The following is a 286907-nucleotide window of genomic DNA, read 5'->3' as shown; positions in this document are numbered from 1 at the left end:
TTAAGTGCTCTGTTGGAGCAGTAGGGTGAGAGATGACATTTGGACCTTCAGGGACAAACTTGTACAGGGAGATCACTGTGGTTTTGGAGGCTGGAGAATCCTGGAAGAGAGTGGGGGGATCTCCTCTTTCCCTGTGAGCCAGGAGTCTCCCTCCAGCTTTCTCTCTTTGGGAGAAACTGTGATTTCTGCAGTTGTTCTGCAGGTTGAAGGAGAGGAGAGATCACAGAATCGCAGCCAAAAAGCTGCTTTATGGTTTCTTGCAGCATGACTGGGGAGAGAATCTCCCTTTCACCTGTTTTGTGGACGGTTTTACAGTGGGACCAGTTGTTGCTCATGTTTCTAACTCACCCTGTTCCTCTTGCCCCATTCACAGGACGTAAAACCCCTCAACACCCACAGCTCCTGCTCCAGGTATGCCCAGGCAGTGTTGCTGTTCCCAGAGGGTCAATTCCCTGAGGCCTGGTGTTGGTGTTGGGGTTTTGCTTCACTTTGTCATCTTCCTGGGTTTGAGTTATTTAGTTCCCTTTGGGCTGGTGAAATAAGGGAACTGCCCTGCAGACTTCACAGCTAGAGGGGAAAATCCCAGCCCCTGTGAGGCAGCAGAGGTCGGGGGATGGACTATGAGTTTCTGAGAACCACGTTCCCGTTTTCCTGTGCCCCTCTGTTGCCATTTATTTTTCTCCCATCACCCCTTGGCTGCTGCCTGATGTGGAAGGGTAGATCTCTGAGAATCTGCAATTGGAGAGTTGAGACTGAGATCTTCTCAGTCCTCTCTGCTGCTTCCAGTCAGGAATTTGCTGATCCTGGAGCTCTGGGTTTTGCTCCACAGCGGAACAGAAGCAGCAGGAAGCACCAACTGGGAGTGAGCAACACTCTCATGATGAGATGAGCTGGAAGGTCCCTTCCAGCCCAGGCCATCCTGTGACTGTGTGAGAACTCCAGGGACACTTCCTCCAGTGCCACTTTCCCCATGAAACTCCTGAGGAGTGTGGAGAATACTCGGTGTTAGGAACAGATTTGTGTCCAGCAGGGGATGAGCAGGGCAGGACGGGGAGTTGTTCTTCTCGCTCCTCACTGTGGTTAAGATGGGACCACTGTGCTTGAGCTGAGGAAGTGACACAGCACAGGCAGCCTGTTGCAGCTCTGGATTTGAGCAAAGCTCTGTGTCACTGCTCAGACACCACCAGGGAAAGCAGAGTTGGTGCTTCCTGGTGTCCTGAGCTCTGACACAGCAGCACCCAAAGGCTCCTACTGCAGCTCCCAGAAAGGTGAAGTGTGAAACCCTCCCTGTGCTGCCCAGTGGAAACAACTGCCCCAGATGCCAGAGCAGGGAGGAGCTGGGGGAAGAGGAATTGAAAATCCAAGCAGGCAGAACCCACTGGAAATCTGTGGGGTTTTCATCAGGCAATGCTGAACTGCTGGCACAGAATTCTGCAGGTTCCCGGGAAAAGTGAGTTTGGATGTTTCTATTCTAATATATATTCGGGCACAGGGGAAGAGAAATGCATTTATGTGTTAGCTTGGGACACCAGAATATACGGTTTTCAAAGCTGAATTGGCTTTTTGTTTGAAGAGAGACAAAATGAATATTGTAGATTGTTGAAAATGGTGAAAAAGTGGAATGAAAGGTTCTTTTTGAACCAAACTGAAAAGTTTTGCTTTCTTTTGTTTTGTTTAGTGTTGCTTGGCCTAGGGAAATTTAGCAGATCTCATCTTTTTCTTTTCCAACTGAGTGAAGTGTTATCTTTTTAATTCAAAAAACATTTGCTTAATGGAAAAACGGTCTTGCTTTGTGAAAGGACAGGTAGGAACAATTTTAATGCTCTTCCCGTGGATCTTTTTGCTTATGAAATGTAACCTGATGCCATATTCACAGGGCCTCAGGTTCTCCTTGAGTTTAGGTTGTAACTCAGGGCAGTCATTGCTTCCAGCACTGCCAGCAACTCTGGTTTTTTCCCTTTCTGACCCACTGGTTTTGGCCACTGGTTTGAAATCCATGTCCTGGGGAAGCTCAGTACTTTGTGAACCTCTAAAACTTGGCATTGGCAAATGAGTCCATTATGTTAAATTTATTAATTTTAAATTCATTTTCCTGCCCTCATTAGCTGTGTTAGGTGATCAGAAGAACCTTGAAATCACTAATTTGGTGTTGGATACCACAGCAGTGGTTGCAGGGAAGTCTTTAGCTCACGTGTTTTGGGACAGCTCCTGGTCTGGAGCAATTTCAGTTGTAATTCCACGGTGGAGGAGAGCTCAGAGGAGTCAGACTGAATCCAGCAGGCCAGAGAGGGAGCCCTGCCTTTGCCCAGCAGTGCCCTGAAGGCAGGGAGGGGGAGGAAATTCCAGTTGGGGTGGAATTCCTTCTTTTGTGGCATTCCAGAAGGTCACTGAGTCAGCAGGGAGGAGTTTGAGGCCGGTGTGTGCTGTGTGTGCACCTGGAGTGCGCAGAGGGATGTGTGCTGAAGGCTGTGGTCCTGTTGGGCTCTCAGGACACTCCTCTGCAGCCAAGGGCCGAGGTGTAAATAACTGTGGGACTGAGGGGTGGCTCTTTGTGCTAAGGTGGGCTCTCCTGGCTGGAAAACTTGTTCAGGCTCCTCAGAAAAAAGAGCAGGAGCACAGCAGGAAAAACGTCTGTCCCAGGGCTCTCATCCTGGCAAATTAACAATTCGCTTGCAATTTTTGCTTTTTCTGATGTGTTATCCAGAAGGAAAATTTGCTGTTGAGGGTGTGCAAAGCAGGTAAACAGGTACAGCACCAATCCCAGGAGAAGGGAGATCCTCCTCTCCTCTCCTGTGAGCTGTGCTTACACTGCCGCCCCCTGGGGGATGCCACCGTGGCAAAAGGCACCTGATCCTTTCTATCCAAGATTCCATTCTGCCCTTTACGGTCTGCCTGTGCTGAGACAGGTGGAGATGGTTCCCTACGTGTGTTGTGTGCCAGTCATTAAAAACAGACTTCAGTCTTCTTGTGTAAACTGAATTCTCCTTATTTTTCCCAACCTCACCGAGAAAACTGGAATTGGAGAAGAGAAATGATCCTAATTCTTTTCCTGCTCCACACTGCATTTGTACCACTTGATGTTCCTACCAGGACACGGTGCAGCTGAATCTTGGTGGCCACGGTTGGGAACCTGGTGAATTGGAAGGGTTTGTCCACTAAGAGGAGTGGTGATGCATAAAGCAAAGCAGAGGCTATTCCACACGAGGGATTTGAGACTGGTGATGGTCCCAATCCAGAATCTTTCTGTTCATTTTCTTTTGGCTGCTGCAGCCTGCTGGGCTGGGGGAGCTGTTCCTTTACATTTCCGTTTCATTTTCTGTAATTTTGTTCATTCTCGTGGAAATCTGCTTTTAATAAAAAGGCTCCTGAGGATATTGATGACGCCCCAGGTTCCTGGCATTCCCAGGTGTTCAGACCAAGGATTGTTCTGGCTGGCAGAAGCTGCACCAATCTCCCGGGAATCTCAGTCTGGGTTTCCTTTGCTCCCAGTTCTCCTCAGTTTGGGGGTGCAGTGCAGCCCTGCCCTGTGGATCTCCTAGAGGAGTTTTGGGGTTAAAAAGATGATTTTCTATTCTGCAATATTTCTCTAGAACTTGATTAAAAAGAATAAAACTGTATCAATGTGGTTTTAATTGGTTCATTTGCACTGGTTAATTAAAGCAGATCATTGAGAAGGGGCTTGAGCAGCCCTTGGTTGGAGCTAGCAGCTCTTTTTTATTGTCTCTTTATTCGAATTTCTTAATTATTTCTTACACAATTACTGCAATTAAGAGACACAGTGAGGAGGAAGCATTGCTGCCCTGCTGGACTGGGAAATCCAAGTGCAATTCCCTGGAGAGGTTGAGGGGATGGGGAGCTGAGCCTCAGGCTGGGTTTTGCAGCAGGAATTGGGTGAGGAGGGGAGAGGGGGGTCCCCCCAAACTGGTTAAAGCCGGTTCTGCTGGGTTTGGGTGCCCCCACCCCAAAAAAGGATCCCGGTTCAAGGGGACTTGAGGAAGCAGCGGGATGTGCTGGGGGGGCTGTGCTGGAACCCCCAACCCCTGTTCAGGGATGGTGTGCAGGGACAGGGACAGGGACACGGCAGAGGGGCTGTGCTGGGATCCCCAAATTCCAGCCAGGAGCGCTGGGAAGTGTCAGCTCCATGGGGACACTGTGGAAGGGCTGTGCTGGGACCCCCAAATTCCAGCCAGGAACGCTGGGCACTGCCAGACCTTTGGGACACTGCCTGATCAGGAGATTTCCCATTGTTTTCTCTCATGCTCAGCACCTGGCATTTCCTTGGAGTCCCACAGGCTGAAAATCCCATGGGAACAGCTGGAATCCCAGCCGATCACACAGAAGCCAGTCCGGGACACTAAGCGAGCTGTTCCATACATTTATTTTTCCCGATGCGTTTTAATTTAGAGCAGAACGTTGCCCGCCCCTCCCACCCACCCCGACCCCCATTCTTTAATTTTGGGGTTTCTCTATGAGAATTATCTGCCTACGCTGGATAACAATTCCAAAAGGTTCCTCGGCGCTGCGGGGACCGGCGGGGTTTGGAGCGTTCCGGGGCCTTGGCGGGACCGCGCCCGGAGCCCCGGGGGAGCCGCAGCCGGAGCCGGAGCGGCAGCGCCGGACTCCGCCCCAGGGCCCGTCCCGGAGCGGCTCCTCCCGCCAGCGGCGATCCCGGTCCCCATCCCAGCCCCAATCCCGCCCCGGTCCTCCGGACCCGGGACCCCCAGCGGACACGGGCGGGACCCGGACCCGAAGCCCCGGTGCCGGTGCCGGTGGCAGCCCCGGTTCGGCCCAGGTGAGAGGGGCGGGGCCGCGAGCGATGGCCCCGCCCCCATCCCGGGCAGGACGGGGCGGGGCCCAGGGCGGAGCCGGCGCTCGGTGAGGCGGGGCCGAGGCGGCTCCCGGGGCGGGGCCGGGGCGGCTCCAGGGGCGGTCCCGGGGCGGGGCCGGGGCGGTTCCAGGGGCGGGGCCGGGGCGGCTCCAGGGGCGGGGCCGAGGCGGCTCCAGGGGCGGGGCCGAGGCGGCTCCAGGGGCGGGGCCGGGGCGGCTCCAGGGGCGGGGCCGGGGCGGCTCCAGGGGCGGGGCCCGGGCCCGGCTCAGGTGCGCGGGGCCCCAGTGCGGCTGCGCGAGGCGGGGCCGAGGGGATTTAAGCCCCGGAAGTCACCTTTGCCGCCATTTGCTCACTCGGAGCTCGGTGCGGGACGGCCTCCGTGTCCGCGCTCCCCAGATGGGGCGCGGGGGCTTCGGCCTCCCCTCCTGTTCCCCTCTCTACCCCTCCTTCCTTCTCCCTGTCTCCTCTGCTTTCTCCTCCTTTCCCCCTCTTCCCTCTCTCCCCCAAATTCTCCCCGCTTTTCGCCCCAAACCTCCCACACTCCTTCATCTCCTGTCCCTACCCCGCTACCCCCGTCTGTTCCCTCTCTCCCCCTCCTGTTTCCTGTCTTCTTCTCCCCCTCGTCTGGCCTTTCCCTTCCCTCCGCACCCCGGTCCCCTCTCTCTACCGCCTCATCCCCCCTCTCTCCCCGTCCCCCCCTCTCCGTCTTTCTCCCGCAGCCGCGGGGCTCGGGGTGCCGGAGAATAAAGCCCAAAGGGCCGGAGCCGGCGCCCCCTGCCCCCGCTGGAGCCCCGCACGGGGCGGTTCTGAAGGAGCGCCCGACACCGCCGGGGCTCCGGCTCCCCCCACCGCAGTGGGGGCTCCCCAGGGGGGGTCGGGGCTGGGGGTCAGGGAGGGCCCCTCCTCGGGGGGATCCTGGGGGAGGGTTTAGGGAGGGCCCCCTCTGGAAGGGGGGGTCCCTGGGGGGGCTAGGGAGGAAGGGCCCCCTCGTTAGGAGGGGGTCCCGGGGTGGGTTAGGGAGGAAGGGCCCCCTCGCTAGGAGGGGGTCCCGGGGCGGGGGTGGGTTAGGCAGGGAGGGCCCCCTCCGGAGGAGGGGGTCCCTGGGGGGGGGGTCGGGGCGGGCCCCCTCCGGAGGGGGGGCCCGGGGGAGGGGGCGGGGCGGAGGGGGGACTTTCCCCCTCCGGTCCCCGCCCTCTCCTCCGGGCCCCCTCCTCCGGACGGGGCTCGGCCCGGCCCCCTCCCTGGGACCCCCTCCTCCGGACCGGGGCCCGGGGGGAGGGAGGGGCGGGTGGGGTGGGGGGAAGTAGAGGGGGTCACGTCACTCTGAACCGTGAACACACACACAAAAAAAAAAATCACCGCACGAACGAACGGCCCCGCCACCCTCCCTCCCCCCGGGCCCCGGTCCGGAGGAGGGGGTCCCGGGGAGGGGGCCGGGCCGAGCCCCGTCCGGAGAAGGGGGCCCGGAGGAGAGGGCGGGGACCGGAGGGGGAAAGTCCCCCCTCCGCCCCGCCCCCTCCCCCGGGCCCCCCCTCCGGAGGGGGCCCGCCCCGACCCCCCCCCAGGGACCCCCTCCTCCGGAGGGGGCCCTCCCTGCCTAACCCACCCCCACCCCGGGACCCCCTCCTAGCGAGGGGGCCCTTCCTCCCTAACCCACCCCGGGACCCCCTCCTAACGAGGGGGCCCCCCTAACCCCGTCCCGCCCCCCGGGACACCCCAGTGTGATGTAGGGAGAGCCGGAGCCCCGGCGGTGTCGGGCCGTGTGTTTGACCGGAATGGGGACACCCGCCGGGCGGGGCTGTCCCCGTGTGGGGCTTCCAGGGACGGAGGGGGCGCCGGCTGCGGCCCCGTGGGCTTTATTGTCCGGCACCCCGAGCCCCGCGGCTGCGGGGGAAAGAGAGAGGGGAGGACAGAGGATGGGGATAGGGGCGCGGAGGGGCTGGTCGGGGTCAGGGAAGGGGGGCAGGTGAGGGGGTCGGGGTGTGCAGGACAGCACGGAGAGGGAAGGTGGGGTGGGGGGCAGCACGGGGGGAGGATGAGGATGGAGCAGAGGTGTGTGGTCAAGGAGCAGAAGAAAAAAGAGGGAAGGGGAATATGGGGAGGCGGAGTGGAAGGAAGGACAGGGAGAATTGGGAGCAGGTAGGGAGGAACTGAGGGGAAGGGGAGGGGTGAGGGGGCAGGTGAGAGCCGGGGGGAAGGAAGGGTGGAGGAAGGAGGGTGAAGGTGGAGGAGTAGGGTAGGGCTGGGGGTGTAGGGGAATAAGGGAGGGGGGTAAGGGGGGGAGCAGCCCGGGGGGGGAGGGAGGGGAGGGCTAGGGGGGAGAGGGAGGGGGGGGTTTGGGGGGGGAGGAAGTAGGGGGTGGGGGAGGGGAGGAAGGGAGGGGAGAAAGGAGAGCTATAGAGAAAAAGAGATAAAGAGAAGTATAAAAGAGAAGTATAAAGAAAAGAAATATAGAGGTAAAGAAATAGAGAGCCCAGCCGGACAGCATCCCACCCCACCGAGCGCCGAGTGGCAAATAGCTCAAAACCACCTTCCCGGGATTTAAATACCCCCTGGCCCCGCCCCGCGCAGGCGCTCTGGGGCCCCGCGCACCTGTGCAGGCCCCGCCCCTCACACCTGGGCCGGCCCCGCCCCGCCCCGCCCGCGCCCGTAAATCCCGGCGGAGCCGCGCCCGCGCCGCTTTCTGCAGTGGAGGCTCAGCCCGGGATGCGGCGGGACCGGCGCTCGGAGCTGCGCACCGGGGGCTGCTGCCGGCGCCGCGCGGAGCTTGAGGCGCTGAGGTGGGACCGGGAACGGGACCCGGGACCGAGAGGTCGGCTCCGGGTCCTGCCGGTGTCTGCGGGGGCTTTGGGTGAAGCCGCTTCTCCCTCGGCGGGCGGGCTGCGGGTCCTGGGGCCGCAGGACCGGGGCGGGACTGGGGCAGGGATCGGAACCGGGATGGGAACCGGGATTACCGCGGCCGGGAAGAGCCGCTCTGGGACCGAGCCCGGCGCTGCCGCTGCTGCTCCGGTTGCGGCCGGCGCGGGGTTGGGGTCCCGCTGGGCCTCCGGGCAAACCCCGCTGCGGCCGCGGGGAGCCGGGGCTGTGCCGGGCCCGGCAGGAGAGCGGCGCTTCCCCGGAGCAGGCGCTGGATGCCGCCTGGAAGCGGCGGGGCCCGGGGACCGCCGGTACCGGCCCGGGACCCCCCGGCCGCCGCCGCTCCCTCAGCGCCGCCCGCCCCGCGGGGCGCCCCCTGGCGGGCACGGAGCGGAGGCGCCAGCGCAGCGCCCCCTGCCGGGCAGGGCCGGCCCCGCAGCGGCTCCTCCCGCCCGCGGAGCGCCCCGGGCCCGGCCCCGCCCCGAGCGCCCCGCGGCCCCTGCGCGGAGCCGCCCCGGGCCCGCCGCCGCTCCCCGGGCCCGCACCCCCGGGGGCTCCCGCCCGCCGCCCCCGGAACGAGCGCGGCCGCAGCGCCGCGGGCCGGAGGAGCCGCTCCGGGCCGGGCGCTGGGGCCGAGCCCGGCGCTGCCGCTGCTGCTCCGACCGTGCCCGGGGCGGGACCGGGGCTCGGGCCGCTCCTCTGACACACCTGCCGGGGGAGGCCTGATGCTCTCCCTCCTTTCCCGCTTTCTTTGCAGCTCGCAGTCTCTACTGCAAAAACCTCTGGGTTTGAAAGGCCAGTGGAAACTGTTTACTCTTTATTTCCAAGTCATAAGATATCGTGAATGGGAAGGAACACAAAAAGAGCACCAAGTTGAACCCTTATGTGAATGGCTCATCTGGAGACCGAACCCCCAGCCCGGGCATTTTCAGCACCCTGCTCCACCCAAGCCAATCTCGGGTCATGGCAATGTCCTGGCTGCGATGGGAATGCCAAATGCCAGCCAGGGAATTCCCATGCCAGTGCAGCTCCCTCTTTTATGCTCACACTGCTTCCCACAGCAGCCCCTGGGATGTCCATAGGGCAGAGCTCCATGGCCACACCTGACCATGGAACAACACAGGTGAACAGTTGTGTAACAGCACAAAACTCTTCCCATAACCCGAGTTCCTGTCTTTTCCAGCAGTGCCCTGATGGCTGTCAAGGTGCTCAGCCCTGTCCCTTTCCAGGGAGAAAGGAGCAGCACAAGCCCTGAGGGTTCCCGTGCTCCGTGGCCAGAGTTCTTCTGGAGAGTGCCAGGGCTGCTCCTGCCTGCAGAGGGGCCTTTGCTGCAGGTCAGTGTTCCAGCCCAAAATCAGGGTGGGGCTGAGGCCGGGGCTGCTGCTCTGCCCAGAGCTGCAGGGAGCCCTGGGGGACTCCTGCTCCTGCCAGGAACGTTCCTTGGTGCTCCCTCCGGGTGTCCCGGCTGGCCGGGAACGCGGGGCGGGAGGAGGCCGGGAGCCCCGGGAAGGGAAGCAGCCCCTCCTGTCCTCGGTGTTGGCAGGGGAGGAGCTGTGCCTCAGTGTCCCGCCCGCGGCAGCAGCGGCCAAACACAGCCCGGGGAGGGGCGCTGGGATGCCCAGGCAGCGCCGGGATGGACACGGACCAAGGGCTGCCCGCGGCTCCTCGGCCGGGGGCTGCTCTCCACAGGCACCCGGAGATGCTGCAGCCCGGACAGAGCCCACTGACAGCCCAAAAACAGCCCAAGGAACAGCTGGAATGCCTGGGAATGTCGGCACGTTGGGTCTGCAGAGGAGCTCAGACAGCAATTCCCGGTGCCACCTCCTGGAGCTCCCACACCCCCACCTGGTATGTCCCAGCCAGCCCCATCCCTTCCCTTCCAGCCTGGGGACATCCTCCAGCAGCAGGGCTAAAGCCAAGGGAATTTCCCTCCCAGAAACCGAATCCCAAGCAATGCCCTCGGAGATGCCTTAAAAGAAAAGGTCAGAGTCAGACAAATTCGTTTGGAATAAGGTTGGAGATTCTCAGGGAGCCAGCTGGAGTTGCAGAACTGCTGGGAAGCTTTCCCAGGTGAGTCCCAGTGCAGGTGCCCTGAAGGCAGGGATGTGCAGCCCTTTCCTGAGGGAAAGGAACTCCCAGAGGCCCCTCCCGAGGCTCTGGAATGAGCTCAGCAGCCCCTGCAGGCAGAGATGTCCTCCCGTGGCACAGGGGCTGCCCCAGCACAGGGAGCGCGTCCGGCCAGCGCCTCCTCCTGCTGGGGAACATCAGCTGAGCCCAGCTCAGGGGTGGCACTGCTGAATCCCAGGGAGCTCTGCCAAGGGCCCCAGGGACACGGCTGGGGATGAGGGTTAGAAACAGCAAATTCTATGGAACAGCAGCCTGTCCTTATCCCATCCTGCTGAGCTTCCTGGGGACCTCTGCTGGTTCCTGGCACAGCTGGTGTCCAATGGCAGCTCTGCATGGGAATATCCACACTGCAGGAGGCACTGGGAGGTTATTCCAGCAGGAATTCAGCAGGGAATTCAGGGCTATCACTATAATTCATCTCAACAGCAAAGCTGAACCCCAAATCTGGGCCCCACCCTGGGAACAATCTCTGTGCTGCCCTGCCAGCCAAAGCCCCTGGGCTGGAAATGTCAGCAGCCACAGGGATGGAATTCCCTCAGTCCCAGCAGCCCCAAAGGGACAATCCAGGCAGCTCCATGTGCTCCCAGAGTGCCCATTCTGTTCCCCACAGGGGCCCTGGTGATGCCAGGGGAGTTTCTCCTGCCCTCTCCAGCCCCAGGCCTCTCCTCCCTTCCCTGCCAGCTGCTGCCAAGGAAGGAGGACACAGTGAGTCCTGAGTTTACCTCAGAACAGTCACTCCCTCACCTTGAGATCACCTGAGACCTTCTCCCCAAATTCTCCCTGTCTGTCCCCTTCTGATTGCCTCATTTTTTACAAGCAAGCTTTCTTTCTCCTCTCTGGAGATAACCACAAGCTTTACTCCCCAAATTTCCCCTGCCTGTTCACTACCTATTTCCTCATTTCTGCCTCAATATTCACTCTTTACCCTATGGATGCTTTCAACTTTTTGACCCAAATTATTTTCCTACCTGTCCATAACTGATTAGCTCAGTTTACCCCATGAAGGGCATTCTCTGTGCCACAGATCACCTCAGATTTTACCCCTGAAAATTTCCCTACCTCTCCACCTCTGAGTACCTCATTTTTTACCTCAAAATATCAATTTTCTACTGTGGAGATTCCCTCAAGTTTTATCCCCAGATTTACCCACCTGTCCAGGTTACCTCAGGATGTTCCTGCTCTCTCCTAGAGACATTCTCACATTTTACTCCCTCAGTTTTCCCTACCTGCCCAATACTGATTACCTACCTGCTTTTTACCTCAAAATATTCATTGTTTCCTCTACAGATTAACTCAGATTTTACTACCAAAATGTCCATTTTGTCCCCTGTATACTAATTACATTTTAAAACCAAAACCACAGAGGTTATGTCTCTCATCCCCAAAATGTTAATTCTGTCCCGTCCAAATTATGTCAGATTTTTCTCCCAAAACACTTATTGTTCCTACTTAATTACCTCAGGGTTTGCCCCCCAAATTCTACCTAACACAGAATTCTACCTCATTTCTACCTCAATGTTCATTCTCTGCCCTACAGATCTTCCCAAGTTTTCCCCCAAAAATTTCCTTGCTGACCCCCAGTGGCTGCCTCAGTTGATGTCAGTGTTCCCTCTCTCCCTAGAGATTATCTCAAGTTTAACCCCTAAAATTTCCCTTAGCTCTCCACAACGTATTACCTCATTTTTACCTAAAATATTCATTCTCAACCTTTAGATTATTTTGAGTTTTGCCCCCCAGAATTCCCCTGTGGGAAATGGATTTGTAGAGAATTCTTAAAGCTTGACAGGTTTACGTAATCTGCATTTGTATGTAAACTTTGAGATAAGAAATGTATTGTAATTAGGAAATAGTTGGCTTCTGATTGTGGTGGCGTGAATTGTAACATTTGTGTTGTCTCACCCTACACGAGACAGAAAATAGGATTAAAGTTTTTAAAATGCCTCTCAGTTGCCCATCTCTGGGTCAGAAAAGGGAATAATCCAACACCCTACCTGTCCTGATTCCCTCATTTTTCCTTCAGTATTATTTACTTTCTACCATGTAGCTGTTGTCAAGATTTACCCCTCGAACTGTCCATTCTGTACCTCATTTTTACTTCAAAATGTTTACAGATTATTTCTTATCATTTTTTTACCTAAAAATTTCCCCATCTGCCTACAACTGATTCCCTCATGTCACCTCAGTATGTTCATGTTCTTTTCTAGAAATTAGCTCAGATTAAGCCCCCAAATTTTCCCTACATGCTCAGTACTCATCACCCCATTTTTGCCTCAAAGTGTTCATTTTCTACTCTTGAGATTTTTTCAAGTTTTGTCTCCAAAATTTCCCTTACTTATCTACTACTGAGTACCTCATTTTTACTCCAAAATATTCATTCTGTCCCCTACAGAATATATCAAGTTTTACCCCCAACATTTTTCTCCTGGTACAATATTGATTAACTCTTTTCTACTCCAAATATTTTCACTCTTTGCTCCAAACATCACCTCAGCTTTTCCCTCGCTCCCCTCCACATCCCCTCACATTTTCCTACACAAACAGTTCTTGTGTCCCCTCTCAACTGCCTCAGGTTTTCAGCTAAAAATGTCACCCCTGCCCCCTCTAAGTTATCCCAGGCTTTCCCAGTTAGGAGCTGCAAGGAATTCAGGCAAATGTCAGTAGGGAACAGCTGTACATTCAAAGGCAGAAAGACAAGATCTACCAGGAATGGGGAGAGGTTTCAGAAAACATTTCTGCAATTAATCATTAATAATTATTTCCAATTTCCCAGTGAGAAGAACATGAACTCACAGAGATTAAGGCCTGGCAGTCCCCTGCAGTGAGAGCTCAGTGCACATCCACAGAGGCAATTCCAGCATCTGAAAGAAAGGAGAAGAAAAAGGTGATTTCTTCTGTTTCCAAGTTATTTCAGGTTCTCAGACCCGAACCAACCTTTGCTCTTGATCTTGGCTGGTGAATCCTGAGCAGTGGGCACAGGTCTTGTCATTCATGCTGCTGTCAGTGATGCTTCCTGGGGGAAATGAGCTGATTGCCAAAGTTCACAGGAGAAAGCCTCTTCCCTGCAGGGATTTTGCTCCATCAATCCCACCTGCCCAGGCTGTTCCCTGTGGATGTTGCCAGGCTGGGGCAGCACAGGCAGACGCAGCTCTCAGCACTCCCTGCTCCAAACACAGCTCGGGGCTCCTTTGCAAACTGCCTCTGCAGTGGGGTTTTCTCCAGGAGAGATCAAGGAATGGCTCATGGCAGGGTGGAGATTATCACAAAGGGAAGTGAAGGATAAATACTCCTGGAAGAGCCTTTGGGATCTGCTGGGCTGAATTGGGAAGGGGACATTCATTCCCTGCAGTGCAAATGCACAACAGCCTCCAGCACAAAGCAAACGCTGTCAGGTGGGCTCTGAAAGCACCACTCTGACCAACTTCACTGTCATTCTTCCTTTCAGGGACTGCTGCAATCCAACTCTGAAGCTGACAAGCCCCAAAGCTCTTTCTGTCTGCTCTGGAACCAAAGGATCCTCCAGGGCTGGGGCCCATTCCCAGCAAACACTCCCAACACGGCCCAGAGGCACCCCTGGAGCTGTGTGTGGGGCTGGCAGGGGCTGCAGGAGGACACAGCCCCAGGGCTGGCAGTGGCAGTGACAGCAGCAATTCCCAGGCTCTGGTGGCACAGCAGGGACAAAGGCCAGCAATGCCCACGGGAGGTGCAGGTTTCATTCTGCTCCCTGCGCTGCCACAGCCTGGCAGGAAATCTCCAGGGGCACAGAAACTCTCAGGGTGCCCAAAATGCAGCATCTGTCCCCCTGATCCTGGGTGAACTCAGCGTGTGGGGCCAACCCCCACAGGCAAACCCTGCCCTGAGCTGGCTCAGGCTCAGACACTGCCCCAGCTCTCACCTGCAGCTGCTCCCGGGGCTGCTGCCACATTCCTGACAGGAGCCAAAGGCCCTTTGGGCAGGGCTCTCTCTGTGCCTCAGGCCTTGGGGACTGCAGGGAGCAGGGCAAGGACAGCCTGGAACCAGGGCAGAGCCCTCTGGCTTTGGGACACTCTGGGGACAGCTGGGGACTCACCCCACACCATGGGCAGGCCCAGGGGCCCTCCAGGGCAGGCCAGCAGGGCCAGAGCCTGCTGGGCTTGGCTGCTCAAACACCAAAGCCTTGGGCAAAGATGGGGTGAGTTAGGTAGGTTTTCCTGTCCTGAAAGAGAGGAGAAAATGGAAATTAAGTCCACTCAAAGGCTCCTGGCTTTCCTACTTGTGTTCTGATTGCTCACTAGAGGGTTCTATCCATAAAAAATGAGAGGTGACACCAAATAAAAGTGTCCCTTTTCAACATTTTATTCCCTACTGTTCTCATACATAAAAAGGATGCCCATTTTTTCAAACTATTAGGCATTTTTTGCCTAATTTGAACAGAACCATTTTCACTCCAGGCCCCACTTGTGAGTTATTCAATCCTTTGCCATCAGACTTTGGACAAAGGAAGAGAAGGATCTGTTCCACACGGTGCCATCCAACAGGGAACAGCCCTGGGCCAACCCCAGCCTGGGCTGAGCTCGCTGCCTCACTGCCCCAGTCTGGATTCTGCCCCCAGCACAGTCTGAGTTTTCCCCCATTTTCCATGTCCAGAGACAGGAAATTGTCCTGGTCAGGCTGGGAGACCTTCAACTGCACATTGATCTGGGGCTGTGACTGGGATTCCAGCAGGGAATTCAGTGTTTCACAAATCAAAATTATTCCAGGGAGCAGCCCTGACAAGGTTGGCAGCTGCTGCTTCACCACACGGTGTCAGCAGCAGAGAGAAAACACAAAATGTGTATACAAAAACAAGGATAAAATGATTCCTCCTGCTTTTAGGGGGATCAGGGCTAATTCTGCCCTGCAGTGACAAAGAACTTCTCCCTCAGACCCCCAGAGAAAAAAAACAAAGCCCAAGTGCAGCAGGGAAGGAAGGAAAGGCCCCTCTGCCTCACCTGCTGGGAACAGCACAGGTCCTGCTGCTCCTGGGGACTGGGAATGTGTCCGGAGCCAAAAGCTCCTTCCCAGGCTGGAGGGCCTTTCCTAAAGCACCACCTGGGGAAAGCAAAGGGCTGTGCAAGACATGGAGTGGGAATTTACAACAATGATCAAACCATTATTGGGAAAGAGCAACGAGGGAAGCCACAATAATTCTGTGAAAAAGGCTTGTTGTGTGTGTGGCTCTATGCAGATATTTACTATATACAATAATGCTAGGTAGAAAAGTTATGCTGTATTGACATTTGAATAATATAGTAAATGTAATTTTTAGCATTAAGTTTTAGTAATAAAAGAATTGTGTGTAAGATATTTTCTTTAGCTCAAGAAGGAAAAAAAAAAAAGGGAGAGGCCCAGAGGTGTTTCTCAACAGAGATAACAGTTACAACAAGAAGAAGAGAACCCCCCCTTAGGACTTTCAGAAGACAAGAGGCATATCTCCCTGCATCCACAGAAGCCACCTGGTCAAACCAGACTGAATCCACAAGGGCCACCTGATCGAGCCAGACACCTGGACGCCAAAGATTAGAAGAGGGACTCTGGGCAAACGGGTCTGTCTTAAGATAAAGATTGCACAATCGTGAAATTTTGGTCTTCAAAAAGGGGACATTCCTCCCAAAGAGTGCCCTTCTCCTTCTCAGCCTTTGTCTGGGAGGGAGGGGGGACGGTAGACCCGGGCTACCTACTTTGCTCTTATTGCCTCATTATTTGTCCTGTCTCTGAAAACTTTTTAAACTTTTATTATTGTATTAATTTTTTTGTAACCAATTTTTATTCTTTATTAAATTTTCATAAATTTCAAAAAGTGAGTTATTGGCATTTATCATAATTTGGTAGCAGAGTACGGTTAAAATACCCCCACTGCGGGTGCTGTGAGAGGATTAGAGACCAGGAAGACGCGTCCCGCCTGCATTAGGCGGCCTCGGCTCTGGTCCTCGCAGAGTAGCCCAGAAAGGGGTAAGATCCAAGGACAAAGGGAGACAATAAGGCAAAGAGAAGGGAAAGAATTCCCTAAAAACCGCGGTAACCAGCTCCTAACATCAAAGTGTACACGAAGAATAAAGACCCAAGAACAACGGAGTGGTAAGAATTGCTGGGATTGGGGGTGGCAGCGTTTGGTGCGGAACAGGGGCTGAAAGTGTGTGCCTGAGAGGCGGGCTGGGGTAACACCCGGACCTTCCAAGCGAGAGCGGAGTCCCCTACGCTGCGGTTCCGTTGTCCCGCGAGGGAGGCGGCCAGCACCGGGACGAAAGTGAATGGTAAAAAGGAGTGAGAGAAACCCCCCAGGGAAAAGGTAAAGTGTGTGAAAAAGGGGACCCTAAAAAAAAAAAAAAACTTTTGCTGGGATTGAGGAATTATTCCAAGAGCACCCAGGGTTGATAACCAGCTGGATTGGAGGAAGCAATTCTGAGACATCCAGGGTTATGTTAAATTCTGCAGAATCTAGGAAATAAACCCAAGAGCACCTGGGGTTGGGAAGGGAGAACCCCCCAACACTGCCAGATTGAGGGTTTTGTGAAGGGCATTGTCTGCCCGGGTTGATAACCAGCTGGATTGGAGGAAGCAATTCTGAGACATCCAGGGTTATCTATGAAATAAACCCAAGAGCACCTGGGGTTGGGAAGGGAGAACCCCCAACACTGCCAGATTGAGGGTTTATGAAGGGCATTTTCTGGCCAGGTACTCTCAAAGAGTGTAAAAGTGTGTGGAAAGTAAAAGGTACCTTGTTGTTGTGATTGTTTTGTTGTGTGTGAGATTAAGTGGAAAATGGAGTGAATGTGGACGAATGAAAGTATAGAAAGTGTAGATTTTTATTTTATTTTAAGCTTTATTATAGTTCCTCAGAGAAGGTAAATTGTATTAAGAAATAGTGTGGGAGAAAGGAGAAAAGTAGTTTTTGTGTGGGGGTAAAAGGGAAGGTGAACAGAGACAGGGATGGGTAGAATAGAGAAAATTTTGAAAGAAAAGGGATAGAAGTCCAGTGGGGAGAAATCATCGACAGAGATACCACCCTAGGATCGTCCCCTGGGAGTTGCACTGCCGGCTCCGGTGTTGGTGCCTGTCTCAGTCCCAGTGCTTGCCCCAGGTTCTGGCTTGTCGCTTGTTTCTGCCCCAGTTTCCATCCCAGGCAAGAGTCCGCTGTTCGCAGCGGCAGCCCAGCCGGTTTCTCCCCTCCCCCCCCATCGCTGTTCGCAGCGGCGGCTCAGTCGGTACCCGGCCCCCACCCCGGTCCCTCTCGCTATTTTCCCGCAATGGCTTTTTCAACCTGTGGGAAATATGGTTATTTAATTCATGTTTTATAAATAATTATAGATTGGGAACTGTGATATATATTATATAAAGATATGTATGTGTCTGCTCAACCCGCACGTTTCACGAACTTCTGGAAAGCACCTCCCTGATCTTCCGGGTTCCAAAAATGGAAGGTGAGAACGACTTGCTCCTGCCTACGTGCAGCTCAGCTCATCGGGACTCGCAACGGTCAAACGCTACACCGGTCATCACACACCTCTACGGCAGTTACTCAAAGCAAGGACTAACTCTGGACATTAGCATTTGAATGTGCCCAGGGACCCTTTCGGGATTTAATGTAAATAAAGTTAATGGTCGATGATTAGAGAAACAATGGGAGGAAAGTTGCCGAGGGGGAAACTAAGTGTATTTAAGTTGGGTCTTTAGGTGGGCAAGTTTGTGAACCCAGCTAGAGGCACTGGCTGCCAGGTCCTGTGTCCCTGGGGTCACCCTTGACTCTGCTTTTCCCGGGAGAACTTCGGTCAAGTAAGTTTGCTGTTCGTGGGGTTCGTATTGTTTTGTTTTTATTGTTTGAAATTGTTATAATTTGGTTCTAAATTTTGTGATTTGGATGTTAATAAACCAAACTATTGAATTTGGCAATAAATTTGTCCTGGCGTTTATAACAAACCTCATTCCCGGTATTTGTTTGTTAATTTGTTTTAGCAGCGCTGAGCGTTGCCGCCACTGCCTTACTTTTTGTTGGAATCGGCGAGTACAGTAGCCATGAGCCACGTGGGGGGGTGACCGCGTGGTGGCTTAGCCGACCCTGGAAAAGCCCCCCAGCTGCAGCAGCGGCGGCAGGTCCCCCTCCCCTCCCCAGCCGCGGTGGTGAGTCCCCCTCCGCTTGCAGAGCGGGGGGGGGGGGCGGCTGGTTCCTTCACCCTTTCCTCCCAGCGGCGGCGGCGGGTACCCCCTCACCCCCCTCCCGTTCGCGGCGGCGGCGGGGCAGCTGGCTCCCCCTCCCCCCTTCCCCCCTTCCCGGCGGCGGTTCCTCCGCTGTCGGCGTGTGGCGGGCTGGTCCGGTCCCTGGCTGCCTCAGTAGCGATTCCAGCTCCGGTGGTGCTGGGCGACTGCCGGAGGCAGCTGGAGCCGCCAGCATGGGCCATGCAGGAGAGCGCGGCCACATGGAGGAGACCGGAAATTGCTTCCCCTTCGGGAATTCCGGTGGCAGACCCCACCCATGCCCCGTCCTTGGAGGACCAAAAAAATCAGTGGTCAGTCCTCCAGAGCTCCCCACTTCCTGTTGGGGAAGCCGTTCCCTTGGAAACCGCAGTCAATGCAGATCTTCTCAGGAAGAAAGGGAGTGGGCAGAGAGGGACGGTGGCCGAGCGCTTCTCCTGCCGGGAGTAGGAGGACGAGCGAGGCTCTCGTCCCCAGTGGCGGCGGCGGAGAGGGGCGGCCGCCGCATTCCTGCACAGCCGTGCCATGGCAGAGGGGCTGCCCAGTGGAGGCGGCGGCGCCGAGCCGCGCGTGGGACGCGCTGCTCCCTGCCCGCCCCTCCTCCAGCTCGTTTATCAGCGCCCGCAGCTGCTCTTTTCCTTATGACCGAATGACTCGGGTCATAGAAGTTTTAAAGATTTTTTCAGTGTTTCTCATGCGCTAGCCTTCAGTTTCTCTCAAATCGGTAGCCTGTAAACTCAGACAGTGTGCACACGTGTTCTGGGATGTTTTAGGAAGGACTTGTGGTTTTTTTGAGAGGAAAGGAGACAGTGTCTGAAGCTGTGTTTTTTAAATGACTGCTGCTTGATGTGCTAACATTTTTCAAGCGTTTTTCACTTGGTGAGAGAGAGCTTGACCATGTGAAGTCAGTGTTTAGTGCTTTTTAAGTGTCTCTTCTACAGTTGATGAATGGATGTGGAAGGAGGAGGAGTGAAGAAAGGGAAGTATTAGTGTTCACTGGATTATTTGCTTAGTCTATGCTATAAAATGAGATGTGTAGAAAATATTTTGGAAGATGCAGACAGGAGGAAGAGTTAGAATTTGTGGAAGGTGCAATAGCAAGAAGAATTTGTTTGGTAGATACCTCAGGAAGGCATAGTGTAAGTAAAGATGCAGTGGAGTGGTGGGAGCAAGAAAAGAGTTTTGCCTGTCATCAGGGATGCGGTGATATAGAGAGATACCAGAATTTAGATAAGAGATGTTTTGTTAGTCCCAGGAACAAGGAGTAATTTATTGGGACGAGACTTCCAAATAAAATTAGGAATAGGAGTTATACCAGAAAATGGGAAGATGACAGCTAAAATATTGAAATTAGAACAGGAGGATGAAAAGAAAATTAAGAAGGAGGTATGGGCTGCTGAAGGAAATAGGGGAGGATTGAATATTGATCCCATTAAAGTTACAATTGAAAGAGAAGATTGTCCCATACGGTGCGTCAGTATCCTATCTCATTAGAAGGACGGGAAGGTTTGAAGCCGGTAATAGAAGGACTGATAAGGGATGGTACACTAAAACCCTGTATGTCTCCTCATAATACCCCCATTCTTCCAGTAAAAAAGTCTGATGGAAGTTACAGGCTGGTACAACATTTAAGGGAGGTAAACTAATTGTGTGCACGCCTCATGCAGTTCGAAATGTGTTAAACCAAAAGGCTGAAAAATGGTTGACAGACTCTCGGATGCTAAAATATGAGGCGATCTTGATAGACAGTGATGATTTGACATTAGAAGTAAATAAAAGCCTGAACCCAGCTCAATTTTTATATGGGGAACCAACAGATAACTTAATACATGATTGTCTAGAAATTATCCAATACCAGACAAAGATTCGAGAAGACCTTGAGGACCAGGCCCTTCTAGAAGGAGAAATAATTTATGTGGATGGATCCTCCAGATGCCTACAAGGGAAAAGAATGTCAGGATATGCAGTAATTGATGGGAAGAACATGCAAACTATTGAAAAAGGGAAATTACCTTCAAACTGGTCAGCTCAAACCTGTGAATTATATGCTCTAAAAAGGGCACTGGAACACTTAGCACGTAAAAGGGGTACAATTTATACTGACAGCATGTATTGTTTTAGAGTGGTACATACCTTTAGAAAAATTTGGGAAGAAAGAGGTTTGCTGAATTCAAGAGGAAAAGGATTAGTACATGAGGGGCTCATTTTAGAAGTCCTAGAAGCATTAAAATTACCTGAAGAGATAGCTGTAGTACATATTAGAGGTCACCAAAAGGGAGTAACTCCAGAAGTAAGGGGAAATAATTTGGCAGATCAGGAAGCAAAGGATGCAGCAGAGAATGGAGTAGAAAAAGTAATGTTGGTATTAACTACCAATGAGGAGATGTTGGAAATTCCAAAATTTAGTGAAACAGAGGAAAAAGAATTGAAAGAGATAGGAGGTGAACCAGATGAATCAAAGAAATGGAAACTTCTTGATAGAAGGCAATTACTTAATAAAGTACTTACTAGAAAAATATTAGAAGACATGCATCAGAAAACTCACTGAGGTACCCAAGCTTTGTGTGATTATTTCTTAAGGAACTATGGGTGCATTGGGATTTATGGGGTAGCAAAAAGGGTAACTGAAAGATGTATAACTTGTCAAAAGATAAAATAAAAAGATAATGAAGAGAACTACACTGGAAGGTAAGGAATTAGCCCTTAGACCATTTCAAAGTATCCAAGTAGATTTTACAGAACTTCCTCAAGTTCAACGATGGAAATATATATTAGTAATAACAGACCATTTAACTCATTGGGTGGAGGCAGTTCCCACTGCCAAGGCTACTGCTAATGTGGTAAGTAAAACCCTTTTGAAAAAAAAAAAAAAAATTAGTCCAAGATATAGAATGGTTAATAAGAAAGACTTGGGCAGAGGAACACATTTTATGCCAAAAAGTGTTACAACAATTAATTCAAAGCTTTGGGGACCCCAGGCCCAGCAGCTCTGGCTCTGTAAGAAAACCCTAGCAGAAGCGAATGAATGTCTTTGTCCCCAAGAGGGAAATCCCAGAAGCCCCAGGGTGTCCTTGGGGAAGTGTTCCTGAGTTCTGCTTCTGTTTATTATTAATGCTAAGGTTGGTGTTGTTTGTTAACCTGTGTATACACACCAGAAAGGAACTATTATTATAGTCCCATATCTTGCTCCCTAATTTTCAAAATTACAATAATTCAGAGGGAGAGAGTTGGAATTCTTCATTCCAAGGGTGGCTCCAGCCTTCCCTGGCAGACACCTGTCTTTCAGACAAAGACAGGACCATTTTTTTGTTATCATTTAGAACTTAGTTATAATATACTTATAACCGCATTTTAACATTGTGCAGCTTGTATTCCAAGATTTTGTTAAAACCTATGATCAATTTAATATGCTGCCATTTCTGTCGGCTATATGGTGCACACACAGATCGATTATGTTGTGCCAAAATATTATTCAAAGGAATTATAAATTGCACCATATCAAAACTGTTGTGATTAATATCTCTAACTCCAAAATGAGAAGGTCCTTTTCAGGTATTGCTGGCACTGAGGCTGCGATCTGGACCAGGGAACGAGGGTGGATCCATGCCAGCAGAATCAAAGGACCTGTGGAAAAGCCTAAGGAGTGGACAATATCATCGGAACCGGGTGATACGAAATTAACCCTAAAACGGGAATGAGAGGTGATGAACTGGGGAGATCCACATGATCCAGGAAACATACACAGGATCACACCAGACTGGGAAGCTAGACCGAGTTTGCACCAGTGGTTTCAAATACCACCTGGGAAAACTTTGAGACACCTCCGGTACCCTCCCTGGGGAGGAATACTTCCACCACAGACAGGAGGATCGGGATTGTTTCGGACAGAAAACCCCTGTGTTTTTGCCTTAGCCTGTGATTTATATAAAGAGGAGGGTGAATTACAACCTCATACATTGCCAAGCCAAATACCCTGTTTGATTCACCCAAATACTGGACATGCTGGTTGGTGTAAATGTAAGTGTTTGAGCTGTGGGAAAAATTGGTACTGTAGTTCACACAAACGACGCTCTCGTTGCATGAAGCATAGAGTGTCACCTGAGCCCCCTATCCAAGAAGAATTTGAAACAACTAAAATAATAACTTTGATGTGTGGATGGGAATTATTAGTGCCTGTTGAACGAGAGGTGGCTGAGGAAAAGTGGGAGACCACGGTTAAGGAGTGTCAAGAACGATTTGCCTGGAAATTACCTAAGAGAAAGTGACAATAGAGGAGAGGGCAAGACCAGATTGGCCTCTATAATCGCCACCGAGAAGATCACATACACCTGCTGTGGGCTGCAACCCCATAGGCATGGGAGGTGGGAGTATAAGCCATACTGGACCTCTCCTGGTTCTGTCACTCATTTTCTGGCTCTTCCCTTTTGGGATGCCAACCAGGCCATGCTACAGGTGTTACCAAAAACTGCATATGGAAAAGACACCGAGGCTCCTTCTTTATTTCTCACACTCATATCAACAGTCACTGTTATAACCCTTCCAGATTAGGAAACTGCATGTACAATTGGAAAAGTATTGGATTGCAGAAAATTTAAGGGGAAGTGAATGTGCAAAAGGGGGCAAATGGATGTGTTTCACCCACATTACTGGGAGTAAAGCAAAGAATTTGGTAAAAGAACAATTGATAGATAAAAAAATTAGGCCAACACCACCACCTAAACCTGTACCAATTTCACTTGACGGTTTGTATAAGAAATTGGAACAACAATTAGAGAAAGAAATAGATATTTCACAGATGGGTAAAAATCTGTTTGTGGAATTGGGAGAAAGAATAAGTAAGGAACTTAACGTAACCAGTTGTTGGGTCTGTGGAGGGGCTTTGATGTCAGAAGAATGGCCATGGAAAGGCAGCAGCTTAGGCCCAATCGAGCTCCTTAAGTGGAACCAAACAAGTATAAGGGGAGAAAATCGGCCAGGGGGATGGATTTTAAGTTCAGTGGTCATAGGGGAGGAATGTCTTTGGTGTGAAGGAAAAAAGTTCCTCCATGAAGTAGGAAAAACCCCCTGTAAAAGATACAAGGTTAGTAATAGAACCTCTGTATGGTGGATCCCAGAAGAACCTACCATGTACTGGACCCAGAAAAAAAAAAAAAAAAAAAAAAAAAAAAAAAAAAAAAAAAAAAAAAAAAAAGGAAATTGTGAATATAATAATAAAATCAGGCTTTTTCAATGTAATGGTACAGGAAAAAAATCCTTATGTTGGCATCCCAGAAATTTCTAAATTTTGGGAGAATATGAATGAGCAAAAATTAGACTATTGGAAAGCTCCAGACGGTTTGTTCTGGATATGTAAGAAGAGGGCGTATCCAAAACTCCCTCCCAAGTGGAAAGGGAGCTGTACTCTGGGTGTCATACAACCAGGATTTTTTCTTTTGCCCGGACCTGAAGGGGATCACTTAGGGATACCAGTTTATGAGGATCTAAAAAGAAGCAAGAGAGATGTAATTGGAGGATTCCAAAAATGGGGAGATGATGAGTAGCCCCCTGCACGCATACTGGAAACATACGGACCAGCCACCTGGGCACAAGATGGGAGTTGGGGATATCAAACTCCCATTTATATGTTAAATCGTATCATAAGGCTTCAGGCAGTCGTAGAGATAATAACAAACAAAACTGGTAAGGCAATAAAATTAATATCCAGGCAACAAACTCAAATCAGAGCCGCTGTGTACCAAAATAAGTTAGCACTAGATTACCTGTTAGCTAAAGAAGGGGGCGTTTGTAGAAAATTCAATACATCAGATTGTTGTTTAAAAATAGATGATAATGGAGAAGCTGTCCTGGATATAGTCAATGATATTAGAAAAATCGCCCATGTACCAGTTCAGAAGTAAGAATCCATGTTAAGTACCAGCTGGTAAGATAATGTACTAGAAATAGAATGGTGGAAGAAACTAGGTTTTTTCCTCTTATGTGCCACAGCTGGTTTAATATTCCTCCCTTGTTTGATCCCTTGTTTCATTCGTGTAGTTCAAGGAATGCAATTAGTGACCATGGATCAAAGGATGGATACAACAAAAACGGTGCAAAGGATTATGGTATTAAAGAAACAAGATAGAGTAGAAGATCCCCTCCAGGAAGCTAGACTGATTTATGAAGAAAATGAATGTAGAATGGATGCAGAAAAGCAGTAAATACTGCTCGAGCCAAAATTATTATAAAAAGTAAGAGGGGGGATTGTGAAAAAGGCTTGTTGTGTGTGTGGCTCTATGCAGATATTTACTATATACAATAATGCTAGGTAGAAAAGTTATGCTGTATTGACATTTGAATAATATAGTAAATGTAATTTTTAGCATTAAGTTTTAGTAATAAAAGAATTGTGTGTAAGATATTTTCTTTAGCTCAAGAAGGAAAAAAAAAAAGGGAGAGGCCCAGAGGTGTTTCTCAACAGAGATAACAGTTACAACAAGAAGAAGAGAACCCCCCCTTAGGACTTTCAGAAGACAAGAGGCATATCTCCCTGCATCCACAGAAGCCACCTGGTCAAACCAGACTGAATCCACAAGGGCCACCTGATCGAGCCAGACACCTGGACGCCAAAGATTAGAAGAGGGACTCTGGGCAAACGGGTCTGTCTTAAGATAAAGATTGCACAATCGTGAAATTTTGGTCTTCAAAAAGGGGACATTCCTCCCAAAGAGTGCCCTTCTCCTTCTCAGCCTTTGTCTGGGAGGGAGGGGGGACGGTAGACCCGGGCTACCTACTTTGCTCTTATTGCCTCATTATTTGTCCTGTCTCTGAAAACTTTTTAAACTTTTATTATTGTATTAATTTTTTTGTAACCAATTTTTATTCTTTATTAAATTTTCATAAATTTCAAAAAGTGAGTTATTGGCATTTATCACAAATTCCAAGGCAGCAGGAGGGATGCTGAGCTTTAAAGGAGGTTTGAGTGAGGCAGCATCTCCTGGGAGCTCTGCAGCACAGCTCCAGCTCTGGGATTGCAGGAGCAGTGCAAACTCCCCCTCTCCAATCCCTGGATTTGCCTCCTGCCAGCACTCAGCACCTCAGGCAGGTTTGGCTCCAGGGCTCCAGTGCTGTGAAAACCTCAATCAGAGGAACCTCTCCAGAAGAGAAAACCACACCCAGCAGCAGCCAAAGAAACCTCAGTGCTGTTCTTACCTGGTCTCCAGAGCTCCCAGCAGCCATTCCCATTCCATGAGAGGGAGGAGGCAGTTTGGGATGTGTTCTTGGCCATGGAATTGGATGACAGAGTCCAGAGGGTCTCTGTGGTCCCTTCCAAGCCAAACCACCCCGTGGTTCCACGGTATGATCAGCGCCTATCCCAATTCCAGAAACATCCTCCCACTAACCCAGCACTTCCCCCTCCTCTGTTTGCTCCACATCAGGGATGTGCTGCCAAGTGCCCCAGGCATGGGAGGCCTCAGCTTTCCCTGGGGATGCCATTCCAGGCTGAACTTGTGGCCTCAGGGCTCTGAAATGAGCCCTCAGACCCAATTCCAGCTGGGAATGGATCAAACAGCAGCGTGGGGTGTTTGGTCTCTCTCCCATCCCACCACTGAGACAGCTCCCATGGAATGGGACTGACTTACTGCCTCTGGAATTGCTGGCTCAAAAGGCAAGCCTTGGAATATCCTCTCCTGGGAATATCCAGGACATCAGGAGGGGCCCTGGAAGTCACAGGTCAGCGGCAGACTCAGATGAACAATCCTGAACTCGTTCTCAGGGCATGCACCCACTGCATCCTGTGACTGCAACAACTCCAGAGCTGCTCCTTCCCCTTGGAACAGCCAGGGAAAACATCCCCATCAGGGATTGCTGACAGGAAAAACCTCACAGGTCCAGGACACTTGGCTGCAGGCCAGCACTCCAACAGGCTCTAAGGAATAAACAACAGGAAAGATCATCTCAGGGTGCACCCCACGAGCTGGGCACCACATTCCTCACTGGAACTGGGCTGTTCCCACATCTCTGGGACAGTCGGGAGCATCCCCATTTCCTCACCCTTCCCCTCAGGAGAAAGAGACAACAGAGCCCTCAAACACCCAGTGTGCAATCCCAACAACCCAGGGAAAACCACCTTGTTCAGGGAAGGAATGTAATGCCCAGTTTGGGGAAAAAAACAAACAGCAGGACTGGAAACATTTCCAGGCACGGAGCTCCCAGCCCTGGAAATGCAGCTCCCAGGATTCTGCCCATGGAGACCCCAAACTTGCCCGGGACTGGGCTGAGGGACAAAACCCCACCCATTGCCCCAGCCTGGCACAGAGCAAATCCCATGGACAGCCCAGAGGGTGTCCCTGACCATGGCAGGGGGTGGGAACAGGATGATCCATAAGCTTCCTTCCCAACCCAGACCATTGCAGGAGTTTAAGGCTCCTTAAACTTGATTGGAGCCACTTCTCAGCTCACAGCTCTCCCCAGGCCTCATCCTCTGGGCTGCCTTTCCCAGGGCTCCTCTCCCCAAACACTCCCACTGCCAATGGCTGTGCCCTGCCCAAAACCACCGGGTGACACCAGGGGTTGATCCATGGCTGGGATGTTTTCCATGATCCAGCACCTGAGGGACTCCAGAGTCAGACAGGCAGGACCAATCCCAGGTCACAGGCACTGGCACAGAGCAGCTGCTGGCCTGGAAGGGGCTCCTCTCCTCTCCCTTAGCTGGAATTCAGTGCTGGAAAGGGCCCAGCAGGAATTGTGGATTTATCTGCTGCCATGGATTAAGCCCAGCACTCACTGCCCAGTGCTGCTGGAGCCTCTCTGCACAGGAAAAAGCTGTGCCCAGCCCAGAGGACCTTTAGGGAGCTCCCTGCCAGTTTCCCAGGATGGATGGGAAGCTGCTACTGCCAGCCTGGATCTCAGGGGAACTTCAGTACTGTGCTGAAAGCTTCTAAAACAGGGACTTCTTCCCAAGTCTAAGGCAGTCCAAGTCCTATGGCTCACCAGGATTCCTAATAAAGTTCTGCTAAAATGTGTCTGTGTGTAGAAATCTTTTAATCAAATTCAAGGGAAGAGTTGCCTGAGATTTCAGTTAACATTTAAACCGCCCTGTGACATACCAGACAGAAAAAGCTGTTTAATAGCTCCTTTTTCCCAGCTGCACGGTGCTAATCCAACACTGACTTGTGCGGGAAATGGATGGGAAGTGCAGAAACAAGTTCAGTCCCACCTTCAAGCAATTCCCAAGAACATGATGACCCTCCAATGAAACCCTGGCCTGGAACAACACACTTCTGCCTGTGGCACTGACCCAGGGGAGTGCAGGGGCTCTGGGCTGGCAGTGACAATTCCTGCACCGCTCCCTGTCCCTCACCAAAGCCCCAGAACTGGGATCAGGGGTTTGGTGTGGCTGCAGGGCCACTTATGGCCGCAGGTGCCTGGATGGGAAAGGTGGCCCTTTTCCAAAGGAAACAATACTCAGGGCCCTGGTGTCTTGAGGTCAGGTCAGAGGTGGCACCTGGGGGTCCAAGTGCAGCCAGAGTCTGAGTTGGTGGCAGTTTTGGTCTGAGAGAAATCCTGGGATGTTCATGGTTTTAGCAGGCAGCAGCCACTTTTGGCCACAGGTGCCTGGATGTGAACGGTGCCCATTTTCCACAGGAGTCATAACTCATCCCACTGTGTCTCAAGGTCAGCTCAGAGACAATAGACATGCTACTTTTAAATTAAATCAAATATTTTAGCAGACAAGTATTACATCCTCTATGTACTTTTATATTTGCTCCTTTTATTTCCATGAGGGGCTGTGCCTAATGGAAAAAACTTGTAAAAGTTTTTTAAAGAAAACTCCTCTTGCTTCCTTTGAAGTTACTAAAAGTGTATTATGTGAATAAAAGTATTACTGTTATTTACATATTAATTTTTGATATATAAATATTAATGTGTCTTTATTCTATCCAGTTAATCTGATCAGTAATAGAACTGATTGTCTCTCACCTACTATTCTGGAAGACCACTTCTGATCTTTGTGGATGCCAAACAGAATCATTATGTTAGCCTGGGAAACATTTGGAATATTGATACTAGCTTAGAAAAAGAATCTCTGTCTCTGTAGAAAAGACAGCACAACTTTTGAGACAACAGGAAGCCCATGAGTCACAAAACATTTAAGTTTTTTCTTAAAATAACAAAAAACTTCAGTGATGAAGTCCTAGAGTACTTCAGTTCAGTTTCAGTGCTCATGCCATGACAGTTTGATTTCACTTCTCTGGGTTGCTGGGCAAGGAAAAAGCCTTTTGTAGACATTTTAAATGATCAAAAAACCTGCTCTTGCCCAGAGAAGCCCTTCCAGCTGGGAAAAGGCATGGCAGAAGGAGAGAGTTTGTCTTAAATACCTAAAAGGGCTGCAGGGACATGGATATCTGCTGAGCATGCCATGGAAAAATGCCACAGGTGAGAAGCTGACAAGAGATACAGAGAGCAAAAATGAAAGAACAGCCAAGCTTCACAGGTAGGAATGTGGCAGTTACATAAAAACAGATGAATTCCACAGATAATTGGAGGGTGGGGGATTTTCTGGTTAGTAGAGGCCAGCAGCATTTGTGTAACTGCACCAGTTAGACTGGGATTATCTAGGTAATGGCATCAGAAATGCCATATCTGGGTCTAGATGCAGCAAAACTGGGACCAAGATAAGAAGCAAGAGAAGGAAAAGACTGGTTGGGAAAAAGGGAAGTATGCCAGCAGGAAAAAAAGGGACGGGAAATGTGAAAGGGGACAATAAAGTATGAAAACCATGCTGCCTTGGAAGCATTCTGTTCCAACAGCTCAGCCTAAATCAGGACCATCAAACCAAACCTGTTATTCTGGCCATGGCACACAGCCCAAACCAACTCCCACGGTCAGGAGACACAGGAGGAAAGGAACACCTTGCCTGGCAAGCAAGGGAGCAACTCATCAGACAGGTCAGGCACAGGAATATTGTGACAGCAATGGTGCCACCCACTGCCTCATAAGAGCCTGCTGAGTGTTCACTGAGTCCTCAACTCCCAGTGAGCTGAACACTACTGTGGCAATTACTCCAGTATCACTGAACCCAAGACAATACAGAAACCAGCTCAAATATGCTGCTCTTGTCCAGTGCCCAAGTTAGCAGATGAACAGAGGGCTTTATTCACCAAAATGAAACAAGAGCAAAACCACTGAGGACAGCAGCATGCACTCATGCAACAGACTGAGAACTCAAAATGCCCTTCAGAACAACAGATGTTGAGGTTTGGTGCTTTTGAACCAGTGTATCTCAGCTTAGATTTGCAGGCATAGACCCATATGAAAAACCCCAAAACCACACAACCAAGTCTTTGTGCCGTATAGTAAATGTTTTGTTATACATTTGATCTAGAGTTTGGAATTTTCTCAATGCCAGCAGAGGAGAGTTACACCATCACTGGCTGCCAAGAGCATCTAATTTATAGCAAGACTTTGATAACTAGCACACTTGGAACCAGGATGAGGACTACTCCAGGCCCTTACATCATGATTTACAAAGCAGTCTAAAACTGCATTTTAGATAATCTTTGATCTGGATTAGTTCCCAGTAACATTTTGCCTCAATGGACAAAGCACATGACTAATTCAATTTGTTGTATTCATTACAGCACTGAGTTTAACCACTGGCTCAGTTTAGAGTTCCACCACCCACTTAAACCTGACATATGGCTCCTGGTTGTACATAAATGCCAATTTTAGCCCTTCCTGACTCAGATTTTAGTAAGAATATCATTTGCCTCTCACTCTCAGAAGCAGAAAGAGCTGCCAGTGGCTGGCTGTGCATATTCATAGTTATTTCACATTTTCCTCTGTATTTCTGAACATCCTGATTTATGCAGCTTGTGTAAATACATATGTGAGCATCTGCACCCCAGGCTGGTGGAACTGTTAGTAACTAATAGGGGAAAACATCTTTCCAGCTCCAAGATGCTGTTCCCACACTTTGCTCAGAAAGGATCACTTTCCATCACACAGATGTTTCTGGACTAAAGCCTCTTTTCAAGCCACATGCAATGCAGCAATACAAGCAAGAGCCCTGAAATGCAAACAAGTAGGGTTCAAGAAAAGGAGCCATATTTTTTTAACTAGAGTAACATACAAAGCACTGAGTATGCCCAGAGCTTGCTCATCTCACTATTTTAGGCTACCTAAAGAATGATGTGCAAACGGGCTCTGACACAGGAAAATGTGAGAAAAACTGGAGTAACATAGTTAAAACAAACCCCTAAATGAATGGAGAAATATAAAGAACAACTCATAAAAAGTATTTATCTCTAAATTAATCTAAGAGTCTATCTTCAGAGACTTCATTTTTCTTTATTCTTTAAATGAACCAATTAATAAAGACACTGACCAAATTAACAAAGGCAACATAATATAATTATTCCATGTTTGATGGGACAAGACTGTTTTCTGACACTGCTTAGTTGAAGTGGAATGATCTTGGTATTGGCAGTTTTCCAAAGAGCCTTTGCCATTAGAAAAGAAAGCGAGTTTGTCACATGCCCTTTCACTGCTCTTCTTTTCCAAGCCCAAGTAAAACCACACAAACAGTCTGAGAGACACCCTGCAGGCTTGGTCCTTTCAGACACTGCAGAACCAGCTACATCTATTAAAGGCAGTTTTTGGAACAGCACTGAACAAGAAAGGCACTCAGAAAGATCCTCACTGTGTTTGAGGAGCAGGAGTCCTTCTGCATGCACTGCAAACCAGACATTGCTGAGGCAGCATCAGGCACTGCAAACAATATTCTAACATAGGCAGAACCATCAGGATTTCTCCCAGTGGGTACTGCAGGGGTCTGAATCACCAATCTGGAAACACTGCATGCAGAATTCTTGACTTAAATGAGTTGTGCTGCAGCCCCATTCAGATTTTTTGTAAAGGCTTTGTGCAACAACTACTACTGAAAATAAAAACCCCAACTAACCAAAAAAAATGAAGACAAAACTATTTTCTCCAAACCCCCAGACATTTTTCTTAGGTCCAGGAAATGCAAACAAGCCCAGAGATTTTGAGATCCCTTCTGGATGTTGGAAACATTGCAGGTATTTAATAATCCTCAGTTCAGTCATCAAGAATAGCCCTTAGGCAAACTTGACAGCTTCAGTGCTATTTTTAAAAAGCAGAGTAGTCCTGAAACAGCAAACTGCTCTGTAGTACTTGCCAAGAGTATTATTAAGGAAAAAAGGAGTTAAGTCCTAGAAATGTAATGAGAAGGATTATTCCAACATGAAGGCACTCGCATTAAACAGATTATATCTGGAAAAGGATTCAAGTCCCATTAGAAACCAATGGATGCAAGATTCAAAGTGATGGCAAAGTAATTTGCTTTCAAATTACTTAGCTAATTTAAATGTATTAAACCATTAAATTAACAAAACACATTTTTAAGTTACAGTGCTTTCTTTAAAGAAACTTTGAAATCTCACTGGATTCAAACATGGTCTAAAGATTAATTAGTTTTAATTGTCACATCAAAACCCAAACCTTTATCTAAAGTTTTTTTAAAATGTGTTAGGACCCATCCTCCCATTCCATTTCCTTCATTATCACACCAAGACCACGTGACTGAATGAAAAATGAGCTACTGCACACTAAAAATTAAGTCCTCAATTTCCCATAAAACCAGCATGGAGAAAACAGGACTGAGAACAACCCTGAGAGCAGAACAAGAAGAGACAGTTAAATTCACGTGTATGAAAATATCAGAAAATCACCGAATTTGGAGTTTTTTCTGTCAAATATAGCTAGCATCTTACAAACTACTTGTTTTTTTAAAAGTTATTTCAGGTGACACTGCGTGAAAACTGATCATTGGAAGATTTATGCTCAACCATTAAAGCAGCATGAGGGTCACCCATGGAAATCAATATAAAAATAAGAGTTTATCATAACCTTTTTTTCTACTTTTGCACATTGTAAACCAGTAGGAGACAGGGAACTTGGAATAACTCTCTACAATTGCTCAATAGAGGTTCTCCTGTAAAGGTAAATTAAGGAACCCAGCAGTGTCACTCCTGTCAGTGGCACCATAAATAACAGCACTGAAGTCAGTGAACCTCACCAGTTCAAGGAAGGTTTCCACACTCACCTTACTGTGCCCTCACTCTTTCAGTCTGATTAAACTCCACTGACAGGACAGCTAATGAGCTGCACACAGTTCTACACGTCCCTGCAGCCCCTTCTGAGGTTATTTGGGATAAAGGAGGTTGTTCTTGTCACAAGGAGTTTCTTGGGCACCTGTAATTCCCAAGTCACTCTGGCCCAGGCACTTCCTCAGTTTCCAACCTCAGCTTTTCTAACCACATCTTTGGCAACATCTGAAAATGTAGGAATATAAGCCAAGCTAGCTGTTCTGTCCACTTGTGTTAGCATTAATTGATTTAGGGCTTTCTATACAGGAGTCAAAATTACCTGAATCGGGCCCTAGTTTGCAGTTCAGCCTTGTTCTGATTCAACATGAATTTCAAAGCCCAGAACTCCAATAGAAAACAGGCTTAGAACACCTCGTGACTCTCACTTGAGTTAATAGCCTAATCATGATTCACTTTCTTTGTTTGCTGGGCTTGATCTGCAGCCTGAGCAGCACCACACTTGCTTAATTAATACGGTAGCAAGGAAAACACAAATCCTGTTAAATCTTAACTAGAAAAACAAGCTTGTAATGCTACTGTCAGAAGGCAAGCTTGGTTTATGTCCCTTGGTTCAGTGAACCAGGAAAACTTAGGCTGACTCAATGGTACTTCTTAGAGCATTAACAATAATCCAGACACACATCACTGTGCAAGGACATCCACAAAACCTTCCTGACAGTGAGTTTCTCTTGGAGCTCATTGCAAACCTGTTGGGGTATTTAACATTCCTGTTCATGCAAAACCCAGTGCACTTCAACAGCTTTAAGGTCCAGCTTCTTAAAGAGGTTGCTTATTGCTGTTCACAATTCCAATTTTCCAGGCTCCTTAGGTCAAGTGTGAATTTTGCCTGGTGAACAGAGGCTGCTACACCAAGGGAGGTTGGTGCACATCCTCCTCCCCATCTGAGGGAACACTTACAAATCCTATTAAGTTATGTTCATTTCACAAACATCCTGATGCAGCAAGCCAGGTTCATAATCCTGACAAAATGGTCATTGGAGGAAAAGTAAATTAACATAACCCTGTAAAATAATCCATGCGATGACACTGGATTTACCCCTCAGCATGACAAATGCTCCTCTCTGTAACCAGATTTACAGATTAGCACCACAGAAACTTTCAGGTGTTCCTGCTGTCCATCAGTACATAATACATCCAGTATTATTTTACACACAATCAGTTTTGTTCATGTGAAAAGCTCTGCTACAACATCTGATTGATAAACCTCATGCACTACATGAATTTTCTTTTGGAAAGCTGGTATTAAAAATAGCTGGAAAACTTTCAGCAAGAAAAAAATCCAGCAGAAAATATTTTGGGGTCAAAACACAGGAAAAGTCCACAGGTTTTTTTCATACTTTTAAAACAGCTCTGTCAAAAAAGGCCTTCCTTTTGTATGAGAAGAAATTTTGTTCCTGTATACATGTGAGGGAATAGATTGTGGCTTCTCTTCTCGTCTGTTTAAAAATGTCAACCTTTGACCCATGCTCACTCCTGCCTCCACTGTGTTGATTTAATTGTGTGGGAAATCACTTTACAAAGCAGTCAACTGAAATACTTGAGTTGAAGGTATAAAAAGAACAGCTCAGTGTACAAAAGAGGAGCTCAGTGGATAAATAATCTTCCCAGAATGTAAAAGAAATGCCAAACAGGATTTACATCCAAACGTTCTCTTCTATTGTGCATCATATATCAAGCAGTGATTGATTTGGTTTTTTTCCTCCAGGAAATCTCCTGGTTTATAGGCTTTTTTTGTTAAAAACCAGAGATAAACTCAGCAAAGGGTTAGGGGGGGTGGTGCCCATGGGAAAATTGCTGTCTGAGAAACAGTATAACAAGAGGGAAATAAATATTTTTCTAAAATGTCACAAGACAGGAATGTAAAATTTCACCTGTGCCTGAAGAGTGAAAAAACCCCACAAACCCCAAAAAACCACCACCACAACAAAACCCCCCACACAGATCATATCTAAGTTGTTTTGGTAACTTCTTTAGATTCTTCTACCATGAAGACAGGGTGAATGGTAAAGACTTTTGACTCATTTGCCCAGGAACAACAGCCATTTCTTTTTATGCACTGAGTCATGTAAAATAAAATAAAGCCACACAAATCAAGACTATCATTCCCCAGAATTCTTTGAGAATAACGTTGTAAGAACATCAACAAGAGATCTGCAAAAAGAAAGGATCAATCTCTTTTTGAGCTTAAAAAAAAAAAGTGACTAGAAATGTCAAAAGTTGCCAGTTTTCCCCAATGGAAGCTAAATCTTCTGAACTGATGTCAGTTGGTATTTCTACATTTCTAAAAGAACAAACACCAAAACCTCTGAAGTTACATCCTAATTCCACAACACTGCTTTGATGATCAGTGTTTAATATCAAAAGCTACAGAGAAAAGCTGAAAAACTTCCTGCAGAACATATGATGCAAAGCAATAACATAAATGACACATTAAAGCAACAACAAAAGTGTTTGCTGTTCCTTATGGAGAAAACAATGGAAATGCAATGTGGACAGAAAACTGAGTAAACTGATTTTACAATGTTTGATTCAGTAGCGATGCTTCATCCTTTTCTTATTAATTCCAAACTTATTGGAGGCCTAGGGAAGAAAAAAATCCATACCTTCAGAAAGAAGATAATGTTGGCAGAGTAGGGTAATTTTTTGCTCTTTCATCCATTTGAAAGCAGAGAAGCTGCTTCCTCACACCTCCTTTCCCCTGTCAGCTTCCCCACAGCAGGCAGTGATTAGTAGCCTGCCAAATATTTTCCTGATGACAACTTAAGGAAATCTTCAGGACTACCAATAAGACACTGAATGTACGTTAAGAGGTGAAGTAATCAAGTTACAATGTAAAAACAAGTCACTTCTATATTTTGGGCATTTTTGAGACAGAAATTGTAACTCTGAATTGTAGAAAACAAATACTGGTTAAAAAGGAGGGGGACAAAAAATCCCCCAAACCCTGCTCCAAATGAATCATCAAATAAAACTGATTGGTTCTAAATGTATAAGTGCAAAGGCAATAAAGAGGAATAAAAATGCAAGCTTTAAATACAAGAACAAATAAAACATGCCATCTCTGATCAAAAACAATCCCCAAATGCCAAGACAGCCACAGAAGAGTCAAGGGAAGTTGGAACAGTGACAGGCTGGTTATAAGGTCCTTAATATGGAATGGAATTGGTCCAACCAAAGGACCTCACACATTAAAACACATAATCATACTGTAGATATAATATTAAAGTAAAATATCCTATCCTTCCATCTTTTCAGGGACCTATAAGCAGAATTAGGAAACTGATTCATTAGTTTTTCTTTAATTTTGCCACTTTGCCCTCTTTTAAGTGTCTACAGGCTTATGTTGTTTAGCAGTAACAAATTCCCAGACTCTTCCCTGTATTTAATATAAAAGACAATTCCAATAAAACAGAAATATATTGATTTGTATTGCTATATTTCCTGTTTCAGGAAATATAATATAAAAAAATTTACAAGATTCATTCCTGTGAATTGTACTAGATTTACCAAGCATGGACAGGGAATTTCTCGATTTCCTGACACAACTATCATTTAACCCATGTAACTTAATCCTGGTCCAGGGAGAGGATTCCTAAGTTCCCATCTATACCCAGTTTAATTTTAACAGTTTAGCCTGTGAAGTCATTAAAAATACCAGTCAGAGTAGTGATAGTCAGAACAGGATTACATGTGCCATAAATAAATCCAGTGCCTGCACACCCTCAGTGTGGTGTCAAACACACCCACTCCTCGTGTCTTCCTGTCCCACATTTCCTGGAGCTTTCACGGGCAGCACCATGAACATCTCTCCCCACCCAAAATTCAGGACATGACCTGATGCTTCAGGTACTGCCTCCTTTCTTTGCCTGGCATAAAGAGCACCAGGGCTGGGGAGCAACACTGAGCTGCATTTCCTCACAGGATTCTTTTCTTTTAAGGTCAACTCAACTGTTTCTCCCAGACTGTTTCACTCTTAAAATCATTCCCACCATGAACTGGGACAGTATTTGGCATCAATACTTTCCAGGCTGACTCTTAGCAACAAACTCCTGTACCAGCACAGATTCATGGTGATCCTGATCCATGTTTGGAGCCCTACCTGTGGGAGGAAAATTCACATGTTGCCTGAAAACATCCACATGCCACTTCTCATGAATTTCCTTATGAATTCTTGCATGATTTAAGGGGGGAAATATAATTTCCATTGCTGTTCAGGAAGATTCTTGCCAGTGATTTGCAGGGTAGGACATAAGACATAGTCCTTAATGTATGTTGTTTACCTTCCTTGAAGTATGTATTTGTGAACTTTTAAAGCCTCTATTTAAATCCCCTTTCTCTTTCAGGCCTTTCTCTGGCTATTTTAGATGAAGCAGCTACTCTTCAGAAACTGCCAAATAAAAATTAGGGTTTTTTTGAATATATTGACACCATTCATGTAGTTGTTACTGCTGCATCTGAATTTACACTAAAAAGTACTGCAAGACTTTGTATTCCCAAATGCAAGAAAACAGTGCAGCTTTTTCCAGTTTGAAACAGAAACTGGATGTTTCCTATCAGTTAACATCTAAAGAAAGTACTAAATACCCTGTTCCTGAAGCAAACCAATGGTATTCAATGGAGCAGCTGATCTACATGATGGCATTGGAAAGCATCTCTGCATCTCCAGCTGAGCTCCAAGCCTGCATGACTGTGTCAGGTCCTCAGGCTTCCCTCAGGCAAGGTTCAGACAATGTTCACACTTTAAAAGATGCCATTCCAGCACAAATACCAATCACAAAATGCAGGATTATCCTCAGATCACACCGTTTTTCCTTATTATAAATTATCAATTTTCCCTTCAATGTAATACATGTAAAGAAATAATTTTTTCAGAAGTCTTAATGTGCACATAAGTGAACATAGCAAGTACTGTGAATACAACAGAAATAGACCCTCGAGAGCTTTTCTTTATAAAAACCAGAACTGTTCTGAACAGCTTTAATGTGCTGTTCAGTTCATGCCCCTCTCATTTGCCAGAGGGAAGGTGAGAAGAGCAAGGGAGATGACGTTTACCAAGTTCTGCCTCTCGATAGGAAAATCATGATGACTGACATTATGAGCTAATCACACAACTGGACTAATTAATTCGCATTTCAATGCCTAATGCAAACATATGTTCAGGATAAGACTGAATAGCCACGGTATTAAAAATCAGTCTATTATTTATAGACACAGAGAAAAGGGGTTTAGGTCTACTATTACAAATATTAAAGATCTGATGAAAGAAACATGAGGGGGTACTTTTAGTTGTATATAAAAGCCTAAATACTCCACAAGTCTCTTCTCACCTGTAAATGCCTGCTCAATCAGACTGTGTCAGCTCCTCATGTGTAGTAAATGACCCAAATGCATGGCCTGAGCATTACTCTGAAGGCTTAAACTACATAATATCATTATTTCAAGACAAACATTTTATTTTGTACTTAAAAAATACTTAAAAATTTGGCAGAAGTTGGAGAGTTCAATTAATGTAAATGCTCTTCTTTTTACAATCTAACTTTCTTTGAAAATGAATAGATACAAGAAAGGAAATTATTATTATTTAATGTATCTTATACTTTTACCTCTAAACTGAAAAACTCATTTTAGCAGAAGCCAGGGCTTGAAAACACCATTGGAACAATTACAAATAGTCTCCCAAAAATGAACCAGACTGTAGAGTATGAGGTGTATTTTTGGTTCCTAAATACTCAGATATTACCATCAAATACATTAATGATAATTATTGCCAACATTTTCAATGGGAATGTGAAAGAAAACTCAATATAAACATTAAAATATATTTTCTAATAGGAACAAATTCTGTATAGGAGCAACACAAAACCAAAGAGGCTGTATGTGGTGACCATGCATAAAGAGTCATCTCCCTTTAGCAGCCACTGAAAAGAAATCAGTGCCTAAAAGACCAAGGAAGGGCTGCCAAGGGCCGTGTGTAAGCTGCAATAATTTAGGCTGTTTATGTCTGTTCAGTAACTCACAGATGAGGCTGGAATGTGTTTGTACACACTGGTTTGGCATTTTGGAACATACACGGAGTAAATGCCACTGACAATTGAAAAACTAAATTGAAACAGATTGGGGCACTTAACCTCTTTCTTTAGGCTTACACCAGCTGTGTGGGAGCAAAAGCCATCATGGTACAGAACATCCAAATTCATCCACAGGGTTTTACTTCCAGCCCCCAGAAGTGTTTCCTGTGATATGCTGTCACAGGGAAGAGAGGGATGCTCCCACATCTGTATAAATTTTATCCCCTCTGCTCTGACTTGGGTCAAAGTCATGTAACATTGAAGTATCAAGGACATGAACTTCACAACTCACCTTAGAGGAATGTTAATTTCCAGGCTCGTTTGTGATCAATATATTCTGACATTGTTGGTGTTGTGAAAAAGGCATATTGTATATGTGGCTCTACGCAGATATTTACTATATGTAATCTGATAGATAGAAAAGTTATACTATATTAACATTAGAATAATGTAGTGAATGTAGTTTTGTAATTAACAATAAGTTATAGTACAATAGAAGCTGTGTATGTGTGTTATATTTTTTGCTCAAGAAGAAAAATTCCTCAGCACAGAGATAACATTCACAGAGGCCCCTAAACCTTACAGAGGCCCCTAAACCTTCTAGTGAAGAAGAATTTATGGCCTCTTATCCACAGAACCTAACTTTCTCAAGGACGTATGCTCTCATGCGTTCTTTTAATTAACAGAAAACTTTTGTGACAAGAAACAGCTGAAAATTACTCGTTTTACGTAAGATATGAATAGTCATAAACTGAAGGCTTAAAAAAGAAGACTTCTCTTTGTTCGGGGCCCTTCTCCTTCCTAGCCTTTGTCTGGGAGGGAGGGGGGACAAAAGCCCGGGCTACCTTCTTTGCTCTTGTTGTCTCATTATTTGTCCTGTCTCTGAAAACTTTTTTTAAACTTTTATTATTGTATTAATATTTTTGTAACCAATTTTTATTCTTTATTAAATATTCATAAATTTCAAAAAACGAGTGATTGGCGTTTATCACAGTGTCAAAGCAAATTTCTGAGTTGTGTCATTGAAATGTAATTCCAGAGGGGCAGTTTTGTGCTGTTCTGTGAGACCCTGAAGAGAAGTGCAAAACAAAACACCACAGAACCAGGAGCACCCTGTGACAACTTTGGCAACCAAAACCTCTGTGTGCCACATTTTAAAGTGCTGCTTCTAGTAGAGCATTACAGAACAGCAATTAATAAGCAATTTAGCTCATTGGCATAACCCAAAATGACATTTGAGAGTGTATTTACTATGGTCAAGTCTCTACTGTATACTGAATTTATGTAAGCAAGTGCTGGAAAGGAATGCAATTTTGTCCACTCCATGCCATCTACTTCTGTATTTGGCCACAGAAAAGCTACAATTTCAAGCAAAAAACCCAAACCAAAAATAATTTTTAAAACTTCACAAAACCACAAAACCCCCCAAAACCCACAGTTGTAAGCAAAGAAACTAAATAAGGAAAGGTTAATATCAAATACAAAAAAGGAGAAAATTCATTGCAGAGCTTCAGGTCTCCAAAGCACAGGGGAATTGTTTGAAATAGACTCATGAATATATTCTCTTAATATCTGAGAATTTTATCCAAGTGCATCTCTACACTGTTAAGTTTCACAAATTCATCACCCCTTCAGAAATATGCTAGAATCACACAAAAGAAAACTAACTCGCATATCTTTATTACTATCTTTATCACTTTTCCCCCTTAAAAATATATTTAGAACCATGAGGTTAAATAAACATCTTTTAAAAAAACCAAACAAACCAACAGGTATCAGGCTCATGCAGACATCACCTTAGTGTTAAATTCCCACAACCCTAAGCTAAGAGTGACATCCAGTGGAAATCCAGCCCACATCCTCTTGCTGGCTGTAGCTCAGATTAAACCTATCACATCTGTGTTATGAATATTCAGAGAGATACATCTGTCTTGTGTTATACATGTCACTGGGAAGGCAAAGGTGTGCAAGAATGGAAAGTAAAACTGGATTTCCACAGAGATGAAAGTTTTGTCACACCTTGGTTCATTTGGTCAAAGAGACAAAGTTCTTAATCAATGGTTCATCAAAACAAATTCTCTGCCTTAGAGTTCACTACTAAACCAGGGAGATTTTGCACAAAGCCCCTCATGTTTCTGATGCTGCATTTGCACAGGTATTTATTGTCATTGATAATTAAGCTATCTTTGGTGATGTTCTATCCAATTACCTAATTAATATTATGAGGTAAGAGAGATACTCATGGAAGCTGCTATATTTTGATCAAATGGAGGTGAACTGGGAACAAGCCGAGTTAAGGCTGACAAACTGATTTTTCTTTTTTTAACGAAATGGGGAAAAAAATCCCTTCTATGTGAATAAGCCTGTTCCCCCAGTTTGTCTCCTTGGATGTAAACCCTTGTGGATTGAAGGAAAAAAACCCAAGGAGTTATATTTCACAGAGCTGCAGATACTTTCCTCTGTGGGAGATTTGAATATTTAAGCAAAGGGAGATGTGCTCCACATCACCAGCAACCTTTTCCCTACTTTCTTTCACACAGGAAGGGAGATCAGCCATCCATGGTGCTGTTGTCCCCCACCTTCTCAGGTATTCCAAACATGTTCCAACACACTGGCACTCACTCCAGTATTCTCTCACCAGACTGGGAGGAAAGCTTCCCAGTACTCTGGCTCCAGTTTCACTATCTGTTCCTTGATGTTAGACTCAACACATCTTGAGAGAAAGGACTGGGGCAAAATCGGGTTTTTGCATGCATCACATGCCTGCAGCTAATGGCTGTTACCAAACCAGCTCTCACTGCTGCCCACTCATATTTAAGTCAAAGTGTCACAGAAATCTGGTGGGTGCTGGAGAGTCTCCCTGGCCCAGTCAATAAAGGCACTCAGTTGTTAATAGGCACTGATAGAAGGCAAAATAGGCAAATTACCACACCATGATAGTATGAATTTTTGTGCTCCTGAAGGAACGTTCACTTCTGATCCCAGCTGCAAAGTAAATCCATACTAACTATAACTAGACATGGTTTTGTACCTAGGCAACCTGAAATCCACAATCAGGAGCTCTTATCCAGCTGCTTACAACCTCTGTCCTGCATACCATATTGCCTCTGCAAGAAAAAATGGTAGGAGTCAACTCCAAGGTTTCATAATAACCCCTTGCAGGGTATGGCAGAAATATTCTTCCATTGGGGTCTTCATCTTTACAATATTCCAAAGCACATCTTCGAGTGCTTTTCTCAATATATTCCCTGGCTTCCAAATCAAATAAGCATTAATAAAGAAAAGATAACACATCTCTAGCATTCTGCAGTAGATTGTATATAAAAAAGATACTGAAGTAATTACTGTTGACTATTTTTCTAAATTGTTCGAAAATTAAAGCAAGAACACCTTATTTTAAGGAAGGCACCTTTCCAGTGCTTAGCTTCCTGTTCACAGAGTTCAGTTAGGGCTCAGTGTACTGCCAATCTCTTTATTCAATTAAATTCTCTTTTTATAACAATACTTATGTACCAGGTACAATAATTACAGTACCAGGCACTGCAGCATAAGTGTGTGTGAGTGATGTTGATTATTCAGAGTAAATCACCCTACACAATACTCTCCCCATCAGTAAATAGTAAAATTATTTTCATTCAAAGTGTCCTTAACAGTAGTAGGAATAAAGCAAGCCTAACCAGATCATTGGCACTGTCCAAGAGGAAAATTTCACTCCACAAAATTAGATTCTATAGCCAAAAAGGACCAGCCTCTTAAAAACACAACAGATGAAGTGCTCATCTGCAGACAAAGAATCTCCTGTCTAATCAGGACGTGCACTTCAATATTAGGAATTACTAAAGGGGCAACTGGCTGTGGGAGCAGGTGTCATAACCAAACACAATTGCAAAACACAGGAAACAGAGCAAAACCAGAGCACTGGATATTTATTCACCTAGAGCAAACAGAAAGCATGTAGATCTTCTAATTATTGTATTGTAGATGGAGCTGGTTAAACCACAAATATGATTGCAAGTGTGAAATATCAGAAAGATCTTTCAGAGACAGAAATAGTGGTTATAATAATTAAGAATGAGAATAAGTCTCAGAACATTTTGATGGGAAAGACACAAGACAGATTAAAATAGAAAGGCATGCCCTGATGCACTGGGTACACTGTAAGTTGAATTTTTCTCAATAGAGGGGAAAAAAGCAATTTTTCATTACTGAATCCTTTGAAAGAAAACTGTCACTCTTTTCCCATCCATTTCTACCTCAGTCCTGCAGCTGCAGCTGCATGAAGAGGCATTTTCTCTCTTTGTACTATACTTTCATTTTGGGGGAGACTTCAGTGGAAAATATACCAACCTTAATATCTAGTACAGCTCAAGAAATATTCTAAGGATAGAAGTATAATCTGCTTTTTGACAAAATTTCTCAAAAGCCTGCTGCTGTCTCACCATAATTGAAAGCAGCCTGGAAAGTGAAAAAAACAGGCCTACTTCTAAAACCAGAAATAGTTACAGAAAAGGAAAAAGGGATCATGGACCTAGTACTGAACATTGAGCACATGTTAAGGTGCAGCCCTGATAATTTTTGTGTGGCTATCTAAGTAGATACAACATAGCAAGTACAGCTTAAGAATTACAATAACATATTGAAAAGAAAGGGCAGTTCTTCCATTGCTTTAAAGCACCATAAATCCATTTAAATCAATAAAGAGCAGTGAAATTCAAAGTTGACGTATTTAAACTGGCTGTTTACATGAGGAAAAATCACACAAAGAGGGTGCTGATGTCACCCGAGTCACATCAGATGAAACAATGACCCAAACAATGAGCCCAGCACTGAATCAACAGCCATCCTAAGAAGTAGCTGTGAATCAAACTGAGGAACAGAGCAACAAGAAATTAGGAATTACTTGCATCACAGAATAGAGCAAGGACTAGAGTCTCAAGACTAAACAGAACAAGCAGGAATATAAAAGGCTAAGGGATGTTTCTGATCCTCAAATATCTCTGAACAGAAGAATTAAAAGGCTCCCTCAGGTCCAAAGTCTGCAATGGGCAAAGGAGGAAAGATCACTGTTGGCTGCACCAAACCCCATCAGGCTGGGCTGAGCTTTTATACATCCAGTTTGTCAGTGCAAGCTGGCAAAGAATTGAAAGAGTAACTCCATGGGACAGAGGAAAGCAAGTTAGAAGCCGAGAAAGGGGTTTGTAACCAGATTTAAAGAATTGGATTTTAAAAAATGATGGGAATTTAATTTCACTTAGCAAAGAGCATCACCTAGGGACAAACCAAAAGAAGGGACTATATATTAAATGAGACAACTGTACTGCAAAGTTGGTGAAAAGAACAAATGAGGCTCCCTGAAGCCATTTCCATGAAGTTACGAGCACACACTGACAATATAAAAAGGACAAATGGGTACAAAGATTCACTGTCCACAGAGAAAAACAGTTAGAAAATACAATGTAACTGTCAAGACAGGTTTATGTTATTGCTAAAAGAAATGCTGGGAAGTACAACCTGTGTATTCCTTATACTTCTGAAGCTTTGAGGGTCAAGCAGACACTGAGCTCAGAGCTCCAGGGTTCCACAGAACCTCATGGACACACAAATCTGATCAGGGATCCTGTAACTACTCACCCCAAAATCAAGAAGAAGGAGAACTTTTAAAGTATCCATCCTTTCTCCCAATTATCTTCTCTGTGTCAAGGAATGTGGCCTGAAACACTGTGAATAGCACTATGCAGAAATTCATTTTTTACTTGTCAAAACAGCTTCAGAGGGATTGCAAGTCAAGACTTGCTTTTTCTCAGCAAGAATTCCACTACAAGTATAATGAAATATAGAAGAGGCAAGATAAATCTGCCATTGGCACCAGGCAAAACTCAAAACCCATCACAAAAATAACAACAAAATAAAAAAGAGGACACGAGTCTTCTAACAATGGAACTGTTAGGAACAAAAAAGAAAAAAAAAGAGATAAATACAAACTGACCCTCTCCCGGCTAAAGTAACCCCCACACCCCAGCCAATCTGAGTAGAAAGAACTGCCCTGAAGGAAAGTTGCCTGGCAACTTTTCCCTACCTAATTGAAATGTGAAAAGAAGCTGCCCACACCTAGATAGCCCTATTGTCCTTTATAACTACCTCATTCAGAAGGAGTAACCTCGGCTACGACCAGGACAAATGCATATGCATGTGTATATGCAAATAAAACCATCCTGGTGGCTCCTGGGAGGATTTTTTTTAGGGAAACTGACCCCAAAACAAGAAGCTAGAGGCGTCAGAGGAGAATTAGATCATGCCCTGGCCGAGCACGAAGTGGATGCACCCCCTGACCTGGTTTGAAGATTCACCATGACCTATGAGGAGTTCGGATGGAATGGGAACCAGCCAGCTGAAGCAAATCAGACAGACAAAGGGAACTTCTCGAAGTTTTTCCCTGAAGGCAAGGAGTTGACCTCGCCCACTCCTGCAGCAGACTGCTCATCCACTCTGCTTCCTGACGGTGGACGGGAGAGAGCTTCTAGCTGTTCCTGTGAAGACAAGGACCTGGCATCTACTGCGGGCAGCTGAGTGAAGACCTGCAGCAGCACCTGCTCCTTTGGATCACCACAGCAGCGTAAAGGACTTTGGTCGGACTCTGCAATCCTGCTGATGACTTTAACAAAGAGCTGATCACTTTAATAAAGAGCTGACTATTAATAAAGGCATATGCCCTGTTCTTTTCAGAACAATCTTTAAATGGACTGGGAAATATGTTCAATTTGCTGTAAATTATAGCCCTGATAGAACACTGCACATTAAGTAACAACACTGAGTGGCTGCTATAAGAGGCATAAATTGTCCAGAAGTGCCCTGTCCTACAGCACTGCCAATCCAAGTGGGCGTCTCTGAGGCTCTCTGGAAAATACCATTACAGGAACACTCACTGCAGCCTGCTTGTGCTGAAACAAAAACAAAGTCATTCAAATAGCAATAAATCAAATAGCCTTGATCTGCTGCCTTAGCCTTACTATGAACAGTGCAGGGTAATGAATTCTATAAGGGTGTCACAAAGTTTTGGGACACTGAGGTGGGGTTTTTTTCTTTTATTTTGTTTTTTTGGAGGTTGGTGTTTGTTGGGGGTTTTTTTTTGGTGGTGGTGATTGGCTTTTGTCTGTTCAACTTTTTTTTGAATTTTCTTTGTTTGGTCATTTGTTTGGGTTTTTCAAATTTTGCTGGGTTTTTTTAATATATGCATTGCAGCAGCATCCAAAAGCATCATTAGAACTTAGAGCTCCATTAGACTAGCAAAGCAAAACATTGAAATAGAAATAGTTCCCTGCAGAGTTGATTTTAAAAGGGGGTTGGGAAGCAGCTCCTGTGAAAAATGTCATAAAAGCAGTTCCAAAAATATAGTCATAATTCATCTTCAAAATATTTTAGAGCTTCATTTAAAAGTTGTGGAATTCACTTTTGGCCTAGACTTCTTCAGCAAAACATTCTAAGTATGCAGAAAATATTTATTTTTAAAAAGAAATTCTGTACTTACTACTCAAAAATACATGATCTCATTAAACACAAGATATAATTAGAGAATGGAATAAACACTATGAGGCAGACAAAAATTGCTAACATAACTACTGAAGTTTGGTACTTAATCTTTTGAGTGTTCTGTACTTTAATATTTGCCTTGTTGCAGCCTAGATTTCCCTTAAACTGCTGGGGTCTCAAAGATCAGCTATTTCTAACCTAAACCCAGATCCTCTTGGAGCAAGCTAACTAACCACATATAATAATAATTTGTACAAAGGGATAAAACACATGAGCAGAACAGAGGCTGAACATCAAATGATGATCCAAAACTTTGTTTGAACATGAAGATTATAGAGAAAGCAAAGAAAAGTCTGAATGTTAATGACTCTTCTCTTACAAGCTTTTGAGAAACCTACATGGTAAGGAATTGAAATACTCTGGATGGTATTTTACCACTGAAATGTCCTAATTTTTTTAGAAGACGGTTTGTGCTGCAACCAGAAGTTTTGTGTTCAAAAAATCCAAGGCCAAAAGCTCCAAAGACTTAACAGTCTGCACAATTTTATCCTCTGACTGTATTAACATAGTGCTCTGCATAATAGAGCAAAACCACTCAATACTGAAGAATATTGATAGATTTAATTCCTTATGTTCAGTCTATTAACTCAGCCATTACCCACAGTGAGAATATACACTACATTGTATCAGCAAAATGGCAAAAACCTATTCCATTAATCTGTAAATGGGAATAATTCTCTTATCTCAGGAAAAATTTAAACCATTTAAATTTATTCCAAATCGTGCCTGAGGCCAGCTGCATGTAAACTTGTATAAAAGTGCCAACTCACCATTGATATCTATTTCTTACAAACCTTCCTTCAGGGCTTGAGTGCACCACCCATCTATTTGATCTCAGTGGCCAAGATGCCAGTTAAAAGCTAATAAAAGTGTTCCATCTTTCACGGCTACAGCGATTTCCTTTCTTTACAATTAAAAATTTGTCTGCCTTTTCACTCCAATTAATTCACCAGTTCATCTCAGCCCCCCACTTTCAAACACTAAAGACAACAAGTTGGAAAGAACTGGAATAAAAGCAGAGGGTGCAGCCAGTGGCCAAGGCCTGGCAGAGGTGAGCCAAGGATGGAACTGCTGCCCACTGCAGCAGTGAGGAGGCATCTAAAGAACCTTTGATCACATCCACCATGGCAGCACCACAGCACAAATTAACTCAGAGTGAAACATCTGGGAGAGAAGTTGATGCTTCAATGAGCCCATAACAAATTATGAGACTAAAACCCCAGATTATTAGTTGAATTTGGCCCAAGTGTCAGGTAAAATGTTCTTTATATCACAACAAGGACTTCCAGCATTTTCTTCAGACTGGAACTCTTAGAAATGTTAATATATCACTGTGCTATTCTGTGAACATGCCAGTGAAAATGTTTCATTTTACAGACCCATGCATATGTAACTCCAAAGTACAAAGCAGCTAAGGAGGCTAATTGAAGGGTTTTAATAAACAAAATTAGGAAACAAATGAGAAAAAGTTCAGTGGAGGATTAAACTCATCCTTAAAAAAGGAAGGTGAGATTAAAGCACTATCAGTACATAGCAGTCTAATTTCTATCTCTTTACTAACCTCATTCAATACCTAAACCACTTAATAACATTTGCTTAACATCACCTTATTGTTATGCAAATTACCACCAAATAGTGTTCCTGAATTAAAGCACTGAGTTTGGGCTTTTTTTAATTATCCCCAAGCATATTCAGTATGCTGAAAAGTGATACACAGAATGAGTCTCCAGTGACCCCAAAATGTCTGTTCCTGTGGCATTGTACTCTTCCAGTCATTTGACTACCACAGTAATTCAAGTTTATACAATTAAAATACTGATTGGTTTTCTGTTAGTTATTTTACTTTTAAAAAACCAAAACCAAGCTAATAAAAGCAGAAAGCAGCCACAGTTTGGGGTGCTTTTACTGTGCAGCCATTGCTCTCAGGACAGTGATGATGGAATGTTAAATTTTGGAAGGGACCTTCTAGATCATTTAGACCCAACTCCCCTGCCATGGGCTGGGACACCTCCCTGATCATGATGAGAAACAGGGCTCTTAAAACATTATATTTTATCCCAGCACAGAATGCTGGAACTTGGTAATTAGTGTTTGAATAAGGACTTGATGTTTCCATTAATTTTCTTCCCCCCCATTTCATCACTCAGGAAATAATTTGGTCTTCTCTGATGTGGCCACAATGGAAATGAAATGGAAATGGAAATGAAAAAGTGACAGAAACTTAACTTTTCTGCAGAGTTAAGGAGGGAGGAGAAAGAACAGGCTATCAGAAAGGAAATCCATATCTGCTTTTCTGGAGAGTTCTATCACCAGACAGTGAGTAATTTTTTGGTGTTTTTTTTTTTGTTGCTTTGTCTGCAAGTTTCTTCCACTTCCAATTTCCCCTTTCAGAAGCAATTTTAAAAACTCCAATATTCAACAGACAGCAAACTAATTGCTTGATAATGGCCTTTTAAATGCCCAGATTAACTTTAATGGCTTTAAATGGAATTTTAACGAGTTATTCTGAGTATAACTAATTATTTGCTATTTATACGCATAGACATGAACAGAGTATTTTTGATTAAATGAAACTTTATCATAACTGTTATTCCAAGCCGCATTATCTACACAGAGCTATCCCATATGAATGTATTCACATAAACTTGTGCCCTGGCTGGATAAGCCTGTCTAGTGGCACAGTTAAAACAGGAGATGCATATTCAACTCCATGCCCTGCATGCCTCCAGGTAATGCAGGATAAACTGCTCTGAATCAAGAAGAACAGAGATTTAAATCTAGACTTCCCACATTTTGTGCTGGTGCTCTGTGCAGGATACAAAATTGGTGAGCAGTCACACACATAATTGACAAAATCAAAAGCTGAAATTCTGGCTTGCACGACCCAATTTCAGGCGAATGGCCAAAACATTTCATACTATTCTGGCATAAAATAGGGGAGCAACTTCAAACATAAGGAGTTCCTTACAAAGAGGTGTAGAAAGCATAGATTTGCACTACAATTAGAACTAGATTTGCATTACATTTGCATAGCACTTTACTGTGAAAGCCAAACATTTTGTCTTCTGCAGGAAGGGGGTAAGGAAGCCAAACTACTAATTTATTTAGCCTCTTAGTCAATTGACAAAGTGAAAACAGGTTTGTTTTGCTTTGCATGTAGTTTTTGTTTTTTAAAATACAAGCAATGTTTCTTTTACAAGTCTTAATTCCAATATATGCAACTCCTAGGGTACAAAGATTGAGGGAAGGGAATACCACCTATAAAATTAGGATAAAGGATATAAAGGATAGAGAGGAGAAGGAAAGGAGAGCTTTACAAGTTGTCTTACAAGCCTGGGATGAAGTTGAACAACAGTTAATACCTTGAAAAATTGGCTTCCTTCACAGATCCATAAAACCAACTCTGATCTGTGCCATGACATCGAATAAACTTGGACATCATTACTTGTACACTCGAGTTTGTGCTTGAGCATTTACACATCTTCCAGCCTGCACTGTCAAATTAACTTCATCCATCTCCATTTCAAATACTCTAAAGCTGTATTTCAAAATGTTTTAAATAGGTTGCACAAAATAGCCTTTAACTGTGAGCATGTCACTCAGCTATAACAGAACTTCAGGATATAATACAAAACCAAAACACAGATAATCATTGAGTTCTTTTCACTTGGTCTTAATTTGGGTTAATTCACTCTTGTTTTGCATTTCTCATTAAAAAAGTATCTCTCATGTTATATGATATCTGCCACCTGAGATGTTCATATGCAAAGACAAAAAGGTTGGAAATTTACTTAAAATATCTATAAGGAAGTAGCTTTTTCCTATTTCTTTTGCCACATGATAAAATAAATGTACTTACATGCCAAAAAAGCCACATTAAGAAAAATTAATAAAAAACAAAGTTACTTCTTTATATTTTTAGAAGTGGGCTATCTTGCAAGTTTTCAGGAAGTAGATAGCAACTTCAGGAATCCAGGGCCAGCAAAACACAGAGTATCTCCAACTGAAAGAGTTTAGCTTTACCTTTCTGGCAGACATCAGCTTCCTTGTATTTTCTAACAACAAAGAAGCCAGAAATGGCATTCAGCCACTGTCCTTCATATCCTCACCTCTTCAGAGCTCCCTGTTGTAATTATTTACAAATATATTTGGGGGAAAGGGGGGAGAGATTTAATCATATTGAGATAAAAAGTAAGATATCTTGAGTCAGATATCTACCATGATGTCTCACACTCTCCTAAACCCATGGGCTAAGTTCCCTAATAAATCAGTGTATTGGGTCTGACCGAGGTAAAATAGCTTTTACATGATAACCTTTTCTTTACTGTAAAGCCTCTTGCCACAAGAAAAAACATCATTAAACCGAAAGGAAATCATTCCCCTGAGACTGGGGAACTGAAGACACCAAAACAGAGTTTTCATGTGTTAGTACACTGGCACAGCAGAACCCCAAAACTGAAAGGGCGTGGAGCAAATACTCCTGGAAATTGTGCTGAGGCACATTGGAAATCAGGAGGTGACTGGTGACAGTCAACGTGGCCACACCAAGGGCAAGAAAGCTAAAAAAAAAATAAATTTCTCATACCTTTAGGTAGCTAAAAGGAAAGCAAAGCAATTTCAAGAGTCAACTTAAATCTTTATGATAAGTCAGCAGAACTCCTCCAAGTAGCAGTACATGCTCTTATGTTGCTGTGTCACACTTCTCAGATGTCAAAGATAACTTTACCCTCAAAAGTTCACTGGACAATTGTGTGTACAGATTTTTTTTTAATAATTAGAAGGTTATAAAGCAATATTGCCTTTGCCTGACTGACAAGTTCATGATCTGCACTTCTCACACATCACGACAGGCTAAAGAGAACTGAAACTAGCAGAGGACTTGAAATACCCAGAATCATCACTAATGGTTTTGTTACTAAATAAGTATAGAAATTCAAGTTTTGAGGAGCTTGGCACAAAGTGATGCATTTGTCATTTAAGCACACCATAATCCTCTTGTGAGTGATGCTGTGGGACACACAACAACAAGGCATGTACAAATGATAAACCAGCAGCTCTTCACTGAACTAGTTCACAGCTATTGGCACCTTGGTAAGCTGCAATAATTTTGTATCTCCATGAGAAAAGGAAGCAGAAAATTGGTGTGGCAGAAATAGAGAAAATGTCCACGTGCATTATGTGCTTCCAAGAAGAAAAGGAAATGCCAGCTGACCATTGGAGTACAACCAAACTGTGCTATTTCACCCCCATCTCCTATGGGGCCCAGTGGGATTCATCCCAGGGTACTGAAATTGCTGGCTGATGTTATTGCAGCACCTCTCTCCTTATTTTTGAAAAGTCCAGAGAGGTTCCAGCTGACTGAAAAGTGGCAAAAGATCAAGAAGGGTGAGAAGGAAGACCTTGGTAATGACAGGCTTGTCAGTCTCATTTCAGTGCCTGGTAAAATTAGGGAGAAGGTTATTCTGCCAGTTTTGGGATTTTACTCATCAGATTCCAGTATCTCATAGTTGGGATGCATCTCATGTTTGATCAGCAAGTTTGGAGAACATGCTGAATAAAAAGATGTGAAGCAATCTGTTCCTGATTCAAGGTTTCTTCCTAATTACCAAAGTTCACAGCTGCGTACAGTCACTCAGAAATTACCAGATTCTAATGCCATTAACCTCAAATTCTACCTACTGTAGATGATTTCAGTTTATAAAATATAACTTTTAAATAGGTTTGTCCCCCAGTCCATTAAGCAAAAAAAGCAAAACATTTCCTACAGTGATAAAACAAGGAAAGCATATTTTAGGACAAATTTCCCAAGGAATACAGCTGGTGAGCAGAGGAGAACACAGCTAGCCTAAAACCTGGGATAACCTACATCCTCACTTACATTTAACCTATATTTTAATTATAACTGATATATCCTGATATCCCTAGGCTTCAGCTGGGCTGATTATAATGCTGAAACATTCAGTGTGTATTCCTTTATTTGGAACTAGAAAAGCAAAACACAACTTAAGAAAAAGAAGTTACTATTGTTCAAAGAAAAGTCTGGCAGTCACCTATGAAATATTGATTTCTCCTCAGAATGAGGGAGATCAGATCCATGTCTTCCATTATCCCAAAGAATGGATTAAGAAACAAACTGGAAACCATTCTACAACATTCAGCAGAAGCTGCATTACTGCAAGGAAAATAATTCAAGGCTTCTTGGGCCCAGCAGAAAGATCACACATGACAGAGCAACACAGCATCTCACTAATGATTCCTGCATTTGTTACTGATGACAGAAATTCTCCTGGAAGCCAAAATAAAAACTTGAGGTATTCTTCATCTCAGACAGATGCTCTATTGAGTGGAATACAGAAATAGCACACATTTTCTTGATGGCATAAATGCAATTACATATGCCTTGAAACCTGTTTTCCACATATTTACTCAAATGAATAACAAATCCATCAGTTTCTAGTGCTCAATTTGTCAAAATTGAGAATACTTTAATCATACTGGGGAACTCTCAACTACAAAAACAACCCAAAAATGGACTTTACATGCCAACAGAAAGCACTTAGAAGCGTTTTCAAAACTGCAATTTAGACATGTGACTTTGACAAAAATTATGCCCTTAAACACCTGATCTTTTGGGAGTATCAATAAAATTCAGGTTTTTACTCTAAAATACTGAAAATGTAAAAGTAGAAGACAGCCATGAAAGGACAAAAAGCATAAAATCCAAAATGTTTCAATATGCTACATTCTTCCACCACAATCTTTGGATGGCTGGTTGTTGTTTTTAAGAGTTTAAAGGTCACATAAGGCCTGCAGGGTTCAGCAGAAGCAAAGACAGGATGCCAGGACACATTACATTTCTGTCTCCTGTAGTCTTACTTTCAATACACAATGTTACAAGGAAACAGGTATGACATTTTTTCACGTTTTTACCCATTAAACACAATCCCCCATTGTAAACTTACCAGATAGAAAGGTGGTACCACACTGAGGTCCTCACATAGATCTTGAAATGTTTCATTTCTCCCTCCATAATACAGCTCCAGGTAGGAAATAATCCCACAGCATTTGTTACCATCTCCTGGATAATGGTATTCTTTCTCTGCCTTAATGATGTAAAGTATTTTAAGGCTAACTTTTGGGAACATACAAATTAACCTCGTACCTGACAACAGCACCCACACGAAGTGGAGACTGATCTGTTTTCTCTACCCCTCACAGTTGGCAGCTCCAACCAATTAAAACTTGGTTTGTGAAACACCTAGCAGAGAATTTTATGCCTTGCAAAAATAGCAGCATTTGACATGAGACCATGAACAGACCTCCTAGAGAGGCAATGTTACAGGAAGTTAATTTAAAAGCTTCCCAATTAAGTGTTCTTATCTCAGGTAATTAGATAACTGCCTGAGTAGTAAACATGTCCAAGAGAGTAATCAAACAATTAGAGTAACAAGGAGACAAATACTGTCTCTGTTTAATGGAAAGTTAATTTAAAATCAGCTGCTCTATCAGCAAAACCTGTTTTAAAATGGTGTGTTGACACAATTAACTGAAAGACAAATATTTGGCATTAAACATGCTCAAACTGTTCACACTGCACAACAGCATTCTTAATAAATAACTGAATAAACTTAAGTCAAGCTCAGTCTGGTGCCACTAAGAAACTAGAGCCTCATTACGAATATCATTATCTAAAACTAATTAGTAGTTGGTGATTGTAGCCTGCTGGCACTAGGAAGCTGATTAACATTCCTCAGAAACAAACAGGGCTGGGTTGAGGGAGCAGAGGGATATTTCCCTTTTGCTTCAAAATCAAAGAGCAGGAAGGGAATTAAATATTTAATACCTGTGTACATTGCAGCTCTTTTTCTTTCATTAATCTGTATAATGGCCTGGTGTTTGATGTGCTTGAGGCATTTTCATTGCTTGACATATGCTGAATTCAGAATTTCTCCCATGGCTGGGTGACAGAAATAGAAATCTTAAAGTGCAATTAAATATTTTACTACCATTGTTTAATTAAATAAATACTGGATTAACTTGTCAAAGCAGATTTCACTGGCATACTAGAACAGCATTTTCATTTTTCTTTATGAATGTAATCTATGCCTAAATACTGTGATGATTGGTATGATCACTTTAAATGGTACTGGATGGATTCAGGGGAGAGGGATGGACCAATTACTGAGAATTCCACAGAAAACAGTTCATTTCCCTAATAATTTGCTGTGCGACCCTTTTCCTCTTTTTTTAAACTGAAGAATTAGTCCATTTAAAAATCCAAAACTGAAGTTTAGGTTAAACTTAAATTCCATACCAGAGGAAAGCCCTGCAGTGTGTCCTAAGTCCAAGTGTCTAATTTAGTGGCATAGTAAGAGCCAGATCTGCAAGTGAAATTTAAACAGTTGAGATATTTGTATTGGAATTTTTTCTCTCTGCTCCTATCCAGCCACCTGGTAAACCTGTGTTGTTATGAATAGTTGATGCCCAATGTAAACCCCTAACATAATAAAAGCTCAGATGAGCAGGGGATGAAGTTTCACTTGTGTCTCTGCTGGTTTCTGTATGGTGAGATACACACACCTGTACTTTATGTGTGAATATGCACAAACATGGATGAAGTGTGGAGAGAAGACAGAGCTGCTGCCTCTGCTGAAACAAAGCAGGGTTATTTTTCTGTCCTTGTTTTGGTTAACATTCTGAAGCACTGCACTGAGAGCTGAGACAAGTCAGTGCACTGCTGACCTCCAGTGCACCAGGAGCTCAGCACCATGACCAAAATCCTCAAGGCTGCTGCTTTAGTTTTCATTTAATTTAATTTAATTTAATTTAATTTAGTTCTAGTTTTTCCTTTGTCAGGGTGGGAGATTATCCCCTCTAACATAATGAACTGGCAGAAAACTAACAGCCTAAAGTGCAGCCCTAAGTACACAAAAATACACTACATTAGCACTATAAAGCACATTGATTTTTGACAGAAAAAGTTACTTAAAGCAACAATTATCATGACACAAAGGAACAGCAGGATGCAGCACCTGAAAGTCTTTATTTCTGTTATACCCTAAATACAAGTACAAGACATTTTGTTTAAGGTAATTTATTCATCAGATTGATTACAATGCTCATATAATGTGTGCCATATTGAAAATGTGCCTTGGTGCAAAAAATACACAACTGGCACAAAATGCCTCCGGAAAGTAGTGAGCACTAAGCTGAACAAATTGAAAATGCTGAAGTTTCTTAAGCTTTGGATTTTAATGAGGCTGTATTAATAATGCTCAGCCTCAGAAGAAATGTTCACTATTCATATGTAGCAACTGAAACTAATTACAGATTAGGTATTTCTGATTAGAGTAATAGTTTACAAGACTGGTACTTGTAAATGGCATTCCATAACTCTAACCTGGCTTAGGAGGACATCATGTGGCAGAATAATGTATGAACAGACACTGTAACTTTCCCACACAGAAACCCCTCCCTCTACAGCTGCTGCCCCTTGCAGCCACAAATATTCAATATTGTTGAGAGACTCGGTGAATGCAGAATCAATCAGTCCAAAATCAGATATTAGGATACAAGAGATGATTATTAAGATGATCTGTGATTCTGATACAAAGGTGGGGGTGAATGACTGGACTCAGAGGAGGTTTCCTCAGTTACCAAGTCCTAAGCAGCTATTTAAAAATTTTGGAAGCACACAGCCCCAATAACAGTATTAAATTTCCCCCTTTTATGCTCTTGGATCAAACTGCCGTTGCCAGAGCCCTGCCAAAAGCAGGAATTTGTGCAAATGTGACCTGAAAGCATCAATAAGGAATGCCAAGGAATATGTGAAAGAGTCCCATCCTGCTTCATCAGTAAAATCTCTTATTAACAACTCCATGATTTCTAGCACTTGAATCAAAAAACACAGTTCTAGAGAGGTATTTCTGGAATTTGTGTTGCATTTATCTAAAAATCCATTTGATTTCCCCTGCCAGAGGCTGATAGTAAATTCTTAGAATATCAGATGAAGGTGGAATCTACTTACACATTAATTTTAAAATCTAAAAATAAAGTAATCTGCTTTAGTTTTAATACCAGTCATAAATTATGGAATCAATTCAGAATGTTATGCTATCAGTCCAGGAAATAAGAACTGAAAGGAAAAACAAGAATTTAATGGCATGGCTAACAGTGGACATAGTTAGAAATTCACCACTGAAGGCAAAAGAAGTTGTGAATGAGGAAAAAAAAAATCTGGAAAAGAAAATTTGAAGGAGATTTTTGTCATTCCTGTTTCTTCCAGAAGACATAGGCTTGGGTGATGCTATTTCCTTTCATAAAAGCCATGAGATGAGCTCAGCTGGTCAGAACATGGTGTTAATAACACCAAGATTGTGGGTTTGATCCTTGTATGGGCCATCCAAGAGTTGGACTCAGTGATCCATCTGGGTCCCTTCCAACTCAGAATATTCTGTCATCATAGAAGCACTCTTAAAGTTGTTTGGGTTTTTTTTCACTGATTTAGAAAAACTATCACAGAGGCAGTAACACCACTTTTCAATGCATTCTAAACTTAAGTCCTTCCTATGGATGAGAAGAATTCTGTAATGCTGACTTTAAACACACAACTGAGATATCCTGAAATATTTCCATCTACAGAGCTTTTGTAATCAGTCTCAGTCTGTTCATATTCAGATAATCCAGGAATTTCTTCCCTTACTACAGTATCATTCAGCAGCCCTGGATCTTCCTCCCTATTTCTGCATTCTTCATGTAATATAAACTGACAAAATAAGTTTGGGCATTCCCATAACTCAACTCAGTGAGCAATCCTAGACTTATTTGAAACAAATCTCCCCAGAAGAGTTCTGACAACACAGGAAACTGCACGACCAAATCTGCAAACTGGGTGAAACTTCCAAGCAGAGACCAATTAGCCATGAAGGCTGAGCAAAATAATTGAGTTTCTAATCAGTGGGGTCCCAGAGCAGCATTCTGGCAGGAGCAACTGGAAAGAAACACCTCCACACTGTGTTTTCATGTGTCTATCTTGGGAAAAAAACCTTACTTAGCAGCAGTGAGGAGAGCTGAGGCCTTTCAAGTTCAGTAACAGCATTTTTTAAACAATGTAGGAGATCTCAGAGAGGGTGAGGTGCATGACAAAGCAGTTTCAAGACAAAGTTTGGATGTTTTTCAAGGGACTTTATAAGATGTGATGAATGCTGCAGCAGAGAGGTGGATTCTGTGATTCAGTGAGTCACTTCCAGTCTCACATTCCTGTTCTGCAGGCAGAGATTGGGAAAGTATAGGGAAAATAACAGAAGCAACTTACAGCAAGACCACAGCTGTTCACTGCCTTGGTCAGAATCAAACTTAAGTACAAAATAAAAGAAACCTGCTTTTCAGGTTATTCTGACAGAGAAAAAGGGAAAACGGCATGGTTAAAATTACACCATATAAAATGGGACATAGGATCACCAAGTCTGCTGGTGGCCACATTAAGTAAAACTCATTACTGAAGAAAAAACAAAATATTGTCTTTATCCACTCTCATCAAACCTGCTGTGGAGAAGTCAACAGCATAAAGTGATTCTTCTGTCATTCTTGCTTACTTCCTGCTTTAACAGCTTTTGCTTTTTCCTAGGCATCAATACATTTAAGAAAAGAAAAAACCAGTATCAATGAAAGCACGTTGGTGTAGCAGGGGAGGCCAGATCCCTCCATATCTATTGAAGTGAAGCAACAGAAGGATTGCAGAGACTGTGCCACCAGAGCATTATTTTATCTCAGTGAAAGGGGAAAGGGAAAAAGAAGAGTATTTATGAGTGAACACACTGTTCTTAGCACCCTGGAGGAACACCTCTCAAGGTCTATCTAACAAATACTCCCTGTGAGGGACAGAAATCTCTGCGTGCCAGGAGGGAGCTCGCACAACTGGATTTCAGTCTCACCTGCCCCCATCAGTCCTTGTCTGGTAGAGCCAGTAGGATAAAATACAAAAACAAGGAATGCAAGTTTCTTCAGTCTCAGTGCTCAGACAACAAGGAAAAGGTTCTTATCAGCCAGTACCCAAAACAACCCAAGGTCAGGTTTCCGGGAACCCGGCTGCAGAGCACAGAACCCTCTGCCGTTCTCACAGCTCCTGCTTCCCTCCAGCCTCCTGGTTTCCATCTCCCACCTGCTGGGTAACCATGCACTCCCCAGCAGCAGGATTTGTCTCATGGATTGCTGTTTCCAGCAGCAAGATTTGTCTCATGGATTGCTGTTTCCAGCAGCAGGATTGGTGAAGGTCCAAACCTCAGGTGGCTGTTGCAGTTGCCTGGGACAGGACTGTGCAGCCTCACTTGGCAGGGGTTTTGAAAGGATTTTGTGTCTCATCCTTTCAGCAGTGGGGTGAAAAATCTCTTGAGCATCTGGGATGATATGTATTTGGGGTTTTACACTTAGTCAAAAAGATATTTATCCAACAGATGGAAACATGACAAACTAGTCTCTAAAGTAAGCATGTCTTCTGAAAATCTCATGCCTGAGTCAATATCCGTAGCTGGCAGGAGACTGTTACGATTTTAAAAGTGTCATTGCACACAACTGAGAAAATGTCAGAATCAATCTTCCCTCTTCTTTATACAAAAAAATCTGTTGATAACCTAGGAAACATATCAGTAATCTGAGTAACTGAGAAAAAATCTAATACATTAGAGGAGCCATTTATACACAAGATGAGTCAAAATTACATTTGTTTTATGTACTGTAATAAATTAATCCAAGATCTGAAAGATCTTCACTAGGACCTGATCTACAATTGAAATCATTTTCCACCCTTGAAAGGCTGGCTAAAAAAAAAATCACAGCCCTGCTTACCAGTTTTATCCAGCAATTCACTTCTCAAAGATATAAACGTATTTGAGGCAAGGAAATTGCTTTTGAGTTCATTTCATTGAGCTGTAGAGGCAGAAGAATTATCTGTTTAAGTTGCTTTTATGTGAGTGGGAATTGTCAATGGCAGCACAGAGAACTTCAGTAGGAAACAAACTGAATGCTGGGCCTAATCTAAACAACACATTTAACACTGGTCAGCTTTGATATTTACTTCCAGACCTGAACTTTGCAGACAGAGTATTTACCTAACTAGTAAGAGGTGGTACAGCTGTGTTTGTGTTAGCAGGCACAAATATTACCTTGATTTCCTTTACTTCCATCACATATTGTGCCATCAGAGTTATGGAGAACTGAAAACATTTGGGCACGTAGACATAATAAACCCTTTCCTAGTAAAAAACTAGTGACCCTAGCATTTGATTGCACAACTTATCACAAGCCACAGGAAAAAGAAGATGTGACATTTCATCCTGAAGAGCCCTTTGTCAACAATTATTCGTTGAGGTAAAGTTCAGGAAAAATTGCTTTCTACTTCCTCACTGATAACATTTAGGAATATTATCTGTGAGATCTGAAGAGTATCTTTAAAGCTTTTGTTCTGCTTCAAGGGACTTCACAGATTATCTGTACATAAAATATTAAGCAAATCAGAAAGAATAACCTGCATGAATTACCAGAAATTACTTGTCTTTACTCTTTGCACTTTTTTGTTGTTTGGGGGGAGTTTTAAATTTAGTTAAATATGTACTGCTACCTTTTAGAATAGAAATCCATGAAAATGTTCTTGTCAGGACTTCATAAGCATGGCCATGCTCTTGGAATTCAATTATTTTTGTAACACCTAATTTTTTGTAAAATAACTTTCACTCTTGTGCAAGACCTTCAACCTGACAGATGTCAAATATCAACTCAAAGGGAAAAAAACCTAACTAAATACTCAGATCACAACCCTATGAAACTCACTAAGTTACATTCAAGCACTTACAGTTTTTTCCCAGGAAACTCTCTCTTAGTTCTACAGGTCTCCTTGGTGACTAATTTTTGTAAAGTTGACTATTTTGGGGGTCAGAGCTCAGTACATAATTATACACTTTCTTCCTTGCTGCCTTCTCAAAAAAGAGGTGCTTTTAACCTGCATAGTGCACTTACTCATTGCTCATAAATTGGCACATCACAGAGAACTGTTATTCTTCTCCTCCATTTGTATCTAAAATTTGAAAATTACCTCTGATTCCCCATCAGACACACTGAGGAGTTCTCACAGGTGTCATGTACTTCAGCAGAACTAATTCACCATCTTTACAGGGCTGCTGATAGATGTTACAACCTTAAAGGAGTATTGACAGCCACCATTTTTCAAAAGGCTTCAGAAGAAACACACTTTTAAGCTGCATTTCAATCAATAATAATGACCAAAGATTACACTGGCAAAAATGCTGTGTAGTGATTTGTTCTCCTAGGTCTCAAATCAGCTGGCATTAACATTCCTGACCCTCTCTGTTGCAGGTATCTTGTGAAAGGCTGGAGGAGAGAAATAGAGTTTTGATATTTTTCAGGGCATTTTTTTTTAACCATAGTTGCTCAGCTGCTGAATACATATGAACGTGCAGAAAGATCCAGAAAATCATATTGGGAGTTCAAGAGAAGACAGAAACCTGCAGGGAATTAATTAATTCTTACATATGCCACTGCCTTTTTTTAAAAAAAGAAGGCCAAACCCTGAGGGACCAAGTAGCATTTACCATTCAAGCACCAGTTAGAATTACTTGGGCCCTAAATACGATTAAAAAGTAGATGTTCACAATAAGAGCAAACCTCAAATGCTCAGAGGTCAGAGAGATTTTGAACATGGTACACTACACCATATTCTTTTTTCCCAAATAAGATACTGAGGATGCTCACAGACACCCAGCAGAATCTACAAGTGTCTCCAACTCCAAAAATTTAAATGCTGCTTACCACATGACCTTAAAATCAGCAGGATGAGGAAAGGACTTCCCAGCTCCAGGGCTTCTGCTGAGTTCTGAGAAACATCTTGGTTCTCTTGGCCAACTTCCTCAATGTTATGGCTTCTAACCCCACGCTGGCTCTGCTGCCAGCCTTTTATAATCTGCAATCACCGTTTGCCAAAACCTGCTTTATGCTGTACTCTGGCAAAACTCCCACTGACCACCACACATGCTGATGTAGTGCTGAAGGAAGAATCACATGGGGAACAACAAGATAAAGTGGTTCAGAAAGGGGGAGAGAGAGTTTGGGTTAAAAGAATACTTATTTTACACGTATTTTTTAAAAATTTTCAGTTATTGATTTACTTCCTTTACAGAAGGCCAACAATATTAATGTGTAAAGCTACATAAATGCTGCAGTTCTCATGCAAAGGCTTGTAAAAGCTTTGGTACAAGTTTCTATATGGCTCATGACCTCTGCTCACTAGACCACTTACCTATTTTAAGTGAGGTCTGTGTAACAAGTGCCATGGCCTCTGGCTTTGTGTTCCCCCCTTGGTGGTACATACTGGTGTTACTGGTTTCCACTGAGAGCCATACCAAACACAAGGGCAACACAGAGTTTGCAGACAGTTGTTTAAACAGAGTTTGAATACTAAGATGTGGGGTTGGATCCCGTCCTGCTTTGTAGTCCATTTTTAGACTACCTCATGAAAATGAATGCAGTCATTGCTCAAAGCAAGTCCTGCCTCATCTGAATGAGGCAGCAGCATCAGCCTCCTCATCTCATCTCAGCTTTCCTCACGGGCTTCCGTGCTACAACTCCTGTAAACAACCACAGTCTCAGAAGACAAGCCTTGGCAAGGAATCCATAATTCTACTACTTTCACAAGTGTTTGAATTATATAACCTTCTTCAGTTCCACCATTTTTACAGGACTGTCATATTTCTCTGTATTCACTGCTGCATTATTTTACAGTACTGACTCAGAAGAATAAAGGTAGCAATAGTATTGTCTGCAACTAATGCTATGGAATGAATTGCAGTTCTGGATTTCATGCAAGGCCTTCAATTTATCAGTTTTCATTTTATGAAGAACAAAAAAATTTGGAATCAGGGAAAGCTCCCTTAGTTGCAGCTTTAGAAAAAGGTAAATAGTGAAGGCTTTGAAACAGTAAAATCACCTATACAGAAGACACCTTTCTGTCCATGTAGCCTCTGTGTTAGTTATTAAACAAATGCCATCACTTACCAGGTGAGCCCTTTGTTATTAACCAGACAAGCATCTTCCCTTGTGAACACCTTATATTCTACCATGTTCCCCTCTCTCATCCTAGCACAGAGAATACATACTGGAATATTTTTTCAAGCATCAGTGAATATAGAGAGAATTTCTTTTCAAAGGGCAGAAGGTACTAATTCCCTTCAGTCTGGCAGAATATATTTACCTTTCAAACCATCCACTCAATGGAGACATCTTTATGAGTTTGTAAGTTCCCACCAGGGATGTGCTTTTGAAGGGAATCTCCTGCTCATTCCCTCTCACTTGACTTTGTTTCACCCAGCCCAAATCAGAGAGTACAGCCAAAAGACACAAAGCTGAAAGATGCTCTCTACAGACTCTGCAGAGCATCTCCTGTGCCCCAGCTATTGCTGGATTTCCAGTTCACAGGAGCAAACTGGAGCCAGTTCAAAGCACGTTCCCTCCTTTCCACCCACTCACATGCAGTGTGGACATCAGGTTCTTGGCACCAGAGGCAAACTGGCTCCAACTGCTCAGCACCAGTTGTAAATGTAGGCATGGACAATATTAGCTCAAGGTGGTGGGCAGGCTGGAGCCAAATTTTGCACGGCAGGATGTATTTCCTTTTTGCAGCTCAGCTTTCCTCTTAATAAAACTTCCTTTGATTAAATCATTTTAAAAATAGATCGTTTTGTTTGCCTGGGAGGAATGGAGCAAGTTAGATTCACCTATGTCAGGAAGTTCAGGATGTTATCTGCAGGCACAAAGATGAATGCACTGAATGTGTGGGCTACACAGTTCCTTTTATCATGTCTAGAGTCTGCTATCGTGCTTATCCTGCAAATTCAACACACTTTCCCTGAAGGTTGAAAGCCTATGGATTTATTTCAGCCTGTTATGAGGCAAGCAACTTCATCTCTCCATTGAAGCACTTAAAAAAAAAAAGGCAAATTTGGAAATCACAGCTAGATTAGGAAGAGAGAATTAGGAATATGATAGATGAATAAAATGCATGTATTTAGTCTGGATATGAACTCACAACTGAGATAGGTTCTGTTGTTTTTGAAGCACTATTGTAGAAAGGAGAGGCTGGATGAACCAACTCTGTTAGAAGACTGAACTGTTTTTTCAAAATAACCCTGATTTTTCTGTCCAAAAAATGAAAAATAAATGTACTCAATAGAATTGTTCAGTTGGAAGGGACCTATAATGGTCAACTATTCCAATTGCCTAATCGAACAATACCAGTTTTTATAATCAAGAGATTCAGTGATGTATGTTAAGAAAATCAACCTCTAAGAAATCAACACCTACAGCATTTTTTTAAGGAAAACACGCAAACGTCACAAAAATGTAGGATTTTTTGAAAGGCATAAAAGATAAAAAATATTAACATTGCAGGTACTATTTCTAATTACTTGATAAGTTACCATTTTTGTGCTTCCATCTGTAACATCTTAAAGAATTAGATCTTTTGCAACAAAAATCTTATAAGAAAACAAGAAGACTGGGTAGAATCTGTAAAATAAAATAAGTAGTGTATAAGACAATATTATTTTAGAAATAATATTTATAGTAGATACAGCTTGGTCAGATGTAGCATTGAGGACATGGTTTAGTAATTTGATGCTGAACATTGTGGTGGTGCTGGGACATGGGGATCTTCTGGCTCTTATGGTCATTTCCAATCACAATGATTCTGTGACTCTAACTTGGGACTTAAACTGAAAGTTACAACTGAGCAAACAATGCCAAACATAATAACTTCATTTTGTGGATATTGGACACTTAGTGGATTCCTAATGGGAGGATGTGCAAGCTCCTCTTTAACCTGGAAGCTGTTTGGTGGCTCACAGGGAATATTCCTCTGCAGTTGGGTTGGTTTGCATCAGAGATGTGCATCACTGCAACCAGCACTGCCTGTCATTCTCCTCTGCAGTTAAAAGAGAGGCTAATTGCTGAATCTAAGAGTGAGATACCATTTTCTCTCTAGAAGTGCTCTCTCCACTTTAAACTGGCAGAAAGAAAGAGAGAAATTTAGTCTGTTTCCACATGTTCTGTGTCCTCTGTTACACAGTCTGCTTTTCTGTGCACCTGATGTAAGCTGAGCACAGGCTGCCACCTGAGCCAGCCTGAGCCACCAGTGCCACCAGTATGCCCAGTGCCTGCTGGGGCCCAGCAGTGCTGCTCCTCTCAGGAAGAGGAACCAGGTCTCTCACAGCACTGAGTCCATCCAGGCTTCAGCAGGGCTTCAGCACCTGCATTCCCAGCTCCCATATCCTTGGCACTGCTGAAACACAAAGTATGGGGCAGAGCTGCAGCCTTCCTCCCTTCCCTCAGCTGTGCTGCCAGATTGCCTCAGTCCCTAAATACAGCAAGTGAGGCTGAGGAGGTGAGAAAAGCAGTGGTGCCACGTGGGAACCATAAATAATAGCAGTGCTATGACAGGCAAGCAGAAAAGAGAGTTTGAACCCTGCCTTCACCTGAAGCCCCACTCCATGGATCACCCACAGCATGCGATCAGTTCTATTTTTAATGCAGTATTTTCTAACATGAGTCAGTTACCAATCTATTTCTGATCTGAACAGGAAGGACGGCGGAACATCCTTAATCACAGCTGAACCAAAATTAGAACAGAAAAATGGATCCGTTCAGCTCCTTTATTTATACTAACCAACTTTAGGTTTACCTATATGAAAATATATACATAAACTCATTTAGCAGATCCTTAGTGAAGGAACGGAATCTGGTTTAAGGAGAAATTAAAAATGCAGAATTGGGTATTGGAAGGGGCCTGTTCCATCCAAGGCTTTTACTTGGAAAGCTGTAATTCAGCCAGCCAAGCCACCATCTAAGGGTGGTGACAGCAGCACGTCTGAGAGTCACCTCTTGGTCGCTCTTTGCTCAGCACTTGTCAGGCCACAGCCAAAACACCCTTGACTGGAATTCTGTGCCCAGCCTTGGCACTCAGCATTGGGGAGAGAAAGAACACAGCAAGGCCCTGAACCTCAGAGATTAACCATGCTTGGAGCAGGACTGGGAACTAGGTGACCTCCACATGCCCCTTTTGACCTTAATCCCACACTCCGGAGACTCTCACACCACACATATGTTAAAAGCATGTCACGAACTGGTTAAAAAACAATCTACAATAGTTAAAAAAAAAAAAAAATGGTCATTCCAATATGTGACAGCAGAAGCCCTTTTCTCCATGGCAGAACAGTGATACTGTAGCAACAAAAATAACATTGAAGAAAATCAGAACAAATCATTAGTGATAAGACAATGATGTTACAGAGAACATATTATTAGAAAATCACCAAAATACACTGGATGACCCTGGAAATGCAATCAAGCACCGAGATGACAAGAGCTCAACAAATTATTAAATGTATAAGCTTTGTAAAAACTGCAGAAAGACTGCTGTCATCACAATCTGCTAAAGCCCTGCTGTTGGTTTTCACACTAAGTCCTCTATCTCATAATTCCTTTGGAAAACTTGCAATCAGAGAATTATAGTAATCAAAATCTCACAGAAATATTAATTAAATTAAGGAAGTATCCTGATGTAAAACAATTGCAGTGATTAATACATAAATCCCTATTTCTTTTAGTCCAAAAGAAAGAAGTAATTTTCAGCACTAAGGCTGAAATTAAAGACTTAAAGATAGGTACATGTGAGGGAAACACATCTAAAAAGGGGGAGGGGAAAATCTTGCCTTTTTCCAAGCTGTTTTGACTATTAACAACTCAGTTGCAAGATAATTCCATATGGGCAAGATATGCAGCATGTTTACATTTGCTGTTTACAGCTGCACTTAGGTCATTTTAGAGATGAATGTATGGATAAGCACAGGGTCAGCATGGATACAGCAAACTGCTTCATACAGAAATGGAGATTTCTCCTTTAGTTGCCTAGCAATAAGATCTGACTCTTGGAAGCTAACAAACACTGATTAGAAAACAGAATAGAATTATTTAATATATCACATGCATCATACAAAATGGAACATAAGGCTATTGAAGAAAGGAAAACGTTAGGCCAGAAAAATCAAATTCTATTCAGTGAAATTTATCAAGGAAATATGTGATACTAAGAAACTACAATATCTAAATGAAAGAAATCCTCAGTCTGTTCACTCTGTCAGTACTTTTCATCATTCTTCTTTTAGCAGAAAGTCCAATTCATCTTGGCTAATGGATCTGACTTTTGAATTGCTGTGTTTAACTTGTCCAGTCTCCTCAACAGTGTTTTGAAGCAGGAGACAGACACAGAGAGATATTTTTAAAAATTGAATAGGATGAACATGATGGCATTTCTCTTCCTGGAAAGCACAGCAGGGTGCTAATGGAAAGTTTGATGACATTTACTACACTGGTGGAGAGGCTAAAGCCTACATTTGTGTTTTGCATTTTACAAAGAGCTTTAAAATTGCCCCGATGCCTTTTAGCACATTTGTAAGGTCTCTCTCAGTTCTTTCATTATTACAAATGTTTTTCTTTCAGTACTTCAGCAGTAGAACAGGAAGATCACAAGCCAAGGATAGACAGCCTGCCACAAATCCAGCACAGACCAGGAGTACCCACATCTCGGATCAGTACTAGCATTGGTCTTTCCCCCTTATAGTCTAAATTTAAATAGATTAGTAGACAATAAAACTGAGGAAACAGAGGCCACTGGATAGTATTCCAGCATTAAAAGCAGCTTGGATTTATAATGCACTACTCAGGCATTATTGAAACCTGAAAAAAGAACATGATTCCTCTTTCTGCTATTTCCAAGCTTTCTTTAAAACATTCTCCTTTAACAAGCCCTTAAAACAGTACTTCCCAAATCTGTTCCTGCTGGAGCTGTCACTTAACAGTATTCCATCTGCTTGGGATGGAAAGTCATAAATTTTCTCTCATGTCCTGTTACATCAGCATAAATCTGGAGTAACTCCCCAGACTTCCTGTGTGACGCACTCGCTCGGGGTTTGCCTACACAAGGAAGTAAACACAGAGGAAAACTGAGCCCACCACCAACCCTGGCTCACTCCTGCTGGAAACATTCTTACCAGACAGAAAAGAAAAGCAGCTTTTCCCACTCTGAATATGGGTTAATCTACTTTGAACAAAGAGAATCCTAGTAAAATCCAAAGGTATGAGCACATTCCATAATGAAGTGCTTTACAAAAATAAAGTTTTGGGATCAGAAGCAGCATGTCTTCTATCTAGTCATAAATACCCTGCTTCTCAAACTTTCCCTAATTCAATTGAGAGGTACTTTAAGATATTGGACACAGCTTTGCATTTTGGCATGAAAATTCCTTTTCACTGTCTGTAACATACATTTTTACAGAATGGTCCATTACTTGGTACTTAAAAAGTACTCACTTTTCCATGAAGACAAGGACTTTATTTCTTAATCTTCCTTTCCCAGTTGCAAAGTCTGTCACACAGACTAATTAACTGCATCTTAATTTGGTCTTGTACTGTGTCTCCTTTGTCCTTGTCACAGCACTGTGAAACATCCCTAAATGGAACATAAATTATATTTACTACATAAAAGGTTGTATTCAGACAGGAGTTTACATTTATTTTTTTTTTTTATATTGGTCAGACACTATAATGGTAGAAACTACACAAATATCTAGAAAAGCAAAAGCAGACAAAAATAAAGGACACACAAGTGAAGACTGATGTGTGAATCATGGCAAGTTATTCAACCAGGGCTAATCTACTGAGATACAAATTGATTGGTAATTTCATTACAATACTCTCTGAATAATAATAATAATAATAATAATAATAATAATAATAATAATAATGCAATTACCTATGTGACCACCATGTACGTTTTAAAAGCTAAGAATCATTAGTATTTATCTCCATAGTGTAGAGGGAGTAGGAATACAGACTTGTCTCTGATTTCTTGTTGATACGAGTTTTGTACAAATTTTGTGCTATAAACACTGATTTCAGAAAGTTTCTGAAAAGGAGTAAATTAGACAGAATTTTCTCTCAGAAAATTCAAAGGTGGAAGTAATTAATTTTCTCATCTGGGGCTGTGTGGTCATCTTTGCATCTATTCTGAGATCCCAAGTACAGAATCCAACTTCTACTTTTTTTTCCTATGTAATTAGAAATAATAGCTTGAGCTATTAATTTCAATTTTATGCACTGTAATTTGAACTCTGCTCTTCCCTCCATTTTTTAATTTTGATCTCTTTTGACAAGTAACAAGATAAATAAAATACTAAGCTTGAACCCTTAACTCATTGTGAAAATAGTACCATACACCCCACTTTGTATTTCCATGTCTTAAATAATATTCAAAGATCTGTTGTCAATTACACAGCAAAGATCATATCTAATTTGTAAGATTAATTGAAAGGAACTGGTATTTATGAATGGATGAACCAAAACCCTTCATGTTCCTAACCAAGATTCAGCAATCCTGGTTTCTTATGGATAGTCCAGTGTGGAGAATGAAAAACGGAGATGCTCTGGGAAGTATTTATATATTCTGTATGAAGTGTGACTACTCTTTTCTATCTTTTTATTTAAATTATAACCAGCAAATAGCCAAGAAACTCTCTTATCAAATAAATTTCGTAATAAAACATAGATAACACATATATGTAACACAAACCAGGTTTTATTCTGGCTTAATAGCAAAGGTTATCAAGCTAAATGTACCATAAATTCTCACAGTACTGCAAGTAATGCCACTCCTTTCAATTAGTTTGGTGTGTACTGTTTTAGGCAGTCTTATCCACTTGCTTTTTTACCACCCAAACTACAAACCTCGTTTTCACTGACTATTTCTAAAATTCCTTTCAAAAATTAGTAACAATAAGCCCTGCATAAATCCAGCAAGTCAGTAAAAAAAAAAAAATGGTGCAAGAGTATTTTGTATAGTTTTATCTACAAATCTGTCTACTCCTTTTCTAAGTAACCATACTTAAAACTGAGGTAAAGCATGTGTTGTACTTTCTCACTGTAAGCAGGAAATATCCATCCCACTCTGTGTTTGTTGTCCTCTGAATTCTCCCTCTCAGAAAACCCACCCTAAAAGCAAGAACCACTCTGTAGTCTGAGTGTAATTTTTTAGATTACAGGTAATTGAAGCTGTTACCTGTACCAGGTTGTAACACCACACAGAGGAGCTGCATCATGTGAGGCCAGATCAGTGACTGACATCAAAGGAGCCAACTGTTTTCAGTTTCTTTTCTCCAGGCAGTGCCAGCTGCATTAGCAGTGATTTCCTTTCAAAGGGACCTGGCAGCAGGGCCTAAAGGGGACAACAGAAGTGACAATCTGGATCTTGTAAAAGATCAAATGGTTTAAAACATCAGTGCCAACCTTTTTAAGATCAGCTCTAGCAAGCCTAAGAAGTGAAACTTCTGAATGATGTTTTGTTTATTTACTTTCCAGTAAAGTTTCAAGCTGCAAATCCCTCTTTTGAATCCCAAGGTTCACTGATTCTGAGGCTTTGGTAGCCTAGACTATAAATGCTGAAGTGTTTTCTTGAATTTTTTTTCCTTTTTTTTCCATTGCTAGCTGGCTAAACCCCCCAAAACCAATTAATGTTTCCCTGTAATATTTACAGGGATTTTCACATCTGTAAGCATAAATACCACGGTGATGTATGCATTTTCTGAAGGCTTCTTTTAGATTCTTTCTGCCCAAACCATGTGAGTCAATGAAACAGCAGTTGGAATAAAGGAGCAATAATTGACTGATCAAATTTTTCCCTACCAACTAGAATGTGTTTTGTGTTGAAATATTCTTGGTTTTGATACAGACTTGCAACCTGTGAACCCCTCCTGTCCTTCAAAGATTTGTGGAAAGAGACCACTATCAGAGTGGAGGAAGTCACTATTGAATTTAATATATCAGTGACATAAATATCAGTTCTCCAAATGCTGTGTCTTACCCAGAATCTCTGCAGATCTGAGCAGTCACCGACATGAATATTGATTACAATTTCTTTGAAAATACTTTTTGTTATTATTTCCATTGAGAAGTGACTACTATCTCCAGCCATTATAAAGTTAAATTTCCTATTCCACTGGCACTGAACTTGCTAAGATTGCACTCAAAGGTTTAGAAGGTTTAGGAAACTTAGATGAGAAGAGAGAAAGGACCTCTGAAGTATCCAAAACGTAGCTGCTAGAAGGTAAAATACCTGCCCAGGTGTGTTGGGGTTTTTGCCTGTGTTCTATCTGATATCTCTGTAGCAGTTTATGATACAACTTCAGCAGGATGAAGCTTGTTACAGATAAATCCTGTCTTCCCTAACTTGGCTTCTATGGCTTTGCAACTTTTGCTAACACAATACAGAAAAACCTGTTAGAAGGGAGCATTCTGCACCCAGAGTTCACTCCAGTCAAGGAGCTTGGAGTGTGATTGTTCTTGGCACCTCTCCTTGCCCTGCCTGTTCCCACTGTGCTGCTGCTCACAGCTCACAGTGCACAGCAATTGTCACTCCCTTTCACGTGTGCTCTTCTTAAAGAAAGTTTCTTTCCTGTGAGTGACGTTGCCTCTTGGCAATGCATCATCTAGAGATGCAGTTGTGTGTTAAACAGAGCAAATATAATGTTGGTAGGTCCCAGGTAGGAGGATGGATCATTTCCTTCTATAATGCAATCTAGCTTTGTACAAGTTCTTCCTCGGCCCCTCAGCTGGGGTGACTACACCTGTCATGAAGAGTGAAACTGAGAAATACAGCTTAGAGCACTGAAAAAGGATGAGAGTTGCATGAAGATTCACTGAATATAGTTACTGTTTTACTCCACTTTAAAGGCAGACAGCTTTAGTCCTTATTGAGTTGTGTGAGGTGAACTGCTCTGCTAAAGTCCTCTGTTGTTTCTATGTGGGTATACATAGGTTCTCTTAATTATCTTTTTAAATGACCACTTAAACTCTGCTATATTTCTATTCAGATGTTCTTGCCGCTCAAAATTTATTTAGTTTAACTGTTTTTGTAATTTACTTAGAAAGTTCTTTAATAATTCAATGTAAGACTCCTGGCTGAAAGTATCCAAGTTCTAATTTCAATTAATCCATAAACTGTGTGTGTTTGGACTCATCTTCCAGAGCGTTCTCCTGCTGACACATCCTCATCCTTGTACTTTTTCTGTTTGTTACACTGCTATCATGGTTCTATATCTGTTTAGTGAGGGACATAATGTGAGTATATTTACCATATGGTTGCTGGGAGCACGATGAATGGGGAGCTGACTAAGAATGTATTTATTACTTAGGAAAATCAGAGCCAAGGAAGAGAAGGATAAGTGCAAGAACTCCAGAAAGTTTTCACCAAGCTAACTGAGGATGGAAACATCCATTGGCAGAGATAGATTTAAAACATTATTTATATATATTTTGGCTTCTCTAGGCACTTTAACTCCTGTAAGGAGTAAGAATCTGAGCTTGTGCTGAGATTTGCTAGTGCAGCTTCTGACCTGTAAAGGTGGAAAAACCAAACTGTCTCACTGAATCAGAGCAAGCTTTAAATTGAAATTACTGACTCCTCTTTTTTTGTAAGCTTTTCTACTAGTTATTTAGGAAACAACCATGACAAACCTGTTATTTACTAACGGAACCAGATGAATTATGAGGATGTGAAGGCAGCAGCCTATAGATGTGCTCTCAGCTAACTCTCTGAGAGCTGCTGCACTCAATAAATGAGTCAATAATGTATACAATATGGATAAAATACTGAGTGAAATTCATCCTGATAAAACTGACCTTTAATCAGTGGTTATGTCCTTTAGTGTCTTTTTAGTGCCTAAACAGAGTTCCATTGCTAAAACCACAATACTCAGTGTAATATTTGTAGAAGGAATGAAAGCTTTTGGTTACCTCAGGAGTGGGGTTTGTGTCTCTTCAACACTTCAACCCCAGGAGGGTCAGCTCTTGCAGTGTCTGAATGTAACCCAAATTACCTGGAGAACTTAGCCTGCATAAACTTTTGTAAATTCAAGCCAATATTATCTCAGTCTAGGGATCCAGCTATTCACATGTGGGACAAATGTGTCTGTGGGCAGAGGAGTTATCTCAGATTCTTTGCATGTGGGACTTCTGCTTCAGACACACAGCATGTAAATGCTAAGCCTGAAAGCCTTGCAGAATTAATATCATTTCAGAAAATCATTTATGTTTACCAGAATAACTACCTAAGATGAAATTACGCTTATTTATACTGTTTCCACTTAAAAAAATAAACCACAACCAACAACAAACAAAACCCAGCAAAACTCACGACAAACAAACACCCTAAACTTAAACAAATGACCAGAAAAAACTAGAAACAAACTCACTTCCTTTTTACCAAGAAAAGAGTTGCTCCAGGTGGAGATTCTTCTGCTTACAGGTATTTTACAATAAGCACACATACAACTGAACTCTCCCACACCTCCATATTAACCTTGCAACCCTTCTTGGGATTGCTCCCAGACCAGAATACAGTGATTCCCACAGCTCCAGGGGAGGCTGCAAAACCAAACACGCCCAGAAACTTGCAAAAGAACTAGGTTTTCAGAATATTTTCTTTTCAGACCTTCCATTTTTACTCAAAATTCCACAAAAGAGAATCCAGAGAAATGGGACCGTGCTATTCAAGTACATCTCTGAAGTATTTTTTACCTTTTGTTAATGATTATCAATTTCCTGTTCATTAAACTTGTGAAGCTGGCTAACAGGAAATGATTCTATGGTGTTGAAATGGCTTGTATTGCCTCAGAGAATTAATTATCTTCAACCCACAGAACACATTTAACATTTTCACAGAATCACAGAATACTCTGGGTTGGAAGGGACCTTTAAAGCTCATGTAGTCCTACTCCCCTGCAATGAGCAGGGACATTTTCAACTAAATCAGGTTGTTCAGGGCCTTGGCCAACCTGACCTTGAGTGTTTCCAGGGATGGGGCATCCACCACCACTCTGGGCAACCCCTGCCACTGCTCCACACTACATTGTAATGAAATTTTTCCTCATACCTACCCTGAATCTACCCTCTTTTAGCTTAAAACCATTGTCCTTTATCCTATTGTTACCCTATTAAAAAATCTGTCCCCATCTTTCTTACAAGTGCCCTTCAAGTACTGAAAAGCCACTTTAAACCCTCCCTGAATGAACAACCTCAACTCTCTCAGCCTTTTCTCATAGGAGAGGTACCCCAGCCCTCAGATCACTTTTACGGCCCTCCTCTGGACCAGCTTTTCTGTATGACATGAAATCATGCCACATGAAGGCAGAAATACCTACTGGTCAAGAGAAACTACTTTCAGAGTCAGATCCAGCCTTCTTTTTTTTAACATCTGACAGTCTTCCAATGTTTGTTCTGATTTAGGTCATGTTCTGGTAGTGGCTTTGGTTCTGTTCTCCCATCTCTCTTCCCAAAACGCCTCCTTTATGCAATTTCTTTAAAAACAAGAGAGATTTCACCAAAATAGGAAAAAAATTACAGCTGCACTTGAGCAGCTGCGCTTGCTTTAAATGGATTAGGGACTAAAGAATGACAATATAAAATTAATCTACAGAAATGCAAAACAATTTTAACATACTCAAAGTAGACTGGATTTAATAAAGGGAACCATAGAATAAACAATGGGAATGCTGTTTATTGTAATCTAATGGTTTAACGTTCTTGAACCTATTTAAAAATACAGGTTTGTAATAGCATGCTCATACATACAAATAATCATCTTTTTTAATTAAAAAAAGGTTTTGAACTTTTCAAATGGCTAACAAAGGAAAATAGAACGACTTCACTGCCTTCCAAAGGTTACCCTGGATTTATAAATATTTGCCTGATTTCCCTGTGTTTTTGCTTCCTCCTAAGGACTGAAAAGGCAAAGTAGCTTTTCCTCATCCTTTTTCCAGCTCAAGTGGATCTTTAATCCCTAAATATCAGAAAATGTGGTCCTTACAGAAATCTAACAGAGAATTATTACTCTCTTTTTTTTCATTAATAGGAATCATATTAATGGCAACCACTTATAACTATTATGCCTGAATATTACCTTAAATTGTAAGAAGCCATTCTGTGTTTCTGCTCTTGAAAAAGTAAGGCAAACAGCAAGGAGTAGCTCTTTACATCCAACAAAAGCCCTTAGCTACAAGCAGATAAAAGTATATAAATGTTCTGTGGTGTGTTCCTACTGTTTCTTCACACACAAACCATGACACAGCATCTTCTGCACTGAAAAAGAGAATACAGAATTAGTTTGGTAGGATCATGTGCAGCATTTCAGTAATAGCAATTTCCCATCCATGCTTCTGAGTTCATCAATAATACATCTTTTTTAAGGAGTAATGTTGTGCAGCTATAGGACATTTGGAAGCTCTTCCAACTCAACCAACTGTACTTTGTGTTCAGCTGAAGTAGGTGTTTCTGAATATAAGTAATTTCATATAGAAGATGATTGCCACAAAACCACTTAAGAAGGCAGATTAGAATGGAATCAAGCCAATACATCCTAAAACTGATGCAAGGATTATTACTTCTTAAACACTGTACAATTAAGCCACAGAACTCAGTAAAATGTGCTACTGGAGGGCCTAAAAGCTGCCAAAATTAGACATGAACATAGAAAATAGAAAATCTATTAACTATAAAAATTACAAATTATGGACATGCTTTAAGGTAACTCAAACATGAGCTGGCAGCAATTAGGAGAAAGAAAAGCTCTTCTCCTGGCAAATAATGCCAATTATCAATTTGAAATCTTCCCTACTTTATTGTAAAGCTGGTGTTAACCAATGCCAGAAACAGAACACTGCAGCACAGCACACTCACTCTGCTAAGCTAAGGACCATGAACAAATCTGTCATTTCAGAAGACCAGAGAATGTGAAAATTTTGCAGCTTATATATTTCACTGAACTGGACCTGATGAGAAGACAGTCACTGCTGGGTTTATTTTTTGGTTGGTTTGTTGTCCTAAACCATTCTGGGAATACATATGCAATCTTCCTCTTTGCAAGTTATGATGATTATGCATTAGTACAATTATATCAGCTAAAAATATTCCTTGTTCTAAATAGGCCTGTGAAAGCAAAGCAAAGCAAGCTGTGCTGCTATGGGCTCTGCCTCCCTTCCCTCACGGCCTGTACAAACATTCCCTGGTGAAATCCCACTATCTCTGACACTTGATTATTCCAGGCAGTTTTCCCTGGCTAACTCTCAAATCACACCCCGAGTATCTTTCCAGATTTCAGAGGGAGAACCACGGTAAGAGTCCTGTGCAATTGGAACTGCCAGACGTATTGTTACGCTTGAGAAACCCAGCAAGTCTTCTGCACCTTAAACTGGGAATCAGGAGGTGGATTTTGTAATATATATTTTAGTATGTCTGGTTCTGGGCAGCAGGAATCCAGCTGGTGAGTTAAGGTATTGGATGCAGCATTTCAGAAGACAACGGAACAAAAGCAAAATAATTCATTAGATGGAAGACTCAGTGAAATCTACTGCAAAGGATTTTCCAAAGGAAGGGAAAAGAGAAGGGACCTCCTAGGTGGTTTAAAGTGCACCACTGTCTATAAGGGTTGGGATGCTCTTGCCTCAGTGAGTATTGTTAAATCAGTGTCACTCAAAGTCACCTCTACAGATACACAGACGCTTAATACCAATACTCTGCAAATTAAAATCCTGTAGAGAACAACCACAAAGCCTTCTGCAATGCTTTGACACCATCCACGCTATACTGTACAATTTAGGCACATATCCAATGTATTATTAGTGCATTTCTCCAAGAGACAATGCAAACAATTCCTATACACATGAATCTGCACAGTATGAATGGGTTTGCTGCTAAGAACATTCTGCTTCAGTAGAAGTGCCAAAAGAAATGTTTAAATGAAAAATACAAGTGTATTTTTCAGTTTGGGTTTGGGTTTTGCTTTTTTCCCTTCTTCCCCCAGGCCTTTTTTTTTCTACAGCACAGCTCTCCTTGAGACAGGCTTCTGTCACAGGAAAAACTAAATTAGCACATTTCACATTTGGTTAAATGTGTGTGCCAGCTACTTCATCCATTGGGTGGGCCACGATGGCTTTGAAGAAAAATAAGGCTCCCCTGAAGAGGCACAGACTGAAAAACTATTGGGAAAATTAGAAGGTGCAGGAGGTGATTATGTTGGAGAAATTACCATGGGATAAACTAGGGTGTGAATTGCCAGTGCATTACTTACTCTGCAGTAATTCTCTTGCCTTGGAATCACTGCAAGGCAACCTATTGCACTGGGGAGGTTGTGGGGATTCCAGCTTGGCAACAGGAAGGGAAAGCTCCCAGTCCTGAAAGGTCCTTTCCCACATTTTGTGGGCTGTTTTCACAGGAGCCTGCCCAGGTTCTGAGCTCTCCCATATGTGCTGCAAGGGGCATATCCCTTCCTCTCAGCCAGATGTTGCATCTGTGCAGCAATTCCTGCTCCTGTGCTACACAGAGGGTTCCTCAGGACACTTGATAGACATCCCTTCTCAAAAGAAACAGTGGCAGTGCACTCAGGCTGGAATTGCACATCGATTCTGCAAGTTCAGACTCGCAGGAATAAATCCAGAACTACCACTATGCCAGCTGGAAACCACCTGATTTGAATTAAAGCATCACTGGTGTCCAGTGCAAGTGGAGGAGAGAAAGGGGGAAAATACAAAGGAGAGGTAGAATTTGGACAAATCACAAAAGGGACTGAGGCATGAGAGGTGGTACTGCAACTGCTAGCCATAAAATTCCTTTCTGGTTTTTTGGTTGGTCTTGTTTGTTGGGTGGACAGAGACTGGTTTTTTGGGGTTTTTTTTGTTGGTAAAGCCAAGGGGACAGACTGAAAAAAAAAAGATTCCTTGGGTAAATTTTTTACCAAATAGTCAAACAAACAATTGGGCTGCTACATTCTCAGACATGAATAATGGTGTTTTCCATGCCAAGAAGTGAAGGAATTTCAGGAGAAGGTGACATGTATAAAATAGAAGGCATTTCATAATTTTTTTTTGTCCTCTGCATTACGGTTCACTGCCTCCATCAATTGTACTTGTGCAGCAGGTCTCTGAGGCTGACAAAGTGTGGCACATGTGAAGGGATGTTATGAGCAGCCAAGCACAGAAACTTCTTTGGTTCCCACCTGCTAAAGTCAGTGTGAGCAATGCAATAGGATACCACATACCCTGCTGAATCCTTCAGCATTCAATCTTAGAAAAACAACCACAGCTGTAAGGAAACATTGCTGTTCTCTTACTGACCAAATGTTGGGGGATTTTCTGTTGTTATGGTAATAAGTATGTTATAATATGTTCTAAGAAAATGAAAGTTGACACTTTGTCACTATGTACCTACAATGTTTAGCAGGTTTCCCAATCCGTCCTCTTCCCTTTCTGTCCTTTCTCCCCAAATATATATAAATTCTTAGTTTTCATTTACAGTTTAACAGCATTGGAATGCTTATGCTGGAAACACTGAATATTCTGCCATCCAATCCAAAACAAAATCCCTGCTTTCACTTCTGTTACTAAGATTTGCAAATAATTTTTGATTACCTTTCACTCTGAAAATGTTCAACAACCTTCATAAGTTTTAACATTGGTTTGAATCTTGGCTTTGCTGTTTCCTCTGCACCCACTGTCGCCTCCTTTCAAGCTGGATTCCATGGATTTCAACAGCGCTCTGCACATTTCTGTTCTTGCAGATTTACTGGTGAAGTCCAAGCTCTTGCAGTAGTGTGGTGGTTGTTACATGTGGGAAAGTGTCATTACATCAAAATTCTGGTATGACAAGTACCTGTCACAGTTGTGTCACCATTATTCCACACGTATGAGCTCAAAACTTACTTTCAGATAGTTTGAGATTTCCCATAACACCATCCAGTGAGTAAACTGTGCTTAATGCCTACAGGTATGATATGGGGAAACCTACCTTGAAGAAGCTTCATCCCAGATAAGATACAAGAACTCCCACATGACAGCCCCCTTTAGGCCTTACATAACACTTGGGACGTGGTGGCATGCGGTGTTGAAAGCATTAGGAATGAGGGTGGCTTTGGAAAGAAACTGGAAGTTCTGCAGGATCATGTGTTTGGACTTGCCATCTGCACGGTTCAGGAGTTACCCCATGGATCACTTTCTCCCAGTCATCTGAACCGTGAGTCACACAAACCAAAAGCAGAGAGGCGGATGTGTGAACAAAGCAGATGTGGGTGTTTGTGGGGCTTCTCCTCACCTTTCCAGGGCCTTTCTTGTCTGCCCTGCCCCAGCCAGGGCAACTGCATTTAGACCTTTGGGAAGCCAGCCACCTTAGCGACCATCTGGGATGAGGCCAGGCCGTTAAAGGATAAAACCCCTCACGGGTGAGTGCCTGGAAGTCTCCATGACTCAAACTTCCACCTACGGCTGCAAGCCTGGCCATCTTTGTTTTGTTTAACTGAGCAGGAGCAGCAGCACTCCGCTAGCTGAGTGCTTACCCCCACAAACACAAATGTCTCTCCCGAGCCCTGGTTGTCCGAGAGCGGCCTGCAGGCCCGGACAGGCCGCTCCACGGCCAAAAGCACATGCAGACAAATAGTTTCCAAACCCCGAAAGCAAATCTGAAACTGGATCCATACAGACAGGCTCCTGGAGTTCAGATAGCAAACCTCCCTCTCCGGGTCTGACTGCCAGGCCAGGGCTACCACTTACTATCCGCTAATTTTTTTTACCTCAGCCAAATCCGAAATGTGGGCTGATGGAGTGAGCTTAAACAAATTTATTAAATAAATTTTTAAAAGCCTCATACAAACAAAAATTCTTACGAACATATATACTAGCATATATATATATATGTTAAAATACCCTTCTGTGAACGTGCCTGCAGCTCGCACGGCAGACCCCTAGCACTGGAGCGCTGTGAGGGCTGCAGCCCGGCAGCGAACGCCGAGGGGACGCGGCGGCCGCGCGGCCGCCATGGAGCGGCTGCGCCACTTGCGCAGGCCCCGATGCTGTGCGCGGCGGCGGCGCCAGCCCCCGGCGCAGCGGCGTTCGTGAATAGCGGTGCTGCACTGCGGCGGCGGCGCGGCGCAACCAAACCTCCTCCCTCCACCGCCCACCCCGGCGCCGGCCACGCCCCCTTCCTCGGCTGTGATTGGCAGGACGGGTGGAGCGGTCGGCGGCGATTGGCGGGTGCCGGCGGGAGGTGGGGTAGGTTGCGTGAAGGGTGATAAAGTTAGTGGGGCCGCCGGGGAGCGGCCGAGACGCGGCGGCGGCGGTCGGCGCTCTATGGAGGAGTTGGGGGGACGCGTCGGGCCGGTGCTGCTGCTGCTGCTGTGGTGACTCGGAGACTCGCCCTGTCCCGCGCGCTCCCCCCTTCCCCTCCCCAGCCCCGGTCCCCGGCTCCCTTCCCCTCCCCCCCCTTCTCTTGCCTTTTCCCCTGCCCTTGGTAGCCGCCGGGACCCGGGGAAGCTGACAAGGCCTTAGGGAAGGTGAGAAACGCGGGAGTGGCGGGAGAAGCGCGGATCTGGGGCCGGGAGTGAGCGGCTACTGCTGCTGCTGCAGCCTAAAATGGCGGCTGCCCGGAGTGGCCGCCATTTTCTTGTCAGTTGCATGTCTGTTTCACCCGCACAAAATGGCGGCGCGGGCCGGCGGCCGCTCCCGCTGCCGGCTCTGCGAGCCCCGCCGCCGCTGAGCGAGGAGGTAGAGGAGCTCGGCAGCCCCAGCCGGGCGCGGAGGGAACGCTGAGCGGCAGCGTTTGAGGTTAGAGCGAGGGAGACGGGAACGGGCAGTTCCGGTCCGTACGGGCCGTGCCTTTAGTCGCCTCGGGTCGGCTGCAGGATGGTGGGCTGGCCGCGGTCTGCAGGCGCCCGCACTGTCGCCCAGGTTTCCCTTGGAGAGAGTGGCAGCGGTACACATAGCGGGCTGCGGATCCACATCGCTGGTGTGGAGGTGGCGAGAGGATTTTCTAATTATTTTATTTTTTACTATTGTTCATTGCCTTCCCTTCGCGGGAGCGGGCTGCCGAGGCCCCGCGTCAGCATACGCGCCCCCGTTTCCTGTTCAGGGGTTCGGGCGCCGCGGTGCGGGGCGATACCGCCTCCTTCCCCCTCGTGCCTCCCGGGGCGGCCGCCGCGGTGCCGGGGAGCGGCTCCCGCCCGGCGCCCCGGCGGAGAACAAAGAGCCGGGCGGGCTCGGGCAGCGGGCGGCGCCCGCCGGGCGGGGCGGGGGGCGGCGGCGCCGCGCGGCGCCTGCGGGGGGCGCCCTCCGCGGCCGAGCCTTTGTTCGCCGCCGCCGCCGCCATGTTGTGCCCGCTCCTCGTGCCCGGCGGGCGGCAGCGAGCGCTGGCCCCGCTCGGCTCTGCGGGGGCTCCGAGCGCACCCGGACACTCGGAGCCTTCCCTGCCCCGGGCGTTCCTGGCCCCGAGCTCGCCTTTGTGCTGCGTGAGCAGCGCAGTGAGGCTCTGTCTTGCAGGCTGAAAGTTGAGGTGGTGCGTGGCCAGTACCTTTATTCGGTATTTGGTAGCTTAGTACGCCATTTGGATGCAGGATGTACGCCTTTTAATACATTCAGCGTGCGTTTTGTTGTCTGACGCTTTTCACTTTGGAAATCGGCTGCTTTGTCGTGCCATTATAAATCATAGTTTCTAAATCACGTCAATAAAGGACTCACTGTGCTGTATAATCAGAAAAAAGGTACTTTGTTCGTTTCTGCGAGTACTTCTGGCTTTGGGGTAATCTTGAGGGTTTTGCTCAGTCCATGATTCCCTTGTGTCTTTCCCCTCTGCCCCACTGGAAAACTTGGCTGTGATGATGAAATCGACTTTCCTGTGACTGTCCCAAGGATTGCATGAGTGAAAGTTCTCTTACTTCTTGTCAAGTTCAGTTGGAGGGTTATTGTCGAACGAACATTTGTACTTTTTAAAATGAAACGCTGTGACTGATAGTAAGCAAGTATAATATGAATGCTTGGTTTGTCTTTCTAGGTTTTGTTTTTCCCTACCCCGTCAATTTAATTTTATTCTTTTGAAGATTCTTCGTTGTCAAGCCGCCAAAGTGGAGAGTGCGATTGCAGAAGGGGGTGCTTCTCGTTTCAGGTACCTGTTTGTTTGATGAGTAATTAGCAGTGGAAAATCTCCTTTGAGGAGATCTTAAATTAGTGTAATGGTTGTACAGAACCCGAGCTGTTTGGACTTACCCAGGATTCCATGGTTGTTTTTAACAGTGCTTCTTCAGGCGGAGGAGGTGGTAGGGGTGCACCTCAGCACTATCCCAAGACTGCCAGCAACAGGTAGGGCATCTTGCTCTTGGATTTGCATGATTTCAAAGTTGGAGCATGCGTGCTAGTGAATATGGAATTGAAAATAGGCTAGCTTTAAAGTTGTACCAGAAATACTTACTGAGTTAAAGACCTTTAAATGTTTTCCCAGTCTGTGCCCTTTAAAGTGTACCTCATGGTTGGTAGGAGGTGCATGGTCTTGTTCATGTATTGAACTTGAAAAGTGTGGAGAGTATTTTTGAGATTGTTGTTGAGTGACTACTTTGCTGTGCAGCAGATGGTGGCACGGGTGTTTATGTGTTCTTAACAAAGCAAGTAATGGAATTGGTTTGAGTAAGGCAACACCGAAAGGTTAAAAGGGCAGTTCTTTACATCACTTGTTTCTGTTTTAACAACCGTATTCTTCAAACTTTTGCAGCGAGTTCCTGGGGAAAACCCCAGGGCAAAACGCTCAGAAATGGATTCCTTCACGAAGCACTAGACGAGATGACGACTCCGCAAACGACAAAGAACGACATGATGCAATCTTCAGGAAAGTAAGAGGGTAAGTTCTTCACAAATCTTTCCTTACTATTTCCATTAGCAATTTGTAGCTAAGAAATGGGCTGGAGGAAAGGAAGATGTGGGCCTTCAGTTTTGGGGATGGTTTGTCCTTTAGCAAGGAACCAACCTTATAATCTAGCAGCAGAAAACACTTAAAGTAATTATTGTAAGCAGATTAGTCTTTTCAGTGATACTTCACAGCCTGAAGGTCTCAAAAAAACAGTTAAATGGAAAATTGCACTTGCAATTTTTAGTAGCCTTAAAAAGTAAAAAGATAAGTGTAAAGTGACTTGTAGCATGCTTACGATATCTGTATATTCAGTGTTTTTGGTTTTTTTTCCTTTTCAGCATACTAAATAAGCTTACTCCTGAAAAGTTTGACAAGCTATGCCTTGAGCTCCTCAATGTGGGTGTAGAATCTAAGCTCATCCTAAAAGGGGTCATACTGCTGGTAAGCTGATTGCACATCTTCTAACTACAGTTTCCTTGCATGCTAAAAAGTAGGGGTTGGTTGGTTTTGGTGGGATACAGAAGTAGCATGAATAATGCCTTTGTGTATTTGGATTATCAAACACCACCTCCCACCCCTGCTTTCTGTGTGGAAAAGGATCTGCTGGGGAGGAAGTAGGTTTAGTGCTTTAAGTTACTCATTTAGAAGTCTCCACGATCACTAACCATGATTGAAAGTTCTGTGATTATTTTTTAAAATAATCTAAGATGCTTGTTAGCTGTCCTATGTGCCTGACCTCCCCCTCTTGCTCTTTTCCTGAGGAGCAAGCCTCTTCGTTTTGGAAAGCCTACCACTGGTGACCTCTTGGGACACTGATGTAACTGTTACATCAGTTTTTTAAATGAGATCAGATGGGTGATACTAACTTAGGTATTGGGATAATAAACTTGAGATATGTTGGCCCAGGATTATAGAAGCTCTTCAGTAGCACACAGTGGCTTTTGTCCTTTGCTTCAGCATTAAGACTGGTTTTGGACCGCACTGTTTCTGTGTTTGATTTAGCAGAAACCAGGATATTCTAGATAAGTGGTAATAATCCATTCTGTGTTTGTAACTCACTTTGCTGATAACATTTGCACCCTACTGCTGCCTGACTCAACCTGAATCTCTGCAGATCGTAGACAAAGCCCTTGAAGAGCCCAAGTATAGCTCGCTGTACGCTCAACTATGTCTGCGACTGGCAGAAGATGCACCCAACTTTGATGGCCCATCAGCAGAGAGTCATCCAGGACAGAAGCAAAGCACAGTGAGTGCATCTCTCAACCTGGAATAGTAAATCTGGCATGCATTTGTAGCTGCCCTGATTAGCTTTAATGTTTTCTTTATTCTCTTTTCCTAGACATTCAGACGCCTCCTAATATCTAAACTTCAAGATGAATTTGAAAACCGAACCAGAAATGTTGATAGTAAGTTTTGAAACCGCTTTAATACAGAATCTATTTGTCATCTTTTCCCACAGCCATGTAAAACAGGCTTCTTTGTTTTCCAGTCTATGATAAGCACGATGGTCCCCTCCTCCCTGAGGAGGAGGAACAGAGAGCCATTGCCAAGATCAAGATGCTGGGGAACATCAAATTCATTGGAGAACTTGGCAAGCTTGATCTTATTCATGAATCTATCCTTCATAAGTGCATCAAAACAGTGAGTATTCAGATTGGATGGGGACTAGGGGAAAAACAGAAATTAAAAACTAAAAAAAAATATGCAAATGTTGGTTCTGCTTTGAGAGTCTTAGAGCAGGAGCATAAAATGCCACAAGAGTGTTTTCTCACCATTGCCCATCGCCTACTGTTATCTTTTGGCATGATTAAGAAGTAAAATCAGCTTTGTTTAAAGCTATAGGAATTGTTTCCAAGGGAAATGCAGTTTGGCCTAGACCAGAAGCATGCTGTAGGTGCTTCAAAATACACATGCTTAAGAATTGGCAGTCCTTAAAATTTCATTTTTAAGTCCATTTGCATTCAGAACAAAACAGTATTTTTGTATGTGGCAGTGTGCAAATTTTGTTGCTTATTATAAATTGTCATTTATAAAATTTTTACATCTTAAGTTTCCTCTTTAATTTTTCAGCTTTTGGAAAAGAAGAAGAGAGTCCAACTCAAAGATATGGGGGAGGATTTGGAGTGCCTCTGTCAGATAATGAGGACAGTGGGACCTAGATTAGATCATGCGAAAGCCAAGGTATGTGCCTAGCCAGTGCAGTCATTAACCTCATTAAATTACATGGCTGAGACTTGATTGCCTGAACCTTTTCTATTCAGTATTCATAAGTGCAAGACAGAGGTTTGATTTTTCAGAGAAAAGAGTGCCAACTATGGCTCCTAGACCAGTTCTCCTGATGAAAAAAGCCAGTCTTAAAAAGAGGTCTAAACATCTTGCCAGGATGTAGTGTTAGAATCCTCAGGAAATGGTATAAGTGAGACTGTTGTTTTTCTAAACACTCCTTGAAAAGATGTGCTGAGGAGCTATCTGTAGCACAGCTAGGTGATCTGAGAGATGGGGGTTTGGAGGTAAGCTTAAAATGAATAGATTTTTGGCTAGGATGCTTATCTCTGATTCAGATGTCTTCATACTTCAGATCTTTAAACTCTTTCATCAGGGAGCTAGAGATAGCAGGAAAAGGGGAGCAGCTTGTTGAATTGTCTTGAGTGAAAACACTCTAGATACTCATGGAATTATCACAACTTGTAACTTTTCTTCCCCCAGTCCTTAATGGATCAGTACTTTGCCCGTATGCGCTCCTTGATGTCAAGTAAGGAATTGCCAGCAAGGATTCGTTTCCTGCTGCAGGTATGAGGATTAAATGGCTTCCTGCTGCTTTATCCTTGCGAAATTGTCTTGAATCCTTTCCTGATTTCCTGTTCTGTTCCAAGGATACTGTGGAGTTGAGAGAACACAACTGGGTTCCTCGCAAAGCTTTTCTTGACAATGGACCAAAGACTATCAATCAAATCCGTCAAGATGCAGTAAAAGTGAGTGTTGCATGGAAGGTCCAGAGCCTGGCTTGGTGCCGTGCACTTGGGAGTAGCTCTCACGTGGTGTGACAGTTGGTTTAAGGGTTAAAACCAGATGGACTTCTGTAGCTGGGGCTAAAAACTTGGCTTTATTGGGACTGCTACTTGAAACTGACCCAAATTATAATTCCTGTTTTAAAGGATCTGGGAGTTTTTATTCCTGCTCCTATGTCTCAAGGGATGCGAAGCGACTTCTTTCTGGAGGGACCCTTTATGCCACCCAGGATGAAACTTGACAGGGACCCACTCGGAGGGCTTGCTGATATGTTTGGACAAATGCCAGGTAGGCTGGCACCGCAGGGGTGATGGCATGGCTGTGGCTCTGCAGCGCTGAGTAAGAACCAAAACTCATTGGTGTCCTTGTTAATCCAGGTAGCGGAATTGGTACTGGTCCAGGGGTTATTCAGGATAGATTCTCACCCACCATGGGACGCCATCGTTCAAACCAACTCTTCAATGGCCATGGGGGTCACCTCATGCCTTCTGCTCAATCCCAGTTTGGAGACCTAGGCAAATCTTTTCTGAAAAGTCAGGTAAGGAAGATGGTCACACAGTGACTTGAGATTGTTTAGAAGCACTTCCTGAGATGCGTATGTTATGGATTGTAGTCTGCTTATGTTGAAAGACCTATTCAGATTTGATTCTGGTAACTGATGCTCAGCTGATACAAAAATTCTAAACCACTTTTTAAATTGTACAAAAGATGCAAGAAGCACACTTTTTTTTTTCACTGCAAGAACAGGTGCATGTGGCTTTGGTGGGTCAGAACGGTGTGTTTTCTTTAAAAGATGGCCCTGTTTTTAGGGATAGAGGCTACTCTCCCACCACCCCTGCTCCTTCTTTCTCCCTTCCTGGCCAATAGTCTTTGTTCCTCTGGTCCCTCTGGTGCTACTTACCATATGATGTACGCCACTCCATCATCTGCACTTCTTTCTCTATATCTCCCTTTCTGAAATAGGGGCAAAGCCAACTCTACCATACCCAGAATCAGGGACTCTTATCCCAGCAACAAGGACAGTCGAAGGATATGCCACCTCGGTTTTCTAAGAAAGGACAGCTTAATGCAGATGAGGTACATGCCATGCCTACATTATTTACAGCCTATTCTAAATATTGCCCAATGATTATAGAAAGACGCGTTATTATGAGGACTAATGCTGGAACTCTTTCTCCTCCTCCTCATTCTCCTCCTTCTTTGTCCCTTCCTCTTTTACCTTTTACCCCCCTCACTTTCCTTAGGGTATCCAGCGTCCTGTGAGCAAGACTGAGATATGAGGGCAATTTTTTGGGGTGTCCCTTCCTTCCCACACACTTTCAAGAACACTACTCTGACATCAGTTCCCATGCATCCTATTGCTAACAATACATATAACTAAAACATCAGAAAATCCTGAACTTTAGAAACCCTGAAGTGCTGGACCAGGTTAATTTTTTTTCTGTTTTCTTTTGTTTAGAACTGGCTAATAGGCAAAATTTCAAATGCAGAGTAAACTGCATTGTGATTTTGAGTGTTAACCAGACTTGTATCCCGATTTCTGAGCAATTTGGTAGAGTTTTATCTTGGCTGTAAAATACATCAGTGAACATGCTGATAATATTCTTGGGTCTCTAACATACTGCATCTAAAAGGAGCATTTCCAGGTTTTTATACCAGTTGAAATAAATGCCAGTAACTTGCTTTTGGGGGAGTTTCTGAACACATGTGGCTTAATCTATATTTTAGTATTAATATTGTAGAAATGGAGTCATGCTTCAGAGAGATCAGTTGGAGTGAGTCCATGGCTGTGTTTTGTTGGTCAGAATGCTTAAAACAGTTTGAGTTTTTCTTTGGCTTACTGTTTACAGATTAGCCTGAGACCTGCTCAGTCTTTTCTAATGAATAAAAACCAAGTGCCAAAGCTTCAGCCCCAGATAACTATGATTCCTCCCAGTGCTCAACCACCACGCACTCAGACACCGCCTTTGGGACAGGTAAATACCAAAAACTCCTGTATGTTGGCTATACTTCCCCGTTTGTGCTTGGAAAACTTAATTTCTAATGTGGGAAGAGAGAGAGAAGTCTGTCTTTGCACAGAGGGCAACTTGGGAAAAGAATGTATGAAACCAAACAAATTTGAGTTCCATCTGCTTTTTTATGTTTTGTATTGTAATAATTAAAATAAGCAAAGGAAGATGGCTACAAAGAAACAAATTCTGGTCTCTTTTCAGCCGCCTCAACTTGGTCTTAAAACAAATCCACCACTTATACAAGAGAAGCCTGCAAAGACCACCAAGAAACCACCTCCTTCTAAGGAAGAGCTGCTTAAACAAACTGTAAGTTAGTGTGCAATAGTGAGGCTTAAAGCTTTAGATGTGCTCTTCGGAATGTTTACCTGTACTTGTTTCCTCTCCAGGAGGCTGTTGTGACTGAGTATCTGAACAATGGAAATGCTAATGATGCTGTCAACACTGTGAGAGAAATGAGAGCTCCGAAACACTTCATTCCTGAGATGCTGAGCAAAGTCATCCTTCAATCCCTAGATAGATCAGATGAGGACAAAGAGAAAGCAAGTACTTTGATCAGCTTGCTCAAACAGGAGGGAATAGCCACCAGTGACAACTTCATGCAGGTACTGGGGTGTGATAATCTTGCAGTCTTGTTTGTTTGCACTTCATGGTGTGTTGCTGCTGTGAAGGCGGTGTGCAAATATTTTCTAAGTCTTGTTAATCTGAGGAGGTAAAGATAGTACATAAACCTGTGAGGGGCACAAGAAGCATTGAAAGGAAGATGTGTAGTATTTGAGCAATTGGAACCTGGGATCCTCTTTGCAAGTGATGACAGAAAATGTACTATGAGTGTTATGGTGCACAGGAACAGAAGGACCTCAGCATCTCATCCTGTGTGTGTGTACTGTTTCCTAGGCATTCCTGAATGTATTGGACCAGTGCCCCAAACTGGAGGTGGACATCCCATTGGTGAAATCCTACTTAGCACAGTTTGCAGCCCGTGCCATTATTTCAGACCTGGTGAGCATTTCCGAACTGGCTCAACCACTGGAGAGCGGCACCCATTTCCCTCTCTTCCTGCTCTGTCTTCAGCAGTTGGCTAAGTTACAAGACCGTGAATGGCTAACAGAATTGTTCCAACAAAGCAAAGTGAACATGCAGAAAATGTTACCAGGTAAGAGTTGCCACAGAGCTCTTCTGTCACCTGATCTAGAGTAAGCACGATGTTGTTCTAGTTTGTGCCAGAATAAAGTAACATGCAGTGTTATCTTAGTGGAATTAGGTGTCATTATTGTTAGGAATGATGTTTTTTAAGGGCGGCTGGAGCCATGAACCATCACTCACAGCTCTTTAAAAGCACTTTTGTGTTTGTTTCCTTGTCAGAAATCGACCAGAACAAGGACCGCATGCTGGAGATCTTGGAAGGGAAGGGGCTTAGCTTCTTGTTCCCGCTTCTGAAACTGGAGAAGGAACTGCTAAAGCAAATAAAATCGGATCCATCCCCTCAAGCCATCTATAAGTGGATTAAAGATAACATTTCACCCAAGCTTCATGTAGATAAGGGATTTGTGAATATATTGATGACCAGGTGAGATGCTGTTTTGATGTATTTTAGGTGCTTGTTTGGTTAAGCTGCCAGTAAGGCACTAGCTCTGTAAAGGCTCAAATGTGGCTCTGCAGAAATCCGAGATGCAGTACATGGGGAAGACATGGTTCTGAGTGAACCTTCTCTAGTAAAATCCTATTGTATTTGAGAAGAAAAGCAAGTCTCCAGGCTTGCATCAGTGTGAAATGTTTTCTTTGGGAGCAAGTCTAGACCCATGTGTTTTTCTAAAATGTACAGCTGTAACGAAGGCAAACCAAGGGTTTTTGTGGTGCACAATCAACCGTAGTCCAAGTCCCTGTGCTTGCTCCTGACTGCAGGTGCAAGCAGGAGGAAGTTGTAGTGAGAGCTGTCTGAACTTGAAATGTCAAATGCTTTGATCTTAGTTTACAGAACTTCCTTGCTTTTTCCTGTCCAGTTTCTTGCAGTATATTTCTAGTGAAGTAAACCCACCAGGTGACGAATCGGATTCTTCATCTGCTCCATCTAAAGAGCAGCTGGAGCAGGAAAAGCAGCTGCTTCTTTCCTTCAAGCCAGTGATGCAGAAGTTCCTCCATGACCATGTTGATCTGCAAGTGAGTGCTTTATATGCACTCCAGGTGCACTGCTACAACAATAATTTTCCAAAAGGTAAGTGCATCAATGTCTTACCTGAATTGGCTTTCCCTGCATTCTTAAAGTTCAGTAAGGTGCTGAGAAGGTTATAAAGCTAACCAAGTTTAAATTTACTTTTGTAGGCATGTTACTGCGCTTCTTTGTTCATTTCTATGACATGGAGATCATTGAAGAAGAAGCCTTCTTGGCATGGAAAGAAGACATTACTCAAGAGTTTCCAGGGAAAGGCAAAGCTCTATTCCAGGTAAATCTGTTAACATTAGAATAGACACTTGGTTTGTATTTCTGCTGCACTGGAGTGTTTGACAAGACTTCTGAAGTGTCTAAGACTTGTAAATATCTAGCAACTTCATTGCATATTTCACTAGGAAGGAGTTAAAAGCAAGATGAACCAAATCTCTCCTGTTTATTAGAGGCCTCTGTGCAGTGCATGCGTGGCTGAAAGGTTTTTTTAAAATGAGTTGGGGGAAGATGAGTGTTTTGCAGAAATACCTAATGGGGAAACAATTCCTGCTCCCTAAAACCAGTTTTGTGTAACTGCAGGTAAACCAGTGGTTAACCTGGCTGGAAACTGCTGAAGAAGAAGAATCTGAAGAAGAAGCTGACTAAAGAACCAGCCAAAGCCTTAAATTGTGCAAACATACTGTTGCTATGATGTAACTGCATTTGACCTAACCACTGCGAAAATTCATTCCGCTGTAATGTTTCACAATATTTAAAGCAGAAGTATGTCACTAGGATATTCTCTGCAAAAGGTTTTTGTAGTATGTCTTAATAGTCTACAATAAAAATATTTTAGAGTATCTTCAATGTGTAGATAACAGTGTATTAGCAGCATGCAATAATTACATCATAAGTTCTCGAGCAGAAGCAGTCAGTTGCAAGGGTCTTCTTTGCTGCCAGTTGTCATAGGCTGTTTTTAAGTTAGAAACTGAATAGCAACACTGAATACTGTAGAAATGCACTTTGCTCAGTGTAATACTTGAGTTGTTGCAATATTTGGTTATCCATTTGGTTGTTACAGAGAATCCTTAACTGTAATCGATGGTTGTTGCCGTAATAGTATATTTGCCTGTATTTCTACCTCTAGTAATGGGCTTTATGTGCTAGGTTTTAATATCCTTGAGCCTGGGCAAGTGCACAAGTCTTTTTTAAAAGGAACAGTTTACTTGCACAAAAACTGATCGGCTGAAGAGATGGTTTAATGCCCTTTGGAAGAGGTTTTTGTGGGTATGACATGACATGGTGAGAAATTTGAATTGGTCCCTCTTACAGTACTGAAATTAAGTCGACTTAATTTATCAAGACATGTTCATGCCCTGATTTTATATACTTGTATCTATCAATAAACATTGTGATACTTGACTTGTTTCTGAATGTCTCCCAGTAGAAAAGTTTTGGCTGATGAGTTCTTCACTTAAGAAAGGAAACATCAGTGGGAGTTGCCTTAGGTTGCAACCATCCTGAAATTATTTTTACACTGCTTGTCTGGATATGCAGATGAATTCTGAATAAGGTCACAGACAAGATGAAACACTACAGATGTGTTGTGACAGGAGGAAAGTGATGGAATTCTGCTGAAGAAGTAGGGGTTTGCCTTGTGGTCCAGTGTATGCTTTATCAGTGAGTATGTGCTTTTGACTTGGTAATGCTTTGAGCTTCCCCCAGGCCACATGCATGTTTCTGAATCAAGTGGCACTGTCTGTTAGCTGCCTGTTTCTCAAATCAAATTGGCAAAAGAAAAAAATCCTACAAAGGAGTTAAATGATGTTGCATTGTACAGGCTTGAAATGTCATCTATTAAATACTCAGAATACCTTACTTCCTAGAACTTTGTCCCCAGTGAGTTTTTTTGTCCTTGTTGATACTCAAAACATATTTGCAGTGGCAAAAGGGTAGTGGCTCCTGGACTGGAGCTTTGTTTGCCAGGGGTGTGAGTGCTGTAGCCTGGAAACTTGAGCATCACAGGAGGTGAAGAAGTGGAGCCCAAGAAAAGGACTAGAGCTGATAACTAGGTATGCTTTGAGGAAAAGTGGAGTTAGAATGGAGCATCCTGTAATGCTGCAGCTGGAACAGCAGTCATGGTTTGCTTTGAAGGGATCTCTGACCCCAGTCAGAGCTCTGCTCTCCTGAGCGTTCCTGAGCCATGGTCCTCTGCTGCTGCCCTGGGAACTTCTGTGCAGTGCAGAGCCCAGGAAATGCAGGTACTGTGCTCTACAAGCCCAATGACATACGGGTATTGAACTGGAATTGCTGGCAGAACTCCATGGCACCGTCTGCATTTCAGAAAGGGGTGTATTCAGCAGTTCAGGGGAGAGCAGGATACTGGTGTGGGCTCCAGTTAAGAGTCATGAGTGCTATAGGCACTAAGGTTCTGCAGTTCAGTACTCACTTAACAAGATGGACAAATACAAGTACAGTTACAGGGTTCATTTAATCCTAATTATTTTGAAGTTCTGTTCCAGAATTGCATTTTTAAGTGTAATAAGGTGCTGTGCAGTGCAATTTACCATTGCTTCACCAATAGTGTTGTGTTTCTCCAAGTTTGTCAGTTTATCCTTAAACTTTGCTGTTATTGTTGATTGGTTTAGTGGTGTGGTGCTGTGATTTTGTTTATCTGGTTATCTGTATGTGAAGCATGAGATGCACTCTGCTCCTGTGCACTGCAGAGGCAAGATAGGGAGGAACCACCAGACAGCAAAGAGTGGTTTCCAGCTCAAGTTACACCAGAGAGGAGAGGAAAAGGTAGAAGGATGTGCAAGTAAAAACTTGGGAACAGATCCAGAACCTGCAGCTAAGCCTTTCTGCCATGTTTTGGAGAAGGCTGAGCTGGCAGCTGTGGGCTCCTTGACACAGTAACCAAGCCTTGTGTTCTTGCCCAGTCCAACTGTCCTTACTACAGCCTTACGTACCTGTGCATGGAGGCTTTGCTGCTTGGCTTGTTTCTAACTGATCTCCGAGTTAGGAACTCTGGTAGAAAAAACTATAGAAAGAACGACTCAAAATGCAGAATAGAATGTAAGCAGTAGAAAATGCCACAAAAAGGTGGAATTACCATCACATGACTTGGAAGAACCTCATACAGTGTGAACAGGCCTGGGTTCTTCAAACTGGTGCAAAAATGGTGCTTACTGCAGTGTGCACATCAAAGTAGTCTCTCTGTAGATGAGAGCTGGTAGCATCTCCATGATCTTTACTGCTGCTGAAGTTTTTAAGTGCTCAAGTGCAAAACTTGTGACTAATCTGGATTGGGAGGGCTGTTGGGTTGGTCTCACTGCTGTGTTCCTGTTGGCTGTGAGTTGCATTGTACTTAAAATGTAAACAGAGCATTCAGTTCTACCTGGTCAAGTCAGAGTCAAAATTAAACCACTGTAACTGACAAATGATAATGCCTTTTATTAATACTGTTTATGTTTTATTAATACTATTTATGTTGGGTATAATTATACTGCCAGGAGCATTGGGAGAAACTGCATATTACATATATTTCCTACCACTTACAGCAACTCAGCTGATCCTCTGGAATTCTGAATTAGGTTGCAGTTCCTGTTCAGGAGCTCTCACCCTGTCAGGCAGGTGTGGGTTGGATTTTGAGAAGGACCTGCCATGGTGACAGCCGCTGCCTTGTCACTGGTCACAGCAGTAGGACACCATCTGTCTGAGCTGCAGTGGTGCTTAGCTATGGAATCTGAGAGTTCCAGGAATGTGTTCTGATCATTGAATCCTGGAAAATGATCTAGTTCCAACCCCCTGTGATGTGCAGGGACACCACCCAAGAGAGCAGCTTGCTCAAAGTTTCACTAAGCCTGGCCTTGAATAGTTACAGTGATGGGGCAGCCACAGGTTTTTGGGGCAACCTGTTCAGTGTCTACCACCTTCATAAAGAATTTTCCTTTTATCTCATGTAAACTCCATTTGAAGCCATTCCCTGTCAATACCTGCCCTTGTCAAAAGTCCCTCTCCAGCTCTTTTGTAGAAGAACCTTACACAGGCTCAACAACCTCAACTCCTGGGAGGGGTGTTCCAAATCACCTGATCAGTTCCTAAAAGTCAAAACAGCTTTGTAACTCCAGTCCCATTCTGTTTCTTGGGGAACAGTGCAGGAAGAAGCCTTATAGTGTGTGGGAAAAGGAGGAAGCTGGGTCCAAAACAAAATATTTTAAGAGTGGCTTATCTGACCTGCTTTTTTAGCAGATGGAAGTTTCCCTTTGAATACTGTTTGGACTTGAAGTGCTTTTTCCCCAGAGCAGTGTGTAAATCCAAACAATTTGATCATTTCAGTGCATTCCTGAACTGTAAAAATTTAGAACACATCTGAACTATCAATTATCGTGGCTTATGTTGCAATCCAGGCAAGCAGCTGCAGAGATTGATAAAAAAATCTATTGCTAATTCATGCTTATTTTCTAAAGTGAATTGCCAGGGAGCTGGTACAGCACTGTGAAGGGTGCAGGGCTTCTGCTCACAGGTACCTGAGAAACCTCTATTTATCAGCTGTGGCTGCTGCAGGGTTTGCTTCAAATGCTGCTCAGCTCCAGCCTTGCCCTGGTGTGGGCTGTGTGCAGGGGCTGGGACTGTGGCACCACTGATGTCACAAGGATTCCCCTAAATTTGGGAGCAGGTCGATACTTGGAAGCTGTGAAATAGCCATGGTGCATCAAAAAGTGATTTCCATGAATATGGGAAAGGACAAGAGTGCGAGTCTAGTGGCAGAATGGGTCAAAGTGTCACAAAAAGGCGTAGTGGCTTTTTCCCTTAACTCACACAAATCTGTAAATTGATCACTGCTCTGTTTTATCTCCAGTGATGTTGGGCCAGAGAACCAGAGCACACAGCAAGTCCTCCTGGCCAGCAGGCAGGTAAGGAAAGGTTCCTGCAGGCCCAGCTCCAGCCTGGAAGGATTGCATGTCCACACATTGTATCTGCAAAAGCAAAACAGAAACTGGGTTGGGAGCTGTGGTCTGTAACAGGAAAGGGAAAAGCTGCACAGCTCCAGTTGCAGGCATCAGGGTGTAACAGTGATTTAAAGGAGACTGATTCAACGTGGCTTTGAGGGGTTTTTATGGCAGGGTGGTTCTAGTAGGACACAAGATAAACCTCTCAAAAACTTGTCATTACTTCAGAAGTAGCTGTATTTGGTATTCAGCGAGATCCAAGCCAGTGACAGTATCTCCCTGGATCCACCCCTATCCTGGCATTTCAGAATATCTTCACTTCTAAAAGACCAAGAATTCTCTCAAACAGGTTCAGGCCTTTCCCTCTGACAGTCAGGGACTAAGACTCTCCGGAGAGGAGTTCCTTGGATAATGTGCCTTTTAAGTGCTGCTGTGAAGGCACACAGGCTTGTCTGGGTTTGATTTAGGGAGCCCACATCCCTTTCCTTTAAGGGAGGGTGCTTGGAGAGGAGTGAACTGTTATTTTTAATGAGTTGACGAGGCAGCCATGGCAACAGTTACACTTGGCATGGAGACACGGCTGGAGCGTGGAAAGCAGCCAGCTGAGGGGATTTTTATCTTTAAATATTTTGCAGTTTAGAACAACATCAGTCTTGTGTTTAGTTTTTGTTTATGTTAGCAGTAGAAGTGCCTGAGGGATCTGATGTGTGAAGCATTCCCAGAATTTTATTATCTAAGAAGCTATGCAAAATCACTTAGGTTTATGAAAGGAAAAGGGATCTTTAACTGGTTTGATAGTGTGGAGGAGTTTATAGAGTTTGTTCTGTTAGAAAATGGATGCTTCTCTTTTTGGTAGGACAAAGTGAACTTTGAGAAGTGGAGATACACAGAGTTAAAACTGACGGACGGGTGAAGGCTTGATCTGCATTTCTTAGGGATTTTGTTTAACCCTTTCAGAAATGATTGCATGTTCTTTCAGATTTCTGAGACAGCTGTCTCCACAGCAGAGCAACAAACAAGGCTCCAGGCACACGCAGCAGGCCAATTTTGTGTTCCTCCCCAGAGGCATAAAGCAGGGGAGGGATTAAAGCCTTGGCTTGTTCTGTTTGTACAGACACACACACATACATGTTATGTATATCCCCATTTATCTTTACTCCTTTTGTTCCTCTTGGAGAAATGCCATTCAGTTGCTTGATTATTTTAACCTTAGGTTGTTCATATTTCTGAGTAACAGTAGAAGCAGTCCTAATTAGTCCTAATTAGTCCTAATCCCTCTTCCCAATATCAACAACAAAACAGGAACGGGCCTGGGGTTCAGCTGCCATGTTGACCTTAAAGAGCCCTGGGGGCTGAGCTGAGAAGAGCAGAGCTCACTCAGTTTCACACAAAGAAGATTTTTAAAGTCAGGAGAGCCCCAGCCAGGCTGTGGGAAGAGGCTCAGCATGACACAGCCACGAGAGGCAGGGTAGGTGCACTGCACTGCTTTTAGGCTGTACATAGCTGATTGCTCCCTTGATCAACACAGCAGTTCCATTTCCTGCTCCAGTGAAGGTTTCCATGGTGACCTCCAATTTCCCATAGTTTCCCATCTATAGGATTGATGCAATTTAATTGGCAAGAGCATGAAGCATTTAGCTGTGAGGACAGGCCCTTCATAAATTCAGTTAGATAAATATCTCAGTACCTCTGCCATGCAGGCAGGGACCACAGTGCAGTAAAACCCCAGCACACACCTGGAGCAGGTGAAAGCTGTCAGTGGGAGGGCACTGATTGTGGCAGTCCAGGGGTTGGAATGGCTCTGATAAAAGACATCAGTTATAAATACAGAATCTTCTATTCTAGCAGCAATCCTTGTGGAATTCTTGCCAGTGCAAATTCCATAATAATCTTCATGAAGGACCGAAGTGCAACTCAATTCAGGAACCATTTCATGTTCTACACAATCTCCTCGAAGATTCTACACACTTGAACTGGTTTGTAAGGGAAAATGTTATTGATTCAAACTCTTCCTTCTCCTCTTGCTTTAGAAACAGATTGCTCCTTGGATAAATATCATAAATCGAGGTAATCCTGTTACTTCTGACATCACATGAGCTTTGGATTTCATCCTTCAATAAGGAACATAAAAAGACAACATAGATTGAGTTGAATCCTGGCACTACACCTGTTACCTGTACAGTAGGACACACAACCAGCAGCTAAATTAGACACTAGAGCCTGGCCAGATTAGAATGGGCTTCCTCCAGGACCTGCTGCAGGCACTGGAACAGCTCAGGCTGAGAGCTGGATCTCAGCATGGGCACCACAGAGGAGGTGTCTGCCTGCACTGCAACACCACAAACACTGGGCTGGCCCTGGGTACCCACCCCAGCACCTCCAGGAGCTCCCCATTCCCAGATGCTCTTTGCTAGGCACTTGCTCAGCTCCACAAGAAAGAATCCTTAGTTTGCCTGACAACCTGAATAAAACTTGCTGTTGGCATTTGCTGAAATGGCAGACATAAAGAACAATTTGGGGAGAAAAACCCCTTAATGTAACCAAAAAAAAAAAAAAAAAAAGAAGGAGCTGGTAGCTGGATGCCAGCTGTGTTCATGCCTGTTCTGGGAAATCTCCCTTTCAGTTCCTCAGTGTGATAAAGGTTCATGTAAACTTGATCCTACTGGATAGGTCTAGGGAGGAGAGAGAGGGGAAAATTACACCTAAATTGGAAACTAATTCAAGTGAATAACAAAGAAAACATCTGAGCTCCTGCGATACTGGGTGGGATTCCTCTCACTTAACTATCCAAATGCTGGCTGTCTAGACATCCACACACTCCTGGGGCAGCAGCCAGGAACAGGTTCCTGAGTGACTCATTCCTCCTACCTTACACAATTACCCTGGGATGGGATGATTTGCCCCCTGGGGATGCCAGGCCATGAGTCTCTCTCTACAAGGTGTCTAGACTGCTAATTTTTAGATGTCTGAAGATAAATAAAATTCACTTAAATCACCTGGCCCTCTAACACTGTAATAAAATGTGCCATTGTTGCTGGAGGAAAATTTAAGAACGTGATTGATCCAGCCCTAACTTTTTTTTTCTTTCTGATGACAGTATGAGATTGATGCAATTTGGAAATCAACATAGTAATTTTCTCTCTACACAGCACTTACAGCAACCCATTTAATTAGATTTTCAAATTTAGATATATAACCTGTAGGATCTGATGCAGCAAATACATACAGCTGTATGGGAAAAAACACAACCAGCAATACACATAATGAAAAACTTGGCTATAATGTCTCTCAAGGTCTCTGAAATTCTTATTTTTTTAATACCACCTTTCAAATACTCATTTTATCAAATTGGTAATCATTATTTACAGAGTTATCTTTTTGCCTTTTTCTTGATTTTTCTGCTTTCTCCAAAACACTGGATTTCTGCACCTCTAACCCACATTCCTTCCCCTTCTCTTCTTTGCCCTGTTGGAGGGTGTCAGCCCCACTTCCCCACAGCCTCTTCAGCTGCTGCAGCTCAGAATTGCTGAGAGAGCTCTCTCTGAGCCCAGGGGAGACAATTATGGAATTCAGAACCACCACAAAGGAAAACAAATGCACATGTGCCTCTCCACACACCACTCTGTGCTACCTCCCTCCTCCTTTTCCACCCTGACCATTCAAGGGTGTGAGGCGAGTTCACCAAAACCTAAATCCAGAATGTTTGAATCAGAAATCTTGACACATAGTAAATTCTGGTTTGTTCTTCCTTGCTTTTCCAGTTCTGGATCCCTGGGGCGCTTCCCTTCAGACAATCCAGGCTTTTCACTGCAGCCACCAAGGCTGAACACTTCAAACAACCAACAGCCAAACAAAAAAACCCCAGCCAAAGACAATAAAACAAAACAATCCCCAAACTCCCTGAGGAGTGTTAGTTCTCATTGTTCTTGCAGGTGAGGCTTAGAGACAGCAGCAGGTAAAACAAGAATCAGGATCAAACAAGGTGGCAATACTGAATACAGAACTTGATGCTCTGCTGCTCAGGGACAACTGCACTAATGAAAAGTAACTCCTGGGAAGCAGACAGTAGGTAAAGAGGCCCTGTCATCTGACAAAACTACCTAGATTTATTAACATATCAATACCTTTTAATTAAGAAGCTTGCTTTGCTTTAAATTTAGATTTGTCCTCCCCTGATTCTCTCAGCTGGATTTTTAGCTTATTCTTCTCATGTCCTATATGAGTGTTCTCCAAGATAACTCTCCATTATTCTGTGCAGTCCCAGCTTGCTTTCAAAATAATCCTTTTCCACTTGACACTAATCACGGCTGCAATTTCCTTTAACTGAAGTGACAAGAACACTCCCTTCTACATCTCTCAACGTCACAGGTCAACCTGAAATTACACAGTAGCATTTTAGTTGTGAGATTAATGTTACCAACTGCTTTTGTTAAAAAACGAAAATTAAAAAAAAAAACCCCACCAACAAAAAACACACCAAATAACAAATTTCTGAACATTATTCCCAAGACTGAGTGTGAATTTAGCACATTTGTTACCAGGGGCTGAAATAGCACCCATTGCCTCTCAAGGCACAGCAGTTCACAGGGAAGAGAAGAAGCACAGCCAGGCTTCCACTGCCCTTCTCTGCCCACACCCTCAGCTGAATTCTGCTCATGCTGTTGATTTTTTTTTTGTTTTCTGGTCCCATGAGCCACTCAGAGCATCCACAAGAAAGCAGATTCCATGTATTGATCCAAATGGCCATCTCCATCAGAGAGACGCAAATCAGAAGGATTTCTGCTTCTGGAAAATAAATTACTGGCTATGGAATAACCAGCCCTGCTGTAGCTATTCTCTATACCCAAAGTTGTACCACTGGCTCACTTTAGTCATGTCAGACTTACTAATTCTTAAAACGAGATCACAGAAATGCATCCTCTTAACCATTAATAGAAGCATTAATAATGTCTGCCTTTGTAGCAATTAAGAGTTGAGACAGCTGACCAGGGAGCTCACAGCAAAGACCATCACAACTGGGCATCAAACTAAACCCAAGTGCAAGGCAGGAGGAAAGATGTTAAATATTAGGACAGGGCCATAAATCTAGGGAGAAACAATCACTGGACTGTACCTAAAGCAGTTCTGATTCTCTGGGGCATCTGTGAGCCTGCAGGTTTGTCCAGTGAAGTTTTTCCAGATAATCCACATAAAATGTGGGTTTCGAGAGGGTTTTTCATGGCTTTTTGGTTCTGCCACCCTCAGTGATTGGTCTGTAGTTGTTTTGGGTTTCTTTTTTTAAACAAATCATCACAGGAAGTTTTCCCAAACAAAACAAACGCATGTGATTATTTGGCAAGCTCAGTGATTGAGCAACTACAAGCACAGGCTCTGCTGAAGCTCTCCAGGAGATATTGATTAATTGCCTACAAAAAGTACTCTGTGAAAGCAGAGCAGCTTCACAGCAGTTTAATTTGGACAGGAATTGAACCAAGTCACGCCTGGCCAAAACCAAGCTCTCCGGTGTGGGGATCAACAAGGATGGTCAGCTTTTAGCAATAAAGGTTTAATTCTGTAAGACAACTCTGGCCCTAATTTGTTTTCAAGCCATACTCTTGGCCGGCACTTCAACCTTTCTAATAGCAAAATTATGTGTTTACAGTTTTCTTTATTTAAATTAAACCCTTCAAAACCAAACACAGATCTTTTCCACTGGACTTCATCTTAGGAAGAAGGAGAAAGAGGCTGTGGTTCTGTTACTAATCAAGCAACAATGCTTATGTTTTTTTTAATCAAGGTACAATTTATGCTCCAAAAACCTTGCAGATCAGACAAGAATTCAGCACAGCTCAGGAAGGAATCTTCCTGCCCCAAAGCAGCTTCATGCTGGTGCTACATGAATTGGGGTCCTGATGTCCAATCTGGATCCCACATCTTCACCCACCCCCTTCCCACTCTGTTTTCTTACACATTTCTTAAAAGCAACATCAAAGACAAAAATGTATGAAAACCCTAAGGAATACAACATCACCTCAGCTGGAATACAGCAACAGGACACTGTGCAAAGGGGCAGCTGAAGGGAACTGCTGCTGCTTTGGGGCAATTTAGGCCAGGGTGGAGAACAATTGAAAACCTGCAATGTTTTTTCACTGAGAATCATTTCTATGCAAATGTTATAGATACCACCAACCTCTCACTGATGCTGAGCTTGCACTGCAGCCAGCTGAGGTGACTCTTGGGTTCTTCTAGGATCACAGTCTGGACTGGACAAATCCATTTAGATCCTTGTGTCTTTTATGTTACATTTTTCCTATTTTAATGTATACTTCACTTGATTTTACTGTTACCATTTCCTCTCTCTGGTTTTACAGCTGGATAGATCAATAGTTCTTGCACAGGCACCAACGAAAATATCCTTTCCCTGCACTGTTTAAAGGCAACAGAAATTGAAACACTCAGGGCAAGGCAAGCATCTCTTGGGGCATTAATTACAGACAAGTGAATGCAGAGCTAAAAAACCAACAGAAGATCCAAGATAGAAATACTGAGACCCAAGTAATTAAGGATCAAAACTATAAATAATATCCACCTAAGCACTGATTTGACACATCATTAATTTTCTGTCCCTCCTTGCCCCTTCCAGTAAAACCATTCTGTTGATATGGCAACCCCTAATTATCTCATAGCCACATCTTGGCTACTGCCTGGACAAACCTCGAGCAGCCCAGACTGCAGGAGGAAATGAGAAACACTCCAAGAGTTATGGGCTCAAACTCCTGCAGCACAAGCCCATTCCCCTAATGCAGTGACCACAAAACAAAACAGCTGCATGAATATGGAACTGTCTGCACGAAGACTTTGACTAAAACCACCACCTTGAATTTGTGCAGGAACGTGCTTTGTTCCTGCAAACCCAAACGAGACCTAATTACTCTTTCCTTTTTGGTTTTAGTAAATAACTGCTGACAATAATTCTTCCTCTCCAGCTGGTCTGGGACAGCTTCCCACAAGAAAAAAGAATGTTACCTTTTGCTTAGACTGATTCCCATGAGAATGGAACACAAACTGGGATAATTTAGCACAGCATAACAGATACAGTTTAGAGCAGTTCAAACTCTATTGAAAGCTGGAACAAAGGAGTTATCTGTCTTTAAGGAGTGCAGATGGATGAAGAGAAGTTGCCTGTTCTTTGGGGCATTTTCAGAATTGGTAGTTAACTGTCACCAGCTCAGAGCAAGACTGGTATTTATTAGTATTTATCAGTATTAGCTCTCCCTAAACAAGTCTGTGGTTCAGCAGTGTCTGTACAGCCAGAACCTCCATGTGCAAAGGTGAGAAGACCCCAAAACCAGTTTTCACTAACAGAGTTGTGGAACCAGAGAGAGGGAATATAGCATTGCATGAGACGCTTCCTAAATTACAATCTCCTCTGTCCTGTAGAATGAGCAGCCAGCAAAGATGAGCTCTCTACTCCTACCTGTGTGCCCTAAATCAGAAAGTCACTTCTGAATTAGGAGATAAAGTCTGGAACATTCTGGCTGAGACCTACCTGCCACTGAAGACAGACTGTGCAACCAACTTAACTGCACCTTTGACAGGCCCTAAGAACCAGAGTGGGCCCACAGTATCCCTCAAAATGTCCAAGAATGTTTTAGGTATTCCTCAGTGTGTCCAAGAATGCTTTAGCTGTTGCAATTAGCATATGCGATTTGCATATGAGAGAGGCAAGAGAGCAGATTCATGTGCTAAGAACTCTGAAGGGGTCAAAAACATTTAAAGAGCAAGAGAATCGCTTGGAGCCTTCCAAGGCAAAAGAAAACACCCCTGAAGTCACTGCCACAAACACTCACTCTCAGGTGCTAAACCCCCTGTTTTCTTCATCTAAAACTATTTGTATTTTAGTCAGCAAAGGGTGGGTGGCAAGGTATGAAATTCTTGTATGCTGTTGAGCCAAACACTGCTGGATTTCGGGCAACACCACAGCGATGTTGGGGGCATCTCCAAACAGGGAGATCAAGGGACATGCACAAAATAAGGATGACACATATTTAGAAGCAGCAATAGGGAGTCTTTAGCATTTATCACTCCAAATGGAGGTGAACTCAATCAGGTTTGCCAGCCCAAAATTCTTCACCAGCCCCAAGCTCTGGAAGCTGCAGTTAAAGCAGTTTTTGCCTCAGGGAAAGGAAGAATTAAAAAGAGGAAGAAAACAACCCAGAGGCACTTGAAGAACAACACAGCTATGATGAGCATTCTTAATCTCTGCAATAGTTATGAACTACAGGTAAAAAAGCCACTACAAACTGTACCTGCTATAGGTGCAGCCAAAACCAAAAAATCCTGAAGTTCCAAGTATTTCTAGTATAAAAGTAAGAAGTTTGAGCAGATGTGCACCAAAATTCAAAGACAGGATGGAAATAATACACATTTTCAGTATACTGACTTGGAATTTCTCTCCTAAGTATTCCCATATCTGGTACTCCCTTAGATTCTCTCTCCAATTCAAATCTCCTTCTGTAGAGCAATTAGTGTTTAGGTAAGTAACAAAATACTATTTTTAGGAGTTAAGTACTACTAGTAGCTACCAGAATAATGAGCATTCAGTTACATACCTTTTTTCACATCCATTTTGCCAACTTGTTTTGTTACTCGTATTAATACTGACTTTGTCCCTGCTGACTGCTGCTCCAGCTGTAGGAATTTTTACAGGTAATTTCTGAGCTCCAGATTTATTAACTGTAAGTTAACTAACACTATTTAACAAGGGAGTCTAAAAAAATTGCAAAATAAAGTAGACAGGAAAAAAAGTAGGGAGCAAATTTGTTCCAGAAAGCCTTCAAGTCTTAACAGAAGATGTCAACAGCATTAATTAACTCCCAATGTAAGTTTAAAACTTTGCTGTAACAAACACTGCTCTAAGTAGTGAAATATTTAATGTGGAAAGCAACTTACTCCCAGGAAGTGGCACTTCCTTATAGAAAGAACTGATATAATTTTAGCTGTTGTGCTCCTACCATAGGTCTTGCCTTGTCCAAACCCTTCCTTGGCAGCACATTCCCAGATATAATCCTTGCTTCTGTGTGGACAGAGTACTGTGGTTTTCTGAGTTCAATTAGCAGAAGTGGACATTTACAAAGAGAATGATTGATTTACACACTGTGCTTTGTCATTCAGCAGTGACAGCTACTCCTTCCCACAAGTACTGAGCTGGAAAAGCTTCTGAAAGAGAAAATTGATTAAGTGGATTAAAACCCCAAAAACTCACAAGCACACAACCCAACCACCTCCCCTCTTCCAGCCCTCCTCAAAAAACACCCCCCAAAACAAAATACCCAACCCAGCTACTTTTCTTTTTGTCAAGTTACACTTGGAATGTTCTGTGAAAGGCCAAAACTACAAATTTCAGGAACCAGAGCAAATTCTCCATGCCTCTTTCCTCTTGAGCTCTGGAGATTATGTGCTGCTCACATGTGAGGACAGCAAAATGCTGAGCTGCACCAGAGCTCGCCAGGAAACACTTCCTACAGTCAGGGAAATGGGGATTGAACACATGAAATCCACATCATGCAACTGTGGATGCAAAACACAGACTAGGAATAAACCACTTCTCTAGCAAGGCAGTGTTACACTTCTAACTGGCTGTATTTTATCCAGGAATAGATTACTGCTAAAAATAAAGGAATTTAATAGCTGCAAGCCAACCACCTACTTCAGAAGGCAAGGAATGCTGCCAAGAGAGAATTACGGCGATGTTATTCCACCACGGCACTTTGAAAAAACAAGCATTTGAAAATATGAATTAAGCTAAAACACAGCTTTCTCTCCAGCTACAGCAACACGTGACTTTTTATATAACCTTAAGACTCCCAGTAACTGCATTAACTCTCCTCCTCAAAGGGAAGTAAAAAGAAAATCTGAGTTTTGGTGTTTGGTGGGTTTTTGATTCCTCTTTTGCTCCATAAAATCAGAGGAAAAGCAAAGCAAAAGCATCCCTTGTTCCCTTTCTGTCCCTGTTGATTGGCCTCTCGTACATCACACAGTTCAAGCTGTATTAAGTCATAACCTCTTCTTACACAACTCCTTTCTGCGGAGAGCACAAAAAATACCTCCCACATAAGAGATGTCTGAAAACCCCTGTTATTTTACACTTACTAAAAGCATTTCTCTCCAGCTGGATATTAGGTCTGAAGACCCACTCAACACTTCTTCATCTAGAGCTAACTTTAGCCTACACAAGATGTATTTTCTGTACTTGCAGCAGCAAACAAGACCTTCAGACTTTTCACAAGGAAGACAGAATCAGAAACATGATAGAGAAAGCTACGACAGCAGAGATGTATTTGAGGCAGAGAAAAGTTTCTAAGATCCGATAGAAAGTGCTGTACATCTTTTTCCTTCCTATTTTTTAAGAGCTGGCTACTCTCACACCTGCCATGCTGTCCCTGGTCCATTTGTTTCACCTTGCATGTGTCAGTTTTCCTCAGTTGCACCAATTTCCTCACACTTCTCCACAGCCTTGTAAATGTGACATCAAGCATTGTCACCTCAACCATCCACTGCTTCCCTGTGGCTCTGGGTCATGATCCAGCCTTGCTCTGACCCAACAAACACGAGGATTGTTCTTCTACTCTGATGCTGAGTTTTAGGTAAGGCCACACGCAGAAACTTGGTACCAAACTGAGCCACAAAGAGACATCTCCAGTGTCCTGCATTCTGCTGTCTGCTATGGTTACCAACATGAACACAACACATGAACAAACCCATCCACAACGAGAACAGCTCATGCTCACAGCAAACCAGAAATAGCAGCATGGGAAACTTCACTTTCACTTAGTGCTTCACGTGAACTATCAGTAGTGACAATCCAGGCCTCCTAAAAACAAGGCAACACATTTAGGCCATGCAGTCTATTAAAACCGGGAGCAATACTCTGTTCTGACCTACAGAATCTTCTCTTAGCAAATGCTTGACACAGGACTTAATGACCAATGAAAAAAAAGGAAAATATTTCCTTGGACTGGTAGAAAACACTGATTTTTTTCAGAACCACTGAGAGAAATCAGATTTAGTCTAGAGCACAGCAATTTTTCATGGTTATTCCTTAACACACTATATGAAAGGACTTAGCTCCCAAAGCCATGTATTTAGAATACAGTTAAGACCACCTCCTCCAAACAGATTCCACTGTCAAATTCAGTGTTTTCAGATATTCTGCTTATACCTTCTAAGGAGCAAAATAAATCACTCCAAGCAAATAGGCAAGAACATTTTATTGTGACATTGCAGCTTTACCCTTCTCAAGTAATACAGAGTCCTCCCAAATGTCCTTACCAGCCAATTTAAATATTTCATCTACATCACTAGTTTATAAAATTTCTCTAAGATCTGCATATTTTTGACTGATTTAACACCAAAACAGAAGCAAAAGAACAAACTCTTGAAAACATAAAAATGTTGCATCGTGGCACATTTACCCTTTAACAGAAAGTAAGAAAAACCTCCCTACTGACCTTCACGCCGAGTGAGGAAAAAGATAAATATCCACAGCTCTTTGTCCCATCTGGTAGGATTTTAAGATCCATCTATGCATGTATTATCACAGAACAAAGTTTTAGCCACACTGAACCACCTAAGGAGATTTTAGGTTCCACAGTTTTTACATGCATTCCTTCCTCGGCGTGCTGACTACAGGACAGAGATTCTGTGCACCTACAGTGGTTTCAAATTAAAAATACACCATAAGTCAACTTAGAGAAACATCCATTAGTAACTAACAGAAAGCATCACAAGAAGGTCTCACAACAGCTTCCTAAAACATTCAGGTTCCTGAAATCACAGTTTTGAAATATAAAAACTCTCTCTCCCCTGTAACTGAGATCTATTTACACGAAGGTTTTTAGAAGGTGTAACTCAGCTCTAGTCACTGTCATCCGAGCCCCCTTCGGAGCCCTCCTCGTTGGATGCCTCTGGCTCGGACTCGTTGCCAGAAGCTCTGGCGGAGCCCTCGCGCTCCGAGCCCCTCTCGGAGTCCCTGTCGGAGTCGGCGCTGCGCGAAGCCGGGCGCGACTCGTTGTCGGAGGCGCCGGAGCCGCGGCTCCTGCCCGACTGCACGGACTCGTTGTCCGACTGCTCCGACTCCGAGCGCCGCCTCTTCCTGGGGGAGCCGTCGCTGTCGGAGTCGTCGTCGGAGGCGCGGGCGCTGGAGCGCCGGGGGCTGCCTGCCTCGCTGCCCGACTTGTTCCTGGCGTCGGAATCGCTGTCGGAAACGATGCGCTTGCTGTGCTGCTGCTCCCCGTCCTCAGAATCGCTGTTGCTGTTTCGGGCGTGCCTGTGGGGGAAAAGGGGATGAAAAAGTGCTCCCCATAGCTGATAAATAAAGCAGGACACCAGGATTTGGGTCGTGCTAGTGTTGGAAGAATGAGTGGAGTTATTTTGCACTGGGAAGGGATGTTGTGAGTAGAATGACAAATTTCTCGTTATCTTCGCGTTATCTCACTAACACTGCATTTTCTCTTGAGGGTATGCATTGAAACTCTAAGCTCGTACAAAGTTAATTAAGGTTCTTACCCATCATCAGCAATTTTGAGTTTGTCCTCGTCAGAAGAATCATCACTTGATGAAATGATGGCTTTTGATTTGATCTTTCCTTTCATTGAAGGAGGCAGACGTTCTGGTTTGGGCTGTATAGGGGCAAAACAAAGGGCTGCTTGTTCATGTGGCACAGGGCCCAAATGTAGAAATACATTCTGAAAACCAGACATCTTTTAAAATATTTTCCATTTACTATCACTTAATTCTAGATGGCTTTGGAAATATCCTTTTCATCCTTGAAGCAGCAATAGCAACAGGGGAGGAGGATAAAAATAAGCTCTAAGGCCAGTTGGCTTCAAGAGGTTTTGAGGTAATTTTCAACACTAATAAATCTCTCTTGACCAGGGTAATGCTGAACTCCAAATGCATATTTAGAGAGTGATGCAGTTACTCAGGGTTTAACTTACAGCCTTCTTCTTCTCTGCTTTGGGTGGACGTCGCTTTTTAGGCCGCGGGCCATTTTCGTGTTCTTCATCATCGCTCCCCTCCTCTGCCTTCTGGGGTCTTGAACAGAAACACATTTTATATGGCATTATAAAGTGTAATATTGCAAAAACCCTTAAAACATACAGAAATACCAGTCTGAAGAAATGTCCCGTTCATCAAGTGTTACTCCTCCTTCTTCTGCAGTGGTTGTTTAAGTCTTATAATGTGCAATGTGTATGTAAAAAATAACCATGTGGCCTCTTGGTAAGAGTTTGGTTTTAAACTGTTACAAAAGACTGCAGAGAATTTACTTAAAAGCCCTACTATTGCTCAGAGAAGTCTAATATTAAATGAACATTAATGAATAATTAATGAATTCAAGTATCAGCTACCTCCTCCTCTTCTTCTTCTTTCTCTCACCCTCCTCTTCCTCCCCATCCTGTTCACTGCCACTGCCCTTCCTCTTCTTTTTCTTCCTAGAGACGGGCAGATCTTCATCACTGTCATCATTGACAAACTCATCAAACTCCCCTGTTCCTTTTTTGGAACGCTGCAAGAAGCACAGACAACACAACCTGTTATTCACATCCCAGTCACAAAGCTACCAGGAAACACTTCAACATGGAAATTGAGCTGAACATGTTCTGGAGGAGATGAAAATGCAGACCTTCTAGAGCCTATGGGAAAGTTGGCACAAGATGGGTGTCATTTAAAAACTGATTCCAAACTGGCACATAATAAGATAATCTTCCATTATTTTAACAATTGAACACATTTTAGTGATGCCACCATGCTCAGAACTTGTAAGTATTAGCTTCCAATTTTGACATTTTAGTATTAAACCTGTGCCATTTTACTCAGTAGAGCATAGAAGTTTGAAATTAAAACCCTGTGCTCCTGCAAAAGACCATGTATCAGAAGGGGAAAATAAAGGAGGTTTAAAAGAAAGAAAAAAAAAAGATATTAAAAAATTCTGTTCTACCCTGCCTCCACCACCACCACGTTTTTTCTCCTTTGATCCTTCTACTTCACCAGTGAACATCAGAATATTCTTGGTCTTCTCCACATATTGAGCTCTTTGTTCCAGAAGTTTCTTCTGCTCTTCTTTTTCTCTCAGGCGCTTCTCCTCCTGAAACACCAAGGAAGCCAACCATTACCACTGTATTTGGTAATCACCACTGTGGTGATTATATCAGCAGAGACAGGAATGATTTGCTGTCAGAAGACTGGGAAATTGCTTTTTGATGCTCTGTGTCACAGCAGAAGGTGCCCATGGGGAAAAAAAAAAAGAGATTTTTTGCAAAAAGTTTTCTAGAAAAAAGCCCACGGTAGAATAGGGCTGATGGCAGAACTTCTGGCACATCTGCTTTATTTTCATTATGCAACTAAATACAACTGAGGCTATGGGGAAGAAAGAGCATCACCTGTTAGCTGTGATATTTTCAGCTACAACTTCCTATGACTAAGAAAAACAGCTACTAGGTACCACCCCAGAGCACCAGGAGCACACCTATTGTCAGTGTGCACACTCGTAAAATGCAATGTACAGCAGTGAGTGGAACAAAACCTGTTCTTTAAGCAGTTTCTGGCGAAGCAGCTCCTTCTCCTGCTCCTGCTTGGCACGCAGCTCCCTCTCCTCCTCATCCTGCTTGCGTGCCCGAGCCACGTGATACTGGGCCTGGCTCAGCAAGTCAGAGCACTGCCTGCAAAATCCGAGGTTCTCAGGTAAGGCAAGGGGCAAACACAAAAAGAAATGCTTTTATGCAGTGCCTGCATCACAACATGATGTTCATATTCCCAGTGAACTAAAAAAACAGCTACTTGAAATAGCACAAAGAAGAGCAGTGCAGGTTTTTGAGTGAATGAAAGCATTTTTAGTAAGCTAATTTATCTTAAAAGGTATCACTTCAGAACATATTGCTTCACACTTCAAACTTAGCCAATTCACATAGAGAAAACTCACACATGAACATAAAAGGAATCATGCCAACCAATTTGGAGAGCTTCAGAAGTATAGTTAACAAGAACTTGTATTTCATCACAACAACCTAACAAACCTAATTGGAAAGGCAGGGCAAAATTCAAGCTTAAAATACCCAGGAGTGTAAGAGTTCAGGTTGCATAAAGTGTCCAAGTCACACGAAACATTAAAGCAAGGTGCTTTCAACACCCTTTTGGCTGATGCCAAAATAACATTTTTTCTAATATTAAAATTTTCTTTTCTCACAAAGTGCTTCAAAGATACCCACTCAGATGTACAGTACAGGAAGAGGGCTATGGAAATCTTCCAAGAATGTGCAGAAGTGAAACAAACACAGGAAAAGAATGAAACAGTAGTAGGGAGTGACCCTGCACTTGTATTTCTACTGTTCTAACAAAGTGACAGTCGAAATTTTGGAATTCCGTTTTAATTAAAAAAAAAAAAAAAAAGACAAAAATATTCCACTTAGAATCTAAATGAAGGATTTTGTGGGTTGTTTTGTGTTTTATTTTTTTTTTTACCTGGCTTCTGTAGCAGCAAGTGCCAAGTCAAATCTCATCTTATCACCTACTTTACTCAAGTAACTGAAGTACCTGAAGGAAATCACAAGAAACCAAAGTAAGCAAATATGGCATTACTTACATATTTATTACAATTTTGCCTTAAAACAAAGCATTTACTCCTGAATTACAAACCTGTAAAAGTCAAAGAGATGAGGAAATCTCACCAATCTCCTCTGTGCCAACACCTTTTAATACAGCACCTTTTAACAGTTAGAAAGTGCATTCAGAGTTTCCCAAATTTAAAGCATTCTAAAACCACTCTGGAGAGGAAAAATTCTAAAAATTCTAAAGAGAGTTCTGAGATTTCATTTGCTGGCTCCTACCAGTGAGGACATTGCTGACCCCAACAGATTGATTCCTTATCTGTCACAGATTACATGCCTGAATTCAGCATAAGAGAAGGAAGGAAAACTTGTTTTTCAAAAATCCTTTCAGAACAGCCCCCTTGACCTACTGGACAGGTCCTTGAGAATACAACAAACTTCCAAGTAGATCAATAACTTATGATGATCAGTGCTTTGAAAAGTTTCTCCAATTTAAAAGAAAATTACTCCTAACTTTAAAGATTGCCACAGTTTCTTCCCATATATCCTCAGACACATTTCAAATGAAGTGTTTTTGTGCTAGACTCAAATTCTTGGGTATATGAATACAATAATTCCTTGCTTGAGGTCTAGACTATGGAGAGTATTTTCCAAAAATTTTGGTTAATAGGCAAAAATAAATTCATGTGACTTCTTCAAGACAATAAATAACACTCTTCTCATTAAGTTAGAACTTGTGTCCTCAACATAACAGCAGAGCTAAGAATGCACAGATCATGCACCAGCTACACCTAGAGCAGGATAAATGGTTGAAAGCTCTGTTCAAGGATGGTGACAACTGGATCAGATTAATCACACTGGTGTCTGCACAAAATTTTAAATTATTGCTTTTTAAACAGACCTACAATATCTCAAATGCACTTAAGAAACCGCTTTTGTTCTTAAACTGTGACAGCACCTGGGCTTTGCTTGCCAAAAGGAGGGTGAAATTAGTTTTAAAGGACTGCCAGTCATTAAATATGTTTATGTAAGATAAACATATTTGCTTTTAAAACCTATAGTTTGCTTTAAAAAAAGTCATAAAATAGTATTCAAGTTGTAGAACTTTTCAACTGTGCATCTCTGGGAAGAACAGCATCTTGGTCACAGCAATAACAAAACTCTTTGAGAAACACATTGGCACCTGGTCAAACAAAACTGGGTCTGGAACAAAATCCGAACACACAGTTTCGTCAGGCCCAACCTTTTGTTTTCCTACTAAAAACTCTACAATTGCACAGTGCTTTGTAGAAGGTGATTGCTCTTCTAACCAGATTGGTGCCCAAGACTACAGGTATACTGTAAGGGAACAAGAAAATAGATTATAATGATTAGAAACAAATGCTCTTTACCTATGGGCCAGTTCCAGTTCTTTCACAGCATTAAGCACTTCCTTCAGGTTGCTTTTTTCATCTTTCAGGACAGAGGTAGCAAGTCTCTGCAGCACTAAAGCCACATTAAACATGAGGACTGTATCACTTGGAGCCACATGCCTGGCCTGGAAAACCATGTTTTTAAGATAAGGTACAATGGGATACAGAAATGACATACAGAGAGAAAACACCATCATTTCAATCCCAAATGTTAAGAAACACAAACACACATCAACTGACAGTAATTTTGTTCTGTAATCCATGATGTTCTAGATCCATACCTTTAACAAAGTTTGTTTGCATTCCTGTAATTTGCCACATTTAAACAGGGCTCGGGCCAAATACAACAACACTTCAGTGTTTTGATGCTTGTAGAACTTTCTGAGGCAGTTTTCATACTGAAATAAAAGAAAGAAAAATCAAAAGGCAACAGTGGTTTGTTATTTTGGTTAGCTAACTCCAGCAAATGTTTCTACTCCTAAAAAGCATTACTGCTAATATGCCTTTTGTTTTTTAAAGAAGTGTGTTATGCTACATGGGTGCCTCCTTTTCAATGATCAGAACATTTCTCTCCTATTCCATAGCAAGTACCTGCTTTTTTCTAGGAACTGGCTGCAGCCCAGAAGGCTCTGCAGGTCTTAAATAGAAAAGAATACTTTTTAAAATACCATTTACTGCAACAAAGTCCAACCAACATGACTCATTTTAAGACCACTCAAATATTCTCCACAGTATGGGAGGGGGATAAACAATCTATTTTCTTTATTCATATCTGATATTTTGCCATTTGAAATATATCTAATATAGTAATTCCATATATCTAACTAGTTAGTTAAAAAAAGAATCCAGACTTTGCAGATAACTCAACATCAAGTTTGCTCTGTCCATCCAGCTGAGGAACTGGATATCAGGCCATGCCAAGGGATATCAGTTTCCCTAAAGTCATCTAAAAGATGACTTGTTATCATAACTTTCATGGGTCTAGAATTAAAGGCTTAAAAACCACCAAACTTTATAATTTTCAGTAAAAAGCATCTTCTGTTTGACATATTCTTTTCTCAAGGAACCCTTCACCCTCTCCAAGCCTCTAAAATTGCAAAAAACACAAAGTAAATTCTATTTACAGCTCAACTACAGAAAAACTGCCCTGACCTGTAACACCTGAGGTTGTTACTCTTGGATCTCACTGTGCTGTGAGCACCCAGTTTTCACTCACCTTCAGCATCACAGATTTTGTGTTTTGCTCAAGCCTGCCTCAGATTTGTGTGCTTTAGGGTAGAGAACTCAGTAGGATAATTATTGTGGCTGCAGTAAGCTGGGCTAGTAAATTCAATTTGTCTCCCTTTGAGTCCAATATCATGTATTTCACACTGTGACAGCACAGCAGAACCCATGGAAGAATAAAACACTTCAGTAAATAAACACATTTCTAATAACAACTTTTCTTAAATAACTTAAAAAATAAGTAAAATATTTTTTCCTCCCAAATTGACAGGTGCAAGTGATACCCACTTCTCCACTGTAATTCCCTGCTTAAACAATTGCTAAAATGAGATTTTCATTAGGCTTTTTGTCAATAAAAATAGACAAAGTGCTAAAAAAACCAACAGATCCCATTCAAGCACAACAGACTGAATGTGACTATGTTGCCAATGCTTGCTAACATCAGTTCACTGGAGGCCAGTGACTGCTGAGCTCCTGATCATGTAAGAGAGGCCCAGCAACACTTCTTGATTAAGCATCCCAAAAAGCTTCAGAATAGCTCTGAGTGAAGCATTCTTGAGCCTCAACAAGGACTCAAATGACACAAGCTTGTTCTTACTTTCTGTCCTGTGTCAGCATATGCTGTGTTTTTAAGCTTATTTGTAGGCTTTTCATGAGCTAATTGAGCCAATTTATTCAGAATAGGTTGACACTTGAACGTTTACTTGCTTGGGCAGGTCAGGTCAAACTAGCTGACCTCAATAGATTTCTTCCAACATGAATTATTTTGTGATTTTCACTGTGGTGAGTGAAATTACAGCCCAGTCAGCTTTTAAGACAGCTCTTAAAGCATTCACATGGTCATGTACAAGAACAAAAATAGGAATTGTTGCTATTTAAAAGAAAATCCCAGCAGCAAATTGTATTTACTTGCTTTGGAAACATCTGAATGCAAATCACATACAGTAACTACACTGACTGAAACCCCTCTGACTAATAATTTATTCCACCACCAAAATTCTAACCCTGCTACCAAAAAAAAGTATCAAAAGTTGACAGGTGCTTTGTTACCCCTCGCTCACATCTGGCAGTCTGTTACTAAATCTTGACTTGACAGCCAACAGCTTCTTAGAAATAGGCCTAAAAGTTGTTAAAACACTGCTCAGAAACCTTCCCAGCTGCCCTGACAACAAAGAGACATCTAGAAGTCATCTAAGGCAAGACAGGAGGTAGTTGAAGAAAGTGGAGCTGTTACCATCTGCACAGCACTGATGTACTGCTTCTGCTCCACGTAGATGTGTGCCAAATTCAGCCACACGTCGCTGATGTCTGCTGTGGCCTCTCTCACTTGGGCAAAAACATCACGAGCCTCACGGAAATAACCTTTGTGTGCCAAGACAGCTCCTGAGGGCAGAGGAATATGGACACTGTGAGCTCCCTGGTTCATGCACTGTGCACTTCTACCACAGAAAATTCAATACTGCCTCAATAAAATTCAAAACCAGACATAGCTGCCATTTCCTGGGCTCCACTCTACAGTGCTCAGGCCCTGAAAAGCAATTCTCTGTTAAAGCATGAATCTTAAGAACATGATCACTTCTGAAGGAAAACCAGAGTCTGATATTCACCTATGCCATTAGCAGCATACAAATTCTTGGGGTCATTTCTGAGGACTTGCTTGTAGATGGCTAAGGCACGGTCCTGGTGACGTTTCTCCTGCAGAAAGAAATGCCCCAATTCATCACTCACTTCTACAGTGGGGTATTAAAAATTTACCCAGAGGTTTTATGAACTAGAAGATGCCAAGCAGACATCAAGAAGAGACTCTGAATAGCTAACAACATTCAAAAAATGAACAAACAAACCCACACACAGGGCAGAGAGATGCCCATTACCTTTTCTCTGTCTCTTGTGGGTTGATGGAGAGTCTGCAACCAGACGTTGCCAAGAGCCAGCATGGAATAAGTATCATTTTGTGTGGAGGGCTGCTTCAATATTCTTTCAAATTTCTTCTGTCCTGGACCCCACTCTTGTTTAGCCAAATGAAGATTGCCAATCAGAGACCAAGCATCTGGATGATCCTAAATAAAAATCCACTCTAAGTTACAAAAGCACTCTTTTCCTTTGCAAGGGTTCTTTTTCAAGAATAAAGTGTTACTCTTCTTAAATGTAATTCCATAATCAAAAGAACCCCAAATGAAACAGAGAGCAGCCCTCTCTTCTTCTCTTAGTTTATGTGAACCAACAAAATAAAAACACAAAAGAAGGAAAATTAAATTTTAAATTAACTTATTATTTAGAGTGTTTTAATGTTAAACACTGTAAAGGGTTACAAACCTGATTTATTTGAAGTGCTTCTTTAAACCAGTCAGAAGCCTCATAGAAATTCCCTTTATCCCTGGCCATGGCTCCCAAGCGCAAGTAGCCTGAAAATAAAAATAGAAAACAAAACAAAAATCAGGGAACAGGGTAAAGTCATCTTGAAGAAAGAAAATATTGTCCACGCATGAATTTCAAAAGAAATCTTTCTCTTGATCAGCTAAGGACAGCAAACACTAAGACATCTTTCATATTCTATTCACAACCAGAAATATGATGGGAAGAGGAATTTGCACCTGTGATGGCCACACAAAAACTGCAGGTTTTGAATAGTTGAAGTATTGTAAATAGTTAAATTGGCTTCATAAGTTAAAGACAACTGAAAAATCACAAAGAAAGAGGGATCCATCAGTTAGATCATTCTTCTCCCTCCACTTTAAATAGATCTCCCTCTCCACAAGCTTTGGGAAGGGTATCCACAAGTGACAATGGAAAACAAGCAGGGAAAAGGCTACAGATGAACGTGGGGCATGATGTGTGCTGCAGCTTGTGGCAAAGTACAGCTCAGCCCCAAAACTACTGTGCAAACAAGGGAAGACAGACATAAGAAGAGCAGGAGACACTGTCAACCAGAAGATTTTTGGCATTGTAAGGACGAGCATAGAACTGAAACACCAAATGTTTCTTACAATCTACGTAATTGGGATGTTCTCTCAGAATGTTTTTGTAGAGCTTTTCCGCCTCGTGGAATTCACACATGGCCTCGTAGAGCCTGGCAAGGTTGTAGGATGTTGTCACAGAGATGGCGTTGTAGTAATGCTCATCGTGCTCAGCCTCTGCCTTCGCACGGTCCAGCGACGCCAGGAAGTATTTCTGAAGCACAGGAAGAAAAGGGGAATGAAGCACTCCAGAACATCCTCAAAGAAAAACTTCTGTGTGATCCAGAAACACCACTCAAACTGTGAGTAGCTGCATACCTTTGCCTCTCCCAGGTTTCCCAGCCTGAAGTGCAGGGCACCCACGTTATTCAGGATCTCTGGAGGGACATCAGCCTGCACCTTCTCCTGCAGAATGCGTGTGGCTGTTCCATAGGCGGACAGAGCACCCTTTGGAAAGAAACAGAACGTGGATGAAAGAAAGAAGGGAGTGAGCTCCACATGCTCCTATGAAAAACACACACATCATTCACCAAGTGTGTATTAATAATACCTGTATATCAGTCTGTTCTAGAATTTGGGCTAGCTCAATCCATGCCTCTACATCATCAGGATATTGTTCTGTGACTTTCTTTAAATGCCCCTGAAAAACAGCAGAAGAGAATTATGCTACTTCAATAACACACAGCCTGTTAAAAAATGGAAATAAAACAAAGAGTGAAGGCATTAACCTTAACACTAGAAAGATATACCATACTGCAAAAGCAAACATCCTAAACATCTGCACAGTAAAAAATCTGCATTAGTTTCCTTCCTTCATTATTCTATTCCTCTCTAGAACAGAAAATCTGCTCCAAGTCTTAAAGAAGCAAAGGCTATTACACCAATACGTAAAGAGAAATGTCTAACATTTCTTGCATTTATCTACCCAACATTAGATTTAAAATACTTTTCATTTAAAAAAAAAAGCATTGCTGTCTTTCCAGATAAGCCAAGACAATTGCTTTCTAGAAATCACCAGCTCAGGAAATCATGAGCTGACTTCCCATCTTCAGAGGATTTTATATTTATATATGGAAAGAATTCTGCCCTTTTCATGTACCAAATAGAGACATGAAGCTGGGGGTTCTCTAAATTCCTGGACGTGCTTTACCCAGAGCCCAGCGTAGTCTCAGTTCTGTCCAGAAGTTGTGACTCTTCACAGACAGGAAGATCCCTCATGATGGCCCATATGAAATATTCCATGTCTACAGCCATCTAACCCTGAGTTTTATTCAGCTTAAGGAACAACCTGATTTCAAGTCTCATTTCCAAGTCCTACTCTTGAATGTGATGCTGGCAGAAGGAAAACTCACCTTTGCAATATCCCGTTTCTCCTGGTCTTCTGAAGCTGCATAAAGAGATCCAAGGATTTTCATAGTCTCATAATTGTTAGGATAGGCTTTCAAGACTTTTTCAAAGCACTGTGAAGCATTCTCTTTGTCCCCTCGATAAATGTACATTTGACCCAATCCAAAGAACGGAAGCACGAAAGAAGATGAGGCAAACTGAGTGGCCTGGTAATAATACTGGAAAGCTTGATCATAATCTTCCTAATCAAAAGGAATTAAATGAAGAACAGTCAGTGGCTTTAAAGGTGACCTTCTGCATGAACTTTTGTGACAGAGACTTTTTTAAAATGTGAGCTCAAAGGGGACTCTTACAAGCTACCCTACCTGCACGTGAAAAGACCTGGCCAGCTGGTAACAGCTCTCTGCCTGCATCGCTTCCACCTCTGTGTTATGGAAAGCATGAAGAGCCAGGTGTTGTACCTTACCATAGTCCTGGCAAAAAAAAAAGGCAATGAATGAAATTTGGAAGTCTTCACTTTATTTATTATGGTCAGGTGATTTTATGATTTAAACATGAATTTTAGGATTTAAACATGGAAAATATAACAAAGCTTTAGCCTCAGCGCTGACTAAATAACAACAGATTTAGCTTTAGCTGTTACTGTTCTTTTCTCTGTTCCATGTTTAAAAGCATGGTGGAGTGAGGAGGGGGAAAAGCAAACCAACAAAAACCCCAAACCAACCAAAAAAAACAATCCCAAACATCAAAAACTCAAAACCCCATCAGGGCACAAAGTTGATTTTAAGTAAGTGTACCTTTTCTTGGTTTTCTTGAGAAAGGTTTATACAAAATTCAGGCCAAAAACCTCACACTTGTTCATCTAGATTAACAGATATTAGGCACCTGATGAAATGTGTTTGAATCTAAAACCAGAACTCTTGCTGTTCAGAGGTTATCAGGCATTTAACTGTAAAATTTCAGTGATCTCTTACCTTCTTGAAAAAGAAGTGATTAGCCAAGTGATTCAACACCATTGGATTACTGGGATCAATGGTGTAAGCCCTGGAGAGGAGTTGAACACCATTCTTGATGGAATCAGCCTAAATGAAACATTGACAGGTATCAGCAGCACCTCAATATCTGTATCTTATTAGCATTTCAAAACTCAGGACTTCTGACACCACCACACTGAGCTCACAAAAAAAAAGTTAAACTCAGCTACTGGATTTTCCTGCAGCATACAGGTGGAAAATGGGAAATGAAGCTACCATAAAAGGATGGAAAAGGGCAAAGCAGGACTTTCTAGCATAAAAAAAAGTAAAAAACCCCAAAGGATTTAGTCTTGATGTCCTTTGACATGTCACACTCACAGCCTGATGGCCTTCCCTCTGTTCCTTCTACTGCTCAGTGACCCTAGTGCCTGCTTGGTTTAGGTTTTGATATTTCACTCAATTCATTCAACACTGGAATGAAGCCTTTATCATGTTCAAAATCTAACCAACAACTTAAGATCTCATTTTATAATCAGTACAAGTTTGAGGTGTTCACATAACAATATCATTGCACCAACTTACTCTTTTCTAAAGAAACTTTACACCTTAAAGAAAGCTTCCCATGGGTGAAAATGTGACTTACCTAGAAGTTCAAACCCACAACTGATAAAATAACTGCTCTTTATTTACGACAACCATGAAATCTGTATGACAAGCATGTCAGCTTAATCTGTACTTATTTCTGAACAAAACCACAAAAAAATGCTATCAAGAAATCATCTAACTTCTGTGCTTTACTTTGTAATTATGATGAGCAGAAAGCTGTCTTATTGATTAAGTTTTAAGAGGTTAAAAAGTAACATGAAGGCAGCTAAAAAATCAATTTCAGTTTGAATGGGTGCAATCTTTCCAAACCTAGCATAACAATACACCTGGATAAAGAGATATTGAATCATTCCCGCCTTCATTTTCAAAGGTAAATGTGGTTTATAATCACACTGTGCTTTTGTCCAAGTTCTCCAGGAACTTGAGTCTGTAGTAGATCCAGTAGATGGGCAGAGGTCCCAAAGCTCTAAATGCTTCCATTTAAGAAAAACACACCAGAGACACCTCAATGAGGACACAGTGGTCTCAACCCTGACCTGACATCGTAACATCTTCTAGGAGGAAGAAACATTAAAAATATCTAAGCACAAAAAAGATAGCAATTAGTCTGATACTCAGAGAGAATCTTTTCCCTTCCCTGTGTCAACTCTTTGATGTTACACTAACTTTTACTACAGAGCTGGGAGAACAGTTTGAAGTAAAGCACAGATGATCTATTTCTTAGAAAGAACACAAAACATCTTGGAGTGGCTCAGCTTTTAATCACAGCTTTTTGAATCTTCAGGAGAGTGGGTTCATCCCTTGACTTCAGTCAAAAGATTTTCAGGAAAAGAAAAATACCAAGATATTCATCTGTGAAATTTATGAAAATTTGACTTTAGAGTATTTTTGGTTCTCTCTGTAGTTTTATGAAAAAGCCTCTCATGCCCACTTTTTTTTTTTTAGTTTCTTCATGGAAGCATTAACAGGGTTTTTCTTCCCTCATGAAGTAGTAAGAAATTTTCAGCCATTCTGTGCTAACAAAAGATTTGTCTAGGGAACTACAGAAAGCAGCACACTACATTTTAGCCACATACAATTATGTAACAATATTTATTTTTAAAAAAAACCCTTAAGGGTCTCATCCTCCAGCAATAATATCTGAGATGGTTAACCCATGCTAAGAAAGTTATGATCCCAACTAAGCTATATTTGCATGTATTCTTCCAGTGATACAATTCTTAGAAAGGTGGATCACCACTTAATTGCACTTTTAACAGCCCAGTTAAAATTTCTTCTTGCCTACTCTTTGGCTTACCCTGCAGCATGCATGGCTGTATGTAACTTTGAAAATTTGATCTTAACTCCCAAACTTCTAAAAAACTTGTTCTAACCTCTTGGGAATGTATCTTTTATCTTGACCTCCCTTCACATATCTCACCATGGATTTTTATTATTTTAAATGAACCAGTTAACCTAGCACTGTTTTTCTGTACCTAACTCTTCCATAAATAACAGAATTGAAGATTTTTAGCAATAGAAGAAAGCAATTCATAATATGCTGCTCACATCACAAGCACCTATCTATAATATCATTCAACAGCAGCACAGACTTAAAACTATTCACCCATAAAAGTTATCACCCATTTTATAACTGGACTATCTTTGAAAGGATAAAAAATTTATTTTTTCTAGCTAGAAGAAAGTAAGCTGAGCATGGATTGCTGCTAACCAGACTCACCTCCTTATTATTGAGCTCCAGAACAGCCAGTCCAACCAGGGCCCCCACACACTTGGAGTTGAGCTCCAGGGCCCTGCTGAAGGCCAGGCGAGCTTTTTCCAGCTTGTTCAGCTTCACAAAGCAGTGGCCCATTCCCAACCGAACCTCGGCTAGAGAACAACACAATGGCTCAGAATCCCAAAGTTTCAACTTTATGCCTTTTTTTTTTTCACAATCTGGAGCAAAAGCAGAATTTTTCATAGGTTCTTAAAGCCTGTAAGGCCATGTAACAATTTGCTGTTTTTCAAGGCAGCAGCCCATACTTGGCTGGCCACAAAATGAACTTGAATGTATTAGTAAGAATTTATTTCTTCATAAACCACAGAACACTGATCTGTCTTCCACAGACTCCCATGCCAAACAAATAAAAAATCACTTTCATGAGAATGTATTAAAAAATAATAGAGAAAAGCATTAAAAAATTGCCAGATAGAAGGGCTGGACATTTCTTATGTAAGTTAAGTTCACCCCAGACGAGCAGGTCTTCAGAAAACATGGATGAATAAAGAAGTCAGCTGGCATTTCTCCTCAAATGATCAACTGATTTACATGCTGTTTATCATCCTCCAACTTCCATGGCCAAGTACAGATGACCAATACAGAAAATTCACATCATACTGTCCTTTCAGACTGCTTGTCATCTAAGAGTACAGAGAATTTATAAACAGCAGTTTCAACCTAGTGTTTGTTAGAAAAAGGGGAGCAAAGGGAAGATGTTTGTTGAAAAGGAAGGCTTTTGTAGCAAGCACTCTTATGGTAAAGCAGACCACAGAACACACATAACTTTTCAATAAACCTTTTCTCAGAGAGGTTATGGCAAAGTCTGTCACATCTCTCAAGAGACTTTCAAGTATTTATGATCTCAACGTAAATACCTTGAATTAATGTATCTAAATCCCATGTATCATTTTTACAGCCACTAAAAATCACATTCCCGGATTTTTGCATAAACAATATAATACAAGACCAGCAAAACTCACATCATGCACTCTAAGTAGAATTTTGCTTTTTATGTCTTGCTTCATTACTGTTGTTTTTTCTTCAGCTTTATTCCAAGAGCTTACAGAGAAAGAAATTCTGCAAGTCTTGAACAGTTCCCTCCTTCCCCATACAACTGTAATTTCTCTTAGATGCAAAATCCCATTTTGTAATACCGCTTTAAAAGTGAATACTTAAAAAAAGAAAAGAATTTTCCTAAACACAACTTCCTTCTCTAAATATTAAGAAATACTTCAAGTCAATGAGTCCCTAAATCCCTCTAATGAGGGCTAAGAGTCTTTTGACAGATGTAGACCACAAAAATGCCCTTTGAATTTGAATTAGGAAGACCTGAGTTAGTTTGCAAGCACAGCAAGTACCTCCAGTAGCAAATGCTTTCTGTCTTACCTGGGCAGCCTGGATTGGTACGCAGTGCTTTCTTGTAGTAGGCAAGGGCTCCTCTATAATCCTTCTTGTTGAAAGAAATGCATGCCTTACCTGTTAGAACACACCACGAATAAAACCAAGATTATAAACCAGAAGCTCAAGTATTATTTGGTTAACTTGTGCTGCGCCCATTTTCAAAAGTTACAGTTTAAAAATAACAGAAATTTCAGAAGAAAATTTTTATTACATTTGATGATGTCAAGTATATGAAAAAAGCAAACATGAAAATAAATTAAATTTACATTTTCATCTTTTTCTGCAGAAATTTAATTCCTTATTGGTCCAAAGGAAAGACACTTACTAAGACTAGTGAAGGACTTAAATTACAAGTGCTACAGTCTGTTGATCCCTCACTAGTGGTAATTTCACCCTTGTCCAGCTTCATTACCACCACCAGGGAAGCATAAACAGCTGGACTGGATCTGTGCCCATGGGTCTCAGAAGATGCCAGCTAGCACTGCATGTTTTCTAGATCTTCCACCTGTGTGTACTTTCCAAATTTGAATTAATCTCTGCCATGTGTATTTTGATCACATTCTCTCTACACACACCCTCTTAAGCACTTCATTCATTCCAAAACTCAATCAGAGAGACCAGGTTTTTACAAATATCCATAAACTCGTACCGAGTAGGGCAGGAATATTATTTGGAGACTGGTTGAGCACGAAGTGGAACTGTGCATCAGCTTGGTCCATCTTATCCCCTTCAAGCAGGCAAAAGCAGGCTCTTCCCAATAGGTGATTCTAGACAAGGAAAAGAATTTGCAATACTTTTATCTTTGTAAAAGATGAAGTTTGGACTATAATGCTTATAATGCTTTTAACAATTAAATTATTTCTCTTACACTTATCAAGCAAGAGAATACAAATCCTTCCCTCCCAGCCTCCAAAGCTGACTGAAGTAGTTGTATCAGGTGTGCCAAGCTACAGAGATTTTTTCCTGGTGGCACCATGTACATTTCACATACAAGTTTTGCTTACAAGTGACTTTAAAGCATAAGCACTTTCTATCTTCCCTTGGGTGAATCAATCTTTGTTTTCTTTACAATCACTAACTCACAAAAATGGCTCTTTGATCAGACCTGGGTTTTACCTGGTCGTACATGATGATTTTGTCAGCCATAGTGTACAGCAGGGTGGCCTGGGTGATGAGCTCCTTCTTGTTGTCCTTGTTCTTCTCCTTGCGAGCCTGCTGCACGTAGTAGGCTGCCAGAGTGTCCAGACATGTCATCTGGTCCTTCTCGTGGTCTCTGTAGTCCAGGTTGCCATCGATGCGAGCGGCCTCCAGCAGCTTCACAAAGTCTTCTGTTTTGCCTTGCTTGTAGTACTCCAGCTACACGACACAGTTACAGCAGACAGTGCCACCCCAGTGAGTGCATAACATATCAAGGTGATGCTTTAGATATCACACACGCTCTTTTTTTAACCCAGAATGTAGGGATATAGCAGAAATAAATGCAGGTATCATCAGAGAAATTCTGATAATGTGAAATATTTTTCTGTCCTAGAATCATTGAATGGTCTGGAATGGAAGGGATATTGAAGATAATCTCATTCCAATCCTCCTGCCATGGGCAGGGACACTTTCCACCAGGACAGGTTGCTCAAAGGCCTATCCAACCTGCCCTTGAACATTTCCAGGGATGGGGTACCCACAACTTTTAAGGGCAACTTGTGCCAGTGCCTCACCACCTCAAAATGTAAGTTTTTGGCCTATTTATAAGTGAAGAATCCACTGGTCTTCCTCTTTGAACTTCTTTCATGTTTTAACATTTAACCATACTTTCCACAGCATAGCTTTTTTATGAAGCACGTAGTCAAAGGCAGAAACCAGGAAAAGTATGGATTGAGGGGAAAAAATATAGAAAGCAATGCTCAAGAGGCATGGTTTCAGGAAAAAGAGATGAAATTAAAATCCTAATATGCATGTATCAATCAGAACCATCTGGCCTAAAACCAATGACTGAATGACCCCATAAAGTTCCTGTTCAGAGCTCAGTTATCCCTGGTCATAAGAGTATGGAAATGGAAATGATTTGATTATGTGAATGCAGTATTTAAACACACAATTTGTATCTGTACTGACCGCTAGGGCGATCCATATGTGCAGCTGGGTGTGTTCCTGCTTCAATATACTTATAACTTCATCACCCTCGGGCAACTGATCGAAGTCAAGCTCAATAACCTAGGACCAAACAACACAGATCATCCTTTCATAAAGCATTAAAAACATCATCTGGCATTGAGCTCAAAGGAAACTGGACCTGTCAGAGCACAAAACATAAATAATTATTTGTGTTTAAACAAGGTTATGGACAAAGGAAGGAGAGATAATATATTGCATTCTGTATGAGATAAAAGCGATGGCCTCTCTTTAAAGAAAAGACAAACCAATGTTTGGGACACAAGTGAGGGAGAATAAGCAGAGATCCTAATTCAGCTTCTTTCACTATGGACTTCATGCTCAGAATCAGCTAATAATCAACTTGATTGCACGCTGCTGACTTTCTAAAACTTTTCCTACAGGTAATATAGAGATCTGGCTCAGAGACAAAATCTTCCAAGTCATCTGCTGTCAGAAATTCAATACCTAAGGCTTAGATTCCTGAAATTTTGTAAAGGCATCTTTATGCCCTAAGAAATTAGGAGAGTATTGAAGCAGCTAAATTGCTGAATATTCACAAGTATAGATAGGAGCAGCAAATGATATCAAGAACTTTTCATCATTCAGGTACTGTTTTGTGAGTACTAGTCTCCCATGTTGATCTAATCCTCTGATATGACAAAATGAGGAAAAAGGAACACGTACTCCCCAGATGGGATATTTGGGAACACAATTTAACAGCTTGTTAATTCACCTTACTCAGCCATGCTACCTTTAATAATTAGCCATCTGTGTTACAAGTTAATTTTACAGCAAGAAAGAAGTGCAGTTGTTGTACCCTGACTGCCAATGCTGGGACTCCTCTATAGGCTGAATTAGAGCAATCCAGTTTATAAACGCTTATAGTTTTGACCATGCAAGACTTTGGAGTAGTAGCAAAAATATTTCTGCTTAACTTTTGCTCATTTTAGTTCTGAGTTTGTCTTGCATAACACCTCCTCTTTGACAGATAATGGCCTAATCTGTCAACTAAAATAGTTGTGAATGAGAAACAGATATTACAAACACAGCAAATAAACACAGAAGTAAAAAAGAGCAGGGGTAAGTGGTTGGGTATTTTATTCATTCCTTAGTGATTAATTCAGAACATTGGGATTCAAATAGTCCTAGCCTGAACAGTAGCACCAAGATCACAATTCATGTTGACACCTCAGACAGATATTTCTGCCACAGAAGAAAAAGCCCTTGAACACGTAAACGCCATAGAATAAACTAATTTTGTGAGACTTAAAACTTCAATGGCAGCCATACAGAAATTTGTTTCCATATCTATATTTGTGCATATATGAATGTCTGTGTGCATACGAACATATGTATACATGAATGTATATATGTACATATATAGAAGAGTAGGGATACAGATGTTCACAGAGAATATTCTTCAACCTGTAGGCATTATGTCTCAACACCTTACTTAGCTACACTATTAATTTAGTATCTGCCATGGAACGATTTCACGTCAAACTTTGTTCTACGCTGCAAATTTCCACATACTTCTCCTGAATCTTTCTAACCTTGGCTTGTGACAGTGTACCTTAAATGAAGGAAAGTTGAACAAGTTTTTAGTCCCACGGTGAAATAACTCTACAGAGTGACTCCTCTGCCCTGCCTGTGTCTATGCGCTGCTTGAGGAACACCAAAAACCCCTGACACACCAAAGCGGGGCAGAATGTGTCCGGACTCACACCTGCGACCCCGGCACGGCGGCTGCGAGCGCCACTCGCGCCCCGAGCCCGGGGCACAACCACGGGCGGCAGCGGCGACCGCCGGCGCCCCGGCACGGATCGCCCTCCCCGCCCCTTCCCCGCCGCCTCCCCGCGCCCCACTCGCCTCGTCGGTGTCCCGGAGAGGGATCTCGATGGAGCCCCGCGACATCTTGGCGACGGCGCTGCCGGAGCCGGGGCCGCCGCGCGCACTTCCCCTCACGGCAGCGCCCGACCCGGACGTGCTCGGGAGCGGAGCGGGGCGGAGCGGGGCGGAGCGGGGCGGAGCGGGGCGGAGCGGGGCGGAGCGGGGCGGAGCGGGGCGGAGCGGGGCGGAGCGGGGCGGAGCGGGGCGGAGCGGGGCGGAGCGGGGCGGAGCGGGGCGGAGCGGGGCCGCCCCCTGGACGCTGTGAGCGCGGTGTGAGGGCGGTGTAAGGGCAGTGCCCGCTCATCCCAGCACACACCACACACCTGCCCCTGGGAATTGGTATATAAACACCTCTGTAAGCCCAAAAGGCAGCGCTGCGTGTTCGCGTGTACGCGCACCCGCTGGTAAATCGAGGGGGGTCACCTGGGTGCTCCCTCAGACGGCGCCTCGCCTCACGGCGTCTCGAAAGATGTGAAAATAACCGCGTTAAAACGAGCGGGTTTTCCCCATCTTCGTGGGAAACCAGTGGGTAAATCCAAATTGGTATTATCCGACTAGCTCAGCTGGTGTAATACTTTCGATGCGTGTTTGCAATTTTTCAGGCACAGCTGGGCCGACTGTATTCCGGTTAGGTGAGTGTTTTTAATTACAAATACGGATTAGAGCCCCCTCTGTGTGAGGGACTCAGCCCCTCAGAGGTGCAAAGTCAAGAAGGAATTGCACAATTGGGCTCCTAAATTGTGTTTTTCTAATTATGATGCCAGACGCATTGCATATTTGGATCAAACACACAAGGACAGTAACCTAGGACCCATCTTGGTCCTTTTTACTGTTGTACCAAGGGAAAAAAGAAGGTAGTAAGACTAAAAGATCCTCAGAGACATTTCTACAGAAATTATTTTTAAAAACTCCAACCTCCGATGTTATTTACACCACCTGTTAAACCTAGAGCTAACTTGATTTTTGTCCTGTAGCTCATCATCCACAGACTACAAAATTTTGAATGAATCGATACTCACAACTGTAAGGCATTAAATTAGTTAATTTTATTTTAAAAATAAGTATGAATTGCTGTAATACTATATGTTACAGTGGCAATGACTTGCAGTGTCACCTGTTTTGTGAAGCCAAAGTAAGTAGTGTTTTTAATTACTTAACATTTTGAATGTAACCTTCTGAATTTTCTTTATGCACTAATTATTCTGAACTGAGTTACTTGCTCCAATGTATTGTACCAAATATTTCTTCACCTCTTTGGGTAGATTTCTTCCATAAATGCCTATTTTAGAGAAACGTGACAGGGAAGCTGAGTGATGTTGAAATTTATGGGAGGGAGTGTGGAATTTTTGCACAAAAAACATGCCAGAACCAAAGTTAAGCAGAGTTAAATGCTGACTAATAGATGCTCATAATTCCTAAGCCTTATTTTTTGATTTATAGGCCGATTTTTCAGAAATATACTACTTTTTAGATATTTCAGTTAATGCTGAAGCTATTTGAATTGAAAAGACAGCTTATTCCTGAGGTATTTGTTTACCAGTGTCTGTAGAAAATGAGATTTTTGTCATGGACAGAAAACTGGGTTTAATGCAAGTTTTTACAGAGTCAAACCTTAAGAATATTATGCCAAAGTTAAAGGGGGAGAACAATTCTTGCTCCCTGGTGCAAACCTACTACACGCATTTTAAGTAGTTTAAAATTTTATTACTATAGTATTGACTTTTATGTTGGAAGCAGGAAGACTCTTTTTTTTTCCATATACACTCACAACAATAAGTTACTGTTGGCTATGTAGCATCTCTTTAGTGTGTAAATGATTGTTCTAGTGAAAAGCGCTGGGTTTTTTTTCACTTTATGAGTGCTTAGGGACATTTCAAGAAAAGAGGCTTGTGTTATCCTGCTGTCTTCTGTTATTATTTCTTTGAATTTTATTACTGGGGAAATATAATTTACCACTTTTAAGCTTGGATTGTTAAGAAGGTCTTGTTAAACAAGAAAAACTTATATTAAAGTAAGATGCAGCAAATTGAACTGTCATTTGTGATATATGTTATATACAGTAAAAAACACACTCTGAAAATTTCATTATCATATAGAATTATAAGCCTTTATCAGGAATAAAAATTGAGCTTAATGAAGCTACTTGAAAACCAGTATTAAAAAAAAGACCTCTACCTACCTAACCACTACTCTTTGCAAGCAAATTACCAAGCAATTATCAATTAAACAATTCCCATTTGTGCTTCAGGTGCATGTCCTTAAATAAACAAGCCCCAGTTGGGAACAGCTGGTTGGTCAGAGCAGGATGTTTTAGTAGCAAAATATCTTTACAGCTGAGTTCTAGGATGAAAAACTCTGTGCTTCAGGTAGGGCAGTGGCAAAATGCACCTGGAGGGGCTGTCCAGGGCCATCAGAATTGATTTATCTGCTTTAGGCCTGACACAATATGTACATCTTGAAAAGGTAGTAAGCAGTAAAGTGCTGGGCAGATGGGTTTAAAAAGTGCTAAAGTTTAGTAAAGTGCTGGGCAGATGGGTTTAACAAGTGCTAAAAATGAGTTTAATCGGCTTTTTAAAAATTTAATTAGATATTTTAATGTTGTGCTAGTTCCAGAGGCTATTAGCCACTGTATCTCAAACTTGTTGCTTTAAGGAGTTAGGATTTTCTCTCCTGGTAAGGTAAGGTAAGGAATTATAAAGTGGGCCATATTAAATGGATTTTGAGCAATGTTATTGCTGTTTTTTTCCTTCAAAACAACATGAGGTGTAACAAACCAGGGCTGGAAGAATGGATGGTCCTTACTGGTTTATGTTAATGTTTCACTGGAAGGTGTTGTGGTTTTGCAGACCAAGAAATACTTTTTTGTAGCTACTAAAAGCTGTAGTATTTTATGCTGGATAAAAGGATTATTAACTTTCATTACTACTTTTTTCCCATGTTTCTTCACATGATTGTTTGCCTTACTTATCTGATAAACATAATTATGCTCTACTGAGTTAGAGGGTCACCTAAACCTACAGAGTTGCCTGTTCAGTTTTTGTTAGCTTTTTTCACAGATAGCCATCTACCACCTCCATAGTGCATTTAGTAGGTATAAAAGTGTGGTTTAAAAGAATGAATCAGAAGAACAGTCCTGTCTTGGCTTTTCTTCATAGAGTTTCTCTTAGGAAACTCGAGAGAGGCAGCTGTAGGATGCAGGAGACTTTTGTTCTGTCTCCTGTGGGGCTGGTGGGAACTGAGGAGTGCCATAAGAAGTTAGCAGTACAAGTGCAATTCTGTGAAGTTCATTTTTTTAATGCTTAAATCCTCCCCAGCTTTCTAAATATAAAGCTGTCCGTGCAAGTACGGTGTAATTATTGCCACCTTCTGGCAAGCACAGGGATGAGTCCTATTCAGTCACTCTCCAGCGTTCTGTTCACAGAGGATTTGGACTCTGGAGTTCAATATTCTCTCTTTTTATAGCTTTGCACTTTGCTGTCGGAGTCACCCTTTTGGCTTTGGCTTAGTGTTTTCCAACGTGTCAAACATTTTACTTGTTTTTTGAGAGATGTGATTGATAAACAGTGAGTTGTTCAGTGATGAATTTTATTTGAATGATAAACAGCTCATAAACAAAGAGTTACTGGGAAAAGGCCGATTATTCCTCCCCCTCCTCTCTTTTCCTGGTTGAGGCTGTTTTTAGGGATTATCCATCAGCATTTCAGGCTTAAAATGCATGTCAGCAATTAATGGGACAAGTGAGGATTACACAAAAGGCTGTGGAGGTATCAGATGACACTGCAGTGCTGAAATGGAAAGAATGAAAATATCACTGATTTTTGGTATAGAATGTTTGCTGGAAAAATTGGACTCTTAAATAGAGTTACACCTAGAGAGAGATGAACCTGCTTTAAAATCAGTATTAAAAAAAAGGCCTCTACCTACCTACCCACTATTCTTTGCAAGCAAATTACCAAGCAATTATCAATTCAGCAATTCCCATTTGTGCTTCAGGTGAATGTCCTTAAGTAAACAAGCCCCAATTGGATACAGCTGGCAAGAGATATTAACAGAGATATTAATTTTTAATCAATTTACTTATGCTGAACATGAAGAATTTTGCCATTCTGTATCCTCTCTCTTTTAGAAATACTTAGTTTACAAAAGCTTACACTTGTTCAGAGGAAAGCTGAAAAGAAACAAAAGTTTGAGGTGGAGACTACACTGATTATTCCTTGCCAAACTTTCTTCCAGGAGGATGTCTGGGTTCTGGTACCACATTCTTTGAAATGAGCAGTACATTTCTAACTCATTAAATCATATTAGTGCTTCCATGGAAGTATTAGCAGCCAACCCACGAATAACTGAGATGTAGCATCTCTGTCATCCTCTAGTCTTTTTTGATTAAATTAGTCTACATGAAATGTTTGGAGGTTTTTTGACAGGTACTTGGCCCTAAGATGTTGGCATTTGATAATGACAGTTGTTTTTCATAAAATGCTTAGAATAAAATACTTTCCCTATTCAATGGAATGTTATTTGTGTACTGAAAATGGAAATACAAGGCTGCAGAATAAATATAGAAGTCTAAATCTTCTGGTAGGATAATGGTACTTTGGAAAATGTTAGAAAGTAGTGGAGAAACTTAACCTTAATTTAAACTGTATCCTGTTTGTGTTATATCCCTTTTAAAACAATTCTTTGCATTCTGAAATCTGTGCATGCTCTGTAAACCCCAAGTTTTTAACAGAAAGCTTAAGGAAGGGAAAAACACATTATGGAAGCAAGGACTTGAGTGCAGAGTCAGTTCCAAAAATAACAGTGAGCACTTGTGCTGAAGTTCTCAGGAAGGATGAAGCCTGAGAATCAGCCTGAAGATGAAGAAAGCTTATGGGAATATGTCAACAAATCTTTCTCTGTTTCCTGGAGGTGACTGCTTGTTCTAACATCCTTTTCGTTAATGTGATTTATATTATAAACTCTATGCTGACTTCTATACATAGGAATTAAATAGAAAAAACCAATTGATTTTCATGCATCTGACACCCCAAATCCTTTCTCTGATAATTTACTTTTCTTCTATGTCTCCTTTATTTTTTTCTCTTAAAGAACCCTTTCTGCTTTTGTTAAAGCCCTATAAGTGACAATGTTTATACAGATTGATATCCTTATTTCTTGTGGGCAGAATCCTGTCCTGCTAGATGAGATCTGAGTGATCTGTTCAGTTTTTCTCCTCCCCAATGTTCCATTAACATCTCTTACTTTTCAGATAGAAGTCATTAATTTTTCTTGAGCACACTAACAACTTTTGCTCCGAGGGAAATGACAATAAATATATGGGAGAGAAAAGTAATAATTCTAATTTCTTTCCCACTCAAGGTGGGAGCTATTATTATACTGGATCTAATTACTAGTTGTAAAGTAGGAATATTATCTGCAATTTGTTTCATCCCAGGAAGATGGTGTGCACTTTTCAAACATGGCCTTTATGCCAACGATTCTGTGTTATGTCTTAACATGCATCTTGCTAATAATGAAAACTATTTTTTGTCATCTTACATTGGGGATGAAAAACATCAGATGACTTTAGAACTCCAGTGCAATAGCACAATGTGTATCCAGCTATTAATTTATTTAAGAAATGTCTGTTCTGTGTTTCTCCCAGCAGTGTTTATTTGCACGTCCTTCTTGGAAGGCCGGGGACACTTTGTGCGGTGATTTGAGAAGCGCTGTGGGCAGGTGCTCCAAGGCTTTCAGATCTCCTATCAACACGTGAGTTCACAATTCACTTGATCCATGCAAGCAGAGCCATTGATTCTGGACTAAGCAGGAGCCTGGCTGTCTTCTTTAAGGCCTCAGGTTGGAAGAGAACCAGTAAATGTTATCAGGCAGAAGCAGAAGTTATTTTAAGATGCAGGGAGGTACTCTAAGGAAGGGTTCACTAGATCATTTGGGACCTATTGCTTCATATTGCTCTGAGTAGATGTTCTTGCTCAACCTCTAATGCCACGTGGCAAGGGGGTAATGGTGATGTGTGAGCAGCAAGAAGTATTCACTTAAAAGTAGTTTGACTGAGTACCAGTGAAATGTAACTTCCCAGAAGCAGGTAATCACACTAAGAGAGGAAAAAATGTACGGTTGTAAGTTTTCAGGGATTCCTTCTCACAGCATCTTCTAGAACTGGTATTCCCTGGTAAGTCAGGGTGGTTGTACTGGGAGATATTGGATTTAGTATTTCCAGCCCGTGTTGTTAATGGAATCTAGGCACAGCAGTAGCAAGCTGCTACACTAGAAATGCTGTATGGTGAACTGCCTGGAAAGTTTGGGGTTTGCTCTTAATAGAACAATATCTACCATCCTCAAAGTGAGTAAGATGGAATAGTGCAAGGAATTCAATTGCTCTCTCTCAGGAAGATGCACATGGATGTGTGCCTGGAGTTCAGAGCTGCTTTCATTTGCCCAGGCAGTCAGGTCCTGTTGCTGCCTTGCAGTCCTTGCTGCTGGAGTTGCCACCCTTGCTGCAGTGTGTTGATAAATAAAAGCATTTCCAGCTGCAAGCTCAGCCTGCGAGGGAAAGTCAAGTTGTGTTTTTTCCTGCTTGCACGTTAGCACTAAGAGAGCTACTGCTGGCACTGAGTCAAGAATTCTGTTGATTCAGAAGGCAGTAAAGAAACTCTCAGGGCTGTGTTGCCTCTGCAAGCATGAGTAAAGGTTTATTTATATCACTCAAGTGACTGTGCATGAGGACAGATCAGGCCATTCAAGTGAAAGAAGGTGTGCTTTTCACAAATGATTCCTCCTTGTTATCTCACTGGGTTCTCATTTGCACCTTAGCAGATAATTTTGGAATTTCAGGGTGCATGTGTGGTAATTCATAATGTGCTGGAAACACAAAACTTCTTAGAGAAACACCTTTAACTAGTTAATAACTAATTATCATTTAGGCATAATTCCTTTGTGTTAATCAAATATAACACAAGCAACCAACCAGATTCTCACATTTTTGCTCAGATGTACTTCTAATATTGAATCGTTTTTTAACAGTGCCAAGGGTCATTGTGTTCTCTAATGTCATCTTAAAAAAGCAGGTTTCTTTCTCAATTTAGCTGTGCCATTTTGTGCACTAGCTGTACCTAAGGAATACAATACCAATAATCATCTGTCTAAAACTGTAGTGATGGAAACCTTTCAACCCTTGTGGTGATGAGTTTCATTGCTTAGCTTTGCTGTTGGATTTTTTTCAGGAAGTTTAGCCTGAATTTCCCCTGCTGTTCTGTTCCATTCAGCAGCACACGGAAAAAGATGAGGGTTTACCTTTCTTTAGTGTAATTTTTATTTTCCATGTCAACACAGCATTTCTTTGTAAACAGATGTTTATGAAAGACATTTAAACACCATGAAGGATATCTGAAATCCTTGGAATTCATCTATGTGTGAATGGCCATGTCACTTCTGCTAATATTGTTCCCAATATCTTACCTCTGTTATGAAAATACTTGTGTAACTTGCCCTCAGAATGGTTCAATTATGGTGATTACTAACGGGCTGTCATTCCTGATTAACTGGAGAATACAGTCAGATTAGCAGGAACTCTTAGTGGCCATTAAGACTGTAGGACTACTAAAGGAAAAAACAGATTTAGAAAGGATATGTCAAAAACAAGAGCAAGCACTTCTGCAAAGCATTTCAAAGCTTGGAAATTAGTGTAAGAGTCAGAAAAAATAATTTTGCCTTGCAATGAGATTTAAGTAGACTGAAAATTTTCAAATGAGAACTTTGACTCTCTTTTGCAAACCTTTATAGCAGTTTCAATTGAATTCTCACACAGCTGAGAAACTTCTAGGACAGCCAGCCATAGTCCTGACAAGTGTTTGGAGAAGCTCTCCAAAGTGTTGTGTGTTTGTAATGTTTGCTTTGAACATACATCCATTTTAATTGTGTCTTAAAACCAATTTTGCCCTCCTAAGTGGACTCTGCCAAGGGTAATGACAATAAATTACACCAAAATCCTTTCTTTACTAGGGGTTATAATACTTTTTTCACTATCACTTGCACAGTTTTGTATATGTGAAACTACAGCTTAAGCAGGCATAGATGCTTGGTTGCTAATTCTGATATTTCAGGTTTGAGAGGTTTCTCTATTGTATCCTTTTAAAATCTCCTCTTTCAAGTTACCTGCGTGCACCTGCTGTTGTTGTAGCAGGGGAGGCTGACAGTTCTTTTTAGAGGCTTTTATGTGTTCTGGGTAGGATTGTTCTGTAGTTCAGAAGGCTGCTGTGAAATATCCTCAATTTTAATGGCAGAGGGCAAAGAGACCTGCTTTGATTTAAATACCCAAACACTTTCCAAACTGACCTGGTGAAGGTGTTGATCACTCACATTCTCTGTCCTGTGCTGACTGAATATGAAACAAGAACATTCTGCAATTTTTCTTCCTTCATGTGCAGGAAAAGTGTTAACAAATTCCCATAACAAATTTTCCATGCAAATAACCAAGCAGGAAAACATCAGCAGAGGGCACTATCGAGTTGTAAATAGAATAATAGTACATCGAGATTAAAAAAAAAAAAAAGGGTTGCCAGGTATTTTCAGTTCCATTCATAGAATCACAGCATAGTTAACAATGAAAGGGGCTCTGGGGGTCATTGGGTCAATCCCTGCCTCAGAAAGCCAAATTCAAAGTTAGATACAATTAATATGACCATGGTCATATGTCTACATTGTTGGATCATCTGTAACAAAGTGCAATCAGATTCAGTTTTTCTCCAACCTTTTCAGCCTTTTGTGAGACTGGATGCAGAGCATGCCCAGAGCTGAAGTGTAGTTCTTTTGTATGAGTAAGACCAGAAGAAAATTGTTTAACCATTTCTGTTTCTGAAGTCAGTAAAAAGGTTTTTGAAGAGTTGCTTCTCAACTTTGATAAAAATAGGCAATCATTAAAAAAAAATCAGTTCCACAAGTGTTTTGTCTGTTACTTCTGTAAGGTAAGATTGACTAGCATGGCATTTTCAATGGAGGTGCTGTTGAAGCAGAGTATTGTTGATTTATAGGGTTTTTAAAGTATGGCTTCTATATTTCTTAATAGTATGATTTTATTTCTTTCCAACCACTTTACTGGAGAGCTGAGGTAGACAGCAACAGGAAGAATTTATGAGTACTGCTCTGTTTTAAAACCTTTTTTTCCAAAAGTGCTGTATTAAATGTGTGAACAGATTTATAGAAAGCAGAGGCTTCTCCAAATCACTGAGTTTTATTAAGGAAATTTTTTCTTGTTTACATATGTCCTAACCTGTCATCATTATTGGAATTAATTCCAGTTACCTTTTTCAATCTAGTTGCTTATATTAGCTGAAATTTTATTGGCTGAAATGGTAAATTGTTGAATTTTGTAGGATACAGCACTTTCCTTTAGCTTATCCAGTTCTGCCATGCTTTCCAAGAGCGTATTTGTGACAAAATTGCAGAGTTCCAAGCTGAGGTACACATGTCTGTTGTAAAATACCAATCACAGGGCCACTTCAGGGAGTTTACTGACACTCACGTCACATTAAAGAACTTCTATTTACTGAAACCACTGGGATGCACTAATAATTTGTATAATTGCCTTCAAGCAAAAGTTTCACTTCTGTCTTTGGTCTGAGTAGCAGTGTTACATCTTTGTCTAGTTTCTACCTTTTTTTTTTTTTTCGACAAACTATTAGTTACTGCATTTTTCAGATAAAATATTTGTGATTTTACGTTTTAAATAGGGCTGTTGAAAAGGGTGACTTTTTTTAAGTTTTCACTACTAGAAAAGCAAATATTTTAGATGTTAGAGTAACACAAATGTTTGCCTACCCCTATAGATTTTGAACTAAAGAGATTTTTGGCCTCTTGAAAGCACTTTCTCTGTCATTAAATCAACTCTTTTTGAATGCTGTTCAGCTAAAATTGGAGCTCCTCTGATACGCTGAGCTGTTCCTTTAACACCAGCAGTGGGGTTAGTGAAATGTCACTTTGGATTCCTGGCAGCTCTCCAAACAAATGAATTTTACCAGGCAAATGCCTCCTGAGCCCCAGGCAGCTGGGAGTGAGCACCGCTGAGTGCGTGTCCTTGCAGGATTCAATTCCAGCTGCTGTGGATTCTCTGGAGGCTGAGAAGGGCTGCAGGGAGCTGAGGTGGGGCTGCTCTGGTAGCAGCAGAGGCAGGGGATGGGTGAGTGTTGGGGTTGTGTCAGAACCTGGGCAGGAATTCCGTGCTCTGCAGCGTCTCTGCTTCCTGGAGCAGCACCAGCTGCGTCTCTCTGCCACGGGTGCAGCCTCTCCTTGGTGGAGGGAGCTCCAGTTGAGCAGGCAGGGTGTGATCATCACTGAGAAGCAGATTTTGTCTTTGGTGGATGGAGATGCTTTCCATGTAGAAATAATACAAAGTCAGAAAATAGACTCCCAACTAAAATGGTATTTAGAAGAAGCCAAACCAAAATTTAAAAAAATTCTGCAATATTCCTAGTTTCAATATGGTGAAGATCTCTTTATTTTTCAGTTTGGTGACATCAGCAAAGCTTTTATTTTTTTTTTTCTATTTTATTTGAAAAATAAAAGTTGCTATTAAACATACAGCTGACTAATAAACGTTGTCAAAGAGAGGCAGGCATGAACATCTGTGAAGGTAAAGTGGTATTTTAGAGTGTTGGAGGATGGTGGCATGGAGATGAGACAGTTCTGATGTAGTGAGTTTTGAATGATGTGGAAGACTTGGGGCAAACGAGAATTAAAGGTCATTTGAGGACAATTGTTAATGACAGCACTGTCTTTTCTGAGTACTCACCCAGACTGAAGAGTGGCTGGCTTTAAACAACACAAAATTCACTTCTGGGCAGTCCCAGCAGTGACAATGTGGGAAGGGCCCCTACCCTAAACTTTCCTATCTCCTGCAGAAAATGTAGCTCAAAAGGGATACAGGGGAGAGTGGTGAGGGGCTGAGCAAACCTTAACCATGTGAAAGGTTTACTCTTGACTGCCAGGGTGCAGTGGTGACCACTGCTGTAAACATCAGCACATTTAGCACCCCTGCTGGCAGTGCTGCTTGCAGGGTGTTTGGAGTGTTCTTGGTGAAAAGGAGTTCAGTCACATATTGGATTATCCAGTTACTGAAAGGAGTTGAGATACATGGAATTAGGTGGGAATAAGCTGAACAGACTGCAAAAGGCACAGGTTCCTAGTGCTTTCAGACAGGTACTGCATCTACAAAGCACTAAGTGATGACTGTAGCCATGACTTTTGTGACAGCAGTGTTACTCTGACTGATTAAAATCAAGCCCACAGCACTACAGATCCTTCATGTACCTTCCTGTGTTCTGGTGTTCCTCTTCCTCCCCACACCGCAGATGCATTGCCCTCAAAAGGCTGCCAAGCAGTTTTGGGCTCACATAATGAGATTCTATTGTGTATACTCTTAAAAAACCCAAACAAAGTAGAAATCGCACATCATGGTGTAGTTTTACATGACAAGTTTTACTTCGCCTTCATAGTGAATTAGAGTGAGAATTTTGGGATTTTCTTTTGTTACCTAAATATTGTAAAGTTGGAGTTCTTTGCTGACTTTTACTATCAGGATGACCAATTACTCTCTTGCTGAATTTATGTTCTGTTGCTGTTCTAATGGGATGAGTGAAGAGAAGAGGATGTTGTTTATTTTTACTGTGCTCTGTAGTGCTTTGCTTTGTGACACTTCTCAATGACATTATCCATATGTTTCCTTAGGAGTTTTTAAGGAATACTTAATTCACTATTACACAAAAAAGGATGATATCCAAGGTGCTGCTCTTGTTTTGGCAACCTGATTTTAGATCCAAAAATTCTGTTTAAAATAAATTCAGTGGAACTTATGTCAAGGTTGTGTAAATGCTTTGTACATTGTGAAACACGTTAGAATAAATTTTAATTCTTTCATTTCCCCAAATTTATTCTGAACCTCTAAAGAAAAAGAAAAAAAAAAAGTGAGGGAAGGGAATTTCTTATAGACACTTATAGACATTTGTTGGTGCACTTACAAACAATGTTTCCTGAATTCTTGGAATTAAAAGCAACTGTGTGTAGTGCATCTTCCCAAATCCATGCAGCTAATTATCTACAATAAACTTTCTAAAAGCAAACAGATAAAATCAGTATATCTCATAAGAGGAACTTTACAAGGATGCTCTATCTCCGATCTGGAAACAGAATTGATTGGAACTTCCCATTTCTTTTGGAGAGATTGGCAGTGGTTATAGTGCTTTATCTATGGGTTCTTTTATTAGGGATATGTTGACAGAGCAACTGTATAAAGGAGGGAAACAAGACTTTTGCCTTTCTTTCAATTATTCAACTATTTTAAAGCAATAATAAATTACTTTTTGGCTATGTTTTCAAAAGGAGACCAGTGGTATCTTGGCCTGGACCAGCCATGGTGTGGCCAGCAGGGCCAGGGCAGGGATTGTCCCCTGTACCGGGCACTGGTGAGGCCACAGCTTGAGTGCTGAGCCCAGTTCTGGGCCCCTCACTGCTAGAAAGACACTGAAGGGCTGGAGAGAGCCCAGAGAAGGGCAATGGAGCTGGAGAAGGGACTGGAGAGTCCTTTCAGGAGAGGCTGAGGGATCTGGGGATGTTTAGCCTGGAGAAAAGGAGGCTCAGGGGAGATATTGGCACTCTCCACAGTGATCTGAAAGGAGGGTGTAGCCAGGTGGGGTCAGTCCCTTCTCGCAGGCAACCAGCAACAGGACAAGAGGAAATGACCACAGACTGCCCCAGGGAAGGCTGAGGTTGGACATTAGCAAGATTTTCTTCACAGAAGGGATTGTTAAACATTGGAATGGGCTTCTCAGAGGGGTGGTGGATTCACCATCCCTGGAGAAGAGACTGGATGTGGCACTCAGTGCTCTGGTCTAGCTGTCATGGTGGTGATCAGTAAAAGGTTGTACCTGATAATCTGGGGGGGGTCTTGTCCCCCCTTAATGGTTCTGTGATTCTGTGCTCCATACAGTGTATGCTCTGTAAAACCTTGTGTGTAATGAAAGGGGACAATGTTCTGGAGGCAAGACTTGGAATGCAAGATGCTTTACAGTCTGGGTAAAGGGCTTACATGGATTTCAATGCTGCAACTTAGTGCAGCCCCTAAAAATTTAAATGAAGACATGAACTAAGCTGGATGGGCAATAAGCAGCAGTGTCAATGTTGTCTTGCTGTGACTGCAAAAATAGTAAGATTTTTATAACCATATTCACAAGCTTTTGTCAACTTTGTAGAATTCTTGCATACAATGTTATGTGCAGTGCTGCAAGAAAACTTAATTTGAAAAATACAAACCTACTACTGAGCAGATGAGGGTGAACCACCTGGAAACAGATGAAACTCTGCTGATTATTGAGATGTTGCACCTTCCTGTTGTGCTTATGAGCTGCTGAGCAGGTTGTTAAATCCATTTCCAAATGCAAGATTTTTCACATGAATGTGGCTTTGAGCCAAGGCCTGGGCTGCAGGCTGGGAGATGAAAGGCGACTGCTTCTCGTGGTGAGAAGCTGGAGCCAGCAGTGTAGAACAGGGAGTGTGGTGGCAGCTCTTGGAGTGTGTCTGGACCATGGTTATCCCCTCACTAGGGCAGGTCTGGGGAATGAGGCTGGCTGTGCCTGGAGAAATGCAACTTTTGAAAATGAGTTTGTGTCCCAGATACAGAAGGGTTGGAAGAAAGGGACAGCACATCAGTAACAGGGTGGGAGCGGGAGTCTGGTTTGCTGTGGGCTGGCAAAACACAGGAAATCCTGCCTCCCATGAGTGATGGAGGTGGTGAGGAAAACTTCCCAAAGAATGAAAGCTCCAGGGAGGTGATGGACCCAGTGGTGGTGTTGATATAAAATTGGCTCCCTCTGACATGTTTTAATAGTGGTCAGATCTGTTTGGGAAGCTGAAGGTTTGGTTTTTAGAATCTCAGGCCTAGAAATTGAACTGTCTTGTAAAATAGGATCTGCCATACTTGTTTTATTCTTGTAAACTTCATGCTTGCATGAAAGTAATCGAAAGCACATGTTATATATATGCTTGTCTCAGACTGTCTTGCCCCATGTTACATCTTAAAAATCAGTGGAAATATGTTTGGGAGTTGTCTGGCTTTGATTTTTGAGTTTCGCAGGAGTTTTTTTGTCCCTTGGCCTTTTATTGAATCTGTGGAAAGAGCTGTTATGATGAGGGTTTGCTTTGGAGCTGTTATGATCTGGGAAGTTATGTACTGTTGTAGATGACAGCAAAAAAGCATTTTCAAGGTGTTTACAGATAAATGAATTTGTTTTCAAACCTATTGAGGTGTGACTTACAAGATCAAAAAGTTCTGACAGCACACAAAGAAGAGTGATAATCTTCTCTGAAAGTTAAGGCTAGGCCAATTTATTAAAATTTTGCAAAAAGAATCTTAGAGTAATTATGTCTTAGTAGACTGAAATGTATGACAAAAGAAGACATTCTGAGACCAAGAGAAGTTCTGGCATGCTCGAGGGCTCATCTGTGTCCCTCTAACTTATCATGTAGTGTAATAAAATATCTCCTGTGTAGGATATGGAGTACAAGTCCAAAATAGGAGCAGGTCTGGTAGAGCTGACTGCTTTCTCTGTAGGGAAAAACATGTAGAACTCATTAATCATGAAAAGGTTTGAGTTGAAAGGGACCTGAAAGATCATGTAGTTCCAATCCTCAAGGATATTTGTCAGGCAGGGATTTGAAGATGATGGGAGCACTGGGATACCTGGCAGCACAGACAGAACAATGTGTGTGGGCAGTTGCTGTGGGTGAAGCAACAGATGCTCAGAGAAGAAGCTATTTAAGACAATAGCAACTTAGAATATAATTAAGTGAAACATGCGAGAAGTAGAAAAGCTGAGAAGTTCTGAAGATTTCTGAGTACCACAAGGTGCATGAAAGACATCAGATTATCCATTTAGAAACTCCTGTGGCCTTCTTTGTACCTGGTATGACTTGGCCCCTAGAGTACTCAAAGAAAAAGGAGTAACTTTTAAATTCATAATTGACGTGCAAGCCCGGTCCTCTCTTAGTGATTCTCATTTTCCTTTTGCTGGATATTCAGCAGTTGTTTAATTCTCACAATTCAACAAACAGAAAAACCCCATCAACACACACAGAATAACAAGAAAAAAATTTGAAGAAATGCAAGAAAATTAAATTTCAATTTTTTGCCCCCTTTTTTTTTTTTTGGTAAAGACAATTTTTAAAGCTTTCATGTGGAATTCACTGGTGTAGAGTTAAAACTAAGTTTCAGTGAACTAAGTGTTTGTAAATGGAGCCTATCATAATGGGATAAGTAAACACCTCTTAATGATTTCTTGCTTAGCTCTTTCCCTGCCACTGCTGCCTGCTGTCCTCCCACCCTCGCAGGCTTCCTGTCACTGCCACTTCGCAGGGTGCTCATGAATGAGCCAGAGGAGCTTTGCCTTGGCTCAATTCTGCTGGCTGCCTTTGGGCTTCAGTGATGAAACCCAGAGAGGAAACAGAACCCAGGAGCTCAACAGTCTGGCAAGAGCTCTGCAAAGCATCAGATGTGCGGGGCATCCTGCTACACTCAACTTTTCCTGAGCCAGTTCTTTCCAGACAACTTGGGAGCAGTGGAGGGGAGCATGATGTGTGGTTGAATTTCTTTTGTTTTGTTTTTTTTTTTTTTTTAATCTGAGTTTGTACTGCAAAATGTGTAGGACTTGAGCTCTTGTAACTGATAATAAAGCAGCAGTGTAAGGATTTGCCTGTATCAAACCAGTAAAGAAAGATAGCAGTTAGAATTGAATAGGATTTTTGAATTCATGTACTGTTAGTTTATAACAAAAGAGGTTGTTTGCTTTATTTTTTCCTGTTTGGTTGGGTTTTTTTGTTGTTGCATAAATATTTTTATTTATTGTGTTTCCCCAGGAGGTAATTAGAGCTGTGTTTTCTTGCTGTTTAACAAGCTAATATTTATCCTGGTCTTAATTAGCATGGGTGAATTTTTTATGGAAATACAGTCATGTTTAAGCAAGTGTAACAAAAATCCATAGTGATGACAATGGTGTTTGAGACAGTTTGTCTGTAGCTGATAAAACACACTTTTACATGTATGTTTTAGTTATCCTCTCACAGACTCATTAATGTGACATTTATGTGCTTCTGTTTTTCTAAAGGAAGCAGTCTGAAAGATGAAAACCATCTCAAACAGCAGAGGGAGAAACTTAATCCACTGTGGAACTACCCCTTTTTTTAATGAGGAGAAAATGAGTCATAACTAAAGCAGGGGGAGAAAGAGATAAATAAAAGCTGCTCACGATAGCTGATAATAATTACAAAAAGTACAGTGATGATCTTGGGGTCTGGCTGTTGAGAATAATATATTTTATAGCAACATTGCTTGCTAAAGTCATCAGAATGAGTGTCAAAATATATAATTGGGAATGCAGACACTGCTTCTTGAAAAAAGCATCTTGGAAGACCTTCTACTCACTGTGGACTGTGCACAAAGCTGTGAGCAGGACAGCAGTGTTGATGCCATCAGTCCCTTGAGGCTCTGTCCAGCTGTCTCTAAACTCTAAACAAAATTGTTGCTGAGTGGAGGGGGCCTCAGATAGGTGCATTTTCCCTGTGGACATGGATAATGCTTTCTTTTTTCCTATGAAGTCTGAGCACCCAAAAATGTCAGCTGTGACGTTTCTAAGTATCATTGTTTTTTCTTCCTGTCTTCCTCTTCTGCCTCAGCTGCAAGAGGCCTTCATCCAGTCAGGATCTGTCTCTCTCTGTTCCTGGCATGAGTTTACACTGGTTTCATTTAAATGTGGAGCTGCCACCATAATGTGTAAGCACATATAGAATTTGATCTTTCTTCCACATAAATTTATTATTTTTACTTTATTTTATAGAATTTGTATGTTAATGTTTAGTAGTGAAAATGGGTTATTTGCTTTCAAAGGACAGTGTCAAGAGGGAAAAATTTAAGATACACTTGTTCTTTTTGGCACATAAGGTAACCATAACAATGCTTTTGGTGGAAAAATATTGTTAGGGCAGTGTACATAAACAATAAAGTACATGGACTGGATTTTAATGAAGTGGCATTTTGTTCTCAGCTTTGCTGCTACTTAATGTGAGGGGAAGCAATACAAGCTCTTTCTTCAGTAATTTTCAGGAAAAAAATAGAAGTTTGTTGTTATTGGGTTTTTTGTAAACAAATCCAAACAACTTGAATAAATAATGGAGGGAGAAGGAGGAACAGGCAGAGTGCTAAATTCTGATCATCCTTACCCATCTGTGCTCTGTGGTAGTGTTCCTTATTTAATTAACAGTAGTGCACAAAGATCATAACATTGTTGTTTCTGACACTGCAAAATTAATTCTTTTTCTGTTCTGAGGAGCTGGCAGTCTAAAACTGCTCCCTCTTGGTGTATTTAGTCAGTGAGAATAATTTGAGAGAAATTGACCTAAATAATATTCCCAGAGAGCTTTGCCAAGTAAAGCTGGTTTAAATATTTAAAAGACTGGAGATGTATTGTCCAAGGGACACAGATATTTGCTTCAGTCTCCACAAAGCTCTTTATGTGTGACTTGGTGCACAAATATCTATTGGGCAAGGATTTCAGTAGTGCTGGATTAAGTCTAATCAACTGCAGTGTAAAAAATAGTTTACTGGAAAAAACCCCTGTAAGGTAGGAAAGGTCTCATTCGAGAGGTAAAATAAAAAGTTTTGTATTTTAGGAACAAGGAAGGTATTGTAATAAAACACTTTTAATGAAAATGATAAATTGATAAATAATACTATTTTAGTTATGCATCAAAAAAATCTCAAAGCCAGTGCTCTTGAAAAAAAAAATCAGATTTACCAAAGGATTTATCAGAGCAATATAGAATAAAAGCAGAAAACTCAACTATTACTAAGACTATGATGAATTAGAATAATTTTTCTGCCATCTTCCCAGGCCACGTGAACTTTAGTTTTCAAAATAAATCCAAATCCAAACTGAAGTGTCATCTGTGTTTCATACCAGGTAAAAACATTTAGGAGACGTATTTAAAGCAGTAGAAGGGAAACTGTAGACTTGGCTGCAAAGGCTTCAGGCAGCCCAGTTGTAACTTTCTGATAGTGAAAAACCTGGGGAGGTTTCCACAATGCCTGCTAAAGGTTAAAATCTTTTCCAAGCAGAAGAGGGAGAGCAGATGTTCAGCAGGTAGAATGTAGAAACAAGATAAACATGAGCAGATAAACAGATAAATATGTAGGAATTCAGGTATGGTAAATTAGAATGAGGCATCCAGTGAAATGGACAAAACATGTCTTGTTTGCCTCACTGAAACCATTATATGTGAAGGAAGCACACAACTTCATGAATACATTTAGAAATTCCTGATGTGCTGAAATGTTTTGAGTAGAGCACTCATGAATTTTGAGTAATACGAAATTTGTGTCAAGACTTCTTTGTAAAACCAGTAGAGGAAAAGCTTCTTTGAATAGGAATCCTTCTATCTTGTCTTAGCAGGAATAAAATATTGCTACTTCTAAACTACACAGTGGCATGTGAGTCATTATGAAGCCTCCCTTTTTTCAGGTGACAAATGCAATAATTCTACCTTGGCAATGATTCCTTCAACCATAAGCAGGCAAAAGAGTTGTCACACATATTGCATGCTCCTGGTAATAATTGTATCTCCCCAAACTTGAAACAAAATCAGTTTTTCAAGTAATCAAGGGGTCTAAGATTAGGTCCTCAGAAAATGACGTTTAGGAGGCTTTTTTTGCTTAAAGCCTCTTAACCAAATGTTAACTGGTGCAGCTGCAATCTTGTGTTTATATGTTACGTTGTTTATATCGGTGCCCTGAATTTTATAGACAACTATTGTTAAAAGACATTCTTCTGGCATCGTGCTGCCCCCATTGCCAAACATACATTTGTTTCCACTGCTTTTGGATTTGTATTATCCCTATTTAAAAGGAAGGAGAGAATAATTCTGTAAGCCTTAGTAAATATCTCATGGCACTTGGTGGGCCTGTCCCCATGTTTCTCCCAATCTTTCCCAGCCCTGTCTCTCCTTGGAACCTTAAGCAATTGAATTTTTAAATTTTGTTGGGAATGAATGGAATAATCATGTGTGGGTTCATGGTTTTTGTTTTGCCTCATTCTTCCTGAATCATGGCAAAAGAGAAGCTCTGCTGATCACATTGATGTTTTCCAAAACATCTCAGCCCATTTTTCAGACCTTTTTCTTCCCTGAGTTTTCAGCTGAATAGGATTTACACAGCTGACCTTGTCATCTTGGGAAGGAAAATCTTTACTTGGGACTCTGGCACAAACCCTCAGTATTTAAATGAGAGCTTGTATTGCTTTTGGATCATTGTGCTCTGAGGCATGAATAAACCTGGGAAGTAAAATCAATAGAATGCAGAAGCACATTGTAACAGAGTTTACAAAAACAAATGCCACAATCCAGCTGACAGGCAGGTCCTATCCTTCTGTTCTCAGTAGATGTATTTTCAGGCATTTTGCCTGCATTTGTTAAAAACACTTTCTTCATCGAGTCTTGCAGTTTCATTTGAATTAAAGGCAGTCTGCAGTTAAATGGGACCAGCTCTTGTTTTCACGTTGTAAACAAAGGAGATCTTTATCAGCACTTGTGTATTTTACTGTACATTTTTCACAGTGTAGAATTTGCAAAGCATTTGCTGCCATAAAGCTGGGCCCATTTTTAAAGAAGATCTCCAGTATTGACTGATTTTGCCGGTGGAGGTGTAAATGAGGTGCAAGTAAATTTTATGTGAGTTTTCTCATTCTTTTTCTGATTATCTTTTTGGTAAAATTAGCTTGCAACAAGTTCAAGTAAGTGAGTGTTTTGATTTCTCTCTGGCTTGCAAGAAAAATTTAACCATATACAATATTGTTATTGTAACAATATCCAATATAACAATAGTGCAGTTTTAATGCTTGAAGCAAAGTAATACAGGGCATTTTAGCCAACACTTTGGATTTCTAGGATGATTTTTCATTGTATGCTCAGGTATTCAGTTTCCACTTATCTGAAAATGAAAATTCCATGTTCATAGTGTTGTTCACAGCAAATATGCCCAATCTGTTTACTGGCATTGGATCTGTGGAAAAAATCAATAGATTAGCATATAAAATGGTTTGACCATTGGAAAAGTACTTTATAAGAAACAGGCAACTTTGAGATGCTTTAGTCAGTGCTCCCTTTGTGTATAGCACAATTTTAGTCCCCTGGGGAAAGACTTACTAAGCATAGAACCAATTTCTCACATTTTCTGATAGAAGTCACATTTCTGAGTTTAACAGAGAGCTGCCTTTGAATTGGAAAAGTTATCTAATTAAAAGCTGAAAATCACACTATCAGGAAGCTTAGATATTCTGAGCAGAATAGTCAGAAAGCTGAGGAAAATTGAGGAAAAGGAAACAAAGATAGATGAAACAATGGAGAATTTTTAAGTCAAGAAATTGAATGGCAAGAAATGGGGATGGCAGGCAATATTAAGAGAAACAATTCAGGACCAGAACTCTTAATCATGTTTTTTTTGAGCTAAATATATGAGTGATAGCTGAGGAGAAAACTATGATTTGGAGGACATTTGGAGTTGAATTACTTAGTGCAATGACATTGCAGCTGTCCCACCCCTTAGAAGATTTTTTTATCCATTAAACTGCTTTTTAAAAATGTGTTTAACTGTGTTTTTAGAGATATGCACTTATTGAAGGACTGTATGATGTGGTATGGATGGTGTAAGCCAAAACGCCAGGCATTGTAGGACTTGGGCTCCCTGTTTCTGACTCTGAACCCACTCAGATGACACATGAAGTCTCTGAAATCTTTTTTTGTGGTCAGGAATGTTTGGAGATGGGGTAGGAAGGCTGGGGAGCATGTGGCAGCAACTCTGAAGGGCTCCCTCAGTAGTTGTCACAGGTCAGCTGCTGGAAATAATGAAGTGTGTGCTCACCCACAGCTGAACAGAAATTGAGACTGAACAGATTCTACCATGTCAGGTAAAAATGCTCAAACCTCAGTGAGGAACCACTGATATTTCATCATTCATTGAACTTGAATAAGACTCATGTATAACATCTTTTTCTGTGAACCAAGGCTTTAGGAGAAGCTTAAAATGTCCTAAGGATCAATTTAACTTTTTACTAAACATGTATATGGGTAATGTTCTCATATAAGATTATGGCAGATTAAATTTCAAACTGCTTCTCGATGCCTTTGTCATTCTGCTGATGTAATGGCTGCTTGATTTCCTTTTTTAGTTGCTTGCTACTTCAAAGCACTTTATTGCTCTGTTCTAAAAATTCCATTAATTTATCTGTTGCTGCCTTTTATAGTCTCAAAAGAATGTCAGCCTTGCTGTGAGAAATGCAAGTACTGCAGGGAGGTGATGAAGCAGTAACTGCTCTCCTAAAGACTCAGCTGCATGTTCAGTCCTTTCTCAGGATTGCTTTTGGAAGTGCTCAAGGCAGAGCAGCCTGTGGAAACAACAAATATTCCCCAGTTTGGAGTGTACACAGAGGCCAGAGCTGATTGCTGCTGGTTGTAGCTCTCGTCCCAGTGAGGTTTAGTAGAGGAATGTGGTGGTGGAAGACTGAGAACTGCAGCTTGTGGGTTACAAACATTGGTATTCCTCTTCTATTTTTCACGAAGAAGAAAGAAAACAGGCTTTGCATCCTGAATTTACTATTCAAGCCTAATATATTGAATGTACACTTGACTCTAATCAATCATCTTAGCATTGTGGATACTACCTGAAACCTCTGGGCAACTCTCTTGTAGTGCCTTCTTTTTACCCATTGCTTTCTTCTGGGTAACAGTGCCACCAAAATACTTACTCTGTATTATATCAACTGTTTAAGAGAACCTTGATAAAAGTTAACTTTCAGCAAATTTAACGTGATCATGAAGAAAAGTAATCTTTCCCAGACTGGAAGTTTCTTCTCTCTTATTGTTGGAATTTCAACAGCTGTTAGAAAGCTCATTAAGCAGTGCTCATTATTTTTGTACTGCAGAGGCTGCTGTGTAGATTCAGTTAACTGTAATTGAAGAATTTAAATGTTGTGCTTAGTAAGCATAACCTTATGTTTTACACTCATATTTAGTGAGTGATACTAACTAATCTTTTAACATTTCAATGCAGGCTCTATTGTATGTGTTAGTAGCCTCTTTGAAGAGAGCTCACAGACTGTTTTGGGTTGGAAGGGACACTAAAGATCATCCAGTCCCAACTCCGTGCTGTGGGCAGGGACATCTCCCACTAGACCAGGCAACACAGATCCCCATCCAGGCTGGCCTTGAGGATCAGGCATGGAGAGTCCACAATGTTTCTGGGCAACCTGCTCCAGTGCCTCATTGCCCTTACAGTGAAACATTCCTTCCTGGTATCTAATCTAAACCTGCCCTCATTCAGCTTAATTGAAAACAAAAAAAGATCTTGAAGTAATTGAAAAGCTGAATTAAAAGTAGCCTTGTAGAAGTATAAAAGGAGTCATTCAGCCTCCATCTGTTCCTTTTTGCTAGGCTGTTGTAGTTCTTCAGATGAGCCATCCCAACCATTTCAAGTAATCCTTGTATTTACAGAGATGAAATGGTGTGAGCTATTCTGAATCTGTACCAAAAGCTCTCCTACTAAATGATTAACAATGAAAATATTCTTGCCCTTTCCACATGCTGAAAGGACATCCTCTGTGCAGAAGCTAATAGCAATGTATTCTGTTTGTGTTCACATGTTGTGTTTTGTCTGCTTGGGCATCAAGAGATGTGTATGACTGTGTGCTTTTCTCTTCTGCTGTAAGTGTGGAAAATGCTGTCAGGTTTTCCTGGTGTTGTATCTTAAGTTTCAGCAGTAATTGGGCAGTAGAATGTGAGCTGGTAGTGATTGAGCACGTAATCAAACAGGGGAAAATGTTTGTTTTCTTGGCAAGGTAAAACACAAGGTGAATTTTGAAAAGGAAAAGAGAGTAAGTGTGTGGACAGACTGTTCCAAAGCTGTTCTTTGTCTGTGATTCCATAAGAAAAATCAGCATGGTGCATACTTGTGTATTTGCAGACCTCTGGTTTGTGCATATTTGAAAGCCAAATTTATTCCTATGCAAGACCTGTAGTGTTAGGCTAATGTCTTAACCAGGCAAAATATAATTAAGGGAATACAGTCTGCCTCACCTTGTGCATTTAAACCTCTACTGATTTGATAGTTATGGCTGTGAAATAAGCTTGGGAAAGGGAATGAGGAGACAATCTTCTTAAAAAAGGGATTTCAATTCTTTCATTCCCCCTTTTTTCCTGAAGAGTTTCCCTGGGCTATGTGACTTTGCCTAAATCGATCATTGTGGAAAGACCAGCAGCCTTAGATAATAACAGTGGGAACAGAAATTTCAATTATTCAAGTTGCTATATTTTAGGAAGAGAATAAGGTAGTTGTGACAGGTTAGGCTGTGGGAATTGAGGGTAAGCATGGGGTGATGGAGTGCAAGGAAACATGAAGTATTTATGTGTTGTGCCTGTCATCTTAAAGCCTGTGTCTTAATATCTATTCCAGACAGTTGGGTCATTGTGTGGTATCTAAGGCTGAGAATTAAATCTTAGAGATAATGAGTTTGAATGTAGATACATTAAATTTTTGCTCCCACAAACCAAAAGGCAAGATTTTTTTTTCTGCTTTGTACAACAGTCAGTTTGAAGTCTGTTTTGACCAAGATATGATCCAGATCAAAGTCATTCATTTGTACTTTGCTGCAGAATAGCATCCTGCCTCCTTTTCCCTTTCAGAGGAATGGTGTGACTGCTGAAATCCTCACACACCAACACAGAGTCCAGAGCAATTGCTCACATGACCACTGGAAAAAAGGGAATCCACAAGCTCTTCACTGCTGAACTCAAGCCTCATAGTCTGATTTAGCAGAAGTTTGGCTTCTGCAGGGGGATTAGGCTGTGCAGTTGCAGGAGAGTGGAAGCCAAAGTTTTGACTTATGGTATTAAGAATCTATTAAAATGAGTGAATGGACATGATGAGGATGGTAATGCATTGAGTGGTTTTATGGGTGCAGTGAATTTAATCCTTTTAGCCTTTATACAGAAATTACAAAGCTTGACAGGGTTATTAGTGAAGTATTAATGAAATCCACCAAACTGTGCGGATGTCTGCAAAGTGTTGCATGTGAACAGTAGAGTTCATTTTTTGAACTTCTCAGGAAGATAGTGCTGTGAAAGAAAAGCTAAATGGGCAGTGGCAAACAAAATTAAAGACTGTAGCTTAGAGACAGACGACATCTCACTTCACCACATCAGCAGATTTTTGACCATCATTTTCCAAATGAGTAAGTCTGGCCTATCAAGTGGGATGAGAAAGAGATGGATAGCTAGATCTAGTCATTTTAATTACCTGGATTTGTTCCATTGAAATGTGGTTGCCAGGATATTGTTGCCTGAGTTATACAGAAGACATGCAGAGGCTATATTCTTGCTTGTACAGAGGATGAAAACATTTGTGCAAAGTTTTCCCATTTGAACATTTCTCATGCAATGTAAAAATCCTATTTAATAGTTGTTTCTGAAGAGTTGCACTATCTTCGCTCCTTAATGTGAACAGAGAAGTTACTCTGGATGTGAAGAATCCATCTTAGATGGAAGAAACAAGAGAGACCTCAGCAAGGTAAGAGACTGAATTTGAGACAGATATTTAAATGTAATTTCTGGTTTTGTACTTGGACTGCTCTACCAATCTCACTTTTATGAGCTAATATAGGGTTATAAAAGGACTATCTGGAGGTAGGATAATCCAGGCTGCTTTCTCAGATGCCTTCCCTTGCCAGAGTACATAAAAAAAGGGCCCCTGCTCAGCACAGGCTGGAGTGGGACAATTCAGTACTAAGGCAGCACAGAGCTCATTAAATTATTGTAATGCCTGGACTGTCATCAATATCTCACTTAAAGCTGCCTTTGCCCTGTTTGCTGTAGAGCATTAGGACTGCACAGGTTCAGAGGAGGACTTTTTTTAAAAGTCAGTTAGTGACTTCTGAGTTTGTAGGGAAAAGAATAAAGTGGCTCCTGCAGCATAAACATGCAGTTGTCCCAGATAAAATAGCACATGGATTCAAAAGCTAATTGGCTTTGAAAAGATCCATTTTCATTCTTCACTTTAATTCTTCCTTCCCTTTCTTAAAATTGTATGTATAGATTATTTGAATGTAGAACAAGTGTGCATTTCTTTAATGATCTCTGAATGATCAGAAAGGGCATAAAATAAATCTTCAGGGCAGAAAATGCTTGGTTTAGGGACTATACATTTGAGTCTGATTTCAGTGATTTTAGATTTTTTCCTGCCTTATAATTGTTATATTGCTGAAGGCTTTTTGGGGTATTGCTTTTCTTTTTGTTTTTGTTTTGTTTTGGTTTTTTTTTCCTTTCCTTACATGTTTCATCAGCAAAGCATTATAAAATCCTGTTTGTTCAATATTTTAGCTTGTATGAACATACCAACCTTCCTAATAACTTCAGTTCCTTTCCTGGGAACTATGTTTGCTTAACATTGCTCCTTTGCAGTCTTCATTCTTCCATGGATTTGCAAACAACCTTTCTTCCCCACTCCTTGTTGCTGTGGCTTGCAAGAGTGAAATTCTTCTAACAATCAGAAGAATTGCTCTGAAGTTCCTGGGATTTGCCTAGGGAGTAACATCTATTAGCCTTGGTGGCAGCACAGGTGACAGTCCCAGTTTCCTGTCTGATTACAATTAAGTTTTATTGAGGATTTTATTCACCCACTTTTAAGAAGTTGTTTAGCAAAAATTTTTTTTTTAAAAAAAGAACTTGTTTTACTACTTCCTTATTAACTTAGAAGAACAGTGTTCCTGACAAAGTATTGGAACAGTTCATCATAAGAACACAGCACATGGAATGCTGTGGATTATAGGTTGCCCTAGATAAGTAGAAGGGCAGAATATGGAAACTATAAGTAAAATCTTACAATTTTTATTTCTCTGCAGCCGGGTGGAGTCCCAGTCACCCATTATTTAATTAAATTTACCCATAAAAATATATGTTACTGACATATCCAAGCAAATTAAGCTGTACACAAAAGGCAAGGCAATTTTACCACACTGAGAAGGGACATGGGGTGGTCTGTGGTAACCACACCTGATGGAGAATTGTTTTCTCCAGAGGCATCATTAGATTTCTGACTGAAGTGTCAAAAATTGGATCGTAAAATGTCAGGTAACTGTTAAATCACTCTTAGAAGGAAAAAAATCCTAGGCTTTATTTGTGGAAATCTTTGAACTTTTCAAAGAGTGATTCTATTTTATTATATTCTCTTGTTTACATGGCACTGATGGAATAATTTTCTTTTAGTGCAAGCGTAGTTTGGTTTTAATTATGCTGAATTTTACCTTTTTTTTTTCCTTTCTTGTCCTGAGAAATCAACTGGAATTCCCTGTATGTTTTAGCAAACAATAGATTCTTGGATGAGGTGCCTCACAATTTAATGCTTATACAGCTTTAAACATAGCTCTGCTCTCAAATTGTTCCATAAGTGTGATCACACTCTTCCTGCTCAGGCTTTTGCTGGGCTCCTGAGCCCACAGGGCTTGCCTGCAGTCAGCTTCCAAGGATTTTGGTGTGCACTGACCTGCTTTCCTCCTTTGGCTCTGCCATTTTTCCTCTGCTGCTGCTTCACAGTAGTAGAAATCGAAATCCCAGCTGTTTTGGGAACATCCTAAATGTTTGGGGGTTTGTCTTGTTTGAGGACAAGTAACTAAGATTCCTCACATGACTCCATGGATTCTTTGTCTTAAGGCTTCGTTTCAAGTCTTCCAAAAATGATAGACTACAAGAAACTATAGTCTTCAGGGAGTCTTAAAACAACATGAAGTTTTATTTAATGGCATGAAAAATACCCAGTTTCAACCAAAACAACAACAAAATCCCCTTTCTCTATGTCTTGTCTTATCTGAAACAGTCTCGGGGCTGAAAGATGTTCATGAGTCTGCCTTTTTTGTCTTCCAAACCATGATATTCACCCAGCTTAGTACGATTTATCCTGACTAGATTTTTGCTCCTCACCTTGCCTGTTTCTTGTTGTTTTCCTTTTCCAGCTTTGGGGAGATCATGTCAGTCTCATCTTTGTTTCTGTGGACTCAGTCATGACTCATGACTTCTTCCCAAGAGACACAATCTCCTTTTTTTCCCCTCTGTTCAAGGATGACTCCCAAACACCATCCCTAAGAAGGCTAATATTAGCATATAACTCTGGCCAATATTCTTAATGCTCTATTTTATAGTCAGAGCAGTAGAGAAATTTCAGCCTGTTCCTAGCTTGGTGAATATGTCAACTCCATTAGCAGAAAAAAAACCCCCTTGTTCTATGGATCCAGCAATTTTGATAGTGATATGATTGTACAAACTCTTAATATGCATCTATACAAATAACAATTCCCAAAATTATTACCTGTTCTGTTGACTTCCACTTGATTTGCACATGTACACATGGTTTGTGGTGAAAAATATAACATCACTCCAACTGGATTTCTGTTGGCAAGGTTTCTTAGTGGCACAAGTCAAAGGAATGCTGATGGAATTGGACATGTAAAATTCAAATTGGTATGGTGACTTCTGCACAGTTTCTCTTGCCCTTTCCTGATATCAAGTTATTTAACAGTTTAATGACCAAACCACTTGTGTAAACAACTGTTTGTTACCTCTTTTATTTGATGGTGAGCTGCTTTCCTGTATATAGTAGCAGGCTTTGGATAGAGAGCTTAAATTTATATAGCTTTATCTGCATCCTTATCAAAGGCAAGGAATGAAGTTATTGTGGGCATTGACTTAGCTACATGTGTTTACTGATTCTATAGCATGTAAAATTGTATGGCATTTGCACAGGCTCATTTGAGATTTGATCATCTAAATTTTTAAGATGGGAAGTTGATAATACAAAATTTTGCATCTTAACTTTTTGTAATTGCCTGATATCAAATAGTTGTGCATATTCTCTACTCCAGCTGAAATACCTTCTCAGTATTTAGTTGTCCTGTTGACTGAATTGCTCCAAATTCATGATGATCTTTCCCACTTACATGCTTTTTACTGAAGGTTTTCAGAGCTTTGTTTTTGTTGGATGTAAACTCAGTGCAAGAAGCCACGTGTGAAAAGAGAAACCGAAATTAAAGGGGTTTTTAAAATGTACTTTGGGCTACAAAATGTCCAGAAAAATGTATTTCCAGAGACAGCATTCCATATTTCTCTTGCAAAGAAAGTAAAACAGGGATAGCTGCAAATACCAAGAAACATTTTTATGTGATCAGGCTTTGAGAAGTTAAGAAGATACAACGATCCAGAATAGACTCAAGGATACAAGGCTTAGCAGCCCTGCCAGTTTTTAGAGACTAAAACTGGACAAGAAACAAGTAAGTGTAAGAAATGTAAATGTAAAGAATGTGTCTTTGAAGAAAACAGAATGACCATTGTAGTTTGGGGTTTTTTTAGGTTTTTCTATCCAAAATAGGATAGAAAGCAAATTTCAAAAAGTGTATCAGAAAGTATTACCCAGCTGTGCATTTCCCCAAAGAGGGAACAAATGCCAGGGTGAACAAGCAGCACTTGGATTTCGGTGTGCTGGTTTTTCTTGGGGTTTTCTGGGCCACAGTGTAAAACAGGATAATTGCTTTTACTTAGAATTGCAACTGCATGGTTTTACAAGAGGACTAAGAATCCCAGGAAGAGATTGTTACCTTGGTGGCTCTTTTGAACAAAATTTCAGCAGGTTCCCCTCAAAGAACGATGCAATCGTGTTGCACCCTAGCCAGGCTTCAGAGGGAAGGGAAACCAGAAACCAGAAGTCATAAAATTTGATTGACAACTTAATTTTGAACAGAATGCAGGCAGCAAGGAAATGTGGCTACCTTTTTCCATGTCTTTTGTTGAGAAGTAAAGACATTGTGCAGTCACGTGATGAACTCAGAAACAGGGGAAGCATTTCCAGGGAAAAGGAATGCTGACAGTCATTTTTCCTAACTGAAGCAATCCCCTGCAAATGCAACCAATGCTGTCAGTCCAGAGAGCATGATGAAGCAATACTGAATAGTTTTCTTCTTTCCCCTGGTAAAAACTATGCAGCTTGTTCTAGGGAAAACAAAAATCTCCTTCACTGTCACGTCCATTACTGTGTGAAGGAATGGAGCATGTTTTTTGTCTGTGCTCTGTTTACATTCCTTACAGTTCACTGCTCAGGGGTTCTGAGCACACGCCTGTGTGTGAATCCCATTCAGGGTGAATGAGGCAGCTTTAGAAGCTGAGCTGCTGCCAGCAGTCCCCATCCTTCTGACAAAAAAGCCCAGATGTTCTTAAGAACATCTGGGGGATGGAAGGTTAAAAGGGGAGGGACTGTCAGCTTGCATGTTTGATCTGTCATACAAACAGGTGTTTCCACTGAAGGGAAAAAGAGGGAACGTGAACTCCCTGCCAGCCTGGGACCAGCAGGGGTACTGGGGCATCTGTTAACTTTGCTCTCTTACTGTACAACAGCCAGGCAGAGCAGGATGCTGTGGCGCTCTGAGATGCAGCAGTTCTAAATCAGACTGGCAAGTTCTTCTCTTGCTGAACTTCACTGCAGTGGCATCATCAGAACAGGGAATGCCTGGATTCAGGGTCTATCAATATGCTTAACCTTTAGTTAAACTCTCAGTTCCAGGAACCTCATATATCGTCAGAGTTACTGGATTCTCACACATTCATTATATCTAAATAATATTTGAGTTGTTTTGGTTTTGTCTTATTTTCTTTGGGTTTTTTCTGCTACGGGGTAGTAGATGAACAAAATATCTGAATCTGATGAAGATTCTGTGTTTTAAATGAAGCAAACACTATCTCAAAAAGCAGAATCCCTTGCTCTGTTGATCACAACACAACCTGTGAGTATTTCATTGCCTTGTTGCAGTATGACTTGATCCATCTTGGAATATGCATTTCCTAATAAAGGCATGTCAGTTTGATTTTGTGACAGTTCAGTATATCACAAGGTGACAATGATTCTTATATAAACATGTATATGTAGGTTAGGGTATCTACTTATGAGATCTTTTAGTGTTAAATTTCTTTGTATAAGACTGCTGTTAAGCTTAACATTTCCTTTAAAAGAACAGATGAGCATTTACTTTTTTAATTCAGTGAATAAGTCCATGAAAAATATAAAATATTGCTTATCATTAAAACAAACAAAAAATCCCTAATTTTGCTGGCATTTTTGGACAAAATACTTACGTCTTTTAGAACTAAAATATTCACCTTTAGGAAGATCTTTTGAATAAAAGATACAGAAAAATAGGTCACTGGCTTCTCCTTAATAAACACCCACCAGGAAAATATCAGATTGAAGTACAGGAACAAATTTAGAGAGGAGGTTTGAGGCTTTAGATCTGAGGTGAAAAAGACAACCTAATTCTGAGGGGAGGATGAAAAGGGGGATGTGGAAGGGGCAGGTAGAGAAAATGTCATTTTAATAGTCTCATGTTGATAATGGTATATCTTTCCAACAAATCATAAAATTGTATTTTAGGCAGTTCTGGAGGCATGGCAGAAATGCAGTGTCCTTTAAGGGCTAACTGGAAAAAATTCGCACTGCAATGCATCCTGTTAAACACTGGCAAAGAATGAAGCACCAACAGCTGCTTCTGTGTGAAGCTGCAAAAATGTAAAAGAAGTGATTTTATTAATCCCAGCTTTGCAAAGGTTCAAGGCAGACAAACATTGAGCTATGTGCATATGGTGATACTGACTATGCAGAATCAATTCCTGTTCTTTTGTGAAACTGCAAACATGTGCTCAGTAGAAATGTGTTATTTAAGACTTTTTAAAAATTGGACATTTCCAAAGACACAAGCAAAAATTATGGTTGCTGTCTCAAATTCAATCCCTTTTCTGTAGAACATCAGCTAGCTTCTTTCAAATTTTCTAAAAATGTTCTTACATATATAGTGTATGTAGAAAATTTTTGTACATTTTGCCCCCCTTTCTTCTGGAAACAGTGAATGTGGAATAAGTTTTCCACCCATATTTTGGGAAACTTAAGAATAAATTGCAGCATGAAATTATATCATTGAAAGCAAATATTAACTAAAATCTGTCTCTGATCAGGAATTATCTTTACTTTTTTGCTGTAGAAATGGAAGTAATTTACAGCGTACCTCATAGAATCTTCCCATATTGCTTTCTCAGAAGTTTATTATTACCATGTGGTAAATGTACCCTTTACCCTGCAAATAATTCTTAAAATCTCAGGCTGTTAATGAGTGTGTAAACATTCTGGATCAGTGTGGGTAGGGGATATGCTGGTATCAAGCTTCACATGGGATTAGCAGTTTTTTATGATTAATTCAGCAAGGGAATGTCGTCTTAAATCCTTAAAAAATGCCTGTCTTGCATAGTTTTCCTGCAAATCTTAATTATCTTTGTGCGATATTTTAATTTCTCGTGCACTAGACTGGAATATGGCAGGCAGTCCAAATGCAGTATGAGTTCTGCATTCAGGATAACATTTATTAGTTTGGCCTGGATTGGAGTGCAGTACCAGTCTCCTTTTCTTGTACTTCAGATTAGCAAAGTATGCCATTGTATGTCTGTACAGCCATGTGGAAGGAGAGGCCTGTAATCCTTGGGAATTCTCCTAATTCTTCATTTCTGTCTAATTTCCCACAACCAAGGTGAGATGCACCTTAGTCATAGTAAATATTAACCTCTTCAGCTTTCCTAAAAGATACCCAGGAAAGTCATTATAAATCTTCGTTCCTCCTCTTTTTCTGAAATCCTAATACTGTAGATCACATTTTAACCCCTCACCCCCACCTGTCCCCAAAATCAAAACAGAAAATGAGCTCTGATGGTAGAAGCTCTCTGTAGATGAATATTTACCCAATGGCTATGACTGTCAAGTCTTCTGAAAGAATTTCTTTGATTGATAACTTTTCCTTTTTTTCCCCCCTTCCCCCCAATCAAAAAGTATCAGTGCTTTATTTTTATTATTTTATTGCTTTTTATTTTTCAATTGTATCATCTTCCCAAAAGGATTTTCCCTAGAACACAGGACAGTCATGTAACAATGTATTTAATGTATTGCTTGTAGGCATGCTGAGGCTTCAATTGCTATTAAGAGAAATTAAAGCTCAACCTCAGAAAACCCTTGATTAGACTAAATGAAGTGCATCCATGACCTTGGAAGACTCTGTGTGTGCTAAAAAATATTTGATATATTTAGCTCCTTGGCAGGCCAAATTTTAAGGGCATGGAAACAGAGTAACTTCCTTGCCCACAAAGGTTTAAATTTCTGATACTGTTTTGCTTTGCCATAAGTTATTATAAACATCCTAATTTGGTGCTTTATTGAAACTTTGTTTTTTAAAACCATTTTCTTAAAGGAAGGGGAAAAAAAAAAAGACATGAATATGGGAAAAGAAAATACAATGATTGCTGTAAATGGTTTGAGTAACATTTGTCCAGAAGGATCTGGGCATTGAAATTGTCTTTGTCAGTTTGGATCATTTTATTGATCATCAGGCAATGAAAACTGGTAAACAGATTCACATTTTGTTTCTTGGCCCCTGCCTGCTTCTCATATAGAGATTATTATCTGGTTATTTTGGGACTGAGAAAAACATTAGCTCTTTACAAATAAAAAGACTTGTTGTGGCTTGGTGAGGAGGGGTTTTGCAGGAGTTTTGAGTCCTTGTCCCTGAAGTCTCAAATCTTGCCATAGAACAGGATCATCTGTACCTAACTTGATTTCCATTGAAACATAGAAATGTTTTCTTTAAATTATTGGGCTCCAGCAAACCTCTTCTTACCTTCTTCTGCAGGCTCTGCAATTGCATGTTCTTTTAATTTAGCATTTCTGATTCATGTGGAGAGCTTCTCTTTTGCTGGAGAAAATTGGAAGCAAATTCCCTGCCTTTCAGAAGACTCATCTAGATAAGTTGCTGCATAAATATTATTAATTGTTATATTTTGCATAAATAATCTAGTATAGCAGACTGACGAAGTGATATTGAGTAATACCTGCCTTTTGAACCAGCACACATTTTAGGGTTGTATTTGGGATTTAATATTCAGCAGAATGAGTCCCAGATGGGAAAATTTTATTTGCATATTTTTGCCTTGGATTTTTTTTGTTTGTTTGTTTATTTCCTATATTAACTGAGCAGAATTGTTCTTATTTCGGTTTTTTCTTGTTGTCTGGATGAAGCTGGCAGGTAAGAATTGCATACATAAATAAGCTTTATGTAATGGGTGCTATCAGATGAGAGAAGGTGACTTCAGCTTTGTGTGCACTATGATAGTAGCAACATACGAGCCAGAAAATCTATTGACAACAGAAATCTGATGCAGGATTAAATATTTAAATTTGGAAAAATGTTCTGTGCAAGAAAACGAGGGGACACGGAACAATTTGGCATGAACTTGAATTCAGCTAACTAATTTTTCCATACAGTTGAGAAATAAGATGATGAGAATGATTCAATTAACAAAATTGTCCATACACATTGTCACTTGTGAGGTGCACCTGAGATGGGCAGAGATGCATTCGAAGTGAGATGCAATTGAAGTTTTAAGTGATAAAAATGCCTTTGAGATGCTTTTAAAATGGAACATGAGAACTTGTGTCCTACAACTCCCGTTTTAAGTGCAAATGTTATCACTTCTGCTGCAAATTTTTAGCCTATCTGATGAATAATCTTTATGCTTTAGTCACTGGATAAAAAATGGAGCATGTAATCGTGATTTGCCATTATGGATGGCTGTTACACATGCACAGGAAGGTTAATAACATTTTAGTATCTTCTAGTCCTGAAGCATAAAATCTTAAAAAATACCAATAATAATAACAAGCATGTAAGTCTTAAAACCTATGAGAATTTTCAAAAGCTCAAATGAAGTTACCTACAACCATTTCTACACAAATATGCCATTTGAGTTGTTCTTATCTCCCAGACTGCCCAATTAAAGCCAAAACTAGGAAAAAAACCAAAGACTGTGGCAAAATAATTTTTCTGCTGTTGCTAGACAAGGCTTGTGCTTGAGAATGGTTGTACTCGAAAAATGAAGTCCTGGATCTTCAGGGTGACAAGGATTTTAGTGCTGGTTTTCACCTCCTCAAAGGCACAAGTGGAAACCTGAGAGCTTGAGGAGCCCAACCCAGCAAAGGTAACACTGCTGTGTAAATTTGCTGCTCCTGCACTGCCCCTTTCACAGAGCTGTGGAAATGAGGGAAATGGGAATTGATCTGGTGGGATGGGGCACACACATCCCATAACCACCAAGCCATGTGGGAGTGCAGAGAACTGCATCTAGCTACTTGGGAATACTTCAGAGTACTTCTAAAAAAATCATTCCATGCTCTCCCAGGGGTATACAATATTGGAATACTGGCAACATAATATGGTGTGTTATGGGGTAGTGGCCAAGCCGTCTGTATTACAATGTTTTTTAAAAAACAGGTATCACCAGATCTTAAAAGAACCAAAGCAAACAAATGACTTTTTTATTATGGTGCACGTTACTGTGCCTTCTTTATGGAATTTTAACGATCTAATTGAAGTAATTACATTTTAGCTGCTAATATTTCCTCATTCAATAATTTAGATTTTAGCAAGCAGCTTTCACCTCTGTTTGGCCTGAAATCATCCACGTTAAACAAATCTCTGGGCAAAGGATCTCCCAAAGCTATAGAGGAGAACATACAAAGCAATTTCAGGAGCAGAAGATGGATGGAAGCTTTGTTTTCCTCATCTTGTGAGTACCTCCAGGATTCTTCTGTGTCCCCTAAATCCTACCTAGACAGCAGGGGCTGTGCTTGTATAGTGCAAGTGCAGGGGCCAAACAAAACAGAACTTTTCTCTGTAGTAGAGGCAGCAGCTTAAGTCTGCTGTACAAGAACTGGTTTCACTGACTCTCTGAGAACTTGAAAATATTGTGAGGCTTCAATTACTTTAACAAATTTGGGCTAAATTTGGCCAACAGTGCTTGTAGGATGTGTTAGACCAATGAACAAGCAACTTCAGGGAAAAGTTTTATTTCCCAGAGGAGGGTAATTCTGAAAGACAGTGAATGACTTGTTCTTGCCCAAACTGGATTCAAAGCAGTTGTGGCTGTGAAAGGGATGAAAGCAGATTTAACAGAAACACAGCTTCTGTTGTAGACAAATGAAGCATTTGACACGTGTGGCCTAGAAATTCTGAGATAATAGAACTGAAAAATGATGAATTACAGATGCTAGTAAACATTCTGTAGCTGCAGATAGCTAGGTGGAAGACTGAAGCCATGCTGAGTCACAAGAAGCTGTTTTTCGGAACTTGAGTTTGTGGGCAATGAAGTAGTAATTAAAAAGATGAAAGGAAGGGTGTTAAAATGCCTTGTCAGAGGCAGCAATGGTGTCAAGGACTGTAAGTGGATAAAGGACACCAATATCTGAAAAGGTATTGGAAAAACCTCGCTGCTCCCTTTATGTGGGGAGCAAGCTTAGGCACCGATGTCAGAGAAGTTTTCCGGAGCCTTTTTTCACTGTGTTGATTTTTGGAACTAAGAAGGTCTGAAGTGTAGAAAAATAGACTTTCTAAAGCCAGCTGAAACATGGTGTGGCACTCAGCTTCTTATTTTCTGTGCTGTGTCATCAACTCATCTTTGCCCACTTCTCCTACAAGCCATGCACCAGTCCCCTGTGGTGCTCTCCACGTCAAATCATTGAATCCTTACTTACCTTTGTCTGATTTCTTTCTGCCTTACTGCTCTTGTTAGCCACTGGCAAAAGGCAGTTAATTTACTATTGTTTGCTGCTTTCTCTTAAAACAGTTCTAAAATACCCCATCAAAATTTACTATCCAATAGTTTTACATGCAATATGCTGGTTTTTAATTTTTTTTTTTTTTAACGTTACTTACCCTCTTTTCTCTTGTCTTTACTTCAGTTGTGAAAGGATTCTTGGACAGGGTTTGGCTTCCTTAGATTTAATAAGAACTGTTAGTTGGGATATGTGGATGTAATTGTAATCCTCATGAGTAAATAGTCTGAAGTAGGTAAAGGGCTGAAGTAAAATCTGTCAGTTTTAGAGCTGAGAGCTCTGAATCACATGCATGTGATGGCTCTGTCAGTACCTGAATGTTCTGTGGTAAAGGTTTTGGGTTTCTTTTCCTTCTTCAAGCCTCATTTGTAGCTACAGCCTCTCATGGGATACAAGCAAATTCTGTGGACTTGACTGGGAATTATTTCTTCTCTGCAAGTGGAGAGCAGAGCCCATGACTGGACCGAAGCCAGCGTTCTGTAAAAGTTCACATGCCTTCTATTTGCTCTCTAATTTCGGCTCCTTCTGACCAAACAAAGGGAGGGAGAGAGCAATGAAAAATAGTAGCATCTGTGTCAGTAAAAAACTCTAAGGGTTAACATAACATGATGTAAACTGTTTCATCTGTTCTTCCTCCTTGCCCATTTTAATCAGAAATGAGTAAGTAGAGCTTATATGCACTGAACTTGAAGAATGTTAATGGGATGTCTGCATCATGTTGTACCCAGGGTACTTATGCCAGAATAGGAGAGCCCTTAATTCTCTGAGGCAAGAAAAGCTTTCCGAAGAGTTACTTTAAATTTAAACTCTCTTTCTAATGTTAGGCAGCCTGTTGGATCTCTGAGTTAAAAATTGCTTCAGCTTTAGTTACTAGAGCCAGATGTAACATTGACCTTAAATGGTAAAAGCTCCCAAGAGTGAAAGAGAGGCTGGCCCGCGGGGAAAAGAGGAATAACTGAAGTTTTAGGTAAGTCATCTCTATAACCAGGAATAAGCTCTTTTTCAGCCGTGAAACACAACGGGACCCCTTCTCCTCCTTAAAGGTACAGTACCTTGTTCTTGTGATACCGAGGGGCTGCTTCTTTGCCTCTTCAAATTCTACCTCTCTGTCAGATTTTAGCTGCTTAAAAACTGGGTGTAGTCAATGCATGCAAACTGTTTGGGACTGTACAAGGATGAAAAAGAAAAAGCTGTGTTAATTATACTGAGACTTGATTAATAAAGGTATGTAATCAGTAATTCAAGGTAACCTGACTCCCAGATACTGTCATCTGTGTTGTGCTAACCAAGAGAGAGTCTTAGGAGCATCCATGTTATAGAGAAACAGAAAAATCACAGACTTCTCTTTTTCTATTTTTTTTTAATTGTATAGATTTCTTTCCCTTATGCTTTTAACTGTGTCAGAGTCGTTCATGTTGGTCGATTACCTACTTGTCTGGAACTTATCTTTTAAAGAGGCATTTCCAGAGCCGTTTCTTTTATTCTATGTATGAGTTTAGTCCTGTTAGATGTGAATTAATGCCACAAAGTTGTGTTTAATTGGAATGGTGTACATAGAAAAATATCTTCAAGTGTTAAAACCTGTTTCCTTTAGTACAGAAAAATCTCATAATTTGCTTTTCCTGATATTTTGGTTTTCAGTTTTATCTGTGCTATTTGGTAGGTACCCTGCACTGAAGTGCATTTAATTTCCTTGACAAATTAAAACACATTTTTGTCTTACTCATGTGTATGTTAAGGTCTTTTGCTCCAGACAGCAGAATGTAAACAACATGAAAAAATGAGGGCAGTGCAAGGAAGTGCTAGCTGAAATGGAAGACACAGGTTTCTGTTATTAACATTACTAACAACTTGTGTTAGTGAGTTGGTTTTTCACATCTTCATAGCATGGCTTCACTTGGTGAAAAATTATCTGCAATCAGTAGTGAATTTCCATCTCTGCAGAGTGATTAGAGCAGAGTTTTTGGTTTCTTCCATACAGAGTTTGGGTGAATTTAGAGTTCTGAGTGTAGACAGGGTTCTTGTGAGTGCTGACAGTTACTACATTTATATTTCATATGGTAGGTGTTGTGTACACTCCAATGAAAGTTTTCTTCAGCCAGCTTCAAGAGACTGTGATAAATGAATTCTACTTGTTAAAGCATTTCAGATCTTGTTGCAAAACTTGCAATAGTTTTACTTGGATTTTTCTCTGCACTGTCTTTAGTGAGCAGCTTAGTACTCTTAGGTTAAACTTCTAAACTTGACCTTCACGTTTTAAAGCAACAATAATATCCCAAATCAGCACTTATACCACATTTGGAGCTTAATAATCTACTGGTAAATCTCTCAGAAATCAAAGTTTATTAGAACAGTGGAAATTAAGAATCAGTCCAGTGTATTAAATGCTGAATACTGAGGGTCCTCACTTATATAATGTTCTTCTACTTCTGGCCTCCAAAGACCCTCGTTCTGATTTGTTGGTCTTGCGTGTGTTACTTTGCTTGTGACATTTTATGCAACCCTTCAACTTGTGCAAGGATGTATAATTTTAGATGATATTCTAGGAGGTGTTTTAAGTTTCCATAACTTATTTTTAACTATGTGTAAACGTTGGGATAACTAATCTGTGTCTAACTCCTCCAAGTCTGAACCAAGTATCTATTTCTAATATATGATATGGCAGTTCAACAGCTATTGTTTTATTTCACAGAATTCTTCTTTATTTTGTAACTTAGAATATGTAATAAAGTACCTATGTGTAAATTTTCTTCAGTAAAGGTATTATGATGACAAAAGTGTAATTTAATACAAAAATATGAGTTGCTTATTTGTGCATGGTGAATATTGTATTAACATAAGCACTGATAAGTACCTAGGATTTTCATTGTATTTAACTTTTAGAAATCCATCTGTTTCACGTTCTTCTGGATTAAGTTCTAAATTGTGAGCATGAAACCTGTGTGCCTCCCTGCCTCCTGTCTTTTGTATGTCAGGGTCTGCTTTAATAACTATAATCTTATTTACCTGGCACCAAAACATTGGAAATTAGGAATTATCTAGCAGCCAGATTCATGACTCCTTTGTTTAGCCCCAGCCTCTTCCATCCTCCTTTCAGTCACTCTGCTTCCTGACAGCTTTTAAGGATAATTTGGTGCCAAATTATTAGACAGGGTACAGCAAGTGAGGTATAGGGAGTTGGACTTGGGAGAGACAGATGTGAAAGCTTCTCCTTTCATGGCTCATATGTTTGTTCCTCACATGGAGTTCTCCTTCCTCATCTATTTGCTGTCCTTAGACAAGTGTGTAAGTCCAGGAAAAAGGATAAAGTGACTTGTGAATGGAAGGGAAAGGAAAATCCTTGCTGTTTGAAGGTTTGTGGGCTGTTTAAAGCTCTGGGGGATTTGTGGGCACAGATACATCTTCTTGCTGTCCTAACTTGCAGCCTTCCTGTAAACTAAGCAGAAGAATTTCCTTGTGATGTGCTCTGTCTGTGCTTCCTGTGAAAAACGGGTCAAAGAGATGTTTTGGATCTCAGTATCACTGACAGAAAGGAAATCTGAGTGGGTGATGGATCTCTGTAAGGATCTAAACTAGTGACTCAAGACATAAATTACTGCTCATGGACATGTGTGGAGCTGTTGTGGAGAGCTCAGATTGTGTGTATGGTACTGCTTTGAAATAATAACTCACTTTCCCTCCCTGGAAAGTAGGTCTTAAGGATTCTGAAAAGGAGAGGGATTTGTTCTTTAAAGCAAGTGGACAGGTTTTGATGGTGAGCTTCAGCTCTAATAGCATCCCTGGGTTTAGAAGGTAGATGTAATGGGTTTTTTGCTTTATATTTCTCTTCCTTTAGGTTAATTTCAGTGTGTCTGTTGTTAATTTTACTATCTCAAAAAACAAATTGAGAATTAAATTTTACTTAAGAATTGCCAAATTTAATAAATATCTAAAAGATGGAAACAACAAAACCAACAACAAAGACAATATGCTCACCTCCATTTCATAGCTAAAATTAAGAATGCCTTGCCATGTGCTAGCACTTTCACCTATCCTTAAAATATGCAAACCACAAAATCTTTAGGGCCTTAGGTAATTAGGGACTGTGGTATTGTGCACATCTGTGGAGATCTGGGTTTGGAGAGGTAAAGCCTGTAGAATATGATCTTTCCTTATGCTAACAGGGATTTCTGGGAGAGGGGAGGATGAGAGGGGCAAGGAGGGAAGCATGCAAACCTGCCAGTTAACGTATGGCAAGTGACTATGGAAACCTGCAAGTCTTTTCCCCAACTGCAGCATGTTGTGATTGCACATTGTACTTTAGAGTCACTGCTGTCCCCTAATTTATGTGTAAATATGGCTGGTAATTGTCCAAAGAGAGCTGCAGTCTCATGGCTATAAAATACAGCCCATGGGTTTAGTTACTGGGATTTCTGCAAGGAGCAAAGGGGTTGAAGAGCTGATCTAACAAACAGTGGTGCTGGGGAAAGCTTCTTCTGGAGGAGCTGCACACTGTTTTCTTACCCACTGCAATCCTGAAAATGAATGTGTGATAGAAATCCTGGGCTGCTGGGTCAAGTACAATAATTGCTTTGGGGGAGAGATTTGCCTTCTGAGTAGAATTATTGCTCTTTATGTAATTCTACAGAATGTTTTGTAAGGCTGCAGTTATACATGGGGAATTTGGCTCTGAGCCTTGGCTTTTGAAATCGTCAGCAAAGTTTCCATTGACTTCAGTGTTGCCAGAGGAGGCACTTAGTGAATACCACAAAGGTAAAGACTCTCTCAGTTAGGACAATCTGAGTAGGAGAAGCAGATCTATTTTCACTCATTGTATTTTGGACTTAATTTATACTAACAAATTACGAAATCTGGAAAATGATAGCTTTTTCTGAAATTTTGAACAAGAAAAATCCTCTGTTTCATTTTTCAATGTTCTCCCAGTTTATCCAGTCTCTTTTAGAAGGCAGTAGAATATAGTAAGGTCTCATATATCAATTAATTTTTCCTGTTGAAACGTCCAAACTTGTGCTGAACTGTGCTGTAACTGCTGAACAAAAAAATTAAAAATAAAGCATCTAGCCATAAGTTGAAAGAGAGCTTGTGGAGAGGAAGGGAAATAAATTGTCCATGTATGAAAATTGCTTCCCAGTTTCAGCTGCTGAATTTCCCATATTTTGCTTTATAAATAGCAAATGAAAGACACTGACCTCTGGGCTCATGAAAATAGAATTACATGGCCGGGGCTCAGTTGCAGTGGAGGGTGGAGTTTGTCCTAGAAGGAGGTGCTAAGTCCCTCTGATGTTCTCATTGCACATCAGCTCACACTGGAAAAGTCTTGGAAGCAAACCTGCATAGTGTGCTTTGTTCCCTTAGGCAGCGTAGTAGTGTCCATCTGGACTTCCCTGAGGGCTGTTGCAGTTAAGAACTTATTCCTATTCTTTGGTAGATAAAATTATCAGCATTGCCCTAAAAGCTGGTTTTAGTAAGTGCAATAGTCAGTGGTGCAGACTGCTGAAACCCAAGCAGATTTACCAGAATTTTCAAGTGTCTTAGGAACCTGAAGCAAGATTAGGAAGGCTTAAAAACTTCTCAGTGCATTAACTAAAAGTATCTGTAAGGGACGGGGAGAATGAATGGTGGGATATATTCCAAAACTTCAGCATGTAAAACTCAGTTTTTTATCTTCATGTTGAGATTTTGGGATCTGTTGCAAATCTCTTCTGCATAAAACACAGCATTAAAATGTCCCTTCCAAAAATCATCTTATGTGCTAATGGAACAGAGTCACTGGATTATTAACAACCTTGTACCCTTGTTAGAACCTCTTGATATTTCCTGTTGGATTCATTTTTTTCTGCAAGGCTTTGACATTTTCTGTTTAACAGATTTAAGTGTATTTCTTAGTGAAATGGCAGACATGAACCATCTCACTCTGTACAAAATTGATGTATAATTGTAACAGAAGATGAATAATACCTGAAGATCCCCAAGGAAATCTGTCCTTGCTGTTTGGTATTACCCTATCTAGTAATGTGCTCAGAAATTACATTCAATAATTCCAAGTGATGATTTTTACTGATCACTTTAGAAATGATGCTGAAATCAAAGGATCCAGAAGACAAATACTGCAGACAAGAAAAGCAACCTGGGCTACCTCAGGAGGAGTGTGGCCAGCAGGTCAAGAGGGATGGTCCTGCCCCTCTGTTCAAACACATCTGGAGTGCTGTGTGCAGTTCTGGGCTCCTCAGGACAAGAGACACAAGGAGCTACTGCAGAGGGTCCATCAGAGGCCGCAAGGGGCTGAGGAGAGGCTGGGCCTGCTTAGTTGAGAGGAGGCTGAGAGGGGATCTCATTAATGCTTATAAATGTCTCAATGGTGGGCTGAGAGGATGGTGCCAGACACTTTCCAGTGGTGCCCGGTCACAGGATGAGGAGCAATGGCCATAAACTAAACCACAGGAAGTTCCATCTCAGCTTGAGAAACAACTTCTTTACACTGAGGGTGTCAGAGCACTGGGACAGGCTGTCCAAGGGGAGGGTAGAGTGTCTCTGATGCATTCAAACCCCACCTGAATGCATTCCTGTGTGACTCTGCTTTGGCAGGGAGGTTGGACTGGATGATCTCCAGAGATCCCTCCCAGCCCCAACTATTCTGTGATTGTTATTATGAAAATGATGAGTTGTATTTCTTTAAACCATCTAGCAAGTCAAACTCTCCTTTTGTAAATGGCTGTTCCTGTTTGGATTGTGTGGAGCTTTGCCCATGTGCACAACCCATGGGTCTGTCTCAGTGGACTTGGATCGCTCCTGAGAATCTGGCTCCACTGAAAATGAAGATGATTTCCCTTTTTCTCTTGCTTAACAGGCAAAGATCAGAGCTGATGGACATATTTCCCTTCAGAGCTGGACTTGGTGAATTTCTTGTACAGCTTTTTACAAAATGGGCACAGATCCACCTCGTTTTTCACCTAATTTAATTCTTAGGTAGTAGTAATGTTTTCTCAGAACAAAGTCTCTTAAACTCAAGACAAAAACCTTGCAACTCACAATGTATCTTACACTCATCTGTCAGCTTACATGATTCAGAAGTTGAGGCTAGGAGGTTTTTTCTTCCTTTTGAAGGTGGGTACTGTACAATCATCCTGTGTACTTATCTTCTGAGCATCTGCTTGGAAAATAAAACAACGTGCCATTTTGACATCCAAGAAAGTGCTATAAAAAGCCTGTTGCTATGTTTAAATGCCTACACTCAGTTGCTATAGCAATAAAAATATCAAAAATGATGTACGAATTGCCACAGTGCATTACCAGCCCTTTCCTGGCCAGGGAGATGGTGGGACTGAGGAAGTGGCAGAGGTGGCATTGGAAAGCAGAGTTGTCCCATAGCTCCAGGTGCCCTGTGGTGTCACCTGTGAGCAAAATGTGTCCCAACTGTGTGAACCCCAAACTGGCTGGGTCAAAAGGGACACTTGGGTCCCTCCTGAATTCAGTTGCTTCTTCATGACTTAGATGTTGAATATTTGGACCAAGTTCCCATTTCTTTGCAAGACAAGCTGCTGAAAATGTTGACCTTTCTCTGAATTCCTTCAGTCCCATGATAGCAAGTGTGAAAATCGGCTTACAGACTGCATCAGCCTGTGTGGATTGTTCTCCCTGTAACATCCCAGTGGTCACAGTAAAATGTCCTAGTTCCTGAGGCAGTTATGGGAACCCTGCTATCCAAAAGAAAATAAATTAAGTAGTAGCTAATGGAATCTTTAGTATCTCTGTGGGGCTCAAACCCTTGAACCTTCTTGAAGAGAGCAGGAAATTCAACTTCCTTCATAAAACATAGCAAGCAGAGGAAGGCGTGTTATTTTGGCAGCTGTAAGTTTGGTTATGGAATTGAATTATTTCCTCAGATGTTTCTATGCCTCATTCTCTTGTCTCCTGAGGAATGTTAGAGGAAAGACTTGCAGAAACTGAAGCTTTGTTTGAAGGCAAGATAACTGGTTCTCTTTATTCCAGTTAGCTTGAACAGTCCTCAAGGTTCAAATGAGATTGGCTCAAACTGCAGAACTCTGTGCAGGTCAATTTGCATATGGTAGTCCACAAGTCACAATTGCTTCAAGTATTTTCTTTAACATCCTCTTAGAAGTCCAGTTGAGAGGTCTGATATCAAGAATGTATCAGTGGTAGAAATACATATTTTTAGTTTTTGTTTCAGTTGTTAGTTATTGATTAATGCTCTTTTTCAAGGGTGTTATAAACATGTAGATAAAGTGATTCTTAGAGGCAACTATGATACTCTGTATTTTGAAGGCGCACTTAAATTCTACACTACCTCTAAGTGTGTTTGGGCTTTTTTGTTTTTCTAAAATGACTGGATAAACTACTACCATGTACATGGATCATAGTTTTTCTGAAAATAAGAGTGCAATGTGACATAGATAGTTGCAACCCTCTCATTTCTGTATTTGACATCTCAGTACAGTATTTTTCTACAATGAATCTTGAGCATCTTTGGGATTTAATTGTAATGTTTCAATTTTGGTTTTAAGTGTTGAAAAAATGTGACAATTTGTCGCTTTACAGCTGCACAAGTTCCAGTGAGTGTGGAAGCATGTATCTTTCTCAACCTCTGTGGGAATTCTGTGTTTACTTTCCTTCTCAGCTGTTCCACAGGGAATACTGGACAGTTACCTGGGTTTATCCTTAAACAAGAATGTCAACAGCACTGATTGTGGGCTTGGTTTATGGGTTGTTGCTTGGTTTGGGTGGTGGTGGTTTTTTTTTTTTTTACAGATCTAATAGGGGACTCCAAATGTTAGATCCATAAATATTTATTGATACTTGTTTATTCAAGTCCTGTGTAATTAAAATTCCAAAGGTTATCCTTTTATGTCAAGCTTGAGAGGTGCTTCTGTGGCTGCACATGGTGTGTCTGTAAAACCAGCATATCTGCACTGCATTTTCAATATTCTAACTTTTACTGTTGAGAATATGTGGTCACAGGAATAATCTGATTGGGGAAGGGGAGAAAACAATAGAGATGTGTGGAACTTAAAAACCGTAGCTTTTATTTTTCGTGATGCTGTCAAATACTTGAAACAAGGAAACCTGATTTCCCTTAGAACTGTGTCTGTAGCACCCTCAGCACAGTTGTTACCACATCAGTTTATTCTGTATTTCTAAGCTGTCCTATGTAGTCTCTGTTTTGGGTGCTGTACATCTGAACTTGCATCTGCCATGGAAATCAAAATGTCCTGATATCTGCCAGTTCCTGCATCAGCTTAGCTTGAAACTCATCACCAGCCAATGGCAGTGCAGGAGGAAGAGAGAGACCTGAACACACAACATCAGCTCCATGGGCTTTTTTCTAGAGAAAAAATCTTACATGGCAATTGTTTAGAGACACATTTCCCTTCATATGTTGTCCACTAGCCTTCTTTAAGTGTTAGCTGTGCATTTATTCTTTCCAAATTCTATTTTTGGTATTGTTTTCCTTGGACTAAGAATTATGCTGTTATTCTGGTTGTCAGCCAACTCTTTTTCCCCCTTCTTCTCTGCCCTCCCTTGATTCCCTCCCAGCACCCTTTGAACTTGTCCGACTTGTTGAGTTTGGCAGGAGAGGATTGCAAAAGTATGAGACTCCTGCAAGTGAAAATCAGTGCTGTGGTAGGAGAGGAGAGACCCAGCTTAGTGCTGCTGAGAGGAAAGGCTCCACTATGAGCTGAAATTATCACTGATTCTGTTTGATCTGCCAGCTGGCAACCTGGCATGTGTGAAGCTTAAAACCAGGCACAGCAAATGCTGTCTCTTTGCTCTCCAGACTGCTAGGAGACATGTAAGCTTGCTATGAGGGAGATAAGACACAAAATCATCAAAATAAAATACCAGAAGGACAGGTTTTGATAGCTCAGCTGCTTAGAAACAACCCATTTTTAAATATAGGGAGACAAAGGTTACTAAATGGTCTGTTTGTGCACTGCTATCTTTATTTTGGAAAAAAAAATCATAAATGTCTGTGAAACAGATCGTGAAAGCTGCAGGCTGATAACTCCTGTGATTTCACACCAAGCTCTAATAGTTGGTGGCAGTCCATATGTTTGTCTGCTTTCCAAAGTGCTGCAGAGCCCTGGTAGTTTCTAACACACACCCTCAGCTATTTTGCAGATTTTCCATCGAGGCCACGATGCCTCAAAGGGAAGGATCTGAAGTTTCTGCAGTCTTTGGGAACAGGCTCTAGACTCAGCTCAGCCTGTTCTTTAGGCATGTCAGTCAGGTTCATGGGAATGTTGTTAGTGGACAGGTTCTTCCCATGGCAAGTAAATGTCAACTATCCAGGCAGGGGCAGCCATCCCAATTAGCCTTGCCTTATGCAACAGATGTTTTGAAGCTCAGCCAGGGAGAGGAGAGTAATACCCAGAGACAGCAGCCCTTATCTGCTTTCTGGTCATGCAAAGAAGTCAGCTGGGGCTCAGGAATCTGTTCCCTGAAAATTTCCTTGCATCTGAAGTGGTTTCTCCACCAATTATATCCTTCTGTGCGTGTTCAAGGTCACTAGGCAAGCTCCAAGGCTGATGGAACTCCAGGAGTTCAATCATGAATGCCGCTCACTTGGACTCACTACTTTAGGTGCCCTGTCACAGGTTTAGGGGTTTGTTTGGTTTTTTAATATATAACAAAATAGCAATCTCTTTCTCTGAAGATTATTCATAGCATGCAAATATTTGGTTTATAGGTGAGTATTTTCTTCTTCCTTTTTTTTTAATAACTTTGGGAAAACCAGCAACACTAAACAGATGCTCTTAAAATGATATATAGTGATCCTGTTAAAGAACTCCCCTGCTGTCTTTCGTCAGCTCACTTCAGAAGTTTCTAGAGATCCTTTTTTGTTGAAGTAAACTTCAGTAAAAAATGGCAGAATGGGATCTCATTTACTCTTAAGCAAACTGACTGCAAACTTTGTTTCTGTTACTCACTGGGTTGTTATCCTGTGATTATTTGAAAGAAATTAACCTGTGGTAACATTCTGTTTTCTTGCTTTGCCTGATCATCTTTTTGGAAGGAGTTGCTCATTTTGCTTGAACAAACAAAAAAATCCTTTTCTATCTAGTATTAAACTTCTTTCTTTATGTTTAAAACAGGAAGTTCCTGCTTACAGCATTCCAGCCATCAGCCTGCTGAATATTTACTCTCCTTTCTTTACCTGTGCTGCAAGGCACCATGCTGGCCATGAGAATTCCAGACCTTAAATTCCTCTGATAGGTAATGGGCGTTCTGTTTGCATTTTTAACTTTACTTCTGTTATTTGAAGCAGTTGGGCTAATTTCCCTTTTCTGGGTTTCATCCAGTGCAGTGAGTAAGGAGCCCTGTACACAGGAGAGTTGCACGGGTCAGTTGTTCTGATAATTTTTAACTTTTTTTTTTTTTTCTTGATTAACAACCACGTTGCCCATTTTCTAGTTTTTAAATTGAATGCTGCTTTATAAACAATTTTAATTAAACTGATCAGTTAAAATTACGGATGGGGTCATAGATGAGAAGATATGAAACCCTAAAAAATTGTTTCTAGAAGATAAAAATCATTGTTGGGTTGCCTAATTAATATCCAAAAAGCTCTTTTTCCATAACTATCAAACATTATTCCACTGAACTGAATGCTTCACCTGGATGGATGTTCATAAAACTCAGGATGTAACTGTGCATTCTTGGTGACTGCAAGTGCAATGTGCTTCAGGTATGTGAGAAAAGTGAGAGACAACTGATTTCAGATAACACAGGGAGTTCCTCTACAGTGAATTTAATCCTTTAGAACTAGCCTGAAGCATTTATTCCACAGTACCAACATCTGATCAACAGTTCAGGTAAAGAAGCAAGGCCAGTGGCCAGTTTCACTTAAGTGCATTGGGGAGTGATCATTTCTTCTTCACAGTAGTAAATCTTTGCTCTTTTGGCAAGTGTTTATTGGAAAGTGCTGAAGAATTACATTCACAGTGTTTTAAATGCTCTGAGGTTCTTAAAATGCAAAAAAATCCAAATTCATTTTTCCCAAGATGTTGTTATACAGTGGAAACCCAGATCCCTTGAAGAGGTCAGAACTGAACTGTTGTATCCCTCACTTTCTTAAGCACGTGGTTCCATTATTTTCTGCATTTGTGCAATGAAATAATGATTTAAATGGGTGGAATTTAATGTTCTAGTCAGGTAATAAGATTAAATAATGTACTAGTGCAAGGTATATTGAGCATGTTTTCCATGTTCAGACCTTTCTCAGGAATACTGACCCATCACAGTGAGGGCTGCAGCTGGGCAGCTTTGGGAGAGTAAACTGAAAAATTGCCTGCTGCCTGTCTGTGTGACTGACTCGTGCCTGACTTTTGGGTTGGTGTACTTGAAGAAATGCAAATGAAGACAGACTATGAACCTAATGAGTGAACTAAATAAAATCCCAGTACTCCACTCTGCTTCAAAAAATGAAGGAAATTAAAATTTTCATGCCAAAAGCACTGATATAGTGTAATTGGTAATTCTGTAGTGGAATATTCATGAAGCTCTGCAGTATGTTACTTAAGGTACTGATAGTAATTCAGACAAGCTGTGTGATTCAAATTTGCTTTTTGCTTCACCTGAGTTCAAAAGTATGCTTAACACATTTAAATTTGGAGTTAGAATTGAGGTATGATGGAAAAGTGGGGTGCCATTCACACAGCTTGGCAAACAAATTGTTATTGAAAGTGCTGTAGTTGCCCTGTTTTTTATCTTCTAGATTCTGTTGTTTCTTCAGAAAATCATTTGTGATTTAACTAGATAATGAGAATTTTAGAAAAAAAATCATGACTCTGACTTTAAATTTAAATATTTCCTCTAACAAAAACACTTAAATGGCATGTTCAGTTAGTAACTTTATCCTCTTTGTTCTGTAAAAATATACTTTTTTTGTTTTCAACAGGATTAAAAACATAACACTTGGAGGGAACACTTAGAAAATGAGTTTGTAGGTTGTCTTTAAATGCCATGGAAATTCAAATAAACATTGTTCTAACTAAGAGACACTAACAACAACAAAAAAGTTTTTGTTGGGAAAAAATATTTACATGGCTTAGAAACATGTTCAACACAATTCAACATCTTACTTGCAGAGATCAAATAGTATCATTAGTATTAATTTTTTTTTTCATAGGTATAGACATATAAATTGTTTGTTAAGCTAGCTTGGCAATTGTTACTTGTTTGCAGTCAGTTATTGGGTATAAAGAGAAATGAAGGGAAGATGTGAAAAAAGATGAGTGGAATATACATTAAATATTTGTAGAAAACGTAGCAACTCTAGTTCTGAGTTGTAGCTTTCTATTTCTCTCTTCTTTTGATCTGTGAGGAAAAATATTGGCAAGATGATTTCCTAATTACTACAGCCTAGGATTTGGATAGAAGAGAAGATTAATAAAGAGAATTAAGATTTTAATTCTTAAGAATTTAATTTCTTAGCCAGTATAATTAAGAATTAAGAGAAGGATAGAAGCTGTCTCTCTTTAGCTTACCATTCCTTCCACTGCCCTCAGCTAAGTTTTTGGAAGGTAATCTCAAGTAAATCACTTCAGGAAGGGCTATTCTATTAAAAAGGTTAATTTTAACCTAGAAGTTTGTCTTCCTGGACTTCATCTGAGAAGTGAAAGATTGCTGCAGAATGCAATTCAGAGAGCCTAAATTAAATTCCTCATTCTAGGACAGGAACTTAAATTGATTCAAAAAACAAACAAAAAACCCAAACCAACCTAACAGAAAACTTCAGGAGACAAATGACCTTAGGCTAAAGTGAATCCTCATGGAAGGTTCCCTTTATACACATTCTCATGCCTCTCAATCTGTTGAAGAAAAGTGGCATTGTTAATGATTTAGTGTTGAAGAGGATGAACAGAATGAGACGGGTCTAGGCTCTTCTTCTCTTGATCCTTCCCCCCAGAGAACACCAGCTTTGGTGTTACTGGTTTTGGTAGGAACACTTGAAGAGAGATTGTAGGTCAGAATTTTGCAACTGCATCCAGACATATCCAAACTGATGAGTCTTGGAATGAAAGCAGCAATTCCATTTGAGTAGTAACAGCAGGTATCTGCATTGTCTGTGTGACAACAATTGCTTCCTCAGCTTATCAGGTTTGGATTTCTTTATGTCAACTCTAACAACTATAATAGGACTGGAGTTTAACTGAATTGATAAAGGGACACAAGCAGGTTAGATAAAGTTAATCATGGTTATCAAATCACAATGCCTAAGGCAAAACTGAGCTCCAGAGCTTCGAGAAGGGACATGCAGAGGTGAAAATTTGGCTTTTGGGTGTTGGAAGAGCTGTTGGTCATGTTCCTTTACTTCCCTGTACTCCCAGGATTTGGTATTAGGGAGCCTTCCCTGCTTAATCCTGTCCTGCAGGCTGTACAGCAGGACAAGGTATGACCTGCCAGGGTTAAAGGCATGATCCTGCCGCAGGAAAACAGCACAGGGAAAACTTGCAGGTTTAGTGGCAACCAAAATGTACAATTTGTCTCTTCAGAGGAGAGAGTGGAACTTTTGACTGGAAGTTTGTCTCCTTCTGTAGTGAGTGGAAGCTTTGGTTGTGCTTTGTGGAAAAGAAAGTAGATTTCTTACAAAATTTGCTGGGCAAGAATTAAATGTGGTTTGTTTTGATCTTGTGCATCTATGATGGAGAATCTAGCTGTAGTGAATGAAAAGCTTAGGACAATACATATTATCTCTTTGTTGTTAAAGCAACCTTATTGTGGAATTTCTGTTATAGATTAGGTTTACTAAGTACACAAAGGAAATAATACTTACAGTGTCAAATAACTTTTAGAGTTGTGATGTCATGTGGCCTTTTTCAGGTTTTTAATATCTGAGGGGGGAAGGCCATCCACTGTATCTTAGACCAATCTTATATTTTTGTTTTTTATATTTCTTTGCCTACTAAAACCTGATGTTTATACTGGCTGAACTAGTAAGAAATATTGGAGCAAGGGAAAAGGTATTTCAAGCCTCTATACCAAAAAATAGATTTATTCCTACTGCTGTATGTTCTGTAAGAGAAAACGAGTGGGACTGCAAGAGCATCTTAAGACATTTCCCCAGTTTGTGCTATGGTTTGAGCTGAGATTATTCTCCTGTTTTTTTTCTGACTCAGCCACACGTGAGGCTTGGACCAGGGGTGTAGGCAGCATTGTACAGCTGAATATATGTGACAGAGAGAGGTGTCATCTCAAAATAAAGGACACATTTTTGCAGTGAGAACAATCATTCACTGGAACAGCCTCCCCAGGGATGTGCTGGTGTCCCCATTGCTGGAGGTTTTCAAGATTCAGTTAGAGAGGAGGCTCAATAATCTCAGGCTCCTTTCCCACAAGGGGTTGGGCAGGTCAATCCTTCAAGGTCCCTTCCAATCTGGGCTGTTCTGGGATTCAGGGATAATAAGTAGGAAAAAAGATGGGGAACAGCAATAATACTTGGTAATTGAGAGCCGTGTAAACCTTCAAGCCAGTCTCAGCTTCTTGATTTTCTGGAGATTTCTTCATTGATTCGCACCTGTGTCTTCTATTAAAAGGCATTGAAGACAAATGGGAGTTCCCATAAAATTGGGAATGTCCTTTAGTGTGTGTGCAAGCAAATGTGCCTGTGTAAGACTGCAAAGTTTGGAAAGGGCTGGTTTGCTGTCATTTTTCCTGTGAAATTCTTTCTCTATGATGCATCTGAAAGAACTGAAAACATTTTCAGTGAGCTGCCACCCAAACAACCTCTTAAAAACATCTGAAGATTGCTCTGAAGAATCTAAAATGTGACAAAGCAGGGAGATGCCAGACATTCTTCAGACTGAGACCTCTTCATGGAAGCTGCTTAGGAATCCAGCACAGTGTCATCCTGATCTTAGTCCTGGCTGTGGTCTCAGCATGTACTGTTTGCATTACCTAGAAAAATGTAAGAAAAAGTCCTTTTCTTCCATTGCTTTCTTCTGCCTGTTGTTCTGTCCACCCATTTCTTCAGCTTTGTCAATTACTCATGATGGACTAAAGGACTTTTCCTTTATTTACTTTCTCACAGTTTCTTTCAGAAAGTGAAGCTGCTTCTCCACTGCACATAAAGGCTGCACATCCAGGTCTTGCAAATCATTCATCTGATCCCACATAAGGATCGTGTTCATGCTACTCCAAAAGCCAAACCCTTCTTCAACACTCACTGTTTTCAACCACCTGCAGCTCAGGCCTTTGAAGGTCTGGAATTACTACTGTACCTCTGCTCTAAATTCATCTGATCTCTGTTTGAACTGACTTATGTGCTCCAATTGCTTTTCGGCTTCCTGTGGTAACAAATTCAATTATTTAATTGTAAATTGTTGTGAAGGAACTTATTTTCTACTCAAACAATTACCTAGTAAGTGCTTTTGGCATCCTTATCCACATGTACTGTGAGGAATTGAGACCAATAATTAATAGGCTAAGCTCTTCAATATGTTCATCCTTTTCTAACCTGTTTCAATCCAGAAGTCTCTTTTCTTTTTTTGCATGGAAACCATTTGCAGCTACTGACCAGTCTTTCTTCCATCAACCATTTTTTTTTATGTTGTTGGGGGTTTATTGTTATTCTTTTTGGTGGTGTGTATGCTTGTTTTGTTTGGTTTTTTTGGTTGTTTTTGAGGTGTGACTAGAACTGTTTTAAAGGTTTGTGCTCATATTCTGTGCAGTTTCCAGCTCTTTCATATTAACTCTTAACATTTTTGCCTTTTTGGCTGCTGCTGAATGCTGTTCTCAGAGAACTTTCAAAATTACTCTGATCTCTTTCCTGACTTGTAAAATGTAGTGATGGGCTCTTATTTAACTAAATGTATTTTATATTTGTTTCTTCTTGTGTCCATTGATTTGCCTTTTTCACCTGACATTTCATTTTTCAGGTGCTCAGTATCACATAAGCCACCTTGGCTGTCTTGAGCTCTGATTTTCCCACCTCAGATTTAATCCTCTGTACAGACCCTCTTTCCCAGATTCTTCAGGACTATGCTGAACACCTCAGTACCCATGGAAGTGTCATGTCTGCAGCGCATAGAACAACTTCTGTCCTTTATTTCCTTCCTTCAGTTACAGGAGGTATTTCTCTTTTTTCCTGTGGAAGCAGTTTCCTTGAGATACTTGATAGCAAATTTTGTCAAAACCTCTCCTTGAAAAATACATGTTGCCTGTATTAAAATGCTTGTTGATTTCTGTAAATGAATTTAATGAAATAACAAAGTTTAGACTGCTGGACAGTCCTGTATTAATTTATCATTCTTGCATCTGGATCTATTTAGTAATAATATATTACATTAATTTTTTATCTAGGACAGTTATTATCTAAAAGTTAGGAACTAGGATGAAAGTCTTAAGTGATAATGAAATTATAAAGCAATCAGTCCTCAAATCAGAAGTTTGTTTTGTTTGGGCAGAATAACAAAGCAGCTCAAGGTCAACATCAAAATATTGAAGGAGGTGTTTGGAAAGAATGAGGATCCTTCATTGTGTGCCTTGATCTCAGTCTCTTTAAGGCTTTTTCTTTGCCTTCCATTACCTCAGGTAGGTAATGCACAGCCTTTTTTCCTTGGCATCTGCCAGAATATTGTCCAGAGGCACTCTAAAACCCCAAAACTTTGATAAACAATAAAACATTTCTTCCTTTAAAGATTAGTCTTATCTATGTAGGTTTATGGTATTGTTAAAATTACAATGAGTTCCTGTATCTTCTTTTAAGAGATATTTTCTAAATACTTTACCTGGTTTTGTAACTTTTTATTTCCTAATATGTTAGAATCACTGAATCTTTTTCATTCCATGTTTCTCTACAACTGTTTTAAACTTAAAATAATGGGTTCCATTATTTATGCAACCTTGTTGACTTGATTTGACATAAAGAAAGAAAAAGTTAAGGTAATACATCTTAATGTATGTGACTACATACTCTATAAAATTTTTTATAAGGAGGCAAATACAGAATGCCATTTTGACTCATCATATATAAAGTTATAAAATTAGCAGAGTTAGATAAGCATCACAATTTCTTAGAGGGATGACAACACCGAGTTCCAGCATAGCTTATAAAGTGCAATGAAACAGGACTAAGAAATGTGAATTCAGGCCAGTTTAGCTCAGTATCAAGATATGACTGCTGCTCCTTTCTCACTTTGTCTCCTTGCTCCTCTCCCAGGAGATCTCAGACTGTCAGCAGCTGCAGGAGCAGGAGCTGTTGTACAAACTCAGTGATTTGCCCCCGAGCTGCACTGCTGGTTGTGAACTGAGGGGCTGAAATGCACTTCCCTGCTTTACTCCCTGCTCTTACTGCAGACATGGAGTGCCCTGACAAACACAGACAATTGCAGTAGGGCTGATACTTCTGTGGCAAATCTCGACCCGTGGCATGTCCTGGAGTTTGTTTAAAGCCTCATACAATCAGAGTAACTCTGTTCCTTTTATGCCCTTCTCACATCCCCTATTTTCATTTGGGGTTTTGAGGTAAAAATGTCAAAGCTAGGATGTGAAATCTAGCCCCCAAAGCACAGAATTCTCTTTCCCTGCAGGAGTAGTTCTCTGGTTTAAGCTCATCTCTTCCCCAGGGCCTCCCTGTGCACAACACTGATAAAACCCTACCAAATGAGTGTGGGGTTTTTTAGATGTTGATGAGATGAGATTGTGTATAAAGCTGGTACATTATTTTTTGGATCAGCTCCTGGGTTTAATCAGGAATGGAATGGTGTTGGCTAAATAATTTTATCAGGGAAAGATTTTGACAAAGGACATGAGGAACATTTTGCTGCATTTGGCTTGTTCTATTCCAGAAGAGCAGAGCTGTTGTTTTCCTCAAAGCTTTTTTCTGAACTGTCTAATTACCCAGAAAAAGGTGGGGTTTTGGTACAGTATGTGCCAGTCAGTGCATAAAAATTTTTTTCTTGTTCTGATAGCTTTGATTTTTATTATTAACTTTCCTAGTCCTAGGTTTTGAAGAACAATAATTTTAAATGGCAGAAATAAGGTTAGCAAACTATGTCTTCTCAGAGTGTTGTATCTGGTTGCCTTTTAAAAGAAAATGAGACATCATTTTTCTTACCATGCTTTCTAGAAGATGCAAGCCAATAATAATTTCCCAATTAGAGTGCAAATTGTAAAGATCCTGAATCTAGAATTTTAACAAGCAGCCAAAACAGGCCTTATTTTCTTCTTGCTGAGAAGAGGGCAAAAGTAGGAGGCAAGATGTACTTCATTCACTTCAATCATCCAAGGTTAGCTTTGGTGTTGCACATGGGAAATGTTGACTTCAGTCAGGTCCAGATGCAGAATTACATCAGGGTTTCCTTAAGGTGAGGAAACTAGAAGTAGATAGTTAAATTCTCCTTCAGGTCCTCAGTGTTAATACCTGGAACACAAATAGAATGGTTGAGGTGCTTTTGAAGTGGATGGTGTAAGAGAAGGTTTACTTCTTTACTTTAAGGACACCTGAAAAATAAAAGGTTGAATTGTCCCTTTTTTTGCTGTTTAGCATTGCCATGTGCTCCCAGTCCTGAGATTCTGTGGGTAGAGACTTGGAGTGATGTAGTGGAAAGGCAGTTCTGGAGTTGGTTTGGGGTTTTTTTTTTGGTACTAGCAATAATCCCTTGTCCCTCATTTTGGATTCTGATGGTGTGCAGAACTTTGAGAAGACAGGAAATGGGGACCTGCTTCTCTTTTCTCACAAACAACTGCTTGCTTTCATTTTCAGGCCATCCTTTCTGCCAGTCAGCAAATCTGTTCTTTCTGAAGTGATGGAGCAGTTTGTTTCTTCCTTTCCCAACATTAAAATAAAGAGCTCAGGTTGAATTTTCCTGACGTTACCACATCTGTATTTCAAATAAGGACAAAAAAGGGCAGATTATTCACCCTATAGTTTTGGCCATGGGTTCTTGATTGCATCTGTGCAGTCAGTCAGCTGTAATGGGATTATGATGCACTGCTCTGCTGAAAGGTTCAGTCAGAACTCAGCTGTCCTCAGTCTTTGGGTTTCAAGGCTTGGTTTGCATTGGGAGTTTGGAACCTGCACTGATTCAGATTGGAAATCTGAGCAAAGTATGAAAAGCCACCACGTGGGCTGCTTGCAAAAGGGTTCATCTCACAAAGTTCACCAAGTGTTATTCATGACTGAAGTTTAACTCAGTGCTGTTGCTGTGTTACAAAATCATCTTTTAAAGAAGGCAAATTAATATCTTGCTGTGTGAGATGTAAGAACAGCCATGTCATGAGCACACCTGATGAAACAGTCACTGTGCTAACAGCTTGGTTCTGTATGATGTCTGCATTTTGGAGTATTTATTTCACCCCTGTTTTAATTAATCATCATCCAGTCTAATGCAACACCTTCGCAGTGCTCAGATTGTTAAATCAAATATGCTTTGCTGGTTTCACCTTGAAATTCATAACTGCCTCAATTAGCCCAATTAGCAAAAGAGGGACTCTGGGGAATTTGCTAATCAGCATGTGCCTCACTGGAGGGTCATCCAATCCAGTTCATTGCTAACTTGGCCAGTGGAATGCACATAGAATGTCTTTGCTAAATGCATCAGTAACAAGGTGATCTTTCTCTCTCTGAATATTGTGGGTCTTTCTTTTAAACACGATTTCTAAATAAACCATCAAGATCTGGCTTCAGCCAAGCTACTGAAAGTTTGCCTTTACGTAGCACATAAGTTGAATTGTGCTGTAAATATGCTGCCTCTTCCTATCATACCTTCTAAAAATTAAATTTAAATTAAAAACTTCATCAGTTAGGGAATGCTTACTGTAAGAACTTCATAGTGTGAAAATAACACTGTGTGACTACATCTGAAGGGTTCTTGTCAGGGTATTTACAATGTCCCCGAGGCATACAGTCAGTAGCAAGGAATAACACAGCACACAGAAATCTGGAGATGATTCAGCAATCCAGGCAAAAGACCTGCTACAAAGTGTGTTTGCAGAATCTTGTGAATTAGTAGATCTTCTGAGAAAGAAAGAGCTTTTGGCTGCAATTGTGCATTGACATCACACCTGGATAAGACACTGAGGACTTCCTCCCTCACCCCTCTCTTTTGAGAACACTAAAATTGAACAATCATCCTTTGCATTATTAATCTATTATTGTTGTTGTTGTTGGTTTTGTTGTTGCTCCTCCTACTGTTGTTATACCTGTTTTTAGAGCTAGATATTGATAAGAGATGTTAGTGTTGTTGCTGGGTTCAAAGTTCTGTCTGTTTCTAGGAAAAAAGCTTAAAAGTTGGCATTGCAAAATGTCAAAAAGCTTTTTCATGCTTCTGTAGCATGTGCTGGCAGGAAGGAAGAGGTGATCTGATGAGCTTTGCTTTTTCACAGCCAGCTGGGCCTGCAGGTTTAGTGTGTACTCTAGGAATAAAATTGGCCTGTTTCTGGCAAAAGCAACAATTCTTGTGACCTAATATAAAGCATCCCTAGATCCGAGTTGGGACATTGCAACCTGGATGAGTGAAGTACCAGGTCTGCAGAAAAAAAGGTAAGCAGTCAAAATCCACCCAATGGCTGTTGATTTGAATAAGTGGATAGTAAAGTCCTGTCCTGGTGTACAGCAATATTTGAAAAAAGATTCAGTGGACTAGGATCCATCATGCATTTCTCATAAAAAGGAACTGGAACACATTCGTGCTCTTTTGGTGTGTGTTCATTTTTGCTATGCAAAAATAGGTGTCCATACATCACCAAATTAAGCAAGTGTCAATCTGATTGTGTCCAGGAAGCACAAAATGGGAATAAAATGTTTGTTTTGCTGCTTTGCTGTTAATCTATGCAAGATGAAAAGCCAAGTATAATCTCCCTCCTTGAAAGCCCACAATTGTATTCCAGACCCCAAAGAAAGCTATTTATTGTTGGTTTGTTCAATGTATGCCCTCTGGGATTACCCTTTGTGATTGGGAAAGAAAGAATTTAGTTAATTTTCTTTATTTGGAAAATTTTTTGCTTGACTAGCAACAAGACTCCTGGGTCACTAAGCAATAGTGTTCTGCCCTAATTGCCTCCAACTTATTTATGTTTCTAAGTCAGGCCTTTGGTAGTAGTTTTTTCCAAAGTATGTGAAGCTGATATCCTGCTGCCCTGCAAAGCAGAATAATTTATAGAATGTTTCTATGTAAGAATGGCTTTCAAAAACTTTACTTCATGTACAAACCTTAAGCTTTTCCTTTAAAAAGCATGAATTGACACCAAGGGACACTGATTTTTTTTTTTCCCTCTAAAATTATCTGCCTCCTCTCCACACAAATGTATTTGTTCTCTTTTTCCATTGACTAAGAATATAGTCAAGTAGCAATTTGAGAAAATGTTGTCTCAAGCTCCCAGCTCTGCCTGCACCGTAGACAAAAATAAATGTGTAACTAGAATGTGATGTATAGTACATGCAGTCCAGACAGCAGAACCATGTCCAGGTTTCTCCAAATCTGTGAGAAGGAGTAGAAGAAAGAAACCCAAGTGACTCTGTGTGACTGAGTACACAATACCCATTTAGGCAGAAGCATGCTGGGTGGTGTTATCATCTCCTGCTGTTCTGGATGGTTCCATTTCTGTTGGGAGATGATCAGTGCACAGGTCCTGATTCATCAGAGGGGTCCTTCAGTGCCACATGAGACTGACACTGCCTCCTAAACAAATTTTCTTTCAAATAGTAAGTTGTCTAGGAGGAGGAAGAGAGCAAGATTTTCTACTCACATATCATTTCAAAAATTGGGGTTTTGTTTTTTTTTGTTGTTGTTTTTGTTTTTGTTTTTGTTTGTTTTTGTTTTTGTTTTTTAATGCTGTTTTAAGGTCACTGCCTTTATGTTGTAACAGAGTTTTTTTCCAGGTAGTTCCTAGCTCTGGATTTATTTTGAACTGCCCTCCTGAATGACACCAAGTGTACTGTTCTCCCACTCTTATATTCACACTTTCTTACATGCTATTCCTTATGCTTAGAAATCCTTGTACTCCATGCCAAATATCCTCCCACTCTCTATTCACATTCTTCCTTTAAACTTCGTTTCCTTAAAGTCTATAAAAAATAATCTGCAAGTTAAGAAATACAGCAACTATGCCTTGAGATCTGACAGTCTTCTGATCAGCAGATTTGCTGCTGTTGGCTGAATTCTTTAACTTAGGCATAATACTGAATAAATCAAGGATTTCTTTTTCCTTAATATCACATGTATCATCTTTTTCACTATATGTATATTTTAAATTATATTTCAAAGTACTCCAAAGTTCATCCCAACTGGTTTCCTAGAGTCTACCTGGCTGAGCAGTGCTTCTTGTTGTCTTCTTCCTTTTCCAACTGAAAGCCCACTGATGGAATAAAAAAAAAAAAAAGGTCAGTGTGACATTCTTCTCATAAGAGAGCTGAGTCCAATATCTTAGGTACAGACTTAACCAGATAAAATTACCATTTTGGGGCTCTGTCTCAGGAATATTTGTTCAAAGAAAAGCCCCAGAATGAATAAAAACTGGAAGTCAACCAAAACATTTTTTTTCTGAACTTGTATGTAATTCTTAAAACCACTTATTTTCACAGGGCAGTTGTGCTGCTTATAACCTCATTTCCTTACATTCTTTTTAGGGCTAGATAAAAAAAGCCTGAAAATAAAAAAATTTGCATCCAAACCAGAGTAATTTATATGAGTTTGATTCATGCAACTCCTAAAAAAGTGGAATTGGGAAGTTTTCAGGCTGTCTAAAATAAATACCTTTTTTTAAAATCTGGGTCTATGAGTCTAAAAAGGTAGTGAAATACTGCTCCTCAGTGTTTCTAAAATATGTACATTCTTCATCTGTTTGCTGATTGTCTGCAGCACAAACCTGAGCCTAGAATTCTTGCAAGCCAAAAAAAGTCATTGTAAGCCATTCCTCCAGATGCTTTGCTGCAAGAGAAGTAAATCTAAACACTGCTAACAGAACAGATACTGTAAAAACATTGCTAAAACAAGTGAAGCTGACATTTTACAGAAAGAAAAGTGCTATTTTCAGACACAGTTATGATCTTTTAGTAAGTCTTAAATTTCCATTCAGCTATGTTAAATCGATTGCCTGTGAGTGAAATCTTTTCTCTTAATGTATCAAGGAAAAGCTAAAGCTGGGACCAGGCAGGATCCTCTAGGAGTTGAGTACAGAACTCCCAGAATACATTTTCCACTAAACCTTTTTGGAGTTAGTTTTCAGATTTCTTTAAACTCTGATGTGAATTTTTGGTACATAACCAAAGCAAATGCCTTGTTGTAGGGGTTGGTCTTGGTGATAATGGAACAGCATCACCTTTCACCCCCAAACCTTTTCATTTTCAGTCTCAACAGTGTTGTAACTACCCCTTACTGGAGATGTTCTCCCAGGATGCATGGCAGGCTGGACATGCATCAAAACATTTTACTTTCTGCCTGATCTAACTTTTCCTTTCTCTCATTCTAACTTTTCCTTTCTCTCATTCAAGCACATAATTGAAAACCATCCAGTTTTATGTGTTCCTGAGCTATGAGGAAAACAGGAAGCAGAAAAGGAGATTGTTTCCTGTCATGTACGACTTGATTTACAGAGCAGCATATGTAACTTGTAGCTCCAAGCTAGTCTATAACCACTGAGTTTGAGGGAAGTTTTTTAGAAATTCTCTTTTCCATCATCTTTTGCTAGTTTCTTCCTTTAAAATGTTTTTGTGACAGAATTATTCACATCTATGTCTTGTCCCTGAGGTTGCAACCTGTAAGTGTTCTGATTGTCAAGAAGTATTCTTTAAGTCACTCAGGAATCTCAATACTCAGAAATCCATCTCAGAATGACAACAGATCCTTTGAATTCACACAGTGGTTGCATATACACTTTGCATGCCCCAGTGGAGCTGTTCTGTATCCTAAAAACAGAAGCACCACTTTGTCTTGCAGGTTTTACCTCGTGCAGTTGCATGGATGTTAGTGTGGATGGAGCTCAGATCATTCAGGTTATCACAATAACCTTCTATTGATCCTGGGGCTGTGAGACTGTGGTTTGGTAAACTGGCTGAAGCAGCATCTTAATATCTTGCAAACTTGAGTATTTAACATGAAAAACCACTCTTTTGTCATAAAAATGAGATGCAGTAGGAAACTACTAGTCAATTTTTTTCCTGTCTTGCAGACAATAAAGAAAATGTCTTCCAGTTTCCACGTAGGACCTTTTGTCATAAAGGGCAAGAATGAACATGAGTCAGCTTCAGTTGGGGGATCTTTTTTTTCATTTTCCCAGTGAATGTTCCTATTATACAAAGGTCTTGGAGTCCTAACGCAAAATTTCAAAGTGTTTCTATTAAGATCTTCTGTATCTGTTTTTAGGGGGTTTGTTTGTTGTGTGTGGGTTTGGGTTTTTAAAATTTTAGGCGATAGTTAATGTATGCCAACAAATATCTTGAGCTATAATCATGCTTTGTCTTTGAAAACACTTTAGTGGTAGAATATAAGAAATGTAAGAAATAAACCCTGTTTTGCTTAGACTTCGTTTGAAGGCAGTTTACTGGGTCTTAAGTACTTCAAAGCTGAAAAACCTAATTCAAAATGTTATGTGAGTTCAATATATCTTTTACAGCTATACAAAAAGGAGTGCAAAAAGGTACCTTTTTAATATGGTAGCATTTTACAACCACTTTACAGAGCAACAAAGAGAAAAGTTACAAAAAGCCACTCAGAATTGTGCAGTTCAGCTGCATCCATGAGCGAGCAACTCCTGTTGTTGACAAAGGAGACTTGACCACAGGCAGCATGAGGTCAAGAAATATTACTAAAATGCTTTTTTAACTGTTTATTGCTGCTCTTTTTTGTGTCCCTTGTTGAGATGTGGCAGAGCATTTGGGGTCAGGTGCCCAGCCACAAGGGGAGATGGAGTAAAGCACCTTGGTCTGAGCCTTCACTGACACAGACTCAGCCAGGGGAAGTGAACTGATCATACTGAACTTTCTCTGCTATGGTAAAATGAGTTGCAGAGAGAACACACTGAAAGCCAAGGGCCTCTAAATACTTTTCCCTTTTATGGAATAGAGCTCCCAGCTCTCCATTTCCTGGAGATTGTACTCTAAGCCTACACAGTGGTAGAAGAAAGTTCTCTGCATTCACTGATCTCTATCTGACTACAAATTTGAGCTCAGGGGATCTTTTTTTTCCTAACTATTTTAAGCAGTAAGTTTATAATAACAGACCAAAATGTTAAAAAGCACTCCATCCTCTCTTTTCTTTCTCTTACTTTTCTTCTTTAGGTTGCCTCCTCTTAGTGTGAGAATGAGCAGAATTTGGTGAATTAGATAGGTAATTTGTTTGTTTTTTAACTCATTTTGTAGGTGCACAAGGCTTGTGCTTACTGAGATTGTAGATCTTCACCCACATCCACTCTGCCTGTGACATGTGAGTTAATCTCTACAAGTATTTAATTTTAAAAGATAATTTTGAAGCTCCTGCCATTTGTGAAAGAATGGAGTTTTGGGGGAGATCATTTACTTGGATAAAACACTACAATAATGTAATTACATTCTTTGATAAGATGGAGGCAGGCCAGACAGAGATCGATGAATGAAGAAAAGAAAGAGATAGAAATGACAGGATCTTTAAATTATCATAGTGGCTAGGATGCTAATATGTGCTCATGCACCTTGACTGTTTTTAAAGTGCAGATGTGTTTTTAATCTCTTTTCAGTGTCTTCAGGGCCAATAATTACAGGTGTTTCAGTTGGTGCCTCACTGCATTGCACATATCATTAACATATTTCCTTCTTTGACTGAAACCTGTTAGTGCTTGTGGAAAGGAGGCAAAGCTGGCAAAGCTCATGCCAGCATGGTTCCAAAGGCTCTTGAGCTGGCAGGTGAGCCAGGCTTAGAAGCAGGCTGGTCATGCTCTCTACACTCTAGCTCAGGGCTCAGTAAGGCTGTCAGCTGGATTTGTAAATAGAGGTGTGAATTCTGTAAGCCCCAAGGCTGCACTCTGCCCTAAAGCTCTGCTGAAAAAGAAATAATGGACCTCCCAGTGATGTAAATTTCCCAAGGACATTTCTTTGTTTTCTATCTACATTTTTGAGATGCAGGTGGCTCCTCTAATTCTTGTAGGGTGTTCTAACAAAGCCCCCTATTCCTATGGCTTTTGGCTCATGTAACACGTACTGGGGCTGTTTTTCATTGCCCAGCTAAAGGGGCATGAGGTCTTCCTGCAGCAGTGATGGAAGAACATTTATTCACTCATGTTTAAGTGTCCATCATTTCTAAACTTTTGCCTTTCCTACCAGTATTAGAAGGCAGTAACTGATCAGAAAATGGCAGAACTCCTTGCAGGGCACGGTATATCCATTTGCATTTACAATATTTGATGTTTGTGCTGGGTAAGCATCAAAAAGTCTTTGAAAAAGCTGGGCTACTGATTTTAAGAAGACTGCACAGGTTAAAACGAGGCTTTTAGATGGAAAGTTTATACTTTTGGAGCTGTAAATCATATAGTTTATAAATTGAACTACATCCTTATACTGAAATACCAACATGCAGTACCCCTTACTCTGGCGGCGCAGTGGACTGCAGCAATGCAGACAAGGTGTGCAAAGATGGTGTTTGATTTAAGAAGGCTAAGAATATGAATAATTATGTGCAAGCTTTCTCTGCTCCAGTGTAGTCCTCAGCACTGGGGTTTTCTGGAGTGGCATCAGGAAAAAACAGAAAGTCAGAAGAAGAGATTTTCCTGCTGATCAGCACAGAGATTTGAAGCTTATTCCTATTTGCAAGATAGCTCTGTAAGGAAATCAGAGTAGGGTTGTGATTGTGTCAGAGACAGCCTGAACTCAGTCCACTCCAAATCTGGGGGTTGTTAAGGTGGTATAAATTCATCTTTCTACCCTCCATTTTCCCTTGGCTGTACTTTCTGTGCTGCATCTCTAGGACAACACAGCTTGGGATTTGTCCCTTTCTATTCTTAGACAAGCCTGCTGATTTATTTCTTTTTCTTTTAAAGTTTTTTTGCTTTTTAAATCAGAAAAATGAACTGAAACTTGATGTGCTTAATAGCTCTTTCTTGTTTCAAGATAAGCTGCATTACTTTTTTTCCATTTAGTACGTACTAAGAACTTGGCTAAGACTGGGAATAAACCCCTTTGGTGCAAGAGCTTCTACAATTCCATGTAGGACTGCAAACATGCTTTGGCCATGACTTGAAACATTCCTGGTTTTTCAGCCCCAGAATTGGGTTGAATTTATCAGAACCATAATAAATTGATAAGGCAAACACTACAAGGGATGTGATAAACAGCTAGATTGATGTTTTCTCTCTCTCTCTCTTTTTTTTTTTTCTTTAATTTGAATTTGAGTTCTTGCAAACTCAGAAGTTGTGTAGGATGCCAGGATTTGGTTCTAGACAGGAAAAGCTAGTCTGTGTCACTTTAAATTACTTTGTTTCCATCTCAGCTTCATGTGTTGCTAATAATTGGTGACTGGGTTTGATACAAAAAGCCTTAGTTGTTAAAACACACAGATGTTCAGCACTACTGCTATCTGTCTAATCTATGGATTTATTAAAATATTCATAATCATAAATATGTCTTTCCCACCCTATTAGGGACTTAAATTCTTTTGCCTTAATAACCATTTTTAAACATGTCATTCATAGAAAGTTTCCTCTACTCTTATTTGAAGTCAGAGGTGAGTAAAGTCATGATACAAACATGAACTACCACTTTTGCAGAGTTAGAAAAATCACCTGTAACAGGTACAACGTGTCTAGAGAAGCTTAAAAAATGCTGTCCCTACAGCATACACAGCTTTGAAAAATCTTTATGCCCACTGTTAAAAAAGAGCCTTAGTCTTCATAATGATGTCACATGTGCTGCATCTTTTTCAGAGTTGTGATTGAAGAACTGCGATGATATGATTACTTTCTTCTGAACACACCAATACTTATGTAGGATCATTTTTTACAATCTATTCATTCTGCATTAAAGTTCATGTGAGATGGCCTTGTATTCCTCTTCTAGAGGAAGAGAAAAATAAGTTTCAACATGATATGAAATAAACCTAATAAATGCATGGGTCTTAGCTGCTTCTGTAGTCCAAAGTTTTCACAGGTTCTGTAGCTTTTACAACACAGGATTTATTCTGTGTGAGCTGAGGTGAGGCACCTGTCACTACTGACTGCTTCAGTGTTTCTTGTGAATGCTTTTGCCCCTTTTTGCTTTTATTTTAAAGCAACAGATGCATTTTGACAGACGCAATGGGCCACCTCAATAAACTCACATGTTCCTGAGTGCATCTCTTTGCCCACTCCTGAAATGGAAGGGAGAACTGTAGCAGCTCATTTACAGTGCAGCTGCTGGTGGGGACACCGGTGTGTGCTCCAGGGGCTCTCAGCTGTGTGTGTCACCTGCAGGCAGCGCCGGGAGGTGCAGTGAGGCACTGATGAGGACACCGATGCATTGATGAGGACCCTGAGGCACTGATGAACACACTACACTGAGGCTTTGATGAGGACAGCTCCCTGATTCCTGGGCAGGTGTCACAGTAAGTATTGCAGCCCATCCACTGCCGCTCTAAGGACTGATTCGTGCTTTGCACTGCTGATCCTCAGGCTTTGGGACAGGCTTTCATGCTGATGTTGTCCTTGTGAATGCAGTGCCTCCCCTTGATACTAATAACAAGAATTCTCTCAGCTAATAGGTAGTGATTATCTTTCCCTCTTGGGGCATTTCTGCTGTTTTGCTTAGGAAGTGTCTTGCACCTTGCTGTCTTGTGCAGAGGTACGCCAAGTCTTGGCACAATTCGCCTTGCTCAAAGGAGAAGTGGCATCCTCTAGAGTTCCAGTTTTGGTCCTCTGAGATCTGAGATCATACTCTGTAGCCTTGAGGCTGTTAGTTACTGAAAGGCGTGTTATGGAAGAGGTGACTGGGAAGGGACCTTAGCAGTGTCTGTCAGAAGATGGATCCACACTCTGCTTGGTGGTGACAAGAGGCAAGGGCAGAAACTCATGCACAGGAAGTTCCACATGAACATGAGGAAAAGCTGCTTTGCTGTGCAGGTGATTGGGCACTGGAACAGATTATCCAGAGAGGGTGTGGGGTCTCCCCTTGCTGGAGATATTCCAGAACTTTCTGGATGCAGTTCTCTTCCCTGTGCTCTGGGATGACCCAGCCTGAGCAGGGAGGTTGGACCTGTGGTCCCTTCTAACCTGAACCATTCTGCTGGTCTGTGATAACCAGGATGCTGCTTACTTCTTAGAGGATATTTAGAGAAAGTAGTTTGGTCACACCAGAGTGACAAAATGAAAATCATAAAATGGAGGAAAGAGCTAGAAATAGCAACAAGAACAGAAGATTGTCTGTTTTGAATGCATTTGCTAAGTTATACTTGACCTTGAAAGCTTTAGTTAATAAAACACAAGATAGCATTTTTAATTTTAAACCTTAATGCTGTTTGTTATTGTAAAGTGATCTCAGTTTTGAAGCAGAGAGTTTTAAACGGATTTGATTTGTATTTTTGGCATCTAACCCAGCCTGCAGATCGCGAGGCCTCGCAGCGCTTATGCCTTCAGGCTAACTCCAAGCAGACACTGCCAGCAGTGCATGGTCCTGTTAGTCTGCACTGCAGCTCCACGTGCTTCACGCTGCCCACCATGCCAACCCTCCCTGAGGACAAGGGACAAACCAGAGAGGCCCAGCACAGCAGCTCTCCTCCAGCCAAAGTAAGCTCTCCTACTTACAAAGGTGTTCTCTGACACTTGCTGGAAACCTGAGGCTGAAACCTCTTTGTGTATATTGAGGGGTTTATAAAATTGAATCTATTTGTTGCTCTGTATTAGGGTGTTTTGCTTAATTGATGAAGCTGTGAATGACCCTTCAGTTGAAATCCTTAGAGTTCCTCAAATATTTTATAGCCTGAGGGATCAGAACTTAAATTGCTCCAGCAGTTGGTTATCATTTTGATCTGGAGGCTTATAAATGGTTCAGAACAGACAGGCATATATCAAAAGCTGTCTAAAAATGTCCTTTCTGATGTTATTAAAGAAAACTTTCAACTTTGAGAACAGAGCTTAGGTTTGCACTTCAACAACTAGTGTTGTTTTTACAGCTATAGAGGATGTTATGCAACTCGTGTGTGTGTAAAAGATGGAAATAGATTTTTTTGTTTGTGGTCTTTGTCAGTGCTTTATTTGCCACAGCAGCAGTTGAACATACACTGGAACTATACAGAGGGCAGGTGGGTGCTCCCCAGGCATATTCATCAGTTTGCTTCAAATCTGTGTGACATCTACATGTTTTTATGTGTTTCCCTTCCAGATAAATACAAAAAAAAAATCAGATTCAGATGGGTCTTCCCCCTTTTCAGTAATCTATTCCACAGATAAAAATTATCTCAATGTTTTAATAAACTGGGGTTGGATTTTTTTTTTCAGTTGTTAGCTTAGCTAAAGTAAAGAACCTTACTGTGATTAAGAAACAATAGGTTATCCAAATCATTCATTTTTACACAAACTAGTGTGAAGAAAGAGAGGATTTACAGTCTGGCACATCCTCAGTTAAAGATGTGACACTGTCCTTGGGTTTGAGGACACCACATTCCAGCCTTTAGGTGAAAACATCCGCTGCTGTAACGTTGTTGGAAAATATTGTCAGCAGAGAGCTCTGCTCTGATTTGTCCTGCCTTCCATCTGAACTGCACATGGTGCTGAGTGTTCATTTCCTGCCTCAAGATAAACACCCCAGTTGGCTACAAATTCATCAAGCCTAACACCTGATAGCATATATCAGCTCAAGAAAATTTTATTTGGGTTTTTTAACTCACTGATGTGAAAAGTATTTTAGTAGAAAAGTCTTGCTGTATAAAACATACCCAGAGATGAAAAATATGAAAATCTAGCAGACACCAGTGATTCTCATCCTGAATGTTCTTGTCAAATGGGAGAAATGAAAATTTCCAACCTCCTAATATAAAAGCATTAAACTTTTAATACATTTTCCAGGCGTTCGAGACATGGGTCTTAAATAAACTGTGGTAATGTGATAGTTCATGAGTCAGTTCACTGTGCAAAATGCTCCATTTTAGAGAAATTATTATTTTTAGGCACAAAATTGCAGTGGAGTGATTTTAATCAACACACACTGCTCGTAAGGTTTGCCACTAGCCCATGTTGTGTAAATTTGATTTTGTTCATAGCTGTTGTCACTCTTGGCTCTTGCTGCAGGTTAAGTTACAGCATGGCTGTAAGTCACTCTAATAAAACAGCTTATTACAATGAGATAAGGACATGCAAGCAAGGAGAGGGCATCAGAAGGAACTAAAAGCTGGTGAATTTGTTTTCTGCCATTCAACAAAATTTTCCAAGTCTGGAATTTCACCTCATCTGAGGTGCTGTCTGGTGTCTAACAACTTCCTCCTTCTGTTTCAGGAGGTTCTTCCCCACCTTTCCCCTGCATGCCCAAATGCACACAGACTGTAAAACAGTTCTGACAAAAAGAAAATGAACCTTACATCACATGTAGCTTTCTGCATGCTTCAAGTATGATCATACTTTTACATGATGGGAAGACCTGGGTTCTATACCTTAAATTCATTTTGAGAAAACAAATGTGGGTTTTCATTTTGGGATTTCCTACAGCAGCCTGTGTTTTTCTGAAGTTGAGTCCAGACTTTTAATTAATATCTAAGAATATGGCCAGTTGGCAGAGGGTTTTCTTTTTCCTGTTTTATTTTTTCCCCCAGTGCTTTAAAAGAATTCAGGTGTTATACAGTAAAGCTCTGTCATCTGTTTGGCATGGTAGGTCTTTCAGCAGGGTGTCTTTGTATTCCTCCTCCCCTCACCATCCCATTCATTTAAAAATCATCCAAATTTGTCTGGACTGTAAAAATTTCAAAAGCACAGTTTCTGTATGCTTAGTGAGGGCCTGGTAGAACTGAACAGCCAGAATGTCTGGAGGTTCTGCCCCCACCCTGCAAATCCCTGCTCCTCTTGGCTGTTCTGTTGTGGTCCACACTGCCTGTGCCACCCTCTCAGCCTGGCACAGGCCTCCCTGTGAGTCTGGATGGCTCCCGGTCACCCTTGTGGAGCAGTTCCCATCTCAGCCACAGAGGTGGAGTCAGTTTTACTTTACAATTTTTGCGGGGCAGGGCTTGGGATAAAAAGGAAGCAGAGATTTGAGTAGCAGGGAAGCACTGGCAGTAGGAGATGAGGCAGCTGTTGGGAATAGCTGAGGAGCAGACTGGTCTGGAAACTGCCAAGGGAGCAGAGTTACAGGCACACAAATGGGAGGGTGATGGAAATCTTCTGTGTCATCCCTGTGCAGTTGTACAACTGGGAGGCAACTTCAGCTTCCTGTTAAAGCTTCTCTTCCATGACTTGTGCAGAGCAGGCTGAGCACTCCTCAGTGTGTAACAATTCCTTTTGACTGGAGCCAGCTGGCCCTGCAAAGAGCTTCCTGCTCTGCTATTCCTGCCCCTCCTGGACAACACAGGGCCTTGGGGTTTCACTTGTGTAGATGCTGAACTCCTAAAGCTGCTGACCAGGATTAATGTTTTCTACCTGACCTGAACTAGCCTTGGCTGCAGCCTCTTTTTTTCCTTCCCCCCATTTTTTTTTCTTTTCTTTTCTTTTTTTTTTTTCTTCTTAATGAGCTGTTTTTAGAGTCCTAAAATGGGCTTGAGTGACTTCAAGGCTGATGTTACATCATTCAGAAGTTTTTGCTTTTTGGCAGTCATGAGATCAGTATAAACACTGTGCATGTGTATTCAGCTGCTTTGCTGTACAAGCAGGGGAGTCACCTGAAACTTTGTCATTGACAAAATATATTGTTACTTTTTAACATTTTCAAGGATATTACAAAAACTTGTTTTCATGTTATTGTCGTAAAATGTCACTTGTGCATTTGAATCACATGTGCTTTGGGATTCTAACATTTCAGCATTACAAGGGTAATTTTCCTAAATTTAAATCTTCACAATGTTTTCTTGGCATGTTCCCCACCTGCTCTCATGTGACTGACAAAGTGAACTTGCCAAGAAAGCTCATATGAGAATTATGAGTATGGCAGTATGGAGCTGCTTGAAAAAAATATTTTAGTAAAAAAATGCTATTTATAGTAGAATCATGAATCCTACATCAGGTGTCCAAATCAAGGCATATTTATTGCCTTTGAGAGGTAGAAAGGTTGTGCTATGTATTTTAATATTATACCGTTTTCCAAGTACTTCTAGAGACCTTTGACTCGATCAGAAAATACATGATTTCAGCAGGAATAAAATGAAGCTCTGGGAGAGACATTTCAAGGAGTTCTGTGGTAAATGATAGACATTAGCAGTCGAGTAAGAGTCAGCTTCCTTATGGAATAGAATGGTTTGGGATGGAAGGGATCCTAAAGGTCATGCAGATTCCTGTTATGGACAGGGACATTTCCACTAGACCAGGTTGCTCAGAGCTCCACCCAGCCTGGCTTTGAACCCTTCCAGAGTCTGAATCTGACTGGCTGAATTGTGACTCATTACATGCTTCATGCTGTTAATGCCTACATTAGTGCTATTGCAGCAGATTTTCTTACTTGCCATACAAATTTCTAGTGAAGCTTTGGGATGGTTTGAAGGAAATTGTAGACTCCAAATAACAAACTAAAACAAAACACTCGTTTATATCAGTGCCTAATGGAAGCAATTAGGATTTGAGAATTTGTAAATTATTCTTTAAATTGTACAATTGTACAAATTGCACTTTAAATTGTGCAATTTACAATTGCACTGCCTCTGCTGAGAAGCTTTCCCTCCAGCTGTTTTTTGGTTTTAATCTGAATACAGTACTTGGGGTGGAAGTAATCATTTTCTTACATATGAGACATCCACATTGCTTTATGCCAACTTGATGCATCTCCATGTGTGATATCTCACAGGAAATGGATTCTGTTTTTTTAGCTGAGTGATATCATTATGCAGAAGGAGTGGGATTAAGTTATTGAGGCAAGGTCTCATATTTTTAAGCAGGCAAGCACATATTAATATTCAGTACAGGCTTCCCTTAATCACTTAATTTTTTTATTTTATTAAATATTGAAATTATATTAAAAAAAAATATTTCCAAGTAACTTGAGGAAAAACCATATGGAGCTCTTAAACAGCTCTTATCTTTAAAAGATAACTGTAAATTATTTTCTGGGGTCTTGGGTATCATGTGTACACTTAATGCTGTGTTTATTCATTATATATTCTTATCATTTGGAGGGTTTGTGTGCTTAATTTAGCCCTGTTATACAGAGCTGCTTTTCACTCTTGCATTCAGCTCATAAATTCACTGATCTCTTGGACATGAACTTCACTAGAGGAATGGTTTGCTGTGTGAAAAACAAGACTGTCTTTTTAAAGCTTTCTCATTGACTCCATGCTTATTGAATTTAGCTTGCATGCATTAAAACTTTTTAAAGAAAACAGATATTCCAGGTCTTCATCATAACTTTTGACTAATTTAAGTATAGGCCTCTAATTCACATTTGCTTTTGTCAAATTACAGCTAATTATCTCTTATTTCAATTACTTTTTCTTTTAGGTAAATTGAGAAATCCACATTGTTTTCCACACAGAGTTCATGTTCAGTGGTTTGAATTTGTTTAATTGCATTTTTCTGTTTGTCACACACCATTCAGGACACGACTGTGGAAGGGACAACATGCAGCACACCTTCTATTGTTCTTCCAGAGAATCTTCATCTTGCACCAGATGTAGAAATTGATAAAAATCTGGTTAACAGGTACTATACTATACATTACCAATCCATCCATAAATTCCAGGGCTGTGTTTCTACAATATTGCTCTTAAATGTATGTTGTATAAAAATATCCTTGCTGTATCTCTGTGATTTGGTCATGTTGCCTTTGCATTTTGAGGGTGGAATTTGGGATGCAGGGTGGAGGAACAGGAATATAATTGAGACTAAAAGAGTGGAGTTACACAGAATACAGAGCCTGGCAACCCCACTCATGGAGGTGGACAACTTAAATATCTCATTGGAACACTGTAATACAACCCAATACTGGATTTTGAAGCAGTTTTGGGCCTGTTCACATAGACGGGACAAGAATAACCATGAGATTAAACCTATGTGAAAGTTATGAATAGAAATAGTAATCCTGTTTGAAACTGAAAACTTCCACTCAGTTTTGAGTTGAATTGGGGTTATATTTAATCTGATAAAGCATACTTCCTGACCTGGGCTTTTTCATTTGACTGACCTGCCACTAAACTGAAAATATGGGGGAAAAACATATCAGAAAATATATTTCATGAATCTGTAATTTATTTGTATTTTTAAAAGTATGCTTCTCCAAACTTCAAGATTAGTTTAGACTCAGAATTTATATGTAGCCCTTCAACAGCAGAATTATTTGCAGGATCAGCATTTATATTTCTGTAGTTGTTTGAGGCTTTAACCTGTTTTGCAGTTTAGAAAGATCCTATGGGAGTGTCAATGTGGGAGCCTAAGGTATTATTTTAGCCATAAAATTTAATTTAAGAAGCAGTAGCAATTCAGAAACACTTTTTTTCCCCCTTTTTTTTGTTATTTACCATTCTTACAAGATTTTTAAGTCATGGTAATAATCTCAAGAATTGTAGGATTTTTTTCTGAGAAATCAGGTTCACAGTGGATGAGATGAATAGCAAATTTTAGAACTCCTTTGTCAGATCAGTTTCTGCAATTTTCCTTCTTTCTGCAATCTCCATTTTCCATTTGTTCGGAGATGAGAGGAACTGCAATAAATTCTTTTGGTCTTCATTTTTGAATCGAAGGGCTTTCTTTCTAATATTAATTTTTTACAGGCAATTAGGATCTTTTTTTTGTGCCACACTCCATAATTTTTGTTTGTTCACTTTTCCCTGTAGGCCTCGGAGTCCTCACAGGAGACACTCCAACCGTGCCACCAGGAATTCAACAAGTTCACTGACTTCTGTTGGTAAGAAGTGATTCTTCATTTCAACCAGGCTGTATTCTCAGAAAATGTCATGTGCAATAAAAACCTGTATATAGAGCGTCTGACTGTGTTGACCACAGCTTTTTTTCCAGCATTGTGTGATGCAGGCACAGGGAACACTGCTGGGATGTTGAACTGTGATCTGAGTTTGTAAGTGGCTGCATGCAGATCAATTCAGGGAAATACTCACATTGTTATTTTCATAAAGTTGTTAATTGGTGCATTAGCTTCACATTTCCAGAAGGCTCAACACATACAGGCTTTATTTCTTGTAGAATACAAAATACTGATTTTGCTACACTTGAGCCTCTCTTTTGCTGGCACAGGCAATGTGTCTCTCAAACTTCCAACACACAGATCTGAGTCTAAACCAAAACAGATATTTCACAGAAGATAGACTGCTTTAGTATATTCAATCTGTATTTATGACATCCTTGAAACTTAAATGAATTTAAGGAAATTAAAGTCAAAGGACTTCTCCCTCCCCACCAAAAAAATCAATCAAAAAACCAATAGTGAAACAACTCCTCGCCCACAACCCTTGAGTTTTTGCTGCTTGCTTCCACCCTTAGCTTTTCAGAAAAGTGATGGTTTTGTAATGGCTCTTGTCAAATTTTAAAATATTTTTCTCATATTACCTGATGACTTCCCTCCCCCTCATCCAGGCTGTTCTTTAGATGCTCATAAAAGCCATTTATTCTGACTCACACAGAAAGGACCTTTCTGACAACTGCCTGCCTTCTGTGCTTCATCATAGGCTGGAGAATTGTAAAAATTGATGCTCAAAGTTTAGTGTTTTCAACCAATTTAAATGCTGCAGATTAATGAAGCATTAAATTAATTGTTAAAACTATTGCACACAAATCTTTGCTGAGTGAGTTTGTGGATTCTTAGCCTTGAAAAACTGAAGGTGAAAATACCATAAAAAAACTGTCTACAACAGAAATGCCATTGCTTTTAGTTGAGATGGATCTAATGGCACTTTTATTTAGAAATGAGAAAAGCTGCATTGGAGACACAGCTGGCAAAGCCAGTTTCACATATTCAGAGAATTTCTGATCACAGTGAATTAATCTTAATGGGTTACCTGTGGGTTTGAGGACTTGCTCTAAACTTGAGATTGTAACAACATTAGAAAGGAGCAGACGTGAATTTTTGTTACGTGCAAGCTCAAAGCTAAATTTGTAGGTATAAATTTACAGGTTTATTTTGAACTTGTTACTCTCACATGCCACAATATACCTGGAAATGCAAAGTCCAGCTCTAATTCTGACATTTTCTACACAGACAACAGTGGCCACGTGATTGATCTGGTGAATGATCCACTGCCAGATGTCAAAATCTCAGAGGAAGATAAAAAGAAGAACCTGGAATTGTTAGAAGAAGCAAAGAAAGTGAGTGAGAGGTTCCTGACACGCAGAGGCAGAAAGTCGAGAAGCAGCCTCCCAGAGTCTCCCACAGGTAGGGGCAGAGCCTGAAAAACAGATTTTATATTCTCCTTCAAACATCTGCTGTGATCTGTACATTGCTGCTGTTTCCATACACTTGGTTAATTTGATGGTCAGAATTCCTCTTGTCCTCCACAAGGTTCCACATAAAACAGAAATGACCCATCCATGTCCTCAGGTGTGTCAGGGGAAAATGGTGTGAGGTTAAACTGCAAACAGTGTAACAAAAAAGCATCAAGTATTGCAATTGAAAAGTGAAAAATGATCACAAATTGTCTTTTAAATGAAATTTTAGTGGCTAGATTCATCCTGCTGAAAAAACATTGCCTCCAGACACAATTACACTGCCTCTTATTCTGAACATAGCCATAAGCTAAGGTAAATGGACCAGATCCTCCTTTGAAAACAGCAGAATAAAATGTTTTGTTCTAGAATGTCAGTTGAAATTATTTTTTCTTTTATATGAAGTGTTTGAAAACTGGAACAAAATGCCTTTTTCAAAATGCCATTTTACCATGAAATAGGACTTTCATTTTGCTTTGAAATGCCATTTCAAAGAAAGTTCTGTCTTAGAATTAGCCTGACACTCTCTGGAGGGGAAAAAAAACCCACAACTATACATCACCTCTTTTTTTTTTTCCTAAATTCCTCATGAATCTTTTCTTGTGCTGTGTTTCCTCAGTGCTTACACTATCAGAAAACTGAGGAGGACAAAGACTCCCTGTATCAATAGAAAGAGAAATTCACTGTATCAATAGAAATAAAAATTTATCCATTTTTGACAAGTATAAGATATGAAGCATAAACTCCTAATTGCCAAGTACAGCCTGGCAATTAAAACAACTTGTCAGGTTCTGGACAAACACGTGACTGATGACTGTGCTATTGATATTTTAATCTCATCTGAATTCTAAAAATACACAAAGTAGAAGCCTAGAAAGTAAAATCACCTCTTCATTTTGGTTTTTGTCTTTGTTCTAATGAAGTAGTTTCCCCTGCTCTTAGTCCTAAAGTTTCACCTATAACATTTTGGAACAACTCTGTCATTCTTCCACTTCCATCAGGTAAAATGATCATGAATCATTAACAGAGGAAAAGTTTTAAGATCCTCAAATCCATCCATTTGCAGGCTCACAACTTAAAAAAGCTCACCAAAAATGTATTTGTTTAGTATTTCTTGAGAAGAGTAGATTTAAGCATCTGAATGTGATAAACCTCCTAAATGCATCATACAAAATATTTTTTTGCATATGGATCTTTTAAATTATATTTTTATTCCTGTGGTGTTGCAAGTTCACATGTTCTATTTTTTAGATTTTTATCAATAACGGAGTTTTGAGAAGCTTTAATGATGTTTCACTTGCTCTGTGTTTGATTTTTTTCCCTTTTTAATTGTACTTTTGGCATTTGAATTTTTGTCCTTCATGTATTATGGGAAACTGTGCACATATGTATTTGTTAGTGATATAGCAGTAAAAATTTAGAGCAAAATATCAGGATATGCCCTAATTATGTGTGTATCTTTCAGGGTCTGATGCATGCACAACCACTAATATTGAGTCAGTATCTCCAGGGCAGGTAAGAGCTGAATAGTCTGTGCAATAATCTGATTATTACAGTGCTATATTATAATATGCTGTCCTTTTAGTCCCTGATAAAAATTGTATGTTTGGAATACCATTTTGTATACCAAAACTGCATTTACTGGTATTTTCTCTGTACAGCAAGGGATAAATAAATATTTACCCTGAAGACAGAAATCAATGAGGTAACGAGAACTGAAAGATCATGAAGGTCTATTAACTGTAGAAAATAGAAAAACATCCAAAATAACCTGAATCTATGAAAAAACTTAATCCCTGAAGTTATTTCATAAACAAAAGCAACAAGCAGTGTAAAAATTAAGAGATTCCAAGTTCAGCCATTAATATCTATACCTAACCTTTGTAGCATAGATGTGAAAGATAACCTTATAAGGCAGTGTTTTCATCCTTTTTTTTTTGCTAGAATAACAGAATTGTGAAAGAGGAGGACAGGCAAACTGCAGAGGTAAGTGCTTCACATCAAGAGTTTGTCTTAGCACACTTGTGACTTGCTGATGGGGCTAAAAATGCTGAAAGATTGTTCCCTGAGGGAAAAGAAGATTACACTGCTCCAAGAAATGATGAAGCAACTGCAAAAGAAGTAGAGGACAGTGGGCTTACCACTTGATCTTTCCATCCTACTCTGCTCCAGCTCAGTTAAAATCAATATTCTAAATAACTTTCTAAGTAAAAATATTTTCTGTAGCCATTGTGGTGCATGTCAGTGGTTCAGACTTTGCATGGCACTAAGATGCTGAGGAGCTTGGCTTTAGCAGGATTGCTGTCATGGACTGGAGTGGGAGAGGTTAACTCAAAAGTTCAGAGAGGAGATTCCCAAATCAGTGTTCTTTAAGTGCCTTTAAAAATTATTTCTTTTGTCAACAGCACATATTCAAAAGCAAATGTCACTGAAAAGGAAATGGCTTTTTACAAAGAAAATCTGTCCTTGGGCAGGGGAAAAGAGGAATCTGGACTTGTTTCTGTGTTTCATGTGTGTCCCTGTACTTTCAGAATGCTGCCAAAGGATTAATTGATCGAAGGCAGAATGACCAAAGAAAGATTTCTCAGGGAAGGTTGGTTCCTCGTTCTGCTGGCTTTGAAAACTCCAAAGAGAAGCTCTCAGACCAAAAGGAAAACTTTGATCCACGTAAACATATGGATACTTTACCTAAATTCTCTCCTTCAGCTGGTGACGGTGGCAGAGTGTCCCTTAATACTTGCATGAATGTTTGTGACAATGAACTTGGCAAATCATTCCTCAAGAAAGGGAAAGAAAATGATGTTCCTTTAAGAAGCCATCTACCAGGACCAGGAATAGGAAATATGGACTCAAAGCTCAAAATCCCTGTTGCAGAAATGAGGGACCATAAAGTTCCATGTAAAGCAGAATTCAAACTGTGCGGACTGCGTCCTCCTCTACTACGGGCTGTGTCCTGGGATAGCCTGGAGCCTGGCCAGAAGGAGAAAAGCCCTTTAAAATTACCATCTGAGGAAGATAAAAGCTTTGGTGGTAATAAATCCAGCAATCAGTTAAAAGCATTCAAAGACCTTCAAATCCAAGTTCAGCCAGTTCGAATGCAGAAGCTGACAAAGCTCAGAGAGGTAAGTCCTATCATCAGCTGTAACCTGCTTTAAACTCCTTTTCATACCCTACTAAACTTCCAGCATGTTTAGCATTATTTTTATCACTGCAAGAAACATGCACTGATAAAATGGGAAACAGTTTCAGCATAACCAATACAGAATTGTATCATGTTTTTCCTTTGCAACTTTACTAAATTGTAACCTGTAAGTAAATTCTGTGAAATTACTCTATTTGTTAGTTCTCCTGAAATATGCATCGAGTGCACTGTGGTACTTCAGTGTGTACATATGCATGTGCTCTTGCCTGTTTACATTTGCAGGATCTCAGAGGACAGGAAATGGGTTTGTAATGATGAGTTGATTATTGAACCTTCTCAGAAAATGTCTCAAAGTGTTGAGAGCTGTAAAATTGGGCATCTCTGACAGCACGGGCAGGTAGAGCATGCCCAGACTTACAGCTCCTAATTATAACCTGCTGCAAATTTGTCAGCTTCTAAATGAATAGACCTGGGCTGCAATATCTATTAACTAATCTGTTGTTAAGTATTTTCCTAGGCTATTTACAGAAGTTAAGAATTAAGCCCTAAGAAAAAACCCAGAAATTTCACAAAACTATAAACCACCAAAGGAAAGTAATGAACATGTCTCCATTACTAATAATGATCTTTGAAAGCAAAAAAGAAGCAGCAGGTATTTTGCTGAACAGCCTAATGAGGATATTTTCCTTGACCCCAGTAGTTAATGTTTTAAGATGAATACAAGGCTGACAGGCCAGGACCTGAAATTCTGCACTTTTGGTTAATCCATTCCCATTGTGCTGTTTGGGAATGGCAGCTTCATTACTCATCTTTTCCTGTTGATATAACACAATTATTCTTAGTGTGCTTGTAGTGGAAGTTTTGACTGTAGGGACCCTTGAGCTATGGAATAACAGGAGAGATCCTTCCCTGTGAGGATGGTGGGGCCCTGGCACAGGTGCCCAGAGAAGCCGTGGCTGCCCCAGCCCTGGCTGTGTCCCAGGCCAGGCTGGATGAGGCTTGGAGCAACCTGGGATAGCACAAGGTGTCCCTGCCCATGGCAAGGGGTTTGGAACCAGAGGATCTTTAAGGTCCTTTTCAATCCAAGCCATTCTATAATTCTTTAATTCTGTCATTTTGAATGACCTAAAAGGTGTTAAGCACAAATAAGAGAGTCGAAAAATTATTGTAACATCATTTGTAATTCCAGTTAGGCAAGATTTGGGCTCTGTCTCCTGCAGGAATTGTCTACTCATAAACAAAAGTAGGTGTTTGTGAATTTAAACATATGAGAGAATTTGAAAGAAAATGAGGAGATGCTAAAAAGAGAAATAAGACAACGAGTTTTAATCCTTGAGAGTGCATTTTTTTCTTGCCTTTAAGGAATAAAGGTAGAACACAGTAACAGTGAAGCATCCCAAGCTCTGGCCTTGATAAAGTCAGAGTGGCAAAGTCTCATATATAGGATTTTCTGAATTTCTTCTGTTACCTGGGGTACTTAGTCATTACTGTGGCTATATCCAAAATTGTTTTTTGCATTGTCAATTACTAAAGCTCTCAATTACCAAAACTCTATATAGCTACTTGAATAAGGGGCATATTTTGTGAATCTTTGTTTGCATGACCAGGAATTTTTCTAAGTAATGCCTGTATGAAATTTGAAATATGTGATATTTTGGAGTATGTGTGAATTTGAGTGTCTGCATTATGTAACATCTGACTATAATGTAATGCAAGTATCTCTATTATATTTATTAACTGAAGTAAATGTTATATCTAGTATTCATGTGGCAGGGGTATTTAAATTGATGTTTGTAGTTCAGTTGCTTAGAAATATTATTGTTTCTCTTCACAGGAGCATATTTTGATGCGAAATCAAAATTTAGTTGGACTTAAACTTCCTGAACTTAGTGAAGCAGCGGAACAGGAAAAAGGTGCAGTATCATAAAAACTGGCAGCCATGTTTGTTATATACTGATTTTTATAACTGTTATGTCGAGGTGAGGAGAAAAAGTAAAAAAGTCTTTTACTTCAATTGCAATAATAGTTGAAGCAGTCGTGGAGAACAGTCATAAATGATGAACAAGAGAGACCAATAATGGGAAGTACCTCAATTTCTTGATGATTTAAACCAAGAAGATCCTGTAGGTATTGTTATAACCAAGGGAAAAGATGCACACGTGGAATGGAGTCTGGCTTGTACCTAACACTTGTAGGACTGAAGTTTCAGTGACTTTCTGTAAAAACATTGCAGCAGTGGTGGATTAAATGGATTTTTTATTTTAGTATATGTGGGGGAAATATTGAAATGGCATTTTCACTTCTGGTCCACATTTCCATGTCAATGTGAATGAGGAAAAAGGCCACAGAAGAGTCATAAATGTCTTTAAAGGATTGGAAAAATAGGCCTCACAATAAGTGGGATTTTTTAACCTCAATTTTTGTGATTTTTAAGGAAAAATAAAGGAAAAGGCTTCTTTAAGGAAAAGGCTTAAAACTCTACATAAATGAGGAAAAAGAAATCTGGCACCAGATGTTTTCTCCAATCTAACACAAGCAAAAAAGAGTTGATGGCTGTAGCTGCATCTAGAAAGATTCAGAATAAAAGCAAAGATGTAAACCTGAGGATAATTCAACATGTGGAAGAATTAAATAGCAGTAGTGCTTAGCTAAAATATGTATACCAAAACGATATATTTGTTTGGAAGTAGTTAATTTAGAACTTGTTCAGTGTGACATGAACTGAAATGGAGGTGGTTACTATGAAAGGAGCTAAAACTGAGCGTCCAAGATTTAATCCAAAGACAATTTCCATGTTTTTAATGCTGTTCATTTTGCAAATTCATGCATTTGCACTGGGACTAGCTCATCAGGCCTTAAAGTGCCTGTTACACTGAGAGGTGGTTGAGATGCTACATTTGGTGTTATGTCTGCAAACAGACTCATCTTCAGTCTGAGTGAATCAAGATTAAAAGAGACTTCTCTACATTTAGTGATTATATCTTTAGATTCTCAGATATGATAATATTATTCCTGTCCCTCTCCTAATGTATAATTTCCCAGAAGTTATTTAGCAGGCTCTGTTTGAAAGTATAAAATGGAGTTGCCATTTTACCAGCCTGCTACGTAATTTTGGCAGGTTTGGAAGTCTCGAGGAAAACATTATAAAAAGATAAGCATTATTTTATCCAGCTGCTCAACATGGATCTCATGAGTATCACGAGCTTTTGGTAGCCCAGTAAGTTATTTAAATGGTAGCCAGAACATTAAGGGTCAACTCTTTGTCCTCAGTGGGGAAAACAAGCAAGGGGTCAAATTCTTAGGTAATTTGTAGGGAGACCTACTTCCTTACATTGTCATAGAAGCCACCTTCTCAAGTGGAGTGGTAATTTTGCTTAAACAAGAGGAAATAGCCAGATACTTCATTATTATTGCTATGAATCCAATGTTCTGTCTCCATCATGGTTTTTAACAATGGCAGGTACTGTCACTGTCTGAGTAGACACAGCTCTGCATCTGCACAAGCTGAGATAAGTGGAATGCATTCAATCTGGAGACACTGTGGTGTCAGGCTGGGGTTTATGGGGATACATGTGGCTGTTCTTAAGTAAATACTGGACTTTTTTAATATAAAGCAAATGCACAGAACTAAAATGCAGCTGGAAACATTCTCCCATTCTGTTGAGTCTTTCATGTTAGTGCTCTCCAGATTTAATTACACGGCAAGTCTAAGAATCCTGCTGTTAAACTTGTGAACAGGAGAACTGTTCAAAGATTCCTTCCCAAGTCTGAGATTCAGACTGAGGAATCTGCCCTTCCTACGGGAGAGTCCTTCATGAAATTCTGGTAAGACAGAAGGAGATAAGGGAATCAGTATATATGAAATAAAATAAAATGAAAACACAGAAGCTAAGTGACATGAATTAAAAAAACCCAAAACGTGTTAGCCATGTTTTGGTCCTTAGGAAAGTGACAAAATCAGAGAATGTAAGTATAACCTTTATATCCTGCTTCAATGAACATGCAGTGCAAACAGGTACATGATGTGATGTATAACAATAAATGGTGTACAAAACCTGTAGTAAAATACATTACACTACACTTCATCTTGGCGTTTAAAGCCTTAGAAAATGACACTCATCTATTACAAAATCTCAGCTAAAATATTCCAGAAAAGAATGCATGGCTTTTCAAGTAACGTAATTTTTTTCAATCTGCAAATGTCTTTAGGCCCTTCACCTCTCCCTTCCCCCACTGAGGAGGAAGAGACAAAGAGCAGCTCTGATGTCATGCCCAGCATTCCTGATGTGTTGCTGCGAAAACTGCGAGTGCACAAATCACTTCCAGGAAGGTAAAAGCTCCTTAGAGATGGAAACACATCCTCCAGGAGAAGGCACACTCAGGGGCTCCAGTCCACTGCCCTTACATTCACAGAGAGAAACTGTTGCATCTTAAAATGTGCAACACAGATTGTCTGAAAAATCTGGGGGAATGCATCAGCTTCCAGTAACTGACCAACTTTTAAAACGAGTTTGTGAGTTCTGCATAACAAGTCTTAAACCTTAATTGCATGCTACAAGTAGATTTTTATACTGATTTTTCCACTCCTGGTTTCCAGGTTTGCTGCTGCAGATATGAACTCATATTGAAAATATAATTTCTCACCCCCAAGAAAATAATCCAGCCAGATGATGCTTTCCAATGGTAGAATTGGGGCATGTAAGAGTTCTGCAAATTTTCTGCAGGTGACAATTTTTCAGGGAAATGGAGTTTATTTTGCAAATGTAGTTGAATTCCCAATTCCCTTCTGAACTCACTCATTTAGACTTTCCAAGATATTAATCTATTCCAAACTTACTCAGCCAAAAATAATTTTTCCATTCACTCACCTGGTTATGTACCAAAACCACCAGAGCCTGCAGTTATCTGAACTGTCAGTAAGGTTTCTCTGTGCAGGTGAAATAAATATTTAACATTTATGGTGAAGGAATTGTTATATACATTATTTGAGATAAATGAATGCACGAGGTGAAGAACTTCAGAGAGACCATTGATTGTAATCAATACTGAAAAGTAGTGGAAAATCCTTTAAACTCAAGGATGTGTTTTGCTGTGCTTTTCAATTAAGTATTAGAATAGCTTTTGTTTTTAGAGAAAAAATTAAAATGTGCGTTTTTTACTTCTGTTTCTAGCTCCCCACCACTCACTGAAAAAGAAGTTGAGGTAAGTATGTTATTATTTTATACATAAGTTCCTATCTTAAGTGGCTACTTTAATTCTAAGGGTGGTTATTAGAATTAAGTCATAGGGTGATTTTTTTTCTCCAAAATGTATTTCTCATTTAAAAATACCCATGTTGAACTCCATCAAAATAACAATTTTGTGAAATATGAGCAATAGAAATTGCAAAATGACAGAGTAGGAATAAGCAGAACATTTGTTTGTGTTTTTCATAATAAAATACGAATTCACTTTGGAAATAATTTTAGTATTCTAAAGTAGTAAAAAAATTGAGATTAAGTAAGAGCAGAAACCAAGAAATTTAAATTGCGTTTTTATTGGCCAATACGAGCTTTGGGGCATTTTTTAATAATATCCTGCTGTTAGTTTACGGAATTTTTACTTTCTCAGTTCAAGCCAGTGATTTTGTTTGCAGGTTGCTCTTTAGCTTGTACTTTTTGCTTGAATGTTTTACTTACATACCAGTCAAGAAAAAGATCTTTATTTACAACACTACACTCTATTGGAACTGTTGGTGCCTTGTGTTTTGCAAAGTATTAATCCTAAGAAATAACAAGTCTGGGGAAGAAAGAAACAATCTTTAAAAGCAGGGTGCAGGAGAATAAAAATGTTAACACTTCATCTTTTTGCTGGCTTCAGGGTTAGGTGTTTATCTCTGAGGTAAAACAATGCTCATGGTGAGCTCATCCCTGGACTTCCTCTGCACAGAATATCTGTTTAAAAACCTTGGGGACCCTTGGAGGAAGTCCAGCTAGAAAACAGATCCATTGTGATTCTGGTGCTTCTGGGCTGCTTCCTTCATTATGTCTCTGCCCCACAGAGCTCCCAGAAAAACATCCAGGAAAAGAGGCAGCAAGGCATTCACTATTCCTATGTCAGAGGAAGTAAATAGAAGTGATTTTTCAAAGAAAACTAATTTAAAAATATTTTCAATTTTCTGTTTCAATACTTATTTAAGCAGCAAAGTTGGTTAAACACATACCTTATTCATAAGTTGTTATTAAAAATTATATTGCTGTGAGACTTATTGGAAAATGCCTTTTTTAATCCGAACAGAACGTGTTTGTACAGCTCTCCTTGGCCTTTAGAAATGATAGTTATACATTGGAATCCAGAATTCAGCAGGCAGAGAGAGAGAGAAATCTCACTGAAGAGAATGCTGAGAAGGAACTGGAAAACTTCAAAGCAGCCATTACGGTAAGAATACAATGGGAATTCTTTTCCTGAGCTAGTGTACAAACTGCAAGTGTGTTTGACTTGTAAATTCAGCCCCAAAACTTCATTTTCTATTGCTCTAACTCCTTACCATGAGCTGCCTACTGCTCTGAGAGAGAGGGCATGTTCTGCCAGAGTGGGTCTGCATTGCTGGAAATGCCATAGGGATGCTTCCCTGGGTCCAGCAGATCTCAGGAGTAACTAGGAATTTGCTCTTCACTTCTTGAAATAAGCCTGTGACATAGCCAAGAGCATCCACAACTGCAGTTTGAGCTGACCCATGCTCTCTTGGGCAAGACCTTCTTTAGCAAAGAAGGTAAAAGTAAATTTGAGATGTCCAGATATGAGAGATGCCAAAATGATTTGAATCCTGAGTCCTGAGATGTGTAACTTGAAAGGCCTCTTAACTGCAGATACTAGAATGATATATGAAAGGAAACAGCAAGGAATACTTAAGGAATAGATACAATCCCAGGATCAGGTCTTGGACCTGAGTACACTTTTATTCCAGCTGTCCCTGGTGTTCCTTTACAGCAGAATTTTGAGTCCTTCCTGCCAGCTTTCTCTGGGTTTTCTAACTGCAATGACAAAAAATGAAGATGTGTCAACTTTAGTGCTGTGCATGTCTTTGTGCATAAATGGAGGGATGGTTGGACAGCAGGCTGATGAATAAAACAGCTTTAGACCCAGCTTTCTTTAGTGCAAGGAGGTGCTGCCATTCTTATTAGAATAATGAGGAGAAGATATGATTCTCCCATTTCCTTTATGAAGAATAGCATCAGGTAAACAAATACACAATTGAAAAAAGATTGTCGTCTTCACATCTTTTCAGCTGGAACAACAAATCTCCTGGTAAACAAAAATATTGAGAATATTTTGCTGCTCTTCCCTCTGTTCCCTGTGTAAAGAGCAGGCAGAAACAGCCTATTAAATGTCAGGGTTTTCAGACTAAAATGAGTCTGTTAGATTTGCTATGTATTTCTGTCAAGAATCCCTAATTGGGCACCAAGGTTCGTGTTGCCAGCATGGAACAGATGTGATTGGGATTTTCTTCCTTTAAGCAGTTCACACGCCACAGTCTGGCTTTTACAAGCTTTTTTACATGATTTATAACAAAGTGGAAACTGCCTTCCTCATGAGAGCTTTAGTGCTGGACAATGGAATAAACTAACAAGCAATTAAAAGCAGTGATGGCTTCTGTAAAATCTCTTATCATACTAGACCTAGACTTGTTCCAATCTCATTGAGAGCTTATTTTCATTTCTGTAGGACAGGCACATGTTTTATGGCTCAGTGGCAGTTTTACCAGTCTTTCTGATTTTTTAAATCAGTCTTGTGGTAACTGATGTATTATTCCCAAACCTGATTTCAAGAGAAAGATGATCTATCTGAATTTCAAATTTTTTTGAGAAAATAAGGAGGTTACAGTTGTCAAGAAAAAAGGAAAATCCAAAGTTCTGTGTATGGTTTTTTCATGCAGATTTCCTTATGCCTTTTTGGTTCTTACAGTCAAATTTTGGTTGCAATTTATTATCAAAGCAGCATTGTAATTCTTGAGATGATAATATCTTATTTTCAAAGTAAATGAAGTATCATGGAACTGAAAGAACACACGTGGCCTTCTTAATACATTGTGCCCAGAAAATTAAAATATCCTTTGTTCCTCAGCAATCATTTTTAAGAGCTGGTTGAAATAAACTTAGCATTGTGGAGTCCACAGGTAGCAGGGCATGTTTCACTATAGATTTCAGGAGGGAAAAGGCTGCAAGTGTGCTCAGCCCTCTATAACTCCTCAAACTGCATTCAGGGCAGCTGGGGGTGGTGGCAGGGCTGGCCCCCTCTGGGGCTCATCTCTCTGGGTGGAGTTCTGCCTGGATATTTCTCCCCCGTTTTGGGGCTCTGGCCATTCCATTTGAACTAAAAACACGCTGATGAAGCTGCTGTGTTTCTGCTTCAGAGAGCACTGGGTGGGGTGGCAGTGCCGGCCCCCCTCTGGGGCCAATCTCTCCATATGGACAATTCTGCCCCGTTTTGGGGCTCTGGCCATTCCATTTGAACTAAAAACAAGCTGATGAAGCTGCTGTGTTTGTGCTTCAGTCTTCAGCTCACCTGTGGCACCACTATGAGCACAGGGAGGCCTACCAGAAGCTGCTGGAGGACATCGCGGTGCTGCGGCGTTTGGCTGCCAGGCTCTCGAGCCGCGCCGAGATGGTCGGAGCCGTTCGCCAGGTGAGGGCATCCTGGTGTTTAATGGCATCCTGCAGCCACAGGTTCACTCTGTTCCAGCCTGGCTGGAGGTTGTGTTCACCCTCTGAGCTTTATTTGCATTTTGACAGATTAAAGACGTCTGTTGTAGTGTCAGGTAACGCGCCGCTGCGGCCTGGAAATAGAGTTCCAATGGAAGAAGATTGCCCATTAAACTAATTAACATCTGTGCAACAGGAGCATATATTGTATTCAGAACTACAGCTGCATCACAAGAAACTAAGTTCAAATCAGTGCAGCACAAATAAGAAAACTTTTCTGGGTCAAAAAACTCATCTAATTCAGTCATCTGCCTTTGGCAGTAGCTCAGTCAATTACAGAGGGAACAGAGTGAGTATAAATAAGAACACATCAATACCTCCCAGATTCCAGAATGTTCCCTCTGCCCTCTAAACCAGATTGATGCCAGTGCCTAAGATCTTTGAAGGTTTGAAAACAGATGTGTTACACCACATAAGTAATAGATAGGCACATAGGCAGGTTGTATGAATATATGACAAAAGAAATCATTATTTTCTGTGAAATGCATATGAATTGGCATTTTCTTCCTTCATATCTTAGGAATTTTCAGTCACGGAGGCACCAATATTTCCCTATGAACAACAGCTCCAGATTAGCCCTGACATGGAGCATACATACAGTGCATTAAATGATTTATTGGAGATGTTAAAGGTGACCTGGATATTTCCTTTTCTTCCTTAGGAGAAGCGTATGTCGAAGGCCACAGAAGTAATGATGCAGTATGTGGAAAATCTGAAAAGGACGTATGAAAAGGATCACGCTGAACTAATGGAGTTCAAGAAACTTGCCAATCAGAATTCTAGCAGAAGCTATGGTGCATCTGGTAAAAAAAAAAAATAAAAAATTAAGCGTTTGTCTTGCCTCTAATTCAGAGAGATGTTGGTGCTATTAATGATTTAAAGTAAAGATTATAAAACCTGTTCATGAAGTTTCTGATCTACAGGAGTAGGTTTTTAAAAGTTAGAAAAATAAGGTAAAATGTTTTATGTGAGCCATACTTCATGCTATAGTACAGTAATTTGAAATCAATATCCTTACCAAATTCTGGTGAGATCCAATCATATTTTCTCATGGGCTCTTGGAAATCCATGTACCCTGCACAATTTTAATGCAACTGCCTTTCAGGTCCAGATAATGGCAAAATGTCATTACTAAAAGCACTTTTCTTTTCACAACCTTTTCTTTCCTTTGCTGGAAACTGTAATATGAGGATTTTCCTGTGCAAGAACTTGCATATGGAGGCCAATAATGGCCTTTTTGCCTGATTCACTGAAAATACCCATGATTTGGTTATTTGCAATTATTTCAAATGTCTGGTGCAGGTGTAATTGAGAAGACAGCTGTATGACAAGAAATACATGGTCATTTACAGACCCTGTGTAAATATACTGTATGTGAGATTGAAATATAAGCAAGGGCTCAATTAATGTTATTTAGAGACACTTATATAGTCTAAGATTGTTCTTTATCTTTGTTTCTGTGCAGAAGATGGGGTTCCTCGTTCATCTAGATCCATGTCTCTCACTGTTGGAAAGGTATTTCTACAATATAAAGAAAAAAAACATTTTATGTGGTGAAATTTCTTTGTCTAAATGCACTCAGTTCTTTAGGCTGTGGTTGAAACAGTGCTGGTAAATTCTCAATGTTGTTCATGCAGTTTAGCGCATGTGCTTTGCAATTTTGAATACATGATATTTAGCATGACTTTGTGCAGTAATGGTAGTGCCTGATGTGAAACTCCAGTGTTTTATTTCTGCAAAACTCCCAAGTGTTGGAAATGAAGTCTATCACAAAATTTGCTAAAACAACCAATGATTTAGGAGGTATGAGTCCCAGTATGACCATAATGAAATTTGGTGATCAGGTGCATTATACTCAGCCTGCTGTTTATTTTCATATTTTTATTTGATTGGGTTGTAGTCCTTTAGGTGTAGTTTATTCCTGCCACCTGGAGTGTTGGATATAAAGAGCACAGAGGACTGTGAGGGCAAGATGAGATTGCAGAATGAGAAGCCCATAAGCTGAAGCAGAGGTCTCAAAAAGACTGAATTTAACAGGGACAAGTCCAAATAATAAAGATTAGGAGAAAAACCCAGTCACTAGAATGGACTGCCTGCCACGGCTGCAGACTTCCCAGTGTAGTTTTTCAGGAGCACATGAAATAAAACTGTCATTAATGAATAGGTTTGGTTGGTTTTGTGTAGAACCAGAATCATGGAGTGACTCCTAAGTGTTCACTAAACCTGTATTGAGCTCCTTTCCTGTAAAGTTGTCTAGAGCAGAATCTCAGAAGTGTTTGGATGTGCACTGAAACAAAACTGGTAGATGCTATAAGTGTTTTGATGTTTTTATTCAGTTGGAAGTATATATAGATTTTACATGGATTTTATAGGATGAAGCATTTGGCTGCTTACCAAAGGACAGGAAAAAATTGCATAATCTGTACTTGAGCTAGAATATATTGTTACAGTTAGCATGTGTTTGTCATAAGAAAGAATTTTTATGGTCTTTGGGAAATATAAGCAGTGTTGCATGATGCTATTTAACAATTCAGGGCTGGAGGAGAAGGGGCTGCTCTTTGGTGGAAGGAATGGATGTTTTTGTTTCAGTTAATTATCATGAATAGGTTTACATGTAATTAATATATCACAGTAGGTACAGTGTATCATAATAGCTACATAGCAAGATGAGTTTCATGTGTGACTTGATTATTTCCAGTCATTGTGACACTGGCACTTTCCCCAGGATCTTTATGCATTTGCTTTCATCAAAGATAAAGATCCATGATAAGAGCTGACAATATCAATTCAGAACATTTCTGTTGTGTGATTGACACTGCTGGGCTTTCAGCAGGGAGGGAAAAGAGCAGCATCTCTGTGCCACACCTCATTTCACATTAAACACTTGCCATACCAGGCAGTACAAGATGAATTTCTGGGGAAAACCATGACCTTTTATTTCATTTCTGCTCCCAACTCTCCTTTTCCCAAAGGGGACACTGACCTGCATCTTTGCCACACAAATTAGCAGAATTGTTCTTGATTCTGTCTTGTTGTATGGTAGAAAAAGTAATTGTTGTTTCTCCCAGAACATGCCTCGGAGGAGAGTCAGTGTCGCAGTTGTTCCTAAATTTAACTCCTTGAACATTCCTGGTCAGTCACCAACAGCTTCACCTATACCTTCAATGCCATCCCTGGTAAGTAAAAGTCACATTTTGAAGTTACCAGGTTTTGTCTAAACCACTTTTGCCTAGGGGCAAGCCATATTTAGTGTAAAATGGAAGCTTTTTTATTGGTTTAACTTGTTTTGACTCCTTTCTGCTAAGGGGATAGACCGAGGTAATTCCTGTTGTGTGAGGGGATGTCACTGTCTGCTCCAGGAATGTTCCCTTTGGGAACAACTGAAGGAGGGCAGGCTGCTGATTCACAGGCATTGGGCATTAGTGAGGCAATTTGCCTTTTTATCTAAAATAACATCCAGGAAAGAAACAGTGAAAGTCCACTATAGGGGAGAAATTTCAACCAGAAACTACAGAACACAGCTGAACTGCTGTTCTTCATGGCCAAAAGTCCACTGAACAGAAAGAAATTTAATTGATGTACAGAAATGGACGTGGTAGTAATTTAGAGGTTCTGTGATGGTGATGGGATCAGCCTCTGTATTGAATTTTAGTTTGTAAAACGTTCATAAACTTAATGAAACTCTAATCTCAACGTAATAAATCCATTCAAATGCTTTGGAGAGAAACTGCAAGACATTCTCTCTGTTCAGAGATGACCTAAGATGGGGCATTACCTTAAAGTTATGGAGTTTTCTGTTAAAAATATCGAGTTATTTAAATGAGGATTTTGCTGAGAAGCTAAATCTGTTTATCTGTTTTACTTGTAAGAAAAGCATCTGTATGTGCAATTTATTTATTATGTACTCAGAGTCAATTGTTTCAGGAACCAGGTGTGTTTGCTTGCCATGGTTTATTATGAATTACTTTTGTTTAAAAATTCCTACTGAAAACTCAGCTAATAAATTCATGTTCTTAGGATAAAGGAGAGGAGCAATAGAGTAATTTTGCTGTTCAGTGATCAGTGATTTTTGGGGGAAAAATAAACTGGATAGAAGGAAATGTCAGAGAAAATTCTTGGTGTGCAAGTCTGTTGTTTACTGTGGTTAATAAGAGGAATGTGGAAACACCATATTGAAGATACTTAGCTCATGACTGGGGGAAGGAAACCTAAGCAGCACACTGCCTTTGTCATTTTATTGAACACTCATTTGAAATTAATTACTGAATTTTAATTGGTATTTAATTATTTATTCACCAATGTTAACTAATGAATGAATGTAACATTTACTGCTGTGTTTTACTCACAGTCTGAGTCGCCCAGTAATGGAAGGAGCAACCTAACCTCCACTCCTGCTCTGCCAGCACTTCTAGAAAAGTGAGTTTTGTCTAGGTCATGTCAGTACCTGTTAAATGCTAATAGTAAATGATAATTTAAAGAATTGTATTTTGAAATGCTGTGATATCACTTCTACTTGTTAGAAAGCTTTAAACATGCAAATTAAAAGCTTTCAGTGCACATCACTACAGAATATTGAATTTCACGTATTTTAGATAGTGCTGAGGCAGGACAAAATTTATCTTAGGTCTTTGTTTTATCTTGTGCTTTACTAAGAATGTAAGTATGCAACAAGTGAGAAAACAAAAATGGGGAACTACGGCACTGGCTGCTACTATTCGAAAGAACTCTGCAAGATCTGGACTGTGTTTTGAAACAGAAATTCCGTGAGAAAATACAAGAACCCAAAAAAATTTTATCAGTACTTCGCACGTGTTACCAAGTAACAGAGGCAGAACTTGAAATTCAAGTTTGAGCAGAAGTGTGTGTGCAGGGCCAGCTGGTCCAATAGTGTAGAATCACCCAGACCAGCACAGTTTTGCATGTTTAAGCACTTGAAGCTTATACTCATGGTTTGTTTAAAGTCCAAATGAAAATAATGTCTGTTGTTAATATGACTTGAGAGAAAATTCAAAATCCATTGCCCACAGATAGTGTCAGTCAGGTTGAACTGTTTTAGTGCCAGGAAAATAAGGCTTGCAAGAAGGGTGAGATTGCACAAGTTGAAATGGGATCCATTGTTGAGCTTATTCAGCTTTGACTTTGATAGATCTGCTCTGTCTCACTCATTTAAATTCTCTGTTTAAGATAAAATAACTGACAAGAGAGCACTGCAGGAAGACAGCAATATAAAGCAGCTTATCTTCAGGCTAAATGCTCCAAACTTTTACTTGAGAAATGTTCTAGTGAGAAAAGTGAGATATGTGTGGCTTTTTTAACCTGTGCATCGGTTCAGCTTATAAATTCAGCACAGGAGAATATTTCAAAGGCAAATGAAAGCAATGTTTTGTTGAATTAGTATTTGACATGACTTCTGTTATGTTCTTCTTGTGTAGCAGGTTACAATTTCTAAGATGATTTTTAGAAAGTTGAGGGAAAAGAAAAGAAAAAATCTTTTCATGAATAGCAAATAAATGTTATGGATGAGCCAGGAAGCAAAGCCTCTTTTCTTCTTTTTTAAAGAAGAATAGAAATGATTGCTTTCTTACCTTAGAAACATAATAATTACTGTTCTTAAATCACAACATCCTGAACCAAATATTTTTCTTGGTGTTACATTTTTTTCTTTTGAAAGACATTTCATTTTTTGATGTGCATTAAAAAAGACAAATCATGACTCAGGAAATTGCAGCATACTCCAAACACAACACTTTTCTGTGATGTTGTTTTCTATTTGTCTGCTTCTTTTGTCTTGGCAGTGGGAAGTCAAATGGAGAGCCTGACTGTGAAACCTCAACTTCTGTGCTGACTCAGAGCGGGCTGGAAGAGATCAGTCCTGAAATTAAAGCCAAGATAGAAGAGGAAGCATATAACAAGGGGTGGGAATATTCTTTTGTGAACTAAATCTGTAAATATGTGCTACCAGATGAGGATACATGTTTTTAAAATTTAATTTTGAATACAGTAGTTATGTTGTTGGTGTCACAAAGTCCTTTACACAGCATGGTTTGGGGCAATTAAAAACTTTGGGATCTGTTTCTGAATGTCAAACAAAGAATTTTGTATTATGTGAAGAGTGAGGCAAATTTTGATCCTCTCCTGCAGAATCCAGCATGCCATCTGACTTTAGCATTGAAATGCATTTATTCTCCAGGAAAAAAAAAAAAAAGTAGTATGTAGAGGACATTCAACATGATGGAAAGTTACAGAAAAATGTTTACTGTCTCCTTTACAATAGACAAAAATTGTTCTCTGTGGAGAACAACCTCTTTTTTTGTTCAAAATGATAAATTTGCTATTAGCTTTAATATAATCCTCTGTTCAGAGGGGTGGCTGTGCGCCTTACTCATGATCCTCTGCTAATTTTTACTCTTGTTCAAGCGCTGCAACACTGCTACTTGTGTTTTATTACACGTAACAAAACATAAAGCTAATTTTTCATTAGTAAGATCATGCTTATACAACATGCTAGACTAAGAAACAAATGTTTTGTCTGATAAAGATATCAGGAAGCCTTGAAGAAAGCCAAAGAACTTCAGGAACTGAAGGAAGAAGATGAGGAGACACCCAAAGAAAGTCATGATGAACATGAAGAAAGTGAAAATGAAGATGAGATAAAAAATCTGAAAAGCAGGTGAGACAGTGATGTAATAAGTCCATACAAAAGGGGCTACTTTTCTCTACTTGTGATACCCAAGCAGGTGTTTTATGCTATCCTTTTGGCATGTTTTCCTCCTGGGGAAGCATATTGAAATAACAGGATTTTCATAGAAAGTAATATTCCAGGATCATGTAGTTGCAAAATACAGAACTTTTGGTTTTGATATTTCAGTTAAAGCTGTATGTTGACATCAAGATGCTTCATCTTCATGGGGTTTGGTTCTGATTTGAGGTAAAAGAAGGCTCCACACAAGTTCCTTAGAAGCCAGCATGTGTCTCTGTGGACCTGGACTGCCTCATAAGGGTTGTAATTCAGGAATCTGAATTGGTGCCGTGTGTCATTCCTGTCACGAGAGTGACTCTGCATCCATCTGTACCCAGTGCTCTCTGTCTGTACATCACAAAGCAAGTAACATGTCCAACCCCAGGTTCAGACAGGGATCCTTACCTAATCTAGAAGATTTCATTTCCATTCCTTCACTATTTTAGCTATAAACATCTGTTAATGTGAGATTTCAGCCACCTCAGAGAGCAGCCATCTCATTAGTCATGACACCCTTGGGAAGAAATGTTTACCACATATTCCAATGTTTAAATTAGTTGATTAAGGGAAGAACAGTGCAGAATTTTACATGATATCAAGCTCTGAGATTTGCCAGCTGACAGGTGGGAGAAATAGGAGTCAAGTTTACAGTCTCCAACTGTCTCACAAATATTACTCATAAAGAATAGTTGGAGCTGGAATATCTGGGTGTACAGCTCTTCATAAAAGAACTTTACAGTTGGATTCTTCTTTGACAGGGTGTTTGTATTGGGAAAAAAATGATGTACCATCTACGACACCTTTCAAATTGAAAAGCCTAAGATAATAAATTTGCATTTGATTAATATGTAATAGCATTCTTTTTGTTTTACAGCAGACTTGAAGTCATCGTTAATTATTTATATATCCTGTACCCCAAACTGTGCAAACACTGGAATGTGGTGTGGCTCGTAGTGGCTGCAATAGTCACTTTTGCTGTGGTGTTGGGAATCTACCATTCCTACAACTCGTGTGATGAGAAGTCAGAGGCAGCTGAGGGGAAGGCCAGCTGTTCTGCAGCCCAGCAATATTCCTGGTGGAACTCAGGATTCCGGCAGGAGCAACGCGCGGAATAACGGCGGAACGAGCGCGCCCTTGTGACCCCTGAGCGAGTTTGTGTGTTAGGGCACCGTTGTTGAAGGTAGTGCTTAGGCATCCCTGTGCCTCTTCCACGCGATCCCTTAGGGAAGTGAGGTTCTCCACACCACCAGGTTTGGGATACAGGGTGAGCGTTCCTTGCCAATCTGATGAATAATCCTGGCTGTCCTCCCCTTGTAAAGGACTCGCACAAATAACGTGGCCTTGAGTCATGGGAAGGTTGTGGCAGTCATCAGCAACCTGCAAGACATTTAAAAGAATGATTTGCACAGGACACTGGCATTTTGAAGACCGTCATAAAACCTGCATTTGCAGTTAGTGCTTTGCTTTACGTTTCCTGAATTGATTGTTGATTGTTGAAGTACTAATTGCATTTAAGTCCTTTGGGTTTTAAGAGGCTAATTAATTTCCTTATTCATGACTATTGGGTAGAAATTGAAACACTTCCATGGAAGAATGTAATTATATTCTAAGACCAAATGCCTTCCTGCTGAAGTAATTTTATAAGAGGAATTATTTATCTGATTATGTAAATGGGATGCTAAGTACATGCATAAATGTGTTTTATGATATACTCTAAGAATGGGACCACCAGTTTTTATAAAGTTTTTATAAAATGGGATACTCAACAGAACCTAAAATGGGGTCTAGGTGGCACAGCTGATAGCATCCAGTAAGTCTGGGAATTTCTGATACATGAAAGTTTCCCAAAATTTATGTATTCCACTCAGGTCAGTACTGGTTACATCCAAAACTCGTAGCTGCCTGGAGAGGGTCCGTGTGCAAACACAGCAGGCTTGGACATGGGAAGCAATCTTCAACTCTTTATTGAAAAACAAAACAATAGCTCTTCAAACCTCTGTATAGAGGTGACCACACCAAGCAGACTCTGCCCTCCTGCTAACACTGGAAATAAGCATTCTGTGAGATCTGCAGCAGGAGCAGAGTTCTGAGAGAGCCAGAACCCAAGCAGTGCCTCTGAATCAGGCCGTGGTGGCAGTGAGGGCGTAGAAGAGCTCACTGTGTGTTTTCAGTAGTTAATTTTCAGACTCTGATGCCAAGACCAAAAGTGAGCTGATACACTTCCAAAGCTGAACTTGCCACATCAGGCTAGAATAATCTTTTGCCCAGGTTTTTTGCCAGTTCTGCCTATTTGGGAGTTGTGAGTTCTTACACAAGCATGTGAAAGCCTGAAATTGTTGGCCAAGCAATTAGAAAATGATGAAGCCATTACCTGTACAAAACCCAGCCCCTAGGGCTGAGACCAGAGTGTGTCACTGGAGGTGTGCCATTTGTACCTGCTGAGCAGCACTTCTGAGTGAAGGTGAACCGTGTTTGTCTTTCCATTGCTGTGTGGAATTATTTGCTGCAATAAATGCAAATCCAGTGTGACAATTGCACTCCTGTCCTGCATTCTCCTGGCATTTTCTGATTGAGAAATGGGTCTGTTTTCCAATGGAAGGATGAGAGTGTTATGAAGTACTGTGATTTCAGTTCCGATGCAGTCAATATTGTCCTGTCTTCTTTTGGTGGAAACACTGAACCTCAAGCTAACTATCAAAGAAAACAGGTTTCTAACTCAGTCAGAAATTTAATTCATATATCTGGCACTAGTAACAAGTAGTATCCTGCTGGTGAATTTTTGTTGGCCACATGTTTCTTAGGAAAAATTTATATGGAGAAAGAAAAAAAAAAATAAAAAAGCAGACCACTACCTTTTTTGGGGGGGTTGGGGAAGGCAGTCTATGTGCAATTAGGAGGGTTGTTTGTTTTTTCTTTAAGTATATATATTGAGGACTAGTGTGCTTAAGGAAGTTCAAAAAGGATAATGGGAAAGTGTGATTTGGTCTAAAATTGCAATTGGTAAAGAATAATTCAGAAGGTTTCTTGCAAATTACTTGGAGTCTGTTTGGTTCAGCTACAATTTCTGACTGTGAAGAACTACTGTGACCTTTCATATACTTTCAGTATTGGAAGAAACTTCTCAGTTGTTTCTTCAATACTTCTTTACTGAAATCAGCTTCTTTAACTTAATATTCCTTACAAATAACATTGGTAATTTAATAAGGCAACAAAATTAAAGGTCAAATAACATTGGTAATTTAATAAGGCAACAAAATTAAAGGTAAATACTCTATTCAGATTTCTCTATGCCAAAAATTATGGCACATATTTATGTGGTTGTGGAGATGTTGGGCTGCACTGAAGAAAAACAATTAACAGTGCCTGTAATTGAATAAATTTGTTTTTATTTACATCTGCACTGTTGTGAGTCCAGTAACAGATTTTAAGTACACGTGGAAAGTCATTGATATCAGCAGGACTCCCTAATTGCTTAGTGTTAAGCATGTGAAAAGGTCTCTGTGGTCAGTGGGTGAATGAGGTCTCCAGACTCTCTTCAAATTCAGCACTGGCTTTTTGTGGAATTAGTGCAAAGGGACAATTCCCATAAGGACTTGTACTGATTTGAACTGAACTTCTTGCATCTTTGAGCTAAGTATAATTTAGCCACAAATGAACTGAAAGAGGCAAGAGATGTTAATGGGGGTGCAAAAATGAAGGTAAAGTTTACTGAAAAACAATTGTTCTTTTTATAACTACTTTGAGCAAACTGTCCACTAAAAATAACAAACCACAATGACTAACAGCACACTAAATAGCTATGCTTATGTTTTTCAGTTATTTAATTAAAACACCTTTTGTTTAATAGGAAACTAGATTAAGCTCAAAACCTATTCTCAATACGATTTTATCTGTTGGATATTAGTTTGCTTTATCTGGGAAAAAAAAGCCAAACAACCTCTTCAGAGTTCAAAGATCACATCAGATAACAAGAAGCAGACCTATTATTTATGCTATTACCACTGAAATAGTTTTCTTGAGGTGCAATATTTATTTTTCTGCTTTAACAAGACACATTTATGATTTCTCCTGCACAGCACAAATGTTTCTAGCAAAAGGAATTTCAAAAGGGCACTATTTTTGTGTATCATATTTAAATCTGTAATATTGTAAGATTTTGCACAAGTGTGCTGGTATTGTACTGTATAGTATCACATACTTGAGTTTTGAAATAAAATTATGGTTTCAAAGTCTTCAGTGTTTTTTACCTTAAAGATCTGGGGTTGTTCTGTCTGTGTCCTCATGAAGTAAGTCCTGCCTGCCTACACTGTCACATGTTCCAAGGATCTTGCTCTTAGTGTTCCAGTTCTTCAGGAAAATGGAACAGAAGAGGAGAGCAAACTCCTCTGTGTGTCAGTGGAGAAAGTGTTTGGAAGCAGGGTCAAAGCATCTGAGAGAGGAAGCTGAAATATCCTGGACAGAGTTGAACTCCTGCTTCTGAGGGAGGCCACGTGTCATGGAGGAGGCCCAACGTGGGAAGCCCCAGGGGAAAATGTGAAACTCAGGGATTCTGAGCACAAGGTCAGGAGGCTTTGTTTGCTTCGTGTCCTTGTGAACTGGGGAGGTCTGGGAAGCCTGGGTCTTGTGGGGAGCAGACTGGCCTGGCCAGAGGGTACGAGTCAGCCCTCAAGTGCTGAATCTCTGATGCTCTCTGCCAGGGGACAAACTCGGGGACATCAACAACCTGGAAAGGAATTACTGTTTCCATGGAAAGACCCTGATATTGGTGTTTTCTACATGAACATTTTTTTTGTTTCCTCTACTGCTGTTCAGGTTTCAAGGTTCCTTTTGAAATTATTGTAGAGATGAGCTTATGTGTGTTCTGCCTTATCAAAAGTTTTCTGTTTAGCAACCCTCATCAGCATTTTAAAACAAGCTGATATAAAAGGCTGGGAATTTTCATATCTGTTACAATAAGTATTTAGGTCAAAGACTAATTAATCATTCAGTATAGGTCTGGTTTTTTTTTACCACACTGATTATGAAGAAGACACACCAAAAGGTTAAAGACCTTTTGTTCTGTTACAGTCCGGATAAGTGATCTTCCACGCAATTTTGAAACAGCTGAACTACAAAAAGAAGGAAACAGACGAAAGTTATTTCGGTCCTGCTTTGTCATTCTAGGATTCTTTTCTCCCTCTCCTAATCTGTAAGACCTTGTAAAGGAGCTCATATTTTTGTTTGGTGTTTCAAAGGTGTTAATCTCATTTTTACAGCTAAAAATCCTACTAAACATCAGGAGTTTGACTAAAGGAACTTGGCCACAGTGAGGATAGTAGGCATAAAATGTTAAGACCTGGCAGGTCAATTATCATACAATTTTAAAATGTCAGAAACCCAGCTATTTATTAGTTGTCGTGGAAGGAGATAATTAGCAGCTCAAGGTAAGTGTTTTTAATGGTAACATTTCATTTAATGTTCTCAGTATTTTACAGCCACAGTCTATAGTCCACGAGAGCTACAGAGGAACTAATAATTAGTTTCTGCTTCTACCTTGTGAATCCTCTTACAGCCTTCTTCAAGTGAGAGCTAAGTCTGATTCCAGTATCTGACACTGCCATTTGTAGAGGCAGGTAAGTACAGCACAAAAAGGGAGGGAACAGAAACTGGAGCTGGAACTTTGTCTGAAGATCTCATGGAGTTTTACCAAATTCAGTTGCACTGCCCAAACTCAACCCAGTTTTCCTTTCATCATTGCTAGTGGAGACATGATCTCTCTGAGCCCAGCGTTCTCCTCAGGCCCTGTAGGTGCCTGTCTGTGTTCCAGGGCACCAGCTACAAACCCTGGTGCATGCTGCTGCAGGAGATGTGCCTGTGTGCCATGAAAAGTTCATGCTCTCTCATCTATTAGCTGGGGACTTCCTAAATGCAAACCACAGTTAGAAGAGGTAGCTTTACACTCTCACACTTGTGTTTACAGGACTCTGCAAACAGCCTGGAGACACAGGACACAGATTGAACGTGATGTAAGGAAATCATACTGTGGCAAAAATAAAAAGACTGACACCATTCTGAACTGTAAAGCAGGTAAAGCAATTTATTGGTGAGTTTTGGCATTGGCAAGGCATCACATGCAGCCAGAGAGTGAGGCAGCAGGGGTTTCTTAGCTGAAAGAAAACTGGGAGCAGAGGCATAACTCTTCAAAAACATAAAATAACTGCAAAACATAAGGGATTAAACCATCTTCCATGTCCATTGCCAGCAGGAAAAGAAATGATTGGTTTATACCAGGGAATGGCTAAGTCAAGTTAGAGTAGGAAATACCTTGGAACTGTAAAGAACAGTGAGGCACTGAACAAGGACAGTAGGGGAAATGGTAGGAATCTGTCACTGGAAATCTTTGAGAACAGGTTAGACAAACATCTGTCAGGAATAACATAGATACAGCAGACATAATTGATACTGAAGGAATCAGCCCATCCTTTGCTCTGTGTTTATTGGAACCTCTGAACAAAAAATCTTTGCTAAGACTTCCTGAAGGTTTTCTAAGTTAGAACTCTGAGGATCATCTGTGTTTTGAATCAATCCATGGGACTCACTGTTTGCTGGAATGTCACAAAAGGTAGCAGTGATGGCACTGGCTGCCACCTCTGTACCTATGGTCTCACAAGGAATCCCATTTACAGCAGTGGATCTCCAAATCCCTTACAAAATAAATTTCATGTAACCTCTGTGTTATGGGAAATACTTTTACATTGGAACTCTAAAGAAAAAAACAAGTAAAACTACTCCATCAAGACAAATAGGACAGTGGGGAATGGATGCCCTTCCAGTTCCAATAAAAAGGAAAAATCTTGTGTGGCACATTGTGATACAATAGAAGATTTGCTTTATTTACCAGATGAATGGGCAACATGAATAATGATCTGTTCATCAGTTAAACAGGAAAAAATAGCAAAAGAAAAACCTCTTCCTAAGTGTTTACTGACTTAGCAGTCTAGCAGCCTTATCTCCCTTCCTCAGCCGTGCTTTCTGAATCAGCAGCAGTGAAGTTTTCAGGCAGCCCCACATGAAAGCAGTGGAAAGGGTGATGAGGGATTTCCGGCCGTGACCTCGCCCTGCAGGGGGACAGGCGCTGCTCTGCCACTCTCTCTGTGAAGCACTGCAGTGACAGCTCAAGTTGCTTTCCAGAAGTCATCTCATCACCTGACAGCATCCAGTACCTTAACTTTCCTTAGCACAGGAGACAACCTGCCTTGAATTTCCTGCTTTTCTGAGCTTTCCAACCTGGTGGCAATGGCAAATGATCTTGGAGTTACCTCAGTGTCTTTCATCTGGGTTATGACATCCCTGGCTCAAAATTACTTTGTAACAGGTATGTAAAGTCATACTTTTTAAAAACACTTTTTAAAGTGTTAAGTTTAAAGTTTAAAGTGTTTTTAAAGTTATGCTTTTTACTTTTACTTGAAAAAAGTAGCTGGGTTTGCAAACAGAGATGTGGGGAAGGAGCATGTGTGAATGTGTTTCTGGCAGAGGAAACCACAGGGCTGTGAGAATACAGTGCAACCAAAACTGGCATATAGGGAAACTTTGACTGTTGGTGAAAATGCTGACGCCTTTTTATCCAAATGCCACAGAACTGCTTGTTTTAAAGATCTGGAATCTCATTTAGGATTGCTCAGATCAATTGAAATGTAACTTTATTGTGTATTATTTTAAATATCAGAGCAAAGTTTTGTACAGTCCTCAGAGAGCAGAACATGAGACAGTTCTCTTTGAAATTCCACCATCAGCTTGACAGAATCCATCCTAACTGCAGCAGCTGATGGTATATCTGCAGGTGCTCAGTGCCCACCAGAAGTCTGGCTTCACTGTTTTCCAAGGAGTTAATGCTTGTTCTGTTTATGTTAAAGAACATATACTATTACTGCAGGCAATTGATTTTCTCACCTACTGAAAGACCTCAGGACTGAGTGAATTAGATGCTCAAGTCCTGTTGAAATTCCAAAGGATTGGAGTACCTAACAACAGACGTGTCCTCCAGCAGAACCAACACTGTACAATTTGCACTGGGGAGCTGGAGGAGGTGCCTTCCTTGGGACACCTCCTCAGGCACTCTCATGGCTCCAAGAGCTCCAGTCAAGCTCAGAGCTGGTCTCCAGCTGTGTCTTGGAGCTGTTTGTGGCGTGTCCTGTCCCCTCCTGTAGTGATTTGCTGACTGGGCTTCACAAATGTACTCTGGGTTTAGGCTGTAGCTTTGTCTCCAGGACAGGCTTTTCAGGCATGTGTGGAACCATCTCCTGCTGTTCCCAAATGCATTTTCTGGATGTCTGGCTCGTTGTCTTGCTCTCTGGGGCTGGCAGTGAGACCTGCCAGTGTCCCCACTGTGGTGTCCTGCTTGGTGAGGGCACAGCCCTGCCTGTCACCCTCTGCTCCTGCCCCTTTCCTTGTGGAACAGCCTCGTGCCTGCTGCTCCCTGACAGCAGCAGCCAAAGGGAGCTCTAATAAATCACAGTGAAGGTTAGACACAAGGCAAAGAGAAAAACAACAGCTTCCCCCCAAAAAAAGCTAAAAGGGAACTAATACACAACAAGGCCAACATCCACAGCTTACAAAAACAACTTTTTTCTTCCTGTTCTATCCACAGTCTACAAAAACTGAGCTATTTTCATCCTGTTCTATGGTAACTTTGTCTTGCTGTGAGATTCTTCTGTCTAGGTCTTCCCACTTATTTCACTGAACCCACTTTTTAACTCAAGGCCAAAATACTGAGCAGAATGTGCCAGGACTAGGTTACCTAAATAAAGCAGAGCTTAAAGTACAGCTGTGTGCAGCTCATGGACCAAAAAGGATAATGTACTTCTAAAGGATTAGTGCACAAACTCAGTCATCTTTAAACAGAGTTCAGAGGTAATTTAAGAAGCAATGAAGAGGCTTGAAGAGGCCTGTGTTCTCTTTTTGGATTCCTTCCTCACAGTGTGAAATTCATAACTTTTACAAATTGTATCATGCACATCACTGTTTCCTTTTAAAAGACCTACCAAATTTGAAGACACAACTTTGGTCTACATCCTACAGTCACTTTTCTTATAATTTGCAAGTTTCTGGTACTGAGTTTCTATATTATGCTGTGCATCTATCATGCAATACACATGTGAAAATATTTGTCCTGTAATTGAATGACTGAGTGTAGCAGTTCACAAGCACCTAGGTAATTTTCAAAGATTTCATTAAATTCCTTTCAGTCAGCTGCTCAGCTTTATTTGGAATTTGTAAAGTTGGTTATTGAGAAGCTTCCTTTCTCAACATTATGTTTTTTAAAAGTTGTATTGGCTCAAATAGGGAAAAATAGAGAAATAATAGATTAAATAAGGTAAAGTTGAAGTTCTTAATAACAGCACACACAGCTTCATTTAGCAAAAGGGCTTCTCTGCATCCCCCTGCAATGTATTTGGGCTTGACTTAGGTTCAGGTCAGAGCTGGATGCAGCCACAGTTTGTCTGTGGGCACTGCTCAAGGGTCCAGTGGCTTTCCCTCTCTGCTGAGATAAAGCCACCTGATTCAAAGATCCCTCTTCCAAATATTTAAACTAGGTGTAAGCACAGCAGAGGTGCATTATTTACCAAAAGCCATTTCCAGCCCCACCAAATCCAGTGGGAGCAGGAGCTGAAAGCCTGTCTGGTTTCTTAGCACTCCACACTAGCTCAGTCACCTTTTGTCCCCTTCTCATCACAAGAGTGGCTTGGCTGCCACTTCTATCTTTTCATTCATAAAAATTCAGTTTAACTTGTCTTGTTAAGAAGTCATGGGGTGGATTTGGAGGCATCACTTCATCCTGCCTTGAGAGTTTATGGACTGCCTGTGTTCTGAAGCACAGATTTTCTGAAATATTCATTGGTGTACAGACCTAGTGAATACAGTCTGACAAACATACTGAGCAAGGAAGTAACAGCTGTGCCTGCTGACCTGTCTGCAATGAAATGCTGAAACATTTCATTTCACAGGGCAATTACTGTATGTAAATCCAAAAGAATTTTTTTTTCCAGTAAATGTTCCCACTAAAATATGGAGGCAAAGTAGCAGTACCCGTGTTCCTTATTTGTGCTAAATCCTGAATTTTGTGCTATGCCCTTACCACAGATGAGAAGGAAGAGCAGGTGTAACCTGAGCTGTGCACTTGCTGGTGCAGGTGTCACAAAGAGTGTGCCAGCTGTGGCTGTTTAAAAAGCTGCATGAAGTGCCTGGAAAAGTGTTAAATTCACCTGGCCTTTCTCCTCTTTTCCTGCTCCCTGCCAAACACAGTAAATGGAACACTCGACAGTGGCTGGGGGATGGAAGCCTCATGCCAAGCTAGAAAAAAGAGTTTAGGAAGAATAAGGAACATCAGAACTTATACAATCTTTTTATTTTCTTATTGCTATATTAATTCCATGAAAAAAAATGTGTAACTCCTTTGCTGTTAAGTACTTTACCATCTTGATAAGAAGGGTGTGATAACAGAATCAATGCCTTGGTGCAACAGCTAACTTGAATTTATTTTTAAAAGGAAAAGAGAGAAAAACAGGCTGTATATGCATTTAGTCCAATGACAGTCAAACCTCTTGAAATCCCAGACTATTATGTTTAAAAAAATTATATTTTTAAAATGTTTTTTATGCTCAAAATTAGTTTTCTGCTGTCCTCAAGCTGGAGACCTTAAAAAATGTTCAATTCAGTTGATCTTAAATGCTTCATGAGGAATAAATGTTAATACTCAAATACTAACCTTGACTCTCTGATGGCTTAATTCCAGGTTCCATTAATTCCCCTTGCAGGATCAAGGGTATAGGAATTTATCTTGATAAGAAAGCGAATTTCTCAGAAGCAAGTAATGGATGCAATCAATTCAATCTACAGCTGGCAAGTAAAAAACAAGTGGAAGAGGCTCTGAAACATGGCTTTGAAACATGCAAGTATGTTTAGTGACCAGCTTCACACACAGCTGAGGCTGCTGCGAAATCCCATACTAAAAGCACTGATGCTTTTTATTGCAGCTATGGGTGGGTGAGAGAAGGATTTGCTGTTATTCCTCGGATAACATCCAACCCCAAATGTGGTCAGGGAAAAACTGGAATAGCACAATGGAATGTTGGCCATGAAAAAAAATTTCATCTCTACTGCTTCAATTCCTCAGGTGTGTAAGCATGACAACTATCTTTTCTGTGTTTTGGCTTATATTAGGTTTTTTTAAATCTGCATTAAAGAATCATAAAAGTGAATAATTTCCTAGAATCTGTTGACCCTTTCCCCCCAGTCCTAAACCTTGTCAAGCTGTTCTTAGCTCTGAAGCTTCCAAGAAATGCAAGAGGTGAATTCAGTTTATCCCAATTAATAATTTGGTGCTGCCATGAAAGCTCTTGAAGAAGAGTTTTACCATTCTGTAGTGTTGATACAGTGCTCTCTTAATATGTTTTGATTATTTAGGCATGATAATTTAAAAGAGAGTGATTGAATCTTTAACCAGGGTGTCTCTGTGTGGTGTGTCTGGTCTTGCAAAAAGGCCAAGAGTGGGGCACTTCAGGAATATTGGAATTTTTTTTTAATAAAGGGAAGTCTGTGTATTAAGCCAAATTAAATTATAAGCCACAACTGCTAAGAGACCATAAAATAATAAGATTGCCAATCAGTAAAATCCAACAGCTCTTTTTAATTTGCATCACCCTAGGTGTGAAAAGAGCTGCCCTTCCCCTCACTGGCTCTTTACAGATCAAAGATCCAACAGTAGAACTTGGGCCTTGATATAAGTTAGATCTCAGCTCAAAAGATCAATATTGTTTCTTAATGGCTTTGTGGTATGAACTAAAAATAAGTAACTAGAGATGTTGTTTTCCTACTTGTGTCCTGTATCTATGGTTATAACATAACAAATAGCAACAAATAACATCCCAGCAATTAGACCAAATCAAGGACTACTTCATTACTTAAAATCAGTTCCTAGACTTTGCCAATGTGTTTTAGATAACAAGAACAAGAGAACATGTAAAAAAGCTTGAAAGTTTTTAGGAACATTGTGCGAACAAGGGTTGGAAAGCAGGAGAAAGATGGAGAGGCAGGATATGACCTTTACAAAGGTGCAAAGACCTGAGAGCCTGCCTGGTGACTGTGAACACTGCAGGTTCCAGAGAGGCTGAGGATGAAGCTGTAGAGAGAAGGCCCATGCAACGTGGTGTTCCACTGCATGAAATGAGGGTTATTCTGCATCAAAAGTGCTGGGTACATTTTGGGTAATGCTGAAGAGGCTACAAGTAACTCCAAGTTATTTGCCTTTTTTTTTTTTTTTTTCTTTAATTAAAAGAAAATAAATACATATATACTGTTGGAGTATGTGAAGAAAGCCAAGCTTGGTCAGTGGTTAGAAAACCACTTAATGTGTATTTCATGTTGAGATGATTCTGCAGTCCTTTATCTTAATTTCCAAACTGTTGCCTGTTGGTGGGCATTTCCTTCCATTTCATTCCGCAATATTTGTCAGAGGCTCGCTTTTTCAACTTTCTTGTGCCAGAAAACTTGCCAAAAACTCTGAAAAACCATAGTGGAAAAAGTGTCAAGCCCTTGCCCTTTGGCATTTGGTTCTGTGAAGGTGACTGCGTCATCAGCTTCCCGTGGGGATTCGCTTGGAAAACAGCAGATCCATCGTTTCCCTGTTGTTTGTGTTGTAACCTGGTGTTACTTTAGTGAAATGTTTATGGCTTTACAGAACACAGAACTTCACTTGCAAAGCAGAATTTGCTCTTTTTCACAGGAGCCTGATTCAGAACTCAGCTTTTCCAAGTCTATATAAAACTTGACTTGCACCTACATTTCTATACAGACAACATCAGCTTCTATTAAATGACTTAATTTCTGGAAATTACTTACTTTTCTTCAAACCTCAAGTTTTTTACTTCCTATCCTCTCCTCCCCACTTAGAATCAAATCCCTTTATCTCACACTGATTTATTTGAAACTTTTATGGGCTACATTTTTTACAGGAAATAAAATTAATTTTCCAAGTAGCAACAGTACATGCATATATTTTGAACACATATATAATATAATATAATTGAAATATTTTTGAATCTTGAATCTGCAGTTAAGCTTCCTGCTTTGTGGGAGGTTATACTGTTGGGTTTTAAGTGCAGTTTTCATGAGGAATATAGTCATTGGTAAGGAATCATAAAACGAGTACCACACTTGCTCAAAGGAGTGTGTAACTATGTGAGTAATGATAAAAGCCAGGTTGTAACCACATATTTGAAATAGGAGTGCCTGGTTTGGGTAAAGCGTTTGTGAACAAAAAAATAATGATTTCCAGAAGAGAAGGACTGAGGAACAATTTCAATAAATGTGTGTGCAGTAAGTACAAAACTGGCATCCAACACCACTTTCATGTATTTCTTTTCCCTGCTGCAGATGTCTGGATTAACTCATGTCAGCCAGACCCAACTACAACCACATTTCCTTCATTAACTGCATCAAGGGACTTCACTGCATCTTCAGCCTCTGCTGTGACTGAGAACATCACAGCAGTGCCCCCTGTGACTGTGACTGGGTCAGAACAATTCCTGAAAAAGAGATTTCGTGTGGTCTGTGTGACTGAAACGATCCCGCCAACAGAGGGGCCCACCACAGCACTGCCAGAGGAGCACTGGCCCACTGACCCTCCCAGGCACACTCCCCACCTGGCCTTTAAGAATGATGCTGTTGTTTTTGGAGGTAAAGGCCTTGTGTGGCAGTTATTGAATGAAAATTCAATGATGTAGAAGTTAGTAGTCAAACTGTTCACTGCTCTTTTTGTTTGCTGCTCCACTGTCCATTTTGATACAGCTGACCCTGGAGGCAGAATAGGAGTGTTATGGTTTTGCAGAACAAAGCTTATAGGGCAGAGGATTTTAAAACAGTTTTTAAGCAGAACTAAGATCTGATTTTATACCCTATGATAAATTTCAATATGTAAGTTCATTGTGGTTAATGTGATTTGGGGTAAATAAATTTCTGAAAAAATCTTGGCAAACACTCTCAGTGTCATGGAAAACTCACCAGGCTCTTAAAACCAAAAGAAGCCAAGAAAGTTTTAACGAGAATTGTTCTCAAGATATGAGGTGTGAGTAAGCAATCCTAATACACAGCAGTGGAGAAACAGACTAAGTATGAAGAAAAGCATGCTTTCTGTAAGGATAGTCCATCACAAGAAGGTGTTCTTTAAGTAGTTTGTAAAAAGCCTCCAATTAGCAGATTAGACAAATACCTGTCAGGGATGGCATAAATACCAATTTTAGTCTACTCTGAAAGAAATGAGCAGGAGTAACTCACCTTTTGACCTTCCTAATATTCTATTCTTTAATTCATGTGTATGCAGTCTTATACTAGGCTGGTTTTAGAAGAATCCAGATTTTTGCTCTCAAGCCTTCAGAACATCAGCTTTAAGTACATAACTACAAACTCTGTGCTTATATCACTTTTATCTCCAGGTATACCCACTGCACTTCTTGTACTGGCCCTCATCTTCTTCATTATTTCAGTTGTTCTAGCAGTCTGTTATATCAAAAAGTAAGTTGCTTTTTTCTCTCTGTCTTGGACTGAATTAACTCCTGGAGTGCAATCACTGAATATTTAAAATATACAAAAGAGTAGAGAAGTAATGATGATGACATAATAGTGTTGCACAAATTTAAAAGATCTTAAACCCTGTTTTTATGCAGATAAGTTTGTTGTTGCTGTTGCCACTCCCTGCTTTAGACAAAATAGACAAAAAAATTTGCCTATTTTTAGTTGGTTGACCATGCCTAGTTGAGTTGGTCAACCATTTCCAAGTGTGTCAAAATAGCAACACTGAAATGTGCATCTGCTTGTACATAAACCTGTTTATGCAGCTTTATCCTTCTTTTTTCTCTCTGTTACACTCAAGGTGAAAGTTTTTATTATTGCACTATGATTTTGCTCAGAAAAGAATAATTGTTGAATTCATTTGTCAAACTTAGGCCTTCAATACAGTGCATCATTAAAGTGCTGCTAAAAAGTGTGCAGTTCTCACACCCTAGCCCAGCCAGCTTCAACAATGTGTACCACAAACCCTAAACATACATTGTCCGTTTTTTAAAAAAAATACCAAAATACTTCTTTAGATAGTATGCCACTATCCTCTGAGAGACTTCTCCTTCAGTATGATAATTTAATTCTAGCTGTTTGAGTGATACTACCAAACTGTGTCAGTATTTCTGCTTTACTATCTTCTTTTCTTTTTAAAGGTACAAGAAAACCTTGCCATTTTTAAACAAGAATCAGCCAAAAGAAACAGTTGTAACTACTGCTCTCAAGGAGACAAAATCAAATGACCAAACACCTGAGAAGGAAACACAGAATAATGGAAATAAGGCAGAAGAATGTAAAAGTAAGCCTGAGGCCACAGTGAAATGTCTAGAAGCAGAAGTTTAAAGGAAAGAATGTACAGTTCCTGATGAAAATATAAAATGAAGCAGAACTTAGCAGTGCTTTTAAACATAAGTGATTGTAAATACTCTTATTTTCTCTATCTTTAACATATGAAACCTTGTTTTTTAATAATTACATCTGTGGCAACAAATATTCTTGCAGAAGAACATGGTATCTTATTTACTTGAAATAAATTCTACAAATCCATAGTACAGCTCATTTCTCATCTTTAATGAAGAAGCAATTAGGGATATGCTATTAACAAGATGCACTACATTAACTATTTGCATGGAATTCAGATCAATATATAACAAAAAGGTTTGGATATCTGGCTGGAGGATGTCTGCTAGCCTAATGCCTAAAATAAAATGCTGATGCTGTAGTTCTTCCTCATGTAGATTAGCTTATTTCCATTCAGTAGTTGCATGCTGCTTTTAAAAATGTTTACAAACAGGAGAAACAGTTCTGTTTACAAGGGAGTAAAAAAGAATTAACCCATTGTCATTCAAGTGCCCAAGGAAGGGTACAAAATGCTGATGTTTATATATAAATATATATATATTTACAGCAATAACTTACTTAAATACCTTCATTGTATCATAGTTTACTGTTTTATTTATTGAAACCATTATCATTCTTCCACATCAGATATTTGACAGAGGGGGACAAAAAAACCCTGAACAAGACTTACACTGGAGATCTTTTGTGTGTATTTAAGTGTGGCTTTCATAATAAAGAACTCAGGTGGCCTGAGATGTCTACAGTACTCCCTAAAAAATAAACTGTGGTGGTTATGTTTGTCTGGACAATTTATTCTCTTGAAAACTGTCTCATAGTAAAAAGAATTCATATAACCTTAATGTTACAGAAGTAATTAGTGGTTATAAAATAACAACACAAATATTTTCCTGAATAAAGAATTGAGGTAACTTCTCTTTATGTGTGAAGGAGGTTGTTATGCTAAAAGAAGATTTTTCCTTCATCAGGCAGCTTGAAAAACATAGTCTTAAATAAAAAGAATAAATATTAAAATAGCAATAGAAGTGCTCACCTATATTGTGTTTTCAGCAGTGTACTGGATACTGGGTTATGAATGTCAATATTTTCCATTCACATAAATTTTAAAATGCCCAGTGTTTTTACATTCCACTAGTCATGATTTATAGTGTATTTCTAACATCGTGCTTAGAGATTCCCTGGGTTGGTGTTTTGTGGGGTGTTTGTTTGTGGTTTTTTGGGTGGTTCTTCTTTTTTTTTTTTGGATAGTTTAGAAATATTTTATGGTTCTAAGTGATTCAGTACAGCTCTAAAAACTGCTCATTTCAGATGTCCAGCAGCAGAATTTTAGCAGAAAAACGTGCAACAGAGGACAGCACTAGATACAGCTTTGCCAGGCAGTTAAGTGACTCCTCTCCTTGCAAAACATGACAGTAACCCCTTGTATCCTGAATGGAAGTGCTCTGTGAGGAGCAGACAGCACAAGGCCACCAGGAACAGCCACAGGGGCCAGAGTAGCAAATGGGCCTAAGGACACAGCAAATGTGGTGGATTCCAGGTAGTTTGGGAAATGTTTTAAATCTCCCTTCTGCCTCTCTTTTCCATGTTTTAGAGATGAGAAATTACCTGTTCCTCTCTTCCCTACAACTAAGTGAGAATTATAATGTTGCTTCTCTTTTAGAGCTAAATAAGGGTGCTTTCTTTCCCCCTGAAGTGTTTACTTGCTAAAAAAAAATCGATCCTCTTTTAATAAGACATTGCCTTAACCTTTAAGTGTCTTATTTTATAATGTACCTTAAAAACTCAGCTTCCATCCCGTCCTTCCCACTGATTCCTGACCAGAGGACATGGTTTGATCTGCCCCTCCATTCCACTGCACAATTTCTGCCAACACCACAAGGGCTAAAGGAGCTGCTCTGTATGAAATAAAGGCAGCTCTAAGTGCTCATCAACAACTGCTCTATTTGATATTTTCTCTGTGTAGTGAGAACTACTCAGCCACAATGGAATTGGAAAGTACAGAACATTCCTGCTCATTGTTTAATGGAATTGCAAGGGCTGCACTACTACAACCTAAGCAGGAAACATTTATTTAAGTACCTAGACCAAGAGTGTCAAACACGAAACCCTTAACTAGAGGTAGCAGAAACTTAAGAGAAACTCTTTATTATGTTTCTGATTTTTCTCAAGTGTTGTGCTTTTTTTTTTTTTAACAAGACCTCAACAGTTCTGAAGCTCCTTGACGTGCCAGAGCTGCTCAAGCACCTTGGACCAGTAACTCATCCCACCGAGCAGGAGAGCACAGTCCGTGTTTGCCACTTGTGCTAACACCACTCAGCTTCCCACACTGAGGCTCCAGATGTTAGCTGACCTCAGGCAAAAGGGCTGCTTGGCCTGCAGGAAATACACCAAGGTTTCCAGTCCAGCCCAGTCCCTGTCAGGAATATTGGAATGCCTTTGGCGTGGGAAGTACGTGTGGCCATGTGTGAACAGAGGCGGGCAGGAAGGGGAAGTACTACTCCTTTTCTCCTCTTTAAATTAAGGGGGGAAAAAAAAGGACTGGAATTAAATATTGCAGCATCAGGATGTGGATGACCCAGAGGATGTTCTAGGATGTCTGTTTCTCAATGGCTTGTTGTCCTTTCTGGGTGCAGGGGTTTTTTTGTGAAAAGGTCAGTGAGCATTGACCTTTGGCACTCACATCCACCGCCCACATCCTCCCTGCAGCCGGGATTTGCACCAGCAGCTGTGGCCTCGGATGATCCCTGAGACTGCATCGAGCATCATTTAAATCACTATTTAATAGAACTCATAGTTGGGAGTGAAGGCACAGTGAGCCCCAGGCAGTGCAGCACTGAGTGTGCGTCTGCTGAGGGTGCAGCAAGGTGAAAAGTGATCCTGTTTTTGTCAGTCCAGGTATTACAGAGTGTTTTTAAAATAAACCAACTCTATACAGCACTTCTGCTGTGTGTTAGAATGGATAAGAGTGTGGCCAGCAGGGCAGTGATTGTCCCTCTTTACTGGGCACTGTGAGCCCACGCCCCGAGTGCTGTGCCCAGTTCTGGGCTCCTTAGGAAGGACAGTGAAGGGCTGGAGCAAGTCCAGAGAGGGGCAATGGAGCTGGGAAAGGGTCGGGAGCACAGCTATGATGAAGGAGCCTGGGGAAAAGGAGGCTCAGGGATGACCTTATCACACTCCAAAGCTGCCTGAACGGAGGCTGTAACCTGGAAGGGGTCGGTGTCTCCTCCCAGGAAAGCAGCGACAGCATGAGAGGACACAGGCTGTGCCCGGGGAGGCTCAGGTCAGGGTTAGGGACAACAGCAGGGATTTCTTCACAGAAAGGTTGATCAGAAATGGAAATGGGCTGCCTAGGGAAGTGCTGCAGTCACCGTCCCTGGAGGAGCTAAGGAACGACTGGATGTGGCACTCAGCGCCGCGGTCTAATTGACACGGTCGTGTCCGGTTATAGTTTGGACGCGATGATCTCAGAGGTCTTTTCCAACCTGACTGTGGGATTCCATGGGTGTTCTGTCGCTCCGCTCAGCGACAACGCCAGCGCCGCCTGCCCTGCGTGCAGTGGCCTTACAGCCGGAGGGAAGGACGAGGAGGGTTGTGAGCGGCACGGCAGAACCGCCTCGGGCCCCGCTCCGGGCCCCGCTCCCGGCCCCGCTCCGGGCCCCGCTCCGGGCCCCGCTCCGGGCCCCGCTCCCGGCCCCGCTCCGGGCGCCGCTCCCGGCCCCGCTCCGGGCGCCGCTCCGGGCCCCGCTCCGGGCCCCGCTCCGGGCCCCGCTCCCGGCCCCGCTCCGGGCCCCGCTCCCGGCCCCGCTCCCGGCCCCGCTCCCGGCCCCGCTCCCGGCCCCGCTCCGGGCCCCGCTCCCGGCCCCGCTCCGGGCCCCGCTCCGGGCCCCGCTCCCGGCCCCGTGTCCGCCGTGTCCCGGCAACGGCGCGCGCCGCGCGCTTGCGTCACCCCGCGCGCCGCCGCCGAGCGCGCGCCTGCGCGGCGCGGGGGAGCGGCCGCGGCGCTGCGGTGCCCGTGGGGCGGCGGCGGCTCCTCCGCGGGACGTGCCGGGGATGCGGTGAGCGGGACCCGCCCCCCGCCGCCCCTCGGCGCCGAGCGCAAGGCCCGGGCCGGGGGAAGCCGGCGGGTGCGGGCAGGGCCGGGCGGGGGGAGCGGGCGGGGCGGCCGTGACGCAGCCGGGCTGAGCGCGGCCCGTCCCGCGCACGGCGCTGAGGGCCCGCACCGGGGGAGGGCGGGCGGGGCCGTGAGGGGCTGTGCGCGCGCCCGTCCGCGCCGCTCGGGGCGCCTCGCGGGTCTGCGGTGACGCGGGGTGTGGCGGCTCTTGAAGGGTGAACATTCAGGACAAGCCTTGTTGGAAGGGACTCCCAGGGATCAAAGCCCAACTCCTGGCCCTGCACAGGACACCCCAAGAGTCACCCCAAGCGCCTGAGAGGACAACCGTGTTGTCCAAACGCTTCTTGAACTCTGTCAGGCTTGGTGCTGTCACCGCTTCCCTGAGGAGATTTCGGGGTGAAACTTTTCCCGATATCCAGTTGTGCAGACACCCTCGCCGGTGCTTTTCCCCAAACTTTGGGTGCCGGGATTTAGGTGCTCTCTCAGCAGCTCGGGGGAGCACAGGAGCTCTCCAGGCCGGGAGATCCGGGACGAGGTGTCTGAAGGTGACAGGCTGTGCTGTTGACGTGCGTGGCCGGGGCGTGTGCTCACCAAACACTCCCCGGAGAGCCGGGCAGGAGCCTTATCGGCAGGGAGAAAAGTGGCTGGAGGGGAAGGATATCCGTGTGGGAACAGAAAGTGGTCACAATTCCAACCAGGAATTGGAAGCTTACTGTGGTGAAATTGCGTGGTACTTCAGTAGGCTCTGACAGGAGCTCACTGTGTTTTTCTCACACCATGGTGAGATCACAGCAGCTGTAAATTTTCTGGGTGGGGTGAAGCCCAATGCTGCTACAGCTACCTGCAGGGCAAAGTGCTGCTGCCTGTGTGATGTCTCTGTCATCAGAGGCTGTAACGCAGCTACTGTCAGATTGCTCCATGTTAGAGTTCGGGTGGATGTTCTGCAGTTCGCTTGCCCTCGCACACATCTCTCTGTAGAAGTCTAAAAGGCCTGACACAACCGGTTTGCTTGACAAACAATGAACTCCACAAAGAGGCATTTCGAGGGAAGTCAAATACAGAGGGGTAAAGGAGAGTAAGCAGATAAATACTCAGAGGGCATGGCATTAATCCTTGGGCAGATTGTTGGGGAAAAAGATTTGGGTGTGAGGGAAGGATGAAGTAAGTTGGAGCTGGAGACATTTGAGCAAGTCAGTTCTGTAATACATCCTAAAGTTGAGTGTTTTGTGCAGATAGGGAAGTCTCTAAATTGGTTTCTACTGACATGGATCCCTTGGCTTACCAGTTTCAGAATGCTGTGGGAGTTCTTTTGATCTGCCAATGTAAGTGTGATGTGAGAAAGCTGATTCCTAATGTGATGTCTATGTATAAACAGACATTGACGTGCTTATTTGCAGACATTCTGATATTCACATGCACAAATATTTAGAATAAACAAAGGCTGTCATAAATCACCATTGTCATCTTAAGATTTTTTTTCCCATTCCATTGGATGCATTTATATATGTGTGTATTGCAGCTGAATTTGTGTAGAAAGTTATCTGTATTTAATATAAGTATTGCTGTAAGCAAAATAATACATTTTTAGTAAGATTATAATGCCATATCCAGACTCTTCAGAGTGTTCTGTATTCTGTTCAGTGTCCTGATCTGACTGTTCAGGTTGTGTTGCTTTTGGAATAATTACTGTAGGCTAAAAGAAAGTGAGGGAGTAGCCCCTCACAAACACACAAATGTAACTCTCTCAAATGTTTTTAGCAGAGACTCAGCACCTTGAATGAGAACTTCTCTCTGCAGAACTGAGGTGAAGAACTTCACCATGGGTCAACAGATTTCAAACCACACACAAACTGTAATTAACAAGCTGCCAGAAAAAGTAGCGAAGCATGCCTCTTTGGTTCAAGAAAGTGGTTTCCTAACCTATGAAGAGTTTCTGGGAAGAGTAGCTGAACTCAATGATATGTAAGCCTTACTTTGTATCTTTCTCTTTTTTGTGTGTTTGGCAGAGACCTTGTATGCAATATATTATTGTATGCTGCCTAAGCCAGAACTGGCCTGATGGTTTTGAAATGTTTCCTTCATTTCTTTTATGTTTTTATAATGGTTGTAATTACACCTCACAACCAAAAGCCTTTTCTCCTCCTTAAATTCACTTTTCTCCAGTACTCTTCTTCCAGCAAGCCTTGCTCTCTCTTAAAAGTTCACAAGAGTTGATTTAGTGTCCTCTTTTTGTTCGTGTCACCTGTGTCCCTCATGGTTCTCCCATCTGAAGATGCAGTGCTGCTCCCTCTGTGCTTCTCAGTTTGGGTAGGAAGGAGCAATGGAAGCCTGGTGGGGACAGCAGATCTCCAGAGGGGGTGGCACCTGAGACAGAACTGTTTGTGGCCATCCCTGCCACCTCTGCAGACATGCAAGGCTGCTGCTCATTAAGGATGAGATGCATCTTACTGTCCCAGACCAGTGACCTAGATAATCCCAAACAAAAGGCTGCTTTTTTGTCAGATTTTTCATAGCCTGCCTTTTATTTGACCAGTGCAATGACAGTAAAAAGAAATGGGCAGAAAAGCAGTTGTTGTCATTTTTAGCCTGTATTTATGGTATAAAATGAAGCGTAACCACACACACATTGAATAAGGGCTTTGTAATGTTTGCTGTTTAACTAAAATGTGAATTTGTGTTCAGTTTAGAAATTATTTTGGAGAGGGTCATACTTTGTGAATGACCTTGAAGAACACATAGCTGTCTTCTGGGTAGATACATAAATAGATTTTGAAGAACATAACCTCATGTTTTGCCTGAGACTCCAGGCATGTATCAGTATCATTCACTCCAAAATAATGTTATTCAAGTGGTTTCTTTGCAGCGTTTCCTTAAGCCTGAATGTATTCTATTCTTATGGAATAGACCGTTGTGTTTGTGTTCCATGAAAAGAAAAAATCTTAGGTCACCTGGCACATTCACCTGACTACCTCATTATTAATATATACTTACAAAAATACAGCTCATCAGCATATGCTGGTACTCACAGGATTTTTTTTACATACCTCTTGAGGAAATAACCTTTTCAGATTGGAGACAAGATTGTGTGATTAGTGTCATAAACAGTCAGAGTATATATGAATTTAAATGTCTATAAAGTACTCCTGCTTACTGATGCTGGATCAAAAGACTTGCACAACATTTTCGGAAGTTTGCTGTGCAATTTAAAGTGAAATGCATTCAATGCTAAGAAGGTCATTACCCTACACTTTGATACCCCTGGGCAGTATTGCTAAAATCTCTTTTAAGGACAGAGAGCAGGCAGGTGAACCATGAATAATCCCACTTGGCTGAGGCTGCTGATCTTTGCAGGTCCAGCACATGACATTAAACTGATGTTGCTTTGTTTCAGTACTGCAAAATTGGCTTCTGGACAAGACAAACATCTGTTATTTGAAGTGCAGCCTGGGTCTGATTCTTCTGCTTTCTGGAAGGTGATCGTTAGGATAATATGTACCAAAGTAAGTGTGAACATTGTCATTTGGTGGGCAGTTTGTATACAAAGGTTTGAGGACTGTCAGTTTGACTTGTAAAATCCAGCACCTGCTACTGTGTTTTGATACAAATGATGCATTCAAAGACGCTGTTGGAGATAAATTAAGTCTAAATTCTAAGTTTCTGCAAAAAGCAGAAATGGCAACAAAAACATTTGTATAACTAAGTTTAAAGGAGCGATGCCTTCTTCCAGTGGAGCACTTCCAGCCCTTGAGTTACAAATGCAGGTGATTTGTGAGGTCAAGTAATCCAATGGTACAACAAGCTGTGAACTGTAGATTTTGAAATTAATAGTAGAAATTAATCAGTTCTTCCAGGCATTATTAGTTGAGCTGGTGTGCCTGTACATAGTCTGATCCCTTAGAAAACCAATCTGAAGGTTAAATGTTTTATTTTATGGCAGAAACTTATGAAATTTGCTGTCTGATGAGGAAATTTTCCCCTCTCTATGCTATGACGTAAAGTCCTTTAATGATCCTGAATCCCCTGAGCAATCTTAACATGTGGTTAAACAAAGCCAGCCCTCAGACTCTTAGTAATTTTCTGTTTACTCCTCGTTTTCATTAAGGCGGCCATCACTGTAGGCAATTTTAAGTTGAGATATCAGATGCTGATTAGCCTGTGCTTGGTTCTGAGCTCAGCCCAGGTGTTTGGGCATTTTTAGGTCCCTACTCACACCTGAATCCATTTTAGCAGTGATGGCAATGGCCTTGCCCTAAAATTGTGGTGCTGCCCGTGGTGCTCCTGGTGCTGTGGGCAGTCCTGACTCCTGCTGGGGCAGACTGCAGCTTGTTCGTGTGCTGAAGGACACCTAGGAAGGGACTAGTGCAGGGCTTTGCAAAGATTCTGAGCAATGCCAAGTTCAAACCTGAATAGTAATTGTAAACAATTCTTATATCTTAAGATAAATAAAACAAGTGGCATCGTGGAAGCTTCTAGAATCTTGAACTTATATCAGTTCACTCAACTTTATAAAGACATCACCAGTCAAGCAGCAGGAGTTCTTGCACAGAGTGATACTTCTGAAGAAGCTGCTGAGAGTTGGATGTCTGTGTCTTCGTGTCAGGCCAGCTTGTGGATGGGAAGGTATTTTGATCCACTTTAGCTTCTGACCCCAGTTACAGCCATAAGCATTTTGGGAGTTGTGCTTCAAACCCCAACTACAAACACCTGCTGGTGAGACCTGCTGGCTCTTGGCAGCTGCAGGCTTTGCACCATCACCAAACAGGAACAGACCCCTTCCCCTGCACCAAGGGAGCTGCAGTGCACCTGGGTGAAATCCTGAAATGTGCTGCCACCATACCTTAGCTGCAGAACAACCCTTCGAGAGATCAGTTCTAATATAAACATAGCATATGTTGGATCTCCTGAGTAAGGAAGTGGGAGAAAAAGGAATCAGCTGCAGCTACAGATCCAGGGGGTTTGACAGTGTTTGTTTAAATGGATTTTGTTATTGTTCCACTTAAACTTTCTCTTCCTCTTACATTTTGGCATGTGCAAGTTCCCATCTGTTGCCACTAGAAACCCATCAGTTGTGGTAATAATTTAACTTGTAAGACTGGAAAAATGTGAACTGTCACACTCACGTTAACCTTCTGCTTTGTTAACCAGAGGAAAAACAAAAGACTGAGGTCAACACCTGCCATAACTTCAGTTCAAACTGAATGTAACAGCAAGAAGCCAGTCACCCTTTCCCTGTGTGGAAGCATTGCTGCTACCAGTAATTACTTACTTTTCCTGCATAAGTTCAGGGTTCTAACTCAGTTTAAAGTCAGGCAGAGCTAGGTTTTACAAGAAAAGGTAGTAAAGGGTAGAGTTCTCTGTGTTCATCAGTGAAGAGCTGGCAGCCAGGTATTGTAATGGAACAGCCCCAGTGTCACAGTGCAGCTGTTGGAATGAAAAAGGGTGACCTGTGTTGTCACTCCACAGTGCCCACTGGTTTTTCTGAGCCAGTGGATTGCAGAAGGTATTACTTTCATTTCATTTAATTTCCTCTAAATTGTGAATGTGTTTGAGAAAGACCAGGAAAATTGCTTTCTCAAGGTTATACCAGAACACACGTTTTTCTGGAAATGGTCTTTTCCTTCATACAGCCAAACCAAACAACATAGACCCCAGATGCTTATGCAAAGCAACTTTATTTATTGCTGAAGTCAACAAGGAAGATAAAAGGTTTCCTGTGTGAGTTTTCTTTTTCAGTTTTTCAGACTTGGAGACAGGGGAGATGAGCATCCTTCTTGTTTGTAAACTTCATCACTTGAGGCAGCATCAGTCACAAACAAAAAGCTTTGTTAATATGATGCAGTTTGGTGAGCTTGTGTCTTAGCCAAGTTAATAAAGAAAATACAGGCTGAATACCTGAAGCACCTTCAGGTATTCTACACCAGTGAAATCTTCAGTATATTTTTCTGTGATAACCACCCATTTGCCTCAGTTCTTCTCACCTTTTGACACTTTTCAGCTCTGCAAAGTTAGCCCTCACTATTTAAAAATAGCAAGTGTTATCTGTTTAATTCTTCTTAACTTTTTCCCCTGGAATAATACCCTATTTCTCTACAACATCCACTTCCTATTCAGAGCATTCAAAATATGCCTAAGTGGTTTATGCTTTCTGATAATAAAGAGATAAGCATTTCCTTAGTCTGTCACTCCTTTATTTTACTGCTTCTTCAGGAACTTAGTCCTGTGAGTAAAGCTGACTTTGCAGAAACTTTATAAATAGGCCCAGTGTAATTGCTTGTATAGACACCAGCAAATCTGAAAAATTCAAGTGCTCTTGAAGGTTAATACTCAGAATTGCATGGGGGAGGAAAATGAGAGGGGACAGGTCTAAAGAACACAGTGAGAAGGCTTCTTGGAAACTGTTGTCCTCACTGTATGCAAATTACCATCTGTCAAAGAAAAATCTGTCATTTTAAAGTTATTTCTCTAAAAAGAAGCTGAAAAGGAAACCTCAAGGACCTACTGAAAGATAAAACAGAGGCATGTTGCCTGCTGTTCAGTAGCTGGCTGTTCTGTACAGTTCAAAAATGAATGAATGTATTTGACAAGCTCGCTTAGATGCCTAAGCAAAAACGGTCTGGTCAGTAGTCATGAAGTGGACTGACTCCTGAAATGCCTTTTTTTCCAAAAAGCTATCTCTGTCCCTCAGGTCAGAACAGGGGCTCCCAAATCAGGGTTTTTGGAAAACCCAAGCATTTTAGAACATTTCCTTGGCTGTTTTGGAAATGAACTGTGACTATAAAATTGGGAACTTTACATTTCTGGTTAGGCTAGTGACAGCTGAGGACTCTCTGCACCGTTTCACACTTGAGAAGTCTTGATGTGCAAGTATTTAAGATACTCTGTTAAGAGCATTAGATACAGATATCTGTTTTTTGGGAAGAAGATATAAAATGTCAACATCTATCTTGGGTAGTGAGATAATTTTTAGATTTCCCCACCAATAGAAACTCCTGGGAGTTTAACTGGAAAAGCTGTGGTAGCAGTCATCTGGAGTGTCCTAATTTGAGGAGCAATCATATGGAGCATATTGCAAGCTAAAATCAGCCTTTTCAGTCTAATGAGCAGTTCAGCTCCTGGCATTTTGATGCCATGGGAAATGAGTGAACGTGCACGCTGGCAGTGATCCTCTTGACATGCATGTTTTTGTCTGGGACATAAACCAGCACGCAGAAATCTGGCAGAGTTCATTAGGAACTAGTTCAGCCTGATGTGCAGTGACAGGAAGGCAGGTTCTTCCCCTGCCTTTAATGTAAACAGTGTTTCTGTTCTTCTGCCTAGTCGTGTGATGCAAAGCAGTTACAACTCCTCACCTTCCTTGTTGATATGAAAAGGGATTTACAGAACCTGTGGCAACACCAAAAGCACCTGACACAAATACTGACACCAAAAATAAATGCACATTCTGGCTACTTTAATTCAGTGCTGACATAGGCTGGGGTGACATAAGTAGTCCATTCACAGATTAAAAGCACAGGTGTTTCTTTATGGCCATCACTAATTATGATGAAAAATGTAGTAACTGGTGTAGTTACTGGGGCATAAATATCAAACATGTGGAAGAAAACAGTGTCTTCTCTCCTGCAGGGTTAAACAGCTGACAGATGAAGAGGAGTGTTGCATCTGCATGGATGGGCGTGCTGATTTAATCCTGCCGTGTGCTCACAGTTTCTGCCAGAAATGCATTGATAAATGGTAATATAGATGAAAGGATATTCATTATTTTATGGTATGCATGTTTCAGTTAGGTTTGGCAGATTCTGTGGTTGCCATATAATTTAATGTCTGAAGACATTTGCAGGCTAATGTACATATGATACATAACAAGCTTGAGTAAAATCAGACTGAAGCAGAAGGAAAGCAGAAAATTTTGTGAAAAAGAGATGTGAAAGTGCTCTTCAGCATTTTGTAGTTTCTTACATCTTTTTATTCTTCTAAAATTGAATTGTTATAGTCTTGCTCAGACACTTCAGAAGATGGTGTATTCAGATACTGGCATGTTATGCTTCACAAAATCTCATTCAAGGCTTGTTAAGACTGCAAATGTGAGGATAAGTTGGACTGTCTGTCACTAACTTGGGAAATAACTATCAGAGGGATTTTTTCCATATGTTATGCTTTCACTTCAAATAAATAGCATACAATCTACTCATTTAAATACTTCAGACTCTTCCAGAAAGATACTTCTTCTCAATGGCAGCACCTTCAAATTTTCATATATAGCATGTAGCTTACAATGTTCAGCTTCACAGTGACTTGAACACCTTTCCAGCTTCTGCATCACTGATACACCAGTTCTTGGAAAAGCAGGAGAGAAAAATTCTTTTGTGGAGGAACACAGCTCTTGGCTGCCCATGCAGGCGATGAAGGATCAGGGAAGTGTCCTGGCAGTCTGGCAGGGTTTTTTTGGCTAGTTAATGCAAATGGGTTTACACATAATTGGTGCATAAGATTTTGTTTTGTGACCTTTTGAAAGACTTAGCAAGGAAGTTAACTCTTGTAACAAACACCAGGCTTCCACAAGGAGAAAACATAGTAAAAAATCACTGGATCTCAGAATATACCAAGTCATTTCTCTCTTCCAGGAAAATACCCTAACATCTATCAGCAAAACAGGGCTTAGTTTAGTGACTGTGCTGGAGAGTGGATTATACACTTTGCTTTGGCTGATGAATCAGCTCAACTCCTCACTAAGTTCCAGTTACACCATGCTTTCATTTGGTCTGTAATTTTTAAGGTTGATCTCCTCTCAGTTTAGGCATAGCAGAGGCTCCCAGCTCAAACAGAAGTGTTTGGGACCCCCGAGATGGTGGAGAGGGTTGAGACTCCAGGGGACCAGTTCTGTGGGCTGCATGACCCAGGAAAAGGCTCCTTCTCTTTAGGAAGGCAAAGGAGATGGGTTTCTAAGGACCTCAGCTGAATTCCTGAAGATAGGAAGAATTAATTTAGACAGTGAATTTCCATTTGAACTTTTTGGCCAGGTAGCCAGATGCATCCTGTCTGACCTGAGCAAACGATTAGGAGGAACATGATTCCAAATTCTCACTCGAAGAATGGAGCTCCATTCGGAAGTCTTCCTCAGAAAGAGGTTTTTAAATAAAATAGATAGGTGGTGTAAACCAATTAACGTGATCGTTCTTGAAGTCCTCGCTGGGTTGGTTTTTGTTGGGGTTTTGTTTGTCTGTTTGGGGGCTCTTTTGGCTTTTTCTGGCCAGCCAGAGACCATCAGTGGAAACCTCTCATTTCTGTGCCTTCCTGACAGGAGTGACCGCCACAGAAACTGTCCCGTGTGCCGCCGGCAGGTGACCGGGGCAGGAGATTCCTGGGTTGTGTCAGAGGCCCCCACAGAAGATGACATTGCCACCTACATCCTTAACATGGTGGATGAGGCGGGGCAGCCCCACAGACCCTGACCCTGCCCACCAGGCTGATCAAGGCAGAACCACTTGAAGTTTTTGTTTTCCCCAGCGTCTGGTTTTACCTCTCCTTGCCGTTCTTCCACAGCCTGTCCTTTCCTTCTCCTCTTGGCTGCTGTGAGTCTGTGCTGCTCTCCTAAAGCACAGGCTATCCGAGCAAGTCTCTGTGTGTGCAGTCTTCGTTATTAAACTGTTCTTTCAGCAAACATTTTGATCATTAACACGGCTTAACAACAGCGTTTGATGTTGATTAACAGTTCAACTACTCGACGAAGCAACTTGTAACAGCACAACTACAACTGCAAACTGTTTGAGCATCGAAGTGTACTGCTGCAGAGATGAACCGTGGCAGATGGCTTGACCTCACAGTTCCTACCCTTAAAAGCAGTCCCTTATTCACAACTAATGTGATTAGAGATGATGAGTTAGCACTAGCGGTTATTAATTTGAAATTTTACTGTTGAAACTTGAAGATGTCCCACTGCCTGTTCTTAAGTAGGAAGTTATTGCTGCTCTTAGTGTTTACAGGTACTTAATCTGATCTGTTAGGACTTTTAGTATTAATTATTTTAAATCTAATTTGGAGAGTAGGTAGGCAGAGAGAGTAGGCAGGTCTGTAAATGTACTTATGCACTTCCCCTTATTCTTCTAACAAGACTTATCTCTTAGAATATTTTTTTAAATATGATATTTAGCATAGTCTTATTAGCTTGGAAACATTAAGCAGTTTCGTACACAATCCTAAAAACAGTAAATCAGCTTCTCAGTAGTTTTTGATAAAGAACAGCTAAAATTATTTCTAAACATTGGGCATATCTGAAGAGAATGCCTTTATTTGAATTAGTACTTAAGGTGTAGTTTAATCTGATGCTGTGGTTTTTACCTGCTCCTCTTGAGTTTTTGAAGTGATGAGATCAGAGTTAAAAGGTATACAAAGAGTTACAAGTGATAATCTAAGTAAGGGTGCTTACTTTGTATCTACAAGTGCAATATGCTTTTATGTAGCAGAGGGAAGCTTCTTTAACAATAATGTGGCTTGGACTGAGATGCACATGTGACAGCTTGGAAAAGGGATATCACCACTGGAGTGCAACAGTATTTTGTGTGTTGCACAATAAAGTCTTTAAAGAGCTGAGTTTAGACAGTCTAAAAATGTTAGTATTCAGGAAACCCCTCCTAAGCCTCTTGTGCATGAATAGTGTTATGGAAATTAATGGCTACTGTAGAGAATTAGTTTATATATCTATATATTAACAAATACTACTTCTTCTTACTCAGTAACCTCAAGTTAAAATATTCAAGTGTAGCATTTGAGGGAATATCAGCATAAATCTTGCTTACTGTGAGAGTGCATTTTTCCTTGCCATACATGTTAAAAGTCCATGATACCATAAGGCTTAAGTCCTTTTGTCACAGACAGGTTCTGAACTAAAAGGCATGTGCACATGTAGATATGCATATTTAGATTATTTTTCTTAATTGGCTACAAAATAACTTAATGACATCAATTTTTTCAAGAATGTGCACAGCACATGGCACCCATTGGAGCTTGGCTTTTGACACCACTGTCAAATTTATCACAGTTTTAAAGACAGAGAAGCAACGTACCCTTCATGTGTCTGTCCTCTGAGTGCCAGTATGGCTTAGTGTGTAAATCTGTATTTAGCTAGGGAAAAATCCTTTTAGGAGTGTATATAGCTGAGAACTCTTTTTTTCCCTTCCTTAAGCCATTGACAGCCATGAGATATTCTTCAGTAAATGTATGGAGTGTTTGGTTGCATAAAGGCAGTTATTGTTTGGGCTGGAAATTGTTACTGGCCCAGGATTTCCCACTAAAATGTGTGCAAATATTCCTAATCATGCACCAGTTTGTTTTCTTTTTGCTTTTTGAGCTTGCATTAGTCCATGTTGAGAACTTTCAAATAACCTTTGAATTTTTTAAACTTTTTATATCACTGGAACAGAAAGAACATCTAAATGAAAGCTTCAAGCTAACTTTATTTTTCAAGTACTTCAAGAATTATATTGAACTGAGATTTTGTAAGTTGACTTTCTGCTGAGAACTTACATGAACTTCTTAAAATGTAATTTTATAATGATGCAAACAAGTTGTTAATTGCAGCATAATGACAATTAAAATATAAACTAATGAAAAAATTATTTAAATAGTGAAAAAGTAAACTTTGTATTCTGTACAGCTTTTTTAAATTAAGTTGCTGTAATTCACACTGCTGTGATGTAGATACTGTAATGTGTGCCTTGTAAAATATATGTACTGTATGTTATATGGAGAAATAGATACTTTAACACTGAAAAACTAGTAATTTGGTACTGGTTGGTATTACTTAGTCTGAAGTGCAACATTTAGCAAACAGTTTTGGAAAGGGAATCCATTGGCATGGGCATGGCAATGAGTTCCAGAAGCTAGACCTTGAAAATGTGAATTACTGCAAATAGCTGTTGGTGGGGGGCATTAGAACAAATTAACTTTCTTGTGTTAAGTGAACATTTCTGACAGGTTTAATGTGAAACTGTAACTTAAACATTAGAGATGGTATTAATAGCTAAGAACATTCCACTATATTAAACTTTGTGTATGAACTGTGCAATAAAGTTACTTTGGAAGAAATGTCAGAGTTCTTTTTAGCTTAAGGAATCTCTTGGCTTTAGAAGTCTGAAAACTGAGTTTTGATCCAAATACAATTGCATTGTACAGGTGGTGTGGTTAAAAGTTTGGCACTGTGGGTGAGAGCTCTTTTAAATTTTGAAGGGTGGTATCAACAAGGTACCTCAATGCAGCTCTGAAAAAAAAAAAACCCAAACCCAAAAACCTGACTCTGATTTGATCTCTACTAGGAACACAAATAAATTGGAACATTCTGCAGTGGTGGAAAAAATGAAACTACTCTAATTCTTAGAGGACAATGGAGTAGGTTTGTCTGGGGAAAGGATTTTTATCTTCAGAGAAGTGTGATACACTTTTCCCCTCAGTTATTTCATTGTGTTTCTGATTGTATTTTAAAGTTTAAGAATGCTAAGGTTTAGAATGTTGTTTTCTTATTTTTTCCTCATTTTAAGTAAGAACTAAAACATGTAATTAATGTAACTATTTCCTCTGTCTAGTTACTTGGCTTATCTCTTTGGATCTTTCGAAGCCAAGGCAGAAATGGAAGAGGAGTTCATTAACAGATCAGGAAATTAGAGTGGATAAAATGACCAGTTGACAGGCACAGCAGGAGGTAGGTGTACCAGAGCAATTAGCAAACCTTTATATTTATTAGGTGTCAAGTTTAGGCACCATATCAGTGTGATGGGCATGGTTCTTTTTTTCATGGGAAATGGTGTGTTTACCTTCCTTATCTTTCCCTTAAAGAAAATTCTATACATAATTAGAAAGGTTTTCTAAGCCATACTCTTTCCAGTTCTGGAAACCAGGGCAACCACTGAGATCTCTGTTACAGGTTTGAACTGAGCTGTTCAATCCCACCCCTGTAGAGCTGTATGTGCCAAATGCATTATTTTTGGAAGGAACATATTGGCTGTGGTTCTTTGTGCTTTGCATCCAGCTGGATCCTGGAAGAACAGCCCCCTCAGGAAGCCCTAAGGATGTTTGATAGAAGTAGGAGCTGTTAACCTGGCTGGCCTTAAGCCTTACACTGCATATCCATAATGCTCTGATTTTGCATTCACACACACTGTAATGGAAGTAATATGACAGTAATTAAGTATTTTCTTTGGGCTTCTGTTGTTGAATTATTCTTGAAGACAACTTGCCAGAGGTTTTATCCTCACCTGTTTTAAGTGGGTGAACAGAATTCTGCTTTATGAGTGTGTCTTAAACATCAGTCATTTCAAAACTGAATTTTTGTTAACTGCCATTTCTTGAGATGCTTGATTCCAAGGCCTAGAATTTATCACACAGAAATATTGTTTAAGCACTGAAATGGTGCTGTGTGCTTTTCCAGTGGCCACAGTGTGTGACCAGAGTTTTGTTCTGTGCCAGCCAATAATAACATCCACGAGGGATGGGACAGCACATCCTGCTCTTCTGTCTGAGCTGCCAAGATGTTCATTAGCAGATCTTTACTTACTAACCCATCAAAACTCAAACAGTAAACACTGGGCATGGACGTTGTAGGCCTAATATTAAAAGGAATTAACCAGGTCTTTTGAACTAGGATGGAACTGTGCACAGTGTGTCTGCTGGAATGAAGAATATACTCCAATAAGTGGTTAAATGAGCACTCCTCTTTGGTTCTAAGTGTTATTTTAAAAAATGCTAGGTGTTTTCACAAAGTAAGCCTAAAGTATTTGGAAATCTGCACCTCTGAAATTTGTAAGTGTTAAAAGGTAGGAGTTTGATACAACAGTCTGTGCTTCCATGCTGATGTGGTTCTGACCCATTTTCAAAACTGCTTTTCATGTGAGAGTCCCTGCCAGTGATGGTGAATGATTAATGGAGCAGTGGTGATGGTGTCTCACTATTATTGTACAGACTGTGCTGTTTAACAGTGGAGTTCAGTGCTTGGGGAGCCATGGGGGAGAAATGCACATTTCTCAGTTACAGATGAACCTGTGCTCCTGTGCTTCACCAGTGCTGCTTGTGGACAGAAATAAGGTTTGTTTATTGAAAGAGATGATGTTTTACTCTTCATCTAAAAATCTTGACTCCATTTCTTACTGCAGTGTTTTGTGTTAAGCTTTTCCTTAAAAGCCATGGTTACTGTAGCAGGATATCTGTGTTGATACTATTTATATAAATCTGTCACTTGTTGGCTGCTTAGTTGGGTTTTGTCAGATAAATCTGTTGTGCTCACAAAATCACAGCACACCTTGGACTGCTCTGTTTTAGTTGTCCTTAAATGTGGTGATTGGGAAGAGTTACAAATTTTTCAAGAGACAGACACACAAAATCCATAACCATACTCTTTTACAATTCATTCATTAGTGTAATGTTTAATGCTTCCACAAGAGGCAAAAGATGAACATCATGTAACCCAGGCACAGAAAGAAAAAGCAGTTTTTACAGACACCTTTTCAGACTTGGATTTTAACGAGGCAAAGAGAACAGAAATGTTTAGCCGCACATAAAGAACAATGATATGAGACAATAAGGTGGCTCTGGGCTGTGAAAAAAAAAAAGTATTCTCCAGTAGCAGAGCAAATGCCTTAAGTTTGCTAAGGTAACAGAACAGAAAAGAATTATTCAGGTAGATAGGTTGTAAACATTAAATAATCATAATTAACCACTTCAGGTTGAAAGTATAAAATGCTTTTGAAGCAACAGATTTAAAGAAGCCTTGAATAACGTTTGAGCCTTTCTCTATTGAAGTAAAGTAGGATGTTCTTGCAGGCCCTGAGTGAACCAGCCGTGTTCTGCCCTCAGCACAGCCAGGGGGATCGGCCATGCCCTGTCCTCCCTGGTGTCTGTGTACAGCTGTGACTTGTGCTGGATCTGTCTCTTCATTCCAGCCACAGCCTGAGCCCACCAGGTTACTCTGAACAGCCTCACATAGCACAAAAGTGCAACTTGAAGAAAAGAAAACAAGGCCAAGCTGAAGAACTGAACTTGGGAATCAGTAACATTTGCCCAATTAATGATGCCCAGGAGAAATGTTGCAGTGGAAGCTTGAAAGGATGTCTGTTTACATTTCCCCAAATATGATACTATAAGCCCAATTTCCCCTTAAAAGCAGCACACAAGAAAGCACAGAAAGCAGAACTTGTGGTCATGACCACTTATGTGTTACTGTGGTTATTGTCAGAATCCCAATTACTGACCATTCACTGAATATGCAAATCCAGTTTTCCTTTTTGTTTTCCAATAACAGCTACAGACCTATTAGAACCTGAGGTAAGGAAAGCTGAAAAGGTATTAAATATAGACACAAATTTGGTGTCATTTTAAGGAAACTAAAAAAGGCAGGTAAGTGACAACAAAAGCAGCACTAATAGCGATCTTCAGGTGAAACAACCCAAGTAGAGCAATGTTTTTCAGGTGGAAATACTTAAAATGTAAATTCTTCATACCAAGCATGTTGCTTATTTAGCCTGGATGCAGATGTTTTTCCCAAACCATGTTATGTTGGTAACAGTTTATAAGGAAGTTGTATTGATGAAAACAAGACCATATGCATGTGATGCAGCTAAACAACAGCTTGAACTACTTTCTCAGATTCATCTGAAGCAAATGACACCAATCCTGAGACTGCATTCTACGAGCTGCTAAAGTTCCTAACAGGGAGGCCAGCAGGGGCTGCTGGCTGAGAACTGGGACACTTTTACTCTCATACAGCTGGGCAGCATAGTGGGGTTTCACATGGCTTTTAGGGGAACAAGGAACACAAAATCTGGCACACTGCAGACATTAGGCTGGAGCACTGAAGAGCTGAAGTCAAATTCCCACCACCTGCCTGCAGCCCTGGTTTTGGATGAAAAGCCTCTGCAGTCACTGCAGCTCTGTCTGTGTGACACTGGCTGACTGTGATGGTGAGTGCACAGCCAGAACTCTCCCTCTTGTGTCTTGACCTCCCTCACAGCAGCCTTAATTCCAGGCTGCTGCCTGATGTCTTTGGGTTTCTCTCTCTCTCTCTCAAGGGGTTCTTGCAAGGCTGCACAGCTACAGGAGGTGATGAGGAATTCCTCCTTCCCCTGCTTTAGTGCCATTTCCTTGCAATCTCCATCTAGGACAGCAGGACATTAAAAAGGTGTCCTTGTAGGTATCTCTTGGAACTGCCACAGCCTGAGAAGAGTTTTCAATGCCTCTGTACATTGATGCCATTAATGGGTCCTTCGGTACTTGTGGTGTCACCACTGCCACTTTTGGCTGCATTTGCAAGGGCAAGTGAGACCTGAAGAGCTCTTGTAAGGAAGGCTGTGGGTGGCCAAGCTCCAGGACAAGGGCCTGGCCTAGGAAATACAAGTGGCATAAGACATCTGATTGAGCACAAGGGTTCAGGGTCAGGTGAACCTTGATGGCCAGTATCAGTTATTGGCTTGTTATGCATTAATGCTGAATGCCTGTTTGAGGAAGCCCAGTGTCCCTGTGCAGGATATTAGAGAGCCCGGGGTCCAACCCTGGGCTCAGATCCTGCCTCAGGGGCTGCAGGCCTTTCAATTGAGTTGCTTTGCTGGACTCACAGGCATCCACACCCTCTGCTGCCCCAGCCTCGAGTCTGTTTTGGTGTGAGGCTGTGTGCAGCTTACACAATACACAGGTGCCATCATGTTAGTACCTTTAATCCTTTCTGCAGGAGTAGTTACTGTGTCATAAAGATGATGAAATAGGGAGATTGAAAGTGATGAATACTCCAGTAGCTGTATTTGACTAACCACTTTCTCATAAATAAATAGTTTAACATAACATACCATGATTTGAAATGACAGATTTCAAGTGGGCTGGCTTCTGTATAAATAGACAGCTTGACTTCCCATTCAGCTGTAGTCGACTAAAATACAGACTAAAACAAATGTGTAAAAATATGTCAGAAGTAGGACCAGAACCAGGTCTGGCATTTCTACCACTGATTCATAAGAACACTTCCCTTTTTCAAGTAAAAAAATTCTCTTTACATGCAACCAGAATTATCTGCATAAATTTCTAAGTAATTTGAAGGGGCATATCCACATATTCCCATTACAAAGCAATAAAAAAAGTGTTCTCAACTTTCAAGGCAATATTTTCATGATATAATTAGACTCATTACAATGTATAATAGTGATTTTGACACCATGTTTTCCACTTGCTAGATTAAAAAGCATTCATCTGCTGTTCTTCACTGACATCCTACATAACAACAGGAATTAATTAGTCATTGAACAAGATTACCTGACGTTGGTTTTTCTTGTTTTCCAATATGACTGCTGAAACACTGAGTTAAAAACTGTGTCAGAACACCCTCCAGAATGAAAGGGTAGCCTCAAAATTCTGCACCCCATAGAAACTGCTAATGAATAAAGAGTTAAACTTAAAAATGTTAAAAGCCATGACTGGTACTGAGACTTGCAGGACCAACCCAGGTGGGCGTGTGCTGTCAGCATCTGCGGGATCCTCAGGTGCACAGCACAGCTACAGATACTCTCTCTAGATTCCCAGGCTACACTGCAGGGCACAGTTAAGACAGGATGAAACAAATAGTACATGATTCTGCGTTTGCAGGTAATATTTACAGCAATCTTAAAAAGCCTAATGTTCATAGAAACTGAAATCTTTGCAACGAGAATAACGCAGTAACAGGTGACAGCAAACGCTGTTTACCTTCCACAGGTACTCCCTTTGTCTCTGCATTGTTCAGTTATGTCTCTGTAGCATCAAAGACAGATGATTTGAGGTTAATTAGCATCTTATCCTGCTTAAGAGAGACATATTCTGGTTTCTCTGAGTTTGTAACTACTTGGACAGAGTAGAAATATCTTCTGTTCTCATGGCATCAGCCAGGAAGCTGAGTTCATTGCACAGAGTCTCGTACCTGAAGGCCATCCGGATCTGGGCAACATTTGTCTTTCGAATGTCATTTCCCTCAGGCCCTTCCTTGCAATAATTCACCCCTAAGAATTTCTGCTTTTCCTGTGAATGGGATTAAAAGTTAAAAGGAAGAAGTCAGTTCAACTGCTTTGACTTACTGAAGAAATAAGTGTTAGTTCAATGAGTCCAGTACAAGTGAAAAGAACAGCTGACCATTGAAGACTCTTCCTCAGAGTCTTAACCAGTTTAGGAGATTTTAAGGCTGAAGTTTATCCATATAATCACTCAAAAGTGCACTCAGTCTGGCTTGCTAAAACCCTCTGTGTTAGTGTTCAGCCTTCACTGCCACATTTGGCATATGAGAGGGCAAAAAGAGGTGTAGGTCTCTTTTGTTGGTTAAATGTTGCACAAGAGGAAAATGAGTAGTTGTCACCAGGGAATGTTGGAATAAACAACAGAATATACTCATGAAGCCCCTTCAAATACCAGTTCCTTCAGAGAAATGTTCAAAAGTGACATAGAAGAGAGAATGCTCTAAACTAAGTCCCAGAGAAAGCCTTGGCTGTTTAGAATTTTAAAGCCCAAAGGGAATTTAATCTAATCTGACTGCCTGTCTAAGCCAGAATATTTTCTGTAGTATTCCCTTTTAAGCAAAAACATGTCTTGCTTATGACAGGCAGTTTGTTTTTATTTAATGCTAAGACATGATGTAGAAAATCACTGGCAGAAGGATATCACCCGAGTAATTAAAAGTTTGTAGAAGGAGAACTGAGTGTAAACAGGCATCTGGTCTCTCTATTTTGAGAATTCCAAAGCAAAGCAATGGGGAAAAATAATGTTGGTACTTTACTTGTAATGTGAGACTGCCTAGCAAATAGTTTGTGACTGTTTCTGGAAAGGAGGACAGGGATGTGCACAGATACCTGACTAAGCACCTGCTATTCAGTGTTCAGACTGTTGGCTTCTGGGTTCCTACTTGCCCTGATATTCACAGAAGAGCTTTCCCAGCCACACTTACCTTGTCTGACAATCCGCTCTGCAGAACGCTGTTTCTCGCTATTTCACACAAGTCACACGTACTGAGTTTCCACACCTGAGCTGCAATAGCATATTCTTCCATGAGAGCTTCCTGCAGCACCAAGATACATTTAATATTAACTTAGAAGTAAATAAGATATAAATGGGGATACGTACTCATTATTAAGGATTTTATACATGCTCTTTAGACAGCTGTGAAAAATTAGAAGTTTGAAACTTTAAAATCACAACTACTATGAAAAGAATTGTACATTTCAATTTTCCCAAGGACTACTGGTTAATAATTAATAGGCACTGGGTATCCAGTTAGCTTAGTCTAAGAAATTGCAGCCTGCAGTCCAGATCCTTGGAGGCATTTCTTAGGCAATTCCAGAGGAGCCCCCAGGGTACACAAACACCCTGGAGCACCCAGATGTAATTCAGGTAGCAGGGCAATTTCTGGCTCTGGCCCTCCCGGGCCAGCAGCCAGCCCAGCAGGGCTAGCAGGGCTCAGCTTGTCCTGGGACACGGAGCTGAGCGATGGACGGGCCCCTCTGGGCACAGCATGGCTCAAATCAGTGCCAGCCACCAACGAGGACATCACAGCCATGACCAGGCACTCCTGTCCTGCCAGGCCACCCAGGGGCAGGAATCTGTGTCAGCTCACTGAGCAAGCAGCTCATGTGTCATCTTGAGATTCCACATGGTGTTTTTGTAATGTACTTCCCCAGACTTATTAGAGTAAGGAAACTGGACTTTCCTGGCACTCTAGAGGATTGTTTATGAAGGCTCAAACCTCCCTTCAGCCTCATCCTTCATTTTATACTTCAACAGCCAACACTGGAGAGGCAAGAGTACAAAAGAAACATAATTAGGAAATCAGACATTTCCTTCCGAAGCCTAACAGTGAGTAGTGGACAGAGAATGAGGAGGGAGAATGAATGAAGTGACTGAAAGACAAGACACTATGTCCTAAGCAATGAAATAAAACAGCTTTCAGGTCATTCTGGACCCGTGGGGTGCCGTTGCTAAATTCAAAGCCGGTGCTTTTAGCATTTCCTACCTTTGTGTAATGAAACTGCATAGGATCATCTGTGGAGAGGGAGACGTGCAGTCCCTTATGGAGAAATTCCCGCAGAGGATTTTTGGAGTACTCCAGGAATAGGCTGTTGTTACTAAGTGGGGACATAGCAATGGGTATTTGTGCAAGATAATATAGATACTGGAGGACAGGACTCTGAAAAACAGAACACAGTCAGCATTTAATGGTACTATGGGATAATGAAAAAGAGAAGGATTTCCCTTGGATAAAATGGAAACAGCACTACAGGGGAAAGACTTAAGATCAAAAAAATTAGGTTGACATTAAACCATGACTTCTCCAGGAAACATTTAAGAATCTGAATTTTAAATCTTACTGGTCTTTATAAAATAATTTATGTTCTTAAATATAGGTCCATGTTTTAAAAAATACAGTGACTGATATTACTGTTGATTAGTAAGTACATATATGGCCATTATGGGCACTGCATTTGATATCAGCTGCACACCTTCCCCCCAAAACCTGAAAGTTACAGAAAACAGGCGAGAACTGCTAAGCAATTTTTCATTTCTGAAGCTGCAGTCCAATAGATAAACTTTAGGAGCAAAAGAAGTTTTAATTTATGAGAAGTCATATGTTGCTGTTGTACATAATATAAATAATCTGTGATCACATCATCTTTATTACTGTTTTGTCTTAGCCAACCTATGAACCTAACAAGTGCCTTTGTTACTGTTACTGTTATTAATACCTGCTGTGCTATCTTACAACACCAGACCACGCAGGAGAGGGGAAGAGGAGAATGTTTTGGTCACAACACTGCTTTAGTGCTACTCTGTCTGGGTCTCATTTTATGAATTACTATTTTGTGGCCATAGTATTGGACATGTTTTTAGGTACATTTTTTCTTTGTTCTTGGTTATGTTGAAAAATACAGAGAATTTTCCAGCATTAACCAGAAAAAACTCACTTATAAGGGAACTCCTGAAAAATTACAGTAAACTCAGTACAAGTCTGCCACCCACTGACCAATTATTTTAATGATGAAACTGTGCCCTCAGGATGGGTTGAGTGGTGGTTTGCATTAACTAATGTGCCAGGAATTATACCATTTGTTCTGTCATAAAACATTCGTTCTATCTAAAATATTGTTGTATCAAACAGCAATGTTGAATTTCTTGATCAAAATAATCAAATCCTTAAAGAACTTCTGAATGAACCCCTAAGTACAGAAATACCAATCAGAGAAAATTACCTTGGAGAAAAAATGAGACCTTTAATAATAAGTTCTTTTGGGAATAACCAGGGTGCAGTAGCAAGTCTAAAGTTTTAAGTATTGTTCATGTAATTTTAACTCTGCTTGGATAACCAAAAACAGGTGCTGCCAAGTCTCTGACATATCTGAACAGGTGATCTTCTTTCCCTGTGAAGACAAAGCTGTCTTTTTGTAGCTTAAGAATTGGAAGTTCAGTTGAGCTTATTTGTTTCACTGAATCATGAAATAGTTTGGTTTGTAAAGAACCTTAGAGATCATCCCAGCGATGGGCAGGGACTCCTCCCACTAGCCCAGGTGGTTCAAATCCCCATCCCACCTGGCCTTGAACACTTCCAGGGATGGGGCATCCACAGCTTCTGGGCAACCTGTGCCAGGGCCTCACCCTCACAGTGAAGGATTTCTTCCCAATATCTAATCTCAACTTACCCTTTTTCAACTCCCCCTTGTCCTGTCACCTGCCCTTGCAAAAAGTCCCCCTCCAGCTCTCTTGTAACCCCCGTTTAGCTACTGGAAGGTGCTAGAAGGTCTCCCTAGAGCCTTCACTTTTCCAGGCTGCACAGCCCCAGTGCTCACAGCCTTTCCTCACAGGAGAGGTGCTCCAGCCCTCTGAGCATCTTCATGGCCTCCTCTGGACTCCCTCCAACAGGTCCACGTGTTCTGGTGTTGAGGGGGTCTGGGTGGAGTTTCTGACCAAACTTAAGAGTTACTTGTGCCTTGCTAAGAAAGTGAGGTAATGGGGCAGCCCAAATTAATTTTGGGCTGCCCCAAAAAATGTCGGTTTGGTGCCTTCTGTTTGAACCAGTGATGGATGTCTGAGCACACAGTGATTAGGTTAGGAGCAAACAAGCAATACCTTCTTCAGGAGCAATCCATGAGAGATGTTGTCTGCTGTCAAAAAGGCAGAAACGAGGTGTGTGATAGACCCAGCTTCTCCACAGTGAGGTCGAAACAGGAAAGTGCACATGCCTCTTTCCCTGAAGGGATTAAAAGTTTCACTTAAAGCGCTGTTCTTTATCTATTTGGTATATAACTGCCAGTAATATGTGAATTTAAAAAGAAGAAAATTACGTTACACATTCTCACAGTTTGATGTGACATCACCCAGGCTTAACTGTAGTGGGCTGCTCAAAAAGGGCAGGTCCCTCTATCCAAGCACCTTCTACCACCAGACAAATTTGTGTCTTCATTCCTTCCCCAGTTACATCTCATTTCGCAATTGTCTACCCACGGGGTGAACAGCTACTGAATGGATTTCAGTGGGGTGAACTGACAAATGGAAAATTCAGTAAACCCATGGAACCTGTAGCTGCAGAATTCCTGGTTCAAAATGAGGGAAGAAGGGGAAGCACTTTGCCAAGAGTTAGCTAACAGTACCTAGTGTGATCAGAGCCTGCCATCTCAGCAGGTTAAGTGTAGTATAAAACCACACCCTCAGAAGAAGAGATGATCTAGGAATGTTAGTTACTACACCAGACTTCCACTGTAATTTCTAGAATTATGTTATCACCTACATTAAAAGTGATGTTGGGTTTGAGGTTATAATAACCCTGTTATTCAGTGCAGACAAATGTCCCACAAGTATTTGGAGACGTTTAAAACACAATTTCAACAAGGAGTGCTAGAATATAAAGCAGTTCTAGGGTGCAAGTCAGTAACATTTCTCCTGATGTGAGGATGTAATCCATCCTTGCTAATATTACCAAAAGTATAAAACAATCTTGTCAAGGCTGTGTTGACTCAAGCAGTCAGATTAACAGGGTGAGCAGTTAGTGACTCACTGGTGAATTCTGTCAGTATCTCAGCTATAAAGAATATTTAATGATTACCTGGGGGCATTTTAATACAAAAGTCAAAATGATCTTGAGGTAAAAAAGAAATGTATTAGTTCTGGCAGAATCTGTCTTTGGAACAGAAAAAGCATGTAGGCTACAGAGAATGTAAAGGAAGTCAGGAGAAAGGGATGACTTAGCTATCTGCTGAAGTGTGTCCTTTCCATTACAGAATTAAAACTAACAACTACTCCTGATCATTGCACATACAAGGTAATTTAAGGTGGGTGTTTGCATTATGAGTTTTGGTCAAATGGGATGATAAAGCAATGCTTGAAATAGCAGTGGGAGAGAAGAAATAACATTTTGAACTTGGATAAAACTGTAAAATGACAAACCTATGCACCTTCTGTAAGAAAATCCAAAACATTTTCTAAATAACTGAAATAAGCTAAATAACTCAACAAACCAAATCCTTTCAGGGTAAGTGATGACACACTCATATCAGTGGATAATCTCACTGTGCCTCAGCTGGAGTCAGTTGTGCAGGTCACTCAATGAGTCAGCTGCAAATTTAGCAACCTAACCTCACAATGAATTTCAGGCTTTCCTGAGCCTGATGTGAAAATCTGCTCTGACAGTCTGATGTCACACAACTGCCTGCATTACTGCCCAGACACTGGTCTGGGAAAAAAAGGAGTAAAACTGAGTGAGTCAAGAAGGCTGCTGAAGGAAGTTAGCTGGATGTGCAGTTTGTAATTGTGTCCTACTTGGACTGTCTCAATGTAGCAGCCCCTAGGGCTGTATGTCACAATATTACTTTGTCTCTCTTAAATTACCAGGAGATAGCCAGGCACCAAGAGGCAGGTACATTGCATTTGGGAATCTGCTGCAAAGCCAAGCAAACCTCAATAAGAGGGTTTTGTGGGGTTCCTTCTTTTGTTTCCTTTGGTATATGCTTTAAGCAGTTAAAAAAACCCCCAAAATATACACAAATATAAAACCAAAATATTTACCTGATGCCTCTACAATTTCTGAATTTTTTGTTTGAATTAATTGTATTGTTAGTATTTTCAAGATATCTCAGCTCAACTCTCTAAACAATTTAAAATAACCCTTGCTTCAGAAGATCAGTAATCTAGACAGTGACAGTCTGAGAGAAAGATACTGATTTTCTGGGAGCTTGTAAAATAGAAAAACGTCAGCTTACCTCCTAAGGTTGTTGAGCAGCATGATGTTCACATACATATAATACAAGTAGTAGCTATAAGGGGGATTCTTCTCACTGGTCCAGAGGTCAGGGTTAAGGCTCTTGTCAGAGAACATATGGCCACTGTGTTTGGATTCATCATCAACACTGTCAAAGCCAGTCACCTGGTAGGAGAGGAAATTCACAGAAATAAGGGGCTGCAAGAAGCAAATTCAGTGCCACTTACTCTTGCTTCAGGACTTGTTTGAACAAGCATCCAGTCCCTCTTCCTTCCTTTCCATCCCTGTCCTGGTAGTCCTGCTGCTCTGCATCCTACCATACCATGCACACAGCAGGAATAACATGTTTTGTCAAAGTTTTACCCTTTTGTTTTTCCTTCTGAGACAAACAGGAAGCCCAGGTGCACAAAAGCCTTGAGGCTTCTGTGGGGGTTTACAGAGCTGCAAGACTCCCTAAGATCCAGACTAGAATCCTTTGAACTCATCTGCTGTCTTTGATAAGCAGCTGAAAGCAAGAGGCTCCCAGCAAACTCAGAGTTCTGATTTGAGGCAAATCACAGACTCAGAAATGTCTGTGTTAACCTTGTCTGAGCAGCCACATCCCCACTTCTCTCCTGAGTTCCATCATGATCTACACAATGCTTCCTTCCAGCTGCCTCCTTCTTGAAGGCCAGTTCAGAAGCAGCTCAAAGTACCCATCCTGGATGATGATGCACAAGAGCATGGAGACATTTTTGGTCATTAATGAAAGGACAAATAAAAAGCTGCTGAGCTGTTTCTGAGGAAATAAACAGGTTATGTGACAGTAGAACCTCACACAGACCTTAACTAAATTATGTGTCAGGGCTGTGAAACAGTAATAATATGAACAATCTGTGGAGAAGGAAGCTATTTTAGCATCTGGGAACAGCTGTGGATCAAAAAAACCAAAACAAAACAAAAAAAAAAACCCAAAACAAAACAAACGCAGTAGAGGATCCATTTCATGTGAGAAAGAAAAGCCAAACATACTTACATATTTGAGGAATAGGTGCAATTCTTTGTGGTCTTTGGGATTGATTGTTGCTTCAAACAAAGGTACAAAGATGTTCTCCAACATCTTCCCAAAACTAGGCAGAATATTTTTAGATCTAAATATGTCACTGAAGGGGAAAAAATAGACACATTCTTTAATAAGCTTGTATTGTCCTTCACTTCTGTATTTTCTGTTATTTGTGTACATTCTAGAGCTTCAGTTCCACCAGGATTCAGAAATTCAGAGCTTATGTCAGGGCAGATTGTCTCTGCGCTCTGTTTCCTGCATTGCCTGCACTCTGCTTCATCCAGGCTCTGCTGAAGCTCTCAAGTGCTCCAAAAATAGAGACAGCATGCACAGGGGTAGGTGCTGCCTCAGAGCAGTGACCCTGACAGACATCCATAAACTGACAGGAGATAATGAGCTACCTCTCTTGAAAGGTTCTAAAGTTTCCTAAAAAGAAAGTTTCCTGAAGTTGTAACTACTCCAGATGAAAGTAGAATGCTGTGCTTTAGTGAGCCTTTCAGAGAAAAGGGATTGTATTTCCATGTGCCACTAAATGCATGACTTACTCACAGTGCTGACTGTGCCATGGATGTAAGAAATTGCCATGTAAGAAATTAAAGGAGAGACACTTTCTCCCCAAGGAGAAGCACACTGGGGGATATATGTGACTGTGACAGCTCCTTCTCTACTCATACTCCCAACTGTGACATTTCAAAACATGAAGCTCAGCTATTAAGTCTAAGAAAATTATCAGGGGAGATTGTATTACAACACACAGTAATAAAGTCTCAAAGGATGCTTAAAAACTTAGAAGAACTGATAAGGATTTAAGTTTGGAAATCATCAGTCTGGGTTGTTTCCAAGTTCACTAGCATTTAATCTCTAATCTTGATGATAACAGTTTGATGGGGCATTTTCTACTCCTTCATGGGATTCAAGAGTTGATTTATTCTTATTACTAAATTGTATTTTAACTTGCCTTTGAATGCAGCTTGATTTCACCCAGTTGTAAATTTTGGTTTCAATATCTTCAGACTTACAAATAATTCACAGTAGTGTTATGAACAGCTTCATAAAGAGTAGATTCAATCCCCATCTCCTGTCTTCCACCCCCAGACTGTCAGGAAAACTGCATCAATGGTCAAAAATAAATCTCCCAAGCTACTGCTTATAAATAGAACTACAGGACAGCTAATAAGCCAACTAAATATTATCAGAAATTAAGTCATTGCTATGATTTCAAACTATTAAGATTACCAAGAGCTCCTGATTACTTACTAGATTCTGGGAACCTGAATTATCCAGCGCATATTAGGGGAATAAACTTTATGCTTAATGAACCATTTTGCCAAGTTCAGCCATTCATCTGGAGACCGTCCATAAATGGATAAGCGGGGTTCTGTGTACTGGTACTTACTTTCTTCTAGTTCACGGGCTACTTCCTAGTAAGTAATAAATATATTTGCTTTAATATGGACACTAAGATCATTTACAGCTAGAAATATATTTATCATTGCATTTTTTTTCTCAGAGCAGACATAACTGTATTGGCACCCTTTAAAGATAAAGGGAATCTCTTGTCTTACAATCCATTGTTTTATTTTAGGCATCTAAAAATTCTACTAGCAAGCTAGCTCAAATATCATGTGAGTAGACATAACTGTACATATAACTGGGAATAACTCTAACACCTCCTTTTAGAGGACAATGTTCTTGGTGCGGTCATTGCTAACGCTTTTGTCAGACCTACGTTTAAGATTGATAAATCAGAATTAGACCATTTAAACTACAGCAAATGTCTACATAAAATATGCAGAACAATGGAGAATCTGACCCAGAATCTGAGGTAGTAAGCAATTTTACAGCAACTGATTTTAGACAATACTTCTGTCTCTTCAAGAAGAGCTGACATCTACTACATCACAAAAACCACTAATTATTTTGTTCTAAAAAATTAATTGGAAGCCTGTTGCATACATGTGCAGATGCAGATTTATGCAGAGACACTTCCCTACCAACTACCAGTAGCCAACTAAATCCTACCAAAGTATGAAACCAGTGCATTGACCCTCAGCTGCTCTCCATGAGTTTAAAACCACCCACAACCCAGCTTTAAACTCACACACAGCTGATGTGTATGTTTCTAACTCATAAAACCATTCAGAAAGCAGCAGGGCCTGGCTTAGCAGAGGTTTTTCTCTTAGGAATTGCTGGAGCAAGCCCAATACCTGGAATCACTTCACCATAGCGTTAGGTCTGTATACAATTATGACAACACAAATCTATTACAAACCTTCATTTCTCTACTTGAAATGCTTGAAATTTATTTACCTTGACCATACGAGCAAAATATTCACCACCAATATAGTTCTCAGTCTTCAAATACAAGTCCCTCAGCTCACTGGCACCAACTGGATTGTACTTGGAATTGAATTTGTCAAATCGATGGAATGTCTGACGTCCCTGGAGGAGGAAAAAAACCCAAATAACCGTAGTTTTAACACAGTGGTTCATAAATTATATTGCCTAGCATTAAAAGGCACAGAAAAGAACTTCTTTCAAACATGCAGTGTAATGCATCAAGTCAAATTCTGATTTAGTAAGTTATCATGCAAACATTGTGGAAACTAGAATTTTGCTCTGGGAAAACTTATCTTTTTCCCATTTGTTTTGTCATTTCACTAGACTTACTGCATGGACATCTAAAGAGTCTACAGTGAGGTCATAGGGGTCCATGTGAAGGCTTTCGAAGACTTGCTTTAAAGTCATCTTCTTGCCTTTTTTCTCTGCAACAATCCTGTCGGGCTCCGTTTGATAGGTGTGCTTAATAAACCTCAGTAAGTGCTTCTGGTTCATGCAGGCAGCAGCGTGGATATGTGTGTCAACCTGAAATCAAAAGGTTATTTTTGATCCATCTACTTATCATCCATCTGCTTAATTACTCATCAATAAACTTAATTAGCAAAGTATCTATGTCACTGACAACCGAGACTAAAGGCTTCTAAAATATTCCTTATGTAACAAATGGATTAGTGCCTGAGCAAATCAAAATATTTCAGAACCCTAAGATTTTGATTTTGGTAGAATTATTCAATAAACAGAACTGTAAGTAAAGTAGCCCTCAATTAGTAGTTTCCTATTTAAATAGGAAAATTTTCAACAAGATACATTCTAAGGGCCAATCACTGACCCTGGGTTCAGATTAAATTTGATACTTCCTTAAAGGACACTCTGATCCCTTAGTATCCTTTTACTTCATTAAGGAATCAACAATGCCTCTCCATAGACTGTGGTTATATCTTCATTGACTGAAGGGACTTGGAATTCTCAGCTATGTCCAAAAGCAGAATTCATTTTTGTATTTCAACCTAAGATGAAACATCTTAGGTCACTAGAACTGAAGACTATACATGTGAGATTTTTGTCACCATTTTTCCCAAGTTTTATTATAACACAGCAACTCATAACGCTGCCAGACTTCTCAGATCTCTTTTCTTAGATCTCTTCACACACTAAGGCAAGTGCAAATTCACAGAAGGTCTGAGGGTACTCCTTCAGGTTTTGTTGAAAACAAAAAGTATTAACAAGGAACAAATGATTTCCACAGGTCTGCTTTGCTTTTGCTCAGAAGCTTGCACTGCCACCTGAGCAGCCTCTGTTGGAACACAATCCAAAGAAACAACTCACGAGATCTGGGGGGTTGGTTGTCATGTAAGTTTTCCCTGTGTAAGGCCTTAGTAACACTAAAAGATCTTCTCAAATAAACCAAATACTCAGATAACCCAGCTATAAGGAACCACTGAACCTAAATGCCTGAAAGGACTCTCATCCAGGAAACTGCAAACACGGACACACACAAAATGAGCCCAACACATTCCCCTCTGTGCAGTGACTCTGCAGTTTCACATTTCAACAGAACTAATCAACATCCTTATCTGCTTTTAAGGATCAGCAGGAAACACATCACAGAGCACACGAGCACCCTCCTGCAGTGTAAACCTAGGTTTATGCCGTGACATGCAGGCCACAGGAATGCCACTGCTTCACTTGGCACCTGCAGTCATTTTATTTGCATGTTATATATACACAAGTTGTTGCAGCTTCTCCCTGTGAATGTCAGTAGCATAAATAAAGACCAGGATATAAAACTAAATCCTAAACACTTAATTGTTAATCATTGCCTAATTGAAATGTACCAGACATATTAAAGCTAAATGAAAAAGCAAGAAACATACTGCTGTCTCAAAGTACAGAACATAAAGTACATTACTTTATGTAATACTGTGGAAACATTGCTGTGTATAAAGAGTAAACACACCTCCCCACTATGTATTCTTACCCTCCTCAGAGTACTTGGATAGTTACTTGAGCCCAAGTGCATTTTATACATGTGCTTACTCAGGTTAATAAACATTCTCTATAAGCTCTTCCTGGAACAGTGAAATGCTGCTAGGCTTGGTCAACTTTTACAGGAGAGTGTTAACAACAGTTAACAGATGCCCTTTAGGCTCTAAATGCTAAGGAAAAGCAAGTCATAAGCAGAGAATACAGGTGTAGGGACCCTGAATAAATGTGGTTCATTGAATTTCAGAATGCAGCGGTTCCAGCGGAGGCTCAGCTCCTGGAATTAATGAGTCTTGAAAAAAGTCAGAACAAAAGACACAGCACTTCCTCTTTATGTAAATCAACATGAATTCACTGCTGTTAGGAGGGCAAGGATGGAAAGCAAGGAGGCTTTTTGTTCCTTTTGTTTGCTTGTGTGAAAAGATTGCATTGCATTTAATATCCTGCTTCCTGTTGAGTAATGATTCTCTGGAGTGTGCCTTTGCTGTTCAGTGAGCTGCTGTCACATCTTCTGCAGTCCCCACAAACACGTCACACACAGCCCTAGAGCTGAGCTAACCACAGTGGGTTTATTCTGAGAACAAAGATCTGCCTTTATATATATATATATATTTGTTTTTTACCTCCTCCTTCAACCTAAACATACTTATCTGCCAAAACTTTAGAGACCTTTCTGGAATCTCCTTCATGTGTTTTCCAGAGAATATTCACTACTTTAACTGCCTTTTTTTACTAGCCAGTATAATCTGACCTTTAAGCAAGCAGCAACTTCAGTAACAAGAAGTCATAAAAGACTAGAGTTGAAATTCATAAGAGTATCACACAGCTTTTCTTCTTCATTGAAGAAAATGAAGTTTCTTAGCATAAATGTAACTTTTTGAAGATTTTAAGGGCTTGACTTTTGATCTACCCTAGCACATAGTGAATGAGTGTGTGTGCACTTGTACATTTTTACCATGCAATCCTAATTAAATGAGTATCTGAACACAGAACCCTTAGACAAAGCTCACATGGGCTGATTTGGTTAGGCAGGTTATTGTTATTGTTATTATTATGTGAAATGTTATCATGCTAAAATATTGTTACTAATTTTATTGTTATTTATTATGAAAGGCTTCTACAAAAACAATTTGAAAATATTGAATTCATATAAGGGTGGCAAATACCCCCTTTGCCTTCTTCCTCCCTCCCAAAAAAGACAAAGCCACTCCCACTTTAAGATGTTACTATTTTGTTCTTCATACAATACACCAAATAAGCTGACACTTTTCTGGACCATGAGTAACACACCCCTACCACAAGCTTTATTTGTTTCTATTTACAGACATTCTCCTTGCATTTTCAAATTCACTATAGTGTCATTCCAGCCCAGTTTCTCCTTAGTGGAAAAAAAGCCCCAGCTGCATTCCCTTAACCACATTTCCTGTTGCACTGCCTATTGTCCCCTCCCCCAGCAGAAAACCTTTCACTCAAGGTCACATTCATCTTCAGTGGAAAGAAAAACAGAATGACTGACAGAAGCCTTTCTTGGAACACAATATTATATCTTCAGTGAACTCGCTCTTTTAACAAATGGAAACAGTTGTTTATATAAAGGTTAAATTCTTGTAATTCCATCATTCGAGCGATGCTGGACATCAGCTTTCCTGCACTTAAAGAATGGTAGAATTCCCTTCACTCAGCAATTCTCCATGTAGTGAAGCCAGGCTTTCTTTCTCTGCAGACTCCTAGTTCAGACTATTCCATTCCCCTCCTCACTGACCTCACCACCCTGTGCTTCCCTCTGAAATCCTGTCCTTCGCAGCCAAGGTGGTTGTACAAATTACAGCTTGAAGGAGCTCCCAGTGCCCTCCACATCTAACCAGCACCAGCCTCCCTCAACCACTCTGCCTCTTCCCTCATCTTCCTGCATTGCTTCTCTTTCCTTCCACTGTCGCTCAGATCTCCACAAAACCTCCATCTCAGATCTGTTTTATGGATGTTTATCTGTGCATATCACAGTTGCACTGGATTGGGCCTGTGAGCTAGATTCAGAGTGATAAGTGATAAATACACCAAAAAGAAATGCCAAGGCCAGCCCTTTTAATAACACTGAACTTTTCCAGGGCATGGACTAGTAGTATCCACAGCTGTAAACTGCCACATTTTCTAAACATGCACACTTTGACTTGTAAATACTTCTAACCCAATAGCTATGAGCTGCATGAACTTGACACTGAATCCTCTGCAGGCTTTAGTTCAGTGCTGAATTGAAGGGAAATCATTCCTCATCCCACTGCTAGATTCCCTGCTCATCAATACGTTCATACTGCAGCAACTTTTCTGATAGGGTGCAAAGCTTTATACAGCGTGATTGATTTCCTCCTTGCAGTTCTTTGAAAGGCGTGGGAGGCAGAGGCACAAAATACTCTGTCCTCAGATAGTGCAGGAATGCTCCTGGCAGCAGAAACTGTCCCCAGAGCTGTGCAGAGCTCCTCAGGAGCTTGTCTAATTCATATTTATGCCATGCAGAGCAACCCAGAAACCAGGAGAGATGAGAAGAGAATCCCTGCATATCCAGCTTCTTGTTTGGCTGCAGAAACCAACCCGAGTGTCTGTATTCACACAAATACAGAAATACACTGCTGTGAAGAGAAAATCTCTTGTTCTGTTCTTTTCATTACTAAAAGAAAGGAGAGAGGAAAAGCTTTCTTTATGGTCTCTACAGAAATTTTGCAGTACAATGATTGACACCTTTACACTTGAGCGTATTTTGTGCTCACTTGCAAGACTGAGGGTAGAGACAAGAATTTGCCTCAGCATCTCTGCAAGGCAGGAGGGGAGGAGCAGCACTCAGAGCTTTGAAATCACAACAGCCATCTCTACTGCCAATTAACAGTGGCAAGGCACCATTGCAGCTCATGCTGAAGGGACATTCCCTTTGTATCTCATGCTAACCTGTAAGCCTTCCCATTCACTGTCATTTTGGTTTATATGGTGAAACTATTTCATCACCAAAGCCAGCTAAGTAGCTACTGGGGGAAACAAACAAACAAAAAAGCCAACTCAGAATTAATCAAAGCTCATAGAAGTTAAGGTTTAAGTTCACCGTTCACTCATTTGTAATCAAATGTTTAAAAAGCAGACATCTGCTAATTTCATTCAGTATTCTGTGAGATCTATAGGATTTAGTAGCATTTAACCCCCCTCTAACTTCCCTTCTTACAAGTACAACCAGTGATATTTCAACTCTGTGGTCTTAAAAACCAGCTAGAATTTACTTCCTTTTTGTCTAACCAATAATTTAAAAAAATGAAAAATCAGTTGCAACTCCCTCATCCAACAGATGCCACAGCAGCAGGCAGCTACTGCAGCAGAGCATTCAGCAGGGCTGTGAATGCAGAAACTGCATTTTCCCATGCACAGTTCCCCACACAAGGTTGGGCACCTGCACTAGTAAGCCTGCAGGCAGGAGAATGTGATGTGGAAAAGTCACTGCTAGGACATATCCTCAGGTCTGGTTTGCTGACACACTGAAATAGTGGCTACAGAAACAAAGAATATACAAAGAAGCTTAGGCTGTGATTTTTTCTTCTTTAGAAACCCTATCAAAGCTATTTGCAGTGAAGGACACTCACCAGTTCAGTATGGATATCCATTACAAAGGTAGCAAATAACGTTAGGTAAAAAAAATCTCTTGGCTTCACCTCAAAAAAAAAACCAAAAAAAAAAACAACCAACAACTGTCTGCTCTGAATTATCTAAGGCTGTTGGGCACAGAGGTCTGCAGGAAGCTCTTTTTAAACAAATCTCACATATAGGACAAGACACCCTGGTACACAAAGGTTAAAACTCAGTTCTGAGTTTGTGTTCCTAAATTTCATTTTTCACACAGGCAGTGTTGTGTGGGAAATGAGTGTTGCTTGCACTTTGCTGTGCATCAGCTGGAGGCCGTGAGGAATCCTGCTGATGGCAGACTCCAGAGGCTCCTCTGAAGTCAGTGTTTTCCTCACACACAGCTGTTCTCCTCCTGTGGAGAGCCAAGGGGAGCCAGCCACGCAGTCTTACCACCTGTGGATTCTTGTCTGTCTAGAGAAATACCTGTGTCCAGCTTGATCAGTGCAAAACATATCCTGGGCTGCGTTCTGGTTAAGTTCAATATGCAAGATACAAATATGCACGTCCTTTATTTAAGATGAGCCTTATCCTGGGTTTTAACAAACAGGTCATCTCACTGAGGAGAACTCTTACTAAATCAGGAAAAAAGTGGGGAAGGGGGCAGGAGACAGGTGAAAAGCAGTAATGTTTGGTTGTCATGCTAGCAATTAATCCTGGCCAGCTTTCTACTGTACCTGTTCAAAAGCAGCAGTATACATTCACTGACTGACCTTGCCACTACATTCATATCTGTTCTAATTTTAGCATTTTCCATCCATTACTTTGGCTCTTTCATATAAGCAGATTGTACCAGGACCACACTTGTGTCTGAGGAGATGTGATACACAACTTCACCAACAGTCTTTGGGGATGTGAACCCTGCTTTCCTTGGGAGCAGTAAGCACTTCTTAGGATTAACTTAACAGAGAGACAACCTGAAAATATGGGCTGAGAAGTGTGGCTTTCAAATGTTTCACTGCTGATCCTGTTACTAGCAAGGAAGCACTTCAGGGAAGTTACAGTTCCAAACATTACTGGGGCTAGCAAGACACGGGGAAAACAAGATTATCTGGGGGCTGACAGGAACTGTGTCTACAATGCAGTTTACTTTCCAGAGAGCTTCAGAAAAAATACTGCTTGGGAGCTTGCTTCACAAAAATACTTGAAGCAAGATTAACTCTGTGCAGCAAGAATTTTGCAAGCGGTACCTGGCAGAAGGAATGGTCTCTGGCAGAGAAGAGCAGGTTGGTTCCTGCTCTCTGGAATGTGATTATTGCCAGAGGGAAGTGATGCACATTTTGTGCTTTTGAACAACGTGAATCCTTTTGTAGTGTAGCTTATTCAACAGCAGGTAATTAAAAAATAATTAAGATATGCCCAGAGACATTGAACATTTGCTTTTAGATCAAAAGCTGAACTTAGCAAGCACAATCCTGTTAATTACAACTTCTCAGTAACCAAACTGATTGCGGTCACCCAACCCACACCTCTGCGTGTCTCAGTCACCACATGTTTTATTACTAAAGTCTCTGTCAGCTACTGAAGTGTTTTCTGTGAATGTGGCACGCAGAAAATGCCTCTCCAGGGTTAGCCAAGAAAACTGTCAGGCTGGGAGCTGAGTGAATTCACTGACAGATCCTCCCATCCACACATCTGAACAGTCACAAGGGTGAAATCCATTAGAATTTACCTGACAGCTCATCTGCTTCCACCCCTGGGATGGACACTGGGACAGTTCACTACCACAACAGCAGCAGCAAACACACTGGGCATTAGAGGAAAAGCCAAGAGGAGCTTTTGATGAACTAGTGCTAACCAAAATGTAACGAGAAGGGTTAGCAAACCCTGAAGTTACAAAATAAGGATTACCTCTTCCAGTTGTATAGAGAAACAGTGCAAAATGGACCTAAAGTGGTTAAAAACACCAGCAGCAATTGTGAAGAAATCTCACCTATCAAAATGAAGCAGTAACTCAGTAACTTCCTCTCCACTTCAGGAAAGGGAAGCAAATGAAGCAGCCTAACACTGTTGCTTCTATGCTTTGAAGAGAACACAGCTCCCTTGGGCGTGAATATGTCAGGAAATTAAATCAGCTCCTTCATTCCCCTACCTGTCTCCTGATTGTAGCCCAGTGTATCTCAGAGGGAGCCAAGACTGCAACTCAGATCATCTTTTTACTTAATATATCACAGACTTTTTTTACCAGATACTGATGGCAGCACAAACCCTCAGTTTAGTTTCTGTGGGAGGTCTTTTGACATGTATTTAAACATCTATTTTCAATATGAAATGCAATTATCATCTAAAATCTATACAGCTGTTCCTACTACAGTCTAGTAGGACACACCTACATGAAAGCAGAAAAATGCACTTGAATATCTTTGAGTTCATTAAAATTAATTAAACCTCCACATGGATATTTTTATTCAGAATCCAAGTGAGTTTCATTTGATTAACTCTGTTTCAATCCTTTAAAGCAATCTACACACAATTTAGCCCCTTTGATTCTGAATAAGTAAACAAATTAGTTTAGCATAATCCAATTAACCCACGCACATTCAAGTTCATTTTCCTGGAGAGCTCCCATGTAGAAAAATGTTAACGTTCTTAAAATAACTTAATTCATCAGTGCTATACACACACTACCTATTGCATATCATCTACACCTTCAATAAGAAAAACAAAACTGCTGGAACCCCTGCTAAAAACAGTGTCATGCCTTTAATGCTTCTCACACTTACCTTTCTCACATTATAAAAGTCTCGGTGGGGATTACTCTTTAGTTCTTTAAATTCTGACATTTCATTCAGCATCTCGTGTAAGCTAAATTTTGATTCTAAAAAGTTAAGCCTCCGATGACAATACGTTTTTCTGTAAAAGAAAACACAAAAATGAACTGTAATTCTAAAAACTAGCTGTATTTCAAATTCAAAAAGAACATCCAAGTTTTCACAGTAAAAAAAAAGTTGGGGAGTTTTACAAGGTCCAAGACAATCCCAGTCTTTTTATCCTACTGGTTAACAAATATGTAACCAATTTCAGACCAAAGTTATCAGTGAAATCTCAAACAGAACTCTACAAAACCATGTTATGTCCTTTGACTTGTCCAAGTATTCATCACTATACCTGTGCATAAACTGCAGTCCTTGTAGTAATAATGACCAAAGCATGAAACCTAAAATCAAGTGGGATGTCAACTGCAACTTCTCTAAAATGGTACCTCCAACAGAACAATCTTCTCACATACAACAGAAACAACTTGTCATCCAGCCTTTCTCATAATGATTTTTTTAAAAAATCCTCCAAATTTGTTTTTTCAGTTAAATGTGAGAAGCCAAGATAAGATGCAACGTGCTTTAATCTTTCATGCCTTGAGAATACATATATTGTGTAGAAACACTTTTTTCCAAAATAATTTCTTGTGCCCTTTTTAGAAAATATGCTTTTTTGTTCCTGCTTGCCTACTCAGAGCTCTGTCTTCACTTTGATCTTCTGTCATGTTTCTCCTTCTATTTTTAACCAATGACATGGTTTTTCTCTTCACCATCTGTCAATTCTTATTGACTCTACAATATTTTGGTAGCACTGTCAATGTAATAGCCTTCTTTTCCTGCTTTATTGTTGCCAACCTCTCCTCAATAGGACACAAATCCCATTATGGTTTTGGAAGCCTGTTTCAAACCCAGCCTCACAGAACCCAATACTGATCAAGATGTGTTTGCCCACTGGAGAAGTCTGTTGGGTCATACTGTTACCCAAAAGATCACAAGAAGCCTGAGGAACAGGGGTGAGATTTCATCAGTTTACCAACAGCAAAGATTAAACAACGGTGGCTCTTGATCTCTGAGCAGCCCCACATGTGATGGGCATAAATGACAGGGAAAAACGTGCTGCAAATAAGGAAACAATACCAAAACAAGAGCTTATGAGTCAGGATTGTGGGAAAGGCCTTTTTCTTTTGGGTTGTGCACATTTCTCAGAGAGAGTGTGGCTGAACCTGCAAAAGCTCACCCTGAATTAGTGAAAGGAGCAGGTGACCAACCTAGATTCACCAAAATGCTGAGTGTTCTAACTTGTCCTACCACAGCCCTGCTTACTTAGGGCTTCCTGCTACAGCTGTGAGGTCTGAGTGAAGACTGCAAAAAGGGGATTCAGCATGACTCTTGTTTCTAGTTTTCCTCCTCATCCTTTTATCCTCTTGTTAACCCTCTTGGAATACAAGGCACAATAACTGGAATGCATTTGCCCATTGCTGACTGTAACCAAAGCCTGGCCAAGCTGGCACTGATTTGGAGCTGATAACGCTGGCAGAAGCACAGGAATTGGCTCCTGAGAACGGGCTTAGGGAATGGGCCAGGCTCGCTCTGCCACGAGGCAGACAGACTGACAGCTGTGAGACAGACAGACAAGGGCAAGAATGCACCAGGTGGGGCTCACTGGGCACAGTGGCAGTGATCCCACCCAGGCAGGGGGACCAGCAAGACAATGCTGGCACACAGGGTAAATAGCTCACAAGAACAATTTGGTTCCTGCTTAGTTCCATCCTAGATTCTTTTCCTTTCCTGGTGTTGAGGCCATGAGAGGTGTTGCTGTTTCCCATTCTTAACTAGGAAGTAAGCCTAAAACTAGATGCACATGTTTTCATCATGCACTAGGCAAGGACATTGCTTTGTCATGAGCGTCACTGACTCTACTAGAGTTGTTATATTTCTAGTTTTTAGAGACTTGACAGGAATTTGGTGGTTCTGGGAAATTTTGGACTTATTTTGATTGTGCATGCATGGGTCAGTTTTGCAGCATATGAGTAGTTAATTGACATCTGGAACAAATGAGACTGAGTATTTAGGTTGCTGAGCTGATCTATATGCTCTGCACATGCAGGGTTTCTCTTCATGCAGCCAGAGCAGAATAGACATGAAGGAATTTCAGACAACTGTTCAAAAACCTCAGGTTCAGCAGAAGCAAAAATAGAATGGAAAAGAAAAAAAAAAGATTAAAGTTTCAGTTCCCATGTTTCAAGATGTTTGGGTCAGATTTGACTTGAATGGAAACATTTGGCCAATTCCTCTTTTTTTTCTGTTTTCTCTTAATCCCTTTTGCCATGGTTGATGGCAAGAAACCAAAGAAATTCGAGGCAGCTGTAGGTGGCATTGTATTTTTTCCTTTTTAAGATTTTCCATGATGCATTAATGCTTGAGAAAGGCAAAACAAAACACTACTACAGAATGGGTATGCTGAGGAATGAAATGTCACAGAAATGAGCAGTACTGAGCTACAGGTAAGCAGCAGCCTGAATGGACAGTAACAAAAGAGGAACCTACGTTGGACCATCTGCAATGAGAGCAAGAACGTGGCTCAGGTCAAGGGTGTAGGTCTGCAGGTCAGGATATGGCAAACTCCGAGGCTCATTGAGCTCCATCATCTCTTTGTTATCATAAACAAAGGGAATGCCACCTCTCAGCTTGATAACATAATCCAAATTGTCTGGAGCATCATCGAGGTTATAAGGATCTTCATTTTCTTCTGGGGGTGAATGGAAATCTGAAAACAGATTTGCATTACAATTAGAAGAAATAACTTACACAAAAGGCAAAATCATTACAAAAAGAACTTGCTGCTTCTGCAAAGCTTCATTTCTAACAGGTCACAGCACTTACATTAAAATCCCATTCAGCTACTATAAAAGATCTGCTGTTACAACAAAGCTCTTTTCTGGCAGGCGTGAGTTGCAGCCCCTCTCTAAATCAAGTGCCTACCTTAATTCAAATGTTATATGTCATATGTTATTAGAGTTCTCTGAACCAGTGCATACAGATTTAATACTATTCTTTATTAATGTGTGTTGGAATAGGTTTGAAAATGAGTTTGCAGAAGTATTTAAATTAGGATGGTTGAAGTACAGTTGAGATTTTGAACAATAAAACAGTTGTTTCCCTCATACCCACCTTCATTATTTTCTTTCCACCTTCTGACTCCCTGTAGAAATATTGGAAGTTTGTATTTAAGCATAGATTTAGTTGATTTTGTTGTGTTTTGATCGGAGTTTTTAGATTGTTGGGGCTGGTTTGTTTATGTGTGGTTTTCTGTGGTGATGGTTTTGTTTGATTTTTTTTAATAAAATTTTTTTCTAACATTTAATTTTTTTAAATAGAAGCAAGAAGCATAAAAGCCAAAGATAATACAACACAAATCCAGTTTATCCCTTGGCCTTCTGATCATAAAATCACAAAGTACAAGAAGCACAATTGGGATTTTCATAAACAAAATCACACAGTACCAGAAGCACGGTTGGGATTTGTTCAGTACAGTTTTGTAAAGCCTTTAAAAATTATCAAGTTTTTTCCTAAGAATCAAGTAATTACACACACTTCTAGGACATTTAGCTTATGAGAACACTCAAATATTGTCACTTCTATTATGAGCAACCATCACTTCTTTTTCAGCATCTTACTAATGCAACCAGCAGTGTCCTGACTGCAGTTATGTCAACTGAACTACTTTCTTTGGCTCAGTCTTAGAGATTTCTTTTTTACCTGTTCAGTTAAGCCATGACAGAAAAGTAATTACCAGTCCTTTTATTCACCTATATGCACCTGAATGTGTGTTATAAACTGATACCATCCTTATCTCTAATATTCATAACCATCTAGCTCAAACTTGTGCTAATTAAGACATTGTGTAACAAGATGTCATTTTTTGTGTCATAAGTTTAAAATCGTAACTGTAAGAAAGTTATTAAACTAATAATAGCTTGGAAATATCTCCCTGGCAGCTGTTCCAAAATATCTTCCCTGTCTTGAATATTCAGTATACTCTCCTCTTTACACTCTTCCTGGAAAACAAACACTTGAAAACATATTTAGTCACCCTCTTTCATCCACTAAGCCAGAGGGTAATTGATTTAAAATGTCACTTCAAGGCTGAAAATAAGCTGTCAGCAACATGGACCCATCTACAGTGACCCAGCTGTACAGGCTGAAGGCTGCTCCTCGCAGCCTAATCCAGAAATGAGCAGTGCAAACAGTTTAATGCACAAGCAAAGCTTTCAAGACACAGCCCACCTAAGAGACAAAAATAATTTGTGACACACATAGTGGGGGATTGTGTTCAACCTAACAAGCCTTGTTGAGAGATCAGTTTATTTACCCAGGCAGGATGCCCAACAAATACGACTCTAAGCTTCCAGTCTTGACCTGCCAAGTGTAGCCTGCCTGTGAAATTCCTGACTCAGGGCTTGCTAACTGGCATGTCTTCATGCTTCAATTTGTGATGTGGATGAGCTCATCACCCCTTTTAGTTCTGTATGCCAACATGAAGAGGAATGACTTCACTTGAAACCACAGCCATACAGCTCTTTCCTGGGGGAGCACAAGTATGCTACTTAACATCCCATTTGCTTAGGAAATAGAGTAATCAATGAGAGTCTAGTCTTGGTTTTTAGGTTTTGACAGCTTCAAAGTTCCAAATTACGGACAGGATTTATAACTTAGGACCATCAGTGATTCTCCACTCAGAATAAGTTACAAAGACAGCCAGAAGAGATCATCACAAAAATACAACTTCCCTTGACTACAGTAGTGCATGGGTTTAATTCTGTATTTTAAAATGATCTTGAATTTTTTTAGAATGTAACTGAATATTTTAGAAAGGCTATTCACCTGGGTACACCTCATCTTCAGCTTTCCATTTCTGATCCCGCATGCTGCACAGGTACTGCGACGTTGTTCTGGGGAAGCGATGGTAGGCAAGACGTGAGTACTTCTCTCGGATCAGGAGAGCTTTCACCAGGCTCTTGGCAGCTTGTTCGTAGTCATCAACTGTAACCTGGAAGGGAAACCTGGATAAATACTGGGGAAAACAGCAGTTCTAGCAACAAACCAGTAACAAGGAGATTGAATTTCCAGAAATAGAGGTGTGCGGGCCTTGACCATAAGGATCTTGCCCTAGGAGTCAGGAAGTCAGTGACAGAGGCAGAACACTAATACAGTATACAAAACACACACAAATGTTTTTATCCTACCATATATTACCTATTTATTGAGCATCTGATTATGTTTTTATCCAATTTATTATCAAAAAGAGTATAAAACAGCTTGACCTTGACTTCTAATTGTTTAACAAATCACTGTATTCACAAAGTAATTTAGAGTTTATTGCAGAGAACCATCCTATTGACATTTTACCCTTCATGTAAATATACGGGACCTTTTTTACACCCTCTAGATACAGAAAGTGGGAAAACAATAATTTCTTACCCCTGCACAGTAGTCCCCACTAATTGAAACCCTCTGGAATTCTGGTACATCATATGGCACTTGGACTGGCACAAAAGCACTTGGAAGAACTGGCGTTGCAGGAGACAGGACGGGGTGGGCCGGTGGTGCTTTCCATTCCTGAGGTGGAATTTGTAATGACAAAGACTGGGATCTAATCATCTTGAAACTTTTCTTCCTATGAATTCATGGTATAAAACATAAAATAAGCCACGGAACACAACACTAAATACACTGGAAAACTGATTACAGCAAGAAATCACCCCCTAGGAAGTTTTACAAATGAAATCTCATACCACAGAAAAAAAAGCTGGTCAGAAAGTACTTGTGCTTTTAGCTTTTCTGTATTGACATTTCACATGATCTACACTACACCAAATTGCACTTACCCTCTACATGACTCCAATATGCCATAATTTATTTACAATCACTCCAAGATGCCCTAAGGTTTTTGTTTTGCTTCTCCCAGTTTCAGTTTCAGCAAGTCTCTGTGCAGAAGGAAAATGTGATCACTGTGCTCACTTTAGTAAAGGTCGATTCTTAGAGACTGACAGCATCAGAATTCGTGAAGGATCAGACAGAAACAAGGAGTGTTACATATGGAAACTGTTCTAAGTTATCATACTGTTACACACACTTCTCAGTCTTCCCAAAACTTGCAAGACCTAAAACTCATCTAGTTGTCAGACAAGACTAGGCAACAAAATTTCACATACAGTCATTCAGTTCAATTTGTAAGGAAAAGGATGAGCACCTAGTCACTGCTTAGGCAGTGTTTGATGAGACTTGAGCAGAAGGTTATCAGTGTGATATCACAGCATGGCTTTGTTACACAAGTCCATTCCTCCCTTCAGGTGGAACTCACATAAATTTAAAAACGTTGCCTTTTCTCATCAAAGCTGTGATAGATATGCACCACAGATAAACCTAAAAAAGAATGCTGTGTTTTCCAGTGAAAAAATAGTAATGCCTTAAGTGGAGCTTTGGAATATCTCTGAAGATGGAATTCATTTTCCTTACTCAGTTTAAATGTGCTTAAATGTATTTTAAATATTCATATATTATATGAATACTATGTTATAAACTAACTGTGATATCAATTTCTTTTGGACTGTGGAAATAGCCCCTACTCTTGTAAGTTAGATACCAAAACCTTAACATGTTAGTAAGAATCACTAAGAAAGGAAAAGGAACACTGGAACAGTCTCTGAAAGCTGCATATTACTCCTGTGGCATTCTTAAGAATAAGAACATGCAGTGCTGGTACAATTAACACTCTAGTTTCATCCTCTAAAGTACTTGTAGCCACCTTGGAAATCAGCATCAGTTTTGATTGATCAACTGCAACTGGAACCAGCACAAGCTGTACTTGTGTCACTGTCCCTGAGGTACACTTCAGTCCTGCAGGACAGCCATGAACACTTGTTCTGTTCCCACATGTAAACAAAATACCTAAAATACCCCTTCCTGCAGTGAACACTGTACAAAACCTGGGTTTGTTTCTGTGAGACAAATTTTCCAAAATGAATAGTGAAACACTAGTTCAGGAGGAAATATGTACCAAACATTTGTTTGACTAGAAACATCTGGTTTTCCCTTCTGTGCCTGTTTATGTCTATGAACATGCCAACTGGGAAACTCACTTGCACAATTCCAAACCCAAAGTCTCAGCTTGTATCATCAGTGAGTCATACCTTAATTTAACTAAATTGACTCTTCTCCCTTCTGCTCCAGAAACATGATTCCAAGTGTTGCCCAACTGCCTGTCTGCAGCTAACCAGGTACACGTGTTCAGCTATCACTTTCAAGGCTTGCTTGTCTGCCTGCTTTTTGAAGAGTCTGTACACGTCCAACCCATTTGGTGTCAGGCTGCTGGTGAGCTCATGTGACTCCAGAAAGAGCCCAGCAGTCCTGTGAAGGCAAGACACTGGAACAGCCTGACATCAGGGGAAGGCTGCCTCTCTTACAGGAAAAAAAATCACAAACCACAGCAAGTTTGCCTTCATTACAGCCATGGGTAAACTAAAGGTAGAATGCAACTTATTATATTTAATGTGCATTTTTATAGCTGACAGTGGTTAGATTTTATCTCTGTGAGTAAAGGAAACCTACAAATAACCTCATTATGCCAATGCCACTTTCCACCTTACCCCTTGATCTTAAATATAAATTCTTTGCTTTCATCTATTTTTGCAGAGACTAAAAGACATATCATGCCACTGTAATTTTCTCTGTTAAAATTTTCTGTCTGTCTTAATGAAACTAGAAAAAGAGTGAGAGTGTTTCTTTTTCTGACTTTTCTTTCATTAAAGAGTCTTGGGGTTGTGTTCATGTCTACCCAGCTATGCTGTTTAATTAATTTGCATAAGCAATATCTGTGCTGTTGCTGAGACAACCTGACCAATCCCAGCTCCCTGGGGCCATCCCCAAACCCCCTGCACAGCACACCACGAGGACAGCCCTGCTACCTGCTGCTGACCTTTCTCCTGAAGCAGCAAGAGGCAGAATTGCTGCTATTTCAATACTAACTACGGAACAAACCTTTTAGCCGTCTCCACAGACTGCTGCTCCGCCAGCTCCTTCTGCAGCTCCCTCTCCTTGGCCTCCTTCTGCCCGATGGGGCAATCCTCGGGCACGGTGAAGAGCGACAACGCATCTTTGCTGTCCTCTTCCCGCAGCACTTTGGCAAACACCTTCTCTGCCAGGAGCCGCACGTGCTCGTCCACCTCCGAAATGTTCAGCTTGGGAAACTGCCGCGGCATCTCGCCTGGGGAGCGGCACAGGGGATCGAGTTAGAGCCACAGGATGAGATGTGCAAGAGACTGGGGTTTTTCCACAGTATGCCAGTCAAAATGCAGAGCTTGGAGCAAAATGAGAAGGAAGCAGAACAGCTCTGCAGGATTTAAGCTAGAATGCAGTGCACAAGAACCACAGAGCAGCTCTACTTTTGGAGACACATGCTGATTTGTGCATCAGGAACCTCTTGGTATACCCACAAAAATTCCTAAGCAATTCATGGAGAGGTCTACCAGGAGATTCCACTTACTTGCAGAGTCAGACAGACAATTATTTGTGATAAAGTGGATATTCAGCTGTGTGTCTTTGCACTGAAGCTGGAAATCACATTCCCTCAGGTGCTTGCCTTCTTCCTTGCTCAGTGACTTCAAACCAACAGGCAAGTTAGAAATGAAGATTGTACATTTCCACCTCACCCCACCCTCGCCCCAATCAGAAAGCCACAGAACTGCTGGGAAGTGAAATAGTTGCACAACAGGAGCAAAGACATTATAGCTAAGTCAGTGACTTTTTTCCTTTGGTGGTTCATATCACATCTTTGAATGCATGTGGGAAGCAGATAGGTCATGGACTTCCATTTCTATTTGGCATTTACATATTACTTTTCAAGAAGAATATGTTTTATGTTTTTAAATTTTTAAGCAGCTAGCCTTTCATCACAAAATATTTCTGTTTTGTTCTAGCTTCACAACTGAAATGCCATCTTTATTGTTTCTTCTGTAGTTTCCTGGCATCTCTTTTATTCAATCTTCATATGATCCAGAATGTGCCTTTTAGCATAACTGGAAGTGTTCCAGAGGCAAAAAACACAGCGCTGATAAGCTACTGTCCAGCATTATTTGTTGTGTACTGTAAAGCTTTCTGAGTGCCTTCAGTATGATGGAGTTTATAACAAATAAGATTAAATTCTTATTACATAAGTTAAAAATAGCTGCGAACATGTCACAGCAAATGGATCTGAGCACTGCCACAATGTGAGGTCTGGGTCCAAAAGTGGCATTTCAGAATCCTTTTTGGTTAGAAAAATGCAAACGTATTTTGTGAGATAGCATTCATTTAAATAACAACATACCCTGGAAGTCAGCTTGGAGCACAACAATTTTTATCTCTCCAGGCACAACTTATCAGGGCCCCCACTACAATTTTTCTGTAGGCATGCTGCAGGTTTCATGTGTTGATATGTGATCCTTTTGATACCTGATCCTGTTGTTTTCAGCCTAAAAGACTCTAAGTAATGTCCACCTGTTTTCACAGTTGCTTTTGAGAACATTTTTGCTTTTACTCCAAAAGCAAATGTAATATGAAAAGGTGACAAGAGTTAAATTGGACCATAACATGGCAATTTAGTGTTCCCCTACATTACGTTGTATTCTTATTTTATAAGAATCCATTCACGTCCCAGTACAAGAGCATCTCTGTTTTTAAAGAACAGTGGATCTGACTGTGCTGTTTTCTGCCTGGAGAGTATTTGGTTTGCAATTAGTATTAAGTCTTCATAAAATCAAGTATAACTACATAAGAAATTTAAAAACACAGACACGTTTAGCTGAATAATTCAGTGACAATGCACTACCATGTCTCAGTAGCATCCAAACTTAGGTTTGGCTTCTCAATTTCAAGCCCCAAGGAAGTCATGGGAGTCTGTCCCTGACCTGAATGAGCACAGTTGTCAGCAGCAGTGCCTGCCACACTTGCAGCTGCCAGCAGCAAGGGCCTTTTGGCCACTTCAGGCAGGGAGAAATTCCCTTTATACTTCCTCAGTACACCAACTCTTACAGCTACTGTAAGAGCGCTAACAATATTAGTACAATGTGAAATAATAATGTTTTTCCTGCTGAGCATTTTCCTAGTTTAAATGAACTTTTCCTAAAGAATTGTGATCAGAAACAGAAATTCAGTATTTTAACCATGCTGTATTTTAAATCCTTACAAGAAGACTGTGAAGAGACAGAAAGTATAGATCTAAGTACAATCCTTTACTGACAACAAAGTTTTTTTCTTTCTTACAGATCCCAAGCTCACATTCTCCACTCAAACACGAGATGCTAAGGCACAGAACAGTTTGAAATGTATGTTCACCCACATCACTGCTAGCTCATGGCACGGAAATGAGCCTAAAAAACCTAAAATAGCCATGAGGCCCCTCATGCAATACTTGTGCGAGCTGTGCCATCCTGAACTAGAAGAGGCTCTTGTATCCAGTATCCTTCTATTCAACTGCAGTCCTTTGCCCAAGGTGAGCAACAACTAGACATTTTAATGGGATAGGAGAGGGTATGAATGCCACCCAGTAAATGCACTTTTCCTAAATATCGCGATCTAATAGAAAGGTTGGCTGCTCTTTAGGTCAGAAGGAAAGAAAGCTATTTCTCTTGAAACATGGTGCAATTAAAAAAAACCATATAGATGGGATACTTAAAAAGCAATTATCGATCAGGCATTTAACGGTCTTGAATCTATTCCGAGCACACGCCGTGAGAGGCAGAGCCGCCTCCGAGCCCGCGGATGCCCGGCGGGCAGCGCCGCATCCCCGCGCCGGGAGCAGGTGGGGCCGGGCCGCGGGCGCTGCCGCCGCAGGAGCCCCGCACGGCTCCGGCCCAAGGTCACCGCCGGCGCCCCGGGCCGGCCCGGCGCGGCACTTACCGAGCGCCCCGGGGAGAGCCATGCTGGGGCCGGGCCGGGCCGCCGCCGCCCGGAGAGACGCTGCCCGGAGCTACCGGCGGAGGAGGAGGCGGCGGCAGGGGGAGGAGCTGCTCCCGCCAGCCGCCGCCGCTCCCCGCTGCCGCATCCACCCTCCGGCCGCCCGGTACCGCAGTGCCGCGCCGCCCCTGCCCGGCCCTTTATGGCCCGCGGGCGGAGGAGCCCGCTCGCCGCGCCCCCGGCCCCGCCGGGCCGCCCGGCTGTCCCCGGGGCGGCCGCACCGCGGCCGGGGCGGCCCCGCGGCGGGCGGGGGGCGCAGCCCGCGGGGCGGGGGGGCTCTGCCGGCCCGTCCTGCCCGGCCGGGCCCGCCCCGGCGCGGGGGGCAAGCGGCGGGCGGGGCGCCCTGTCCGTACCTCTGTGAGGGCCGGCGCGGTCGCTCCGGGGCCGCGGCGCTGCGGGCGCCGGCTGCACCTGTGGCGGGGCACGGGCGGCGCCTCCCCCGCGGGGCAGCGGCCGCAGCGGCAGCCGGAGCAGCGGGCAAAGTGGCCCCTTCCCCTTCCTCCGGGGCGGCTCGAAGGCAGAAGTGGCGGTCACATGGCCCCCGGCCGCCGCGGCAGGCAGGGAGGGAAGGAGGGAGGGGAGGGAGCCCAGCCCCACCTGGATTCGCTTCAGCGGTGCCGCCTTCCCGAGCGCCCCGTTCAAAACTCCTCGAAAAGCGCTTTAATGTAGAAAACTCGGGTTCGACACTAGCAAGCCGTGGGGCCGGTGCAGAATGACAGGCGGTAAATGTGCTGGCGATGTGTCCCGATCAGAAGTGTTTTCAACAGCGTCTGCCCTTCGGTGTGGCAACCCGGTGCAGGTGCTCGTCTGTATTAAAAAACAAACAAACAAGCAAAACCCCAAGAAATTTTCCGGGTGAACAGGCCAAGGCAAATAACTGAACCTCAGACCCAGCGTGACTCAGCAGGAATGAGGATATTAACACGTAAAATAATTTGACCTTATTTTGAGAGATTCTGGGCCCTGAAGCTGAAAGTTCTAGGGACACTTTCTGTGAGTTGGGTTACAATACTTGGAAACTAACGTGAACACATTTAGATATAAAAGTATCTTTACGATGCAGAAAAGCACTGGCAATGCGGTGAGTGAAGGTAGTTGGTGTAAAAATACGAACAGAGTTAAAAGTAGATGTTCCAAAACATGAGGGATCAGGTAGTTCTGTGTCCCCCCAGCTTGGCAAGCACGGAAGTGCTCCATGTGTAACCCTCTGTGGATTGTGGCTTCAGAAACTCCTTCACTTCACACAGCTAGTGAAGAAATGAAGTGAAAAGAAAGGAGTTTTCCATTCCAAGTCCGAGTTCCAAAGAAGAGAGGATATTGTGACTCTTAAACAAGTGTCAACACATTCATCCTCACGTGGTCATAAAAAGGCTAAGAATTATGGCCACAGCTGTTGGATGAGACATGTGGCAACCCAAAGCATTCAAAAATGATTCAGCCATAATATAGGCATTGTTTTTAGCCTGGAAAAATGACTTATGCACGTGTGTACGTGCTTTTCCCACAGTAATTCTCAATGTCTTCATCAGCTGCTGCTGGCAACACCCTGACAAAATAGCTGCCACTCAGAAACCCACATCCTGCAAGTGTCTGTGCCTGTGACTCACAGCTGCCCTGCCCATCTGATATGTGAGTAAAGCACACCTGTTGCTGCTGGCCATTCAGTACCCCCTGGATTCCTCATCTGTTAGTGCTGCCTCCTTCCTCTCTGCCAGCCACTTGCCTGAACTTGCTCCAACTTGCCTGCTACCACAGCAGTTTGTCTGGAAGTTTAAGCTTGGTGTCCATCAAATCACAATTGTGCCCTTCCTGCTGGATTCAGGTGTCCCACGGCCTTTTGGTTTTCTCTCCTCAGCTTGGCACATCAGCCTTGCCTCTGCACTTGATTTAATCTCTTCTGTGGGATGCAAGAGCTTGGCAGAGTTTCCTCTCGTGCTGACTTTGTGCCAACCGCAGTGAAAAAATAACGGTTTGGGAGATAACTGCGTTTCTCAGCTTTCTTACACACAAACGGGCGGCTCTGCGTGGCCCAAGAGAAGAGAGAGAACCTTGCAGTGTGAGCTCACACATTAGCAAAGCCAGAGAGCCCTTACAAATCCATTAGCAAAGCAAAGGCTTCTCTGAGCACTCAAGTACAAATCCCCGAGTGTAGAGGACACAGGGCACTTGTTGTAGGTGACCATGAGTATTCAAATGAGCTTGCCTTTTGTAACAAATTGGAAAACTTCAAAAGCAAACCGAGATAATAGCTGAGTAAATGCATCTACAGTAATGGAAGCATTAAGAAAATACTATTGCAAGATCTGCAATAAGAGCAGGGTGGGTTGTAAGGGTAGGGTAATGGTAATAAATTAACAAGAAAATACTTGAACTCCTCTCACA

General features: G+C 41.1%; 8 protein-coding genes, 1 long non-coding RNA gene and 1 other non-coding gene across 46 annotated transcripts in view; 6 read left to right on the top strand and 4 right to left on the bottom strand.

Annotated features, from left to right (window-relative positions):
• Positions 1–3641, bottom strand: part of LOC134550826 (epidermal growth factor receptor kinase substrate 8-like protein 2) — a 5116-nt gene extending 1475 nt beyond the window's left edge. The window contains exon 1 of the mRNA XM_063397700.1: positions 1–3641. This exon is cut by the window's left edge and continues 353 nt beyond it. The gene's annotated coding sequence lies outside the window, so the exon portion shown is untranslated.
• A 3644-nt stretch (positions 3642–7285) lies between these two features.
• Positions 7286–14140, top strand: LOC134550822 (uncharacterized). 16 transcript variants are annotated; one of them, XR_010080455.1, is made up of 6 exons: positions 7443–7608; positions 8513–8807; positions 8914–9018; positions 9374–9532; positions 12582–12692; positions 13254–14140. XR_010080455.1 is itself a non-coding variant. In XM_063397695.1 (4 exons), exons 1-4 carry the CDS (start codon positions 7535–7537, stop codon positions 10568–10570), a joined length of 429 nt encoding a protein of 142 aa, XP_063253765.1. In that variant the 5' UTR covers positions 7286–7534; the 3' UTR covers positions 10571–11826. The 16 variants fall into 16 exon arrangements, 5 of the variants coding, with proteins under 5 accessions (XP_063253765.1, XP_063253764.1, XP_063253762.1 ...); XR_010080452.1 differs by having other exon boundaries at positions 7444–7608; positions 9228–9532; XR_010080446.1 differs by lacking the exon at positions 8513–8807 and adding an exon at positions 9621–9754 and having other exon boundaries at positions 7445–7608; positions 8868–9018.
• A 127-nt stretch (positions 14141–14267) lies between these two features.
• Positions 14268–74083, bottom strand: LOC134550823 (uncharacterized). Of its 2 annotated transcripts, XR_010080457.1 has the most exons (6): positions 74051–74083; positions 73154–73309; positions 69016–69171; positions 67272–67410; positions 25636–25922; positions 14268–14878 (listed from the first exon to the last, which is right to left on the bottom strand). It is a non-coding gene; the product is annotated as an uncharacterized LOC134550823 (long non-coding RNA). The 2 variants fall into 2 exon arrangements; XR_010080458.1 differs by lacking the exons at positions 73154–73309; positions 74051–74083 and adding an exon at positions 73912–74040.
• Positions 74084–78843: 4760 nt separating this feature from the next.
• On the top strand, positions 78844–90248 carry EIF4G2 (eukaryotic translation initiation factor 4 gamma 2). Its single transcript, XM_063397374.1, has 23 exons — positions 78844–79023; positions 79075–79173; positions 80866–80930; positions 81059–81124; positions 81531–81656; positions 82004–82106; positions 82780–82911; positions 83005–83071; positions 83155–83306; positions 83736–83846; positions 84372–84455; positions 84539–84637; positions 84821–84962; positions 85052–85212; positions 85638–85751; positions 86525–86650; positions 86888–86992; positions 87073–87288; positions 87581–87839; positions 88049–88253; positions 88687–88898; positions 89006–89127; positions 89427–90248. The coding sequence occupies exons 1-23, from the start codon at positions 78844–78846 to the stop codon at positions 89490–89492; spliced, it is 3012 nt and encodes a 1003-aa protein (XP_063253444.1). The 3' UTR covers positions 89493–90248.
• LOC134551783 (small nucleolar RNA SNORD97) lies at positions 85793–85960 on the top strand. The gene has a single exon (XR_010080683.1). It is a non-coding gene; the product is annotated as a small nucleolar RNA SNORD97 (small nucleolar RNA).
• Positions 90249–105012: 14764 nt separating the features above from the next.
• Positions 105013–125173, bottom strand: CTR9 (CTR9 homolog, Paf1/RNA polymerase II complex component). The gene is made up of 25 exons (XM_063397689.1): positions 125060–125173; positions 123152–123250; positions 122159–122398; positions 121692–121809; positions 121028–121117; positions 119603–119751; positions 117277–117384; positions 116668–116775; positions 116308–116544; positions 115506–115595; positions 115274–115402; positions 114986–115169; positions 114315–114403; positions 113873–114058; positions 113606–113693; positions 113233–113381; positions 111056–111172; positions 110754–110899; positions 109277–109348; positions 108342–108477; positions 107757–107903; positions 107167–107324; positions 106756–106852; positions 106325–106437; positions 105013–106085 (listed from the first exon to the last, which is right to left on the bottom strand). Exons 1-25 carry the CDS (start codon positions 125102–125104, stop codon positions 105674–105676), a joined length of 3507 nt encoding a protein of 1168 aa, XP_063253759.1. The 5' UTR covers positions 125105–125173; the 3' UTR covers positions 105013–105673.
• A 36415-nt stretch (positions 125174–161588) lies between these two features.
• On the top strand, positions 161589–222200 carry IRAG1 (inositol 1,4,5-triphosphate receptor associated 1). Of its 11 annotated transcripts, none has more exons than XM_063397688.1 (23): positions 161589–161938; positions 172007–172127; positions 187213–187276; positions 190269–190399; positions 191388–191576; positions 196513–196616; positions 197747–197817; positions 199123–199296; positions 200812–200861; positions 201291–201332; positions 201878–202468; positions 204323–204401; positions 206698–206818; positions 207660–207690; positions 208765–208905; positions 211021–211152; positions 211891–212032; positions 212695–212744; positions 214298–214405; positions 215578–215645; positions 217025–217144; positions 217768–217899; positions 218846–222200. In XM_063397688.1, exons 5-23 carry the CDS (start codon positions 191508–191510, stop codon positions 219081–219083), a joined length of 2463 nt encoding a protein of 820 aa, XP_063253758.1. In that variant the 5' UTR covers positions 161589–161938; positions 172007–172127; positions 187213–187276; positions 190269–190399; positions 191388–191507; the 3' UTR covers positions 219084–222200. The 11 variants fall into 11 exon arrangements, with proteins under 11 accessions (XP_063253758.1, XP_063253748.1, XP_063253754.1 ...); XM_063397678.1 differs by having other exon boundaries at positions 161590–161862; positions 218843–222200; XM_063397684.1 differs by lacking the exon at positions 187213–187276 and adding an exon at positions 172214–172254 and having other exon boundaries at positions 161590–161862; positions 218843–222200.
• Positions 222201–225022: 2822 nt separating this feature from the next.
• LYVE1 (lymphatic vessel endothelial hyaluronan receptor 1) lies at positions 225023–237300 on the top strand. Its single transcript, XM_063397676.1, has 6 exons — positions 225023–225322; positions 228740–228899; positions 228981–229120; positions 231379–231681; positions 232437–232515; positions 233214–237300. The coding sequence occupies exons 1-6, from the start codon at positions 225244–225246 to the stop codon at positions 233398–233400; spliced, it is 948 nt and encodes a 315-aa protein (XP_063253746.1). The 5' UTR covers positions 225023–225243; the 3' UTR covers positions 233401–237300.
• Positions 237301–237362: 62 nt separating this feature from the next.
• RNF141 (ring finger protein 141) lies at positions 237363–249607 on the top strand. Of its 9 annotated transcripts, none has more exons than XM_063397668.1 (7): positions 237363–237470; positions 238759–238848; positions 239288–239488; positions 240918–241026; positions 241965–242146; positions 245150–245257; positions 246825–249607. In XM_063397668.1, exons 3-7 carry the CDS (start codon positions 239304–239306, stop codon positions 246973–246975), a joined length of 735 nt encoding a protein of 244 aa, XP_063253738.1. In that variant the 5' UTR covers positions 237363–237470; positions 238759–238848; positions 239288–239303; the 3' UTR covers positions 246976–249607. The 9 variants fall into 9 exon arrangements, with proteins under 9 accessions (XP_063253738.1, XP_063253736.1, XP_063253745.1 ...); XM_063397666.1 differs by having other exon boundaries at positions 239285–239488; XM_063397670.1 differs by having other exon boundaries at positions 237368–237470; positions 238812–238848; positions 239285–239488.
• A 2297-nt stretch (positions 249608–251904) lies between these two features.
• On the bottom strand, positions 251905–285323 carry AMPD3 (adenosine monophosphate deaminase 3). 3 transcript variants are annotated; one of them, XM_063397665.1, is made up of 15 exons: positions 285123–285323; positions 281571–281796; positions 279012–279207; positions 278415–278580; positions 276078–276297; positions 273498–273627; positions 265468–265662; positions 265108–265239; positions 264055–264218; positions 262771–262897; positions 261757–261920; positions 259631–259751; positions 257523–257696; positions 256461–256571; positions 251905–255544 (listed from the first exon to the last, which is right to left on the bottom strand). In XM_063397665.1, exons 2-15 carry the CDS (start codon positions 281789–281791, stop codon positions 255368–255370), a joined length of 2298 nt encoding a protein of 765 aa, XP_063253735.1. In that variant the 5' UTR covers positions 281792–281796; positions 285123–285323; the 3' UTR covers positions 251905–255367. The 3 variants fall into 3 exon arrangements, with proteins under 3 accessions (XP_063253735.1, XP_063253734.1, XP_063253732.1); XM_063397664.1 differs by lacking the exon at positions 285123–285323 and adding an exon at positions 284879–285089; XM_063397662.1 differs by lacking the exon at positions 285123–285323 and adding an exon at positions 284469–284770.
• Between the last annotated feature and the right edge of the window lie 1584 nt (positions 285324–286907).

The sequence above is a fragment of the Prinia subflava genome, chromosome 5 (assembly GCF_021018805.1).
Source record: "Prinia subflava isolate CZ2003 ecotype Zambia chromosome 5, Cam_Psub_1.2, whole genome shotgun sequence".
In the NCBI taxonomy this organism is placed as follows: Eukaryota; Metazoa; Chordata; class Aves; order Passeriformes; family Cisticolidae; genus Prinia; species Prinia subflava.
The sequence above is the reverse complement of the archived record's forward strand: the minus strand, read 5'-3'. Positions and strand labels throughout refer to the sequence as shown.

Coding starts and splice junctions, on each gene's coding strand:
- RNF141 (XM_063397675.1), top strand. CDS start 239,304: ATGAGAACTTCTCTCTGCAGAACTGAGGTGAAGAACTTCACCATGGGT. Junction 239,489..240,917: donor GTAGCTGAACTCAATGATAT/GTAAGCCTTACT, acceptor GCTTTGTTTCAG/TACTGCAAAATTGGCTTCTG. Junction 242,147..245,149: donor GCCAGCTTGTGGATGGGAAG/GTATTTTGATCC, acceptor TCTCTCCTGCAG/GGTTAAACAGCTGACAGATG.
- AMPD3 (XM_063397662.1), bottom strand. CDS start 284,490: ATGGCTCTCCCCGGGGCGCTCG. Junction 276,298..278,414: donor TGAAGATGAGGTGTACCCAG/GTGAATAGCCTT, acceptor ATCTGTTTTCAG/ATTTCCATTCACCCCCAGAA. Junction 259,752..261,756: donor CTGCTCAACAACCTTAGGAG/GTAAGCTGACGT, acceptor TAATCCCTTCAG/GGAAAGAGGCATGTGCACTT.
- LYVE1 (XM_063397676.1), top strand. CDS start 225,244: ATGGCAAATGATCTTGGAGTTACCTCAGTGTCTTTCATCTGGGTTATG. Junction 228,900..228,980: donor CATGGCTTTGAAACATGCAA/GTATGTTTAGTG, acceptor TTTTTATTGCAG/CTATGGGTGGGTGAGAGAAG. Junction 229,121..231,378: donor CTACTGCTTCAATTCCTCAG/GTGTGTAAGCAT, acceptor TCCCTGCTGCAG/ATGTCTGGATTAACTCATGT.
- CTR9 (XM_063397689.1), bottom strand. CDS start 125,104: ATGTCGCGGGGCTCCATCGAGATCCCTCTCCGGGACACCGACGAG. Junction 122,399..123,151: donor ACATATGGATCGCCCTAGCG/GTCAGTACAGAT, acceptor TGTGTCGTGTAG/CTGGAGTACTACAAGCAAGG. Junction 111,173..113,232: donor ACATCAGTGCTGTGCAGATG/GTAACAGCTCCA, acceptor CTTTTATTTCAG/TATGAAAACTGCCTCAGAAA.
- LOC134550822 (XM_063397690.1), top strand. CDS start 7,535: ATGCGGCGGGACCGGCGCTCGGAGCTGCGCACCGGGGGCTGCTGCCGG. Junction 7,609..8,867: donor GCGGAGCTTGAGGCGCTGAG/GTGGGACCGGGA, acceptor TGTCTTTTCCAG/CAGTGCCCTGATGGCTGTCA. Junction 9,019..9,227: donor CAGAGGGGCCTTTGCTGCAG/GTCAGTGTTCCA, acceptor CGGTGTTGGCAG/GGGAGGAGCTGTGCCTCAGT.
- IRAG1 (XM_063397686.1), top strand. CDS start 191,508: ATGCCAACCCTCCCTGAGGACAAGGGACAAACCAGAGAGGCCCAGCAC. Junction 202,469..204,322: donor AGCTGACAAAGCTCAGAGAG/GTAAGTCCTATC, acceptor TTCTCTTCACAG/GAGCATATTTTGATGCGAAA. Junction 211,153..211,890: donor TGGTCGGAGCCGTTCGCCAG/GTGAGGGCATCC, acceptor TTTCTTCCTTAG/GAGAAGCGTATGTCGAAGGC.
- EIF4G2 (XM_063397374.1), top strand. CDS start 78,844: ATGCTGTGCGCGGCGGCGGCGCCAGCCCCCGGCGCAGCGGCGTTCGTG. Junction 81,125..81,530: donor CCCAAGACTGCCAGCAACAG/GTAGGGCATCTT, acceptor AAACTTTTGCAG/CGAGTTCCTGGGGAAAACCC. Junction 86,993..87,072: donor AAGAGCTGCTTAAACAAACT/GTAAGTTAGTGT, acceptor TTTCCTCTCCAG/GAGGCTGTTGTGACTGAGTA.